The following is a 273,699-nucleotide window of genomic DNA, read 5'->3' as shown; positions in this document are numbered from 1 at the left end:
ACCCATCACTCTATCTCTGACCGTGAAGTCACCCTAAGATGCTGGGCTCTGGGCTTCTACCTTGTGGAATAACACTGGTCTGGCAGCATGACGGAGAGAACCCAACTCATGGCACAGAGCTTCTAGATAGAGAAAAATATACCATGCTAACACTAGTCTAATGAAAGCAAGAGTAGCTATATTAATTTCAGACACAGCAGACTTCAACACATGGAAGGTTATCAGAAATAGCAAGAAAGGCGTCACATACTGATAAAAGAGTCAATTCTCCAAAAAGACATAACAATCATTAATGTGAATGCACCTAACAACAGAGGGTCAAACGATGTGAGGCAAAAACTTATAGAATTGATAAGAGAAATAGATGAATCCACTATTTTAGTTGGAGACTTCAACATCCCTCTCTCAGAAATGGACAGAGCAAGCAGGCAGAAAATCAGTAAGGACACAATTGAACTCAAAACACTATCAATCAACTGGATATAATCAATATCTATAGACTACTTCAGCCAACAACAGCAGAATACACAGTCTTCTCAAGCTCACATTAAACATTCACAAAGATACACCACATTCTGGGCCATAAAACACATGTTAACAAATTTTTTTTTAATAAATTTATTTATTTTATTTCTGGCTGTGTTGGGTCTACCTGGCTGTGCATGGGCTTTCTCTAGTTGCAGCAAGCAGAGGGTACACTTCATTGTGGTGCACGGGCTTCTCATTGTGGTGGCTTCTCTTGTTGCAGAGCACGGGCTCCAGGCATACGAGCTTCAATAGTTGTGGCTCACGTGCTCTAGAGCGCAGGCTCAGTAGTTGTGGCGCACGGGCTTACATGCTTCTCGGCATATGGGATCTTTCCAGACCAGGGATCGAACCCGTGTTCCCTGCATTGGCAGGCGGATTCTTAACCACTGCTCCACCATGGAAGTCCCCACTTAACAAATTTGGAAGATTAGAAGTCATAAAGAGCCTGAACCAAGATGGAGGAGTAGAAGGACGTGCTCTCACTCCCTCTTTGAGAATACCAGAATCACAACTAGCTGCTGGACAATCACTAACAGGAAGACACTGGAACTCACCAAAACAGATATCCCACATCCAAAGACAAAGGAGAAGCCACAATAAGATGGTAGGAGGGGCACAATCACAGCAAAATCAAATCCCATAACCGCTGGGTGGGTGACTCACAGACTGGAGAACACTTATACCACAGAAGTCCACTCACTGGAGTGAAGGTTCTGAGCCCCACATCAGGCTTCCCAACCTGGGGTTCTGGCAACGGGAGGAGGAATTCCTAGAGAAACAGACTTTGAAGGCTAGCAGGATTTGATTGCAGGACTTTGACAGGACTGGGGGAAACAGAGACTCCACTCCTGCAGGGCACACACAAAGTGATGTGTGCATCAGGACCTGGGGGAAGGAGCAATGACCCCATAAGAGACTGAACCCAACCTACCTGCTAGTGTTGGAGGGTCTCCTGCAGAGGCAGGGGATGGCTGTGGCTCACCGTGGGGACAAGAACACTGGCAGCAGAAGTTCTGGCAAGTATTCCTTGCCATGAGCCCTCCCAGAGTCTGCCATTAGCCCTACCAAAGAGCCCAGGTAGGCTCCAGTGTTGGGTTGCCTCAGGCCAAACAACCAACAGGGAGGGAACCCAGCCCCATCCATCAGCAGTCAAGGGGACTAAAGATTTACTGAGCTCTGCCCACCAGAGCAACACCCAGCTCTACCCACCACCACTCCCTCCCATCAGGAAACCTGCACAAGCCTCTTAGACAGACTCATCCACCAGAGGGCAGACAGCAGAAACAAGAAGAACTACAATCCTGAAGCCTGTGGAACAAAAACCACATTCACAGAAAGATAGACAAGATGAAAAGGCAGAGGGCTATGTACCAGATGAAGGAACAAGATAAAACCCCAGAAAAACAACTAAATGAAGTGGAGATAGGCAACCTTCCAGAAAAAGAATTCAGAATAATGATAGTGAAGATGATCCAGGACCTCGGAAAAAGAATGGAGGCAAAGATCGAGAAGATGCAAGAAATGTTTAACAAAGACATAGAAGAATTAAAGAACAACAAACAGAGGTGAAAAATACAATAACTGAAATGAAAACTACACTAGAAGGAATCAATAGCAGAATAACTGAGACAGAAGAACGGATAAGTGACCTGGAAGACAGAATGGTGGAATTCACTGCTGCAAAACAGAGTAAAGAAAAAAGAATGAAAAGAAATGAAGACAGCCTAAGAGACCTCTGGGACAATATTAAACGCAACAACATTCGCATTATAGGGGTCCCAGAAGGAGAAGAGAGAGAGAAAGGCCCCGAGAAAATATTTGAAGAGATTATAGTCAAAAACTTCCCTAACATGGGAAACGAAATAGCCACCGAAGTCCAGGAAGTACTGTGAGTCTTCTGTAGGAGAAACACAAGGAGAAACATGCCAAGACACATAGTAATCAAACGGGCAAAAATTAAAGACAAAGAAAAATTATTGAAAGCAGCAAGGAAAAAATGACAAATAACATACAAGGTAACTCCTATAAGGTTAAGAGCTGATTTCTCAGCAGAAACTCTGCAAGTCAGAAGGGAGTGCCATGATATACGTAAAGTGATGAAAGGGAAGAGCCTACAACCAAGATTACACTACCCGGCAAGGATCTCATTCAGATTCAATGGAGAAATCAAAAGCTTTACAGACAAGCAAAACCTAAGAGAATTCAGCACCACCAAACCAGCTCTACAACAAATGCTAAAGGAACTTCTCTAAGTGGGAAACACGAGAGAAGAAAAGGACCAACAAAAACAAACCCCAAAAATAAAGAAAATCGCCATAGGAACATACAAATCAATAATTGCCTTAAACGTGAATGGATTAAATGCTCCAACCAAAAGACACAGGCTTGCTGAATGGATACAAAAACAAGAACACATATATGCTGTCTACAAGAGACCCACTTCAGAACTAGGGACACATACAGACTGAAAGCGAGGGGATGGAAAAAAGATATTCCATGCAAATGGAAATCAAAAGAAAGCTGGAGTAACAATATTCATATCAGATAAAATAGACTTTAAAATAAAGAATGTTACAAGAGACAAGGAAGGACACTACATAATGATCAAGGGACCAATCCAAGAAGAAGATATAACAATTATAAATATATATGCACCCAACATAAGAGCACCTCAATAAATAAGGCAACTGCTAACAGCTGTAAGAGAGGAAGTCAACAGTAACACAATAATAGTGGGGGACTTTAACACCTCATTTACACCAATGGACATATCGTCCAAAATGAAAATAAATAAGGAAACAAAAGCTTTAAATTACACAGTAGACCAGTTAGATTTAATTGATATTTATAGGACATTCCATGCAAAAACTGCAGATTACACTTTCTTCTCAAGTGCTCACGGAACATTCTCCAGGATATCACATCTTGGGTCACAAATCAAGCCTCAGTAAATTTAAGAAAATTGAAAGCATATCAAACATCTTTTCTGACCACAACGCTATGAGATTAGAAATGAATTACAGGGGAAAAAATGTAAAAGACACAAACACATGGAGGCTAAACACTACATCGCTAAATAACCAAGAGATCACTGAGGAAATCAAAGAGGACATCAAAAAATACCTAGAGAAAAATGACAACGAAAACATGACAATCCAAAACCTATGGGATGCAGCAAAAGCAGTTCTAAGAGGGAAGTTTATAGCTATACAAGCCTAACTCAAGAAACAATAAAAATCTCAAATAAATAATCTAAACTTACACCTAAAGGAACGAGAGAAAGAAGAACAAACAAAACCCAAAGTTAGCAGAAGGAAAGAATCATAAAGATCAGAGCAGAAATAAATGAAATAGAAAAAAATAAACGAATAGCAAAGATCAATAAAACTAAAAGCTGGTTCTTTGAGAAGATAAACAAAATTGATAAACCATTAGCCAGACTCATCAAGAAAAAGAGGGAGAGGACTCACACCAATAAAATTAGAAATGAAAAAGGGGAAGTTAGAACAGACACTGCAGAAATACAAAGCATCCTAGGAGACTACTACATCAACTCTATGCCAAAAAAATGGACAACCTGGAAGAAATGGACAAATTCTTAGAAAGGTATAACCTTCCAAGACTGAACTAGGAAGAAATAGAAAATATGAACAGACCAATCACAAGTAAGGAAATTGAAACTGTGATTAAAAAATCTTCCAACAAACAAAAGCCCAGGACCAGATGGCTTCCCAGGTGAATTCTATCAAACATTTAGAGAAGAGCTAACACTCATCCTTCTCAAACTCTTCCAAAAAATTGTGGAGGAAGATGCACTTCCACACTCATTCTGTGAGGCCACCATCACCCTGATAGCAAAACCAGACAAAGATACTACAAAAAAAATATATTACAGACCAATATCACTGATGAATATAGATGTAAAAATCCTCAACAAAATACTAGCAAACAAAATCCAACAACACATTAAAAGGATCATACACCATGAATAAGTGGGATTTATCCCAGGGATGCAAGGATTCTTCAATACATGAAATCAATCAATGTGACACACCATATCAACAAATTGAAGAATAAGAACCATACGATCATCTCAATAGATGCAGAAAAAGCTTTCGACAAAATTCAACACAACACCCATTTATGATAAAAACTCTCCAGAAAGTGGGCATAGAGGGAACCTACCTCAACATAATAAAGACCATATACAACAAACCCACAGGAAACATCATTCTCAATGGTGAAAAACTGAAAGCATTTCCTCTAAGATCAGGAACAAGACAAGGATGTCCACTCTCACCGATATTATTCAACATAGTTTTGGAAGTCCTAGCCCCTGCAATCAGAGAAGAAAAAGGAATACAAATTGGAAAAGAAGAAGTAAAACTGTCACTGTTTGCAGATGACAGGATACTTACTATACATAGAGAATCCTAAAGATGCCACCAGAAAACTACTAGAGCTAATCAATGAATTTGGTAAAGTTACAGGATACAAAATTAATACACAGAAATCTCTTGCATTCCTATACAATACTGATGAAAAATCTGAAAGAGAAATTAAGGAAACACTCCCATTTACCATTGCAACAAAAAGAATAAAATACCTAGGAATATACCTACCTAGGGAGACAAAAGACCTGTATGCAGAAAACTATAAGACACTGATGAAAGAAATTAAAGATGATAGCAACAGATGGAGAGAAATACCATGTTCTTGAATTGGAAGAATCAATATTGTGAAAATGACTATACTACCCAAAGCAATCTACAGATTCAATGCAATCCCTATCAAATTACCAACAGCATTTTTTACAGAACTAGAACAAAACATCTTAAAATTTGTATGAAGACACAAAAGACCCCCAATAGCCAAAGCAGACTTGAGGGGAAAAAACGGAGCTGGAGGAATCAGACCCCCTGACTTCAGACTATACTACAAAGCTACAGTAATCAAGACAATATGGTACTGGCACAAACACAGAAACACAGATCAACGGAACAAGATAGAAAGCCCAGAGGTAAGCCTTGAGGGAGGAGATATGGGGATATATGTATACATATAGCTGATTCACTTTGTTATACTGCAGAAACTAACACACCACTGTAAAGCAATTATACTCCAATAAAGATGTTAAAACAAAAAATGGGGCTGGGACAACTGGACGTGCACATGCGAAAAAAAAAAAAAACAGAATCTAGATGTAGACCTTACACCCTTCACAAAATTTAAATCAAAATGGACCACAGACATAAAGGTAAAACGCAAAAGTGTAAAACACCTAGAAGTAACATAGGAGGAAACCTAGATTACATTGAGTATGGCAGTGACCTTTTAGATAAAACACCAAAGGCACAATGCATAAAAGAAACAAGTGATAAGCTGGACTTCATTGAAATGAAAAATATCTGCTCACAGAAAGGCAATGTCAAGAGAATGAGAAGACAAGACAGAGACTGGGAGAAAAATTTGCAAAAGACGCATCTGATAAAGAACTCTTATTCAAAATAGGCAAAGAACACTTACACCTCAACAATAAGAAAACAGTCTCATTTAAGAATGGGCCAAAGGGACTTCCCTGGTGGTGCAGTGGTTAAGAATCCGCCTGCCAATGAAGAGAACACGGGTTCAATCCCTGGGCCGGGAAGATTCCACATGCCGCGGAGCAACTAAGCCCGTGCGCCACATCTACTGAGCCTGCACTCTAGAGCCCGTGAGCCACAACTACTGAGCCCACGTGATACAACTACTGAAGCCCGTGCACCTAGAGCCCGTGCTCCACAACAAGAGAAGCCACCGCAATGAGGAGCCCACGCACTGCAACGAAGAGTAGCCCCCACTCGCCACAACTAGAGAAAAGCTTGCGCGCAGCAACGAAGACCCAAATGGGGCCAAAAAACAAAAAAAGTACCAAAGACCTTAATAGACACCTTACCAAAGAAGATATACACATGGCACATAAGCATATGAAAAGATGTTCCCATTTTATGTCATCATGGAAATGCATATTAAAACAATGAGATACTACTACGCACGCATTGGAATGGCCAAAATCCAGAACACTAAGAAGACCAAATGCTGGAGAGGATGTGGAATAACAAGAACTCTCATTCATTGCTGGTGGGAAGGCAAAATGGTACAGCTACTTTGGAAGACGGTTTGGCAGTTTTTTACAAAACTAAATAAATATGCTCTTAGCAGACAATCCAGCGGTTGTGTTCCTCGGTATTTACCTAAAGGAGTTAAAAACATGTCTACACAAAAATCTGCATATGAATATTTATAGCACTTTTATTCATAATTGTCAAAACTCGGAAGCAACTCAGACATCCATCAGTAGGTGAAGGGATAAATAAACTGTGGTACATCCAGACATTGGGATATTATGGAGTGTCAAAAAGAAACGAACTAGCAAGACTTGTAAAGACTTGGAGGAACCTTAAATGCATACTACCATGTGAAAGAAGCCAATCTGAAAAGTCTATATACTGTATGGTTCCAAGCATATGACATTGTGGAAAAGGCAAAACTCTGGAGACAGTAAAAAGATGTGTTGCCAGGGGTTGGGGAGTGAGGGGAGGAATAAGTAGGCAGAAAATAGAGGATTTTTAGGGTAGTGAAACACTCTGTCTGACACTATAATAATGGACACATGTTCCTATACATTTGTCCAAACCCACAGAATGTAGAGTTCCAAGAGTCAATCATAATATAAACTACGGACTGTGGGTGATGATGATGTGTCAGTGTAGGTTCATCAGCGGTAACAAACGCACCACTCTTCAGGGAACATTGATAATGGGGCATGCTATGCATGTATGGGGGCAGGGAGTATATGGGAAATCTCTGTATATCCCCCTCAATCTTGCTGTGCACTTAAAACTACTCTACAAAAATAAAGTCTTAATAATATGTGAACGAGTGTTACCTAAATATCCAGCATCACAGAAAAGTCTGCCTTCTTGTGAGAGGACTATTTCAGTTGCAAGTTAACAAAACTGGAATGAATCTAGCTTTGGCAAAAGAGGTTTAACATGTTGATTTACCGGGGAAGGCCGGGGGTGAGGCCAGTTAGATACATGATTGGACCCGGAGACTCAAACTTGTCATCAGACCTCAGTTTCTCTTCTCTTTCACTGTTCCTGGGGAAGACAGACAATATGATCTCTAAGCCCCTCACATTACCCACTTTCACAACTTTAGCAGAAAGATAAACATCTTTCTCACATTGAGCATGCATAAAGTACTGGAGAGGAAAGACTACCCTTGGACCAGTCCCTGTTGCTAGGTGGATGTGGTACAACGTGGTAACGTGACTTGTCAGGCCTGGGTCATGTGATTTCCTCATCCCTCGGTTCATTACATTTCCTAAGTTATTTAAGGTCACGCTGATTATTAACCATGTAACTATTAAACAAAATGACTTTTGCAAATTCTCAGAACCATAAGAAAATAAGTGAGAACATTAACTATTAGAACTGCTGGGTGTCCTTTTATTTCCTCTCCTTTATATTTCTACCTAGCCTTTTGCCTCTTCCATTCCCCAAATTACCTAGAAGACTGGGCTACCTTTCTGGCATCATAATTTTGTCCTGTATTCCTGTGGGATGAACACAAAATCCCTTGGACCTCAGCTCTGATCTCTGCACTCCTGGCTACAGCCCTGTGAGATGCCACACTTTCAGGTGGTTGCCAGAGTCCCCCTTGTGGTGAGCACACTTCTAAGATGTGATTCCCATCTCCTGGCGTTCATGCACTTGTGTAATTCCCACCTTTGGAGTATAAGCTGGACCTAGTGATCATTTGTAATAAAGAGAATACAGTGAAGTGATAGAATTTTATGATCACCAGGGCACAGGATATGAGGGACCGGAGGTCAACTATCCAAAAGTCAGCTGTTCAAACCAGTTGGGGGAAGCACAGACTCCTCATGGAATCTGAGGCGGAATGACCCTGCACTCCTTTTCTACCTGAGGGGTTAATCCTCTAGATTTCCACCTCCACAATCCCTGTCATCAGACAGGGTGATGAGGAGGGGACCAGCAGTGATTCTGGTCCTAGGTAGGATGAGCAGGAGGTCTGGTCTGCAAGGAGGACAGGAAGTGAAGAAACAAGAACTGCCAAATCTAACACCCGGTGACCCAAACACTTCCCTAGGCCAGACCCCATGGCTAGAAAGATGAGGAGGGTAACAATCTCCAATCTCCCTGTGCTGCCCCCTCTGGCCCAGTTCTCCCTTTCTCTAACTCACAGTAATGTGCCAAGAGCCCACAGAGGTGACACGAAATATATCTCTGCTCATCTCCAGAACAGACCACCATGGCCACACACTCCTGGGAAGTCCTACTCTCTCGATATGTATTCATTCAGTATGTGCAGCAGAAACCCAAATAAGAGTGGTCTCACAGGATGAAAGCTAGTGTGTGGCTCCCATGACAGTGAGGCAGGCAGTTCCAGGGCTGCTAGGGTGGTTCTGCACCACAAGGATGTCCAAGCATCCAGGTCTCCTTGACCTTTGTTTTCTGCTGTCCCTGGGATGTTGCCCTTATCAGCATGGCCCAACATACCTAAGACCATGTCATTGGTCCATGAGCAACCAGGTCAAGCAGGAGAGAAGGGAAAGTCTCATTGTGTATCTCTATCAGAGCTCTTGGGGGACCAAGTGCATCATCAATGAGCAGTAATATTTTGAAAGGAATCTTTTTCTGAGCAGTAAGTTTCAATAGTGGGCTGAAAACCTTTAGTCCACCATGTTGTAAACAAATGTACTCTCATCTAGGCTTTGTTGTTCTATTTACAGATCACAGGCAGAGTAGATTTAGCATAAACCTTAAAGGGCCTGGGATTTGAGGAATGGAAAATACGCACTGGCTTCAAGTTTAAGTCACCAGCTGCATTAGCCCCTAACAAGAGAGTCAACCTCGCCTTTGAAGTTTTGAAGCCAGGTATTGACTTCTCCTCTCTAGCTATGGAAGTCCTAGATGGCACCTTCTTCCAATAGAAGGCTGTTTCATCTATACAGAAAATTTGTTATTTAGTGTAGCCGCCTTATTAATGGTCTTAGCTAGAACTTCTGGATAACTTGTTGCAGCTTCTATGTCAGCATGTGCTGCTTCACCTCGCATTTCCATGTTAAAGAGACGGCTTCTTTCCTTAAACCTCATGAACCAACCTCTGCTAGCTTTAAACTTTTCTTCTGCAGCTCCTCACCTTCTCGGCCTTCATAGAATTGAAGAGAGTTAGGGCCTTGCTGTGGTTTGGAATTTGGCTGAAGAGAATGCTGTGGGTGGTTTGATCTTCTATTCAGAGCACTAAAACATTCTCCATATCAGCGATAAGGCTGTTTTGCATTCTCACCATTCGTGTGCTCACTGGAGTAGCACTATTTATTTTCTTCAAGAACTGCTCCTTTGCTTTCACAACTTGCCTAACTGTTTGGTGCAAGAGGCCTAGCGTTCAGCCTATCTAGGCTTTTGACATGCCTTCCTCACTAAGCTTAATCATTTCTAGCTTTTGATTTAAAGTGAAACATATGCTACTCTCCTTTCACTTGATCATTTAGAAGCCATTGCACGGTTTTTAATTGGCTTAATTTCAATGTTGTTGTGTCTCAGGGAATCGGGGGTCCTGAGGAGAGGGAGAGAGATGAGGGAACGTCTGGTCGGTGGAGCAGTCAGAACACACACAGATTTATCCATAGGTTTGTTGTCTTCTATGGGAGTGGTTCCTGGTGCCCTCAAACAATTACAATAATAACATCAAAGATCACTGATCACAGACCAGCATAATAAATATAATAATAATGAAAAGTTTGAAATATTGTGAGAATTACCAAACTCTGATACAGTGTATGGTCAGGCCACTCAGGATGGCTGTTCTCTTGTTCTCTTGTACATCCCCTGTCCGACCAAGGCCTGCTCCACCTACACATGACTGACCTGCTACATACTTGCCCCTAGCCCTAGCTAGTGATTGTTCTTATCAGGGAGGATGTGAGGGGTGTGCCCTCTACTGGTTTCCCTGGTAATTAATGAGCCCACCTGATGTCAATTCCCCTATAACTGGTAATATACCCCCTGGCCCCCCCCCCCGCACACGGTGGGGTGTCGCTCCAGGATCTTGCTTCAGATGTGTAAGCTTCCCCATCCATTACACCACTGACACCTCTGTTGCTGACTCCGAGCCTTTCTTCTGCCTTGAAGCTGGGCAGGCACAGGCCTTGTAGGCCTGCGGGGTGCAGCCCAACACACAGAGACATGAAGTGAGCAAATGCTGTTGGAAAAGTGGCACTGGTGACTTGCTCACTGCAGGGTTGGCACAAACCTTCAATTAGTAAAAAATGCAGTATCTTCAAAATGCAATAAGAGCCAGTATACCTGCACAGGTTGACACCAATTACTTAGTTGAACCTTTGTCTAAAACTCTAGGAAGAGAGGGGTGAAATCAAACAGTGTCTATTTCAGCTCCTTGGGGAAAGGTGTAAGATTACAGTGGGTAAAACTATTGTTTCCTTCTCTTTTCTGGAGCTCTCCCATCTCTCCCAGGCTGGCCATTCTGTGTAGCAGGAGACAGATGATCGCAGGCAAAACCCAGGCTTTTTCTCCCACCCTCCCGTCCTTCTTTCTTTACCATTAATATTGCGATCATCAGATTACAATATTCCCATGTTTGGATTTCCCCTGCGACCCCATTCACTCAACTCTGACTCTACCGCGGGCACCGTCAGACCCCACAGGTTAGTGCTCAGTCCTGCACGCCCGCCCCCTCCTTAAGATGCCAGTCTCGAGTCCAGGTTGTCACCTGTGTTTCTGACCGACTGGCTACAGATTGGATGTTCTAATGATCCCCCACTCGGGTTTGATTAATTTGCTAGAGCGGCTCACAGAACTCACAGGAACACTTTCCTTACTAGACTACTGGGTGTAACTCTGGAACAGCCAGACGGAGGAGACACAAAGGGCGAGTGTGTGGGAAGGGCGTGGAGCTTCCGTGTCCTCTCCTATTGGGACAGTCTCCCCAAATCTCCGTGTATTCACCAGCGTGGAGGCTCTCTGAACCTCATCATTTTGGGGTGTTATGGAGGCTTCATTAAATAGGCACGATTGATTACATCATGAGCCATTGCAGTAGGTGAAACCGCCAGCCCCTCTCGGACCCCAGGACGTGGGGGATGCGGTGGTACCGGAAATTCCAACTGCCTATTAACATGGTTGCTTCTCCTGGTAACCAGCCCCCATCCTTAGGTTCAGTCCAAAAGCCAACCTTTAACATAACAAAACACACCTCTGTGGCTCTCATCACTTAGGAGATTCGAAGGATTTTAAGAGTTCTGTGCCAGAAATATAAAATTAGGAAAATGAATGAATGTGTTTTCTTCCAAGTGTACGGGTTTATTGAGGGCATGGGGGTCTACAGGACAGCCCCAGGTGCCTGTGGAGAAGGCCCGCCATCGGCCTAGATGGCCGCGGCCCCAGGGGCAGCCGGGGATGGGGTCTCCAAAACCTGGGTTTACTTGAAAGTGTGACTCTCCGCTCCACCGCGCCCAAAGCCTCTGGGTCCGAACATGGCCCAGTAGCAGGGTTGGTTGCAATAGGGCTTGCCTTCGTGCTCAGTGTGTCCCCTCCCCCCGAGGTCAGCGTCTTTCCACATTTCTCACACTTCAGGCAAGGCCATGCCAGTCCTTCCCCAGGAGGTCACCCGCGCAGCCAAGTACACCTCCTTGTCACACTTGGGGCACTTGGGCACGGTGGCGCCGGGTCCGGGGCGGGTGGCTGGGCGGGATCACACCGGAGCGCGGGACTCGGAAATGAATACGTTTAAATGCAATTTATAATAGCATCAGGATAAAATATTTAGGTATCAATTTAAAGAAAGTGCGCCACATAAGTACACTGAAATTATATAGTTTTGCTTAGAGTTTCAATCTCTTTGGTAAAGTATTCCTTCTGTTCGTTCATAGTATTCCTGAGCTCGTTATACTGCCTTTCTGAATTTTCTTGGAGCTTGTGGCGTTTCCTCATGAGCTGTTTTGAAATCTCTATCAGTTATGTCACAGTATTCCATGACCTTAAGTTTGGTTTCTGGAGAACTGTCCTTTACTTTTCGTGATGCAGTGTTACTGTGGTTCTTCGTGTGCTTGCTGTGCTGTTCCTCTGCCAGCACTGATGAAGTGGGGAGCACTTTTCTGCTTCATTCTAACCATTCAACAAATTAGAGAGCAGAGGCTTTTCGCTTCTCTTCCAGGAGGTGGCGCTAGAGCACAGGTTTGGGGTTCTACCTGTGTTACCTGCTTGGGAGAGTTGGCACTTTCCACCCCCCATCAGGGGTGTGGTCCCGTGCCCTCTTATTGCTTCTTGTGCCTCCAGGGATTTTGCTGCCTGTGCCACTGGCATCACTGCCTGGTGACCTGGGATAGTGGGCTCTTCCCTCGTGTCCGGGATCCCCTGAACCACGGGGGAAGAGGGGGGCGTGGGTAGCTGGGGTGGTGCAGGCACCTCTGCCATGTCCCGTGCTGTAAGGTTCTCCGGCTCTGCTGCTGCCAGTGGGTGGCTGGAGGGGCCAAAGTCATGGGCGTCTCAGGGGCTGGTGGCTGGGGCCCCAGGACCCACTTCTGCTGCTGCCTAGTTACCTGGGGCCCTGGGCACTGCTGAGGCTGGAAGGCTGGATTCCTGTGTCCTGTTGCGGCTGCTACTGGGTGTTCTGGGGCTTCCACCTCAGTGGCCGCAGGTGGAGAACAGGATCGCAGGCTCCGCCTCTGCTCTTGCCTCGGTTCTGCCTCGTCCTTGTGTCCCAGTCCACCCACCTTTCCATGCACACTGGGTGGCATTCTCCGGAGTCCTGGTGTGTTGGGCAGAGTCACCTGTGGTGTGTCGTGGACGTTTCCTGGTTGTGGATGGAAGGGGGGAGAGACAAAGGCAGCCTTTCACTCCTCCGTGTGGCTGATGTGTCTCCTCCAGGTCGCAGTTTTATGTCCAGAATCTGCCGATTCTGTTCAGCTAGAAGCCTGGCTCAGCTGCAGCCTGTGGGGTCCTGGGGGAGCCTCCCCTGACCCCTGACCACGAACTCCTGGGTCAACATCAGCGCCAGAAATTAGATCTGAGTCCAGGACCACAGGGCCTTTAAGTTCAGGTTGGGAAGTGGCTGGAGGGATCCAGACAGCAGGTCCCTGTCTATTATTAGGACCACGGAGGGGAAGAAGAGACAGGACACTGGGGTGTCCTGGGCTCTCAGGACTGGGGAGGAGCGGAGAGGACCCTTGAGGCTTCGAACGGTGGCGGACTTCATGCCTGGACAGGAGGGGCCATGCTTGGTGTCCTTGGGTACGGTGTTGGGACGCCTGGGTCCTGTAGGTCTGGGGATGGGGGAGGTGGTTTTCGTGTCTCAGGGAAATGTTAGGGGGACCCCCGGGCCCAGACTCATGGCTGATCTACTTGTCCTACTGTGGTCTCCAGGCTCCACTCCATGTCCTGTCCTCTGCTCTCCTGTCCTCTGCTCTCCACCTCCACCAGCTGGGCAGGTCTTTTTCCAAAGGTCTTTAGCCAGTCTTTTTGGCACAGTGGTCACCGCTGTCTTAGCTCACAGGGAGACGATGTCCAGGTAGCCCCGGGCTGTGAGCTGGGATGGACTCTCCCTTCCTTGAGTCTCCCTGCTGCCCCCCAGCACCATGTGTGTGTGGGGTGGAGTGAGGACTGGGGGTGAGGTTATTTCTCTGGAAGAGAGGAATTCCTTTAACCACCTCCCCTCTCTCCTTTTCTCTTTTCTCTTTCTTCCAGGTGTATTTGAGTTATACCATACTTGTAAGGACAGGAAAACACCGAAAACATAAGCATAGTTTACCAGCAAAATAGAGAGCTGACACCTGTGTACTTATCATCCAGGTGAAAAACAGAGCCTCTACCAGCGCCCAGGCCAGAAGCCCCTGAGCCTCTCCCCACACAGACCCCACCCTCCCTGCACACGTGTCCACTAAGTGAGCCGCCCTGCCCCTCTGCTCTCTCGTTCCTCCCCCTCCACTCCTGTTGGCCTCCATCCCCTAATGTCACTGTTTCCTTCCTCTCCTCACTTCTCCAGGAGCCTCCCCATCTTCATAGGCAGATATCTTAGGGGATCTCCTTCCCCTCCGGCTCCCCCTCCCCCTCCCCGTCCCCCCCTTCTACCCCATTCTAGGGATGGAGGTTCCAGAGTTGATTCCCTAGAGGAAGAGTCTGTAACCCTGTCAGCAGCTGCAAGAAGTGACAAGGACTTGGGGTTCAAGGTCCCACCCCTGGAGACTGAGGACACCCAGTATGTTTGTGGGGTCCACCCTGGACTTGGGAACCAGCTGTTAATGGCCTTGAAATCTGATCCTCCCTGAGGCCTTAGTCCTTGGTAGTTTGATGGGGAGAAAAAGGTCCGTGTCAGCATGTATTCTGAGTAACAGTTCAGACTTTGAACTTGACACTGGATGAACTCCAACTTCTGTGCGCAGCACTGACCCACTGCTAGGAGCTCAAGGAAACCCTGGGCAGGTGTTTTGTAAGGGGGTCAAAGGGGAGCTCAGGTCTCCTGTCATCAGCAACTGTGGCCACACCCCCGGGGGCGCCACCACTCCGCCCTCTCCTATTCAGCACAGGGAAGGGAGAGGATGGGCTGTGGTCTGAGTCCGACAGAGATGGCTGCCCTGGAGGCTGGTCAGCAATGGGGGAATGAAGATGCTGCCTGAGCAGCTCTGGGGTCGGGCTCGGGGATGCGGCGGGGATTAGAGGGGAGGAGAGCCCTGGAGCCCTGCCTTGTGTCTGAGGTTTCCATCTTTCCTCTCCACAACCCATCTCTCCAGCTCATTGATGAAAACACTCTGGAAAACTCAAAGTCGATTCTTATTTCACTCCCTCTTCGTTTCTGGCAGGTATTCTTTTTTTTTTTTTCATTTCAGTGTAGTTTGAGATTCACAAAAACAGTAGCAGAGTTAGTAGAGAGTTCCTGTAAATCCCACGCTCAGTCTCCCTGTGGTAATATCTTATATCACCATCATACATTTGTCACAGCTAATGAAGCAATGTTGATACATTATTAATAAACTCAAGAATTTATTTGGACTTCATTCGTTTTTCCTGTTCCTGATCTACGATCCTATCAAAGACACATTGTGTTAAGTCCCAATCATGTCTCCTTCAGGCTCCTGTGGCTGTGACAGTCTCTCAGAGGTCCCTTGTGTTTGATGACCTTGATGTTTTCGAGTATTGCTCAGGGATACTGTAGAATGTCCCTCTATTCCAGTTGGTTGACTGGGGCAAAGTATTTTGGGGAAGAAGACGACAGAGATGAAGTGACATTCTCCACACAACAAGGGTGTATACTCTCCCCTTGATAATCAGTAATAAGTTCACCTTATCACCCAGCTAAGGTACATTTCCCAGGTTTTTCCATGTGAACTTTTATTTTTACTTCCCTACTTTCCATACTGTAGCCTTTAGAAGGAAGTCACTACGTGCAGCCCACACTTGAGGGGCGCTCTGCTATAAACTTTGGTGTGCCGGGGTTTGTGCATATATAAGTTTTCAGATGAGTTGCATGAGGACTAGAGTGCTCAGTAGACTGGATGGAGGGTCTATGTGCAGCTTTATAAGAAACTGCTGACCATCATTTCTAGGGGCTGTGCTGCTTCATATTCCTGCCCCAGTGAGTGAGGGTTTCTGTCGCTCCACATCCTGGACAGCACTTGGTATCACCAGTTCTTGGATTCTAGCTATTCTAATAGGTGTGATGATACATCATTTTTTTAAATTTACATTTCCTAATAATATATGATGTTGAGCATCTTTTCATATGCAATTCCATGGATAGATCTTCTTGAAGAGGTGTCTGTTCAGACTTTCCTTCATTTTTAAATTGTTTTCATATTATTGAGTTTAAGCATTCTATGTATATTCTAAAACAAGTCCTCCATCAGATATGTGAATTTGCAAATAATTTCTCCCAGTCTGTGGCCTGAGCTCTTTCACTGACATAAGAGTATTCATAAATGCATAGATATATTTGGGGAGAAGGAAAATGAGAATTTGCCAACCGCAGTGGTTTCCAAGTAGAGGACTTGGGCAAATGGGGGACGAGAGGGAGAACATGAATTATTTATTTTGTATACCCTTGAGTACCTTTTCAGTCCCCTTCTGTGTAGGTAAATATGCTTTCAAAAATTACATTAAAATCCCTTGCACTTGTAAAACACCTGACAGATCCTCTTCAGATCGTGCATTAGGAAACACATTCTCTACTTTGGCACCCAAAGTCTTTTAACTGAGCTATTCTGCCACAGAAATTCCATTACTGGAGAAGATGGGCTGGATTGTAGGGAGAATTCTGCTCACTGAAAATAGCTGAAAATGCCATGTAAAATATAAAAACTATCTTAGAAGCATCAAAGAGGTGACAAGGTCCTAATAAGTGACCACACTGAAAAAAGAAGGGAAAAATCCTGCTTGGCCTCCAAAGAAAACACGGTCCTGAGAAAAGAAGAAAAGGCTGTGTGAGTTCACTGCCCAGAGCTCAGGCACGGAGCCCGGCACGTCCAGCTCTGTGCCCACAGCTCTTCACTTTTTCTGCCCACTTGCCTTCCTTTTAAAAATTTAAACAAAGCTTTTGAATTCTTATTATGATGTATATGTGTAACGTATAATATAGGATATAATGTATGTTCACTGTAAAGCAAGTAATAAAGTGTCGAAAGTGATAAATGACAAAGTAAAAAGAATGTAATCCTCACATTTGCAGATATTTTGTTGCATTTTTCTTTCGTTTCTTATACATCCTCCTGTTGTTGCCCAAGAGCTGGAAATTTCTCTAAGCTGAACAGCCCAGACCTCAGTGGCCCCCACCCTGCACTCTGCAGACGCCATTTCCCATTCAGCTCACTCTCATACCCCTGAGAGGGTGATTTCTCATTTCTTCCTTTCCCCTCAGACCCCTCCACTCATCCCTCACTCCCTGTTGGTAATGATGAGCTTTTCTTTTTTCACTCAGAAAAAAAAAGCACTTGGGTGAGAATTACATCCTCCTCCTCCACTATTCCCACATCTGCACCTGTATCTCACCTTCCCACCAGTGATGATGGATGGTCCCCTCCTGTCTAAGGGTGCCCCTCAGCGTGGGTACAGGATCCGACTCCATCCTCCCCTTTGTCATCAGTTTCCCACTCTCTACTGCTCCTTCATCCCTGCCTACAAACATGCTGCAATTCCTCCCATTAAAATTAATCAAACAGGGCTTCCCTGGTGGCACAGTGGTTGAGAGTCCACTTGCCGATGCAGGTGACACGGGTTCGTGCCCCAGTCCGGGAAGATCCCACATGCCGCGGAGCGGTTAGGCCCATAAGCCATGGCCGCTGAGCCAGCACGTCCAGAGCCTGTGCTCCGCAACGAGAGAGGCCACGACAGTGAGAGGCCCACATAACGCAAAAAAAAAAAAAAAAAAAAAAATTAATCAAACAAAAATAAATAAATCAAAACCAAATTCTCCCATAAACATCCACCACTCTGTGTACAGTTTCCTCCCAACTACTGCTCCATTTCTATGACTCTTCTTAACAGAACAATTCCTAAGGCCAAAGGCTATTGTCTCATCTACTAGGTTGTCTTTTTATTTTTAGCTAATGGATATGTGCACATAGTTTTAAAAAGTAAAATACTTCTATAAGACTTGAAATCTGGACCGATGTCCCCAATCTTCCATGTCCCCCGTCTCTTGAATCTCAGAGAGAAGCTCTTTTAGTTCTTAAGCTGATTCTCTAATTGTTTCTTCTATGTCTCTAAAATGCATGCCTTTAATACTCCTTTGCTTTCAGTTTTATGTATCATCTTTAGTTAATGGGTTTTTCTTTCACATACCCCAGTCTTCCCAAAATAGTTATAATTATACATCTATCAGTTTTGTAATTTTGATTAGCTCGCTGTGCAATATTTGCCTTATGATGATGACGGAAATGCTAGTCACAAGTGAGCATTTAGTAGACTGTGATTACTTTTCTTGAATGGATATTTAAGATTTCGCTGGAATAAATAATGTCTTACTTTGGTTGTACTGATTTTCTTTTTTTTTTTAGTTTATTTGCCTGCTTTGGGTCTTCATTGCTGCATGCGGGCTTTCTCTAGTTGCAGCGAGCAGGGCTACTCTTCGTTGCGGTGCGCGGGCTTATCGTGGTGGCTTCTCTTGTTGCGGAGCATGGGCTCTAGGTGCGCGGGCTTCAGTGGTTGCAGCAGGCGGGCTCAGTAGTTGTGGCTCACGGGCTCTAGAGTGCAGGCTCAGTAGTAGTACCACACGGGCTTAGTTGCTCCACAGCACGTGGGATCTTCCCGGACCAGGGCTCAAACCCTTGTACCCTGAATTGGCAGGTGGATTCTTAACCACCTCACCACCAGGGAAGCCCCATATTGTACTCATTTTAAATCATTATAAAACTCTGTGCAGAATCTAAGTCTTTCTGAATACATTCAAGCACATCGGATATTCCACCAACTTCACCTCTTTGCACAGACTCTCCCACAGCCCTCTGTGCTGCCACACGGAGACTGGTTCCCTGCACACCTGGGGCAGGGATGACGTCCCGGATCTCCTTCTCCTCATTCTGGGCAGCCCTCTGCCTCTCTCTCCTACTGTATAATTTTACAAGGCTTCCCTGTTGCCTGGATCCCATGTTTCCCTGCTGTTGGTTTTCTCCATCATTTCCCCCGCACTTTGTCTAACAGTATCCTGAAGAAGGGAACATGGAAAGGAAAACATTGTAACTCTGAAATGTCTTAGGCTACCCTAGGACTTACTCTCATCTTGACTCAATATAGAACTCTGTGTTGGAAATACTGATTTTTTTTCCTTAGAATTCGGAAGGCATTGCTTCACTGTCTTCTAGCCTCCAGGCCCATGTTTTTTGCCTCTTGAAGTTTTCAAGGTCTCTCTTCTTTTCCATCCTTTCTGCAATTTCACTGTGATGTTTCTTAGTGTCGGTCTGTTTTCATCTACTGCAGTAAGAGTTTGCTTAGGCCATTCCAGATGTAAATTTTTGTCTGTAAACTCTGAGAGGTTTCCTCGAAAATAATTTTTTCTTATTTCCTACTCTCCCTTATTTTTGAAACTTGTATTGCTTACTCGCTGGAATCTCTTGATTGATAGAGGAATATTCTTATAGGTCTTCTCTCCTCCTTGCCATTACTTTTCTATTCCTATTACTTACTGTGAGTATGACTGTAATTTTTCAATTCATCTACTGAATTATACACTTCTATGACATTATTTTTAATTTCAAAGAGCCCTTTTTGGTTCTATGATTTTATATAATTGTATAGAATTCTGTTTTTGTTTAATATACCATATATCTTTCACATCTTTCAAATATTATTGCTAACAGTGGTAGGGGAGCTGTCAGGTCTCTTGGTTATCTACTTTCATGATAACATGAACTTCTTCCTCACAGCACTTAGCTCAGTAGTGATTTACATTTATCTTTGTCATTTCTGTCCATCTCCCTCACCACAGTGCCTGTCGCACATCACCCAGGTCCTAACTGTTGTTCTTCATTTTTTTTCCAGTGTCTCCAGATCCTGATTGAAGGTGGCCTTGAGATATACACTCCTTAACCTCTCTGAGTCTCCACTTCTGTGTCTCCTCTCTCTGAGTCTCTCTCTCTGAGTCTCTCTCTCTGTGTCTGTACAAAGGCATCACATGTTGGGTGCCTCATGGGTTTGCTTTTTTTAAAATTAATTAATTAATTAATTTATTGGCTGCACCAGGTCTTCATTGCGGCACGCGGGATCTAGTTCCCTGACCAGGGATCCAACCCGGGCCCCCTGCATTGGGAGCTCGGAGTCTTAGCCTCTGGACCACCAGGGAAGTCCCCTCGTGGGTTTGCTTTGAGGAATAAATTTGACCCACTATGTAAATCACAGGGTATTATTGCTTTAATTTTTATTAAGTGTTCCTCTATTCATAGTTACCATCATTACAATGACTATAGCATTTAGCTTGTTTCCATTCTTTGCTTTTATAAACCACAATTCAAGAACATCCTTGAATATATATTTTTGAGAACATGTGTGATTATCTTCGCAGGATAAATTTCTGAAAGAGAAATTTCTATGTCATAATGTAAGCATATTGAAGGCAACCCTCCTACACTGTTGGTGGGAATGTAAATCGGTACATCCACTAGGGAGAACAGTATGGAGGTTGATTAGAAAAGTAAACATACAAGAACAATGTGACCCAGCAATCCCAATCCTGGGCCTAGATCCGGAGAAAACCGTGGTTTTAAAAGACATGGGCACCCCAACGATCATGGCAGCACTATGTACAATAGCCAAGACATGGAAGCAACCTACGTGTATAACGACAGATGAATGCATAATGAAGATAGGATACATATACACAATGGAATATTACTCAGCCATAAAAAGGATGAAATAATGCCATTTGCAGCCACAAGGAAGGAAGCGAAACTGGAAAAGACAAGTATCCTATGATATCACTTACAGGTGGAATCTAAAAATGGATACAAATGAACTTCTTTACAAAAGAGAAACAGCCTCACAGACTTAGAAAAGAAACTTACGGTTGCCAAAAGGGAAAGGTGGTGGGCAGGGAAAAATGAGCAGGTTGAGATGAACATATACACACTACTATTTATAAAATAATCAACAAGGACCCACTGTATAGCACAAGGAACCCTACTCAACACTCTATAATAACCTATATGGGAAGAGAACCCAAAAAAGGACATATATACGTCTATGCATAAGTGAGTCAAGTTGCTGTACACCTAAGAAAACAAAACACCCCGCAACACTGTAAATTACCTATACACCAATACAAAATAAATAAATTTTTTTAATGTAAATATAATGAAATTGAGACATTCTGCATAGTGACCTTTAAAATTTTTGGACCAGTTTTCAATCCCATCAATCTTTATGACAGTATATTCTCCCTAAATTCCTGTCAATACTCTCCTCATACTATTATCTTTGCCAAGATGATAGATTTTAATTTATTCCCACTTCTTATTCCACATTTGCATTTTTCTTTACATTTATTTGTTATATATTTGTTTGACATTTGCATTTCTTATTTTCCAAATTGTTTTCTAATACACTTTAATTATGTTTTGTTTGGGATTTAGTTATTTTAAACACTGAATTCAGGAAGGACAAAGCAGCCTCCAACATCAGAAGCTGGTCTGACGTTTACCTTAGGCCTCAGCGTTGCCAGAAGCTGGGCTGGTGCTCACCACGCAGCCGTGTTCTTCTCCTGTTGGACATATGTCACCTCACAGAACATCAACATCAGACAAGGACACCTGAGACCATGACACAGTGAGACAAAAGAAGACCACAACATCATTTTCTCCAAGCACAGACCAAACAAGGCAGCACTATGCACCTCACAATGTATCAAACCTCTCCCTGTGCTGATACCAGCAACCACGGCTTCTTTCCAATCACAGCTGCATCCTCACTCTAGTCTTTCCTCCTTACAGGGAAGATTCACCGACATGCCCAGTCACAGAATTGGCCCCACTTCCTGACAACACCCAATCTAGAGTGAGCCCCTCCTCCATACACCCTCCTCCAAATCACCCAACCAGACCCCACTTCCTGTATATGTTCTAACACCTCACACTAAGATACCATGGTCCCCGATGGTGTGTCATCTCCCTCGCTGCATCCAGTAATAAATCCAACATGTTTGCCCACAGATTTTCTCCTGGTGGTCTTTGGCTGAAAAACATTGCTACCTGTTTGTCAATGTTTTTGTCTTTGAGTTTGATAGGGGCATGTGTTAGTATCTTTGTGAATGTCTGGTTGACATAGAGAAAATTTATGTTTTTTTAGTGGTTTTTCTTCTTTGGGTCATACAACTCTTCATTCCCCAAATGTAAAAAACTCAAGTATTGTTTTGTCTAGGAGAGAGGGGTCCAAGGGTGAAGGGAAACAGAACTGATTGAATTTGGGGGGGACGAATAGCAGGAGCAGTCAGTAAAGAATTCTAAGCTGGTGGATTCTAAGGTTTACATCTCCTGCTTTATCATTTCACAAGTATGTACAGGTCCTGCAAGGTATTTGATATCTGCTGTGTTCAGTGAATACTTTCTCTTGGGCTAAGTGAAGACTTCAGTGTCTGCTTATATTTACCAGGTTAATGAAAAGAACAGCAAGAGCTCAAGGTTATAAAGACAAGAATTAGCTCCAACGATGGGCAGTCTTGAACACATATGACCTTAAGGTGATAAACCATGGTGTCCTTAATGTCTGAACACTCTAGTTGTTAAAATACATGTTAATGAAACTTTCTGCGCATGCTGCATTTTAAGGATATATCTAAGACCCACATAGACAAATCCATGATTTCCATATGAAGGTTATTTTAATATGCATCAACCTATGAGTCACACAGTATCTATTTGGGGGAAGAGACTGGAAATTAAGAACATTATAGATATGTAATGCCCAATAGGCTAGCTACTAGCCACACATTTAATGTTATTTAAACTAAATAACATTAAGGTGCTCAGCACAGTAGCCACTTTTGAGGTGCTAAAGAGCGACCTGTAGCTAGTGGCTACCTGATTTTGACAGTACAGATATAGAACAATTCCTTCACCACAGAACATTCTATTGGACAGGACTGCTCTTCATGCTTTCTGGGCCTCAAGTCAGATATAATGGACCCATGAAAGGGTCAATATTATTTCTCTTAGAGGTGATGTCAGATTTCTGTCTGGGATATGAATACATACTTAGCTGGTGTGTAAAAAACCAAACTAGGTTATGAGTGGGTATGGTACCTTCAGGCACAAACTGTTTCCAGGTCCAAAAGGGAAACACCTGTCCCCCTACCTCCCTTCCCGGACTGAGGACACTCTCTGGGATCAATTCCAAGGGGTAAGTTCTCTCCTAGAGGAGCCCCGGGGGCAGGGCCCTCAGCTAAGTGTGGGGAGGCAGGGAGTCCAGCTCAGGGAGAGGGATTCTCCAAAACGAAGAGGAGGCAAAGGCAAGGGTCAGTTAGGAGATTTTCCCAGGTTTATTCGAACAGCAGTTCTCAGAGTGTGATCTGTGGAACCCTTGAAGTCACTGAGACCCTTTCATGAGATCCATGAGGTGAAACCTACTTTCATAGCATTACTAAGATATTATTTGACTTTCCATTATGTTGACATTTGCTTTGAGGTATAACTTAGCAGTGATGGAGACTACTGTAGCAAACTGCAATATAATTATTTTCACCACAACTTACTTGCAGAAAAAAAAAAAGCAGGTTTGTTTTAAAACATTCTGGTTGATGCATTACAAATTTTTATCTTTCCTTAATAAGCTATAATGGAAAAGAAAATGAAAAAGAATGTATATACACATGTATAGCTGAATCTCTTTGCTGTACAGCAGAAATTAATACAACATTGTAAATCAACTATACCTCATTAAAAAAAACTTTAAAAAATACATAAAAATTGTTTTGTTTCCTAAATCATCCTTAAATCCACTTTTTTCTCTTTTTTTTGGCCACGCCCCACAGCATGTGGGATCTTAGTTCCCTGAACAGGGATTGAACCCTTGAACCCAGGCCATGGCAGTGACAGCTCTGAGTCCTAACCACTGGACGGCCAGGGAACTCCCTTAAATCCACATTTTAAAAGTACCTTCTAAGATGACATGGGAAGTACCCATCAAGCCCTTCTGCTACATTCCAAAGTACTATGTCCCAAGGAAAATAATTTGTGTAACCTGAACTACCCTCTTCTTCATGGAATACAATGTTTACTTGAAAGAATGAATGACACTGGAAGATCTATATAACTTAGTGAAACAACGTATTACTTCTTTAAAATCTTACCTTAGTCCAAGAGACATTCAATGTGCAAAATACGGTTATGGAGTTTACCGTAACAGAATAGGAAATAGTTAATAATATTGTTTCAGGTCCACTTTGAAAATAACCTTTGAGAAACTACCACTTGTGTAGTTTTCGTTTTGTATCAAAGACTAACATCCATGACTGTCTGAAAAGGTTTTTGAAAATACTACTCCTACATATGTGTGGGCCTGTTTATTTTCATAGACTTCAATCAAAACAACGGATTCATTGAAGAAGCAAACATGAACATCCAGGGGTCTTCTAATGAGACAGACAAGAAACAGAGAGACTTGCAAAAATATAAAAATCTGAAAAGCTCCACTTTTCCCACTACCGTGTTTATTTTGGGAAGTAGTTATTTTTCATATTAAATCATGGGTTATTAATATTATTCTAAATAAATTAATTTAAAAGTTTTAAACTCTATTATTTCTACTTTGGAAAGTACCGATAGAAGTATCCACGTAAAATTATCTGTGGGGTCGTCACTAGTTTGTAAGACTGTATAAATATTCTGACCACAATGTTGTGAAAATCGCTGACTACACAGTCCCTGGGCCAGGACTCAGGGAGACACTGTGACAAAGCTCTCGGTGCAGGAGGGGAGGGATCAGGCAGAGTCCCAGGTCCCGGGAGGGGCAGGCTCTCAGGCCCTCAGGCTCTCAGGGTGTCAGGCGGTCTCTGGGGCGGGGACGCTCCGCGGGGGGGATTCCCAGTCTCCCGGAGTTTCACTTTCTCTCTCACAACCTGTGTCGGGCCCTCCTGCCTGGACACTCGTGACGCGACCCCACTTCTCACTCCCATTGCGTGTCCGGTTTCTGGAGAAGCCAATCAGCGTCCCCGCGGTTCCCGGTTATAAAGTCTCCACCGACCCGCCGCACGCAGTTTCTCCTCAGACGCCGAGGCTGTGGGTCATGGCATCGGGAGCCCTCCTTCTGCTCCTCACGGGGGCCCTGACCCTGACCGAGACCTGGGCGGGTGAGTGCGGGGTCGGGAGGGAACGGCCTCTGCGGGGAGGAGCCAGGGGACCCCGGGGGTCGGGGGTCAGGACTCCCAGGGAAGGAGCCACGCCGCCGCCCCCGGTCCAGACCCGACCCCTCACCCCAGTCCCCGCCTGTCCCTCCCTTGCTTCCCGCCCCCTCTTCTCTCCCCGCGAGGTGCCGGCCCTTCTCCGACCTCCACACCTTTTCCGTCTCACGAGCCCCTCGCCCCCTCCCCCCTGCCGGCCCCGTCACCTCGGACCCGGGGACCCGCGCCGGGAGGAGGGTCGGACCGGATCTCGCCCCTCCCCGCCCCCAGGCTCCCACTCCCTGAGGTATTTCTACACCGGGGTGTCCCGGCCCGGCCGCGGGGAGCCCCGCTTCATCGCCGTCGGCTACGTGGACGACACGCAGTTCGTGCGGTTCGACAGCGACGCCCCGAATCCGAGGGAAGAGCCGCGGGCGCCGTGGGTGGAGCAGGAGGGGCCGGAGTACTGGGATCGGAACACGCGGATCTACAAGGAGGCCGCACAGATTTACCGAGTGGACCTGAACACCCTGCGCGGCTACTACAACCAGAGCGAGGCCGGTGAGCGACGCGGGCCCGGGTCCGGGTCACGACCCCCATCCCCAGGGACGGGCCGGCGTCGCCCCGAGTCTCCGGGTCCGAGGGTCACCCCAACATTGCGGGACCCGCCCGGCCCCGCGACTCGGGAGGAAACGGCGGGCCTTTACCCGGTTTCATTTTCAGTTTGGGTTTAATCGCTGCGGCTGGTCGGGGCGGGGTCAGGGTCTCACACCATCCAGGAGATGTACGGCTGCGACGTGGGGCCGGACGGTCGCCTTCTCCGCGGGTACAGCCAGGACGCCTACGACGGCGCCGATTACATCGCCCTGAACGAGGACCTGCGCTCCTGGACCGCGGCCGACGTGGCGGCTCAGAACACCAAGCGCAAGTGGGACGGGACCGATTATGCGGAGCAACTAAGGAACTACCTGGAGGGCACCTGCGTGGAGTGGCTCCTCAGATACCTGGAGAACGGGAAGGACACGCTGCAGCGCGCAGGTACGAGGGGCCGCGGGGCCTCCCTGGTGTCCCCTCGGGCTGGAGCTGGCTTCCCACAAGGGGAGGAAATGGGGTCCCTGTGGGAACACCGCCCCAACTTCTTGTCGGGAGAGGGAGGAATCCGCCCAGGTTTTCATATTCTGTACAAGACAGTGACTCGCCGGTGGCCTCACTTCTCTGAAAGACAGTGAAGGAATCCAGTCTCTTTGGGGAAGAAACAGGAAACCATCCGTGAAATAACTGACCAGCGGCGCCCTTTGACCCTGACCCCCATCTTGTGAACCATGACTTTCTCTCTCAAGGCCTGTTCTCAGCCTGAGAACATCTTAGGAGGCCTGACTCTAGCTTTTCTGAGGCATTCAGCCTCTACCAAAGTCAGGACCATTGCTCTGTATTCTCCCCTTTACATGGAGCCTCCTACCTTGGCTTTCATCCTTATCATAGAACTTGACAAGGACTGGGAGATCTTCCCAGACCCCGGAGTCCAGGCTGGTGTCTGGTGTTTTTGCTGCTTCTTTTCAAACCTGTTGTGCTGTTCATTCTCAGGATGGTCACATGATGCTGCTTCAGTGGCCCATGAAGGTAACACTAAGTGTGAATTTTCTGATTCTTCCTCCTCAGACCCTCCAAAGACACACGTGACCCACCACCCCATCTCTGACCGTGAGGTCACCCTGAGGTGCTGGGCCCTGGGCTTCTACCCTAAGGAGATCTCACTGACCTGGCAGCGTGATGGGGAGGATCAGACCCAGGACATGGAGCTTGTGGAGACCAGGCCTTCAGGGGACAGAACCTTCCAGAAGTGGGCGGCCCTGGTGGTGCCTTCTGGAGAGGAGCAGAGATACACGTGCCACGTGCAGCACGAGGGGCTTCAGGAGCCCCTCACCGTGAGATGGGGTAAGGAGGGACGTGTGGGGTGGAGCTTCCTCTCAGATAAAGCAGGAGCCCTTCTGGACATGTTCAGCAAGGTCGGGATTCGTGCCTGAGGTCAGGGCCCCTTCCCTTTCCTCCACAGAACCTCCTCAGCCCACCGTCCCCATCATGGTCCTCATTGTTGGCCTGGTTCTCTTGCTGGTCACTGGAGCTGTGGTGGCTGGAGCTGTGATCTGGAGGAAGAAGCACTCAGGTAGGGAAGGGGGGAGGGATCTGAGTTTTCTTGTCTCACTGGGGGGTTCAAGCCCAGGTGGAAGCTTGCCTGCGTGTGTATTGGGCAGCACCATTCAGAGACATTGCTTGTCAGTCTGCAGACTGGCACTTACCCTTTTGTAAGCACGTGTGGAAATGAAAGACACGTTTTTCACCTTCATAATTCCAGTTGGGGACCAGATTACCAGCACTTGAAGGTCAGAGAGGGAAGGTTCCTGCTGACAGACCCCCAGGAGGGAAGAAGTTGATCCAGTCCCCGCACATCTCCTTTCTTCATGTTCCTGATCCTATCATGGGTTTTGGTCAACAGTTCTGGAAAGTTCTCTGTGGTCCAGGACTAGAGGGTTCCTCTAGGATCTCACAACTCAGTCTTCTCCCTGGCCTCTCACGTGATGTTTTCTTCTTACAGGTGAAAAAGGAGGGAGCTACGCTCAGGCTGCAAGTAAGTGTGGAGGGGCTGTGATTCCTGAGACCCTTGTGAGGGTGCAGAGAGGAGGCCATGGGGGGCTCACCCTCCTAAAGTTCCTTCTCTAGTTCTCTCCTGTGGGTTCTGACCACGTCCTGGTTTTGTTCTCCCCCAGACAGTGACAGTGCTCAGGGCTCTGATGTGTCTCTCACGGATCCTAAAGGTGAGACCCTGGAGGGCCTAGATTGGGAGAGATGTTGGGGTGGAGGAGATGCCCCGGGTGGTGGGGATCCTTGAATGGGACATTTGAGCATGTGGGGGGCTGTTGGGAAGGTCAGCACTTACATGACTGACCTGAATTTGTTCATGATTATTTTTTTTCACAGTGTGAGGCAGCAGCCTCGTGGGGACTGAGTGATGCACGGTCCTACTTGTGTGGCTTCAGATCCCGTGACTCCTCTTTCTGCAGCTGCATCTGAATGTGTCTGTGTTCCTTGTAGCATAATGTGAGGAGATGGGGAGACTGGCCCACCCCTGCCACCACGACCCCTCCCCACCCTGACCTGTGTTCTCTTCCCTGATCCACTTGCCTGTTCTAGCAGAGGCAGGGGTGGGCCACCTCCATCCCTGTCTTAACTTCGTGGTGCACTGAATAGTAATGTCTTATCTTGGCTGTTGAAAATAAAATCTGTATATGAATTTTGTGTTTTCTGATTCCTGCCATGAGGCGTTGATGGGATAATGAAAGGATTCCCAAAGTTTGAGAGAGAAAATAAATGGAAGTGCTGAGAAACTTCCAGAATCTGTGTGCTTGCTGTGCTCTGTCTGATGCAGGTGGGACAGAAGGAGGCGGTGAGGAGCTGAGTGTGGACGCGGCCCGTGCCCGTTCCGTGCTCACTGCATCGTGGGCTTTGATGGGGTCACTGCTCTGCCAGGTCATCTGCTCTGTTCCTTTGTCCTCGTCGCTTCAGTAGAACCTTGTCCCACCAGGACCTGTGATCTCAGAGGCTCAGAAATCAGCTGGGCCTCGTACTGTCTCCAGGACTGTGGGCAGCAAGGGCTTCCTGTAACCAGGTAGCCTTGGCTCGGGCCTTGCTCCCATTCTCGGACCCTGTCTTTATCGTGCGTGTTTATATTTTGCTTATTTAGTTGTTGTTGTTGGAATAATGACCTGTTTTTCATGTGCAGAGTTTGGTCTCATTCTTCTCTGTGTGTCCGCATCTCTGACAGCAGCTGGAGTCATTTTGCCTGTCTTGTCCCCACAAGTCCAAGGGGGCCCTGCACACAGGATTCTCAGTAGTATCAAGAGAGCAATTTTCAGCCTCATCCAGCTCTTGCCCTCCTTCTAGAGATGTCTGCTGGATTCTTCTTTCCAACTTTTCCCCATGTTTTAAAAGGAACCAGATTCTGGAATTAGCAAACAGAAGGGACCCAATAGTCTCTCATCTTGACTTAATTCTTGCTGGATTTCTCTCTTCTCTGCAGCCTGGCCCCTCTTCTGCCCTTAGATCTTCTAAGCCTAGTGCTGACTCCAATCCAAAGTGATGGATTTAGAAAGCAGAGTCTAACAGAGTCAGGGTGCGTTGGAATATAGGACGCATAAGTGCCCGATATTCTTTTCTGAAGCGAGAAGGAGCATGGTGTGTGGTGTGCAGACTGATTGGTGTGGGAGGGAGGGGAGATCAGCCCTTGTGAGAAAAGTACAGGCGGCATTGATGTCATTGCAAATGGATGTTGTGCTGTAGCTGCCACAAGACAGCATGTGGCCTGAGGTCACATTAATAAAGACACTGTCTCTAGAATAGGGAGGTGCTCTACACTGATCATTCAATTGATATTTTTGTGTGCCAGATACATGAAACACTATTTTTGCATCTAGGAAACCTCAGGGAACTAACAATAGACAAAACTTGTCAGCCATGTGGAGTATATGCTCTAGGGGAAAGGGCAGAGTGCACTATGAGACTAGTAAGTGAGGGAAGTGTTTACATTAAAAGTTGGTAAGTGCTTTGAGGAAGGTGACCCAGCATGTAAGTGTGTGGGGACAGGGATGATGTCTGTTTTAGTAGGGTGGTCAGTGTGGGCCTGATTGAGGAGGTGACCTTTGAGTAGAGATGTGAAGGACATGAAGGTATGTCCACGAGGATGTCTGGGGCAAGTTCTCTCCAGGCGGGGGAGCCTCCAGTGCCAGTGCACTAGGGCAGGAGAGTGCGTGTTCAAGGAAGAGTGAGGAGGCCATCATAGCTGGAGGAGAGAGGAATTGAGATGAGATGCAGTGTCCGGACAGATCATATAGACCTAGACAATATTAGAAGGGTTTTGATTTTGTCTGAGTAAGGTGCGGAGTCTACAAGATGTTTTTTTTGGTTTTTTTTTTTTTTTTGCGGTACGCGGGCCTTTCTCACTGTTGTGGCCTCTCCCGTTGTGGAGCACAGGCTCCGGACGCGCAGGCTCCGCGGCCATGGCTCACGGGCCCAGCCACTCCGCGGCATGTGGGATCTTCCCGGACCGGGGCACGAACCCGTGTCCACTGCATCGGCAGGCAGACTCTCAACCACTGCGCCACCAGGGAAGCCCCTACAAGATGGTTTGAACAGAAGATTGACCTGGTGTGACTACTCTCTAGAAACATCTGGCTGCTGGGCAGAATCAGGAGGTGAAGGGCAAGAGATTCCATAGAGGAAACTGTAGGAAATGGTGCAGTGTCCAGGCTGGAGATACTGGTGATTGTTTGGGGTGTGAGCAGGGAAAGTAATAGTAACTGATTGGATTCTGGATATATTCTGAAAGTGGCGTTTTACAGCAATTCCTAATGGATGAAATTTGGGTTATAAGAAAGCAGAATGAAGGAAGACCCCAAATTTTGAGATTTGCAAGTAGACATGTGGGGCACCTTCCGCAGAAATGGGGAGACTCTGGAAGCAGCATATTTGAGGAGGCGGCAGCACTGGCATTCGCTTTAGGAAAGTACAAACTGAGTCTGGGGTTCAGGTGAGATGACCTGGCTGGGGAAATAGTTGGAGGAAGTGACACCCTATAAATGAGGTTTAAAGCTTTGCGAACAGATGAGGTCACCAGGGGAGAATTGGCTACAGAAGAGGAAGGACAAGGACTGAACCCTGGACCCCCCAGCGCTATGCGATCTGATCAGACCACACACCCAAGCAGACCGCACGGTTCTGAACACCGAGTCTAGACGGCAAAGAGACCAGGGACTCCCGATCTTCCAGTGCACCACCTGCACACCTCAGGTGGAAGGGAGCGTGAGAATCTGCATTTTAAACAAGTTTGGTGCTGATGTTGCTGGGCTTCAGATCACACATTTAGTAGCAGCAATGTCGACCAGGATTCCCACGTGGCTGTGCATCAGCCTCACCTGTAGGGCTTGTTCATAAGGGATTCCTGGACCTCATGCCCACATTCTGAGATGGCGGGTCGGGGAAGAGGCTGAGTACTTTGTCAGAATCCCTACAAGCAGTCCTGAGGCTCAGGCAGATTGGGATCCACTGAGGTCAGGGATCAGAGAGTAATCAGGGTGGGGAGGGGTTTTAAATCTGCATTGAAATCTTTCTTCCCTGGGAAGAAAAAGGCAGGACATTTTCTGGGAGATACATGTTTTCTCTACCATGCAGTATAGCCAGGTGGAAAATTTAAGAAGCAGTTATCCACTCAGCATAAAGAAAATCTTTTGAGTTCTAAGAGGGTAGACCTAAATTTTCTCCACACACACGAAAAAGGTGATTATGGGGCATGATACAGTTGGAAGCTAATGCTACAGTGGTAATTATTTTGCAATATAAAGTGTATCAAGTCAACAAGTTGTATACCATAAACTTACTTAATATTGTAGATCAATCATATCTCAATAAAGCAGCGGGGAAGAGTCTCTGAACCCCTGCTCTCTCAGAGTTTCGCTACGTGGTATTCTCATGCAATTCTTTATGGGCAAAAAAGGGATTCAAATTGTTCTAAATGGAACAGGGGAGGGCGCGGTGCGCGGGGAAGAGAGATTGATTGTAGTTTTGTTTTATTCAGGAAAAAGCCACAGAACAGCCCTGAGACTACAACCCAGGAACAGAATCCACAATCCCACCCAGGTCGGGTCCCACAGAGGAACCCCTGCCCCTGCAGGTGGGCACAGATGCCACTTTTCACAGCACTGTCAGCCCTGATGCTGGACAGCCCGCCCTGCGGCTCGTCCTGCTGTCTCTGCTGCTCCTGACAACTGGATGACACTCCTGCTGCCTCTGCCACATGTGCCAAAGCGTTCAGCACAGTTCCCGCCTCTCTGTGTCACCACGTCCTGAGTCAGAGTCCAGCATGGGGTCACCTGCCTGGTGGAGCCTCAGGCTGTTTCAACCTGCCAGAATGTTTGGAAGCAGGTTTTCCTCTATTATGGAAGGAGGTGGTCTCTACCTCCTACCAAGATCTTCAAGTTCGAAATTCCCCTAACTTGGGAAGAGGGTACAGATTCTAGGGGTGGAGGTTGAAGGTGAGGAAGGGAAAAAGAATGACAAATTTCAATTTTTGCAGCAGTGATCTAGACGAGCACTTGACCTGGTACATTGTAAGCAGTCAGGTTGGATGGATGACTAAGTAATAAATGACATCTTTCAACTTCTTCTGTGATGTTCTGTTATGGGGTCCAGCTTCTGTCTATTCCAGCTTATACTCAGATAAGCAGAGTGCATTTTTCAATAATGAAATGATTACTCAAAATGTCCTCTCCCTACCTTTGTCTCTTTCTAAGCTTAAAAAAACAAGAAAAAAAAAAATAAAAACAAGATCTATAAGTCTTCATGGGATCCATACATAAACACTGACATTTTATACTGTTTCATATTTCTTTGTACATGCACATCTTTCTGGGGAAAGTATCCATATCACTTATCAGTTTACATGTGATCCCCACAAAAGGCTTTAAAAAGTATCAGTACTAGTTTAGACACCAAGTTACTCAATCTCTGGTCCATGAGGAACTAATGATCCAACTGTCTTAGCAGATCCAATGACATGATATACATACATGCTCATCTTTTTCTTGGCAATTACTAGTCTGGGACAAGATAAAGGTAGAAGTTTACTCGCTTACACTCACTTTTAATGTCTGTGTGTTTCTTATTGTGAGCTGGGAGCAAACATTTCACAAACCAGCACTGGCTCACACAAGTGATAAAGAATCATTGCTTTGGGTGGACTTGTATTCTCGCATCTACCATGGTGCTAGATAAATAGCAGGAGTGAAAAAATAGGTCATGGAGACTCCATTCCCAGTACCGCGATAGAACTTGTTTTAAGGCTGCCTCTTCCAGTGAAAACAAATAATAAAGTATAAAAAGCTTCCATAAGTACAGTACCAAGAGAATAACTGTTCAGGCCAAAATATAAACGTGGGTAATAACCCAGAGGGAAAAGTTGTTTTTATCCTTAGGGCATCAGCCAAATCTGGAAAAATCTTACCTTTGGTTTTCTCAAGCTTATGAGCTGTAATTGGAAATGTCACCCAGAGAGCTCATATTGTTGTATTTCTGTTTGTTTGTTTGTTTGTTTTGCGGTACGCCAGCCTCTCACCGCTGTTGCCTCTCTCGTTGCGGAGCACAGGCTCCAGACGCGCAGGCCCAGCGGCCACGGCTCACGGGACCAGCCGCTCCACAGCACGTGGGATCCTCCCGGACTGGGGCACGAACCCATGTCCCCTGCATCGGCAGGCAGACTCTCAACCACTGCACCACCAGGGAAGCCCCTCATATTGTTTTTTATTAATCTGTGAAGTAAAAGCTTTTAGTCAGAAAGGCTTAGTGGAATCCCCTGAAAAAGCCTCCCAAGCTCAGCTATGACAGAACATTAAAAACAATATTGTGTCTTGGGATAATGAAAGAAGTTAACATCATTCTCACAGACTTAAAGGATGCAGGGATGGTGGTCACATCACGTACCAGTTAACTCACCACTGTGGTTCTTGCGGAAACAGGAAGGATCTTTGTCAATGACAGTGAGACAGCGCTAACTCTCAGCGCTGCTACCTGGCTTTTCATTTCCTACGTTTATGTTTCTACCTACAAAGTTCTCTCTTTAAAAAATCCCCAATTACCTGGACGATTGGGCCAGTTTTGGGGGAATATAATTTTGATCTGGATTCCTGTGAAGTGAGCCCCAAAACCTTTGACTTGAACTCCGTATTTATTCTGGTCTCTGCATTGCTACCCTCAGCCGTGTGACAGGCCATGTAGTCGGATGGTCCCAAAGTCACCCTGTGGTCGGCAGACTCTAAGTTGGTCCCCGATGCTCCCTCCTCTGGTATCTATGCCCCTGTCTAATACCTTTGGAACATAAGCTGGACCTAGTGACTCATTGGTAACAAATGGAATAGGGGAAGTGATGAATGTATATTTGGGGATCACCAGGGAAAAATATATGAGGGACCTGGGGTCCGCTGTCTCAGGGCTGGCTGTCCACGCCTGGCTGGGGAAGCAGAGATTCCCGATGGAACCCAATGACAACCGATGCTGCATTCTCTCCCTACCTGAGGAGTTTCTCCTCTAGATGTCAGCCTCCACAGTCACTGCCATCAGACAGGAGGAGGAGGAGGAAAAGACCACAGGCAGGGATTCTCATCCTGGCTGGAATGTCAAGAGAACTGTCTGTGAAAAGGACAAGAAGGGAAGTGAAGAAACGAAGGCTCCCAAATCTCTAACACCTGGTGACCCAAACGCTCCCCTATCAGACCCCATGGCTAGAAAGATGAGGAGGGTAACCATCTCCCTGTGCTGCGCCCCCAGCCCTGGCCCAGCTCTCCCTTTCTCCATTTACAATAATGTCCCAGGAGCCCAAATGGTGACACTGTAAATATACCTCTGCTCATCTTAGAACAGACCACCACAGCCCCACACTCCTGGGAAGTCCTTTTCTCCCGATATGTATTCAGTATGTGCAGCAGAACCCAAATAACAGTGGTCTCACAGGATAGAAGCTTGTGTGTGGCTCCCATGCCAGTGAGGCAGGCAGTTCCAGGGCTGCTAGGGTGGCTCTGCACCACGAGGATGTCCAGGCGTCCAGGTCTTCTTGACCTTCCTTCTCTGCTGTCCCTGGGATGTTGCCATTGTTGGCATGACCCAAGGTACCTAAGACCATGTTCATGGTCCATGAGCAACCAGGGAAAGCAGGGAAGGAAAAAAGGTTTCTTCCCTTTAAGAGCAAAATTTTAAAGTTCACATCTGCTTCATATATTGGCCAGAACGTAATCAAAAGGATACAAGTAGTGGAGATTGAATGGTATTTTTTTTACTTTAATTAATTAATTAATTTATTTATTTAGGCTGCATTGAGTCTTCGTTGCTGGGCTTTCTCTAGTTCCGCTTAGCTGCATTGCAGGGGCTTCTCATTGCTGTGTCTTCTCTTGTTGCGAGAACGGGCTCTAGGCGCACAGGCTTCGGTAGTTGTGGCGCACGGGCTTATTTGCTCCGCGGCATGTGGGATCTTCGGCGACCAGGGATCAAACCCGTGTCCCTTGCATTGGCAGGCAGATTCTAAACCACTGCACCATGAGGAAAGTCTCGAATGTGTTTTTATTCTAGGTGACTTTCTCCAGAAAAAGAACTCTATTACTATGGAAGAGAGATGATTTTTGCTATACTTAATTTTTTTTTTTTTTTTGCGGTACGCGGGCCTCTCACTGTTGTGGCCTCTCCCATTGCGGAGCACAGGCTCCGGACACGCAGGCCCAGCGGCCATGGCTCACGGGCCCAGCCGCTCCGCGGCATGTGGGTTCTTCCCAAACCGGGGCACGAACCCGTGTCCCCTGCATCGGCAGGCGGACTCTCAACCACTGCGCCACCAGGGAAGCCCTATACTTAAATTTTTTTTAATCAGCAGTGGAGAATTGTTATTATCAATATCTTAAGCTGAGCCAGATTTATAGTTTAAAAATAGAATAATCTTACAATATATTGCTAATCGATAACAAAATTGCAGATAGAATATGTGATAAATACCACCTGATGAAATGAAATCGCTCTCTATAACACTGTCGAAACTGGTAACAGTTACTGTGTCCAGGGAGGGAATTTGGAAGGGTTTTGGATGGAATGGAGGAGGAAATTTACATTTCACTGTATGTCTTCTATGTCATATGATTTTTTTTAACTTTATGCATGTATTAGTAAGTTGAAATAAATGTTGAATGACCAAAGAAAACCCCACACTCATTTAGTAATCATTTACTAGGCGGTTACTAGATGTCAGGCCCTGTGCTGGGCCTCAGTGAGTGACACATCAAGGAACTCACGATGGAGTGAAATGACCTGGTAAATGCAACATAGTCTATAATTAGTTGTTGGGGAAACACCTTCCAGGAGGGAGGGAGCTGATTGAGAGCATACTGTGTGCCGAGTGTGCTGCCCCCTGCCGGGGACATAAAGAAAGCTAGGGTCTATGCCTTGGTGACCTAAATGTCTCACCCCGATGAGGGTCTGTGCCAGTCCATGATTTCCCAGGAGCCCCACTCTTATCCTGTCCCTGTGTGGGACGTGAGCTGAGGAATGGAGAGACGACCTTGGCCCCTTTGGTCCAAAAATTAGTGGAAAGGGTTAGTTAGAGAACACAATTTCCTAATGAAACTGAGTAATCAACACGAGAGAAAATCACTAAGAAATAATCTGGATGAAGGGGAGGAAACCAACAAACTAGAATCACAAGGAGTGACTCTGGGATCCTGTATGAAAGTAAGATGTGAGGAATAGTGGGAGCCCAGGGTTTGCTGGCAGGATGACACAGGGAAGAAAATGTGGGTGACTTTAGTGACAGCACTTTCCTAGAGGTGTAGGAGGTTTGAAAAGTAAGGGGGCAAATATTCAGAGCAGACCCCCTCAGATTCCCACAGACCTGGAGAGAAACCTTTCCGATGAAAACATGGATTCTTGTATCCAGGTCGGTGCCGTGATAAACACAAGTCAGTTCTGCAGATCATCCTGCCTGAGGCGGACCCACAGTGACAATGACTGTGCAATCCGTGTGTGAACACGGCCAGGGCAGAGTCCTCACTACCTCGTGCTCCTGCTTCTCTGACCTGGAATGTCCCAGTGCACACAGACTCTGAGATGCTACCCAAGGATCCCTGCCTCCTGGGGTTCACACCTTGTGGCTCTCCGCCCCTGAGTGTGGGTGGGACCTGTGACTTGCTTCTGACAAATAGAATATGACAACGGGGATGTCACTCCTGAGATTAGATCATAGAAGAGCAAGACCCCATCTTGCTGGCTGACTTTCTACTGTCTTCACTGCTTGCAAGCTCTGAGGAAGGAAGCAGCCGCGTTGGCAAGTCCTACATGGCAAGAAATTAAGGTCAGCCTCCTGTCAACATGCAGCAGAAGACTGAGGCTGCCAGTGTAACAGCCCACAAGAAACTACTCAGTCTTCTTCCCTAAGGCAACGCTTTCCTTCCCTTGGTGACAGACATTCTGCTTTCTCTTTACCAGCGTAATGTCAGCTTCTCTGTCTATCCTAGTTGCTGTCCTCTCAGTTCATCCAGGAGGCCCCAGAAGGGAGCAGCAGGCAGGGTGGGAGGAAGTGCTGGTGAGCAGGGCTGTGGCCAGACCCCTCCTCATGTGTCACCTTGGACAGCAGATGTTCCCAGGAAGTCAGCTGGCAGAAGAGCAGTCGGGGCAGCAGGGATGGGAAGGCGATGCGTGAGCACCCCTGTGACTCTCAGGCCCACGAGGGGCCGTGGTTTCAGGCTGTGGAATAACACAGTGATGAGTAAACTCTGCATGGGCCCTGCTGGTCGTCACCCTTCAGCATCTGGAAAGCCCAGCTCACACCCAGATGCAAACACCACTGAGGCCCTCCAGCCCAGATGTGACCCTCACTTCCCCCAACCTCCAGCAAACACACTCCAGCAGCCAATGGAGAACCAACTCTCCTGTCACTTCAGACCCCATGGACACACCTATAGGGAGTGTGAGAAACGCAATAGACTCCCAGCCAGTCTCAGAGCCCAGAGCGGACAGGGAAGCTGTCAGAGCCCCCAGAGGAGGTGACCCTTAGTGAGGCTGGTGAACAGTGTATGGGAGTCAACACAGCAGAGTGAGTACAGACCTGGGTGCAGCAGTCAGACTGCTTCCTTAGAGTCATGGCTCAGCCAACTGAGAGCCAGCCAAGCTCTCTGAGGCCTCAGTTTCCTTGTCTGTAAAATGGGGTTGATAGCTGTCCCTATCTCAGAGGACTCTGATGAGATTTAAATGATTTGCTTCATGTAAGTCCCTTAAAATGGTATCTGACACATTTATTAAGGCAAAATCCTGGGGAGGAAGAGTCCACGCATGCAGCTCCTGTTTCTTTCTTCCGAGAGGACGAGGACCACTTCTCCCCAACACTCATCACCTCAGCCTCTTCTTACTCATGTGCAGATGGAGAGCTGGCCTGTCTCTTATATCCCCTGAGGTGGGAGGGGCACCTGGAGAAGGCCAGGGTGGGGGCCAGGATGAGGACGCATCAGAGCAATGCACACCCGCACACCACAAAAACACACATACACATACAAAGGCCCACACATGCTTGTGTACACTCACCCACACACATATACACAGACATCCACACACATTTCTATCCGCATGTGAACACACACAGACAGACACACATGCAGGTTACACTCTCCCTTCAGATTTGCCAGTTCATTGTAGGACTGGGCTTAATACTACTTCATCTTTGTAAAAACATTTAGGATCCTGCTGGAGACCGACCTGAGAATTTTTGTCCCACTAGAAAGAGACCCATTCCCCAGGCAATCTTGTACTTTCTGGGCCTCATGTGGCCCTGCTGCTGGAACCCTCATAGAGGAGAAGGGGAACGGAACTTAGATCAAGGTCCTGGAGTCCAAAGGCAGCCACGTACACTGGCCGGAACTGGAACTGGGGCTCAGGGGATCCAGCAGGTCCCCAGCCTCCCAGCTCACCTGCACTTCCTCAGCTGGCCTCCCACCAGCCAGGGTCCCTCCAGGCTTTGCTGCGCAACAGGATGTCTGCACGTTGGCTGCAGAAGTCACGAGGACAGGAGCTGCATTTCAAGCCCTGAGGCGAGAGACCCTTGGGTCAGAACCATGAAACCCAGAATCCCTTCCTAAGCTGAGCTCTTGTTGTTCTAGAGCACAGTTCTTGCAGGCAAAGTTTGACCCATCTAAACTCCTGCAAACACAACCCCCACTGACAGCAGCTGCAAGGAGAACCTGGCCAGCAAATGCTCCCTTGATGGGGATGTTGGGCTGGGAATATGGCTTTGAGGAGGAAAGGAGAGGGAGGGGCCCTGACCTCACACCTGAGCCCTGACCCTGCTGAAAGTTCCCAGAAGGGCTCCTACTTCCCTGAGAAGAAGGTTCCGCCTCAGATCCCTCCACACCAGACCTCAGGAAGAGGGGTGCAGGCAGCCCCTGGTGCTGCACGTGGCACGTGTGTCTCTGCTCGTCTCCAGAAGGCAACACCAGGGCTGCCCACTTCTGGAACGTTCTGTCCTCTGAAGGCCTGGTCTCTACAGGCTCCATGGCCTGGGTCTGGTCCTCCTCACCATGCTGCCAGGTCAGAGTGACCTCTGAGGGCCCAAGATCTCAGGGTGCCCTCTCCGTCAGGGCTGGGATGGTGTGTCACCTGTGCTCTGGAGGCTCCGTGGTAGACAAAGCAGGGAGGGCTCAGGCAGGGGCTTGCTGAGTAGCATCGACTCCAAAGATCAAGACACCATAACTCCTGATGGTTTGGCTGCCAACCAGCACGAGGCAGGGACCGTCCTATAGGCAGCGGGTGAAGGGAATGAGCACTAGACAGCCAGGTCCAGGATTCTCCTCCAGGATAAGATCCTCTTCAAGGACTCTCCTTTTTTTTTTTTTTTTCCTGTCAGTGGTGTGCAGGGTTTTTTCTAATAGTTTTATCTTTCATAGTTTTTAAATCTTCTGACCAGACAAGTTTTTTGCCATTTCTACCATTCGGCACTTTATTGAGGCTTTCTGTATTGTGCATTGTAAACTTTTGGACAGTTCCAAACATTTGAATAGAAGGTACATTCTCTGTGTTCTTGGAATAGGATTTGCTATATCTCCATGAAGTTTTCTTAGTAGTTTTGTTATTTAGGTATTTTGTATTGACACTTATTTTTTGACTTCTTGATATGTTATGGACTAGAAGAAATCACTCAAAGATTCCTATTAGCAATGAGTTTTTGCCCATTTTACTTGTATTCTTATAGTTTTTGCTTTTTATATTTTGATACTTTTTTTCTGTATGACCTTTAAGGAGAGTTACATCTTAATTGTGGATATTAATTTTCTTAGTAACATAAAACACCCTCTGTAGTCTCACTTAATAATTTTTTGCTTTGAATACAATCCTTTTCGAAAATAAGATCAAGACCTCAGATTTCTTTCATTTCGTATTTAGCTTATATATCTCTGCCCAGCACTTCCTTAATTTTAACTTTAAAGCTTTAAAAGATGTATATTTAGGGGCTTCCCTGGTAGTGAAGTGGTTCAGAGTCTGCCTGCCGATGCAGGGCACACGAGTTCGTGCCCCGGTCCGGGAGGATCCCACGTGTCGCGGAGCGGCTGCGCCCGTGAGCCACGGCCGCTGAGCCTGCGCATCCGGAGCCTGTGCTCCGCAACGGGAGAGGCCACAACAGTAAGAGGCCCACGTACCGAAAAAAAAAAAAATTAATTTAAAGAATACTGGGAGAATGAATCTAAAAGAGGTATCTTTGAGAGTGGAGAGAAATAGTATTGTCTAGGACTAGAAGTTTAGGGCTTAGTTTAAAAACAGGGAATATGCCCGAAGGGACTCTTTAATGAAGCACCAGGTGGGTTCAGCAGATGTTGGCCGGGATACTTACATGAACCACTTTAGACTGGACAGCTCTGGGTGTCTCCTGAATTGATTTCTCTATTTCACTTGAGTTTTCACGGTGCTTTGTCACCTTCTAAAATTATATTAGCCAACAGTAAGAGAATTTAACCTAGAAGATGTGGTGTCAGAATTGCTTACTGTCCTTTGGTACTTTTATTCCAGGAAAACTGATGAGGGATCTGGAATATAAAACAAGTGAGCATCTGGAGGGGATAGTGGCTGAAGTTTGCTAATTGCAGCGTTCCTATGAAGCTCCATTACTTATGGGTCAGCTCTTTCGTTTTAAAGAGGAAGGTCTTCGTGTGACTAATGTATCCAAATTCTTTATCCCGAGAATTCAGATTTCAAAACCAAAAACCTTTCCCCAGATTTGTGCAGCTGCAGTGATCTCAGTCCTTACCGTTTTGCCCTCTCAAGTCTCATCACACTGCCTGTGCCCTTGAATTTTCTGTGTTCTCTTCATTTTCCAGATATGGTTGCTAATAGTATGAGCACAAGGTCACAAGCAGTTTCTGGCCTGCTCCCCTGAGGAGTCCACCCCCATTGTCATAAAGGCCCCAGAACCTATGGGATAAATCTCAATTGCTGTCTTTTGTGATGCCACACCTTTGTCTCCTTGTCCCCACAGTGAGGATCATCCTGAATTCCCAGACAGCCAATGGCTACCTCTCAGTGTTTCCAAATGGGAAGAGCATGATATTCACTGGCTTGTGGATGAACACATAGCAGCATGGTCAGCGATTTGATCCGGAGCCTGGTGTGCTGGGCAGTAAGGGCTTCACGCGGGGCAAAGTGTATCAGGAAGTGACAGTGGACAGGATCTGGTGGGGAGCAGGGGAGGAAGAAGCAGCAGTGAAATACGGGAGTGGAAGCAGAGGTGTGTTTGGCAGTAGCTATCTTGGTGGATTTCTAGGCATCCCTGATGGGTCTAGTTCTCCTGGATATAGAGGTGAGAAGGAGCAGTAGGAGGGGAATGGTCGCAGGACAATGGAATGTGGCCAGAATTCTGCCTGCTGAGGGCGGCAGGAGAGTCAGTGGTGAGAAAAGGGTTTCTCAGCTTCACCCCCGAGGAGGGGTTCTGGACTCTGCAGCTGTCTTCAGCTGGGGTCTATATACGCACCAGCCCTGAGCCTTGCCAGATCCTGTCCTACTGTCCAAGGCTGACTGGAGCTGCTCTGGATTATGATGGTGGGAAGGTAACCTTTACCAATGCCAGAACTCAAGAGTTTCCCTATGAATTCTCATCTTCCTTCACTGGGAGAATTTCCCCTTTCCTGTGGCTTGACTGCATGAGATCCAGACTTACGCTGGGACCCTGAGAGGAGACCTCCTGGGCACAGCCCTGGGTGTTTGCATTGATCCTCTGCTCCTTTACCTCATTCCCAACTCGCTGCCTCAGCTGGGTGGTTCTGCTGGGTTTCTGAATGCGCTTAGATGACTGGAGCCTTACGGTAGTCAGGACTCTCTTGTCCTCACCGCTTTGTCTCTAAAATGGGAGTAGTAACGCTTGACCTGCTTTCTCTACAAGGGAATGGTTGAAATGTCTTTAAAGTACTTATTAAAATGCGTGTTAATTATTAATTTTTCTCTTCAGTTGACTTTGATTTGGTTCTTCACCTGCCACGGAGATAAAGGTATGAGAACGAGTGACTATATCATAGGACTGCAGCCCCTGCCACGAATAGGAATTGATTACAACAGCCATATCCATTTCTAGAGCACCTTTTCTGTCACATAATTTCTCCTGCCATCCTTCTAAGCAGCTGAGGAAACAGTAAATGTTTTGCAACTCAGACCTGCTTACCATTGATACATTATGAGACTTGAGCTATCTGGAATGGGAATTAGTTTATTTCTTTCTGCTATGCTCTGATAATTTTTGCAATAAGAAGCGGGGAGTGGAAGCCATGTGAGGTTCAGGTGTATATGAGTTTTGGAGGTCACTTGGACCTGAAGTTCAGTCTTATGTCAGCTGTGTTTTGAGGTGGTAGAAATAGATACTTAGCTTAATATTAAATTAGTAGTCTTAAGTATAAGCAGCAGAAAACAATTCTGGCTTATTTTAGAAAAAGGTAACTTATTAAACGTTACTGGGGCTTGTAGAGTGTAAAGAAGGAGGGATATGTGTGCCTACCTGCTCTCAAATTCTGCCCCAAGAGAGCTGGGAGTCAGTGTCGGCGCTGCAGTGAGAGGGAGGAGCAGCTGGGGGGGTCGCAGGGGTTGAGAGGATGGTTGGGGTTGGCAGCACCTAAACAGAACATACCACACATGAGGACAAGCTAGTGGAGAGCGGGTGTGATCTGGTGGGGAGCAGAGGAGGAAGAAGTAATGAACACACACAGGGGTCGAGCCAGAGCTGGGTTTGGCAGCAGCTATCGTGGTGGATTCATAGACCCAGCTGATGGGTATAGTTCTCCTGGACATAGAGATGAGAATGAAGAGTTGAGGAGGGAATGGTGTCAGGAAATTAGTGGATAGAACAGGCCGTAGTTCTTCATGTAAGTAACTCCTAAAGAAAAATCTCGCATAAGTGCACAAGATTGCCAGAGAATAGGATGCCTGCCTGTGCCCCAGAAACATTAAAGGTTAGGAAAGCGTGCTTTTGGCTTCTGTCATGAGAGGTGGTCTCATCAAGACTCACGTAGTTTAGCATTCTCAAGACATGGGAGCAGATGCTAGTTGCCTAAGAAGAACGTCCCTTATTTAAATTGCTGGAGATGTGGGTATACTTGCTCTGATAGCTCAGTTGTATAAGAATGTTTTGTCAAAAAAATATGACCAAACAACAGAAGATTTCTATACCCTATAGCTGTATCTATCAATAAAAGCAAGTACAAGTCGAGTGCTGACGTTGTATGTTCAGATCCTCACTATAGAAGGGACAAAGCAACGTGCAAACAGATTTTTTCTATATGGTGAGTGGCCAAAGGTTTTAACTATTATATTCAATGACAGTGCAGTCCATGTTTCACTTACAGGACTGAAGGGAACAGATTTTATAGGTTAAGGATGTAGATAGAGGATGTTGCAGTGCTTTTGGTTAGAAGTAATTATGAGATGAAATGTGCGTAATTACTAAAGAACAGGGTCAGAATTTAGCAACACAAGGTTGAAACTGTTCCTCTTTAGAATGTTTCTTAAGTCAAAAATTAATGTTAATAAGATACTTATTAGACAGATAAATAGAAAAAATATCAGAAAAAAGAAGCCAAGAAAAGAAATTATGTCTGATAGTAGAACCACAGGAAGAGTCCTCTGGGGATTCCAGATTCTGTGCCAAGAGAGTGACTCTGAGGTCCCGCCCTTCTCTCAGGACAACTAAGGCATCCAGTCTCTCCAGGTATGGAGGGGAAGACAATCCCCGAAGTAACTGATTAGCAGTTCCCTTTGACCCCGGCGGCAGCAATGGGCACTATACTCTGGGCGACTTTCTCTCTCTCAGGCCTTGCTCTCTGCCTCACCCTCAATCTGTCTGGAGGTCTGACTCCAGCTTTTCTGAGTTACTCGGCCCCCACACAGGTCAGGACCAGAAGTGGTGTTCTCCAACCCAGAAACCTGGAGCCTCTTACTCTGAGTTGTCTCAACCTGAACTTACAGCTATCCAAGGAACAGGAGATTATCCCAGACCTCACGTCCAGGCTGGTGTCTTTCTCCCCCCTACTCAACTGTCCTGTGTTCCCAGGATGGTCACATGTGTGCTGCTGGAGTGTCCCATGAGGGTTGCAAAATGTCTGAATTTTCTGATTCATCCCGTCAGATTCCCCCAAAGACACATGCAACCCACCACTCTATCTCTGACCGTGAGGTCACCCTAAGATGCTGGGCCCTGGGCTTCTACCTTGTGGAATAACACTGATCTGGCAGCATGATGGGGAGAACCCAACTCATGGCACAGAGGTTCTGGATAGAGAAAAATATACCATGCTAACACTAGTCTAATGAAAGCAAGAGTAGCTATATTAATTTCAGACACAGCAGACTTCAACACATGGACGGTTATCAGAAATAGCAAGAAAGGCGTCACATACTGATAAAAGAGTCAATTCTCCAGACATAACAATCTTTACTGTGAATGCACCTAACAACAGACGGTCAAACGATGTGAGGCAAAAACTTATAGAATTGATAAGAGAAATAGATGAATCCACTCTTTTAGTTGGAGACTTCAACATCCCTCTCTCAGAAATGGACAGAGCAAGCAGGCAGAAAATCAGTAAGGACATAATTGAACTCAAAACACTATCAATCAACTGGATATAATCAATATCTATAGACTACTTCAGCCAACAACAGCAGAATACACAGTCTTCTCAAGCTCACATTAAACATTCACAAAGATAGATCACATTCTGGGCCATAAAGCACACCTTAACAAAATTTTTTTTATAAATTTATTTTATTTCTGGCTGCATTGGGTTTTCCTTGCTGTGCGTGGGTTTTCTCTAGTTGCAGCAAGCGGGGGTTACTCTTTGTTGTGTTGTGTAGGCTTCCCATTGTGGTGGCTTCTCTTGTTGCAGAGCACGGGCTCTAAGCACACAAGCTTCAATAGTTGTGGCTCACGTTCTCTAGAGTGCAGGCTCAGTAGTTGTGGCGCACGGACTTACTTGCTTCTCGGCATGTGGGATGTTCCCAGACCAGGGATCAAATGCGTGTCCCCTGCATTGGCAGGTGGATTCTTAACCACTGCATCACCAGGGAAGTCCCCACCTTAACAAATTTAGAATATTAGAAGTCATACAGAGCCTAACCAAGATGGAGGAGTAGAAGGATGTGCTCTCACTCACACTTGTGAGAACACCAAAATCACAACTAGCTGCTGGACAATCACTAACAGGAAGACACTGGAACTCACCAAAACAGATATCCCACATCCAAAGACAAAGGAGAAGCCACAATAAGATGGTAGGAGGGGCACAATCACAGCAAAATCAAATCCCATAACCTCTGGGTGGGTGACTCACAGACTGGAGAACACTTATACCACAGAAATCCACCCACTGGAGTGAAGGTTCTGGTCCCCACCTCAGGCTTCCCGACCTGGGGTTCCGGCAACGGGAGGAGGAATTCCTAGAGAAACAGACTTTGAAGGCTAGTGGGATTTGATTGCAGGACTTTGCCAGGACTGGGGGAAACAGAGACTCCACTCTTGGAGGGCACACACAAAGTAGTGTGCACATCGGGACCCAGGAGAATGAGCAGTGAACCCAGGGGAGACTGAACGAGACTTACCTGCTAGTGTTGGAGGGCCTCCTGCAGAGGCGGGGGGTGGTTGTGGCTCACCGTGGGGACAAGAACACTGGCAGCAGAAGTTCTGGCAAGTACTCCTTGCCATGAGCCCTCCCAGAGTCTGCCATTAGCCCTATCAAAGAGCCCAGGTAGGCTCCAGTGTTGGGTTGCCTCAGGCCAAACAACCAACAGGGAGGGAACCCAGCCCCACCCATCAGCAGTCAAGTGGATTAAAGTTTTACTGAGCTCTGCCCACCAGAGCAACACCCGGCTCTACCCACCACCACTCCCTCCCATCAGGAAACCTGCACAAGCCTCTTAGATAGCCTCATCCACCAGAGGGCAGACAGCAGAAACAAGAAGAACTACAATCCTGCAGCCTGTTCAACAAAAACCACATTCACAGATAGACAAGACGAAAAGGCAGAGGGCTATGTACCAGATGAAGGAACAAGATAAAACCCCAGAAAAACAACTAAATGAAGTAGAGATAGGCAACCTTCCAGAAAAAGAATTCAGAATAATGATAGTGAAGATGATCCAGGACCTCGGAAAAAGAATGGAGGCAAAGATCGAGAAGATGCAAGAAATGTTTAACAAAGACATAGAAGAATTAAAGAACAACGAATAGAGATGAGCAATACAATAACTGAAATGAAAACTACACTAGAAGGAATCAATAGCAGAATAACTGAGGTGGAAGAACAGGTAAGTGACCTGGAAGACAGAATGATGGAATTCACTGCCGCAGAACAGAATAAAGAAAAAAGAATGCAAAGACATGAAGACAGCCTAAGAATCCTCTGGGACAACATTAAACGCAACAACATTCGCATTATATGGGTCCCAGAAGGAGAAGAGAGAGAGAAAGGACCTGAGAAAATATTTAAAGAGATTATAGTCGAAAACTTCCCTAACATGGGAAAAGACAGAGCCAACCAAGTCCAGGAAGCGCAGCGAGTCCCATATAGGATAAACCCAAGGAGAAATATGCCGATACACATAGTAATCAAACAGGCAAAAATTAAAGACAAAGAAAAATTATTGAAAGCAGCAAGGGAAAAATGACAAATAACATACAAGGGAACTCCGATAATGTTAACAGCTGATTTCTCAGCAGAAACGCTACAAGTCAGAAGGGAGTGGCATGATATATGTAAAGTGATGAAAGGGAAGAACGTACAACCAAGATTACTCTACCCGGCAATGATCTCATTCAGATTCAATGGAGAAATCAAAAGCTTTACAGACAAGCAAAACCTAAGAGAATTCAGCACCACCAAACCAGCTCTACAACAAATGCTAAAGGAACTTCTCTAAGTGGGAAACACAAGAGAAGAAAAGGACCAACAAAAACAAACCCAAAACAAGTAAGAAATAGTCATAGGAACATACAAATCCATAATTACCTTAAACGTGAATGCATTAAATGCTCCAACCAAAAGACACAGACTTGCTGAATGGATACAAAAACAAGACCCATATATATGCCGTCTACAAGAGACCCACTTGAGACCTAGGGAGACATATAGACTGAGAGTGAGGGGATGGAAAAAAAATATTCCATGCAAATGGAAATCAAAGGAAAGCTGGAGTAACAATATTCATATCAGATAAAACAGACTTTAAAATAAAGGATGTTACAAGAGACAAGGAAGGACACTACACAATGATCAAGGGATCAATCCAAGAAGAAGATATAACAATTATAAATATATATGCACCCAACATAGGAGCACCTCAGTAAATAAGGCAACTGCTAACAGCTGTAAGAGAGGAAATCGAGAGTAACACAATAATAGTAGGGAACTTTAACACCTCACTTACACCAATGGACATATCATCCAAAATGAAAATAAATAAGGAAACAAAAGCTTTAAATTACACAGTAGACCAGTTAGATTTAATTGATATTTATAGGACATTCCATCTAAAAACAGCAGGTTACACTTTCTTCTCAAGTGCTCATGGAACATTCTCCAGGATAGATCACATGTTGGGTCACAAATCAAGCCTCAGTAAATTTAACAAAATTGAAATCATATCAAGCATCTTTTCTGACCACAACGCTATGAAATTAAATCAATGTGATACACCATATTAACAAATTGAAGAATAAAAACCGTACGATCATCGCAATAGATGCAGAAAAACTTTCTGACAAAATTCAACACCCATCTATGAGATAAACTCTCCAGAAAGTGGGCATAGAGGGAACCTACCTCAACATAATAAAGACCATATATAACAAACCCACAGGAAACATCATTCTCAATGGTGAAAAACTGAGACCATTTCCTCTAAGATCAGGAAAAAGACAAGGATGTCCACTCTCACCACTATTATTCAACATAGTTTTGGAAGTCCTAGCCTCGGCAATCAGAGAAGAAAAAGAAATAAAAGGAATACAAATTGGAAAAGAAGAAGTAAAACTGTCACTGTTTGCTGATGACAGGATACTATATATAGAGAATCCTAAAGAGGCCACCAGAAAACTACTAGAGCTAATCAATGAATTTGGTAAAGTTACAGGATACAAAATTCATGCACAGAAATCTCTTGCATTCCTATACACTAGTGATCAAAAATCTGAAAGAGAAATTAAGGAAACACTCCCATTTACCACTGCAACAAAAAGAATAAAATACCTTGGAATAAACCTACCTAGGGAGACAAAAGACCTGTATGCAGAAAACTATAAGACACTGATGAAAGAAATTAAAGATGATGCTAACGGGTGGAGAGATATACCATGTTCTTGGATTGGAAGAATCAATATTTTGAAAATGACTATACTACCCAAAGCAATCTACAGATTCAATGCAATCCCTACCAAATTACCAATGGCATTCTTTACGGAACTAGAACAAAACATCTTAAAATTTGTATGGAGACACAAAAGACCCCCAAGAGCGAAAGCAGTCTTGAGGGGAAAAAACAGAGCTGGAGGAATCAGACTCCCAGACTTCAGACTATACTACAAAGCTACAGTAATCAAGACAATATGGTACTGGCACAAAAACAGAAAAATAGATAAATGGAACAAAATAGAAAGCCCAGAGGTAAGCCTGAGGGAGGAGATATGGGGATATATGTATATAGCTGATTCACTTTGTTATACAGCAGAAACTAACACACCATTGCAAAGCAATTATACTCCAATAAAGATGTTAAAAAGAAAATTGGGGCTGGGACAGCTGGACATGCACATGCAAAAAAAAACAATAAGCAATAAAACGAATCTAGATGCAGACCTTACACCCTTCACAAAAATTAAATCAAAATGGACCACAGACCTAAAGGTAAAATGCAAAAGTGTAAAACACATAGAAGTAACATAGGAGGAAACCTAGATTACCTAGAGTATGGCAGTGACTTTTTAGATAAAACACCAAAGACACAATCCATAAAAGAAACAAGTGAGAAGCTGGACTTCATTGAAATTAAATATATCTGCTCACAGAAAGGCAATGTCAAGAGAATGAGAAGACAACACACAGACGGGGAGAAAAATAGGTAGTATTTTACCTATTTTAGTAGGCAGAAAATAGAGGTGTTTTAGGGTAGTGAAACACTGTCTGATACTATAATAATGGACACATGTTCCTATACATTTGTCCAAACCCACAGAATGTAGAGTTCCAAGAGTGAATCATAATATAAACTATGGACTGTGGGTGATGATGCTATGTCAGTGTAGGTCCATCAGTTGTAAAAAACGCACCAGTCTGCACGGGACATTGATAATGGGGCATGCTATGCAGGTATGGGGTGAGGGAGTATATGGGAAATCTCTGTATATCCCCCTCAATCTTGCTGTGCACTTAAAACTACTCTACAAAATAAAGTCTTAATAATATGTGAACGAGTGTTATCTAAATACCCAACATCACAGAAAAGTCTGCCTTCTTGTGAGAGGACTCTTTCACTTACAAGTTAACAAAAGTGAATGAATCTAGCTTTGGCAAAAGAGGTTTAACATGTTGATTTACTGGGGAAGGCCAGGGGTGAGGCCAATTAGAGACATGAATGGACCCGGAGACTCAAACTTGTCATCAGACCTCAATTTCTCTTCTCTTTCACTGTTCCTGGGGAAGACAGACAATATGATCTCTAAGCCCCTCACATTACCCACTTTCACAACTTTAGCAGAAAGATAAACATCTTTCTCACATTGAGCATACATAAAGTACTGGAGAGGAAAGACTACCCTTGGACCAGTCCCTGTTGCTAGGTGGATGTGGTACAACGTGGTACCTGACTTGTCAGGCCTGAGTCATGTGATTTCCTCATCCCTCGGTTCATTATATTTCCTAAGTTATTTAAGGTCATGCTGATTATTAAACCATGTAACTATTAAACAAAAAGACTTTTGCAAATTCTCAGAACCATAAGAAAATAAGTGAGAACATTAACTATTAGAACTGCTGGGTGTCCTTTTATTTCCTCTCCTTTATATTTCTACCTAGCCTTTTGCCTCTTCCATTCCCCAAATTACCTAGAAGACTGGGCTACCTTTCTGGCATCATAATTTTGTCCTGTATTCCTGTGGGATGAATACAAAATCCCTTGGACCTCAGCTCTGATCTCTGCACTCCTGGCTACAGCCCTGTGAGATGCCACACTTTCAGGTGGTTACCAGAGTCCCCCTTGTGGTGAGCACACTTCTAAGATGTGATTCCCATCTCCTGGCGTTCATGCACTTGTGTAATTCCCACCTTTGGAGTATAAGATGGACCTAGTGACTCATTTGTAATAAAGAGAATACAGTGAAGTGATAGAATTTTATGATCACCAGGGCACAGGATATGAGGGACTGGAGGTCAACTATCCAAAAGTCAGCTGTTCAAACCAGTTGGGGGAAGCACACGGTCCTCACGGAATCTGAGGCGGAATGACCCTGCACTCCTTTTCTACCTGAGGGGTTAATCCTCTAGATTTCCACCTCCACAGTCCCTGTCACCAGACAGGGTGATGAGGAGAGGACCAACAGTGATTCTTGTCCTAGGTAGGATGAGCAGGAGGTCTGGTCTGTCAGGAGGACAGGAAGTGAAGAAACAAGGACTGCCAAATCTAACACCCGGTGACCCAAACACTTCCCTAGGCCAGACCCCATGGCTAGAAAGATGAGGAGGGTAACAATCTCCAATCTCCCTGTGCTGCCCCCTCTGGCCCAGTTCTCCCTTTCTCTAACTCACAGTAATGTCCCAAGAGCCCACAGAGGTGACACGAAATATATCTCTGCTCATCTCCAGAACAGACCACCATGGCCACACACTCCTGGGAAGTCCTATTCTCTCGATATGTATTAATTCAGTATGTGCAGCAGAAACCCAAATAACAGTGGTCTCACAGGATGGAAGCTAGTGTGTGGCTCCCATGACAGTGACACAGGCAGTTCCAGGGCTGCTAGGGTGGCTCTGCACCACAAGGATGTCCAAGCATCCAGGTCTCCTTGACCTTTGTTTTCTGCTATCCCTGGGATGTTGCCCTTATCAGCACGGCCCAACATACATAAGACCATGTCATTGGTCCATGAGCAACCAGCGAAAGCAGGAGAGAAGGGAAAGTCTCATTGTGTATCTCCATCAGAGCTCCTGGGTGACCAAGTGCATCAGCAATGAGCAGTAATAGTTTGAAGAATCTTTTTCTGAGCAGTAAGTTTCAATAGTGGGCTGAAAACATTTAGTCCACCATGTTGTAAACAGATGTGCTCTCATCTAGGCTTTGTTGTTCTATTTACAGATCACAGGCAGAGTAGATTTAGCATAAACCTTAAAGGGCCTGGGATTTGAGGAATGGTAAATAAGCACTGGCTTCAAATTTAAGTCACCAGCTGCATTAGCCCCTAACAAGAGAGTCAGCCTGGCCTTTGAAGTTTTGAAGCCAGGCATTGACTTCTCTCTAGCTGTGGAAGTCCTAGATGGCATCTTCTTCCTCTAGAAGGCTGTTTCATCTATACAGAAAATTTGTTATTTAGTGTGGCCGGCTTCATTAATGGTCTTAGCTAGAACTTCTGGATAACTTGTTGCAGCTTCTACATCAGCATGTGCTGCTTCACCTCGGATTTTCATGTTACAGAGGCGGCTTCTTTCAACCTCATGAACCAACCTCTGTGAGCTTCAAACTATTCTTCTGCAGCTTCCTCACCTTCTCGGCCTTCATAGAATTGAAGAGAGTTAGGGCCTTGCTGTGGTTTAGAATTTGGCTGAAGAAAATGTTGTGGTGGGTTTGATCTTCTATTCAGAGTTTTCATTTCAGTTATTGTATTGCTCATCTCTATTCGTTGTTCTTTAATTCTTCTATGTCTTTGTTAAACATTTCTTGCATCTTCTCAATCTTTGCCTCCATTCTTTTTTTGAGATCCTGGATCATGTTCACTATCAGTATTCTTAGTTCTTTTTCTGGAAGGTTCCCTATCTCCATTTCATTTAGTTGTTTTTCTGGGGTTTTATCTTGTTCCTTCATCTGGTACATAGCCCTCTGCCTTTTCATCTTGTCTATCTTTCTGTGAATGTGGTTTTTGTTCAACAGGTTGCAGGATTGTAGTTTTTCTTGTTTCTGCTGTCTGCCCTCTAGTGGATGAGGCTATCTAAGAGGCTTGTGCAGGTTTCCTGATGGGAGGGAGTGGTGGTGGGTAGAGCTGGGTGTTGCTCTGGTGGGCAGAGCTCAGTAAATCTTTAATCACTTGACTGCTGATGGGTGGGGCTGGGTTCCCTCCCTGTTGGTTGTTTGGCCTGAGGCAACCCAACACTGGAGCCTACCTGGGCTCTTTGGTAGGGCTAATGGCAGACTCTGGGAGGGCTCATGCCAAGGAGTACTTCGCAGAACTTCTGCTTCCAGTGTTCTTTTCCCCACGGTGAGCCACAGCCACCCCCCGCCTCTTCAGGAGACCCTCCAACACTAGCAGGTAGGTCTGGTTCAGTATCTTATGGGGTCATTGCTCCTTCCCCCAGGTCCTGATGCACACATCACTTTGTGTGTGCCCTCCAAGAGTGGAGTCTGTTTCCCCCAGTTCTGTCGAAGTCCTGCAATCAAATCCCGCTAGCCTTCAAAGTCTGAATCTCTGGGAATTCGTCCTCCGGTTGCCAGACCCCCAGGTTTGGAAGCCTGACGTGGGGCTCAGAACCTTCACTCTAGTGGGTGGACTTCCTTGGTATAAGTGTTCTTCATTTTGTGAGTCCTCTACCCAGCAGTTATGGGATTTGATTTTGCTGTGACTGTGCCCCTCCTACCATCTTATTGTGGCTTCTCCTTTGTCTTTGGATGTAGGATATCTTTTTTGGTGAGTTCCAGTGTCTTCCTGTCGATGATTGTTCAGCAGTTAGCTGTGATTCCAATGCTCTCGCAAGAGGGAGCCTTCCCTTCCTTCCTTCCTTCCTCCCTTTTTCTTTTCTTCCCTTTCTCTTCCTTCCTTCCTTTCTCTTCCTTTCCTTCTTCTTTTCCTTTCCTTTCCTGTGAAAGCACTGAGTCCTAACCACTGGACCACCAGGGACTTCCCTTCACCATGCTTTTTTTTTTTTTGCGGTACTCGGGCCTCTCACTGTTGTGGCCTCTCCCGTTGCGGAGCACAGGCTCCGGACGTGCAGGCTCAGCGGCCATGGCTCAAGGGCCCAGCCGCTCCACAGCATGTGGGATCTTCCTGGAACTGAGGCACGAACCCGCATCTCTGCTTTTTTTTTTTTAATATTTATTTATTTGGTTGCGCCAGGTCTTAGTTGCAGCAGGCGGGCTCCTTAGTTACAACTCACAGTCTCCTTAGTTGAGGCATATGAACTCTTAGTTGCAGCATGCATGTGGAGTCTAGTTCCCTGACCAGGGATCAAACCCGGACCCCCTGCATTGGGAGCACAGAGTCTTAACCACTGCACCACCAGGGAAGTCCCCCACCATGCTTAAAATTCTCCTAGCCTCTACCAACTGCCTGGTTCCAAACCTGCTATTCCATTTGTAGGTCTTTGTTATAGCAATATTCCACTCTCAGGTACTAAAATACATATTACATTTCTACTAATGCATAACAATATTACCATCAATTCAATGGCTAAAACCATAAACATTTATTGTCTTGCAGGCTTTGTGGGGCAGGAATCTGGGCACAGATTAGTGGGTCCTCTGCTTAGGGTCTCACAAGCCTGCAATCAAGGTACTGGCCATCTCAAGACTTGACAAGAGAAGGATCTGCTTTCAAGCTCCCAAATGTTGGCAGAATTCAATTCCATGTGGCTATAGGAAGAAGGGCTTCAGCTTGTTGCTGATTGCTGACCAGAGGCCACCCCAGCTCCAAGAAGCAGCCCTCAATTACTTTCCATGTTCCTCCCAACATGGCTGCTTGCTTCATCAAAGCCACTAAAGAAAGCCTCTTTCTAAGATAGAAGTGACAATCCTATGTAATGTAATCACATAAGTGATATCCCATAACCCTGGCCATAGTCCATTGGTCAAGAGCCTCAAGTGTAAGTTATCACACAAATGAATGAACACCAGGAGGCAGGGACTATAGGGGTTACCTTAGAATCTATCTGCCACAATCTTGTACTGTATTATCTGGCTGAATTAATTTATTCATTCCAGTAATCTGTGTGTTTGGGAGAGTATCTTAGGGTTTTCAAAATGCAGGATCACATTATTTTCAAATAAAGATAGTGTTATTTCTTCCTTTCCAATGTAGATGTCTTTTTTTTTTTTTTTCTAATTGCACTAGCTATAACCTCTAGTACAATGCTTATAGAAATCGTGGCAGCAGACATACCCTGTTCTCAATCTCGGGGGAAAGCATTCATTCTTTCACCATTAAGATGTTAGGTTTTTCATAAATGCTCTTTATCAGGTTAAAGAAGTTCTCTCTGTGGCAGACAAACTCTAAGATGACCCCTAACGATCCTCATCTTCTAATATTTATGCCCTTTTATTATAACCCTCCCCTCGACCGTCTCTGGGACCTTTGACTTGTTTCTAACGGAGAGAATATGGCAAAAGTGATGGGATGTCATGCCTATGATCACATTGCTACAGAGTCTGTTTTGCTAGTAGACGTTGTTGAGACACTCTCCTGTGCTGGCTTTGAAGCAGCAGCCATGTTGAGGCTCCCATGTGACAAGGAGCTCAGCGTGGCTACTAGGAGCTGAGGGCAACCTCCAGCCAACAACCAGCAAGAAGTCAAGTCCCTCAGTCTTATAACCACAGGGAACTGAATTCTACTGACGTCCTTAGTGAGTGTGGAAGTGGATCATACAGTCAATCCTCCAGTTAAGAACACAACTGACACCTTAATACAGCCTTGCAGAGAACCCAGCTGAGGCATACTTGGAGTCCTGACCCACAGAAACTGTGAGATAATAAATGTGTGTTGATTTGGGGGCTAGGTTTGTGGTCACTTATTATATAGCACAGAAAACTATGTATGTTTAATCCATTCACATTTAATGTTATTTTTTATCTGAGTGGATTTGTTTACCTTTTTTTTCATTTTTTTATGTATCTCACGTCTTTTTGTTCCTCTGTTCCTTCCTTATTGTCTTTTATTAAGTAGATATTTTGCTAGGAGCCAAATAAATTATTTTGTTCATTTCTAAGTATAATTCTGAACTATAGTGGTTTCTTTCGGAATTACAATCTCTACCTTAACATATCACAGTATACTTTGGATAAATACTAATTTAATTCCAGTAAGCACAGAAACCTTGCTCTGATATAGTTTTGTTATAACTCCTCTCCTTCGTGTTATTATTCTCATATATATTACATCTACATATATTACAAAGCTATATTTATAACATAGCATCATATTGATTTATATAATTTTCTTTTAAAGAAGTTGAGAAAAGAGAAAAAACATACTTGAGCCTTTCATTTTAAACCCTGTACTTAGCATTTCCAGTACTCTTCCTCTTGTGGATTCAAATTACCATTTTTGTCATTTCCTTACTCCAAAAGAGTTCCATTCCCTCCTCCATCCTTTGTCCAATTATTCACATGAATATATATTACATCTGAAAATGTTGGAAGCCCAATGCAATAAATTTATTATTGCTTTATATAATTTAAGTCAGATAAGATAAAAATACATTTACAATATTTTTCATAATTATGTTCACATTACCTTTCCTGGTGCTCTTTTTTTCATGCGGATTGGGGTTATTGTCTGGTGTCATTTCTTCTCAGCCTAAAGAACTTAACTATAGTATTTCTTGTAAAACAGATCTGCTAGCAATAAATCCTCTCAGTGTCTTTGGGAATGTTTTTATCTTCAGTTTCAAATCATAGTTTTGCTAGATACAGGATTCTTTGTTAACAGGTTATTTGGTGGTTTCTGTGTTTTTGTTTAGCTTTATTTTGCTTTTCATTTTGAATGTATCAATGCTTTCTGGCCTCTATTGTTTCTGATGAGAAGTTAGCTGTTATTCTTATTGTGTGTGGGTGTGTGTTTAATATGTAATGAGCTTTTTCTCCTACTGCTTGCAAATTTTTCTCCTTTCTTTTGTTCACAATCTTTTGACCATAATGTGTCTTGGTGTGGATCATCTTACATCTCGAGTGTATAGATTCAAGTTTCTCATCAAATGTGGGAAGTTTTAAGCCTTTATTTCTTTATTTTTTCTGCTTTTTCTCTTTCCTCCTTTGCTGAGACTCCTATTATGCATATGTTGGTACTGATGTTGTCCCACAGTATCTGAGGCTCTGTTCATATTTTTTTATTCTTATTTCTTCCAATTCTTCATACCAGATAAACTCTATTGAACTATCTTCAAATTCTTTCTTCTACCCGCTCAGTTCTGCTATTGAGTCCTTCTACTGAACAGGTTTTATTTTGTTTTTTTGGGGTTTTTTGCTTTGTATGTGTATTTTTTTTAATTTTTTAAAAGATTTTGTTTTAGAAAAGTTATAGATTTTTCAACAAAATTGAGAGGAAGGTACAGAGATTTTCCATATACCCTCTGCCCCACACTTACACAGTCTCCCCCATTATCAACACCACTCACCAGAATGGTACATTTTTTTACCAAGGATGAACCTACATTGACACATCATAATCATGAAGTCCATAGTTTTCCTTCGTGTTCACTCTTGGAGTTGTACATACTATGGTTTGAACAAATGTATGACATATATTCATTATTATTATAGCATACAAAGCATTTTCATTGCCCTAAAAATCCTCTGTGTTCTGCCTATTTATCTCCCTACCCCACCCCACCCCACCCCACCAGTTACCACTAGGTTTTCTTGTCTCTGTAGTTTTGCCTTTTCCATATGTCATATAGCTGGAATCAACCTTGCATCATTTATATTCCCGCCTAGTTCTCCCCCAGTACATGCTGGATATTTTAAACAAAATTATAGATATATCATTTCATCTGTAATTTTTTTTTTTTGCTGTACGCGGGCCTCTCACTGTTGTGGCCTCTCCCGTTGCGGAGCACAGGCTCCGGACGCGCAGGCTCAGCGGCCATGGTTCACGGGCCTAGCCGCTCCGCGGCACGAGGGATCTTCCTGGACCGAGGCACGAACCTGTGTCCCCTGCATCAGCAGGCGGACTCTCAACCACTGAGCCACCAGGGAAGCCCCATCTGTAATATTTTTAATGTATCCCTAAAATTAATTTTATAAATTTCGTAATTACAATATCATTTCTAAAAATAACAATTCTTGGGCTTCCCTGGTGGCGCAGTGGTTGAGAGTCCACCTGCCGACTCAGGGGACACGGGTTCGTGCCCTGGTCCGGGAAGATCCCACATGCCGTGGAGCGGCTGGGCCCGTGAGCCATGGCTGCTGATCCTGTGCGTCCGGAGCCTGTGCTCCACAACGGGAGAGGCCACAACAGTGAGAGGCCTGCGTACCGTAAAATAAATAAATAAATAAATAAAAATAACAATTCTTAACATCATCAAACATCCAGTGCATGTTCACACTTCCCTAATTATATTCTTTTTCTTAACAACTGAGGTGTTTAAACCAGGATTCAAAGAGATGTACTCACTGATTTTGGTTGCTATGTCTCCTAACTTACTGATCCTTTTTGGTTTTTTCTCTTGAAATTTATTTGGTTAGAAATCAGCCTTCACTTCTACCACAGATTACCTACAGCTTCCTGTTTCCTGCCCTTTGAGGTCACAAAACTACTTCTCAGTTAAGATACTGACATTTTCTTGGAAACTCCTTTCTCTTAAGTTTATTTAGTACCTTCAATAACTCTTTCTCCTCATAGTGAGATTTCAATAGAAAAACACATCCCTACATAAGAGGGTCTATAACCCACTGTCCTAACCTTATTAACTCACTCTAGTGTTATTCTATTATCTTTATGATGCAAGAAGCAGAACTGTCTGAAAATAACACTGGGAGCTCATGCTGGGTAGTCTGAATAATAAGCTAATTAGAACCTGGGGTTCCTTCTTCTCCCAGCAAGTGGGGCTGCAAGAAATCACCGTCCAGTTGGATCAGTGGTGTTTTTAACACTTGGCAAAGGAGTCTATAATTTTGCCATGGGCCCCCAGGCCTCCAGTTATTGGGCAGTTGGCATTTCCATACATCAGCAATATATTATCTATTACTGCATAACAAATTACCCCAAACAAGAGGATCTCACAGCACCTCACAGTTTCTGTGGGTCAGCAATCCAAGCACAGCATAAGCTGGGTCATCTATTTCAGGGTGCCTACAAGGCTGCAATCAAGGTGTTGGCAAGAGTGGGGCTCATAAAAAGAAACGAAATTGAGTTATTTGTAGTGAGGTGGGTGGACCTAGACAGAGTGAAGTCAGAAAGAGAAAAACAAATACTGTATGCTAACATATATATATGGAATCTTAAAAAAAAAAATGGTTCTGAAGAACCTAGGGGCAGGACAGGAATAAAAGACACAGACGTAGAGAATGGACTTGAAGACACGGGGAGGGGGAAGGGTAAGCTGGAACGAAGTGAGAGAGTGGCACGGACATATATACACTACTAAATGTAAAACAGCTAGCGGGAAGCAGCTGCATAGCACTGGGAGATCAGCTTGGTGCTTTGTGACCACCTAGAGGGGTGGGATAGGGAGGGTGGGAGGGAGATGCAAGAGGGAGGAGATATGGGGATATATGTATATGTATAGCTGATTCACTTTGCTGTAAAGCAGAAACTAACACACCACTGTAAAGCAATTATACTCCAATAAAGATGTTAAAAAAAAAAAGAAATGCAGATGATGTCCAAATAGAACTTTCTTTTCACTTCAAAGTTTGACTCACCTTATCTTGGGAATGTGAGGAGGGTGTTGAGGAAGAGTCTGTTAGAGGTTCATGGGAGAGGCAAGTGGGGGGGGCAGGGGGGAAGAGGTGGTGGGGACAAAGGGAGAGACTGAGCAGACTGGACGGTATCCAACAGTGCTCTGAGACTGAGGGAGCACCATGAGTGGTGTCAGGTGCCATAGAGAAGACTAAGGAAAGGCCTCTGAGGACCATTGGAAGACACTGTAAATTAAGTGGTGAGAAGAAGTGGGACTGCAGAAGTCAAAGAAAGATGAGAATTTGTTTTCTGACAGGAAAGTAGGATTTATTGGTGGGCATGAGTAAGAAGGGGACAGCGCCAAAACTCTAAAGAGTGCAGGGCCCACCATTTGTCCAGGGGCAACAATTAGGGATGCATCTGACCCCACAGCCATCCGGGATGAGCCACTTTTTTGCCACCATGTTTTCAAATTCATCCCCGTTAAACTTAGTAAATCCCCACTTCTTGGAGATGTAGCTCTTCTGGCGGCCAGGGAACTTGAACTCGGCCCTGCAGAGGGCCTCAATCACATGCTCCTTGTTCTGTAGCTTGGTGTGGATGGACATTATGATTTGGCCAACGGGGACCCTGGCCACTGTGCCCTGGGGCTTTCCAAAGACGCCGCACATACCTGTCTGGAGCCTAGATTGGGGGCAGCATGCCAGTCATGAATGTCCACTGGAAAGGGCTGTCTCCAAGGTCCCTTAGGGCAACCCATTCAGGCAACAGGCTGCACACACTACTGAGGAGGCTGCTGTTTGCAACCACTGCACGCTGGGCCCCCATGGGGAAAGATGAGAATTGAGGAAAGTAAAATAAATGCAGACTACTTCTCTCACTGCAGCAAAGGGAAGATTGTTGCTACATAGGTCAGCAGGGCCAATAAAGGCTTTGTTAAATGCTGATTTGAAAGCAAAAAAGAGGAAGCACTAAAGACTGATAAAAGAAAAAAGACTATGAAAACAATAACTCTAAAGGAGTTATGAAAAAAATAAAAAAATAAAGGAATTATGATCAAGACTAGAGTTAGTTTGGAACTGGCTATATCTCTGGAGAAACATTTTGGAATTAGCTGTCTCTTTTCCCAGCTATGACCTCAGATTCCTGAAGGGACTATGTCTTGTTCACTGGTATCCATGGGACCTAGCACAATGCCTAACACAGTCTCTCAATAAAAGTTTGTTTCTGATGGACTCTTCCTTCAATATTTGAGGAGTACATGCTTAATGAGTGTCCTCAGTGGTCCATGGCCCACATCTATTGCAAAGAGAAAGAGTAATTTCCATGAGCAGTTTGCAAAGATCTTGGCTTCCCTAGAAAGTGCTCAGTTTGACAAACAAGAAGGATCACTTTGCTCCTTTCACCAGCCAAAACGAAGACTGTAGAAAGCTGTTTTAAACTTTCTCTCCTTACATTTGAATGGGATCACATATGGAATCCCCCATATACCTAAGTGCACAAAGATGCAGTGTCTATTTCTCTAAGTGGTCTGTTCTTCCTCACAAATCTCCCACCTATAAAGTTAGGACAGCCCACTGAACAAGATCATGAAGAGACTTGTAAGCCATTCCAGAGAGATTTAGGTCTTACGCAATCAGTGAAGGATAAAAGTCACCATCAAGGATGACTGAGTAGGGGAATACTACAGAGTTCTGAGTCAGAAATATCACCGAGGAGGCAGTACAGAGGAAAGACTGGGAGTGAGGCAAGGGAGTGAGACCAAATGCTCAGATAAAGGTAGGGAGTCAGTTGCCACAGTATAGGAAGGGCCTGAAATAGGACAGTCAAAGTGGAAAAGGAAGGAGGGGACAGCTAAGATGTTTAGAAATGTCAGAAACTGGCAATTAATTAAATGGGAGGGATACAGGAGAGGAATTACAACATAATTAACAAAGCAGTGAAGCACTGGATATCAACAGCAAAGAAAATGCCCTTTAAAAAGAAAAAAGAAAGAAAGAAAAAAAAATCTCATTCCAGTAGTTTCACATCCTAAGGGTCAGGATCTCCACCTGGAATCTTTCTGTGGTGCTCTATGGGAACAGGGAGAGGACTTTAGAGGCTATCACTTTTGGGTCACTTCCTAAGCAGTGGAATTCTTAGGATGGGAGGGAGGACATTCTAGCTCCTCAGGGATTCACTGAAGTGAATGAGGGCATGATCAGTGACAACACTGTGTTGCTCCCAGGGCGGACAAAGGTCTGAGTGTGAGAGATACAGAGCTCCTGAAGTCTCTCTGACAGATAAACCCATCAGCCTCTGGAACCTAGCTAATCCTTCTCCAGTCCTAATCTCCTTAATCCTAAATCTGAGCTCAGTTATGCCAGCACCTCTAGAGTAAATCATAAGGTCTGAGACCTCAGCAACAAGAGAAGCAGAGTTGGACTCACTGAGGCAGCCAAAAGAAAGAGGGAGAGATGGAGAAATGCAAAATAACAGAAGATCTGACTCTACCACCTGGGTAGTGCCTTTCATTCTCCTGTGTTTTCCAGTAAGTCATTAGCAGATCATCTGCCATCTTCTTTTTCTTCAAGAACCAATCAAAACTCAAATTTGCATTTGGGAAACAAACTTTCAGGAAGCCCAGAGACATCTTTTCAGGACCATGGAGAGCAGAAGGTGGTCGCTCCTGAGGAAACGTTCCATCTCAACATGAAGATGAGGGAAAGAAAGAATAAAGGGTAGTCATCAACGGAGAGCATTCAGGTGAGGTAGAAAGACTTGGAATATAAAATCCAAAAGGGCCCTATAGAGCACCTAGTCTGAACTCCTCATAGGAGGGATACTCTTGAGCCATAAAAGGAAATTCTTCATATCTTCATTATAGCCAACAGTTCTCTTCAGCGACTTATCTCAAAAGGAATCTATAGGGAATTGAGACTTTTTCAATTTCCTTGGAAGAAATGCATACAAAAAGAACCTTTGGTTGATGGTCCTAAAAAGAGCATTACAAACAAGAACTGAAATACTGATACCATAAAGGTAAAGAATCTCACCTAGGTAGGATAACACAAGAGCTGCCAACTCAAGGTTAGTCCTTGGGTCTCCTGACACCCGTGCAGTGTTTTCTTCTTTATAGTTGTTGAGTGGTTAAGGATTTAGATTCTCCTCTGGCTCTGCCATACACCAGCTGTGTGACCTCAGGCAAATTACTCATTCATTCCAAGCCTTGATCTCCTTCTTTGAGCTAAGGCTTCCTGTGTGTCAGACACTGTGAAGCAATGGGAAAACAAAGACAATTTCTGCTCTCAAGTAGTTCCTAGTCCAGTGGAGGACAGATATAAAAACATCAATAGGAGCTTCCCTGGTGGCGCAGTGGTTGAGAGTCCGCCTGCCGATGCAGGGGACAGGGGTTCATGCCCCGGTCCGGGAGGATCCCACATGCCGTGGAGCGGTTGGGCCTGTGAGCCATGGCTGCTGAGCCTACGTGTCCGGAGCTTGTGCTCCACAGCGGGAGAGGCCACGGCAGTGAGAGGCCCGTGTACCGCAAAAAAAAAAAAAAAAAAAAAAAAAAAAAAAAATCAATAGTTCAAGAACACTATAAAAGTACAGAAGTTTTGCAAAGAAAAATATTAACAACTTGGAGGTGGGAGCAAGATTAGGAGGAATCCAGGAAAACAAAGGCATCAAGCTGTGAAATAGGGCACTAGATTCAGGGAACTACAAATAACAATAACTTAGTTCTGATGGATCATAATTTGGCAGTGGGAAGAGCTGGAGTAATAAAACCTTCCACATACTAATGTTGTGGAAGTCAAAGGAGACAAAGCACTATATAGATAAATATTAGCTATGTATTATGCCAACAGCTACCCCTATGAGAAAAAGATTCCTTAATTCAACAAACATTTATAGAATACCTACTACATACTCACTGTACTAGGAGCAGCCACTTCTCCTTTTGATGCCCTCCCTAAAATAGAGCCAGCTTGAGAATCAAGAAAACCAAATTCTGCAATCTTTCCTGGAGGTAAAAGTGCCTCTTCTATGCATATCAAGTAAGGGGAGTGGAGGACAGCTTGACAATCCCATGATTCCTCTACTGAAGTGCCACTTAGATAAGCACATCTTGCACTTGTGTTATTTGAAAAAAGGCTTTGCCTACAGACCAAAGAATACCAGGGATGACCTCTGGTATGATCCCCTTGGCACCAAGTAATCAAGCAAGGTGGTATCACGACACAGAGTCAGATGATCAAAAGTGGCAAATTTCCCAGGCTCAGCTGACAATGAGAGCATATGTAAAAGTGCTTAGAAAAATCATCTTCATGCCAGTTACTATTTTCAACTTCTCCTACTTAGTACTAATTCTCTTAGCTTCCCATAACCAAATATTTGCATATGAACAAGTAGCAGCCATGGTTCTACAATCTGACTAGTCCACTGACCAACTCAATGTCTACATCAAGGACATCTGGATATTGCAGTGTCATGGAAACTTCTCTCTGGTGAAGTGTCTACAGACACCAGTGAAATTTAAAATTTATACCCTATATTGGGTTGAATAGTGTCCCCCCAAAATTCATGTCCACTAGGAACCTCAGAATGCAATCTTATTTGGAAATAGGGTCTTTGTAAATGTAATCAAGTTAAAATGAGGGCATACTGGATTAAGGTGGGCATTAATCCAATGACTGATGTTCTTTTTAGAAGAAGGAATTTTGGACACAGACACAGACACACAGACACACAACGAGAACACCATGTGACAGTGGAGAGAGAGACTGCCAAGAAACAAAGGATTGCCGGCCACCACAAGAAGCTAGGAGAGAGGCATGGAACATATTCTCCCTCAAAGCCTCCAGAAGCAATCAACCTGACCAACACCTTGATTTCAGTCTTCCTCCAGAACTGTGAGAAAATAAATTTTGTTCTTTTAAGCCACCAGTTTGTGATACCTTGTTATAGCAATGCTAGGAAACTAATACATAACCCCCTCCCAGTACATGGTTTCCTTCTATGTGCCCTAGGATTTAGGATTTTTTTTATCTTCTCAGACAGAAAAGGATAGATATCAGTGCTAGTAACTGTACTAGCACATGGAAAGGGGTACTCGTGAGAGCAACAGAATGACTGAGCAGTTCAAACCAAAAGAGCACCTTCACAGGCGATGTAAAGGGCAGGGAAATTTACTTCTGAAGGCTCTATAAATTGAGACCCTTTAATCTCTGCAGTAGTTTTTTAAAATATCTACAAATTCTTTGATACTCTAGGGAGGGAGAAAAGGGCAGCAGTTAAGAAGAATTCCTGGAACTCAGTAACACATTAGTTGTGAAAGAGTGAGAGGGAAAAATCTCAGTTCATACATGTTGAACTCCAGATGTGTGAGTTTCAGGAGAGACATATAAGCCAGAAACAAATTTTGAGAAACTTTAGCATACAGATTAGCAGATCTCAAATGAGCTTCTCTGGCCAAACGCACAAGAACTGTCTGGGGAAACCTATGAAAACACAGAGTGCCAGTTAATATTTAAATGAACTCTATAATTAAAAATTTACTACTACTAGTAAGAGATTGTGATGGGGGTCTAGATATGAGAAATAATCAAATATCAATTATTTCTTACTTCTTTATCCAAGCAATGAAGCACCTGGTATGCTTATCAGAAACAGCCAAAAAAATGGTAACAGCCAAAAAAACAGCCAAAAATTCATAACAGCCCAAAAAATGCTAAATTAATCTGTTTTTTAAAAATGAAGATCTTGGGACTTCCCTGGTGGCACAGTGGTCGAGAATCCACCTGCCAATGCAGGGGACACGGGTTTGAGCCCTGGTCTGGGAAGATCCCACACGCCGTGGAGCAACTAAGCCCATGTGCCATAACTACTGAGCCTGCGCTCTAGAGCCCACAAGCCACAACTACTGAACCCGTGTGCCACAACTACTGAAACCCGCTCGCCTAGAGCCCAAGCTCCGCAACAAGAGAAGCCACCACAGTGAGAAACTCGCGCACCACAACAAAGAGTAGCCCCCGCTTGCAGGAACTAGAGAAAGCCTGTGCACAGCAACAAAGACCCAGCACAGCTAAAATTAAATAAATTTTTTTTTAAAAATGAAGATCTATTGAAGAAATAAAATAAGACCTAAATAAATGGAAAGCAAACCACATTCTTGGCTGGGAAGACACATAAAAAATGCCAACAATACCCAAATTAAATTATACATTTAATGTTTTTCTGTTTAGAATCACAATAGGTTTTTCTCTTTTTCTTTGACGGGAGGGAACAGTAAAAAATGATTTCAGAGTGTATACGGAATACATGTCCAAAAACATCTAAGAAAAAGTATAAAAATAACAGGAAAGAGAGACTTGCCTGTCTAGATTTCAGAAAATACTATAAAATCAATGAAATAAAATCTATGGTGTTGGTGTTAAGAAGAGATAAATAGAAGATTAGAATATAGAATCAAAAATCCAGAAACAGATCTCACTATGAAAGAATTTCAGATATGACAAGTGTGATAGTTTAATTCAATGAAAAGAGGATGATTATTTAATAAATGTAGCTAGCACAACTAGCCATCCATCTAAGCCATCTAATGCATGCTATTCAACAGTAACCACTAGCCACATGTGGCCACTGAGCACCTAAAATGCACCTAGTCTAGAATTGAGATTTGATGAGTGTAAAATATACATTGGATTTCAAAGACTTAGTCTGAGAAAACATAAAATATCCCACTAATAATTGCTTAAAATGGATTACATGTAAAAATATTTTTGATATAATGGGTTAAGTTGGTGAAATAAAACATTACGATTAATTTCACTTGTTTCTTTTTACTTTTTTTAATGCAACTTTGACTTAAAATTACATAAGTATCTTGCATTTTATTTCTACTGGACAGCACTGCTCTAGAGAAAAATAAAGATCTTCCCTTTACATCATATTTTTAAAAACAAAGATAAAGACTTAAATGTAAAAAATAAAAAACACTGTAAGAAAACCTAGGGAAGTAAATTAGAATCTGAGGGTCAGGCTAGATTTCTTAATGAGGACAGTGTGTCATGTGTGTGTATGTATGTATGTATAAATTGATAAGCAAAAGACAGACAACCCAACTGGAAAAACAGGCAAAAGACAGGATTGGAAATGCACAGAAAACAAATCCCAATAACAAACAAACAAATAACAACAAAAAGATATTCAAAATTACTAAGTAAGAAAAAGTGTAATTCAAATAACCAAGACATTTTTTACTGGCCAGAAGAAAATAAAAGCAGATAATAACTCTCTCTCCTGGGGATGTGGGAAAGGGGAAAGTTCATACACTGCTGCCAAGGTAAATGTAAAGAATAACAGCCTTCTTCAAAAGCAGTAAGGGGGCTTCCCCGGTGGCACAGTGATTAAGAATCCGCCTACTACTACCACAACTACTGCAGCCCACACACCTAGAGCCCATGCTCTGCAACAAGAGAAGCCACCGCAATGAGAAGCCCACACACCACAACGAAGAGTAGCCCCTGCTCGCCGCAACTAAAGAAAGCCCACATGCAGCAACAAAGACCCAACACAACCAAAATTTAAATTTTTTTTTAAAATGCAGTAATGAAATATGCATAAAAATTAGTACTACAGTTGTTCCGCACAGATACCAAAATCCACTGATGCTCAAGACCCTTCTAAAAAATGGCAGCCCTCTGTATCCACAGATGGAGAACCTACAGATACAGAACCCACGGATACAGAGAGCTGATTGTAAATAATACCCTTCAACCCCAGAACCGTTTTCACAGTAATGAATCCACTAGCACATAAGGACAAATGTTCAGAGAATCTTTAGTCTAACACTACTTATGCAGCAGTAAAATAAAATAAAATGAAGAGGAAACTAAGGCAAAAGAAAGGAAACTAAGTAACAACAGAAAACTAAGTAAATGCCCATCTGCTAATAAAGGTTGGACAATGTATGTCACCTGCAGAACAAGACCTGTTATGCAATCATTAAAATTTTTTAATGAAAATAATTAGCAAAAATTTTTAAATATGAAAATGTCAACACTGGCTCCACTGTAAGCAAAGAGACTATCTCATAACATGCTGGTGTGGGCAGAAATCGGTACAACCTTATGGGAAGGAAACTAGAAGACAATTAGAATTTTAAATTTCCATGCCTTTTGATTCAGCAGCTCAGTTTCCAGGAATCTGTCCTACTAATACAGATGGTATGAAAATTTAAGACATACACGCAGAGCAGAAGCAAGAAGAACTACAATTCTGAAGCCTATGGAAGAAAAACCACATTCACAGAAAGATAGACAAAATGAAAGGCAGAGGACTTTTTACCAGATGAAGGAACAAGATAAAACCCCAGCAAAACAACTAAATGAAATGGAGATAGGCAACCTTCCAGAAAAAGAATTCAGAATAATGATAGGGAAGATGATCCAGGAACCTGGAAAAAGAATGGAGGCCAAGATCGAGAATATGCAAGAAATGTTTAACAAAGACATAGAAGAACAAACAAACAGAGATGAACAATACAATAACTGAAATGAAAACTACACTAGAAGGAATCAATAGCAGAATAACTGAGGCAGAAGAACAGGTAAGTGACCTGGAAGACAGAATGGTGGAATTCACTGCCACAGAACAGAATAAAGAAAAAAGAATGAAAAGAAATGAAGACAGCCTAAGAGACCTCTGGGACAACATTAAATGCAACAACATTCACATTATAGGGGTCCCAGAGGAGAAGAGAGAGAGAAAGGACCAGAGAAAATATTTGAAGAGATTATAGCCGAAAACTTCCCTAACATGGGAAAGGAAATAGCCACCCAAGCCCAGGAAGCACAGAGAGTCCCAGGCAGGATAAACCCAAGGAGACACACAGTAATCAAATCGACAAAAAATAAAGACAAAAAAAAATTATTGAAGGCAACAAGGGAAAAACAACAAATAACTTACAAGGAAACTCCCATAAGGTTAACAGCTGATTTCTCAGCAGAAACTCTACAAGCCAGAAGGGAGTGGCATGATATATTTAAAGTGATAAAAGGGAAGAAACTACAACCAAGATTACTCTACCTGGGAAGGATCTCATTCAGATTCAACGGAGAAACCAAAAGCTTTACAGACAAGCAAAATCTAAGAGAATTCAGCGCCACCAAACCAGCTCTGCAACTAATGCTAAAGGAACTTCTCTAAGTGGGAAACACAAGAGAAGAAAAGGACCTACAAAAACAAACCCAAAACAAGAAAATGGTCATAGGAACATACATATCAATAATTACCTTAAATGTGAATGGATTAAATGCTCCAACCAAAAGACACAGGCTCGCTGAATGGATACAAAAACAAGACCCGTATATATGCTGTCTACAAGAGACCCACTTCAGACCTAGGGACACATACACTCTGAAAGTGAGGGGATGGAAATGGAAATTCCATTTGATATCCATGCAAATGGAAATCAAAAGAAAGCTGGAGTAGCAATACTCATATAAGATAAAATAGACTTTAAAATAAAGAATGATGCAAGAGACAAGGAAGGACACTACATAATGATCAAGGGATCAATCCAAAAAGAAAGTATAACAATTACATATATATATATATACATATATATACACACACACACACATATATATATACGTATACACACACACACACACATATATATACATAAGGCAACTGCTAACAGCTATAAAAGAGGGAATCAACAGTAACACAGTAATAGTGGGGGCCTTTAACACCTCATTTACACCAATGGACAGATCATCCAAACAGAAAATTATAAGGAAACACAAGCTTTAAATGACACAATAGATCAGATAGATTTAATTAGTATTTATGGACATTCCATCCAAAAACGGCAGATTACACTTTCTTCTCAAGTGCACATGGAACCTTCTCCAGGACAGATCACATCTTGGGTCACAAATCAAGCCTCAGTAAATTTTTTTTTTTTTTTTTTGCGGTACGCGGGCCACTCACTGTTGTGGCCTCTCCCGTTGCGGAGCACAGGCTCAGCGGCCATGGCTCACTGGTCCAGCTGCTCTGTGGCATGTGGGATCTTCCTGGACCAGGGCATGAACCCGCATCCCCTGCATCGGCAGGCGGACTCTCAACGACTGTGCCACCAGGGAAGCCCAAGCCTCAGTAAATTTAAGAAAACTGAAATCATATCAAGCAACTTCTAATTGTATTAGAAATCAATTACAGGGAAAAAAACATTAAAAACACAAGCACATGGAGGCTAAACAATGTGTTACTAAATAACCAAGAGATCACTGAAGAAATCAAAGAGGAAATCAAAAAATACCTAGAGACAAATGACAACGGAAACATGTTGATCCAAAACCTATGGGATGCAGCAAAAGCAGTTCTAAGAGGGAAGTTTATAGCAATACAATCCTACCTCAAGAAACAAGAAAAATCTTAAATAAACAATCTTAGGTTCCTACATCTGAAAGAACCAGAGAAAGTAGAACAAACAAAACCCAAAGTTAGCAGAAGGAAAGAAATCATAAAGATCAGAACAGAAATAAATGAAATAGAAACAAAGAAAACAATAGCAAAGATCAATAAAACTGGTTCTTTGAGAAGATAAACAAAATTGATAAACCTTTAGCCAGACTCATCAAGAAAAGGAGGGACAGGACTCAAATCAACAAAATTAGAAATGAAAAAGAAGACGTTGCAACAGACACCGCAGAAATAGAAAGTGTCGTAAGAGACTACTACAAGCAACTCTATGCCAATAAAATGGACAACCTGGAAAAAATGGACAAATTCTAGGAAAGGTATAACCTTCCAAGACTGAACCAAGAAGAAATAGAAAATATGAACAGACCAATCACAAGTAAGGAAATTGAAACTGTGATTAAAAATCTTCCAACAGGGCTTTCCTGGTGGCACAGTGGTTGAGAGTCCGCCTGCCGATGCAAGGGACATGGGTTTGTGCCCTGGTCCGGGAAGATCCCACATGCCGTGGAGCAGCTAGGCCCGTGAGCCATGGGCGCTGAGTCTGTGTGTCCGGAGCCTGTGCTCCGCAACGGGAGAGGCCACAACAGTGAGAGGCCCGCATACCACAAAAAAAAAAAAAAAAAAAAAAATCTTCCAACAAACAAAAGTCCAGGACCAGATGGCTTCATATGTGAATTCTATCAAACACTTAGAGAAGAGCTAACACTCATCCTTCTCAAACTCTTCCAAAAAATTGCAGAGGAAGAAAGACTCCCAAACTCATTCTATGAGGCCACCATCACCCTGATACCAAAACCAGACAAAGATACAACAAAAAAAGAAAATTACAGATGAATATCACTGATGAATATAGATGCAAAAATCCTCAATAAAAAGCAAACAGAATCCAACAACACATTAAAAGGATCATACACCATGAATAAGTGTGATTTATCCCAGGGATGCAAGGATTCTTCAATACATGCAAATTAATCAATGTGATACACCATATTAACAAATTGAAGAATAAAACCGTATGATCATCTCAATAGATGCAGAAAAAGCTTTTGACAAAATTCAACACAACACCCTTTATGATAAAAACTCTCCAGAAAGTGGGCATAGAGGGAACCTACCTCAACGTAATAAAGGCCATATACGATAAACCCATAGCAAACATCATTCTCAATGGTGAAAAACTGAAGGCATTTCCTCTAAGATCAGGAAAAAGATGAGGATGTCAACTCTCGCCACTATTATTCAACATATTTTGGAAGTCCTAGCCACAGCAATCAGAGAAGAAAAAGAAATAAGAGGAATACAAATTGGAAAAGAAAAAGTAAAACTGTCACTGTTTGCAGATGACATGATACTATACATAGATAATCCTAATGATGCCACCAGAAAACTACTAGAGCTAATCAATGAATTTGGTAAAGTTGCAGGATACAAAATTAATGCACAGAAATCTCTTGCATTCCTATACACTAATGATCAAAAATCTGAAAGAGAAATTAAGGAAACACTCCCATTTACCACTGCAACAAAAAGAATAAAATACCTAGGAATAAACCTACCTAGGGAGACAAAAGACCTGTATGCAGAAAACTATAAGACACTGATGAAAGAAATTAAAGATGATACCAACAGATGGAGAGATATACCATGTTCTTGGATTGGAAGAATCAATATCATGAAAATGACTATACTACCCAAAGCAATCTACAGATTCAATGCAATCCCTATCAAATTACCAGTGGCATTTTTTACAGAACTAGAACAAAAAAAATCTTAAAATTTGTATGGAAACACAAAAGACCCCAAATAGCCAAAGCAGTCTTGAGGGAAAAAAAACGGAGCTGGAGGAATCAGACTCCCTGACTTCAGACTATACTACAAAGCTACAGTAATCAAGACAATATGATAGGGCTTCCCTCGTGGCGCAGTGGTTAAGAATCCGCCTGCCAATGCAGGGGACACGGGTTCGAGGTCTGGTCCGGGAAGGTCCCACATACCACAGAGCAACTAAGCCCGTGTGCCACAACTACTGAGCCTGTGCTCTAGAGCCCATGAGCCACAACTACTGAAGCCCGCACACCTAGAGCCCGTGCTCCACAACAAGAGAGGCCACTGCAATGAGAATCCCACGAACTGCAAAGAAGAGTAGCCCCCGCTCGCCACAACTAAAGAAAGCCTGCGTGCAGCAATGAAGACCCAACGAAGCCAAAAATAATAAATAAATAAATAAAATGAAAAAGAAAAAAAAGACAATATGGTACTGGCACAAAAACAGAAATATAGATCAATGGAACAGGATAGAAAGCCCAGAGATAAACCCATGCACCTGTAGTCAACTAACCTATGACAAAGGAGGCAAGGATATATAATGGAGAAGACAGTCTCTTCAATAAGTGGTGCTGGGAAAACTGGACAGCTGCATGTAAAAGAATGAAATTAGAATACTCCCTAACACCATACACAAAAATAAACTCAAAATGGAGTAGAGACCTAAATGTAAGACCGGACACTGTAAAACTCTTAGAGGAAAACGTAGGAAGAACACTCTGACATAAATCACAGCAAGATCTTTTTTGATCCACCTCCTAGAGTAATCGAAATAAAAACAAAAATAGACAAATGGGACCTAATGAAACTTAAAAGCTTTTGCAAAGCAAAGGAAACTACAAACAAGACGAAAGGACAACCCTCAGAATGGGAGAAAATATCTGCAAATGAATCAATGGACAAAGGATTAATCTCCAAAATATATAAACAGCTCATGCAGCTCAATGTAAAAAAAAACCAAACAACCCAATCAAAAAATGGGCAGAAGACCTAAATAGACATTTCTCCAAAGAAGACATACAGATGGCCAAGAAGCACATGAAAAGCTGCTCAACATCACTAATTATTAGAGAAATGCAAGTCAAAACTACAATGAGGTATCATCTCACACCAGTTAGAATTGGCATCATCAGAAAATCTACAAGCAACAAATGCTGGAGAGGGTGTGGAGAAAAGGGAACCCCCTTGCACTGTTGGTGGGAATGTAAATTGATACAGCCACTATGGAGAACAGTATGGAGGTTCCTTAAAAAACTAAAAATAGAACTACCATATGACCCAACAATCCCACTACTGGGCATATACTCAAGAGAAAACCATAACTCAAAAAGACACATGCACCCCAATGTTCATTGCAGCACTATTTACAATAGCCAGGTCATGGAAGCAACCTAAATGCCCATCTACAGTCACATGGATAAAGAAGATGTGGTACATATATACAATGGAATATTACTCAGCCATTAAAAGGAACGAAATTCGGTCATTTGTAGTGAAGTAGATGGATGTAGAGACTGTTATACAGAGTGAAGTAAGTCAGAAAGAGAAAAACAAATACCGTATATTAACGCATATATGTGGAACCTAGAAAAATGGTACAGATGAACCAGTTTGCAGGCAGAAATAGACACAGATGTAGAGAACAAAGGTATGGACACCAAGGAGGGAGAGTGGCGGGGGGCAGGGTGGTGGTGGTGGGATGAACTGGGAGATTGGGATTAACATGTATACACTAATATGTATAAAATGGATAACTAATAAGAACCTGCTGTTTAAAAAAATAAATTAAATAAAATTCAAAAAAAATAAAAGACACATTCCTTATTGAGAAGTTAAAAAAAACAAAAAAGACATATGGGCAAATATATCAAATCATTACGTTGTACACCCTGAACTAACACAGTGTTACACGTCAGTTATATCACAATAAAACTGAGGGAAAAAGATATATGTACAAGAATGTTCACTACAGCCTTTATTTAATAAGACTTGGAAAAACCCTAAATGTTTTCTCTAAACAAAATGGCTGAATAAATTATACACCTACATAATGAAGCAGTGATATAGACTTGAAAAAGAACAAGGTAGTTCCAATGTTACTGAATTGGAAAGATAATAGACAGCCAGTATAAAGTATAAAAAGCACAGTGTAAAGTGTAAAAAGACTGACGACCGTCTTTCTGTAGTTTAAATTTTTTATAATTTAAAAAAATGGTGGGGGAAAATTAGATGCTTTGCCTTCTTCTGAGGAAGAATTTCGGAAGTCTGGACAGTTGAACCCTCTCCCTCCCCAACCTACCATATCTCATATCTGACCTCAAGCAGTTTTCTACCTGCACTGCTAATACATCCTTTTCCTCTATGTGACTCAGTGGTTCCAAGATATCTTCTGATATAAAAGATATATCAGATATATCTTTTACTGATATACAAACAATATTAAAGTGTATATTTAAATTTTTTTAATTATCCTTCATATTACTATTACTCATTTTTGCATATTTCTATGTTGGAAATCCCTTGTTGATATAAATCAACGTCACAATTCAGTGTTATTCCACCTCTCCTGAACTATAATCTCGTTTAATTTTAGATAACGAATACCTTTCCTTGTTTAAAAAATGTACTTGTATCTTAGTATATTCATAAATCTCAGCCAACCAAGTTTCACAGGTCATAACAAATTTGTGTTAAGATTTCAAATTTCCTTTATTATTATTTTGTGTGTTATCATATAGACAGATGGAAATAAGAGATCATAGCATTGTGTTCACCCACTTTCCCAGGCATTCTCTCTTGAAAAATACTGGGTACTTCATTACTGTTCTATGTCAGGGGTCAGCGAACTATGGTCTGCTACCTGTGCCTGTACAGCCCACAACCTAAAATATGTGTTTACATTTTTAAATGATTGGGGGTAAAATCAAAAGGAGAATAAAATTTCAAGGCAAGTGAAGAATTTATATGAAATTCAAATTTCAGCAACGCTCACTCATTTACTATAGTCTAACGCTATTTTCATACTACAAAGACAGAATTGAGTATGGGCAACAAAGCCAAAAATATGTCCTATTTGGCTCCTTACAGGAAAGGTTTGCCAAACCCTGTTCTATGACATAGTACATGCCCTTCATAATTTTATAGTTTTACCTAGACATTCTCCCCTCTTTCCTTCCATATTGAGCGTAAAGTCATCTTAATAATCTATTAGTCTCCAGGCCACCACATTCTTCATACTCCTCAGAAATGCACTTCGTCCTGGAAATTTGCTTAACATTACCACACCCCTGGCCACCTACAAACAGAAAGCCAGAATGAAGTGCTAGCCAACACCTTAAAAGTTACAAATCATAACCAGAACCAAACCTCACCACGCTCCCTATAAAGTAAGGATAAAGAAGCTGACCGCCCAATTTGTGGCTTTCAAACTACCCTACCTTAGAATGAGGCAGTCCATGAACTAGAAAGAGTACTGCTGCTAAAATTCCCAATGGTCAAATAACAATGAAGGAAAAAAAAGTTAATAAATGTAATTTTATCAAGCTTAATCCTCTTCAAATCACTGCTACTGAAAAAAAGTGAACAAAAAGCAAAGAGCAGTGAAGAAAAAGCAGACCAGCTGTATTTAGCATGCCTGACCCTAAATCTTTATACCTCCCACATGAGATATTTTCTGCAAATAAATAGTTCCTGGCTCCCAGGATGAGAGGTTAAATACTGCACAGTGTTTGTAAACAGCATCACAACTTACACAGGAACAAGTTGGGCCATTGGGCCATTTCACCTCGAAGGGTACACCAAAATTTGTTCATTTCTTTCGGTTAGCATTCTGTATGCCAAGTGTTGCCAGAGAGTAGGCGGGGCAAGCTGCGTTTTCAACCAGCAGTGTCTACTCTTAGCACTAACTCCTGCCCAGCCGCGGCACACCTTTCCCCAGCCCCAACTTCTCCCCAGTCCCATCACCCCTTTACCCAGCATCCACTCCTCCCCAGCTCCATCAACTCAACTCAGCACCTCCTCCCTCCCAGTCTCATCACACCTCTGTCCACCGACTCTTCCTCATCATCTCGCCCTCGTCCTCCAAAGTCACAAGGCTGCGAAGCTTCCAGCAACAGGAGAGGAAAGTAAGGAAGCTATAACGCAGGAGTCCGGAGCCGCCGCAAAACCACCATCTGCTCTTGCGGAGAACCTCAAGCCAAAGCCACAAAACTGGAAAAAGTCGGGATTGGCTCGCACCCAGAAGGGGTGCTCACTGCGCGCTCGCTGCGGTCGGGCACCGAGCGAGGAGCTGAGGACACAAAGGTGAGCAGCAGAGTCACAGTACCAGCTCTTTCGGGGCTCCCACTCCATCGGAGGAGGTAGATCATTTCCGTAAAGCTTGCCTAGCAAGGACAAGGTGACCAAGCATCCGAAGCCCACGGCAGGGAAAACTGAGCTAATCCTTTAATGTTAAAAGGCTTAAACTCAACTTGTCGGAAGTGACGTGCCAGCTGAGACCCGCAGGTCCACCACGTAATTGGCCGCCGACTCGGCGAGCCACCTTCTCCCGGGACTAACCTGGAGAGAGGAGCAGTGTAGCTCAATGTCCGCAACCCGCCCTTGCCCCGCCCCCGGCGGCTCCCAGCCCCAACCGGGACCAGCCCGAGCCGGGTCAGCGCCCGGGCCCACACCCTGGGCGGGACCGGCCCGCCTGCCCCGGCGCCCGTAGGCGCCCTGTGGGCAATGGGCTTCAGCGCTCCGCCACGCGCATGCGCGGCCCTCTTTCTCCAGAGGATTCCTCGGGTCACCTGGACGACTGCATTTCAGCCACCTGCCCCTCCGGGTCTCTTCTCGCCCTTCACTCCTGCTGGTTCTCCCCTCCGGCCCCCCGCCTTCTCCTTGTTCCGCAGGCGCCGCTAGGCCCTCCCGCGGTCGCCCGCCGACACCCAGGCTTCCACTGACACGAGCCTCTCGGCGCGGCTTCCGCTTCCGGCGAGTATTGTGTGTCGCGCTGCGGGGCGGGGGCGGGGGGAGGAGGAAGGAGGGAGGCAGCGCTCCGGCGGCTCTGCGCCCCGCACTCCCGGACCCGAAGCCGGGAAGGTAGGTGCTGTCCCGCCGCCGCGCCGGGGCCTTGGGGCCTGCCCCCGCTGACCGGCTCCGCACGCCGCGTCCTAGCGCCCCGCGACTGCGTCACCGGCCCCCCGCACGTAACCACAGCTGCCTCCGCCCGCCTCGGGCCCGGGCGGACGTTTTGCCGCCCCGGCGACGTCAGCGCGTCCGGCGTTGCTTGGCTACCCCGCCGTTCCCCCGTCCCGCTGCCGCTCGCCTCCCCGGGTGAAACTCTTACGCCGTCACCGCGGCTCTCGGCTGCGTCATAGCGGCGGGCATCCCACCTTCACGTCACACCTCCTCCTCACCTGGACACGCATCCCTCCCTCCCTGCCAACAACGACGTTTCCTCTCCCCGCACTCCAGTCCCCCTGCGCCAGATCTGGCGGGAGAAGATGGAGACGGGGGTGGGACCGAGTTGTGGACCACGCTCAGGAAAGGGTCGCAAGGTGGGACCCCCGACAGTGGTAGAAACAAAATGAGGACGGCTTTGAAGTTTGCCCTTCTACTGAGACACGAGGAATAGAGGGGGAAAAATGACCAACCCAGAGACACCGAAGGCTTAACTAGTGCTGTAGCTCCAAGTCCTTTCCCCATACCTCCCTAACCTTTCCCCATTTCTCTTCCACACTACTTCTTTGCTAGTCTAGATCCATTCTGCCCCCTAACTCTGCATACAGTTCAACTCACCCCAGGTGAGGAGACCACCTAATTTCTAGAAGATTAGGGAAAGGGAAGGGTTACTCGTCAAAGTTGGATTCCCAGAGGTAGAGAAAAATCATCTGACTGAACTTCTCTCCTGGTTGAGGGAGGAAATTCAGGTCCAAATAAGCTGTCAGTTCCTACTCCAAATTAAACACTTTTCACGTGTGCCGTCAACATATACAGGAATAATCATTGTTAACCCAACTCATTACATGGCCACTTCTCTCTCAACACATAGACTTACTAAATTTCCTTCTGTTGGATCCCTTAGGGAGGGGGGTTAAGGGGATGGAGAAATCAACTATTTCATGGATAAAAGTGGTGATGTTTTAAGGATGGAATAGAGGACCAGCCTTCTACTTTATAAATCTCTTAGATGCATTTCCAATTCTTTTGAGGCTTCATTAGAAGTTTTTGATTGCCTCTTTACTTTTCTCTCTCTTAATTCCCAACCACTCCAGAACCTATTAGTTGGAGGTACAGTACATCCAAGGAGTTAGTTATTGATAACTATTTCAAAAGACTCCAGTCACTGCTCAATACTTAAAATAGACTTGTCAGCTCTCTCTTCAAAAAATTTTTGCCCTGGGCTCAGTAATAGACTCTTTAGTTGCCATGAATTTATCACTTTTCAGCAGTTCCAGATGTCCAGATGCACTCAAATAGAAATGAGTTGTATGAATAATTTCATTCCAAGAAAAGGGCACACTTTCTCTAGGCTAGCCTGATAAAAGGAAGAATAATTTCAAACTTTCTGAAAAGAAGAGGTTGTCACCCTTGCCTAACTCATTCTATTTATTACCCTTTGAAAGACTGAGAGAACAGTGGCAGAGAATCAAGCTTAGGCTCCAATGGGCTATTGTAGTAAAACTCTTCTGTAATATTAAACTTTAAAATATACTCAATTTAAGAAATCTTAATTAATGCTTTGGCACTCTTCGCTTTCCCATACTCTTTTCTCATCTATTAGAAGAAGATGTCACACTAGGAATACATTGGTCTGAAACTATTGGTTCTAAGATACAAGTGGAATGAACCTGGATCAGGAGAAGTACTCAGCTAGAGTTGAAGGAAGCCTCTGTTTCTAGCAAGAGAAAGCAGTGGTAAAAGACAAGAGATTGAGGGTTGTGTGTCAGTTTGCTGAAGAGAAAAAATTGATGGCTGGGAGTCACAAGTTTTGGAAATGGAGAAACAAAAGAGGTTGATGTAGTGGAAGAGAAGATGTAAAATACTATGATGGGGCTAAATCTGGAGTTAGGATTTAACACGGGGGTAACTGTCAGGCCAGGGATGCAAAATAAACTAAACCTCCAACTGACTTTTTTTTCTCTTCTCCCATCCTAACCTCAAGTTAAATAATGGCAGAGACAAGCCTGTTAGAGGCCGGGGCCTCTGCAGCCTCCACAGCTGCAGCTCTGGAGAACTTACAGGTGGAGGCAAGTTGCTCTGTGTGCCTGGAGTATCTGAAGGAGCCTGTCATCATTGAGTGTGGGCACAACTTCTGCAAAGCTTGCATCACTCGCTGGTGGGAGGACCTAGAGAGGGACTTCCCTTGTCCTGTATGTCGAAAGACGTCCCGCTACCGCAGTCTCCGACCTAATCGACAGCTGGGCAGCATGGTGGAAATTGCCAAGCAGCTCCAGGCCGTCAAGCGGAAGATCCGAGATGAGAGCCTCTGCCCCCAGCACCATGAAGCCCTCAGCCTCTTCTGCTATGAGGACCAGGAGGCTGTGTGTTTGATATGTGCAATTTCCCACACCCACCGGGCCCACACCGTCGTGCCACTGGACGATGCCACACAGGAGTACAAGGTAGGGAACCAGACACATGATGCCAATGCAGGGCAGGAGGGAGGAGCACAGAGGATGGGAGACTCCCTGGGTAGAGGATTGTAAGTTCCTGAGGGCAAGACGGTATCTGATCCTCACTCTATAGTCCCCTCAGAGCTACGTACACGGGGGCACGCAGTATGTCTGATCAGTTATCCTCAGGCATGAAGAAGAGCAGTAAGGACTACCCAAAAAAATTCTGACTTTTGTAACACATTTGAGTATGTGTGGTCTTGGAATGTATCATATTTTTCATAAATGAATGAAACCATGTGGAGAAGATCAAACTTAAGAACTGAAAAATGGTCTGGTTTCTTCATTCTGTCCCCCTGCTCAGCACACCCCTTGTTTACCCACTGGTATTGGGAACAGGTATCAGCATTTTAGAATGATCCCCACCAGGCTAAGCTGAGCCAGTCTGTTTGCATCTTCCCCCAATAAAGGATAATATGGCATCTGGTTTAACTTACTGCTGGGACACAGGGTAAATGTTTGAGTAATAGGAATTAGAGATTTTAATGTCTTAGCACTTTATCAAGTACTTTGTGTAATTAATAAGTGTTAATAATGTTAATAAAATCTTGGAAATAAGACTTTATGGTAGTTTGCAGAATAAGTAATCAAGATTTTATTATATTGGCAAGTGGTTAGAATTGGATGGGAAAACAAGTTTAAAGAAGGATATCAGGGTACAGGAGGTCACTTTGACAGTAACAAGCAGTTCCTTGAGTTAAAAAATTAATAGGGCTGGGGAAGGACAGAGAGTTGGTGACAGTGGAACAGTGAGATTCAGTGAAAGGAAGGTTTGGTGAGCAAGGGAGGTGATGGAGACAGGCTGGTGGCAGGAGAAGGGACCTGTAGGAAGCTGACACCTCAAATGACAGGCCAGGAAGGGAGTTGGATCAAGAGACAGATGGATAGGAAGCAAACAAATGGTTTAAAACAAATGGGTTAGCCTCTGAACGTAGGATGTACTAGCCAACCCCAAATGCCATTCTCCCACTTCTCACCCCTCAGGAAAAACTGCAGAAGTGCCTGGAGCCCCTGGAGCGGAAGCTGCAGGAGATCACCCGCTGCAAGTCCTCTGAGGAGAAGAAGCCTGGGGAACTCAAGGTAAAGGCAGGCAATCCCATTTGGGCTGCTCTGCAGGCAATTAACTGAACATTAACCACACATTATTTAATCTACCAGTTCTGGTTTATTAGAAAAATGCTGTTCTCTCAAAAAAAATGATATTTTATTGGCTTGACTGTGATTAAACATTGTACTTAAATTGTCATGGATTAAGAATTGAGGAGAAGGATGTAAGAAGTGAAGGACAGAACATCTTATATCTGGCGAGTTGAGGGAGTTCATGCCCCTTGGCCTCCTTTTCTTTGTAAAGCAGGGAAGGAGGCTCTCTGCTGAGAGATCCTTAGAGGGATTGAGGAAAGGAGAATGTGGAAGGTGCACTGGGGAGGAAGGATGAAGGAGCTGCCCAACAGCACCCGGAAGAACCTCCCAGCAACATTAGGACCACATTCTCTTAATTCAAGTAAGCTCAAGTATGCTGGATGATAATGGTTCCTAGAATGTTCTTACCCCCCTCATCCTCTACCTATAGGATCCTGTCCATCCTAAGATGAAAACCACTTCCTATGTAGCCTTTCCTGACCCTTTAGAAATTAGCTTTCTTAATTTTCATACAGTTTCACATCTCTTCCATAGCATTACCATATTTGTAGCATGGTAGTTTGGTATCTGCCTTATTTCTTCTGTTGGACAGTGAAACATGTATTAATTATAGTGGTAATAATACCTAGTATTTATTGAATCCTGTGCATTAATTCCTTAGGTGTCCATGACATTCCAAACTTAGAAGATTGTATTAGGTCTGCCCAGTTTTTTTGTTTTGTTTTTTGGTTTGTTTTTTTTTGTGGTACGTGGGCCTCTCACTGCTGTGGCCTCTCCCGTTGCGGAGCACAGGCTTCAGACACGCAGGCTTGACGACCATGGCTCACAGGCCCAGCCGCTCCGCGGCATGTGGGATCTTCGCAGACCGGGGCACGAACCCGTGTCCCCTGCATCGGCAGGCAGGCTCTCAACCACTGCACCACCAGGGAAGCCCTGCCCAGTTTTAAGTTCTAAGAGTTCAGGCTATACTTGGCCCAAGTGGGACATAGAGGAGGTACAAGACAAGGAGAAGGGAGTCCAGGAAGTCATATTTGACAAGAGTGAACTTAGATACCCTGTAAGGTAAGTATTGTTATCCCCAGTTTACACAGTAGGAAACAGAACTTGGATAAGTGTCTAGTCCAAGATCATATAGCCAGTATGTGCAAAATCAGAGATACTAATTCTGCAGAAATCAGTAAATATTTACTAAGCTTCCAGTATAGGCCAAACCCTGTCTTTGACACTGGGGAACAATGATGAGCAAAAGCACAGTCCCTGCCCTCCTTGAGCTTACAGTCAAGTAGAGAAAATACAAATGACATGGCACAAAAAGCACAGTTGCATATTCCTAAGAAGACAGCAGAGAAACTTGATTGCATTAAAGGCTTCCAGAAGAAATAATGAGTTTTTGGAGTTGAGATTTAGGGATCACCAGAAATTAAACACAGGTTTGAAATCAGTAGAAACACTATTTTTTTTTTTAACAATGACATTTCAACAGGAAGCAAGTATTATTACCTTAGTCCTTTATACATTTTAACAAACAAACATTTGAATTTTTTTTAAATTTGAACTAATTTTGATTGCAAAGGTGAACGTTAAAAAAAAAAAGTTATTTGTCCTTTTGGAGGGCTCCTGAAGAACTTAAAATATGTGAAAATGAAGCTTATTCCCAGTCATTACCTTTCCTCTTCCTGTTGATCACCTTCTTAAAGGTAAAGGATGGAGAGGGGAATAAAAATTTTAAAAACCTGCTAAATAGGGCTTCCGTGGTGGCGCAGTGGTTGAGAGTCCACCTGCCGATGCAGGGGACATGGGTTTGTGCCCTGGTCGGGGAAGATCCCACATGCCGCGGAGCAGCTGGGCCCGTGAGCCATGGTCACTGGGCCTGTGTGTCCGGAGCCTGTGTTCTGCAGCGGGAGAGGCCACAACAGTGAGAGGCCCGCGTACCACAGAAAAAAAAAAAAACCTGCTAAATGCTTGAACAGAACTGTGGTTTTTTTTTTTTTAATGTATATTATCATTTTAATGGTCTCGGAAACTGTCACCAACTACCAGCATTCCTTCAGTGACCTTTTGAACTCTCTCCCTCATCCCCACCTCCAGACCCAATGCCCCTTTTAGAAATAAATAATTTGTAATTAATCATGCTGAAATGAAAATTATGGATAAAATGATCTATCCATATAATTTTTAAAAGAGACTATCATGCCCAAATATAGTGTAATATAATACAACATAAAAGTAATTTATAATAAAATATGGTATGTAAACATTTAGGCATGACTACCCTGAAAGACACTACAGTGTAGTTTTATCCTTGCACCTATATCAACATGCAACAAATACAAATTCAGACTGACGGAATTGTGTAGTAATGTTGACTCGAATGCCACTAGCAGTTTAGCTGTTGGTGCCATAATTTTTCAAAATGATAAATAACTTACAGTAAAGTTCTAAGAAAAACAAAATACAGTCTTAATGAGTTTTCAGCCATTCCTGAAAAATTCAGGTATATTAAAACCATATAAGAATTACTCTGTGTTTGTATATAAAGTGGCATTCAAGTCTAGGACTCCATTTTTTTAATATCCAGCAGAACATTAGAAAATGGTGCAGTTCATATTACTGGGTTGTCTTCACACATTGGAGGAGTGTTAGCATCCTTCCCAGGAGCTCCCCCAATCATGCAAACAAAAATGCCCCCTGTTTCCAAAACATTTCTAGAGGGAGGTAACACCCTGATTAAGAACCACTGCCCTACAAAATAGAGGGAAAAAAAGAGAAGGGATTATGAGATTATACGAGAGCCCTTTGCTTTCTTTTTACCACAGTTATGAACCTGAATTCTACCCATACATCACCCCTAAACACACAGACACACAGGAAAAAAGGCTGTGTTTTACTTAATGGTAAATGTTGTGAGAATATATTTTGTTCCAACATGCTCCTGAGGAGGCAGCAGTGAAATGGGAAGCAGCAAGCAGCTCTAGAACTGGAGCTAGTCAGCCTCTGCTGGGAACTAGCTTGAAATCCAGAAACACAAGGCTTGCAAGGCCCACCTGGCTTTGCAGCCCCACTCTCTATTCACCCTCAACCCTGCCTTCCAGGCCCTATCCACTTCCTTCTTCCAGAGTCCCAGTCTCTGCTTCTAACTTTGCTTTCCTCTTGGCTGATTCCTCCCCATCAGACATGTGATGCTTAGGGAATCCTTTGGGGAGATCACTTCTTGTTGCCGTTGAGGTGCAGAAGGGAGGATATGCCTGCTGATAACTCTCAGAATGCGTTATGGCTGGAGTTTGAGTCATATATTATTCAGTTTCAGAAATGTTAGAGGTTTAACTGAAAGAAAGCATGTTTCAAATTTCAAGCAAATAATTTACTCACAAACTTCTATAACCTGTTTCTGGGGTGTAAACTGTCAGTCTCTGAAGTGACTTGAAACTGTTGAACAGGTTCAGCCTTGAAATCTACATTTATAACAACCCGTTACTAAAATCTTGTTGATTCTGATATTTTTCCAGTTGCTTCTCTGGTTTTTATCAAGTAAATGTCTTGCAATGTACAAATGATAACAATCTCAGACTTTCCAGTACTTTCCTTTTCTTGACAGATTGCATTAACTAGAACTTTAGAGTAGGCGATAGCAGAGGTATCTCTGATATCTGTAATAGTACATGTCATATTATTGGGTTCTTATGTCTTGAATATTTTTACTAAAACATAGAAGTGTAGCTTTTTTAGAAGCTAATTTAATAAAGAAGATAAATTTTTTAACATTGGTTTATTTTTTTATCTCCCCAGTGTTCTTCATCCCATCATCAGTAGGGGTGACAATGAGGATGGAGACATTCTTTTCTTTTCTTTTTTTAAAATTTTTATTGGAGTATAGTGTAGAATATTTTGTTCATTTCTACTGTACAGCAAAGTGAATCAGCTATACATATATATATATATCCCCTCTTTTTTGGATTTCCTTCCCATTTAGGTCACTACAGAGCACTGAGTAGAATTCCCTGTGCTGTACAGTAGGTTCTTACTAGTTAGGGATGGAGCCATTCTTTACAAAGGGAAATTCCAGTGGAGAGAAACATGAGTGTCCTGTTAAGCTCTTTCCAATGACACTGGAAGTCTGTGTGAATTCATACACATGGTGGGTGGGGAAAGGCACTTTATGCCCCACTGGCCCTGTTAAACATAATACCCACCCTCTGTTCTCAGAGACTAGTGGAGAGTCGTCGACAGCAGATCCTAAAGGAATTTGAAGAGCTTCATCGGCGGCTGGATGAAGAGCAGCAGGTGTTACTTTCACGACTAGAGGAGGAGGAACAGGACATTCTACAGCGCCTCCGAGAAAATGCTGCTCACCTTGGAGACAAGCGCCGGGACCTGGCCCACTTGGCTGCTGAGGTGGAGGGCAAGTGCTTACAGTCGGGCTTCGAGATGCTTAAGGTTCGACCTTTGCCCCTGCATAGCCCCTCAGGCCAAGCGCAGTCTAGCTTTGCACAGGCCATTCTGTCAGCCTGCAATGCTCACTCCTCCGCTCTGCCTCTCTAAATCCAATTCTTTCTTCCAGACAGGCTCAAAGGATCTTTCTCTACAGAAAGCCTTCTCTGATTTCTCCCATCCCCTTCTGATCATTTTGGTGTTCTTATGTCTTGTCAACAATTATGTGCTTAACTTGTACCAAAGAAAAAATTCACTCTTTTGAGAGGAGGGCAGTCTAGTCTGAATTAGTGAAAAAACTATGCATTAAAAATTGTGTAAATGCAGTAACCGTTACTTTTAAGTCCTGGAACTTGATTTACCTAGTGCACAGAAAGAATAGAAGCATAGTTTGAAGGACACTTGAAATAATGTATAAGTAATATATTGCTTTTGATATGTAAATGGTGCCTCTAAAATGTTTGAAATAATCTGTTTTCTTAAGCAAATGAATGGTCTTAGCAAGGCTGCAGGAAACATATTTCTTATCTTAGAGATCACATTACCAGCATTTGAATCAGTGAGGCTTCGTTGTACATTTATCTGCATGTTATATATTGCTTGGTATTTACTCTCGTGTCCTTTCATGTATGTGTGTTCTGCCTTCCACATTAAACTGGGAAATCCTTGGGGGGCAGAGATTTGTCTTCTTTGTCTTCTGGACCCCAAGTATTCACAAATCAGGATTGGCACACGGTTATTAATATTTATTAACCAATACTAGACAAGGGATACCAAACCACAACGGGAGAGTGTGATTCGTTCCTATGCCAGCCGTCTGGAACTATCTGTACTGATCCTCAAGGAGACAGGTGTGTGGTTGGTACTTGGGGGACAGAGTAAAGAGCAGACACAATCCCTGTCCCTGGCATTGAGTCCCAGTGTTCTTGAGGAACAAAGACAAGCACACAAGAAACTATTTGGAAGTGATATCAATTACCAAGCTTCATGATGACTGAGAGTTGAAAGTGGGGGTTAGGTTGGGAGAGATGTACTCAGATCCCTCTGGAGCTCGGCCCCTTGCACTGTGACCCATAGTTTGCCTTATGCCTATTTAATAGATCTAGAACTTTTGGGAGGAGGGAAACCTTTTGCCTTTAGGACCCTTGACTACCAGGACCAATATTGCTTTCTTTTCTCCTTCCTCTAGGATGTCAAAAGTACCCTGGAAAAGTAAGTGATTCTTGTATCTCTTTGAGTGAGTTAGGTCTTGGCTTAAAGAGTAGGGCTACAATAAGGAGTTGGGGGAATAAGGATGGGAAAGTCATGCAGTGTCTGGGTAGAAAAAGGGAGAAGGTTTATTGCATCCATGAAGCCAGTTAGAGAGCAAATCACTGGGAGTACTAGTCCCTTACCTTTTCCCTCTGAGCATCAGGACTTCCTAGATACAAAGATAATGAAATAGAACCAGATTCTACCTGGGCCTATGGGTGGAATTGTGTCCAAACAAGATGGAAGGAGGAACTGGTTGGGGGCGGGGGGGAGGTGGTTATCTATTTGCATGAAATATAACAGTACCTCCAGAAAGTTCTAAGACTGATTATTAAGATAAGGGTTTGTCTAGGGGACCATATGGCTTTCCATAGATAGGCAAAAGAAAGCAATAAGCAAGAACTTGTCTTGAGGGAGGAGAAAGTGTGAGGATGGAGAATTTTAGTTTCTCCCTAGAGATGACAACATCTTAATACTCACTAAGCTGGAGCTTCCCCTGACCCTGCCCTTTCTTCCCCTATCTTCCCATCCCTCCTAGATGTGAGAAGGTGAAGACCATGGAGGTGACTTCAGTATCCATAGAGCTGGAAAAGAACTTCAGCAATTTCCCCCGACAGTACTTTGCACTAAGGAAAATCCTTAAACAGCTAATTGGTGAGTTGTTCCCAAAAGGAAACTAGCAGAGGGAATCGACAGAGAGAAGAAAGTCTTTAGGTCCTACTTTATCTGGACTTCACTTATCCCCTCTGTCACTTTTCATGTCCATATTCACACCCACTCCTTTACCTGGTTTTCAATCTCACTCTGAGTCACAGAACTCAAAGTGAGAAGCCTCAGGTGTCGTTTACTCTTAGTCCCATACTTTTCTAAATAGGGACCCAGAGAGGTTAAATAATTTGCTGAAACTGGTCCCCTCTTGAGAGTGAAAGGGAGTCGTATTAATACTTACTTGGAAAATAGTCATAAGCCAGACTGTCCAGGGAAACAGACACATGGTCACTGTATCGCTAGACTATAATGCTATCTGGCTCTGTACCCTTCTTAACATTTTTATTTTTTCTTACCATTGGACTGTGCCTTGTGCTTCTCCACACAGTGAGATGGATGATGATGTCGGGGGGGATGGAGGGAGGACCAGGCAGGAGCCTAAACCACCAGCCCTTGCAGAGTCAAGAGATCATTACCTGTTTATTTTAGGGCCAGGATGAGAAACGAAGCCATTGTTCCCTCCCCTCCCCTCCCTTAGGTGACACCAAGGATTGAGAAAGTTAAGCAAACCACGGGGTTCTGGGGGCTTTCAGGGAGCAGGCTCTGCAAAGGCAGGCTGGAAGAGTGAGGCAGGGGCGTTTAGCTATTCCCGTCCTCATCTAGCTCCCCACTCTGGCTTCTCCCGCCAGCGGATGTGACCCTGGACCCTGAGACTGCTCATCCTAACCTAGTCCTGTCGGAAGATCGTAAGAGCGTCAAGTTCGTGGAGACAAGACTCCGGGATCTCCCTGATACACCACAACGTTTCACCTTCTACCCTTGTGTCCTGGCTACTGAGGGTTTCACCTCAGGTCGACACTACTGGGAGGTGGAGGTGGGCGACAAGACCCACTGGGCAGTGGGTGTGTGCCGGGACTCTGTGAGCCGAAAGGGCGAACTGACCCCACTCCCTGAGACTGGCTACTGGCGGGTGCGGCTGTGGAACGGGGACAAGTATGCAGCCACTACCACACCTTTTACCCCTTTGCACATCAAGGTGAAACCCAGGCGGGTAGGCATATTCCTAGACTATGAGGCCGGTACACTGTCTTTTTACAACGTCACAGACCGCTCTCATATCTACACCTTCACTGATACTTTTACTGAGAAACTTTGGCCCCTCTTCTACCCAGGCATCCGGGCTGGTCGGAAGAATGCTGCACCACTTACCATCAGGCCCCCAACAGATTGGGAGTGACAGGTAGGGACGTGGGAATAATCAGGGTGAGGCAGGGTCAAGAGCTACGGGCCTTCCTTCCTGTGACCTGCTGGAACGTCTTCGTGTCTGCCTGGTTCCAGTCCTGAACCATCTGGGAGAACACCTTGGTTTCTAGAATGGTTTATGGGGAGGAGTAGTTAGGACTGGGCTGGGACGAGAGCACTGCAGTGTCTCCCTCCTCACTGTTAGGGTGGAGAGCTGGTTCCCAGGGGGTAGTCTCCTCTGAAGTCCATCAGGTTTTCTGTTGCACAAGGATGGGTTGGAAGGAAGGAGAGGCTTTTCCAGAAACAACAAGTCTGTGGGAGGGTCTGACTTGCTCAAACCAGAGGAGGAAACAGAACCCCCTGTACATCCTTTTAGGGGGTTCTTTGACCCAAAACAGTCTTGTTTTTTTAGGAAGATCACAGGGGTCTTGGTACCTCTAAATTGAAATAAAGATGAATGACAGTTGCTCTCATGGGTGTAGAAGTTGAGGAGTTATTTTCAGGGCAGAGATTGGGCATCAAGAAGGTTAGAAATAAGGTCAGGGAAGGGGGCTAAATGAACAGATTCCTAAAGAATAATGAAGGGGAGAAGGGTTTCTTTGGTCGCCATTATGAGTAGGATTGGCCAGAGGTAGGAATGTGGGGAGGAGGGGGTAGGAAGAAAGAGAACCCAGGTCCCTGCCTTAGCCTTCAGCAGAGATGGCTCATCACCCACCTCCTTGTAGTTGCTCATCTCCACGAGCTGTTACCTTGCTCATCTGGAGAGGCAAGATGCAAGAGATCCTGCAAGACACATCTACCCTTTCACTGCTTTCCCAAGGGAACTTGGAAAGGAGAGAGTCAGGTATTAGAGGAAAGAGAAAAGTATTCCTATCCAAAGCCCTGGCCTTAAAGAATGCTACTAAGTAGCTACTCCCAAGTTGTCAGCCTTGTTACCTGGCTAAGGTGTCCAAGCCAGACAGGGAAAAAGAAAACGGAGTCTTCCTCACCCTGGGGACAGGGTAGAAGAGGGTGGTATGTATAGGGAAGGGCCAGATAGGCAAGTTCCTTTGGCCTGTGTGCATCTGGCCTGGAACTAGTGTCCACAAGAGCCGGATTTTGTTTGTTGCCCTCCTTCACCTTTTGCCATTTCTCATATCAGAGAATGTAAATCATTTTAATGTTAGGCCAAAATAAACAACCTGTAGGGTACATATGTTGTCAAAAAAGGTAAAGCAATGCATGCCAAACCAAACTAAAATGACTGGATTATCTGCTACTTGGGTAATCAGGGGTTCACAGAAGATTAGGACAAGAAACTGCAGTTTATTGAGGGCATTTCAGCTGCTCCTACCACCTCAACAGGACTTTGTCCAGACTCTCCTCTTACCTTTGTGCCTTGACTGTGGTTCTTTGTGGCAAGATGCTTTGGTTGGTAAAACATAATATGGAACAAAGGATCCACTGAAGTGATCTATGTGTCCTGTGTTAATTTGATGATAATCTCTGTTGATGTGTAAGAAATGGGTGTTAAAAATGCATGTTCCTTGGAATTCCCTGGTGATCCAGTGGTCAGGACTCCACACTCTCACTGTCAGGGGCCCAGGTTTGATCCCTGGTCGGGGAACTAACATCCCACAAGCTGCACGGCGTGGCGAAAAAAAAAAATTGTGTTCCTGGGGCTTACCTTCAGTGGTTGATCAAGGTCTGGAGTGGGCCTGGGCATCTACCTTTTAAACACTCCTCATTTGAGCCTGGAGACACTTGTGAAACTAATCTGAGAGGAAATTTCAGCCATTTCCTTCAAACTGGAGGCCTGGTTCCCTGTCCAGCCTGATGGGGGGTGAGGAGGAGGGGGTCTGAGAGGAGAGAACCCTCATTCTCTCCTGACTTATTCTGCCCTCTCCCCATCTCAGGATTTATTCATGTTCTGTCCCTCTACTTAACCTCAGGAACGAGTGGTTATTAACTATGAAGCAGAAGTAATCACAGGATGTCAAACAGAGCAAAGGAGAGGCAGAGGTCTAAGGGAGGGAAGTGAGGAAAGCGTGTGGAACACTACAGGGGATATTTTTTCGGGGGCAGGGGATGCTGTTGACAGGTTTCTTCCAGTACCTAAGACCAGGAGTTAGTGAGGATCACCTACTTACTGTGTGTCCAGCACTGCATTTTGGTAAGTGGAAAAGATTGGGAGTAAGCTGTGCTTTCTAAGGGCCAGGAGCCCTCTTCCCTCCCTCCACTGCCCTCAAGATCCTTTCCAATTTCACTGTCACTGGAACTAGTGGGTTTTTTGAATGTATCAACTGCTCCTTCAGTCTGTAGGTCTTCCGGGCATCTGCCTTTGGCTTCAGGAGCATAGGGCAGGAGGTCTAGCCGGGTATATATTGCACATAACCATCTCCCCAACCTATCTGCATAAACAGACCAGTCTTCTGTCCTGAAGATGTTTAGCAGTTTAAGATTCTCTCCTGCTCCACTAACCTCTCCAGTCTCTACCTAATATAATCATGGGCTTGAGGAAGACTAAAAGGGAGCCAAAACTCATAAAGGAACCCCTGGCTTGGATTGCAGGGGATGGTGTGGGTTTGCAAATAGATGGGTCTGTGAGGCCGCAGGGTGTCGCCAGAGTGAGGACGGCACAGGAGCGCGCACGGCCCCAGGAACTACAGTTCCCAGGAGGCCTTGCGCGGACGCCCGGGAGCGGGGCTACCCTAGGGTGGGGCCTGTGGACTGCGGCGTGTGGGGAGCTATCGCGGCTCGGATGGCCGGGCAGGTGAAGGACCGCGAGGCCTTCCAGAGGCTCAGCTTCCTGTACCAGGTGAGTCCGCGTTGCGGCGCACGCACGGGGAAGCGGCCCAGTGCGGAGGGCCCCCACTGACGGCTCCTTCCCTCAGGCTGCCCACTGCGTCCTCGCGCAGGACCCCGAGAACCAGGCACTGGCGAGGTTTTACTGCCACACGGAGAGGACCATAGCGAAGCGGCTCGTATTGCGGCGGTGAGAGGGGTGCGGAGCCCGGCGGCGGGCTGGACGGGGGAAGGAGGGGAGAGGGAGAGCGGGCGCCCAGACCACCACCCACCTCCGCCCCCAGGGACCCTTCGGTGAAGAGGACCCTCTGTCGTGGCTGCTCTTCCCTCCTCATCCCGGGCCTGACCTGCACCCAGCGCCAGAGACGTGAGTGCTCCCTGCTGCCGAGGGGGGATGTTTGAGGAACACCTGTGGGCTGGGGGAGGGCACGGGCAATGATCCGTTCCTCGATGTAGATGGGTGCCAGGTGTGGGATTTGGAGGCGTCGGCTTTCTCCAGCTCTGAGTTAACTTAACTCCACTTGGACAAACTAGGTCTGGGCGGTAGAGAAATGATGTTGCCATGAGAAGCAACCTCGCCTGTGCATGATAATAGATGTCATTCGACATCATGGAGGACATGATTCCCATATTCATTTATTCATTCAATAATTATTTTTCTGAGATGTGTCAAGTATTGCTCTAGAGTCATTATTCTCATGAAATTATAGTCTGATGGGACAGACTAAGACAGAAACAATTAGAATAGCGTAGAAAAATGCTTTAATTAGGGAAGTAGAATACTAAGTTACTTAAACCAGTGATGGTGAGGTTCATTATAAGGGAAGGGAGTGGGAGATGGAAATCCTAGGCATTTGTGAGGCCTCAGACAAGAGAGCTTGTGGTGCTGTCAAGGAACTGAGAGCCCAGGAGGCTGGCTCTGAGGTGGGCAAGGGCAAGACAGGAGGCCGGAGAGGGAAACAGGGCAGATCTTGAAGAGTCTTGTTAAGGAGTTTGGACTTTATCTTAAAGGGTACCAAGAGGGACTTCCCTGGTGGTCTAGTGGTTAAGACTCCGCGCTCCCAATGCAAGGGGCCCAGGTTCAATCCCTAGTCAGGGAGCTAGATCCCGCATGCAGCAACAAAGATCCCGCACAACCCACACGCTGCAACAAAGATCTCACGTGCTGCCACTAAGACCCAGCACAACCAAATAAATAAATAAAGGGTACCAAGAAAATGACAGACTTTATGCAGAGACATGACACCATCAAATCAAGGTGGGGAGGGAGTAGAATCCCTACTGGAAAACGGTGGAGGCAAAACTGGGTGCAGGAGACCTTTTCTTATCCTAAACCTGGGCACTCTCTTTTCCCCACATGCACCCCAGGCTGCAAGGCTCAGCGCTGGACTGTACAGACCTGCCTGACATGCCAGCGCAGCCAACGGTTCCTCAACGATCCTAGGCATCTGCTCTGGGGAGACCGGCCTGAGGCCCAGCTGGGGAGCCAGGCAGGTGAGAGGTGGTTGAGAAAATGGGGGTACCCCAGGGGAGTAGGGACAGTGGGTAACATAGAGCTGCGGTGGACACATTGGTGGGTTCTGGGTTGGTGTGAAAGGTGCCACAGTCTTAAAAAACTAATTCTGCTCATCTACTCAGATCCCAAACCACCACAACCCCTGCCAAACACAACCCACCGCATTCCAGCCCACCTTCCTGAGGAGAAAGTGCAGCCTCAGAGTTCTAATCGCCAGTGATGGATTCACCCCGTCTTCCAAATAAATTTTAATTCTCTTTAACTTTGCATGATTCTGTTCTGTATTTCAGCTCTTAACTCCATTTTCCTCTGTTTCTGTCTGTATTTCTCTGTCACCAGCTAACCTCTTCTTTGTCCTTTTAGTCCTTTGTCATTATCATCCTTATACTCCCACCATTCAGGGAGATCCCAATTACCACTTGCCCCATGAAGCAGCTCCCACTTCCAGGACCCTGCCTCCAGTGCCCCTCCAGCCCTGCTTCCTCAGTGCAGTGCCACGATTGGAACGCAGGCTCCGGGGTTGTCTGCGAGGCCCTGATCCTCCTTAAGGCAGTCCATTTTTAGGTAGCCCTGACTGTTGGCTAAAGGGCTGGACAGACAGACTGCTGATGCCACTGATGCTGTTTTTAAAGGAGGGGAAAAAAGTTTGGGTGGGGTTGGTGGAGGGAGGGTTTAGATTCTCCAGGCCCACTTCCTTTTGGGTCTTTTCCCAATCTCTGTGTTTTCTTCTATAAAATTCTACTAAGAGAAGTTGTACAACCTGAACTAATAAAGTCAAAGGTACTAACAAACGGACACTGTCAAATATTACACAAGTAAGTTCTGTAGGTAAACCTTCAAGGTTTTCTTGAGAATCAGTAAACAACCAAAATTGTTTTATTTGCTATCCCTGGACAATTTACTCGAAGTCAGAATTTCAGACTGACCTCTTTGCTAGGTGCCAGCTAATCAGTTTACCCCAAAAGTAGACAAACAAAATTCACTCTTCCCAGAATGCAGTTTCCTCTCTTCCCTTTCTCTTGTAAATCCTGGTTGCACTTATTCATTGCTGCATAAAAATCACTGCATAACGTTGTAGCTTAAAACAGCAATGATGTGTTATTTCCCCTGATTCTGTGGGCTAGACTGATTGAGGGCCTGTCTGGGTGGTTCTTCTGTTCCGTATGGCATCAGCTGGAATCACTCAGCTGCATTTAGCTGGAGGCTGGTACCTGGTCTGGAAGACTCAAGAAGCTTCATTTGCATGTGTGCACCTCATTGCTTCTGCATGTGGCCTTGCTCTGTAACTGGCCTTGACGTCCTCACAGCATGGCTGTCTCTGGGTGGTTGGACTTCCTTACAAAGCTTCTGGCTTCCACAGAGAGTATTCCAAGAAGACAAGCTCCACGGTGCAAGTGCTTATCAAGCCTCTGTCCTCGTCACGCTTGCTAATGTCACCTTGACCAGAGTAAGTCATGTGGCCAAGCCCACGTTCAGTGTGGAAGGGGCTACACTGGGGCGTGGATACTTGGAGGTTCATTGGTTCCTTGAGGACCACCAGTGTAGCAGTCTACCACATCCTTGTTTTGCCTTTGTCCCTGACTCATTCTCTTCACTGATTCCTTCACATGCCAGTACACTGTATGCATGGAAAATACTTATCAGTGTGCAAGTAACTAAATGTTTCTAAGTTATTCTTTGACGTTTATTTCTGGAGATAGTACTCAACGGGTCAACTGTAGCAGCCAACACAAACATGTAGCCTGAAGGTGTACCCCATGCAAGCCTAGACCCTTTGTGTCCTCAGCTCACCTTCCTTGGTTCCCTCCTTGAGTGTCATTTCTGAGCTGGTTGGTTCTTATGCACTAAATCTGATTCTTGGCCAAGTTGTTTTGAGTGTGTTTATGATTGCACATGACTCAACATGTCCACAGTGGGATAGCACTGGGGTTCCTCTAACTAGAGATCATAGCCCTCTTCCTCCTCCTCCCAAAACTCTGTCCTTTTTCATATTTACTTATTATGATAGAATAGTTGTCAGTATGTGCAAAAATGGATTTCCTATAACAAAGAGGAAATCAAAGCCCTATTATTCAATAGTTTTCTTTAATGTTTCTAAGCAATTCAATAATTCAAAATCTGTGCTCTTTTAGGACCTGTTAGATAAAATTAAATAGAGGAGAGAGAAGAAACTTATGTCATCCCAACTGAATCAAAAAAACAAGGTCTGGGAATCCCCTGGCAGTCCAGTGGTTAGGACTCTGCACTTCCACTACAGAGGGCTCGGGTTCCATCTCTGGTTGGGGAACTAAGATCTGGCAGGCCGCATGGTGTCGCCAAAAAAAAGGAAGCAAAAAGATTTGAGGAAGGTAAGGGATCTAGTCATTGTTGGTTCAAAACCTCAGGAGCTTCCTAGGTAAAATCTGAAACCAGCCCCTGTACATGGAGAGCAAGGAGAGATCAAAGAAAGAGGCAGACCACTCCAGATTGGTAGGTGGCAGGTTTAAAATAAGCAAGGAAACTTACATACGAAGCTTTGTCTTGGGCAGCAGCAAGACGAGTTAGACCTCCACACTCACCCACCAGAATCTTAAAAAGTTTATATAGAGGCCTTAATAGGGTTCAGTCATGCCTTCAGTCCAGATGGTCTCAACAACACCTTGCTCTCTCAAAGCTATGCCCTTGGAACAGCTCCCACTGAGGGAACAGTGGGCAGAACTCACACTCCAAGGACAGGGGAGTGGGTGAGGAGCCCCTGATTGCCCGGGTCCAGTTCGAGGGTCAACCAGCAGTCATGTTTTCATGATTACCTCCTTCAACAGTCACACAGATATCTGGGAGAAACTTCCAGGCAGAGGGAGCAGCTAGGGCAAGTGTCCTGAAGAGGGAGCCTGCACAGAGTATTCATAGTTCGCAAGAGGCTGGTGTGAGTGAACAGAGAGAGCCAGGTGGAGAGTAGTAAATGTGGCCAGGAGATAATGGGAGGCCAAGGATCTCTAGGCCATCATAAGGAAATTGACTTGTTCATTGGGAGGCCGTTGGAGGTTTTTAGCAAGAAATGACGTGATCTGGCTTAACATTTAAGAAGGATCACTCTGATCTAACAGTTGACTAGGAGAGCAAGATTGGAAGAAAGGAAAACAGGAAGCTGTTGTGGTCACCCATGTGAGAGGTGATACTGGCTTGGACCAGGGTCTTAACAGAGGGAGAGCTGTGTTCAGATTTTAGATCTAGTTTGAAGGTAGAACCCATAGATTTCCTGATGGGCTAGCAGAGGGATGTAAGAAAAAGGACAAACAATTCCACAAAACTAAAGTTTAAATGGTCTCGTGATATGTGCTATAATATATTCAGAACAAGATATTGGTCTGTACTTTGAAAATATTCTCTGAAAAGGATATTTTATGAATTCCTATTTGATCCAAATGTACAGAGTCCAGTATATCTCCAGCCCTGATGTGTGTATTAGTTTCCTAGGGCTGCCATAACAAAGTGCCACAAAATGGGTGGCTTACAACAACAGAAGTTTATCCTCTCACAGTGCTGGAGGCTAGAAGTCAAGCCATCCACAGGACAGTGCTTTCTCCAAAGGCTCTGTAGAAGGAGTCCTCCTTGCTTGTTCCTAACTTCTGATGTTTATCAGCAATCCTTGGTGATCCTTGGCTTGTAGATACGTCACTCCAGTCTCTGCCTCCAACATTGTATGGCATTCTCCCTGTTTGTCTCCATCTCTGTCCACGTTTCCCTCTTACAAGGACATCAGTCATTGGAGTAGGGCCCACCCTAATCCAATATGATGTCATCTTAACTTGATTATATCTGCAAAGACCCTATTTCCAAATAAGGTCACATTCACATGTTCTAGGTGGACAAAAACTTGGTGGGGGACATTATTCATCTCAGTGCAGGGTGGAAGTTGGGTTTGGAATTCAATCTAATCATTCCCAGGGCTTCTGGAAAGTATACTGTATGTAGAATGGAGAGACATGCCATCACTTCTGTAACTCTCTATGAACTTTCCTCTCTGTAATGTTAATGCTATAAGGTTCTTAGCATATATCCTCTCATTATAAAGATAATCAAAGTACCTGATGCTGTCCATTGAGCCTTTTGAGGATCTGTTGTATAAATCGGGGAGTATTTTCCGATTTCAAAGAAGAATGAGAGAGAACAATAATTCACTATGTTAATGAACTAAAAGAGAAAAAAAATCATATAGTTTCAGTAAATGTAGAAAAAGCATTTGACAGAATCTAACATTTATTCCTAATAAGATCTCTCAGCAAATGAGGAATAGATGAAAAGTTCCTCAACCTTAAAAGGACATCTATGAAAAAGCTACAACTAGCATCACATTTAATGGTGAAAAAATGAATGCATTCCCCCTAAAGTCAGGAAAAAAACAAGGTTGTCTACTGTCGCCTCTTCTACTCATCATTCAACTAGTGGCTCTAGCCAGTGCAACAAGGCAAGAAAAAGAAACAAAAGGCATCCAGATTGGAAAGGAAGGAGTAAAATTGTTTTAGTTTGCAGAAGACATGATCATCTATGCAGGAAGTCTTAAGACATCACTTGAAAACTCCTACAGGGACTTCCCTGGTGATGCGGTGGTTAAGACTGTACACTTCCACTGCAGGGAGCGTGGGTTTGATCCCTGGTCCACGTGGGTTTGATCCCTGAACGCTGTGCAATGCAGCCAAAAAATAAATAAAAATAAAAAATAAAAAGCTCCTACACCTAATAAGTGAGTTTAGCAAGAGTGCAGGATATAAAAAAAAAATTGTATTTCTATATACTAGAAATTGTATTTCTGTACACAATTAGAAATTAATATTAAAACCAGTACCATTTACAATAGCATCCAGATATTAAATACTTAGGGGTAAATATGACAAAAATTATGAAAGGACTATGTACTGAAAACTATGTACTATGTACTGAAAACTACAAAATATTGTTCCAAGACCCGAATAAATGGAGAGATATAGCGTGTTCATGAATTGGAAGACTCAATATTATTGAGATGTCAATTCTCCCAAAACATGTCTCCCTAGATTTAAAGCAATCTCAAGACCTTTTTTTTTTTACTCTGAAAGTCATATATTAATAGCCAAAACAACTCTGAAAAAGAATAACAAATTGGAATTAAAGACTTGAGTTCAAGACTTATAAAGCAATAGTAGACAATACAGTCTTGGTGTAAAGATAGACAAATAGATCAATGGAGCAGAATAAAGTCCAGAAATAGATCAACACATATATGGATAACTTATTTTGGGCAAAGGCAAAAAGGCAATTCGGTAAAGAAATGACATTTCTTTACAACAAATGATGCTGAAACAATTGCTTATCCATATGCAAAAAAAGGTAACTTCAATCCACTGGTCTCCTCAGCCCTCCTCTCACCCATCTCCTAGTCACTGCCTTTCTCTATCTTGCTGCCCCTTTTCTGTCTCAGGAGCCCCTTCACCCCCTACCCCTTCCCTGCCCCATCAACCTTGGACCACAGGAAGGAGCAAGGTATCAGCTCCTCCCTACCTCCATGAAGTATTTCTACAGAGTCTGAGGATGGAGCCTTGAGCACAGGATGGAGCAGGGAGGGCTGGAGTATTGAAACCCAAAGACCACAGATCTTCAAGGGTTAAACCTGAAGATCAGCACCTTTCACCTTCCCTTCTAAGAGCTGCTTTCCTGGCCTATCATATCCGAGACCATCATATTCCCTGTGTGAGTCATTATCCTCCCACCTATTGGACTTGGCTTTATCTTCTTGCTGTTACCTTGATGCTTGTTATAGGGAAGAGAAAGAGTCCAGGTAGGAAAGAGAGCCCCCATTTCCTTATGGCTTCCCCACCCTAAGTGGCAGAATTGCCCCATTTTCTGCCCCTGTTACCGCTGGGCTAGAAATGACTACACCTAGATATGCAGCAGGCTGTGGGAAGGAGACTGGCTCTCAGGTGGGCAAGGCCTTAGCCTAGTTGAGCAACCACGGCCTGGCTGGCCGAAATCTGCAAGGAGCCAGGCTCGCTGGGACTGGGTACTTGGGGTAGGAGTTTTCTGCATTAGAAGCTTGATTGTCAGGTGGGCAGACTGAGAAAGCTTAGGCTAGAAGCAGAGCAGGGAGGCTGCTGCCTGTTGAACCATAGTCCCTGCATCCCAGGACTTTCTGGGGTCAGACTGCTGCTTCAGCAGAGCAGGCCACTTCGTGGTATTTACAGGTCACAGAGATCTGTTTGAAGCCAGATTTCCCCTGCTATCGCCTTGAGGTCTCTGCTCAGTAGGTCTGGGGTGTACCTGAGAGGCACCCAGGATGCCTGGAAATCAGATTTCCATAATACAGTTCACCCTTCTATAAATTCTGTCCTTGGTTTTTATAAATTTTTATATGAAGTTAAATGTTAGCATAACAGATATGAGAATAAGTGAGAAAATTTGGTGAACGTGTGTACATAGATGCCTCGCAAGCTTAAGCATTAGGTGAGGGCGGCAGGTTAACCGTAGCCAGCACAGTTGAGGACAGAGGAACAGAGTTCAGGCCACCAGAATTGGGTGTCCTCCCTGTTTTAAAAGGTACCTGGGATTTTGCTTCTACTCTGGTATGTATGGTGACGCCAACAGATCAGGAGATGATTACCATTGAAAAGATAGTTTTACTCTGGTTCCCAAGAAGTGAGGAGGGGGCGTTGCACATCACACTGAGCAGGGCCACAGGCAGAACACTGAGGTCGAGGTCAGTTGCAGATAGAGAGCAAGCGGAACAGCAGGAAAGCCTGGATTGTGGTTTTTGTGGGAAGGAACTGGTGAGGCAGGGCAACAGCGGGCCGACCAGGTTTGGCATTGCTAGTTTGAATAATCTTAGCGAGCTCCAGGGTGTAGCCCTAGTTGTCTGATGCCTGGTGCTGGGGCGGTTAGGGCCTAGGGTTAATGTCTCACAAGCTTAAGAGGGAATAAAGCAGGTGGGTGGGGGGTGCAGACTCCAGATTGGTTAGTTTGCATGTCAAAGGGTGAGCTCCTGGGAGAGCTGATTGCTATCTCTAAGAGTAGGCTAACCCCGGGAGGGGCAGTCCCTCCCTAATCTGCAAGGCCCAACAGGTCAAAAACTTCAGAAACTAGAAAATATGGTTAACATACTCACACCCAGAAGTTACAGGTCAGAGGCCTAGGGTCTCTGCTGCAGGATAGGCTTCGGGAGAGCGACTGACTAGTCCCAATGAAACAGAGAAGGGGGCAGGGCACAATCTTTAAAAGAGTGATAGAGCCCGAGGACATGACGTAAACTGATTAGAACCAAATAGGTCCAAGATGGCAGACAAGTTGACTTCCAGTAGACCTTGAGCCTCAGTATATGCTCATTGTAACACATCAGCAAGCTAAATGACACACTCACAGGTGCCATGGCAGTTCCAACGCCGACCATCAAAAGACAAAAAAAGTGGGTGGTGGCCCGATTTCTGGAAATCCCCACAACAGCTGGAATACTCCTCCCACTCATTAGCCTATGAAATTACCCACTCCTATAAAAACTGACAACCCCATACCCTGGTGCCACTCTTCACCTTCTGAGATGGCCCAGACTCTGTCTGTGGAGTGTGTTTCTCTCTAAATCCACTTACCTATCACTTTATCTCTCACTGAATACTTTCTGCCATGAGACATCAAAACCTGAGCTTCATTAAGTCCTGAAACCAGGTGTTAACCTGAGATCAGGCCTTTTACCTGATCTCAGATAGAAGACCGTGGGGGCTTCCCTGGTGGCACAGTGGTTAAGAATCCGCCTGCCAATGCAGGGCACGTGGGTTCGAGCCCTGGTCCGGGAAGATCCCACATGCCGTGGAGCAACTAAGCCCATGCACCACAACTACTGAGCCCGCATGTGGCAACTACTGAAGCCTGCGCACCTGGTGCCCATGCTCCGCAACAAGAGAAGCCACCACAATGAGAAGCCGGTGCACCGCAACGAAGAGTAGCCCCCACTCGCCGCAACTAGAGAAAGTCCATGCACAGCAACAAAGACCCAACAGAGCCAAAAATTTAAAAAAACAAATAAATAAATTAAAAAAAAAAAAAGACCGTGGATTTTGGTCAGGTTCAAGTTCCAATCTGGGTTTAGGCTGGGTTCGTGTCCCGGCACGTGGGTTCAAGTCCCAATCTGGGGTGCACAGTTTCACCAACACTTCCCTTTCCTGTATTGCTTCCTGATCCTGCCCTAGTCTGGACTGAGATAGTTCTGGAAACTTCACTGGGGCCCAAGACTAGCAGCTCCTTAAGAGTGTTCACCCTGGCATCTCACAGGATGTTTTCTCCTCATAAGGGGTAAAGACTGGGACTTTTTTCCCCTGAAACTGAGTAAGTAGGTAGGAGGGTCAGAGAAGGAGCCTTAGGATGGGGGAGACAGGAGTCCAGAGGAGGATTCTGTCCTCAGAATCTGTAGGCTGTGACCAGATTTATTTGCAAGTTTCTGTTTGAACACCTGTTTTCAGTTCTTTGGGGTCTATACTTAGGAGTGGAATTGCTGGATCATATGGTAGTCCGTTTTGGGGGGAACCACCAAACTCTCTTCCACAACTGCTGCACCATTTTACATTCCCACTAGCAATATACAAGCATTCTAATTTCTCTCCATTCTTGCACTTGTTATTTTGTTTGTTTATTATAGCCATCCTAGTGGGTGTGAAGTGCTATCTCCTTATGGTTTTGATTTGCATTTCCCTGAGACTAATGATGTTGAGCATCTTTTCCTATACTTGTTGACCATTTGTACATCTTTGGAAAAATATCTATTCAAGACCTTTGCCCCTCCCCCCTTTTTTTGTCACTCTGCACAGCTTGCAGGATCTGTCATAGCGCTGGTGGGTGTGTCATTTAGTCTGCTAATGTATTACAATGAGCGTATACTGAGGCTCAAGGTCTACTGGAAGTCAACTTGTCTGCCATCTTGGACCTAGTTGGTTCTAACCAGTTTTTGTCATGTCCTATGGCTATGTCATTCTTTTAAAGGTTGTGCCCTGCCCCCTTCCCTCCTGTTTCATTTCCACTTGTTTCTCCCAAGGCCTCTCACCTTCTGAGATGGCCCACACTCTGTCTGTGGAGTGTGTTTCTCTCTAAATGAATCCACTTCTTATCTATCACCTTGTCTCTCACTGAATTCTTTCTGCAATGAGACATCAAGGACCTGAGCTTCATTAAGTCCTGAGACCAGGTGTGTGATCTCAGTTAAAAGACCATGGGTTCAAGTCCCAGTCTGAGTTACACGGTTTCAGTTCCTCACAATCCATCAGTGTTCTGGCCTCTTAAAACAATTGCTCATGTAATAAGCACTCAAGATTTTCTTGAAATTCTGCCTTGATTTTTGTTTGTCATTTCTTGCATCATTGCTGTTTTCCTGATGTGTTTCAGCACTTATCTTATTACATCTAGATTATTAAGCATGTGACTGATCCTTGAATTTCTGTCTCAGCTGCTGCATTTGGGTTCTGCCCTTTCTCTCTGTCTTATTACACAAGGATTAGGAAGCATTCCCTGAACAAAAGAATTTTCCACCATCTCGGGGCTTGAATATGAATTGCTATTAACATCTGAATTTATATTTAGAGAAGGTGGGTGTTGTACAACCAAGCCTCTTAAACTTGCAAGCTCTCCAAGGTCACCTAAACCACACTGTTGATCTTCCTCCAGTGTGCAGTTACCCTGGGGAGCCAATGATTTCATAACATCCATTCCAGAGATGTGTTTCTGCTGAAGTGAATGATCCTGAAGTGTTTTGGGTTCTGATAAGTATATAGCCAAAGTGGATACTGACTCCAGGAATCCTGATCTCGTAACATTCTCCCACTAAAAATCTCCGGGAGCTATCTATGATTTAGGCATTTAGAGGTTTTTTTCGTCAATTTCTGTCTTCCTCGGGGCTTCACAGCGTTGTTGAGTCTTCCGCTTGGCAGAGCCTTGCCAAAGCAGGACAGAGCTGCGGGCTGGGAGCGGAGGCTGGGACGGGCCCTGCCCCTGGCGAGCAGGGACGGAGGCCCGGGGTGCGCGGATCCGCCTACGGCTGGCCGCGGGGCCAGCTCCGCGACACCAGATCGGTGTCTCTGCACGAGTTCCTGGAGTTTTGTACCCGCACAGTCCAGCATCGTGGCTGGCGGATAGAGGACGTTAAATAACCGTTGGTTGGTTTAAGGAATGACCGACGCAGCGATGCGTCTGAGCTGCACAGCCGGGAAGCCGCAAACACTCCCGGGCCACTTCTGGGTCTGGCTCTCTTTTCCAGCTGCTGAGATTCTTCCTTTCCCTTTCCCTTTTCGACTTCGCTGGGAGGTCCTGCTCTGACTCCCACCTGAGAGCTTCCGCTGGTCTCTCCCTATTGTGACGCTTCTCAGACACCGCTCCATCCCCGCCGCACACTCACAGATATGGGACTTGTCTTGCGAGTTTCACGGTTCTCCCAGCTCAGATGTGTTCCCCAAGCTTGGACATGCCTTTTGCTTCCCAGAGGTGTAGGGAAGAAGCAATTCGACTTTGTCCTTTGAACTTCTTGTTGTGTCTGGGAAGCGTGGGACGCTGTAGGTTAGTGAGAAACCAGAGGAGACTCAAGGGACAGAGTTCACGGTCCTTTTTTCCCTCATTGGAAATTTGCAGTACCTCAATAGGAGGATTTTTCCTCAATATGAGGGGAAAAGTCAAATTGGAGAAAGAGCCGAGAGGAAGAAGAGAAGATGATGGGCTCCGGTGCTAGAGAATAGTTCACGAGAAACCTAATGCAGTCTAAAACCCGGAGGAAAGGTGGCTTTGCAGAAGTTCCTCTGCAGTTTCATTGGTCACAGATTGTCAGTTTCCCTCGCCCAGAGTCCGCTCCTTTGGCGCCACCTTGTGGCAGCTCCACCCGGCCTGAGTTGCGGCTCTTGTTCTCCGCTGATTGCACGTCCCTGCCCTCACACAGGGCCCCTCAGCTACCCCAGCTCATTCCAAGTACACAAATAGCGCTCAAACCTGATTTACCTAACAGTGCCCCAACCCAGGAGATCCATGTCCCTTTCGCCTCGGGACCTCTGACAGCGCGGGCTTCTACTCTAGCAGAACCAGAGACCGCTGCCCTGGTCTGTTCTGCCTTCCCTTCCACCCTTTGTGGCTGCTCCATCTCGGGCATTTGCCCTTGGCTGGGATGCCAGTCGCAGTGCGTGGCCACTGGCCTAGCTGAGATCGTCATTATCTGTCCCTGAGATTTCTGCCAAGTTTTCCTAACACACTTCTTTTCTTCCAGTCTTACTGTCCTCCAAAGACTCTGCCAGCCACCAGAGAGATATTTGTAGAGCAAAATGTCATTTGATCCTTCCCCTACTTAAAAATCTTCAGTGGCCCACACAATCATTTCTAGAAAACATAGCCCCAAATTGCATATAGTCTTGAATACATATAAAACAAAAGCTATCAATATGTAGTATACATCTGTAAAGCATTTTAATTGCAGAAAATGTATGCCAAAGTCACAGTAAATAACATTGCACTACAAACTGTAGGATGTCAATAATTTGCTTCCCTTTAATCATTTTACTTACAAATTACTACTGGCCTTAGGCTGACTAATGGCCCCTAATCACATCCTAATGCCTGAAAACTGTGAATATTGCCTTAGATGGCAAAAGGGACTTTGCAGATATGATGAAACTGAAGATCTTGAAAAAGGGAGGTTATCCTGAATTTGCAGGGTGGGCCCAGATGTAATCACAATGGTCCTTATCAGAGGAGAAAGGAGGAGTCAGAGTCAGAAGAGAAGGTGATGTGATGATGGAAGCAGAGATTGAAGTGATGTACTTTTAACGGTGGAGGAAGGAGCTACAAACCAAGCAACACAGGCAGACTCTAGAAGCTGGAAAGTGTAAGAGAATGAGTTTTTCCTTAGAGCCTGCAGCAGGAACAAGCCCAGCTGACACTCTGACTTTAGTCCACTGAAACTAATTTTGGACTTCTGACCTCAAGACCTGTAAGAGAATAAAATTTTTTGCCCCTCAGATGAGCCCCTAAGACTTGGAGGATCCAACACAACTTTTCCAATTCAAATATATGGTTCTGATCTGGCTAGAACAATGGTCTTTCAGGATCATTCTTGAGTCATACTAGGGAAAATCAAGAAAACCATGAGTTACCTTGACACATCATAGCTACCAAAAATGTTTACTGAATTTATGGGGACTTCCCTGGCGGTCCAGTGGTTAAGACTCTGCGCTTCCACCACAGGGGGCGCGGGCTGGATCCCTGATCAGGAAACTAAGATCCCACATGCCACACAGTGTGGCCAAAAAGAAAAAAAAAAGAAAAAAAGTGTTTGCTGAATTTAAATGGATCTCTTAAATACATCACTGGTTTACATCAGCTTGCAGAAACTTTGCTTGTCCACCAGGGGCCAGCCCACCCTCCTGCACTTGCCATTATTAACCAATGCGCAGAATTGTATCCTACGAAATCAGCAGCCCCACTTCTAGCACGTCTGCAGAAGAGAACCCAGGGAATGTATGTCCCAGAATCCCCATAGCTCAAGTTCAAGTTTTCCAGTGGGAGAGACTTGCATGAGATATGGGGCCCAGAAGAGGGAGATCTCGCTATCCATCGGGCACATGAGTGAGCAGGCACGTGTGAAATTCTCAGCAGCTACTGTACTAGGTTTGACACCCACCTGCTTTGCCTTGCAGACTGAGACACAGGATGGGAGTTTTCTCACAGGTTCTAGAGAATTACAGCAATCTCCCGGAAAGCTTGTGAGAACCACCCACCAGTTCTTTGAGCTGAGGTCTCCAGCATTTGCTTCCCTAACTTTCCAACTTCAGCTCCTCAGAATTTTGGTGGTGACTGGTATTATTTTCCTATATCTGCCATAGCAAATTACCACAAACTTAGTGGCTTAAAACAACATGAGGCCTTTCTCACCTTCTGAGATGGCCCACACTCTGTGGAGTGTGTTTCTGTCTAAATAAATCCACTTCTTACCTATTACTTTGTCTCTCACTGAATTCATTCTGCGATCAGACATCAAGAACCTGAGCTTCGGGGCTTCCCTGGTGGCACAGTGGTTAGGAATCTGCCTGCCAGTGCAGGGGACACGAGTTCGAGCCCTGGTCCAGGAAGACCCCACATGCCGTGAGCAACTAAGCCCGTGCACCACAGCTACTGAGCCTGCACTCTAGAGCCCGCGAGCCACAACTACTGAGCCCGTGAGCTATAGCTACTGAAGCCCGCGCGCCTAGAGCTCATGCTCCACAACAAGAGAAGCCACTGCAGTGAGAAGGCCGCGCACCACAATGAAGAGTAGCCCCCGCTCGCTGCAACTGGAGAAAGCCCGCGGGCAGCAATGAAGACCCAACGCAGCCAAAAATAATAAACAAATAAAATAAATAAATAAAAATAAAACTTAAAAACAAAAAAACTTTGTTATTTTACAGTTCTGGATGTCAAAGTCTGAAATAGGTTTCACGAGGCTAAAATCAAGATGTCGGCGAGGCTGTGTTCCTTCTGCAGCCTCTAGAAGAGAATCTGTTTCCTTGCCTTCTCCAGTCTCCAGAGGCTGCCTGCATTACTCAGCTTGTGGCCCCTTCCTCCGTCTTCTGAGTCAACAATCAAATCACTGTGACCTCTGACTCTGTCGTCGAATCTCATTCTCTAACTCTGACTCTCCTGCCTTCCTTTTTCACTTGTAAAGAACCCTGTGTTACATTGGACCTGCCTGTATAGTCCAGGATAATACTCCCATCTCAAGAGCCAAAAAGTCCCTTTTGTCGTATCAGGTGACATTTTCACATGTTCCAGGGATTAAGACATGGGCTTCTTTAGGAGACCATTGTCACGCCTACCACATGACTTCACTGATGTTTGCTCCCCAGATTTTCAACTGTGGTAGAAACTGTTATTCCTGTGTTAATTTTTTTATTCCTGGAATACCAGAGTAGGGCTGTTTTTCTGAAAAAGCCTACACTGATACAAGAAGAGCTGAAAAATTGTGCTCCTATTATCCCAAAGTCTCCAAATGGTGCTGATTTCTTAATATGCAATAGGTATAAATTAGGCAATGATCTTGCCGGGGCAATGGAAGGAGGAAAAAAAGGAATCATCAGAAAGCACCTGTCCCTTGTCCATGGTGTCTGGTCCTCTTGGGCTCTGGGCTGCAATTTTCCTGTCACATTGACCCCAGCCAATTCCTGACTGAAAGGGCTTTTAACATGATTTGTGTTCAGTTCTTGGATTTGTCATCTTCTCTCTGTCCTCTCATGTATCTTCATGTTTGTGTTTTTCTTCTCTTCCAACACTGTAGTCCTGCCTCGATTCTTATCATCGTACTCTTCCTGGCTTGCACACAAGTAAGCCAATTCTCCAAGAAGAAATTCCAGACACCTCTTCGTTATTTGTTAGTTACTGTTTTTATTTGGCTGCAGAGTTTATGGGGCAAGCTCTCAAGTTTCTTAACTTTCTATTTTACAAAATTGACTATAGGGCTTCGCTGGTGGCACAGTGGTTAAGAATCCACCTGCCAATGCAGCGGACACGGGTTCAAGCCCTAGTCGGGGAAGATCCCACATGCCGCGGAGCAACTGAGCCCGAGCGCCACAACTACTGAGCCTGCGCTCTAGAGCCCGTGCTCCGCAACAAGAAAAGCCTGCGTACTGTAACAAAGAGTAGCACCTGGCTCGCCACAGCTAGAGAAAGCCTGCGTGCAGCAACGAAGACCCAATGCAGCCAAAAGTAAATAAATAAAATTAATTATTTTTTTAAAATTGACTATAAAAATAATGCATACTCACACAGGAAATGAAACAATCAAATTTGTATAAATATATTTTTAAATCTCTTCCATCACTAAACCCACACCCACTTTACTGAGGTAATTAATATTATCAATCTACTCCCTATATTTTCGATTTCTCCATTTTAATAAACACTTGTATTGAGGGAGTTCCCTGGCGGTCCAGTGGTTAAGATTCTGTGCTTCCACCGCAGGGGTCACAGGTTCAATCCCTGGCCTGGGAACTAAGATCCCGCATGCCGCATGGCGTGGCCAAAAAAACAAAAAACAGAAAGCAACAACAACAACAAAACTATATTGGGTGTTTTTCTCTCATAGCTTCTTTTTTTAAGCAAAGAAACACACTAATTTTACTTGACACAATCATTCTTAACAACTGGAGATGTAAATCACATACCATACAATTCACGCAAAGTGTACAATTTGGTGGTTTTAATATATTAACAGAGTTGTGCCACCATTACCACAATCAATTCTAGAACACTTATCACCCCCGAAAGAAACACCATACTCATTAGCTGTCACTCTCCATTTCCCCCAAGACCCCAGTCTTAGGCAACTACCAACGTATGTTTTATTTCTACAGATTTCCTCTTCTGAATATTACACATAAATTAAATCATACAATATGTGGCCTTTTGGGTCTGACTTCTTTCACTTAGGATAATGTTTTCGAGGTTTATCCTTTTTGTAGCATTATTAGTACTTCCTTTCTTCCCTTCTTCTTCCTCTTCTTCTTTTTCTCCTCCTCCTCCCCTCCCCCTTCTTCTTCCTCTTCCTCTTCTTCTCTCCTCCTTCTTCTTCTTCTTTGCTGAATAATATTCCATTGTATAGACATACTACAATTTGTTTATTCATTTATTATTTGACAAACATTTGGGTTGTTTCCATTTTTTGCTATTATAAATAATGTTGTTATAAACACTTGTGTACAATGTTTTTGTGTGGATGTGTTTTTATTTCTCTTGAAGTGCTTACTTTGGTCTAAATGCTGTTACACTGTAGGTTCACTGTAGATGGGCTGCTTGGCAGAACAGAGGCTCAGGTGACTTACTGCCTCTGTGAGTCACTTCCTCTTCTGCCCAGCCTGGCTCTTCTATTATAGTGACATCACGGTTAATGATGTATTGGAAGTGGTGTAGAATCAGAATTTGAGATTGTGATTAATGACTGTGTTTAAAATCACAGTTTCATGACCATTAGGGTTTATCTTAAACTTTCCTCTCTGGTATCCCATTGTATCCAGTTGAGAGAGAACTCCAGCTCCCTGTACACTAGGACATGTAGATCTGTCCACAGTGCTGAAATTCCACCAACTCCATGAATGGCCTTCTTATTGTGGAAAATTGCTCTACCATTGAATTTGTACATTCGTTATTTATAAGTTTAGAGCATCTGAGTTACTGAACAATCCAGCAATAAGTTGGGAAGATAACATATAGAAAGATCCACAAAATATTCTCTTATGCCCTATACTGAAATGTACAGAACAAAACAAAAATAGACCACATAATGAGTGAGAAGTTTATCTTTAAGTTTTTTATCAGGATATAAATAAATTCAGTATTGTGGAGGAAAGAGAAAGAATTCAGATTTCAATTAACTTTGATTATCCCCTCCCAATTTATTATCCTTTTTAACCTCACAAGACATTTCAATTTTTTCCATAGTTTATCTTCATTCAATGTTATGCACACACTTACCCTTATTTCTTGTTTATTTTTTATTTAAACTCACACCCTCCTCCTGAGACCTCTCCTTTTGCCTGAAGTACATTCTTCAGAGTTCCTTTAGTAATGGTCTGTTTGTGTCAAATTGTCTGCCTTTGGAAAATCCCATTGAAATTTTAGTTTTAATTATTGTGTTTTTAAAAATTAATTAATTTTGGCTGCGTTGGGTCTTCGTTGCTGCGTGCAGGCTTTCTCTAGTTGCAGAGAGCGGGGGCTGCTCTTCGTTGAGGAGCACGGGCTCTAGGCGTGCGGGCTTCGGTAGTTGTGGCTCGCGGGCTTAGTTGCTCTGTGGCATGTGGGATATTCCTGGACCAGGGCTCAAACCCATGTCCCCTGCATTAACAGGCGGATTCTTAACCACTGCGCCACCAGGGAAGTTCCTACATTTTCATTTATAAAATGTTGTATATAATTCTTTTCAAATTTTCTTGGATATTCTTTACAATTTCTTATTAGCTGAAAATATTTAAAATTTTGTCTTTTATTCACAGTAAGAATAAGCTATTTTATAACCTATTTTTATTACTCTAATTTAAAAGTTATAGGATTCTGTTGTTTGTTTTTTCTGTTTCTTCTTTCAAGGTATCTTGTTTCTTGTGAACATATATTTTCTTTTTTAGTGTTAAGTATTCATTTTGGTTATGAAATGATTTTTGGAATTTTCAAAGCATGGATGATAGTAGATTCCTCCAGACCTCTCTTGTGTTTCCTTTCACCAGATTCCTTGGAGTATGGCCTTCTTAATCCTGAATTCATGGCATGCTAATATTCAGAACATCCATGTAATGTGAACTTGGGTTGTAAATCCGTAAGAGAGAACACCTGTGGTTAAAACTTAGGCTGTGGTATTATTCTGCTGCCTGCCTGGGAAATCAGTATAGGAAAAATTCAGACTCTTTATGAATCAGGAGAGGGGCCACCTGTGCTCCTTGATGGGGATCTTCCTGTGACCCATTTGTTCCTGCTGGGGGTGACCATGACTCCCAATTCCATCCCTGTAAAATAGTAAAAAAATAAATCAGACATGAGAACATCTAAAATTTTCCTTTGAACTCTTTTTTGGGAAGTAGAGGGATGTGCTCCAGGAAAAGGAGGGCATATACCAAAAAACAGGAAGATGTGGGATCTGGGAAACCAGGGCATCAACCTACGAGAAGGGAAAGGGAGTCAACAGGAAGGCAGAGGGGAGCCTTAACCAAGAAAATTACCTAGGCAGCAACCATCATGGTTTTGAAGGGATTGAGAAGGGATTCACTTAACTGAGGGAGAGTTGGGGGGATACATTTATAAAATTAAAACATCATGGAAAGTAAGAAAATGAAAACATCAGGCAATTATTAAATCCCTGACAAACACCAGTATGTATGGAAAGGACAATTAAGAGAGTTTTACATGTGGCTCAGGCATGAGTAGAATTCCCATAAGTAAATAATTGTAACTCGCAGTCCAGTCAATTGTAACTCTCAGACTCTCAGTCCAGTCAACTGGACTACCTACCCTAAGAGGAAGAAATTACATTTATTGGGGGGTGGGGGAGTTGGAGGTGTGGGAGGAAGGGATGCTGGCATGTCAAAGATAATTTCTATCAATAAAACAAAAATCAAATGAAGCACGAATGTATGCTATCAAGAGACATGGAGATAACAAAAAAAACATAAGCAAAAAAAAAACCATAAGCCAAAAGGCTTGAAAATAGTTGTTTTCCAGAAAAGGGGTAGAAGGGAATGGTTGGGAGAAAGTGGAGGAGAGATGGTATTTTGCTACTGGCAAGGCACTGTGTAACTTTTTCTTTTTTTTCTTTTTTGCTGAGCCACTTGTGGGATCTCCCTGACCAGGGATGGAACCGGGCACTCGGCAGTGAAAGCGTGGAGTCCTAACCACTGGACCACCAGGGAATTACTGACGCATTGTGTAACTTAATGAAGGGGGAAGTGGACAGTTCAGGCAGCCAGCCTCACTCAGAGAATAGAGTTCCAAGGAGTGGTGACGGGTCTGTGGGTTCCTGAAATCTCTTCTCCTGAGTTGGGGGCGGTGGTGATGATGGTGGGATGAATTGGGAGATAAGGATTGACATACATACACTATGTATAAAATAGATAGCTAAAAAGAACCTGCTGTATAAAAAAAATAAAATTTTAATTTTTTTTTAAAAAGAAAGAAAAAAGAAAGTAACAAGTATTGGCAAACCTGTAGAGAAAGCAGAACACTTGCAAACTGCTGGTGGGAATAGAAAATGGTGCAGGACAAAAGAGTACAATTTAATGAGGGGATTATTTTAATAGATGTGTGTGTGAAAAGGGTGTGAGCAGTTACCAGTTCTCTTAGAAAGAGCAGGGACTCCGAGCTTTCACGGAGGGGGCACGGGTTTGATCCCTGGTCGGGGAAATAGGATAGCCACGTGGCATGACTGAAAAGATAAATAAATACATTTTTAAAATGATAAATAAATAAATGGGTATGTGTGGTTTTATAAAACACTGGCAGAGAGGCTGTACCTTTTTGCATTCCCACCAGCAACGAATGAAACTTCCTATTGTTCCATGTCCTCACCATCATTTGGTGTTATCAGCGTTTTGGATTTTAGCCATTCTAATAGATGTGTAGTGGTATTTCATTGTTGTTTCAATTTGCAATTATCTAATGATATATCATGTGGAACATATTTTCATATACTTATTTTCCATCTGTATATCTTCTTTGGTAAGGTGTGAAGTGTCTGTTCAGATTTTTTGCCCATATTTTATTGGGCTGTTGGTTTTCTTATGGTTGGGTTTTTTTTGTTTGTTTGTTTTTGCGGTACGCGGGCCTCTCACTGCCGTGGTCTCTTTCGTGGCGGAGTACAGGCTCCGGACGCGCAGGCTCAGTGGCCGTGGCTCGCGGGTCCAGCCGCTCCACCGCATGTGGGATCTTCCCGGACTGGGGCACGGAACCCATGTCCCCTGCATCGGCAGGCGGACTCTCAACCACTGCGCCACCAGGGAAGCCCTCTTATGGTTGAGTTTTAAGAGTTCTTTGTGTATTTTGAGCACCAGTATTTTATCAGATATGTGATTTGCAAATATTTTCTCCCAGTTTGTGTCTTGGCTTTTATTCTTTTTAACAATGTCTTTCACAAAGCGGAAGTTTTTCACAAGTTCAAGTGCTTAGCAAACTCCAAACCAGGATAAATACTGTATGAGATGGCTTATATGTGGAATCGAAAAAATACAACAGACTATGAATATAACGTAAAAAGAAGCAGACTCATAGATATAGACAACATGCTAGTGGTTACCAGTGTGTGTGGGGGGGCAACTTAGGGCTGGGGGATTGGGAAGTTCAAACTATTGGGTGTAAGATAGGCTAAAGGATGTATTGTACAATGTGAGGAATATAGTAATAGTTGTAAATAGAAAGTAACCTTTAAAATTTTTATAAAGTAAAAATAATTTAAGAATATAAAAACTTTTTTTAAATTAATTTATTTATTTTGGCTGCATTGGGTCTTCGTTGCTGTGCGTGGGGCTTTCTCTAGTTGCGGTGAGCAGGGGCTACTCTTCATTACGTTGCGCGGGCTTCTCATTGCAGTGGCTTCTCTTGTTGCGTGCAGAGACAGGCTCTAGGCGTGCGGGCTTCAGTAGTTGTGGCATGCGCTCTCAGTAGTTGTGGCGCACGGGCTTAGTTGCTCCGAGGCATGTGAGATCTTCCCGGACCAGGGCTCAAACCCGTGTTCCCTGCATTGGCAGGCGGATTCTTAACAACTGCGCCACCAGGGAAGCCCAATAAAAACTTTTAAGTCTGTATAATGCTACTCTTTGTATAAGAAAGACTAAAAAATATTTATAACATGTGTGTTTATTTTTGTAAAAAGAAACTCTGTAAGAATAAAACAGAAACCAATAAAAATGGTTACTTGAAGGGAGAAGGAAGAAACTGATGGGGAGTATACGATAAACATACTTGTCTGAGTACATTTTTTTTTAATTAATTTATTTTTTGGCTGTGTTGGGTGTTCACTGCTGCGCCCACGGGCTTTCTCTAGTTGTGGCGAGCAAGGGGCTACTCTTCATTGCCATGTCCGGGCTTCTCATTGCAGTGGCCTCCCTTGCTGCAGAGCATGGGGTCTAGGTGTGCAAGCTTCAGTAGTTGTGGCTCGTGGGCTCAGTAGTTGTGGCGCACAGGCTTAGTTGCTCCATGGCATGTGGCATCTTCCCCGACCAGGGATCGAACCCATGTCCCCTGAACTGTCAGGAGAATTCTTAACCACTGTGCCACCAGGAAGTCCCATGAGTACATTTTAAAAATCTTATTTCTACTTTTGAACTTTGAAAGTATTTTACATATTTTAAATGAACTTAATATAAAAAATCAGTCTAAAATTGAAAACTAAAACATATGAACCTATTTATTTGCATATTTTGAGGTAACCATTAAGAGAAAATAATTATTTTAGGTGACTTTTGAATACAGTACTCTGTATATCCTTCATGGTAAATATTCTAAAGACTAAAAGAACAGCTAGTAAATATTAAATTTCACTCAGTAATTTTATTGTTAGTAGTATTAAATATTGCAATTTTGAAATTATTTTATGCATATTTTAGGATAAAATGAATAGATAAATACATCAAAGTTATTAAGATTTTCAATTAGCCTGATAAAAGATATAAAATACAAAATTAAAGAAGTTGAGAGAAAACTACAATGTAAAATTTGAATTGGAAATATCACAATGAATTCATGATTTTTCTAAACACTAAAAGTGTCTTAAAGCAGTGATACCTCTATAGCAATGAGCTCTCCGAGAACCTAAACACTGGTTTTTATATACCATTATTCGTTAAAAGAACCAGTGCTCCTTGGAGAAATGGCCGATTCCATGTCTGAAGCACGGGAAAGTAAAAACTGAGCCTGGGACCTCATCATGCCAGAAGCAAGAAAGTGGTCAAGACAACTTTGGGGCATGTCAAAAGGACACAGGAGTCAGCTTAAAAGGGCTCCTACTGGACACATTTGATACAGTTTGAGCACAAAAGGAATAATGACTGTAACTGATTATAAAATACTAAATGGATTAAAAACCCTGGATCTATAGTTAAAAAAAAAAAAGACTATAACTTTCTACCCTTGTAGATTAATATACCACCACCTTACTCTGAAAATTGGCAATTAAATGGAAATAATTAAGCATTTGTCGTGGCTTTTTAGAAGGAGCCCTACTTTTCCAGTTGATGAGGGAAAGCTCCTCTCTAGATTAATATTTCCTTATAAATGGGGGCGTGGGAGAAGTCGAAAAGCACCATTTTGTAATTCCTGATGAAATAACTCATTCAGGCAAGGATCACTATGGATGCCAATTATTGGGTGAAAGCTTTTTTAGAATATTCAGTGTCAGGAATTCCCTGGTGGTCCAGTGGTTAGGACTCCATGCTCTCACTGCCAGGGGCCTGGGTTTGATCCCTGGTTGGGGAACTAAGATCCCGCAAGGTATGTAGTGCAGCCAAAAAAAAAAAAAAAAAAATCACAGTGTCAAAGAACCATGCAGATGACTTGCTAATTGCAAAGGGGAACAGTTTACCTTCATAGGACATTTCGGACAGTAGCCACCTTAACCAAGTGATTACACTTAGCATCATTAGCTATGGTATGACCTCTTATTACATGCATTCCAATGTGAGGCAATGTGAAGAACGCAGCACTTTTGAAGAATTAGTCCCAAAATTGGGTAACTAGAATCTAATTTTTTTAATTAAAAAAATATGAGCTAGAGGAACAAGTTAAATGGCAGCATAGAAACAATAAGACAAATCCAGAATGTAGGACATTCTATAGAAGAGACTGGCCTAGTCTCTTCAGTCAGTTCTATGAAGAAAAAGACTGGATTCTTCTGGATTAAAAAGAAAAGGGGGGCTTCCCTGGTGGCGCAGTGGTTGAGAGTCCGCCTGCCGATGCAGGGGACACGTGTTCGTGCCCCGGTCCGGGAAGATCCCACATGCCGTGGAGCGGCTAGGCCCGTGAGCCACGGCCGCTGAGCCTGCGCGTCCGGAGCCTGTGCTCCGCAACGGGAGAGGCCACAACAGTGAGAGGCCTGAGTACCGCAAAAATAATAATAATAAAATTAATTAATTAATTAATTAATTAAAAATTAAAAAAAGAAAAGGGGAGGGACTTCCCTGGTGGTCCAGCAGCTAAGACTCTGCACTCCCAATGCTGGGGACCTGGGTTCGATCCCTGGTCAGGGAACTAGATCCCACATGCCACAACTAAGATCCTGCATGCCGCAACGAAGATCCTACACGCGGCAACTAAGACCCAGCACAGCCAAATAAATAAATAAATAAATATTAGAAAAAAAAAAAAGAAAAGGGAAAAGAGGAGGACATAATCACAACAAAAGGCAATGTGTGGAACTTGATTCCTGGTTTGTTTCTTTAATGCTATAAAAGACATTTAAATTGGGAAAGCTTGAATATGATATTAGATTATATTAGGAATTATTAACTCATTAGACATGATAATTCTATTGTGGTTGTGTAAGATATATACTGATGACTTAGGGATGAATGAGCATGATGTCTGCAACTTGCTTCCAACTGGTTCAGGAAAAAGAAAGGATAAGTAGACAGACAAATAGATGGATAACAAGATAGAGACTACTAAAGCAAATGTGGCAGAATGATAGGATTTGTTGAAACCTTGTATGAATGTTTGGGTGTTTACTGTCCTTTTTTTCAGTTTGTGTGTTAGACAATTTTCAAAACAAAACGTTGGAAAGAATTTCCATATTATTCTTTTTTTTAACATAGTAACAGAAGACATTCCAGGCAGCAGCTCATTAAATTATTTCTTCTTTGTTCTCCCGTGAAACCAATAGATTCTCATTTATGATATTTCTGAAGGCACATTAAGAAACATGTTCAAACTTTGTTATCTCTTTATTCAAGTTTGGCTTTAATATTTTATTAAAAATTCTTGAATTTGTAAATATTAAAACACTGCAGTTTCCTACGGACACAAGAGTGACAATGAACTAGCAATAAAATCAAAGTAGAAGCTAAACTACTTAGAAGCAATAGCAACTCCATAATTCAAAGATAATTTAGACAGGTAATTTTAAAGAATTTATTTAATAAGGCTCAAAGCAGCCGCTCAGCCTGCAGTGATGATGCTCCACCGGCAGATGGCGCTGCAAAGCGTCTCAGGTGCAGCGGGAAGCCCATTTACCAATGGCTGTCGCAATCTCTTAATTACTTGAACTGATGAGTTCATATTATAATTTTTATTAATTATTTTTACTGCTTATTGCAGTTACTCTTATACTACTTACTAACTGGTACAGAAGTGTTTTAACAACTGGTTGAGCAGTACCAGTGCAAACCGGCTGAATGTCAGCGCTGTTTCCTCCTATTACGACAGAAGCCACCAGGCTCCTGCGGGAGGGTAATCCCTGCACCGGGACTGTCAGTGCCACCCCCGCCTGCTCTCCAGGGCTTGTTCCATCACTAATCCCCACTTTCCTGCATTTTCAACCTTTCCTCCTCCACTTGACCCTTCTAAACAGCCTGTGAAAATGTTCAAAACTTTAAAAAACTGTTTTCCTCGATTTTATATACTTTGCTCTCTCCGTTTTTCTCTCATTGCAAACACAACCAAACTTCTTGAAAATTATATCCTTTTCTCCACTGCTTCCACTTCATTCCTCCAAATTATTCCTCAATCCCCTGACATCTGGGAATTCTGACCTCATCTGTCCAATGGAACTGCTCCCACCAAGATCAGCAAGGCTTTTTACTAAATCCAGTGGACACTCTTCATTCTTGTCATCAATCCTCAGCAGCATTCTGCACTGCGCCCTTCCTTCCTCCTTCCCTAAGCTTTCAATGCACCACACTTCCTAGGTTTTATCCTGTCTGCTGGTTCCTCTTTCCCTGCCTTCCCTTTTATATTCTCCATGTCCTTCCTCAGCCCTCTTCTCTTCTCACACTACCCACTTTCTGTGGATGATCTCAGTTACCCTCCTCCCACCTATATGTTACTGACACCCAAATCTCTGTGTGCAGCCACACCTCTCTTCCCCCAAAACCCTTAATTCCGGTTTCCATTCTTTCTCTGGGATCTCTGCAAAAGCCTCTGATCTCTCTCCCCTTTCCAAACCAGTCTCCACACTCCAATCAAAGTGACCTAAGGTACAAATCTCTCCTTCTTGGTCTCAGTGCTCCTCTGGATAAAGCCTTAATCTTTAGCATGGTTGACAAGGCCCAGTGAGAGCTGACCCAAGCCTACCTCTCCAGCTTCACCTTTCGCCACTTCTCCCTTGAACCCTCTGCCCTAGCCATGCTGAACGAGTTAGTCTTCCAAAATTGTTACATGCTGTTCCTTGCCCTTTGCTGTCCCCTCAGGAATGCTCTTTCCCTCTCAATGCCTGGCTTACTCCTGCTCAGTTTTCAGGCCTCAGCTTGGACCTCTGTTCCTCTAGGAGGCTTCCTCTGACTCACCAAGACTGGCCCCTGCTGGGTGTTCCCATAGCAATTCTTTACCACAGGCCACTGATCTTCTCTGTCTTATATAACTTGCTATACAATCACAGCTCCCAGCCCTGTCCTCTACTCCTTTCTGACCAGCATCACAAGACCCTTCTATATGAAGCCACCACTATCCCACAGGACCCTGTTCCACCCTTCTCACAGCACTTATCACACTTTTTTGGTAATTATCTATTTAATTGCTTCCATAGTCCAATAAATTGTGAGCTCCACAAAGGACCATTTCTATGTCACTTACCACTTAGCAGTGACTGGCAAATAGTAATTACTTGACAAATGGACAAACGTTCGATTGGTGAATGAATCCTTGGGGTGATTATAGTTCTACCCACCTTACTTAGTTACAACTCAATAGACTCATTTACAGCAATTCTTTTATAATTTACATATGCCATGGAATTACTGTATTAGTGTCTGGCTGTTCTATTCTTGGAGGGTAGGGTCTATGCCTTACTCAATTTTTTTGTCCCAGAATTCAGCATGCCTGACGCACATTGTTTTCAACCAATTTCGCTGACTATATCAATGATAATGAGAAATAAAGAAACAGAGGCCCAGATAATTGAACTACTCTGGACCACACACAGCTACCTTGTCCCAGAACCAGGACTGGAACTCAGTCTAGAAAAATGGAAGCTCGGAAGAAGTTGTTCAGCATCTAAATGGAATTCCAGCATGAATGAGAAGCACTAGTTTCTCACCATCAAGAGACTGGCCAGGAACTGTGGGAACTCCCACAGCCCGAGACCTCCATGGTCAAGTGTCTCCATAGTGGATGTGACCCAGGAGGGGCGTGAGGACAGGGGTCCTGGGTATTTCATCATGGAGGGGAGACTGGACCCCTGGTTTCCTTTGTCCCTTTTAGTCAGTTTCAAGCTCAGCCTCAGGCAGTGGTCTTCAGTTATTATATACCCTTCTCCTCCCAAATCTATTTGTTGCTACGATAGTTCTTCTCCCAGTGTTACTTTCCTACAGAGTGAGTATTGACAGGGGCCTGGGAAGAATCATTTACAGTCTGGCCCCTTGGGGATGTTAGAGTTGCTTCCTTTCAGGTCTTCAGCATGAAAATCCCCCTTCTCAGCTTCCCCTCCAGCACCAGGTCTCAACTTTCACCCCCACCCCCAGATCTCCCAAATGCCTCTGGTGAAACTCATGAGAGCAAAAGATAAATGACAGTGAAGAGAAGCAGCACAGAGGCAGGGGTACAAACAGAATTCTGATTTTTCTTTTCTCCACTTTTTGAGATGATTCCAACATCCCCAACCCATCTCTAGCAGCAGAGAAGTCCCCTGAGCTTCCCTGATCATCATGAACCTTCAAAGGATGCTGAGTTGGGGTCCTCTTTCTTCCATCAAAAGACCCATCCCTGAGGGTAAAAAGCCCAAGATGGGAGACAGGTGGGTTTTTCTCTCCACTGAAACTTTTTCTCTTTTACGGCACATTTTGGGCAACCCTCACGCATATTCACATGCTGGTAGTACTTAAACTTTGCATTGGAGTGCAAATTCCAGGATTTATGCCCTCACTGGGACCAGTGGAGGAGGGAACTGGAGGAAATGTGTGGCCCAAACACCTCAGCCTCTTTTGCTCCTGGGGTGACAGGGTCTCTGCTGGAGTTACAGAAACTGGCCCAAGACCCAGAACCTGAATAGAATGCTTTAGAGTGAAGAGAAGAATCTGGTACGCCCTCTTCTCCTCACCCCTACACCTAATGGCTAACCTATCAAACAACACTTTTTGCTACCACCCGACCCAGACAACATTGTGGCAGCCAATAAACCAAAGCCCATTCTTCCTTTTCTCCAAGAATTAAATCTGGGAGTCCAGCTGCTTGCTTGACAAGGGAGAAGTACAGCAAGGCCTAAAGTGCCCTGACTCACAAGAGACCTGACCCCTGCGGAGATGTGCCTGACACTGTAAGCCAGCTAAGAACCTGCACTGGGTCTCCTTGGCTCCATCTCAAACCCGGGTAAGTGGGATTCAGGAAGCTGGCTCTGTGCCCTCCCCTATGAATCTAGTACCCCCTAGTGTTACAGGCTTTTAACTAGTTAAACTTGACACTGCACTCAAAGGGCTCTTCTGCTCAAATCATAAACGTGCATGCTACTTTTTTGCCACTAATCAAGACTACTCATACACGTTTAAGTAACATTTTCACAAGCATCGAGTCTTAACTAAATACCTCCATCAACAGGAAGTTCTAGAGTTATACTATATGAGCCCTAAGGATTTGGAGGACATTATACCCCCATCTTAATCCAAAAAGCTAGGTGCCTGATTAATGGGGTCTTGACCACGACCAGGCAGTATATTTAGGTCAGGCGTGTTTGTGCAGCTTTATATGTTCAGTGCTTAGCATAAGTCCAGACACACAGTCAGACCTCAATAAATATTTGTTGAATTGGAATAAATCCTATAAATATCTCACCTGGAGACATCAGCTGTGACATCTTCTCTTACTGCTTCTTCTCCCAGAAGCTCCTCGAATAACCCAGGTCTGACAGCTGGGGGGGGCGGCACAGGGGGCTGCTCCAATCCCAGAGGGACTGACACAAATTCCCAAAGGGGGCTGAATTTAGACCAGGCCTCAAAAGCCTGAAGTGACCTCCCCTCCCCATGTTGATGATGGGGTTCCTAAGGTGCAAGTGGGAGAGTGAGCAGAGGAAGCGGGTTTCAGGCCTTAGAACCCACTGAATTAACTCCTAAGAGGACTCTTCCTTTGCAGAGAGAATGCACGAAAAAAGAAGGGAGAAAAGCAGCGGAGCCTCCCACAGCTGTCAGCCTGAGACAGCTGCTCTCACCTCAGTCCATCTGGGGAAGGGGCTACAAAGCAGACAATCTTTATTCACAATTGGGGTGGCAGACGGGAGAGACCCCCAGGTCAGTCCAAAAGCAAAGATACGGGTGGGGCGGGGGGGGAGATGGCGCAGGGCAGGGACTCAGCACTCGTCCTCGCCCAGCAGGGCGTAGGGGTTTCGGGCGGCCAGGCTGGACCCTGGGGCTGAGGTTGGGGTGTCCTCATCCCCTTCCCCCTCCTCATCCGCGTCCCGGTCCTCCTCTCCCTCCTCCTCACAGGAGCTGCTCAGCTCTTCCTCCTCCTCCTCCTCGTCACCTGCGGGCCCCACCCTGCCCTGCAAAACCACCAACTCCATGGTCTCTGGGTGGGACTCCCAGGTGCCTGGGGAACCAAAACAAGAAAAAGAATGGAGAGTTTTGAGCAAGAAACTAATGCCAGGCCAAGATGGGGAAGAGGCAAAGACTAAGAATAACAATGACTTTTATAGCTGCTGCCATTCATTTGTTCACGCATTCATTCAACCTCTCGTGTACTGGGCACAGAACAGAAGCTCTGTTGCACATTAACTCCAAACGTGACCACCACCTTGCCAGAAGGCAACTAACCACCCTGGTTCTATAGAGCAGGAAGTCATCTCAGAGCTGCTTAGTAACACAGAGCTGGCCTATGGGTACAGAATCCGAATCCTCACACCTACAAAGCCCACACCTTTTTGCCTCCATCACAGCAGGGGCTAGGGAAGAACACTGGCCGACTGACCTTTCTGCTCGCTGTAGCCTGGGGGCTGAAAACACAGGCTGAGGCGGCCATCCAGTGCCAGCCGCAGGAGGCTATTGGCCGCTCTGTACACATCATTTCGGGCCGCCTTGGCTGTCTTGTAACCACGTTTCTCTGCCCAGGCTGGAAGGAGAAAAGAATGGGGAGGGAAGACCATCAACCAGGCCCAGTCACCATCATCCCACTCCCCTAACACAGTCCTTCCAGTTTCCCCCAGAATATTCCAGGCCCGAGATCTTGCTGGCCCTGAGACAGAAGCCTAGGGGTGACTGGCCAGCTGCCCCATCGATGGCAGGACCTCTGAGGAAGGAGAGGAAAGGAGATAGGGCAAGGGGAGGAAAGCCAGGCGTGTGGAGCCCACCTTCACAGATGTCCCAGGCACACCACGGGTGTTCTGCGGAGGGGTCCTCGGCCTCTGGGTGGCGCAGGTGGAGCAGGGCCTGCACAGGGATCCGGGAGGCCAGGTAGCCCACGGCGGTGTATGGCTCCTGGATTTGGGCGATGGGGTAGACCCCTGCCAGGACCTGAGGGGAAACAAGAGCACTCAGCACCTTCCTCCATCTCCTGCATTCTCCCCACCTCTGGCCCCTCTGCCCTTATACCTGCAACTGCCTGGGCAGAAGCGAGGGGAATATGAGGCCTGGACAGTCACAGAGCTTCACGGAGGGGGTGAGAAAGTAGGTCTGAAAGTATCGGGTGTGGCCCGGGGTTCTGGAGACACTCACGACCTTCCGCCCCACCAGCCCGTTGATCAGCGAGGACTTGCCCACGTTGGGGAAACCTGAGGAACACAAGGAAAATTAACACCTGACAGATCCTTACTCTGTGACAGGCAGGATGCTGTGCTATAGCTATAGATGAATGGAGAACTAAGGTGCAGAAAGAAAGAAAGGAAGCGGTATAACATCGCAAGTTACAAATCAGGCTCTGGGCTGCCAGGGCTGAATCCTGGCCTCCCCATTTACCTAAGCTTTGTGACCTCATGGCAATTTACTTAATTTTCTGAGTCTCTGTTTCCGCAGTTTACAGAGCAGATACCTCCAATCTCAGAGTGGTCAGGATGAAATGAGAAACAAATACAATCGCGTGGCACTGTGTCTGCAGTAGTCTAAGTGAGACATGCATCTCATGATTATCAAACTTCTCCAAGGAGAAGACAGAGCCCAGGGGCTCACTGCCACTCTCTTCATGACCACCACCTTCCACCACACATCTCCTCTACAGCACTCTGGCCTCCCAGTGCCAGAATCTCCCTCCAAAAGGTTTCTTCCATCCCACCTCTGTGGTCTTACCCTGGACCTGTCACTTCACACCTTCCAAATCTCACCTGCAAGCACCCCTCTCTCTGCCCTGACATCTCGTCTTTCCAGCTCACTTATTCTGGTCCCTCCATTCCAATAAGCCTCTGACACTGACTAGCTTGGGAACAGTATTCAATACCCAACTCATGTCCTCACTTCCCTTCTTATGCAACTTAGATTCCATGATCCAGCTCTACAGCCAGTCCGCCTCATAGACCTTTCACTCCCTGGTCCCACCTCTCCCCTTCTTCTTAGTCACCTGGCAAAACTCCAACCCTGTAAAATGCAACTCTGGCCATTCAGCAGCGGACTGAGGCTGGGCAAAGATGCACCATGGTGCTGACTGCACTCTGTTTACAACCCACTCAAGTACAGTTGGCCCTTGGTATCCACAGAGGATAGGTTCCAGGAGCCCCTATAGATACCAAACTCCCTGGAGGCGCAAGTCCCTTATATAAAATGGCATAGGGCTTCCCAGGTGGCGCAGTGGTTAAGAATCCACCTGCCAATGCAGGGGACACGGGTTCGCGCCCTGGTCCAGGAAGATCCCACATGACGCGGAGCAATTAAGCCCATGCGCCACAACTACTGAGCCTGCTCTCTAGAGCCTGCGAGCCACAACTACTGAACCTGTGCGCCGCAACTACTGAAGCCCGCGCACCTAGAACCTATGCCCCGCAACAAGAGAAGCCACCACAACGAGAAGCCCGCACACCACAACGAAGAGCAGGCCCCGCTCACTGTGACTAGAGAAAGCCCACGCGCAGCAACGAAGACCCAACGCAACCAAAAATAAATAAGTAAATAAAAATTTAAAATAAAAATAAATAAATAAATAAAATGGCATAGTACAGTCAGCCCTCCGTATCCACGGGTTCCTTGATTGTATCTCCTCTCAAAAGGGGGTGGGGGGATAAGACTCTCCTTTGACAACCCCCGCCAGCCTCGTTCCTCTCTCCTCTTTAAAAGAGTTTTACTGTAAAGCGCCACAACTAGAGAGAGAAAACCCGCACGCTACAACTAGAGAGAAGCCTGCGTATCACAACTAGAGAGAAGCCCATGCACCGCAATGAGAGATCCCGCATGCCGCATCTAAGACCCAATGCAGTGAAAAATAAAAAATTTTTTTTAGATAATAAATAAATAAAATATTTTTTAAAATAGGGAAGATTCTCCTTAGACTTAAAGAATTAAGACCAAGAAAGAAACTGACACTTCTAAGCTACTACTATAATTTAATAATCATTCTATGATGGACTGATTATTACAACTAAGAAAGTTAATATGTAAATCGTATAACAGTGCCTGGTTCACAGCAAGCATCACGAAGATGTTAATTTTTAACATTATTATTATTACTATTATCACTATCTGTCAGGCTTTGTTAGGCTCTCTCTACACTATTCCCTCCATTCCTCTCATCCATTCTTTTTTTTATATATAAATTTATTTTTATTTTTGGCTGCATTGGGTCTTCATTGCTGTGTGCGGGCTTTCTCTAGTTGTGGCAAGCGGGGGCTACTCTTCGTTGCAGTGTGCGGGCTTCTCATTGCAGTGGCTTCTCTTGTTGTGGAGCATGGGCTCTAGGTGCCGCGGGCTTCAGTAGTTGTGGCACGTGGGCTCAGTAGTTGTGGCTTGTGGGCTCTAGAGCGCAGGCTCAGTAGTTGTGGCGCACTGGCTTAGTTGCTCCGCGGCATGTGGGATCTTCCCAGACAAGGGCTCGAACCTGTGTCCCCTGCATTGGCAGGTGGATTCTTAACCACTGCGCCACCAGGGAAACCCTCGTCCGTTCTTTTAATTGAGCATCATTGTTCTCATTTTTCAAATCAAAGTCACTAAGACTGACAGTGGGTAAATAACTTGCTTGAGATCAATACGCTGAGAAGCAGAATTTAACTCAGGTGTGCCGTGATCCTTCCACGACAGCAGAAAGCCTCCTCTGCCCTCAGAGACCCTGGAGCCTAATGGGACCTCACCACCTTCCCTCTTTTCCAAACATTGAAACCCTGTGCCTCCTAGGAGGCCGCCATGCGTGGCCGCCGCTTCCTTACCCACACAGCCAATGGTCACCACCCCGTCCTTGTAGCGCTCCCGTATGGGGCCTGTTGGCTCCATCGCTGAGTCAGTCTGCTGCTCCACCAGGACGGCCGGCCCGTCCTCCTCTTCCTCCTCCTCCCCAGAGCCATTACCCCAGGTGGCTCCAGCCACATCCCGGGCAATCTTCTCCCGCCAGCTGCTCAGGTCCACTGTGCAGGGAAGGAAAGAAGAAGAAGGTTCTCCCCAGGGCCACTGTATACGATGGCGCAGACCATGCACTGCACAGCTGATGTAAGTGGCGCCCTCTGGATTGGGTAGGGCCAAGCTGCGCAACAGCGACTCTCCCCAGCCTTCACTTGACTCCACCCTGGAATCGGGTGCATTTCTGAGTTTCTGAAAAGCACTGGCAACACTGAAGACAGCAAACCAGTGGGGCTCCTGTCTCCCTGCTGCCTCTCTTGTCCCACCAAGTCAGGCTGCTCCCTCTCCCACCCCACCCCATGGCCTCTCACCTGAGTCCATAATAGAGGGACTGACTTTGGGAAAGGTGAGCAAAATGACTTGGGACTTTGGGTCTCCCCCACGGCCTCCCACAGCTCCCCTCTAAGGGGCACATACCTTTCCCCGCAGTGATAGCTTCACAGGCTCTCAGCAGCTGCTCCGGCCCCAGAGCCCGAGTCCATCCTCTCCCCCGCCTCCGACTCTTCTTCAAGACTGAGATCAGAGGGCACAAAAGCGTGAGCACACCCCATGGGGCTTATGTACCCCCTCTCTCCCACCACCCTCAGGCCCTAGATCAGGTCCCCCTTTGTCCCTTGCCACCCCACCTCTCCCACGCTGCCCTCCTCATTGCCCACTCACCACTGCTAGGGTCCTGTGGGGTGTGGGGATCCCGAGGAAAAGAGGTGAAAAGAACAATGTGGAGCTGGGGATAGTGTTGATGGAAATAATGCTTCCAGGCAACCACGAGAGCCGGCGGGGCCAGATCCACCTTGTTCAGGACCAGCACCAGGGCCAGCCCTAGCTCTCCAGTCACATAATCGTAAAATGCTGGTGGGAAATTCACAACCTGGAACAGGGATGGTAGGAGGAGGGAGTGATGCGAGGTCAACCCAGAGTTCTCTGCCTCCAGCTCCTCACACAGCAGGCACAGATTGGAGACAAGACCCTGGTGGAAGCAGATTCTGGGGCAACAAGGATAAATCAGCCAAACTGAACTAGGAAGACAAAGCAGGCATAAGTAACACCTATGTGTTTGTCTCTGGGGGGCTTCCTGTAAGGCCTGATTAGGAATGGAAATGAGCTAAAAAGAAGACAAGGAAACAGAGACCCCCAACATACTGGGCTAAACGCTGAGATCACTCACAGGGCTGGGGGTGGGATAGAAATTAATATCTATTTTCACAGGTACACAACTGTCTACATGTGTACACAAACGTGTGTGTGCATGCACACGTGTGCATGTTTGTGTTGAGCACGTGTAGCTGCGTAAGTGAGCTTGTGAATGCACATGTATGTCTGTGAGTATGTAGGAGTGCATGTGTACGTGTTGAGGAGCTCCAAACTAAAGGTCCGCACAGACTCCAGACCTCCCTTTCTCCCACTGGAGGACAACAGTGAAGTGGCACAGCCAGGTCACACAAGGGCTGCCTAGCAGCAGAGTCTAGAGCCTTAACCACTACCCTAGCATCCCAGGTGAGGACGAGTTCTGTAGTGACTAATATGACAGGGAAGCCCCCTTCACAGAATCCCCTGGAGCTCCACACTGGGACTTTCTATTTAGCCCTAGTGGGCTAGGAAACAGGATGTGTATGCAGTTTTCCATCAAAGAAATAAAGGAGAGGAAAGGCAGTTGGCCAGGGGAGGAGTGACAGGCTCTGACACTGATGAATGAAGACTGAGTTCCTGACTGCAGACATCAGGATGGGGTAGAGGAGACTGGAAAAGAAGAGGTTACCTCTCTGACTCCCAACTCCTGCCTCTGCCCTTTACCCAGCAAGAATCTTCCCCCCTCCTGCCCCTTACCCACCCTCATCCCCAGGACTCACTGGATGTCGGATATCAGTAATTAGCAGAACGATGTCAGACATCTCTAATACTCGCCACAGCTGCCTCCACGTCTGAAAAGACAAGGTCAGTGGAAGAGAACCTGAGCCCAGAGTCGCTCTCCTGCATGACCCCAGACCAGTTTGACCACGGGTGACTATGCCCCACTCCTGTCCCCACTCTAGTCTCACCTCCAGATTGTGCTCAAAGTAGCTGAGTTTCTCAGAGGTGTAAGCCCCATGAATCTTCCCAAGATACTCCTGGAAGCTCCGTTCCTCCTGGCTCATCAGTTGCTCCTTGGACATCTCATAGCTCCAAGGAGGACGTCGGGGAAAGTCCAGGACTGAGAAATCAAGAAAAAATCCAAATAAGTCTGAGGATAGTTTCAGGACTCAAGGGTGCATCCATCCCAGACCCCTTCTTCCTCCCGGTCAGCTCTTACTCTTCCAAACTCCTTTCCCCAGCGCACTGCCTGTCCCAAGCATCCAGGCATTGAGCTCTCACTCACCGGAGCCGGGCTGATAGACCTCCCAGATGTCCAGCACCAGCAGCTCAGCACTGACGGGCTGTAGCACTTGCTCCCGGGCTGCTCTCTTTCTCCTCTCCACCTCCTCCCGGCTGTCTCGTTCAAAATGCAGCCGGTATCTACAGGACAGGGACCACGTCATCCATCACAATCCTTGGCCACAAATTCCCCTCTTGGGCAGGCAACTTCGCAAAGCTTTCACTCCAGAGTTCAGGTCTCCCCTCTGAGTCGGCCCTCTCCCAAATCTTTTTCACGCAACAGCAGGCCTTCCCCTAAGTTTCGCCCTTCTGAAAGCCAAACTCTCTCCAGCCCCTCCAGAAGGGAAGATTGTGGACCGCTCCGGTGACCCAGCGGCCCGCGGAGAACCGTGGTAACCCAGCCCCACCAGTTTCAAGCCTCCCCCAACGGCAGCAGGCTTTCCCCCAACGCTCTGACTTCCGGGTAGGCGGGGAAGCCCGGGCCAGAGCCCCCTGTCCACTCTCACCGATTTGGGTCATAGCCTCGTGGGCCCAGCCCCTGGGAAGGCTGCTGGTTGAGCCTGCGGATTTGTTGGGTCACAGACTCCCCGTCCGAGGTGTCGGTCTGCTCCTCCCGCCGCTCCCGGCTCCCGCTGCGGCTGTTGGAACTGGATCGCAGCCCATCTTGAAGCCCTGCGGGGAGGAGCCGGTGACGCCAGGGCTGGCCAGCTCTCCCGGGCCAGAAGACCCCCCACCCGGTCGGCCTGGCTCCTCCCCACACCACCCCAGTCTTTTGAGGCCGGACCCTCCCACCTACTCTGCTCAGGACCCTCCCGGATGTGCGTGGGGGGAGGCACTTCTCCTCCAGGGATCTACTGGGATGACGCCCCGTTGGAGCTGGAGGGATTCCCCTCCCCCAACACTCCATCCTTCCCCACCCCTTCCAGATGTAGGGGGCTGGGGTGAGGGAATCCCCTCCGCGGTCGCCCACGCGCGTCGGCGCGCGGCCGCCACCCCTCTCACGCCTCCCAGAGGTGAGACGGGCACACCCCTCCTCCCAGATGTGCGGGAGTCTGAGCCCCGCCCCCTCCCCTGGCTCCCGCACTGACCTCGCTTCCGCTCCCGCTTGTCCTGCAACTGCTTCTTCTTCTGCTTCACGCTGAAAGGCTTCTTCCTCGGCATGGCCCGGACCAGTCACCTGGCCCGCCCTTCGCCGAGCTCCAGCCGCCTCAACTGACTCCCCCCGAGCCAGCCCCCGCCGCAAGGGCCCGGGACACTGGAGGGGGCGGGACTGGAAGGTGACGTCAGCGGGCGGGCCAGGCCGATGCGCCCAGGCAGCCCGGGTGGAAGGCAACCAGGGGGAAATACAGTCACTTCCCACTGGGAGCGAGGCGAGAGGATGCGGGGTGGACTACCCGCACGTGAGAGCCAGTGGAGCTGAGAGGGCGCAGCAGCGGCTAGGAAGGAGGCGCGCGTGGGAGGGTCGGGCTAACTTCGTCACGGACGCTACCAAATCGCGTTTGGAGGAGGGGGGACGTGTGTCATCACTACCTTGCGAGCCGGGGAGAAGCTACCACTCACCTGGAGGGGGCGGTGGAGCGGAGGGCGGGTCCTACCACCTGCGGGATAAAGGGGCGTGGACGCGCAGAAGCTACTTTACCAATCCTCCGGCTGGACCTTAGAGGAAAGTCGCGACTGCGCGTCCCGGGAAGGAAGCCAAGTTGATGGGCTACACTGGGGACAGGGTGAGAGGTCTTGAGGGGCGAGTGGTGGTCTGGAGAGCCCTGGGCACCGCCCTGCTGGGACCCAAATTCCTCGTGGGAACGATGGTAAGCAGCACCTAAGTGCAAGCGCGCGGCCGAGGAGGGAAACCCAGGTGGAACAAGGATTTTTGGAAGGAGGTCATAGGGCACGAAGTTGTGCCTGCAGCTGTTACCATAGAAACCGGGGACCGGATGTGGCGATCTTAGGGTGCGACAGCCGTCTTTTCTCAGGCCTTCTGGCCCGAGAGCCTGTCGACTCTATGGCACACTATGAGGAGCCGGCTGTAGGGTTTTTTCAGCGAGGGGAGGAGCGAGCAACTTTTTCTACAGCGTTTATAGAAACGCAGCAAAGGAAAGGTTTGAGATTGCTGCCATGCCTGGCAGAGACTGAGGGAGGCGGCTGATGTGAGAACAGCCGCACTAAGTTTCCCCGCAGCCTTCCGGAAGTGAAATGGCGGGAGCCTCACCCTCCCTGTCCACTGCCCCCCCGGAAGCGGAAACAGAATCTCAGCGTGCCCCTTCCTCACTGCCCTCCAAATCCAGCTGCAGCCATTGCGGCAACCACGATGCCGAAACGAAAGAAGCAGAATCATCAGCAGCAGCCGCAGCAGCAGCCCCCACTGCCAGAGCGGGAAGAGACTGGAGATGAGGAGGATGGGAGTCCCATCGGTGAGGAACCCGGGAGTTGTGTGCACATGCCTGTCAGCCGGCCGAGGCGAGGGGTTGGGGGCTGAAAAGGTGCGGGGGAGGGGGCTCCAACGGAAGGAGGAAGGGCGCACGCGCTGGGGCTGGGGCTGGGGCTGGGGGAGGCCTGGCTGGGATGGAACACTAAATGAGTTCTCTTACTTGAACCCTCAACTTCAAACCAGCCACTAAACCTTTCTAAAGAAGGCAGGGGAGAAGATAAAGAGCTCGTGTGCGCAGCCGCAAAACGACAGGGGAGAGGGGCCCTAGAGAGGTTGTAGGTTGCGATGACTGGGATGACAATTTGTGACCAGACGTTCACGGGGAATGTGGAAGTGCAGCCTTCTGTAAACTACTCGGAGGTGGGGGGTGGGGGGAGAGCTATCTGATTGGCCAGCAGTGAAAGAGAGGAATTGGATTACCTCTGGAATCCCTTGGGATCTTTTGGATAGCAACAGTGTAAGGGAAAGAGAAAGTTTGTAGTATCCTTCCCTCATTATCTCCCTTGACTTGGCTGAGTCTCCACTTTGCAAATCCTGAAAACGCTTTGGAAATAGATGGGGTGAGAACTCATAACACTGCTGAGAACATACTTGGCTTTGCTGGTTAGATTAAGAAATGAGTAATAGAAGACAAACATCTAAGAACAGGATCATCAGTTTTTTAGTCCATTCTGATGACCATATTTTTATGTCTGCCCTTAGGACCACCCAGCCTTCTGGGCCCTCCCCCCATGGCCAATGGAAAGCCTGGTGACCCCAAGTCAGGTGAGGAGGAAGGGGCTCTCATCCTTTGATTAGGTCCTGAGAAGGGAGCAAGGGAGGGACTAAAACCCAGAAAGGACTTAAAAGATCAGGAATTTTGTACTTAAATGAATGGAGAGATGTTGTGTATTGACAGCCTGGAAAAACTCAATGTTGTAAAAATGTCATTTCTTCCCAAACTGACCTATAGATTCAGTGCACTCCCAATTATAATCCCTACAGTGTTTTTGTAGAAATAAACATTCTACGTTTTTGTATGGAAACGCAGAGGATCAGGGTGAGAGGTTGCAAAGATAATCTTGAAGTGGAAGGGCTTACTCTGAATATCAAGACTTATTGTAAACTTGTAGTAGTTGTAACAGTGTGGTATTGGCCCAACAATAGATATATAAATCAACAGAACGGCATAAAGAGTCCAGTAATAGGCCCACACATATGTGGCCATTTCATTGATGATGAAGATGGAACTGAAATAGTGGTCTTTTCAGTAAATGATGCTGAATTAATTGGATATTCATGGGTAAAGAAATAATTCTAGAAAACAAATGTATTTCATGGGCTTAAAGTAGATGAGAGCTTTTAAACAGACAAGAAACACACACACTAACCATAAAGGAAAGATAAACTGAACTATGTTAGAAAATATGAACTTCTGTTAATCAAATCACACCATTAAGAAGTTAGTAGGAAGCCACAGAGTAGAAGATACTTGCAACAAATATAACCAATAAAGAGCTCATATCTTGAATATATAAAAACTCTCTGACAACCTGTTAGAAAAATGGGCAAAAGACCAGAACAGCCACCTGATAAAAACCAATCTCTAAATAGCCAAAAACATGAATAAGAACTCAACATCATTAGTCATCAAATAAATGCAAGATAAAAACACATAAGTTTGAAACTGAGCCCCTTGTGTACTGTTGGTGGGATTGTAAAGTGGTCCAACCACTATGGAAAACATTATGGAGATTCCTCAAAAAATTAAAAATAGAGCTACTGTATGACCCAGCAATTCCACTTCTGGGTATTTACCCAAAAGAATGGAAAGCAGGATCTTGAAGAGGGACTTGCACACCCATGTTCATAGCAGCACTATCCACAGTAGACAAGAGATGGAAGCCACCCATATGTCTGTTGATGGATGAATGGATAAACAAAATGTGGTATAATCATATAATGGAATATGATCCAGCCCCCAAAAGGAAGAAAATCCTGTAACATGCTACAGCACGGATGAACCTTGAGGCCATGCTAAATGAAATGAGCCAGTCACAAAAAAAAACTGCTCTATGTTTCCACTGATCTGAGGTATCTAAAGTAGTTAAATTCATAGAAATGGAAAGTACAATGGTTGTTGCCAGGGGCTGGGTGGAGGAGGGGAAAAGAGAGTTGTTTAGTAGCTATAAACTTTCAGTTTTGCAAGATGAAAAATTTCTGGAGATCTGTTTCCAACAAGATGAATTTACTTAACACTACAGAGATGTACACTTAGAAGTAAGAAGTTAAGATGGCAAAATTTATGTTACATGTTTTAACCACAATTTCAAAACAAAACACCACTTTTCACACTCACCAGAATGGCAAAACTGAAAAAGATCAACATTACCAAGTGTTGTCAAGGAACAACAGGTTGTCTATGGAACAACTGCTGGTGGGGGTGTGAGTTGGTACAACCACTTTGGAAAAAAAAAAGTTTGACTTCCTTAAACTTGAGCATACATATACTTGAGGACCCAGTAATATGTCTACTACGTATACACTCAACAGAAATGAATCCATGTGTGTACCGAAGACACGTATAAAAACGCTCATAGCAGCATTTTTCGTTATAGCCCCACACTGGAATCCACCACAGTAGAATGGCTAAATAAGTTGTATGTGCATACAATGAGATATTACACTGCAATGAAAATGAAGGAACTCCTGCTACAGGCAACCTGGATGAATCTCATAAACATGATGTTGAGCGAAAGGATCCAGACACAAAAGAATGCAGACTGTATGATTTCATTTATGCAAAGTTCAAAAACAGGCAAAAACTAACCTATGATGCTAGAAGTCAGGATAGTTGTTACTTTTGGGGAGTAGGGTGGGATAGTGGGGGAGGAGGGGCATGAGGGGGTGGGGCTTCTGAAGTGCTAATAAGGCTCTATCCCTTCTCTAGCCTGTGTTAGTGGAAACACAGGTGTGTTTACTTTGGTGATGATTTAGTTGTGCACTTAAAATTGTGTATTTTTTGGTATGTATATTGTACTTCAATAAAAAGTTTTTAAAAAATCAGGGCTTCATTATCTGGATTAAGCTAGCCATTGATCACCTTTCCATGTTTCTCTCTCTCTTGCTCTCTCTCTCTCTCCCTCTCTCCCTCTCCCTCTCTCTCTCTCTCTTCAGCTCTTCACAGAGGTCCTCCGGGATCAAGGGGACCAATGATCCCACCACTGCTGAGTCTCCCACCTCCTCCCCGGGGCAGAGGCCCAATTCGGGGAGGCCTAGGCCCCAGGTCTGGCCCATATGGTCGTGGTTGGTGGGGGGTCAATGCTGAGCCTCCTTTTCCTGGACCAGGCCATGGGGGTCCCTCCAGGGGAGGCTTTCACAAAGAGCAGAGAAATCCTCGAAGGCTCAAAAGCTGGTCTCTTATCAAGAATACCTGCCCACCCAAGGATGGACCCCAGGTTATGGAAGGTGAGGTCCATTTTTTTATGCCTGCACACATTGAACACCCATCACTCCCAAAGTGACCTCATGTCCAGAATGCCCATGGCTCTTCTTCTTTGGGCTGTCCTTTGTCCTTTTGAAGTAGGAGTAGCCCTGAATGTTTTTTCTCCCGGGAGAAAGACTACCATTCCATCATATCTGGAAATGGTAGTGAGTAGGAAATCTCACTGCCTTCTCTATCTCTGCTTTTTGTTACATTTGTTTCTTTCTTACTCGCATTTTAAACTGCCCGGTTTTCGCTTGTTCACAGACAAATCTGACCGCCCCGTCTGCCGACACTTTGCCAAAAAGGGCCACTGTCGATATGAGGACCTCTGTGCCTTCTACCACCCTGGCGTAAATGGACCTCCTCTGTGAGACTGTGCCTTCCCATCCAGACTGGAAGGAGCCCTCTGACTTGGCGGCCATATACTTCCCTGTGGCCCTGTGATGGCTACCGCGAGGCCATTCACCTGCCACCCTCAGTCAGTGATGCCCAGCTCCATCACCACCTCCCCCACTCGGGGTCCAGAGCTGTGTTCCGTGACTTGTGCACGGTGTGCACTCTTCCTTCTGATGCAGCCTCCAGAGACTCGTCTCCGGGACCCCATCTTTGCTCCATTCAACTGCCTCCTGGATCCTCTTCCCCCTCGCCAGCTGACTGCAGAACAGGAAACCTCTTTGGTGCTGTTTCTTGTGCATCTGTCCACCCAGCCCCAGGTAGCGCCCTGGATTCCTGAGAGCCCTGGAGCAGTTTCCTACCATTCCCTTCTCGCTGCTTGTTTTAAGTCCTTTTTATGTGACACCCCCTTCCCCCAGTGTTGTCAGCTGCTCTGTGACACTCACCAGCTTGTCTGACCTGGGGTCAAGTTGGGATGACTGGTGCAGAGTCACTCCTGAGAGGCCACGTTCCCTGCTTTTGGATTTTGTAGTTTCTGCATCAGTAGCATGATCTCCACCGCTATGGTCTGTGATCACTGTGCTTTGTGAGACTGTGCATCCCCTCATAGCCTTTCTCAGTGTCCATGGCATTTTTGTGACTTCCCAACGCTAGAGTGAGTTTTTCTGCCAAAATGCGTGGGGCCGTTGGTGGCCTCTAGACTTTCCCCACCTCCCGACGTGGGAGAACTGTGAAACTTCCACAAGGCTGCCTGCCTGGTCCTCCCCATTCTCCCGGTATCAGTTTCTCTGGGTTTGACACAGGCCCGAGAGATGTCCTCTACCCTATCTCCTCTCCAGCCCGTTTTAGTTAGACTATGTCATTGTGAGGCCACCAGCCCTTTCGTTTGAATTCTGTGAATCTCCACCTGGTCTAACTATGGGTGGAACTTGGACAGTACTGTCGCCCTCTTCCAACCTTCTTCCCCTGCATCCCTGGCACTGGTTGTTTTCTGTGAAAACGGCAGTGAACAGGTTCAGTTTTGAACTGGCCCTGGGGAAATGGGTCAGGAGTTGTGTGGGCAAGAGGGAGGGATGAGAGCCGTTGGAGAACTGAGAATGAATTTTTTTTTTCTTTCTAACATGTTTTTATATTAGTAATAAATGCAGCGGAAACAAGCATTTTCTTTAATCCCTGTGTTCCAGTCATCTCAGGAGGTGCAGGTGAGGCTGTTCTTCTTGGAGTCAGTTTATTCTTCATTTAGTTCATACGCAGTGTTGCTAGAAGTTTCTTCCAGTCTGAGGAAACCAGTGGCGTCCCATTAACCTATGGGAATCAACCCGACCAGGTTGCATTTTGTTCAAGGGTAAAGTTTTGTTTAGAAAAAGGAAAGGCCGGGTATCCATGGAGTAATTTTTAAACATTTTACCTGCATTTATGGTTTGAGGTTTATGGAGTGGTAATGACAAAGCAATCTTTCAACAAATATCTCTAGCGTGCGTGTGGGCCAGGCAATGTACTAGATGCTAGAGAAAATGGAGAGCTGAAATCAATGAATTTAAAATCTACAAGAGGAGACACGTTAGTGAAGAAGTCACCAGTATGCGTGAAGTACCTGTCAGAAGTGCTATGAAGAAGTGAGACGGGGACTTCCCTGGTGGCACAGTGGTTAAGAATCCGCCTGCCAATGCAGGGGACACGGGTTCGAGCTCTGGTCCATGAAGATCCCATATGCTGCAGAGCAACTAAGCCTGTGCGCCACAAATACTGAGCCTGCACTCTAGAGCCCGCGAGCCACAACTACTGAGCCCGCGTGCCACAACTAGCGAGCCTGCGCGCCTAGAGCCTGTGCCCTGAAACAAGAGAAGCCACCACAGTGAGAAGCCCCAGCTCGCAGCAACTAGAGAAAGCCTGCGTGCAGCAACAAAGACCCAATGCAGCCAAAGATAAATAAAAAATAAATACATTTATATTAAAAAAAAAAAAGGAGGCGTGGTGGGGGAGCATGTAATAAACGGAGTCTGGGGAGATGGCAGGTGAGACAAGCTCTGAGCACAAGCAGGAGGTGAGGTGGGAGAGCAAAGGTGTCGCTAAGAGGAGATGGGAAGAGTGAGAGGCGAGGAGAAGGAAAAGGAGCTAGACGACTCAGGGCCTTGCAGAACATGAGGATTTGGGTCTTAAGACAGAAGCCTTTGAAGAATTTTAGGCAGGTGGGTATCATAGATTAGATAGGTTTTTCAAAAAGATGACCTCTGTATGGAGCTGGCCAGGCTTGGAAGTGGCATTAGCAAGTTACTTGAGCAGTCCGAGGGAGTTGGTGGTGGTATAGACTTGGGTAGCGGAGTGGAAGAAACATGAACATTTGGAAATAGACTAAAATGGAAGTATTTTAGGTTTCCCAGGGTCGGGTGGTTCTGGCTCACATAACCAAGTGCTGTTTGAAAAGGTATTAGAAGAAAACAGGCAGAATGCCACTAATTTGCTTTTGGAATGGTTGCATCTTTTAAGACATCCAAGGAGAGATATAAAGTAAGTAGCTGGATATACAGATTTGGTACTCAGATTAAAACTAGAGACATAAATCTGAGTTACTTGCATATAGGTAGTGGTTGAAGCTATGAGCGTGGACACATTCCTTCACTCTAAATATTAAGCACCTATTATGGCCCAGTTATGAGTTTTAAGTTCAGTTGTAACAAACCAAAATTAGTCTTAAAGCAAGATAGAAGTTTATTTCTCTCACAAGTCAAGAAGTGTAGTACAAGGCATGTGTGCCAATCATGCCACCACAAGGTCCTCAGGTGTTCAGAACCCCTGCTCCCCCCTAGCTCTCAGCTCCATGATTCTTGGGGCCAGACCCTCCTATTCACAGTCTGCAGTGAAACTCTAGCTCACTTATCCATGCTCCAAGCCTCAGGACGGAGGAAGGGCAGAGGAAATTACCTCCAAGCTAACATACCCTCTTTAACTTACACATCACTGGCCATAACTTAGTCCTGTGGCCAATCCTTGGCCCCAGTGAGGCTTGAAAAGTACTCTTTATTCAGGCAGCCACGTACTAAGCAAACTCTTGGCCCTTCAGCAGGTAAAAACATTAGAGGAGGATGAACATCCTCTACCAGTGCCTCCCTGCTAGAATTTGGACATGAAGTAGAGAATAAGACAGTCAAGTGTCAGTGCCCTCCAGCCAAAGACCACACAGGAACCACCTCTAGTTAAACAAAGTTGGGTTTAGCACCTGCAGAGATCTCACTAAGAGAGGGTTAGGAGTGATTAGGATTTGTGTTTGTGTTAGGGTTTGTGTTGTGATTTGGGGGAAGATTCAAGGAAGTGGGGAATCTAGATTGAGTGCTCCCAGGAAGTGGGAGCAATTCTATCATTTCACATTTTAATACAGTCATCCCTCGGCATCTATGGGGAATTGGTTCCAGGACCCCCTCATGTGCCAAAATCCAAGGATGTTCAAGTCCCTTGTATACGATGGCATAATATCTGCGTATAACCTGCACACATCCTCTCCTATACTTTGTCATCTCTAGATGACTTATAATACTGAATGCAATGTGAATGCCATGTAAATAGTTATAAATACAATGTAAATGCTATGTAAGTAGTAGCTGGTATGCAGCAAATTTAGATTTGCTTTTCGGAATTTCCTGGAATTTCTTTTTTCCCCTAATATTTTGATACTAGGTTGGTTGAATCCGAATATGTGGAACCCACAGATAACAGAGCCTCCTCTCGGGGGAGAAATGAAACATGGCTGAAGCTGTAACTGGCAAAAAAGCAGCCACTACTCATTTTAGCTGAGAGGGACCTGTTCAGAATTTATGGTTTGCATAGTAACCTTGTTTTTGTCTGCACTTACACAAGATTATAGACTCTGTCTTACTTCATCACAGTCACAGATTGGCCTTGTCTGGCATGGGTGTTCTGAGGTTATGTTCAATGTGAGAACACCATGGCCTAGATGTGAGGGCCAGCCCAGCTCTTAAAACCACAAAGGCCGGACTTCCCTGGTGGCGCAGTGGTTGAGAATCTGCCTGCTAATGCAGGGGACACGGGTTCAATCCCTGGTCCGGGAAGATCCCACATGCCGCAGAGCAACTAAGCCCGTGCGCCTAGAGCCCACATGCTCTGCAACAAGGGAAGCCACTGCAATGAGAAGCCCGCACACCGAAACAACGACCCAACACAGCCAAAAGTAAAAACAAATTTATTTAAAAAAAAAAAGTCAGGAAGTTCCAATGAATCCAAGAGTCACACACAAAAGAAGAAGTGACCCAAATATTGACTGTGGTGGTGATTTAACCGGTGTGTACATGTCAAAACTTATCAAAGTGTACACTTTGCAGTTTATTGGCTGTCTACTGTATACGCAGTTTATGGTAACTCAATTACACCTCAGAAAAGCTGTTACCAAAAAAGAAAAAAAAAAGGTGAACTGAAGCTCCACCGCACCGTGATTTCTGTTTGTTAGGCTAGAGTTCCTCCTCGTTTACACCTCTACACCTCGGGATTTTGTGACACATCTCAACACTTGACCGACAAGGCCTCTTCCTGAGTCGGTGGACTGCGCCCTCCTGCTCCTAACCAGACGTTACGGGGCTGGTACAAGGTTGCATTCAGTTTCTTAAAAAAAGAAAAGAGAAAACATGACTTTACTCTTTCATACTAGTCGGGAATTATGTTCAGTCCTTAGTCACGCGGCGCCCCGGAGTCACTGCGTTGCGGTTCCCCAACCGTCATAAACTTGCTGTCGCGACCCGAGTGGGCGAACCCCCGCCGCAAGCTCTCCCCGGAGATGATGGCGCGGCGCTCGTGGGCCGTCCGGGGGCGGGGTCGAAAGCTCAGGCGTAGAGAGCCCGCCTCGTTCCGGGCCCCAAGCTGCCGGAACCGGAAATAGCGCCCGGCGCCGACAAGACTGCAGTAACTGCCATCGCGATGCCGAAGGGACCCAAGCAGCAGCCGCCGGAGCCCGAGTGGATCGGGGACGGAGAGACCACGAGCCCCACAGGTGAGGCTGGTAGGCGGGGAGGGAAGGAGATAGGCAAGAGAAGAAGAGAGAGACGTGTGTGCGTGTCTTAGGAGAGAGTCACGGGGCGCGAGACTGACCGGGCCGTGCGAGGGCTACTGCGCATGCGTTCAGTGGGGCCGGGAAGAGTTTGCCCTGGCAGGAGGGCTTTTGGGGTGCCGGCGAAAGTAGAGGTGCCGGGGTGTCACGCAGGAACTTCAGTAAGACTGGGAAAGAGACGAGGAAGAGCGTATGGTACCGAGGGAGAGATGGGGAGAACTGAGAAAGTCCTGATTTCTTCTCATTTGGACATCTTCCCCACCACACGGTATTCCACATCCGGCACTTACATATTGATATAAGTTGTGCCTCGACCTTCTCTCTCTCTCTCTCTCTCTCTCTCTCTCTCTCTCTCTCGTGCGCGCGCGCACACAAACACACACATTCTCACACTCACCCGTGGAAACCATCATCCCACCTGCTTCTTAAGAAAGGATGACTCCTTGCGCTCTTTCGTAAGACACCTTTCTGACTCAGCTGGAGCAAGAGCATAGACACTGGGTGTTGGAATGGAGGATTAAGGTTTACTTAAAAGCAGCGGATGTTTATGGAGCACCTGTTTTTAATTATGCAGTGTAAATGCTGTGCTTTGGGGAGGGGAGAAAAAAATACGAAGACATCCTACCAGGCTTGAAGGTACTTCAAGAGGGAGATAAAAATGAATACAAATAATTATAGTAGGTATACAGTGACTAATTTTACAGGCATTTATTGGATGCCTACTTTGTACCTGGTGCTGTGCAGAAGAACTGGAGGTGTAGGGATGAAAGATAAGCCTTGCCTATCGAGAAGGGGCAAGTCTAGTGGTGGGGACAGAGCATTAATCAGACAGAGGCTGACAGAGTGTGATGAATGTGTTGAGAATGCTATGGGACTAGAAAAGAGAGGGGCAACATCTATCAGATAGGGCGGGAGTGTCAGCAAAACCTCCCAGGAATATGTGATAGCCGAGTTCGTTCTTGAAGGATCAGTGTGAGTTAGCAAGGGGAAGAACATCCTAAGCAAGCAGAGGGCGCAGTTAGTGCAGAGGTAGAGGTGTCGTTGAGCCTGGCTGGTTCCCAGTATTGTGTGACTAGTGTGATGGGGTTGGAAAGACGTGTGGGAGACAGATAATGAAAGGTGTTATACACTACTCCAAGGAACTTAATCCTAAAAACATTAAGAAGGAGGACCCATTGAAGTGCATAAGGAATGGTTGGAGGGAGGGAGACCATTTAGGAGGCTCTGGTAATGAGCCAGGTGAGAAGTGGTAAGAGAGTAAGCCAGGGCATTGACTGGAACTGGGAACCAGCTAAATCAAGGGAGAAGAATTAAGGCTGATACTCACTTGAATACTGCAGCGGTTAGTAGGCTATTTATTGAAAGCAGTAGTGGGCTGTAGAGTGGGGAGCGGGAAGAGGTAAGGTCAGCTTTTGAATGCTGAGTTGGAGATTTCTGGGGAATTTTAAGAGGAGATGGCAAGGAGAGAGTTTGTTCGGTGGCTGTGGAGAGAGCTCTGGACTAGGAGTAAAGACGCAGGTGAGTGTAGTTGTACGGGGCATCCCCTAGAGAGTGTATGCAGATTGAAGCGAAAAGACGTAGAAGGTGGGAACCCAAAAGAACCTCAACAATTAAGGGAAGTAAGGTGGAGAAGGAGGCTGAGGAGATGAGACCGAGAAAGGATAGCAGCCAGAGAAACTAGAGGCAGACCAGCAGCAGCAGGATCCCTGACGCTAAGTAACAACAGGAAAGGAGAATTAAAAGGATGAGGAGGTAGGTAGCATGGAATGTTGCCAAGTAATCACGCAAAATAAGGACTACAAAGAAACCTTTTTGGGTTGAACAACTAAGGGGACAGTGACAACTCTGAGAAAAGTAGTATTCATTAGAAGATGACAGCTGAATCAGGTTGCAGTATATTCAAAAAGGAACGGGAGATGAGGAGGTGGAGCTAGCGTGGACTGCACTGAGACTCAATGAAGACGGGATAGAAACAGTAATTGGGGGAGAAGATTGTAAGGTTACGGAAAGTGCTTTACTTGGCTTTGAAATTAGGAGTCACTTCAGTGATGTACTTACTAAGGGGAGGAGCCATTAGAGGGGGAGATGTGGAGGATACAGCATAGCTTTAGCCACACTTAGCCTTTTCCTGTTCCTTGCTGATAATACTTTCTCACGCCTGAACCTGTGCACAGGCTTCTCTCCCTACGGTCAGGAGGTGTGGTTGTGTTAGTCCTTGGAGATACTTAGTGTCTAAGTCACTCTGTGTTGTTAGGGTGAGCTGATCATGTCATTCCTTCTCATGTACTGCAGTGGATCCTCCTTCTTAATGGCTTTAGGGTTAGACTCTGTGGAATAGCTTATAAAACCTTTCATTATCTTCTCCTGCACATCTTTTCAGTTCCATCACGCTAGTCACCCAATATGGGGATCAGATTTTGAAATGTGTTCAGGATGGAGGTCACAGATTAAGCAAAGACAGGCATAAGTGTGCCTGGGAGTTAACCAAGGAGCGGGGAGAAGCCAGTGTCCAGAACACGGGTATGGTTAGGGAAACAGAGATAGCAGACAAGATAGGATGCACCCTTTTAGTCTGTGAGGTCCTAAGTTATAGCGATTGTCCTTTATTATCTCCAGTTTTTGACACTGTAGATGCTCAGTATCTGAATAAATGATTACTATGGACTAGGTGGAAATCTGGTGTGAGAATACTCAGTGTGGTAGATAGCAGAAAGCCTTTGTTTTGGGGTTTTTTGGGGAAAAAAAACCCAAGTGATTGCAGGAGTGCTTTTGGATAGAATTGGGTAGCAGTGGGTGGATGGGATGGTTGGGAGACGAATGTGATAGTGGACAGGCCTGGGCGTGGAGGGAAGTCATGAGGCTGCTGGCTGCCTCCCAGTCTGATGTGGGAGGGAGTTAGACCTAGTCCCCTGCCTTCAGGGTAATGGGAATGGACAGAAAGGAGAAGCTGGAATTTGTTCAGTCAGTAAACTTTTACCGACTTCCCACTTTGCTTCCTGGGAACACGAGCTAAGTAGTCTCAGGTCGCTCTCTAGGATGAAGGACTGATGCCCAATTAAGTACAATCACAGCTAGTGACTTGTGCTAGAAGTGCTAGTGGAGCAGGTGCGGCATAGACCCAGGTTCTTGTTGACTTACTAGATGGCTGTTTCCGTGGCCTGCAGGTTCCAAAAATGACATATCCCCAACTGAATTCATATTTTTGTCCTACCTTTCTCCCACATGGGTGGTAGGGGTGGGGAGAGGGGTCCTTCTCTTCCAGTATATCCTGCGATAATCAATGGTACCACTAACCCAGCTAATTTTGCCAGCTAAAAACATTGCAGTCATCTCTGAATACTCTTACTTCTCACATCTGCCATCACCCTGTGGATTCTCCTTCTCTGCCTCCCACTGCTACCCTAGACCAGCCACCATTGTCTGTCTTGTTGCCAGTGTCTTGTGTCTGTGGCCAATGTCTAGGGAGCGGTAGTTGAGCTAGGAAAACAGTAAATAGGGTGGGGACCACTGAGAGCTTGGCAGGAGAGATCAGAGTGCTTTGGAATTTGCAAATCATCATTCACAATGTCTGCTTAACCTTCTAGACAAAGTGGTGAAGAAAGGGAAGAAGGACAGGAAGACCAAAAAGACGGTGAGGAGAGGGGACTGTGGGTGTTTCTGAGCAGAAGGTGGCCCTTTGAAGGCGGTGGTGGCCCAAGGGAGGGGAAGAGGTCTTGTCAGGAGAGGGAGCAAGGTGGGATGGAGTGGAAGGTCCCTGGGCTCGTGTGTGGTGGTGAAGGGCTTGGTTGGTTTCTGAGCCATGTTTACCTAGATCTTAACTCCCGTTATAGTTCTTCGAAGAGCTGGCAGTAGAAGACAGACAAGCTGGGGAAGAAAAGAAAGTGCTCAAGGAGAAGGAGCAGCAACAGCAGCAGCAGCAGCAGCAGGTACAGGTGTCAGGGGACCCACCACTACATGGAGGCATCCATGGGTCCGCCAGCCCCTCTGCAGCCCACACTGGTTCACTCAGCTGACGGGGAGCTCTCTCGGGAGCAGAGATACATCAGCGGCCTGGGCTTCATTCTCTCACTGTTTGGCTTTCAGCAGCAAAAAAAGAAGCGAGATGCTCGAAAAAGCCGTCGGAAAAAGGATGTGGATGATGACGGAGAGGAGAAGGAGCTCATGGAGCGTCTTAAGAAGCTCTCAGTGCCGGCCAGTGATGAGGAGGATGAGGGTAAATGTCCCGAGGGGAAATGGGCACCTGGAACTCTTTAGTCATGAAGAGTCAGGAGCTGCGTTCCTTGCTCGTGGAGTTGGATTAGATTAAGGAGCAGGACATCGTAATTCTCCTTTCCTGTCTCACCTTCTCCCCTTGTCATTTCAGTACCTGCCCCAGTACCCCGAGGAGGGAAGAAAACCAAGGTAAGCCATCTGTGTGGTAGACAGAGACCCCAGGGGTGCAGCCTTGACCATCCCGCTGACTTCTCTGGCCCTTTCATTCTCCAGGGTGGTAATGTTTTTGCAGCCCTGATTCAGGATCAGAGTGAGGAAGAAGAGGAGGAGGAAGAAAAACATCCTCCTAAGCCAGCCAAGCCAGAGAAAAATCGGATCAATAAGGTGATAGTGGTGGCTCTGCCAGTCACTCCCACCCCGTGTAGCACCTCTGGCCACAGTGTGGTAATTTCCCGGCTTCTTTTCTTACTTTTCAGCTAGCTCTTCTAGGCCAGTCTTGCTTACACTGTCAGAGTCAGTTTTTTAAAATACTCTTCATCACTCGGAAATTTACAGTGATCCTGTTGCTTTCAAACTCCAAATATAAAACAAAGGCCTTTGGGTCTTTGCCCTTCCACTTGGACCCCTCTGCAGGGTTACTTGGGACTTCTCCATGTATACCTTTCAGATTAGCGTGATCACATCTTGGCATCCAGCTTGACTGTGTGTTGAAACCTTTGTTCTTTATGCCTTCTCTTCCCTCTTTCTAGAGCACCTTCACTAAGCCCACATCCATTACCTCGTCTCGAGATGTGTCCTCTTGAGGAAACCCTCCAGTGCTAGGGCCATCTCACCCACGTGGCTCACTTGCCTGTGTCACAGTCCCTTAGCCGGAGACTAGGGTTTTGCTGGGTCTCATTTTCTCCCTGGCAGACTCAGTATAGTTAGACTATAGAAACGCTAGACCCCCTAGAAACGCTCGTTAAGCTACAATATAGTAAATTAATTTGTGTGTGTCTGTGTGTGTCTTCTCCAGGCTGTATCTCAGGAACAACAGCCAGGGCTCAAGGGCAAAAAGGGAAAGGAGGAGAAGTCAAAGGGGAAGGCCAAGGTGAGGGAGTATAGGCAGGAGGAGGGGCTGGGTCTCAGGAATTAGAGCATTTCATCAAACTTGCTGTCTTTTCCCCGGTAGCCTCAAAATAAATTTGCTGCTCTGGACAATGACGAGGAGGAGAATGAAGAGGAAATAACAAAAGAAGAGGAACCACCCAAGCAAGGGAAGGAGAAGGCCAAGAAGGCAGAGCAGGTTTGTATTTTGGTGTTGGGGGAAGGTGGGCTGAAGAACTAGGACTCTGTGGCCCTTGGGCAGGGGGCAGGATCTGGGGGTGCTCTTACTCTCCAGAGCAGGAGTTGGCAACTTTTTTTTTTTTTTTTTGTCCCTGCCACGTGGCTTGCGGGATCTTAGTTCCCCAACCAAGGATTGAACCCGGGCCCATGGCACTGAAACCGTGGAGTCCTAACCACTGGACCACCAGGGAAGTCCCAGGCAAACTTCTGTAAAGGGACACATAATAAATATTTTTGGCTTTGCAGGCCATATACAATCTCTGATGCATATTCTTCTTCTTTTCTATTTTTGGAAAAATTCCTTGAAAGTGTAAAAACCGTTCTTAGCTCAAGGGCCATCACTGGCAACTCCTGACCCAGAGAGGAAATGCTGCGGGCGTTAGCCTCAGTCAGTCTGAGCTCTGGCTTTTGCCACCACTCACTGTGTGACCTTGAGTACATTTTTCCATCTCCTTGGGTCTCAGTTTCCTCATCTGTGTGATCTAGTGATCTCTGAGCTCCCTCGTACTGTTAGCAGTTGCTAGTTCTGATTTTGCTGGATTTCTCAGTGACTGTATGCTGGGGCTTCTAGACCTTTCCCCTGCATGTTAATGTGTAGGCCACTGATACATGAGAAAAAGAACCTCATATGACACTCAATTACACTGTATTGGCAGTTACATAGTTACAGATACACGTACATTATTACATTTCATACATAAATACTCATACTGTTCCTGGTGGCAAAAATGGCTACAGAGCTGCAAGGAGAGCAGGGCGGGTATGAGAATGGGAGCGGATCCACCAGTGTATTTCAGGACCCTGGTGGAGAGAGACAGAGCTGACTGTGGAACTGGGGGTACGTGATGTGAAGTCTGAGTTCTAGAAGGGGTCCCTTGTTTTTACTATGCCCTGGTTCTCACAGGGCTCAGAGGAAGAAGGAGAGGAGGAGGAGGAGGAAGGGGAGTCCAAGGCTGATGGTCCCTTTGCTCACCTTAGCAAGAAGGAGAAGAAGAAGCTAAAGAAACAGGTAAAACCTTGGGTTCTTGGTGGTCAAAGGTGGGAGAACCTGATTTTTTTTTTTTTTCCTTAACGCTTCAAGTAGGGGACATGTGAATTAGGGGACAAGAAGGAGGGCTTTGGGTGCTCTGTCAGGTAGAACAATTGGAGTAAGGAAATAATTGCTCTCTGTGAGCCTTGTCTCGGTGTCTGGTGATGTGGGGCTGTATTGTGGTGATGGGAAAGTGGCAGGCAATAGCCTCAAATGTGATTTTTCCTTCCTTCTCAGATGGAGTATGAGCGCCAGGTGGCTTCATTAAAAGCAGCCAGTGCTGCTGAAAATGACTTCTCCGTGTCGCAAGCAGAGGTGTCTTCCCGCCAGGCCATGTTAGAAAACGCATCTGACATCAAGGTAAGGTCTGAGGGGGCCTCTCTACCAGCTTACCCAGGGACATGCCACTTCTCACCTTCCCCTGAGTGGCCACGGCAGCCTAGGAAGTGGGTATGAATGGGAAGTCCATTGGGAAGAAAGCTTGGAGCCGTTCTCTACACCTTGAGTTCTGCCAAGTTGAGTGAGAAGATAGAAGAGCCAGCATAAGGGTCCACCCTTGGAGGGAAGCAAGGCGGGACAGGCTGGCCGCGCTTAGGATTTGGAGACTCCAGTTAGAGGCAGTGGTTGGGGAAGGGGCCGGTGTGGTGAGAAGAGGGGGCTTCCCTGCAGAGAGAAAGCTGCAGCTGCTGTCTGGAAGGGAGAGTTCTCATGTGCTCGCTCCTTCCCTGACACCTGCAGCTGGAGAAGTTCAGCATCTCCGCCCACGGCAAGGAGCTGTTTGTCAACGCAGACCTGTACATTGTCGCCAGCCGCCGCTATGGGCTGGTGGGACCCAATGGGTGAGGAGAGGAGGGGCTGGAGCTGTGAGAGGGGCGGGGCTGGAAGGAGAAGAGACTTCTCTGAGGCAGCCTGGTCCTAAAAGCTCTCATCCCCCAGCAAGGGCAAGACCACTCTCCTCAAGCACATCGCCAACCGAGCCCTGAGCATCCCTCCCAACATCGACGTGCTGCTTTGTGAACAGGGTGAGGCCGCTGGTGGGAGAGGGGCTTGACGGGGAGGTGAAACCGAGGGGCCTGAGGGGGGCCGCCCTGGGGTATAGGAGCCAACCAAGAATAGAAGAAACCGTCGTTGTAGAGCTGGAAGGGTTATGTGGGGAGACTGGGGACTGGGAAATGGTGCTAAAGAAGGGGGAGAAGAGATGAGAGACTGGAGAGTATTTTGTTTGGAACAAGTACAAAGAGCTGGGCAGGGTCAGGCAAACCAGAAACAGCTATAGGGAAGAGGGAATAGGAGGCTTGGCCCTTGGGGCACCCTGACTTCTCCCCTGCCCCCAGAGGTGGTAGCCGATGAGACGCCGGCCGTGCAGGCTGTTCTCCGAGCCGACACCAAGCGCTTGAAGCTGTTGGAAGAGGAGCGGCAGCTTCAGGGACAGCTGGAGCAGGGCGATGACGCGGCTGCTGAGAGGCTCGAGAAGGTAGAGGAGATGGCGCAGGGGACACGGGCTAAGACTGGGGCTCCTGGGACCTCGCAGCATGTGTCCTCTTCTCCCTCCTCCCAGGTGTATGAGGAATTGCGGGCTACCGGGGCAGCAGCTGCAGAGGCCAAAGCCCGCCGGATCCTGGCCGGTCTGGGCTTTGACCCTGAGATGCAGAATCGACCCACACAGAAGTTCTCGGGGGGCTGGCGCATGCGCGTCTCCCTCGCCAGGTGGGCCCCCCCCTCACCACCCTCCCTTCCAGCCTCCGTCCACCAGGGCTCTTCCCCTTCTCCCCGTTCTTCCAGAGCCGTCTTCTCCCTCCCTTACTGTCTGCCTTGTCAGATTCAGGGTCTTTTCTCCCTACCTGGGAGTGTATTCTGTCTGTGTCTCCTGCCTGGGAACTGTCTAAGGAGAGGTTGGGAAGGAGTGTTCATGGTCTCAGGCTCCACTTACAGAGGCTTCTCTGGGTTCTCTGAGCAAGGGTCTTCTTCCCCCTGACTCTGCATTCTGCTGCCCTGCCCTCTAGGGCGCTATTCATGGAGCCCACGCTGCTGATGTTGGATGAGCCCACCAACCACCTGGACCTCAACGCTGTCATCTGGCTCAATAAGTGAGTAGCCCTTGATTACAGCCTTTGCATCGTTGGTTCGCATTCTGCCCTCGTTTCCTCTAGCTGGTCTCCACTCTGCCCTTGACACCTCTCACTCTAGCCCCCCCTCTTTCACTCCCTGCCCCCATTCTCTGTCTGCTTCCCCTGACTCCACCCTAACCTGGCCATTGTGACATTTCCACGCTCTTCTCTAAAACCCAGCTACCTCCAAGGCTGGCGGAAGACGCTGCTCATCGTCTCTCATGACCAGGGCTTCCTGGATGACGTCTGTACCGATATCATCCATCTTGATGCCCAGCGGCTCCATTACTACAGGGGCAATTACAGTAAGGAGGATCGTTTGCGGGCAAGGAAAGGGGTGGTTCCTGGAGAAAGGCCTGGGAGGGAGGGCCTGTAGGGTTGTGGTGATAATTCTGAGTCTTTCAGAATTCTAGACAACGACGCCTGCCCCCATCCTCCCCCGTCCTGCTGGGGAGAGGGACAACCATCGATGCCCATTCCCCTCTCTTGCCCCAGTGACCTTCAAGAAGATGTACCAGCAGAAACAGAAGGAACTGCTGAAGCAGTATGAGAAGCAGGAGAAAAAGCTGAAGGAGTTAAAGGCGGGCGGCAAGTCCACCAAGCAGGCGGTGAACACCTGGGTCTTCCTGGGAGGACTCGGGCCCTGCCTGCCTTTTGAGGCCTTCTGTAAAGGGTGCGGGTGTCTCCCTTTCCCCTTCTTCCCCAGGAAAAGCAAACAAAGGAAGCCCTGACTCGAAAGCAGCAGAAGTGCCGGAGGAAAAACCAGGATGAGGAGTCACAGGAGGCCCCTGAGCTCCTGAAGCGGCCCAGGGAGTACACCGTGCGCTTCACGTTCCCTGACCCACCGCCGCTCAGCCCTCCGGTGCTGGGCCTGCACGGTGAGCGGCCGCGGCCGTGCCTTCCCTCACACCAGGACATTCGGGGCACCCTTGGGGGACTCTGAAGAGAAAATAAAGTGCTTCTTTTCCTGGTCTCTCAGGTGTGACGTTTGGCTATGAGGGGCAGAAACCACTCTTTAAGAATCTGGATTTTGGCATTGACATGGACTCAAGGAGTGAGTTGGCAGGGGAGGCTCAGGAGCCCCGGGGAGAGTTTCTGGGGACCTCGCCTCTTTGACCTTTGTCTTCCTTCTGGCAGTCTGCATCGTGGGCCCTAACGGTGTGGGGAAGAGCACCCTGCTGCTGCTGCTGACAGGCAAGCTGACGCCGGTGAGTCCGGGAGCCAGGAAGGGGGACGGCGACGAGCGAGCGGAAGCGTGAGCACACAGCTGTTCCCCAGAGGCTGCAGTCGGGGGCCCCTCTGTGCCGTGGAGAGTTAAATACAGAACTTGTCATGGATGGTGCGCTTCCTTGAGAGGTGCTGTAGAGGAGGACGGTTTAGATCAGGCGGGGAGAAGAGCCAGGAGAAGTGGGGCCAGGCTAGGGGCATGCCTCCCCACCCCCCATGTGTTTCGGTTATGCAAGAAATACATGCCCATTGTAGAGTGGTTAGAAATTGCACAGGCCAGGGAATTCCCTGGTGGTCCAGTGGTTAGGACTCAGAGCTTTCATTGCCATGGACCCGGGTTCAGTCTCTGGTCCGTGAACTAAGATCCCTCAAGCTGTGCGGCACAGCTGGGAAAAAAAGGAAAGAAAAGAAGTTTCGTAAGCCAGAGCAAAATCCAGAGGTGACCAGTATTAATTTCAATGGATTGCTTTCTCCTTTTTTTCCTTTACAAGAGTGCATGTAACTTTTTTTAACGAAAGTGGCCTATCGTGTGAGTTGTTCTGTGGCCAGCTTTTTCCAGATCATGTACGTCAAGTGTTTTCCGTGCCAGGAATCCTACGGGTGCATTCACTTCGTATGCATCTACCGTAGCGTATTTGATGTCAGTCGTTTAGATTTTTCACTAAAGGACAAACCTGTAGTAAATAGTCTTATTATACCCGTTCATGAATTTAGTTTTCCTTAGGATAAATTCCCTAGAATTGTTTTGGGGACTTTTGCGGCGTTATGTAGTGCTTAGGTGGGTTGTAGCCATCTGTCTGCCCTCCAAGAAAGTGTTGAGAGGGCCCGTTGCCTCACACCCACAGAGAGTAGATCTTCAGAAAGGTGTTCGAGATCCTCCCACAAACTGTCTCTTAATCCCCATCTGAGGTGGAACCCTGAAAACATCTTGCTGGAAGGCAGGGGTGGGGACGGGGGTCCTTTACTTGTGGTCAGTCTGCTCCTGGTTCTGAATCTCTGCTTTCTGTCTCCCCCTCCTTCATTCTCCTCTTGCTTCTGATTTCCTGGGCCTGCCTTGGTCACGTTCAGGAGACGCCCGTGTTCCCTTTCTCATGCTGGCTTGTTCCAGCCCGGTTCTGGTGTTTAGCTCCCCTTCAGAAAAGTTGGGGTGTGGAGCTGCAGCTCCTCTCCCCTTCCCCTTCGCTCCCCCCTTGCTTTTTCCTTGCAGACTCGTGGGGAAATGAGGAAGAACCACCGGCTGGTAAGTGGCTTTGGGAATCAGGGAGTAAGAGGCTGACAGAGGAAGTATGACTTTGACCGACCACCTCCCTCTTCTCTCGGGCAGAAAATTGGCTTCTTCAACCAGCAGTATGCAGAGCAGCTGCGCATGGAGGAGACGCCCACCGAGTACTTGCAGCGGGGCTTCAACCTGCCCTACCAGGATGCCCGCAAGTGCCTGGGCCGCTTTGGCCTGGAGAGTCACGCCCACACCATCCAGATCTGCAAACTCTCTGGTACCAGGGGCCAGGGCAGGTGTCCCCGTCCTTAGCCTTCATACCTGCAGACTGTCCCTAGAGGCAGGAGGAAAGAGGAACTGGGACTTGGGGACCTCACCGCGTGTGCGCACGCGCGCACACACACATTCAGGGTTTACCTGCAGAAATGTCAGGTGGTGAAAGGTGTGGTGGATCTCCTTTCCCTTTGCTACAGGTGGGCAGAAAGCCCGAGTTGTGTTTGCAGAGCTGTCCTGTCGGGAGCCCGATGTCCTCATCTTGGTGAGTGAGCTGGACTGCAGGGCTGGGGCAAGGGTGACAGAAGGGAAAGGTAAGAGTCGTAACTCTCAGTCACGGGATGCCTCCTCCCCCATAGGACGAGCCCACCAATAACCTGGACATCGAGTCTATCGACGCTCTTGGGGAGGCCATCAACGAATACAAGGGTGGTGAGTCAGCTCAGGGCGCGCCCTCCTCCTCCCCGCCTTGGGGACCGGGCTGTGGTGTCTTTTGGCTGGGCGCCCTCCTCTCAGGTTCTGATCCCCCTCTTCCTCCTTCCTCCCTGCCCTCCATTCTCGCCATCTTTCTTCAAAGCTGTGATCGTCGTCAGCCATGATGCCCGACTTATCACAGAAACCAGCTGCCAGCTGTGGGTGGTGGAGGAGCAGAGTGTTAGCCAGATCGACGGCGACTTCGAAGACTACAAGCGGGAGGTGTTGGAGGCCCTGGGGGAAGTCATGGTCAGCCGGCCCCGAGAGTGAGCTTCCCTTCCTGGACATCCCCTCGTCTCCTCTCCACTCGGAAGTCTGCTCTGGTCTGCAGCTGGCGCAGTAGCTACTCGGGTACATGAAGGCGGAGTGTGGTCTTGATGTGACCAGGATACCGCTTCGATTGCTTCCTCTTCTCTGAAAGACTTGTCTGATTGCTCTCTTCAGATAACTGAGCTGGCCTTGTTCTTGAAATCCCTCCGTACAAGCAGAGGTGACCTTTGTTATGGGGTTCCATCCAGCCAAGCTCATGTGGCCAGTTATCTGAGACTCTGTCCTCAGAAGCCTGCGTCTGGTCCGCCTCAAAGCTTCAGGCCCAGCTGCTGCCCTGTTCTGTGAGTGGTGCTGCTTTTTTTGGTGGATTTAATGCTGACCTAACTGATACAAACAGCTGGTGCAGCTCAGAGCTGGAGGAGAGTTCTGAGGCCTGTGCTGTCACCCAGGATTTGGTGCCTGCAGTCTCTAGTCTGGTTGGGGACTTGGGGGCAGGAAAGGAATGCTGCTGAACTCGAATCACCCTTTACAAGGGGAAGAAATAAAGGAAAGGAGTTGCGCCGCCCTGTCACTGTTTGGAGATTTCATGGGAGCTGGAACTGTTCTTACTCTTGATTTGCTTTGTTCAGTTTACTAGCAGCAGTTAGTATCCTCTCTTCCCCACCAGTACAGGTGGGTCTAACTTGCAGTCTTACCGCACTTTAGGTGGTGCTCACTGTTTGAGGAGCCTCCCTCCCTTCCCACAGCCCTTCCGACAAGGACAAAGGAAAGTGAGTCATCCCTTCCAACTAGGACACTCGGGTTTCTCACTATCCAAGCTCCGCCCTGGTATCAGGGACCAGAGACCTGATCCTCCCAAAAGTTACTAAATCAGCCAACATGTACAGCACCGTGCAGTTTGCAAGAAGGGAAGAGACAAGGTCTGCCTTCATGAATAGTCTAGAGAAGACTTAGAAAGTAAGACATGAGTGTATAGCGTGATACAATTAATTGCCAGATGTGTGGTGCTCTAGATTCTAAGTTGCCTTGAGCTCATAGAAGAGAAAGATTATCTAGAACTTGATTATTTGGTGGGATCACTTGAGAGTGGACCTTGAAAAAGTAAGGATTTTTTTAAAAAATTATTTCTTTATTGTTGGCTGCGTTGGGTCTTTGTTGCTGCGCGCAGGCTTTCACTAGTTGCAGCGAGTGGGGCTACTCTTCGTTGTGGTGTGGAGGCTTCTCATTGCAGTGGCTTGTCTTGTTGCGGAGCACGGGCTCTAGGTGTGCAGGCTTCAGTAGTTGTGGCACATGGGCTCAGTAGTTGTGGCTCATGGGCTCTAGAGCGCAGGCTCAGTAGTTGTAGCACATGGGCTTAGGTGCTCCACAGCATGTGGGATCTTCCCAGACCAGGGCTTGAACTGGTGTCCCCTGCATTGGCAGGTAGATTCTTAACAACTGCACCACTAGGGAAGTCCCAGGATTTTAGTAGTGAGGAACAGGGAGCCATTTTTGGAACATAGGAAAAGAGCAGGTCTAAGGCAGATCTAAAGAAGAAAGAACTATTTGAGAGTTAATGAGAGAACATGGCTGGTGTGGCCACTTTTCTTATTAGAGTTAGATTGGAGAGATGGGTTTGGAAAGTAAAACCCAAGTGGCAAGTGGTTGGTTGGTGGTGATTTCAGGTAGTGATGGGCTTTAGAGACTTATGGGATGGGCCCCAGAACTTTCGCTGTGGGGATGAGCTAATAAATCCTGAATTAGGATACGAGAGAGAGGGATACAAGGCAAGGACAGATGGAAAGAGCCAGGTGTGGGAGTTGGAGAGAGGATGGTCAGATGTGTGCAGTTCCGGGGGAAATATGAAGAACCATTTAAGATTTCCTAAGTTGGGGTGTCTAATTTGGGGAAGTTATTTTCTGGCCAAATAATACTGGACCTCAATTATGAGTTTTACGCTAAAAGTGAAGGTTTGGTGTGAAGATGATTGAAGAGGTGCCGTTGGGTACATCTCCAAGTTAGATATAAAGGAACACCCCTTATGGAATTTGAGGGAAAAGCATCAGGGTCTTGTGCCAAGTAAGATGTTACATGTGAAAGTATTCTCCACAATTCCACAAAGTCGGTGTGTCGTAGAACAGTGGGAGCAGGCTTCAAGTCCACTACTAGTGGGGTGACCTTGGACTTAGCCTCTTGGTACCTGTTTCCTCATTTGTAACATGAAGGTGATAAAAAGCCCCTACCTCACAAGGTTATTAAGGGATTAAGTAATTATTTGTGAAGGGCTTTAATTTTTTTTTTTTTTTTTACTTTTGTTACATGTATTTCATGTACACTCTACACTTTGCACTTAAATTTTTCAGTTCAGTAGTCTAGATGAGTTGTTACACAAAATAGTTGGGAATGTTGTTTATAAAATGAACACCAACATTTTGCATTTTAAGTGTTTGGCCGCTGATTTCACTACAGATACTTCAGATGCTCCAAAATAACTTCCATCCATGGGCACAAGTTTTATTTCTTTCCTCAATATATATACTGTAATAATGCACTTTAAATATGGGCAAAAGAATTACACTTCTTCAAAAAGAGCAGCATAGAAATGGAACTCGAAAGGAAAAAATTACACATTTACACAGTAGTACAGTGTGTGGGTAACCCAAAGCCTGAAAAATGGAATTTAGTTAACAATTAAATATTTTTATTCATGACCTTTGTCACCTACAAATCATGCACTAATATGGTTCATAATGAGCACTGTAGAAGTGTTATAAAAAATTACTCTTCTCCACACCTTCCTAATGAGGAAACAGACTCAGAGACGCTGACGTGCCCATGGTCACCCAGCCTGGAAAGGAGAGTTCCTGGGATGGGGGCCCTAGTTTTCTGATGCCAGTGCCCTTGGCGTCCTCCCTCATCTGTAGAATATGGACAGGATGACCAAAGGATGAGTCCTTGAGGGGCATGAGAGCCAAGGCAGGACTGTGTTTTAGGAACATGTGAGAGACGTTTTAGGGAAGTCTGTCAGCACTACAGTGGGAAAGATGAAAGTCAGGAAGGAGCCCTGTGGCCATACACAACTCAGACGAGGCCTGGGAATGTGAGAAGTTGCCCTTGTGCTGCCGGTGCTGGTGCAGCAGCTGAGACGCTTGAACTGGTGGCTGCTCTAGGGCAGTGGTTCTCAGCATGTCCTAGACCAGCGGCAGCGGCATCACCTGGAGTTTGTTAGAAGTGCAAAGGTAGGAACTCAGTGGTGCCTTTGGAGCATGTCACAGGAAACATGGTGTTAGGAGAGAAAGGGTAGGGGTCACCTTTAGCTTGAGTGATTAGGGAAGACTTCTCAGAGGAAGTGACATTAATTAAAACCAAGGCCTGTAGGTGGAGAAGGAACCAACTAGATGGGTGAGAAAGAGCCTTCAGCAAGGCACCAGAATGTGCAGAGGCTCAGAAGCTGGAAAGAGCTTGACTTGGTCAGGACCATGGCTTGAGCTTAGAGCTTGAGCAGCGGCCAGGACGTGGGGTCTTATAAACGTTGATAGGGAGTTGGGATATGGTTCTAGGAGTAATAGAAGGCAGTGTGTACGCAGGAGTGTGAATTGACCTGGTTTTCATTTTCACAAAATTGCTCTGGCTGCTGGGTGAAGAGTGGTGGGTGGGAGGGAGACAGGAAGAGGAGATGCCAGGAGAGGCGAGCAGGAGGAGATATCCTCCTTCCTCTAAGAAAGGAAAGGAGATAATGTAGACTCAGATATTTTCAGGTGAAGAGAAGGGGAAATGGTGCTCACGTAGGATGGGGCTAACTTTCTCAGGAGATTTGGTGCCAGAGAAGGGAGAGGAGTTAGGAGTTGCCAGGCAGCAGTGAATGTTGAGTCAGTGCTAGTAATTTGTACTGGGCCAAGATGGTAGGATTTTCAACATTATATTTACTGCCTGGGAGCAGGAATGGGAGAAGTAGAATAATGGTGATTCAGAATTGGAGACTGCACTGGTGTGCTTGGGGAAGGGTTGACAGAAAAGTCAAAAGTTAATAGGTTATTTAGGGATGGGGGTGGAAATGGAATAAGAAAGGAAGAACAGACCAACTGAAGCAGTCGGGAGAGGTGTGCCTGCAAGGCTTGGTAAAGAAACAGAAATGGGTCAGTGGGTACAGTGAAATGGATGAGATGCCCAAACTGTCTCCCTGCCTAAAAAAAAAAGAAAATCTAAGTAACAGGTAATTTGGATTTTCATGGAAAATTTGAAAGAAAATGGCTGAACTCATTTTTAAATTAAAATAGAAAAAATTAAGCTCTCTGTAAAGATTCTTGTGGCCTGTTGCAGGAGGTGGAGGGAAGAAGGTGAGAAGCAGCAGTAGATGCAACCAGAAAGAAAGAAACACAAGTTAAAGAATTTTTTTTTTTTAATTATTTTTGGCTGCGTCGGGTCTTCGTTGCTGCGCTGGGCTTTCTCTAGTTGCGGCGAGCGGGGGCTACTCTTTGTTGCAGTGTGCAGGCTTCTCGTTGTGGTGGCTTCTCACTGCAGAGCCCAGGCTCTAGGCGCACAGGCTCAGTAGTTGTGGCTCGCGGGCTCTAGAGCGCAGGCTCCATAGTTGTGGTGCACGGGCTTAGTTGCTCCGCGACATGTGGGATCCTCCCAGACCAGGGCTCGAACCTGTGTCCCCTGCATTAGCAGGCGGATTCTTAACCACTGCGCCACCAGGGAAGCCCAAGTTAAAGAATTTTTAACTTTTTTTCACTTGAGTTGTGTACTTCATTGGTATTTCACCTCGTAGGTTGGCCCTTAGATTACATCTTTTCAGGACCTCTCCGAGTGTGAAGAGCAACAGTAGGCTGACTGAACACCCTCTTTCCAGAGAAGGGGCAGAAGGGAAGAAAAATTAGCACCACTGGCCTAAGTGTAGGTGGGGCTTGTGAGGTTTAGGAAGTTGCTCCCCTCTTGTGGCCAATCCTGGAAACAACAGCCAAGAAACGTGTTCTAGGGCCCTGTCTTTTCATTGTTTTCCAGATCAGCAGTCAGCAACACCTGGGAACTTGTTAGATATGCAAAACCTCGGAATTCATCCCAGACCTGCTGAATCAGAAAATTTGCTGAACCCCACCCCCAATCTCTTTTAAAAGCCCTTCAGATGATTCTGAGGAACGCTGCAACTTTGGTAACCACCATTCTCAACCTATACCCCAATATCCCTACCTCCCTTTCCCTCTCCCCCCAAAATGTAATCTCTTAATTTCTGATTACAAGAATAGTAGAGCTTCCTATTTAAAGTTAATCCTCTCCCTCCATGTTCTGGACTCTAAAACCTCCTGTCTCCCCAGGAATCTTTCTTTTTTTAAATATACTTTTTTTGGCCATGCTGCACAGTTTGCAGGATCTTAGTTCCCCAACTAAGGATCAAATCCGGGCCCCAGCAGTGAAAGTGCTGAGTCCTAACCACTGGATCACCAGGGAATTCCCACCGCTGGGAATCTTGTTCCATCAACTAGGCCCTCAATACCTGTCCTTAAGGTCTAAAAATTATCTTGATCCTACATCTTCTAGCAGCAGGCCTATTTCTCTCTACCCTGCAGAGCCCCTTTTTTGGGGGACAAGCAGGATCCACCTATTTTTCCTTCCTTCCCCAGAAACTGCTCTTGGATTTTTCCTTTTTCAGCCACTCTTCCCTACTCCTCCCTTCTGCCCACCCTCACATAAATCCCTTCCCTAAGCTACTCCACAGGGCTGTTAGGATCAGCTAGAATGGATGTGCCTGCACCTTCTGCAGCTCAGGTGATCTGTGAGCTCTGCCTTCCCGAGCTATGGCGTTTTATATTCAAAGTACTCCTTCACCAGTATTTCACTTAACACCAACGAAGGGTTGAAAGCCACATTCCACAAAGGTTTGTATTAATGAACTTTCAACAATAGCTGATAATGGCTTTTTTCTTTTTAAACAGTCCAGGAACACCAGGGGTTAAATACTTCTCTTTCCACTGTTTATTATTAATGTACAAAATATACAAAACCAAAAGAAAAAAGAAAATACTCATCCTCAAATCCATTGTGGCTCTAACCCAAGACCCTGCACAAAACCCAACCAATCCACTGTTTTCATAGAAAACAACTGATGCTGAGACAGGTGAAGGAGAGGGCTGGGAGAGGGCAGGTCATCTCATCGAATCCACCCAGGAAGGCACCTGGTGGGGATTCAGAGGTGGCTGACAGGGCAAGGGAGGGAGCTGGAGGCCTCACACCCACAAGGTTCCAGGTGGGGGCCAGGAGCATGCTAACTCCCAGAGGCAGTGCGTGTAGTGTGACTGGCATGCCCGGCACGCCGGGCTTCAGTTGATGAAAAGCTGGTCTCACTGAAGTGTTTTAATTTCCAGAATGAGCTGCAGGCAAGGGTGGACCACCACCAATGGCCTCACCTATGCCAGCTAAAACTTTTCACCGGATGCCGATGTGGATTTGCCATCATTGAACCTAGCAGACCCATGATGCAAACTTGGGTGTTCACGGAAGATTGCAACGTCTTACTTGAGAAAGGACTCAATGTAAAGCCTGTGTCGGGAGGAGTGGGGATGATGTGTTCCAGAACTCAAATCCAGCCTGATTGAGTCCTCTCAGTGCAGTGGGATACACAATACCCCTTTACCATCTCCCCACCCCACGAGGAAGCATGAACTTGGCTGGGATGATTTCATAAGTGCAGCTGATCCCGTGTCAGAGTTCTGTGTGCATGTGGAGGACCCACAAGAGGAGAGTAGAGGTGTTCTCCAGGATAACCAGCTTTAGGTTCTCAGGCATAAAGGGTAATACTGGAGAGGCGCTTGGCATAAAGGGCAAATCTCCTCAAAAAGTGAAGCCAACTCGGTCTCCTCTTCAGCAGTCCAGGGTACAGAATGTGTCCAGTCTCTCTCCTCCCCAGACTGGAGGAAAATATGTACATCAATGCGCACCAGTGATCCGAAAACCCCCAAGAACCCAGGCAGGTGGGCACTGAGGGGGCCGGCTCCTCATCGGCTGGGGAAAGGGGAAAATGGGCCTCACAGAAGCCATAAAAGGGTGGAAGGAGCAAGGCTGCAGTCCACAGGGGTGTGGGTGGGGTGGGCAGGTGGTCCCTAGGGCAGGGGGGGCCCATTGACACCCGGGTGGTAGAAGGCACAGTTGTTCTCATAGCGGCAGTTACCCTTCATCATGAAATGTCGACAAACAGGGCGATTTGACATGTCTGTGGGAATGATGGTGGAATAGTTAGATAGGAAATGGCCAAGAGGTCAATGCCACCCTCATCCCACCCGTCCAAGGCATCCTGAGAACTGTCTTTCAGAGAGACCTAGTCTTGGGGACCTGGGGGAAGGGCTAAAGGAAGGAACTGCCATGCATGCTGGGAACGGGGTGACCTCATGTTCTGCCTGGCAGACCCGGGGTAGTGACGTTCCCCAAAAAGTTGTAATGGGACACCAAGAGCCATATGGGGGACAGGGAGCATCCTCACCTCCTCCATGGCTGTGGCCTCCATCATGCCCTCGGTGGCCTCCTCCGCCATGGCCAGGGCCATCATGGCCACGGTGCTCATGAGGGGGTGGCCCTCGATGGTCATGGCCTCGGTGACCAGGGCCATCATGAGGCCGGTGGCCGTGGGGCCCCCCATGTCCAGGGCCTTCATGGGGCCGATGTCCACCACCAGCACCCATTCCTCCACCAGGGCCTTCATGAGGACGATGGCCACTGCCACCACCCATGCCGCCGCCAGGGCCTTCGTGGGGGCGATGCCCACCGCCCATGCCACTGCCAGGGCCTTCATGGGGACGATGTCCGCTGCCACTGCTCATGCCCCCACCAGGGCCTTCATGGGGACGATGCCCACCACCTCCGACCATGCCCCCACCAGGGCCCCCTCTTCCATTTGGAGGTCCTCCTCCAGAGCGACCTCCTCTGGCCCCTCGGAATGGAGGAGGAGGAGGAGGTGGTTCACTCCCGCCTCGGCCACCACGGCCTCTATGGTATGGCCCCGGACCTGGTCCCCCACGCATCGGGCCACCCCGCATGGGGTCACCTGGGCCATCCCAGAAGGGATCACCCCCTCGGGGAGGGGGTGGGGGACCCAGGAGACGTGGACCCACTGGCCCACCAGGGCCCCCAGGGCCTCCATGGGGACCTTTTGGGGGGAAAAAAAAGGGAGAGAGACAGTATCAGCTACCTGTTGCACCCAGGGACCGCCATCTCCCAACCCAAACCAACCCCCGGCTTTGGTCAATCCTGTACAGTTACCAGGCCGAAATCAAGCAGACAAACCCATTCTAACCTCTCACTCACCACCTACCTGGCATAGGTCCGCCAGGTCCAGGGGGGAAGTGTTGCATGCCCTTGGGGCCCCCAGGGCCTCCCGGTGGGAAACCATTGGCTATGGGACCAGGCCCTAAGAGTCCATGAGGCACTGTTAATGAAAAAGGAGTGAAGCAGTCAGCAAGACGATTCCAGAAGAGCGGCATGACGTCTTCCCGCTTAGGTGTGCCCAGCTGACCCCCTCAGACCAACCTGGCAGAGCACTGCCCTCTGTCCAGTCTTCCCCTCCCATGTCTTGCCGCCTAGTGGCAATACCCCTGCTCCCCCAATTCCACTGCAGGCCTCCTCGCCCAGGCCCTGGGGCTGGCCCTGAGGATTACCCAGCATCTGCTTGATCTTGTCTGAATAGTCTGGTTGCTTCAGCAGTTCCTCTGAGGGATGACTGTTAGGGCTACCCTGTGAGGCAAGGTCATTAAGGGACAAGGTCAACAGAGAATAAGGGTAACACCCGGCAGAGAAGGGAGAGCCCGAGGAGAAAGCAAGTGGGAAGGAGAGCAGAACGGGAGTAAGGAGAAATGGAGACAGTGGGGAAGAAGAGGGAGGCTCGTACCATGATGGAGGTGAGGATCTCCTGCACATTGATGCCTCCTCCTCCAGGACCCTGGGGGCTCTTCCCGGCACCCATGCTTCCCATAAGATTGGCCAGAACAGGAGGCAACTTGGAACCGCCTGCCCCATCGGGTGAGCCACAGGTCCCCCCCGGCTCCAGGGTCTCAACATATGGGGTCTCATCCATGGAACATTCCTGAAATGACAGGACAGAACAATCAGGACCAACAAGGATAAAGAGCCAGTCTCACACGAAAGATGCATTAATGTCAAGCACAGCCTCCATCACCACATAACTCACCTCATCTAGGGGGATGAGTTTGGGGGGGACAGGCTCATAGGGCTCAGGATCAGGCTCGTGAGGACTGTCAGGAATGCAGCAGGCGATAGAAAAAAAAAGCGTGACAGTCAAATTATTTATTCAAGCCCTTGATTTTCTTCCTAACCCCCACCCCCCTTCTAATTACCCCAGGGCACGTTCCCCTCAAGGGCTCAATACCTCAGGAAGTGAACCCCATTCTGCTCACCTTTCCTTGTTCAGGAAGAGCTCCTGAAGGATCCCCTTCTCCCGCTCAGCCTGGATGTACCGCTCCTGGCTGTTGCTTCCAGGGGTGACAAGAGGCGAGGGCAGCACCAGGGGCCGGGGACACACCCAGGGCACCTTCTCCTCCATGTTGTCATGGCTCAGACGCCGGGCCGTCTCAAACGCGTGTCGGTCTGACAGTATCTCTCGCTTAGCTGCCTCTCCGAAGTCCTTGATCTTATTCACATTCACTATTGCCAAGGAGAAAAAAAGCAAGAGGGAAGGTAAGCCCAACCAAGTCCTTTTTAAACTCTCTATACCCCACCTACTATAGAGGAAACTGGATCTCTAACCTCGTTCAGTTTCATCCAGTTCAAAATAGAAATACTCTCTCAGCTTGCCCTCCTCAGGCCAGGTCACAGTTTTCCTCTTCCTGCCTTTCCGGGTCAGCTGGCTAGGATCTCCGGGACTCTCCACTGGCTTTGCATCCAGAGCTCCTGGCTCCAAAGAGGCTGTAAACAAGTAGTTTCAGAGCAGATCCTTCCTTTCAGAAAACCCCGAAACCTGAACCAGTTTCTAGACTTACCAGTATCCATGAGCTCTGGGACTTCAACAGGGGGAACTGGGGTCCCTGGACGTTCTGTGTCCATAGCCTCAGAAGGAGGTGCTGGCTCTGGGGAAGAAGGTTTGGCTGTGCTCGGTTCTGTGCTCGTTTTCCCTTCAAATGGGCTTGGCTATTGTGAAAGAAAAAGAAGTTAATGAGCTGACAGGAAAGGCGAGGCAATTAGTCCAGGGTCCTTGGCAGGATCCCCTAACAGTTCCTATAAAGGAAGACTGTCTCTAACAGTACTCTGCCACCAGTCTACATCTGAGACACAACTCTTGTCCTCCCCGAGCATCCTAGCTGCTGGGCCCTTCCTTCACCTGTACCTTTTCTACCTGGTCACTGGCACCTACTGCACAGCACCCATACCTTGGCAGCTGTGGGTGACAGCACCTTCTTCTTCTTCTTAATTTTGATGCCTGGAACAGGGGCTGAATTGAGCGCATCCAGAAAGCCCAGGCCCTCCATAGCTACAAAAGAAAAGAGCATAAAATGGAATCATCAGACCTCCTTAATAATGCTATTCCTATAGACAAAATCTGGGCAGAAAATTGGCCAATAGAGACCCTGCCTCAACTTTGGACACAATAAGCTCAAGGTGACCAGGAAGCATATGTAGGAGGATTCACACAAGAAATTCTTGTCATTATTCTATCTTTCTTTTAAAGGCAGGCAAGCGTGGCTTTGGATAGGAATCAGAGCTCAGGTAAGTGACAAAGTCAGCCCCCATGAACGTGACGGCTGGGAGCGCACACACCAGTCACTGAACAGCACGCCTCCCTACTTCATCTCTAAAATCACTCCTAAGCAATCCTATCAAGGACTCCTAGGAAGGGAGTTCCAGGGGAGTAAACGTTAAAGGACACCAAGAAACCAGATGAAAATGGAGGAAAACGCTTCATTTCCATGAAAAAAGTTTGCTCTCAGTTCAAAGCACATCCCCCCACTTTAGACTCACGCTGTGGCGGGATGATCTTCACTTTGATCTCTTTGGTGGCATTGGGTGTTGTGTTGAGTGGCTTGTATTTCTTCTCTGCAGGGGGTGCAGCATCTCCTGGGGCGGCTGTGGAACTGTTAGAAAGGGACTGGTCAACAACACCTGACTTGCCCCCTCTTTTCCCCTCATGTCCACAGACCCAACCCATTCAAAAACCAAGAACATGGTCCATACCTCTGACGCTTGAGGGGGATGGGTTTAAGGTTGTACTTGTCAGAAACCACCACTGCACTGGCATTCTTCTTCACAGGCACCAAAGACGGGGTCTCCAGCTCTAGTCCTGGGGGAGAAGACATGGTGTTGGGGCTGGACTCACTCCACACTCTCCTGACTCTTCCTCCCTTAACCTTCATCAAGCCCTATAAACTCCCACAATGCTCCACCCACTAGTCTTCCCTCTCTCCAGATTTATCGTACCATTAAGTCCAACTCTTCCACCATAAGGCCCGGGCTGTGCACCTACCCACAGACACTCCAGAGGCCAGACGGCAGCCTTACCGGTAGAGCGGAACTTGGCGTGACTGGGCGCCGTGGTTCGGAGGGACTTGGGCTTCTCCCTCTTCTTCTCCGGGGCCTCCTCAGCCCGAGTCTCAGCCTTCACCTCAGTCAACGGTCGCTCAGGAGGGGTGGTTCGACTCTTTCCCTCTTCTTTCCGTTTCTTCTTATCTTTCTCTGTTGTGGAAAAACAGAGCAGAAAAGGATTTTATTTAGATAAAGAGAAAGACTGTCAGTCAGAGGTAAAAAGCAGGTTAGGGGCACGGAAGGCCACATCCCAGTGGGAAAGAAAGAAATACAAGGGATAAAGGGCCTAGCTGCTTACCAGCAGGCTGGGTACTGCTCTGGGAGCGGATCACAGCCATCCAGTCGCTAACAAGGACTGAGGCCAATTTCCGGAGCTCTGCAGGTGAGAGAAAGGGGAAATGCCTAAATAATGTAAGATACACTGAATCATGGAATTTTCCTCTATTCAGATAACTTTCAACCCTGATGCCACCGGGTGGGGGTGGGGGCAAAAAGAAGGAACATTTATTAAAGTATGTTGTAAAAACTACACCAGGTGCTTTGCATACATCTCATGTAATTGTTATTACAACCTGAACTTTTTTTTTTTTTGCGGTACGCGGGCCTCTCACTGTTGTGGCCTCTCCCGTTGCAGAGCACAGGCTCCGGACTCGCAGGCTCAGCAGCCATGGCTCACGGGCCCAGCCGCTCTGCGGCATGTGGGATCTTCCTGGACTGGGGCACGAACCTGTGTCCCCTGCATCGGCAGGCGGACTCTCAACCACTGTGCCACCAGGGAAGCCCACAACCTGAACATTTTTAATCTCCCTTTAAGACACAGAAGCATGGAGATTAAAGTTACAAAACTAGAAGATGGCAGAATGAACCTAGTGCCTATGCTCTTCCCTTAACCACTTATTACAATAAAATAAGGAGAAAGGCAGAGGGGTTCAAGTATCCAAAGGGCTACCAGATTTTAAAAATTTCAAGGAGGCAGATTTAGATCCTCGTAAAAAAAAGATTTTCTAGGGAAACTTTTTTCCTAGGATGTCACTAGTGATGACAGCTCTTAAAAGAATCAATTAAGTGTTGCAAGAGTGAAAAAAGAACTTAAAAACAAACCGATTTAGGATGAAGGAAGCAGAGTTTATCTAGAGAAAAAAGATGGTCAGAGAATTTAAAGATAAAAAACAGAATTTATTTCTAAATATACGGAAAAATGCATTTGTAGCTCTTTCCTTCTGTACTTGGCAAATAAAATCTATCTACGGGACCTCTCTTCTTGCCAACATTTCCACTATGGGCTGATTTAATAATGAAATTGTTGTAGAATATTAAAATTTAACTTTTTAAAACAGTCACACAACTGCCAACTCCTATACCTAATGCAATATGAACCCCAATGCCCAGTGGGGGAATATCCTGAAACCTCTTTGAAGCAATCGATACTATCTATGGTCCAGTAAACTTAACTACAGTCAATAAGGAATGTACAAATTTCAGTATCTAAAGGAAGCACAGAATAATAATTAAACCTATACTCAAAGACGGCAACACAATTAAGCCAGCTGGAACAAGGACCAATATACCTCAGTGAAGAAACAAAAGATAGGCAATGATTTAATGGGATCTTCTGTGTTACAGTTTATCCTACAAAGCTACTCTGAGATGTCAGAAAAACAGTGAAGTGCTCATTATATAAAAGGACCTAAAAACAGAATTAATACAACTAAAAGAACAGAAAGCTAGGGAATGTTTTTCACTTAAACAATACTGTGAGTTAAAATAAAATCGTGATCCTTTATCCTGGAAAATGTTCCCAGTGTTTTCTCCTCTAGCTAAACTTTCCAAAGGGACCTAGCATACCATTCCCCATAGACAAAGAGCGGGGATCGGCTCTGCTACAATGCTGCTCACTTGCGGGAAACCAGCGTCTTGTGCTCACTGGTTTATGCCTTGGGTGTAAAACTTTTGGGTTAACTCTTGGATATAAACCTTTTTCTTCTCTAAAGAAAAGCCTGTGACTTTCTGGAGCCAGGCTTTGTCTTCAAGCCAGAACTGTATGGCCCTTGCCAGGAGCTCCAAAACCCTTTGTCTTAGCAAAGGAAAGAATCTGTTGCTATCAAAGCTATGATATACTCCAGCAGTCAGGATTCTGCCCATGCCCTACAGCAGGGTGTTTATTGGTAGAACGAGCATACCTGTTGTTAGGAAAATAGACATTGAGGGTCCCAGAATATGCTCTATTTATTGATATTTAGAGAAACAGAAGTAAATGATGACGAGACATTCTAGGATGACACTATTTCCCCCAAAGAATTTTAAGTGTATGGCTTTTACACCAAGAGATCTTAAGAAATGAAGGTAACTGAGTGGAAGTAACGGAAGAAGGCCCAGGACACAGAGGAAAGGACTGGCCCCTACCTTCATCCTCACTTGACTTGCTCAGCTGCTTCACCAGTTTGGCTGTGTTGTTCTACGAAAGGAAGGGAGCAGCAGGATGGTAAGTGCCAGAAGGAAAAGCAGCCCACTCAGAGCTAACCACTCCCGCAAACGCACAATCTCTTCACAGCCACTAACACTGAGATAGACCTTCTCTCTTACAAAGCCCTTGGAGACGTAGTCTTACTCCTTAAAACAACCCATTTAGGTAGGTTCAACCATTCCCATTTTACAAATGAAAAAACTGAGGCTCAGATATATAAGTGCCCCACGTCACACACCTATTAAAGGACATAAATTTGAACCAAATCTTGATTCCAAACTCCTATTTTTTTCTACCATTCTACCTCACAGGCCCAAGACTGTAGCCACATCAGAGTCAATATGAGTTTTTCATCTGTTAGCCTAAACCAAAAAGGAAGAACCAGGGTTGTAAGGACTGAAGGTACCTGCTTGAGATGGTCAACAGTGAGTGGTAGGTGCTGCAGGGTCAGTAGAATTTGCTGCAAGAGGGGAATGTTGTTGGTTGTCTTTGAATATGTCAGCCAATTGTTAAGAAGCTTGTAACCACCAACATCAATAAACCTGCAGGCAGGGAGGAGGCTCTGTGATGCCCTTCCTGGGTCTTGGGAGTATACCACACCCTCCTAGTCCCCCAGCAATAACCCAGGAACCCCGTGCCTCACCTCCCCCCGCCTTCTAAGTACCCAGCCACCCAAGTCCCCACTTACTTGACCAATATTTCTGGTGAACGGGTCTGCAGGAGAATGTTCAAGTAAGTGCATCGACTCACCATCTTTCGTGCTTCCTTCATCAGACTGTAAGAGATAAGTCAAGGTTAGAAATGAAGCAGCCCGAAAGCACCTCTTCTTTGAGCAGACGTCTCTAATCTGCGGGAGTACCTCGAGATCCCTGATGACTTGGGACTTCGCTACAGTGTGGGGGGATCACACAGGCCCCTAGGAGGATGGGGTGGATCAGGATTGATGTGGAAACACCCAGAGGGATGGAACACAATGGAGGAGATGCACTGAAGTCTCCGATCTGAGGAGGTTTAAGTGTCACTGCTTCTCTAACCCACAGGACACATTTGATTCTGCTTCCAGGTGAAGAGCCCTAGCCTTCAACTACCATCTCTTCGGACTGGCTTAGTCACTCGCTTTCTCCTGGAAAACCTGAGGATCCCTGAAGGAAAATGACATTTGGAGCATGCAGAATGCAACCCAAAACAGAACTAAGAATCCTGTCACCTGACACTCCTGCTTGCTTCCTTCCTTCCCTTGGGACTGTGGATCTCCAAATATCCAGATGCCGTAATGACCGGGGACCAAGGGGTCATCTTTTCCTATCACTAGTTCTAACATAATTGGATTTGAATCCTATTCCACTGACTCCCATTCCTCTTAGGGAACACTTTTTGCTATCTACCTTAATTACAGTCATATTACAACACAAAATATTCTCCACTCACAACGAATTCAAAGGGTACAGACTCACCTGAAGATCTTCGAAATCCCATCCACACTCTTGACTTCCCCGTCTCGGTTAAGGAAGCTATCCAGGCCCTTGAGAAGCTCTTTGGGATCTATGGGACCCGAACCCATGATCGAGGTTTTCTAAGATAAGAGGATAAAACAAACCCACAGAATAAATGGGTGGCAAGGACAGCCACAGTTGCCCTCTAATAAATTCTATCTCTGTTTGACAAATTATTAGTGATTATTTAATCTACATTCAACTGCACTCACCATTATCTAGGTAAGAAAAATCAACACAGACAATTGTCCCTACTGAGAAAACAGCCCTGGCAAGTGAAGCACTGTGTTAATACATGACTGAAGGGGACGACAGTCAGACTGGAGGACTGAGGCAGCACCTCTCCTCTCGCTCCCAGTTACATCCTTCCCAGGACAGCTGAACTTCACCAGATTGTATCAGAGCTAAGATTCACATTCCCAAAACAAACACTCAACTCTCCAAGTCATTTTTGCTTATCAGGTCCCATTTCCCCTTAGTTGCTAATGAATCGAGCTTAAAAAAAACACCAAACCTATAGCTTGATAAGAACTGGGCCAATCATGGATGTTGGGCTGTCTTCCAAGAGTCAACTCCTTTCTATCTTAGCCCATGAAGAGTCAACCGCTTGGGAGATTGGGATTGACATATATACATCAATATGTATAAAATGGGTAACTAATAAGAACCTGCTTATTAAAAAAAAAAAAAGTCAACCGCCACAGGTAGCAGGATATGTTCTGCTTGCACCAGTAGACAATCTTCTAAAGTTGTAGGTGAAAAGAGAAGGAAACAAAACTTGAAAACAGAACCTCTCCCCTATGGGAGTTAGGGGTGGCTCCCAGAAAGAGACAAATGGAGCAAAGAAAATCAAGCAGGTCCTCCTAAGCCTTGAAAAAATGTCACTCATTAACCAAACCCTGCATGAGTTTTTATTGTTTCAAAGTTAAGGGCAAGATTGGTTTGTGGTTTCAAAAGCAAAGATGCGAATCTGACTCCTAGTCCCTCCTAAATCATAACACCACCCAAGATCCCCAAGGAGAGCCTGAAATTAGAAACCATGGAGCCAAAAAGAATGGAACAAATAAAACTAGAAGCTGGCAAAATGCCATTAAATTTTAAGTAGCTGCTTTAGACTAGGTTAGAAAAGGAGTTAATTAAAAGCTGAACACAGCTGTTACGGGACAGAGACACGTGAAACAATTTCTAGGCCAGAACTGAAGTTTGAGAGAGGTAATTTAGAATCAATATGGTTCTGATTAGGATTTTTATCCACAATGCCTCTAAACATTGGCTTCTGAGAAGCAGAAAAGAAAGCCACCTTAGTAATATCGACATTTGGGAAATAAGACGAACACTGGGTAGGAAGCAGGCAAGAAGAAAGCCTCCTGAATCCCGCATCTAGTACAGAGATGAAACACATGAGCCAGGCAGAAGGGTGGGAAAAAATCAGTGTTTTACAAAGATGATTATATTTTCTGCAGAAAACAGGTTCCTTATAAGATCATGTTAATTAGTTCTATTTGTTCTATTTGTTCTCAAGCCAAAAGAGAAAAACAAGCATAACACTTTCAACCTTTTAATTCTCACAATAAAAAAGTCAATAAATTTCTACATTTACATGGTCTAACAACCTAGGCCAAGAAGAGGCAGAGGCATGGGGGGAACTTGGTTCCTGAGACCATAACCTGTGGGTTGAATACAGGGAGAGGAGGTAAGGTAAGAAATACTGAGAGGTGAGCAAGTCTGGGTTAACTGTGCTTTGCTGCTGCCCTGGAATCTCCACGAGGACAGGTAGAACCTAAGGTCAGAGGAAAAAACATTCAAGTCCAATACCAGATAAATTAGAAGTCCACAGGCCAAATCCACTTAAGTGTGGTGATTCTTATACACAGAGAGACAGACATGGGGATAAAGGAATTTTCCCCATGTAGTAAGACACTATAAAGTGAAGTATAGACACTGTAAGGACAGAAATACAATAAAGGGATACACAAAATAGATTTCCCATTTGCTGGAGACTGGAACAGCAATGAGCAAATCCAAAATAATAAAATATATCATCAGTTAAAAAAAATATACGCAATTTGACCAAAAGCTTTCAATTAAACTAACTTCACTTCCAACCAATGTCCCCTAAATACAGCTGGCCCCTCAGATTCAAACCCAGTTGAATACACAGCACCTTGGAAAAGTCCCTTTTGCATACCCACCTACCAGTTAAGTCAACAGGCCTGCTCCCCCTACTTCCTTCAGAAACAAAAATTGTCACCTGAGCTCAAATGTTCCTTTGCTTAAGAGGGCAGCAGACAAGAGAGAATAACCATCTTCAGAGAGAAAAGAAACCAGCGAGTACACAGCTAAATTCTGTCCAGTGCCTTCTGCTGGGAATGGGACCCAGGGACAACTTTTTAATTCCCCATTCACAAGCAGCAAGAATAAAAGACATTAACAGTCAAGGAAAACTAGAAGACAAAGCAGAAGAAATGTTAAATATTCATTTTCCACTGCAGTTTTCCTATTATGTACATTCTGGAAATATATTAACAAAACTATAAATTTTGTCTCACAAGCACCAATCACGTGGTTTTAAGATGTAAGGGGTTTTTCTCATGACGGCTTCCTCCAGGCAGATTAGTTTTCACTCATTTAAAATTAAGGACCCCAAGTGTTTTACAACCTATTTCCGTATTTTGAAGTCATTACGTTTAGAAAGAAGTTCCAAGGCACTCAAGTGGAAAGGAATGAAGAGCCTAAATTCTCGGCACAGCCCTACAGGAGAAAAGGCAAATGACTTTACCAGGGAAAGAGGGGCAGTGACCAATTGTCATTAACATATCTGGAGCCTGGAACGAAAGCTTAAGGAAGCTTTCTGAAACCAAAAATAATCCAGGGTATGATATGTTTTAATTTCCTTGAAGGCAGAACATACGGGGTGGCGGTGGGGAAGCAACCCCTGGCGTCATCTCCACCTTGTCCTAAAGCTGGGCTCTCCTTATGGAGCATGTTGCTGGCAGACACGTGCAGACACAAGGCACTGGGGAATTTTCTCTTACCAGAGATAAAATTAAGTCCAGAAGTGACACCAACTCCTGCCTCCAAAATAAATAAGGTGAAAAATATCTAGCTTGGCTAAAGTTATTCCATACCCATCACCAATGAAACAGAACTGAATTGGTTCAGGACAAAAATTCTAGGCGAGTTTAAAAACAATCACAACAATCTTCTAACAAAGGAGGAAGGTGTCCGTCCAAGTTTACCTTCACTTAGAGGTCTTAGCACTTCTGGAAATGAAGTGCTTTGTAGCTTACATTCCCCCCTTCCTTTCCACGGTAATTGAGGCATTTCCTAGTCTGACTCCAGAGTGGACTGAATTATGTCTCTCAGGTGATTCACAAGGTCGCACCTCTCTTCAAGTAGTAAGCCGCCCCCCCCTCAAAATCACTCCAAAACCTGGTAGCACATGCCCTTCCCAAACGCTTATTTGCCTTTCAATAGGGGTGTAAAGTCACCCCCCACCCCTGCCCTCATAGGACAGGATCCCAGGATAGAACTGTGGCCACAAACTACAAGGATCAGGTTCTCCGACGTTCTCTGGATGGATGTGGTTTCCCTAGAAGACCTTTTTTCCCATCTCCCATGTTAATGCAGATCTTCTTTATTATAATCCCCTGCTCACTAGAGCTCAGGAACCCCAGTGGGTAGAACGTTCAGCTCCCAAGGAAGGTATGCTGCAGAGGCACATGGCAAACTGCTTAAAAGATAAAAAACTTGTGGTCAGTAGGACATGTGGAAGAGGCCCTCCCATCCAATCCACAAGTAATAGTTTGAGAATCCATACCCAGTAGAAAATTAGCCCTAAAGTCTCACCAAGTCATCAAAGAACAGTTGTACAAAATGGCTTTCCAATTCTGCCTAGAACCTTCACGCTTCACGGCAGGACTTTAAAAAATGACAAGTATATGGAGAGTCTGATAAAGATTTGATTTTGAAAAAGTTGGAAGAAGAAAGGTAAGAAAGGGACAGGACACCCAATACCACCCTCAGGTAGGGCATGGCTTTCAAACATGCACCAATTGCTACAGCACTGCACAAGTAGAAAAACGAAGAGGACATTATTTCCCCATTGTTTTTAAGGAATTTCTTTCAGAAGGGAAGGAAAAAGAAATTCAAAAAGGGTGGCTCTTTGGAAAAAAGAAATGAAGGTTGTGAAATGTAATACCAGAAAGGTTTTGCTTACCAGAAACCGTAGCTTGAATCCCCCTGCCTTGAGTTTACAACTGCCGCCTCCTTTCCTAAAGATTCACTTCTCATCCTAGTACCAATGTACAGGAGCTAAGCAACTGGAGAACGTGATACAGCACTGAACACAAAGAGCTTACCCCCAAACCCAGAGGCGGGAATAAGGGCGATTTAGAAGAAAGTCCTAAAGTACCCACTCTCCCCCAGATTCTCATCATACAAAGCGACCAAATGCCAAGAGGCCCAAGGACTGATTCCTGAGCAGAAACGGCACATTTCAGTGTCATTAGGCCCCAGTTGTCTATTCCAGTTACTCATTCACAAGTCCTTGTGTCTTCCTCCAGTATCCCCCAACACACATAAGACACACACACGCTCACACACACTCCCCTCAAAAGCTTCCAGCCCTAAAGTACAGCTGTTTGACTGGTTTCCACCCCTGGCAACTGAAGCGGGGAAAAATTCCAAGCAGTAGTGATGAAAGAAGGTGAAAATAAAAGCAACAGACTCGGGATCGTTAAATACAAAAACTAGAGCTGCCCAAGGAGACGGACAGCTTCAAGACCTAATTCCTATAAGCTTTTTTCCTTTTAAGATAATGACTATAAAAGGTTATAAAGAAAATAAGGAAAATGGCTTTTCCTGTCTAGCAGCAGCGTGCACAAGAGTCCAGAAGGCATCTGCTCGGGGTGGAGTTTGAAGAGGGTGGAGAAAGGAGGAAGAAAGCTGATTACATCACCTTTCAATGCTGCTCCTCCCCCTTGACCAAGTTTCTAGGGCGGCCCTAAGCTCTGGATGGCAAAAGGGGGAGAAAAACAACAAGGCAGGGACGCCATCTTGTTACGGAGAAGAGAACTCTAACTTAAAAAGCTATCCCGGCTCTGCCGGTAGCTTTTTACATTAAAAAACCTTTTAGTAAAAAAAAACCAAAAAACAAAAAGCAGCCCCCATCCTGAATAGTCTTTGACCTACTTTGAATAAGAGCAGTGTGAAAATAAAAGCAATTAAAATATTAAAAAGAACAATTTTCTGCGGGGAAGAACTGAATTCGCAATTGAGGTTCAACCTGCTACTGTCGAACACCCCCCCATCCTCCCTATAAAGGGAAAGGGGGGAGGACTTGGACCCCTCTCAACAAATAGGGTTGAGGTGGGAGGACAGGAGAAAAATGGGTCAAGACACAACCTGCAACGCCGCTTGGAAGACAAAAGGACAAAGAAAGTCGCCATATTGAAGCAGGGAAGAAAAAAATTCCTTTTAACGACACAAAATCTTCTAGAAAGCTAGCATTCAATTGCACTAAATGGCTTTTAAAATTATACTCCTGAATTCCACATTTCCCCAACCTTTCCACCCTCTACTTAACTGTATTCCCCCCACCAAAAAGTATCAAATTAAAATGTTAATCACTTTTTTTTGCTTTTAAATAACCTACGCAATCTGCAACAATTACAAGACATTCTTTACCTCCCCAACTACTATCTTGTATGTATTGGCACTAAGATTATATTTTGCCCTGAATTAAGTGTCTTGCAATCTTTATTCCTAGATTGCCACCTGTATTAACCACACAAATATACCCCAAACAAATTACATTAAAATTGAGAGTTAACAATCATTTAAAAAGTCATAGCCACCTATTTCTCTCTGCCCATCTCCTTACCCTGCAATCTTTATGTACAGATTGCTTATTAATCTGGCAAATTGAAAGGCGCCCTGCTTGTCTCACACACAAAGAAGTGGGACTTCTGGGCCACAAAATCCACCATCTTTTGTATGTGAGCTCATTAACCCTTTTGAAGACTGCTGCTAACGAGAGGAAGGTAACCATACCTCCTTATAAAAAGCAAACACTTATGGCTTTGGCAGTCTGGAAATTGGCTGGATTACCAAGGGTTAACCATCAAAATCTTAAGTTGCGGGCCCTCCCTCCACCCTCTCCTAGCCTGCAGCAGAGCAGGGAAGAGGCAGGTGGTAGGGGAGAGAGAACACTGTTTAGACCCAAAGGCCCTTTTTAATGGAGATTAAGTGACCGGATCGGTCCTCCTCCAGTTCTCTATTTGTTCTACGGTCTCATTTCTTCCTCTCATTATTTTTGGTTTCACAAAGGGAAACGTTGATTTCTTGTTGCAAGGCTGGTTTTTGAAAATTCGACACTTACTATCCAATTTTTTTGCGACGTCAGCACCTCGGGCTCAGGGGGGGAGGGGGTTAAAATTTTGGAGAAAAAAAATAAAACAACCAACCAGGACCCAAAACTCAATTATTTGGGGGGCCTCATTGGATCAAAAAGTCTCCTTAAAAAAAATAAAGGCCAACTCAGTATTCATTTTCCCCCCACCCAACTCCATGTAGGGAGGGGGGGTCGTAGAAAAAAAGTTCTGAGTGGATTAAAAAAAGTAAACGCTGGATGAGTGAATTTGGGTGGGTTTGGGAAGGGAGGGTGGTTGATTATTTTTGAAGTTATGTGGTGACGGTCCTTCGGCCACAGATTTCAAGTCCCAGGCAGCGTGGGCTGGTGGGGTGGGCAAGATAGGTGGGAAGGGGCAGAAGACACAAGTGGTTGGGCTGGTGGCTGCTGTTTTCCCTTTCCCCCCTCTCTCAGGATCCTTTCAAGGGCTTAGATGTTGCTGCGGCTTGTTTCTTTTCTCCTCGTGGCCGGCCCGTCTTTCTCCGAGAAAATTCAAACCTGGGATAAAAGGAACACAAGGGAGAAAGATATAATCAGTATGGGTTGCTCTTAAACACCCAAAAGTACAATCTTTGTTGTCCCCAAACACCTCCATGTCCCATCCCGAACACAGCCGCTTAAAAAGAGTCACGGCTCTCAACCGAGCCCTCTCCTAACCCATTTCCTAGGCCAACTGTCCCAGTAAAATTTTACCCTCCAACCAACAAAACGCCGAGACTTACCTCTAAACGAACTCCAGAATGGCGGCTGCCCGCTCGGGCTGAGTCTTTTATATCCGGACACCGCCCAACGCGCCCAAACGTGCTAGTGAAACGCCCTTGCGGCGAGAGACTGTGCGCGGGACGTGAATTCATTGGGCAACCAATAAGACAACTCGCCAGCTGATTGGCTATCCTGCCTTAACCTTCGCTCAGCCCCTTCCCCTGGGCACCCTCTTCCGCCTCCTTCCCGGCCCCCGAAAGCGTGCGCTTGACCTAGCGGCCTAGCACCTCCCTTTCCTCTGCTTCCACCACTTCCGCCCTCGAGATCATTTCTCACCAAGGGTTGGTAGAATCGGACCGGCGCATGCGCAGTGAGAGGATCTCGGTCAAAATCGACTTCAAAATTGCTTAAAATACAAACTGTAAGAATGCGATCTAAGAGTCGTACTGGCTGGTTCAGCAAAAATGCAATTTTGAGGCCGAATTCGATAGTGACGCAGTTGAAATTGGCCTCTCCCTACAGCTCGCCTTTCACGCTTCCGTCCTGACGCAGATGCGCTGCCGCCTTCCGCACTGCGGGGTCGTCCTTGGCCCTACCCTAATCTATTTCCTGGAGCATGCGCAGTCGCTTTTCCTGCTTTATGCGTATGTCAAGATGGCTGCCTCCACGTTGAACGTGTTGCTGAGGCGCCTTCCTAGCATTTCGCCCTTCAGAGGTGCCTACGGAGTTCAGGTAACTCCTTGGGGCACATTTTGTACAACGCCAGATTTGGTTGTACCTTTTCGAGGTCATCGCTCCACTGCTGGGAATCCAGGAGCCGAGGCCTTCCCAAGTGCTTCTGCCTTGGCTGTCAAGGCAACCCTTTGCTTCCACCACCCTCCTCCTTCCCTTCTCATTCCTCAGTACAGCGCACGTTTTCTAATCTCGAGTCGAGAGTAAAGAGCACGGGTTGGATGTCCTCCTCTTCCGTTTCCATCTCGGCTGAATAATTAGGCGGTGGAACGGATCTCTTGGCCATACACAAACCAACTATTAACTGTACAGGTGGTGTCTAAATCTTCGATGCCAGGGAGTGTTCTTGGGTTGAGGGACACTAACTTCTACCAGCCCTACTATCTTCCAGTAGAGCCAGGATACATTCTCATGACCTGGGACCAGTTACTCGGCTCTTTATCTCACTAAATCAGTTTCTTATCAAAGCATACATGAGAGCTTAACTTTGGATTGAGTTTTCCCTCCAGCCTACGTACTCACCAACCTGGAGGTTATGGGCAGGGCAGATTCTTGGTGGGGTAGGGTGAGATGGGAAGGCTTGCCCAACTGCCACTCCCTAAAGTGGGACTGAAAACTGGTGACAGGGGTCACCACCGAGTTAACTACAGGCCTGGTAGCTTTAGAGGTAGTGTTAGGACTTAAGTTTGTTCTGCCATATGGAATGTTGACCTTCAACTTCTTAGAAGGCTGGGCAACTGAGTGATTGGATTGGATCGAGTTGGAGACTCGCATGTCCTTTGCATCCCCTTCCTGCCACACATCTTAATTCCAAGAAGATGGACATTCTCCCTTTTCCTCCAGTAGACTGAGTTCATCCCAGAAAGCATGAATGCCTTATACGTGCCAGGTTTTTGAGTTGTCTTTTCAAATAAATTTGCTTCCCAGTCACCTGTGCTAGTAGTTTATCTTCTAATGTTACCTTTTCTTTCAAGATCCAGTTGGAGGTAGGGATAGTCGTTGTTGATGTAAACTTAATCTCCCACAAAATGCTACCTCCCATATACAGCATATTCCTGCTGTATTTCATTTACACAGTGGGCGTGCCTTCCCCTTTCTCCCTGAAGTGTGGGCAGCAAACCAATCAGGTCTTGTCCTTGAACTCATTGTCTCATTTCGCCTCTGCCCCTCCTTTTATAGGTTCCCCTCCAGACTCTTTGCACCAAAGCCCCCGCTGAGGACGATTCTTTGCTCCCACTTCCCGTTTCCCCTTATAAGGATGAACCCTGGAAATATCTGGACTCAGAAGGTACTTCTAAATGGGGAAGGGGAGGGTCAAGTGAGGTCTGAAATAAGTGGACAGAGACCTGCCCATCACCACCACCCAAACTTGTATGGTCTTTCATTTCAGAATACCAGAACCGCTATGGTTCTCGCCCTGTCTGGACTGACTACCGTCGCAACCACAAAGGTGGAATACCCCCACAGCGGACTCGAAAGACATGTATTGTGAGTTTCTGAGTGTGGCACGTGGATGTGGAGTGGGGCTGGAGGCCATAGTGACAGCGGCAACAGCACTTTTTTTTTTTTAATTATTTTTTTTTATTTTTGGCTGCATTGGGTCTTCTTTGCTGCATGCGGGCTTTCCCTAGTTGCAGGGAGCAGGGGCTACTCTTTGTTGCAGTGGCTTCTCTTGTTGTGGAGCACGGACTCTAGAGCGTAGGCTCAGTAGTTGTGGTGCACGAGCTTAGTTCCTTGGCATCAAGTGGGATCTTCCCAGACCAGGGCTCGAACCCGTGTCCCCCTGCATTGGCAGGCGGATTCTTAACCACTGCACCACCAGGGAAGTCCCCAGCAGCACTCTTTCTGACAGGGCTTTGAACAGCTTCACCTGCCAGTTTCTTCTCTCTACAGCGTGGAAATAAAATTGCTGGGAATCCCTGCCCCATCTGCCGGGATCAGAAGTTGCACGTTGACTTTAGGGTAAGGAGAATCTTTTCTCTAGGATAAAGACTTGGAGCCTTTTTTGCAATGCTAAAGAGATTACCTTAGGTGCCCCGCTCTTCATATCCTGGTGCCCCTAAAGTCCATTTTGTATTGACTTTCTGGTAATATAAAAACATTCCTCCTTCCAGCCTTTTGCGCTCTACTAAGGGTTTTACTAAAAAGTTTCATCCTTTGTCTATGAAATTTACAGTCTAATTTGGCAAGAGAAATGCTTGTTTCTAATGTGAGGGCAATGCCCAAAGGTTTATTTATATCAATCACAGTTGTTAGCAAGTAGATTGGACTAGTTTTTTCCGGAGATTTTCTTTATTTCGTTGTCATGTTGATGTTTGGTGGCATGCTGAGACTTGGGGCTGGAGGGCAGATACATGAAGCAAGGTATAATCTAGTTATTTTTTCAAAAAACCTTCATTGTGATAAGGACAGAACTTATTCCTTAAAGTATTCAAAAACCTTATAAAGATGATAATGGAAAAGTGCCCTTCCGAGCTTGCAGTATTACAAGGTATTAGGGCAGAAGGTGAATGGCTGGTCGTCAGAGAAGTCAGAGGGCATTCAGGGGTCAGTCAGTCAGCAGATGGGGGTATCTGACTGCTCTCAGGCTCCTTCTGATACAGGTTGTAGAGGAGTCCAGAAGATACTTCTCAATTTCAGCTGTGTATAATTGGTTACCAAAAAAAGGCTATAATCATTTGTATACAGTTTATAACAAATTGCATGACTAAGGGAGAGAGAAAGATTACAGACTGAAGAGTGCAGCTGACTCTGCCTGCCATTCCACTCCACAGATATACCTGCTTTTTCTTTGGGAGTCTCACCACCTGTGATTAATTACTGGCTGGGAGTCATTCTAATAATTAAATCTCTAAAATTGATTTTAGTAAACATATACATTACATATACCATGCATTTATATAAGTTAATAATTTGTAAATGTACATTATAACACGTACTACATTTTCTGGGTGATTTCAGGGATTTTCCAACAGACTGTCCCTAATTTGTTGCATGAAGGACTGACTTTAGAACCTAACCCCTGCAGAAGATAATTCTATGGGAGTCTCAGTGACAAAACGTAGGCTGTGTATGTGAAATGGTTGGAAGGCCAGGAAAGGGAAAAAGGTTGCAAGAATGTGTTCAGTAAAGGGATGCGGCTAAAACCAGGACCTGAAGGAAAGTAGCACCTGGGGAGATGTAGAAGGGTCAAGGTCATTTGTGTGGGTGTGCAGGGATTGTGCACTTTTAGTCCCTAATCGTCCTGCTACCTTGCCTTCCCTCTCTCTTGTTTCTCCACCACTTTTTCCTACAGAATGTGAAGCTCTTGGAACAGTTTGTCTGCGCCCACACGGGTATCATCTTCCATGCTCCATATACAGGTCAGCCCATCATCCCTGTCACCACCAGAATAGCTTTTCCTTACAGCACTTCTTATATTTATTAAGACAGACAACAGGTATTTATTTGGTGGTTCCTACTAATGGCCTAAAAAATGTGATGGAACCTTTTGGAAATCTTGGCCTAATGGGGATACTCACACGCTAAAACAGTTACATGTGAACAGAAGATACAGGCGAGTACCAGTATAAGCAAACTATCTAGATGGAACTGTTAAAAGGTAAGTGGTGCTGATTGTTTCCTTTCTATAGGGTCTCTTCACTTTTACGGAAGGCTTTCTCATAAATTGACCTTTTATTCCATTGACAATTCAGTTAGATTTCCCAAATTTGGCGTAAGCTCACCAATTCAAGATTATATCTATTCCCTAACTATAGTCACAGGCCAAATCTGGCTCACTGTCATGTTCATTTATTTTCATATTGTCTACAACTCCTTCCAGGCTACAGTGGCAGAGTTGAGGAGCTGAGACAGACTATAATATATGCCTAAAACATATGCCACATTGCCTCCAGTATATGGCCCCGTACAGAGAACATTTTGCCAACCCCTGCTCCAAAGCAAGATAAATTTGCAAAGAATAATCGGAATCCACCCTTTTGTGGCGTGGTAGCATGATTGGTGGAGTTTGGTTTGTCAAGGAGTTTGTTTTTGTTTAGGCTTAGTTTGGTTTTTTGTGGGGTTTTTTGGCCACACCACACGGCTTGTGGGATTTTAGTTTCCCAACCAGGGATTGAACCCGGGCTCGCGGCAGTGAGAGCACAGAGCCCCTAACCACTGGACCACCAGGGAATTCCCAAGGAGTTTTAAGAAGAGTTCTATAGTCAGGCTGTAAAAGGCTGAAGGGACTATTTTGCTACTTTCTCAGATCGTCTTGCCCAGATCTGAAATCCATTCTTCCTTTATTGAATCTTTCTCTGTGGATTGTCCAACTCAGCCCTTTAACTAACCACACTTGCCCTTTGAATTGTGTTCTGCTCCCTGTCTTGAAACCTTTACTGTTAAGTGGCTTCTCTATAGTGGCTAGACCCTCCTAAGTCTTCATCCTGGTTCGCAGAGAGAGAGAGAAGGTTCTTCCCACTGGGCAGAAGGGGAAACCAAGCCTTGCCGAGGGGTCAGGGGAATGGGGTCATCAGGTAGAGCTAGGTCTTCCAAATCTAAGCCTCTATCACCATGTAGAAGCAGTTATGTTATTCATTTACTGTGACTTATAAAATGATCTCTGAGTTACCTTTTTTCACAGGGGTCTGTATGAAGCAACACAAGAAGTTGACCCAGGCCATCCAGAAAGCCAGGGATCATGGTAAGAATGAGAAGGGGCACAGCGCAGTTTTGTTAGGCATAAGGAAGGTGACTTAGGGCTGGAGGGTGGATATAAATGTTCCCACCTATCTGAGAAGGTAGCACTCATGTTCTTCCAAAGAATCTCTTCTTTCATCACTCCACTGTCCCTTGTTTCCTCTCCTGAGTCTCTTATCTTGTCGTTGCCCTGTCCTCTTTTTCTTCCTCTTTCTCTGCCTTCTTATTTTATAAATGTTGCCCCAATGCCATGTGTAAATCATAGGAGGTTTGTATAAATTTCTGACCCTGGGCTCCATGACACTTTTGCACAAATTAGGAAAAGGTACCCCTATGTTAGGGCAGATGCAGCTTCATAGCCCTGGCACAGGCCTGCACAGCTTGGCAGGCAAGAGTCTGGGCAGCACGTCAGCCCACACTTGCCCCCTTGGCCAGTTGCTTCTGTGCAGCATACCACATGCATAAATGAACCCAGTGGCTCTGACTGGTCCCTCCCTCCCTTTATATGTCATTTTTCTTATTATCTGTCTTAATCTGAAGTACCTGTCCTCCCTTCCCTGGCATTCTCTTTTTTTTAATCCCCCAGGTCTCCTCAGTTACCACATTCCCCAGGTTGAACCCCGGGACCCTGACTTCAGTACCTCTCATGGAGCTGTGAGTGTCACTCCGCCAGCGCCCACTCTGGTTTCAGGTGACCCCTGGTACCCATGGTACAACTGGAAACAACCACCAGAGAGAGAGCTGTCCCGCCTTCGTCGGCTCTACCAGGGTCATCTCCGAGAAGAAAGTGGCCCTCCACCTGAGTCAATGCCCAAGGTGCCCCTCACAGCCGCAGTTGAAGCCTCCTCCACTGAGCAGGCGGGCCCCCAGACTGCTCTGTAGGAGCTGTAGACTAGGAAGGGAGCCGGAGGGTCCCTTACACAGTATTTCATCCTGAAGAGCTGTCTACATTGTGGCCAGTGGCAGGCCCAGGGCCAGAGAAAGGAAATGATTGTTGGTGAAAGGGATAAATACATCTGAGGCTGAGGGAGGGCAGTGCAGACGTGTATCGGAAGCCCCAGCCCCTATATGTTGTCAATAGATAGGCTATACATTCTGCTACTGTTCCAGACCTGTGCCAACTGGGTTTTTCCACAATAAAGCTGTATCCTGTCTCTGGGCTGCATTTCAGATGAATGCTATGGAGGATTGCGGGGCAGTGGGTGCTGCTGTGGGGAGAGGAGTGGTCAGGCTTGAGCCAGTCCGATCAGTGCACTCTTGGGACCAGAAGCCACCTGGGATGAGCAGTTGTGCCATTATGTGATGATCACTTGTGCCCCCCTGTGCCCGATGCACAGTGTTCCCACTGAGGGGCTAAAGGGTTGGAGAGTGAGACACTAGGCCTAAGAAAAATGCGTTGCTATGGCACCCGCTGCCGTGGGAGGCGCGGATGGGATGAGTGGCGTTGCTAAGTGACAGCTGGTCTGGCAAAAAGAACGGGGTCCTCGGGCCGGCTGCCGGGATGGTGGTGGGTGGGGGGCGGCGGTGGGTGGGGGGCGGTGGTGGTGGAGGGGGGCGGTGGTGGTGGAGGGGGGCGGTGGTGGTGGAGGGGGGCGGTGCGATCCCCCTAGGGACCCGGGGGCGCGGCAGGGGAAGTAAAGATGGCGGTGGGCGGGGCGGTGGCGGAGGGGCGGAAGTGACGTCGCGTGGGGCGGGTCCGGCCGCGCACAATGGGCCATGGAGTTCCCGTTCGATGTGGACGCGCTGCTCCCGGAGCGGATCACGGTGCTAGACCAGCACCTACGGCCACCGGCCCGCCGACCCGGAACCACAACGCCGGCCCGGTGACATCTCAAACCTGCCCCACGGCCCTTCTCTCCCGGTTCCTCTCGAAACCTGGTCCAGGCACCACGCCCCCTTCTCACTGACTAGTGTCTGCTCCTTTTGATGTCCTGGCTCGCCTTTTTGGTGACATTTGATCCTAGAACTGGTGGGGTAGATTGGGGCTTGAATCTGTCACCTTTCATCCCTTGGCCCCATCGTGGTTCCAACCAAAGGATGTGGTTGACCTGCTCTTCCTGCTTCCCCACAATAACTTCAAGGGAGGAGGGAGTGTACCACACTGAAAGGAGGTGTGGCAAAAGTTTGGGTTCCAGAAGAGTGGGTGGGAAATCAGGTTGGAAGATTCTGAGGTAAAGGCAGAGGGCCTGAAGTACTGAACTGGGGTTGCGGTTATCGCCCAGATTCCCAGGGAGTGAGTGCCCAAGACCCTCTAATTCAGTGAGTATCTGACTCTTGATCTCCTCTCTTTCTGTAGTGTTGATCTGCAGCAGCAAATTATGACCATTATAGATGAACTGGGCAAGGCTTCTGCTAAGGTAATGTGGAGTCTACATGGAGTAAAGGGAGGCCTCTCTGGGGACAGTTGGTAAGGGAGGCCTGGGTCCTGTGGAAGGGACTTGTAGAAAGTCTGTCTTCAAATTCCTGGCAGGCCCAGCATCTTCCTGCTCCCATCACCAGTGCATCAAGGATGCAGAGTAACCGCCACGTTATGTATATACTCAAAGATACTTCAGCTCGAATGTGAGTGCCAAATACCGTTCTACCCTATACTTAATTCCTCCCTCTCCCAGCCCCTCTCCCTTTTTTGACTCTACCTCTTCCAGATAGCTGCTAATTATTGTTATTTTCCCCAACCTACAGGGCTGGAAAAGGAGCCATTGTTGGCTTCCTTAAAGTTGGATATAAGAAACTCTTTGTACTGGTGAGTGTCATTGGAAACTGAAAGTTCATATGCCTTGGCTCCTGAGAACAGAAGTGCTGGAGATTGGAAGGTGGCAATGATGTCTGGGTCCTAGAAGATCTTTGTTGTTTTTTACCTCTTAGGATGACCGTGAGGCTCACAATGAGGTAGAACCACTTTGCATCTTGGACTTTTACATCCATGAGTCACTTCAACGCCATGGCCATGGACGAGAACTCTTCCAGTATATGCTGCAGGTATTACTTATCTCTTCACCAGTTCATCCAAAATGGAGATCAAAGGCCCCTTGTCCTGAGTCCTTCCAGAGGCCCTGCCTCCCACCCTCCCACCCCCCATGTTCCCATATCCTTCCCAGGTGACTGGGTTCCTATTGGCCTGCTTTCCCCATGCCTGCTCCTACCCTGAGTCTCCTGTTCCCTGCAGAAGGAGCGAGTTGAACCACATCAACTGGCTATTGACCGACCCTCACAGAAGCTGCTGAAGTTCCTGAATAAACACTACAACCTGGAGACCACAGTCCCACAGGTTAGAGGTTTCAGAGAGTAGACCCCACTGAGCATTCCCACTGAATTTATTATTTTTTGTGTGGCAAACAAGTGGCACTTTCCATGCACTCCTTATTCCCTTTTATATAGGCTTATTTTATACAGGTAAGTTCTGGGGGGGCAGGGTACCATCTCTCATCCTGCAGCTATTTCACTCTCATCTTTTTTTGTGTGTGTGGTATGCGGGCCTCTCACTGTTGTGGCCTCTCCCGTTGCGGAGCACAGGCTCCGGACGCGCAGGCTCAGCGGCCATGGCTCACGGGCCCAGCCGCTCCGCGGCATGTGGGATCTTCCCGGACCGGGGCACGAACCCGTGTCCCCTGCATCGGCAGGCGGACTCTCAACCACTGCACCACTAGGGAAGCCCTCTCATCTAGTTTTATTCTTCATCATGGGCTGTTGTGTATACCCAATAATATGTTTATGCCCCAAACATAATCAGCTCATTTTCATCTCCTTGTTTTCGCATAGACCATTACCTAGTCTATCAAGATTTAGTAAGGGCTCAGAATAATATACATTCCCTGTCCTCAGGGAGATTGGGTCTATTTTGGGGAAGGTGGTTTGTTTATAAGTAGATGCAATATAATGGTGCTGATGCTGTCCATTCATTCAACATATATATATTAGAGTACCTGGCACTGTTCTGGGCTTTAGAAAGACTTTATTCAATGAAACAGATAAAAGTCTCTGTTCTTACGGAGCTTGTATTCTACGTGGGGAGACAAACGTAATAAACAAGTATGTACTATGATTGATGATAAGTGCTCTAGGAAAATGAGAGCAAGTAAGAAGGCTTGGGAGTGCCATGTGAGGATGGGAGTGTGTGGGATTGCAGGTTTAAATGGGATAAGCAGGAAAGGCCTCACTGAGAAAGTGTCACTTGAGCAATAACTTAAAGAGGTGAGACTATGAGCTAAGTAATATCTGGAGGGGGAGTATCCCAGGCAAAGGGAATGGCTAGTGCAAAGGCCATGAGGTGGGAGTGCGCCTGGAAAATTGGCTGGTGTGCCTAGAGCAGCATGAGTGAGGGGGGAGTGTGGTAGATGAGATCAGAGCAGTAATGGGGGAGGAAAGACATTTAGGACTCTATAGGCTATTGCAAAGACTTTGGCCTTTAAGTGAGAAAAGGAGAGCCATCAGAGGGGTTTGAACAGAGGGAGAATATGATGTGACTTACTTTAAACCAGAGCACTTTGCCTGTTAAGAATAGGTAGTAGAGGAGTGAGGGTACAAGCAAGTTAGGAAGCAACAATCCTGCTGAAAAATGGTGGTGGCTCAGTCTAAAATGGTAGCAGTAGAGATGGTAAGGAGTGGTCAGATTTTAGGTATTTTGAAGTTAAAGCAAATAATTTTTCTTGATAGACTGTGAAAAAAAAAGAGGGAGTTAAGGGTGATCCCAAAGTTGTTGGCCTGAGCACTTGGAAGGATGGCATTGCATTAACTGATGGAAGGTGGAGCAGTTTTGGGGAAAAATAGTAGGAGTCCATATTGAATATGTTAATTGGAGATGTCTGTGATGAGTCCAGGTTGGTTACTTCCCTGGAGTTCAGAGAAGAGGTTCGGGGTGGAGAGTTTGCATCACACGTAGGGTACTGAAAGCAGTGAGACAGGATGAAACCGCCGTGGAGTGAGTATCTATAAAGAAGTGGTCCAAGGACTTGAGCCCTTGGGCACTCTTGGAAAGTCAGGAAGGAGAAGAAGCAGCAAATGCAGCTGAGGAGTGACTAGTGAAGTAGATGCAAACTTAGAAGTAAAGTGACCTGCAAGGCCAGTGAAGAAAGTGTTTGCAAAAGGAAGGAATGGCTTACTGAGTCAAATGCTACTGATCAGTGAGGTAAGAAGAGGTCTGGGAAGTGACCATTGGATTTAGCTGCCTGAAGCCACTGGTGTTCCTGACAAGCGGTTTCAGCACACTCGTGGGTGGAAGCCTGGATGGAGTGGCTTTAGGAGATTGAGAAGCTCAGAACTGGAGGCAACAAGAATAGGCCACTCTTTTAAATGCTGCTTTAATGTGAACAGAAATAGAGCAAGAGCTAGAGGGGGATATGGATCAAGAGAGGGTTGATTCTTTTCAGTTGCATAAAAATGAACAGCATAAGAATGACTCAGTAGAAAGAAAATCTGATGTCAGAGAAAGTGGGAAGAATTGCTGAAGCAGTGTCGTTGAGTGGGCTTGGGATTGGGTTGACAAGCGAGCCTTGGGTAGGAGCACGGATAGTTAATCCCTTGTAACGTGATTAATTGGTGTGCTTACAGAGGGGGCATAAAGTGAGTTAGGCTTGACTTAATCTTGAAAGGTGTTCGTCAGGTGGACAGAAGTGGGCAGGCTAAGGTGCTTTTCATGTAGGAACCAGCACGAGCAGAGTCAGAGAGATATTAATCTACCTTTCAGGGCACTGCAAGCAGTTTTGTTTGGCTGGAGTGCTGGGCATATGCTTGTTGGGGAAGGATGAGGGTGGGTGGGTTGGTAGACATTACAGCAGGAGATAGACAGGGTCTCCTTAGACTGTGCTCCCAGAGTAGGACCTCATTTTTCCATTAAGAGGCAGCAGAGAGCAACGGAAGAAACACAGTATCCAGCATCAAATGCATTACCCAGGTAACATGTAAGAGCAGGGCAGTATAGAGTGTAAATAATATTGGGTTGGCCAAAAAGTTCATTCCAGTTTTTCTGTAACATCCGTCTGGAAAACCCGAACGAACTTTTTGGCCAACCCAATAACAACTGATGTTTCATGAGCTCTGTGTGGTATCTACATGCATTATCTCTGTTGATCCTTGTACATTTCTTTAAGTAGTTGCCATTATTGACCCCATTTTGGGTTTATACAGATTAGTGACTTGACCAAGTTTGCACAGCTAATAAATGGTAGAGCTTGAATTTGAACCCATAGCCCCCTCTAATGACTACACTGTATTCCTGGCTGAAATGCCTCAACTAGAATCAGGAGTCTGGGATTTGAAACCCAGTTCTGCCACTTGTAGCTACTAGACTTTGGGCAAGCCATGTCTCCAAGCACATATATTTCCAGTTTTCCTGGATATATACCTAAGAGTAGAATTGCTGGGTCATATGGTAATCCTGTGTTTAACTCTTTGAGGAACTGAGAAACGGTTTTTCCACAATGACTGCAACATTTTACATCTCCATCAGCAATGTGTGGTAGCTCTGGTATCTTGACATCCTCACCAAAATGTATTTTTCTTTGTTCTTTTTATAATAGCCATAATAATGGTTGTGAAGTTGTATCTCTTTGTGTTTTGATTTGCATTTCCCTGATGACTAATGATGTTGAGCATCTTTTCAAGTGCTTATTGGCCATTTGTATATATTCTTTGGAGAAATGTTTATTCAAGTCTTTGCCCTTTTTTTAAAAATTATTATTTTTGGTTGCACTGGGTCTTTGTTGCTTCATACGGCTTTCTCTAGTTGCGGTGAGCAGGGCTACTCTTCATTGCGGTGCGCAGGCTTCTCATTGTGGTGGCTTCTCTTGTTGTGGAACATGGGCTCTAGGCACGCAAGCTTCAGTAGTTGTGGCACACGGGCTCAGTAGTTGTGGCTTGTGGGCTCTAGAGCGCAGGCCCAGTAGTTGTGGCGCATGGGCTTAGTTGCTCCGTGGCATGTGGGATCCTCCCGGACCAGGGCATGAACCCCTGTCCCCTTCACCCGCAGGCGGACTCTCAACCACTGCGCCACCAGGGAAGCCCCGCTTTTCATTTTCTTGATAGTGTCTTTTGATGCACAAAAGTTTTTACTTTTGATGAAGTGTAATTTATTTTTTCCTTTTGTTGCTTATGCTTTTGGTGTCATATTTAAGAAACCATGTCCAAAGTCATCAAGATTTTCCTCAATGTTTCCTTCTAAGAGTTTCACAGTGTTAGCTCTTATATTTAGCTGTTTGATCCATTTTTAGCTATTTTTTGGTCCAAATTAATTATCTTGCATGTAGATACTCAGTTATCCAAACACCAGTTGTTGAAGAAGTTATACTTTCCCTATTGAATGGTCTTGGCACCTTTATTGAAAATCAATTGACCATAGACACATGGGTTTATTTCTGAACTCTATTCATTCCATTGGTCTGTATGTCTATCCTGTGCCTCTACCACACTATTTTGATTACTGTAGCTTTGTAGTAAGTTTTGAAATCAGGAAGTATGAATCCTCCCCAAATTTGTTATTCCTTTGTTAATCTTGAAGATTATTTTGGCTATTCGAGGTCCTCTGCAATTCAACTTTAGGATTAGCTTGTCAGGGTCTGAGATTTTGACTAAGTCTGTCAACAAGGACAGGAAGGCTGGCTTTCGTTCCTCCCACTGTGTTTTTTCTAGCACAGGGTTCTATACGCAAGTATGTGCTGAGTGGCTGAATGGACAAATATATTTCGCTTGTTTCATCTTACAGGTGAACAACTTCGTGATCTTCGAAGGATTCTTTGCCCATCAGCATCGTAAGTTTTCTCACCTTGTGTGTGTTGGTCAAGCAGTTGGGGTGAGGGGAAGGAAGGAGGTGGATTCTTGGTCCCACCGGACCCCTCACTGAGGGGCACCACCGCTTCCTTCCTCACAGGGCCCCCTGCTACCTCTCTGAGGGCAACTCGACACTCTTGTGCTGCTGCGGTCGATCCTATGCCCGCTGGTAAAGCTGCATTGAACGGGTGGATCTGTAGTGCTGTGACGGCTAGTCACTCTGGAGGCCACTGGGAACTCAGTGCAATCTGTGGGCAGTTTGGGAGAATTCTAAAGCAACCCAAGTCCCCAGCAGACATTACCCATGTCCTCTGCCCTCATGGGAGCTCAGTGTATTTATATTTGGCAAGACTGTCAACTAAGCAAGCTCATTGGAAGCCTGTTTGACAGCTGACATTGATGGAGCCTCTTGCTGCTTCAGGCCCATCAAGATAGGCCAGAGTCATGTTCCTTCATAAACTCCTCAGGCTTCTGTCAGCCAGTGAGGGACAGGCAAGTGCAGTCAGCCCTTCCATTTCCAGTCATAGAATAGTGACATGAATGGTCCAAAGCTTAAATACTAGTTTTAGAAGATAACACTCAGAATTTGTAACATTTCCAACCAAATAATGAAATTGATCTGGAGAAACCATACCTAGGAGGTACTGAAATGCTGCCCAGGTTCCACATTCCATCCTCATCCACACACATGCTCCCTGCCGGGCTGAGCCCCACCCCTTCCTCCTTCTCAAGGCCAAGGGGCACAGCCTTCTGCTGGCCGTGCTGTGCGCACTTGCACAGAAGGGCCCTTTGCTGAAGGAGCTGGCTCTGTGGCTAGCTCTCTCACCTCCTCGGTGGCCAGGAAACAGAGTAACCACCACCCAGACAGCAATCTCGCAACAGTGATTAGCATCCACCAATGTCAGGCACAGAGAGGCAGTTCAGATCCGTGAGCGGCTCTGCTTTCCAAGGCTTCCCCCCTCTAGCTCCTGCTGACCAAAGCTGTGAGAGGCAGAGAGAGCCAACAAGGACGGTGAGGACCAGGTCCACACGGGGGGGACCCTAAAGTTTAAGTGGATCCGCTGGGCAGTCTCTCATTTGCCACGCGTGATGGAGAAAGAACCTCTTGAGAGGGAAAGGGAGGGGCAAGTGGAGAGGTGAGGAGGCTGGAGACAGGGCTCGGACAGTCCGTTAGCCTCCCATTTACTCTGTCTGGTGACTCCTTTCCAGGTGTCTGTGTTTTTACCTCATCCTTTTTTTCCCCTTATAAAACGTAAATCTCTTTCTATCTTTGCTCCGGAAGGGGAGGTTCTGCCCCACCCCAGCCTCCCCTGACCTCTCCAAAGCAATTCCTGATTAACCAAGGGCTTTGTCCGTCTCATCTAGAGGGACCTGGGGTCCTCGGTGGCCCAGCTGGGACCATTCCACTGCCCCAGAATCCCAGGGGGGCCTGACAGCACCCACTGACAGTAAGAGCTTGCCTCCCTTGGCTGCCCTTCTCTTGCATCTCCCAGGCCCCACAGTCTCCCCCAGATCTTTCCCCCAACTCTGCATTCAGCCTACTCCTTCTGGCTCTCCTCAAAATGCTCCAGCCTTCCCCCCGAATTCCCTTTTGGTGTGATGGCAGTGCCACAGAGCTGCTTCTGCGGTGGAGCTGAAGTCTCCTTTCCCCGGAGGACCTGTGGTGTCAGGGATCAGAGGTTTGGGGTCGTGGGGGTAGTGAAGGGGTGCACAGTATGCCTCCTAATGCTTACCTTGCCTGTGTCCTCTCCACTGCCAGCTCCAGCAAGGAAGCTGCCACCCAAGAGAGCAGAGGGAGACATAAAGCCATACTCCTCTAGTGACCGAGAATGTAAGACTGGGGTAGGGGGTCTGGGCCTGGGGGAGCCTTAAACCAAGGGAAAGATTTGTTCTCTCTAAAGGCTCTGATTTCTCTTTTTTCTACTCTAATCTTTGCTGTCATGACTCTCTTCCCTTTCCTTTTTCTTCTCTGTCTTGCTCTTTTTTCTCCCTCTCCCCAGTTCTGAAGGTAGCTGTGGAGCCTCCCTGGCCCTTGAACAGGGCCCCTCGCCGTGCTACACCTCCAGCCCACCCACCCCCGCGCTCCAGCAGCCTGGGAAACTCGCCAGAACGGGGTCCCCTCCGCCCCTTCGTGCCAGAGCAGGAGCTGCTGCGTTCCCTGCGCCTCTGCCCCCCGCACCCCACCGCCCGCCTTCTGCTTGCTACTGACCCAGGCGGCAGCCCAGCCCAGCGTCGCCGCACCAGGTAATAGGAGCTGGAGGGTTAGGGAATGTCAAGACTGTCAGACAGGGTGTTAGAAATGGCAGAGGGCAGTGTAAATCCATCAGAGACATGAAGCAATAGGACAGGAAGACTGGAGAGTCCTGAAACCTTTCAAGAAGAATATATTGGAAAGTATTTATGGGAGTGGTCTGGAAATAAATTACAGTGAAGGAGCAGAATAGGACTTTATGTAGAGTCTAGGGACTCTAGTTTAAGTGAGAGCTGGGAGGAAGCACAGGAAGAACACAGGTCCGTTGGGTGGGTGACTGAGCCTCTAAGATTGGGGAAATCATGGTTTAACATTTGCTGGGAAGGGGCAGGATCTCTGACACAGTTTGGGGAGCCACCAGCCCTGGATCAGTGCCTTGTGTGGCAGGAGCCCATCACGGCAGGCAGAGAGTGGGCCTCTCCGTTTTTTTTTTTTTGGGCCTCTCCTTTTTTTCTCTCCCCAGCTTTCTCTTCACCTCTGACTTCTCTTTCTGTTTTTCTCTCCCCCCCATTTCCCCTCTCCCCTCCTCCTGTCCATAACATCCTTCCACAGCTCCCTTCCCCGCTCTGATGAGAGTCGATACTGACAGACAGCTAAGCCTCTCCCCTCCCTGGGAGACCTGGCAAGGGCAGAGACTCCCTCCCTGAGAACCCCAGACCGGATCTTCCATTGTATCCCCCAGCATCCAGGGGAACCTGACAGAGCCCATAGGATTCCCTCTTCCCCTTTCTTGGACAACTGGGTTGTCAGGGTCCCAGATGGCCTAATGCTTTGTAGCTTTTCTTACCATAGAAAGCACCCCCTGTCTCCTAACTCGGGCTCTGAACACTCTCCCACAGACAGCCCATTTGCTGCCAGACTTCTCGGTTGGGCGGCTCCTACTAATTATCCAGAGAAGCATAGTCTTGCTTGCAGTCAGATTCTAGAACACCATGGAAGGTCCAAGGGCCTCCTCTACCAGGGAAACCTTTTAAAGAGTCTTGTCCATGGAATGAATCTTATAGTCCCACTACACTGTCTCCTGGTAGCTCTAATACTGCTTCGTGCTACCGACCACAGCTACCCTATCAGCCTGCTGACGCCAGCCAGTGAGTGAGCTCTGCTTCAGAGCAGTCCAGTCAGGTAGGACAGGGACTTACCAGCTCCCCAAGGGATCCACTCAACATTGCCAAACTCTTAATTTCCACATGTTGTGTGTATGTGTATCTGTCAGGGGACCCCCGAGCTGATGTCTGCTATGAGGCTCTAGACTCGCCACACTTCTACAGACACCACCACTTCCCCTGGGTCCAGGTTCTGTGAGGGAGTTTGTTTCTTGGCAGTAGATCCCAGCAAGCACCCTCGGATCACTCTTAGCCAAGTTTCAGAAGCTAAGCCTGAGTCTCAAGGCTCTATTTGCTCCTGGAATACCCTCTCGCAGCCATCCCTCCCCGGTCACTAGATGCTGATAGATTCCTGTCTTGTGAGATTGTCTTGAGATGATGGGGGAACTCCTCCTCTGGCCTTCCTTTCTTCTTTCCTCCATAGCAAGAACCTCCTTCCCTGCTCCATACCCAGGGTATAGAACATCCTTCCCCCTCCCTACCCTCTGGATGTGTGCTAGTTGATACCCCTACTGTATTCCCCGAAATCCTTGGGAGCAGGATCTCCCTCTCTTCTGACTCATTCCTTTTTCTTCTCCCTCTCAGTGTTGTCTGAATAAAGTGTGAATTCTTTTGTGTTTTTTAAATGGACATTTTCAATGATAAAAACTACAAAAGAAAAAAAAAAAAACACCAAACAAACCTTAAGGTCTCAGCCTCGTTTGTGCGTCACTCCTTATTTTCCTGGGATCTCAGGACCTCTCTCCCTCTCTCTCCCGCACCTCTGAGATCTGCAGATCTTCCAGCAAGGAGCCTTAGAACTCCCCTTGCAGGATCTGGTGTCTGCCTGTCCCCATCCTCATTGTGGGATCTTCTGCGGATTGTCTCCTCTCATGTAGTCACTGGATCCCTCTGTGTAGCCTTCTATATCTACTCCTCCATTCTCTCCAGAAACCTCTAGCTCTCCCTAGTCACTTCTACCCTTTACCCCAGGCCAGCCCTTGCTGAGATGTTAAGATTTACTAACATCTCTGGGATCCACTAATTGCCTCCTGATAACAGTCCCCTAATTGTTTCCTGAATTCCTCTTCCCGCTAGTTCCCTGGCCTCTCCCTCACTAAACCCTTGGATCTCTTTCTCAAGACAGTCCTTTCCCTAAATTCAGCCTTACCACTCCCTATTTCCCTCTGGCTGAAGTATCCTAAAATTAAGGTAATCATGTTTTCCAAACCAAACATCAGGGCACCTGGTCCAACAAAAAAATACTTTTTTGCATATATGTGAATCTGTGTGTGTGTGTGTGTGTGTGTGTGTTTGGCCGAACCACGCGGCTTGTGGGATCTTAGTTCCCCGACCAGGCCCCAACCAGGGATTGAACCTGTGCCCCCTGCAGTGGAAGCATGGAGTCCTAACCACTGGACCGCCAGGGAATTCCCCTGAATTTGTTTTTATGACATGATTTGGAGCACATTTGGCCTTACTTTTAACACATTACCTCAACTAGGAGTAATAAAGCAGCAAGTCAGGACTGCTTCAGAAAACCTTGGGGTATAAAATGAGCTCCCTTCCCTTTTCTGGGGCACAACTTAGATTAAAATCCCATAGGAATGATAACTACCCCTCTCTCTGTTCCTGTGCTGTTCCTTTTATTATTCTCCTGATTCCTCCATACCCACTCATCTTTCATCCTGTAGCCTTTTCCCCATCATCTCACATTTCTTCTACAGCAGGACTCCCCCAGGGCTGGTAGCCCAAAGCTGCAGCTATAGCCGCCATGGGCGGTTGAATTCCTCATCCCCCAATACAGGTAAGTTATTCATCTCCTTATCTGCAAATCAAGTAGGCCATATTCACTACCTACTCCAGCCTTCCCATGCACATGCCTGGTATTCCCACAGGCAACCAAGAACTGAAGCAGGGGGAGCAGGAAACAGAGAATAGGTGAGGTCTGACCCCTCCCCTACCAGCCTCGCACCACCTCTGACTCCTTTCCTAACATCACTCTCAGCTACTTCCTCCCCCTTAATCTCACTCTCTGAACTGGACACCAGCTCCTCCCACAAAGCCTTCCACCTAACACCCTACAAGCCTCTTTCCCCATAGGTTCGACTCGAGTGCTTCCCTTTGGCAGTCTCTGAGGGGTTTCAGGTTTGGACATAGCACTAATGGTTCCAGCCTCATACCCCATCATACATCCTCTACACAAGAGCCAGTCAGCCCTTTAAGAAGCTGTGATTTTATTATTTTTTTTTTTTTTTGAAGCTGTGATTTTAATTCTCCCTTTAGTACCCCTGTAACCCACTCTCCATCTCCCACCTACTAGGTCTGCCAGTGAGGAGCAGGTCTTGTCACAGCATGGGTCTGGGGAGGAACCCATGCACACGGTTCCTCCACAGGCCCAGGCTCCACCAGCCCAGTCCTGGACAATGGGTGGGGATATGTTCAACGCCAGGTTCATTCGAAACTTGCAGGAACGTCGCAGCACCAGGCCTTGGTGACCGCAGCCCCCCCTCACACCTTCAAAGTCAGTATTATTTCTCTCTCACACAGGACCTAGCCAAAGCCCGCCCTCACAATGGATGTATCCATTCATTCATTCATTCGACAGGCTTTATTATCAGTGCCAAGTCATTTGTATCTTATTTTTAACCACAGCAATAAAGTATTTATTTTTATCACGAGAGCTACTGAAAACCGCGATTGTCATTATTTCAATCCCACCCGTCACTCTTCGCGCGCCCCGTTCAGCCCCATCATCGCCCACTTTTGCGCAAGCGCCACAGGTGAGAGCAGTGCGCGAGGCCGCTAATTTACTGCGCAAGCGCTCTAAGGCAGCCTCCGATCCGGCGAGCGCAGGCGCACTTACTGCACACCCAGCGCCTCACCGCCTCCCTGGAACCCGCCGCAGTGCGCAAGCGCGCAACATCTCCGTTTCCCTCCCCTCAGCCCTTCACCCCCCCCCCCCCGTTTTCCCCTTCAAGAAGCCGGCTCCGGGGCACGCTCACCCCTGTGAGGAGGCCGGACACGGGAGGTGCTCTCTCCATTACCGGAAGATCATGTACCAGCGCAGCCGGGGGGCGGCCCGGCGCCTCGGCCCCTGCCTCCGTGCCTACCAGGCTCGTCCCCAGGTAAGAGCAGAGGGGAAGCGGGAGGGGAGGAGAGGGGGCGGGGAGAGACCCTCCCCAGAGTCGGCGTGTGGGGCGGAGCGCGCGCCCCGTGTCGCGCAGGCGCAGTGACGTCCCGCCGCTCCTTCCCACCTGTGCGGGGCGGCGCGTTTAGGGGTTAGGGGTCGTGGGGATCCGAGGGCGGCGCCGCCAGCCCTGTAGAGCACGGGACGTCGGTCTCCCGGGCCTGCGGGGGCAGGCGGGCTGGAAGCTGGGGCGGTGGGGCGCGTCCGCATTTCGCCCGCGTTTCCGCGGTTACCTGTGCCTGGAGGTGATTTGAAGGGCAGGGGGCGGAGAAGTTCGCGGCGCCTCCCGGGAGCCGACCAGACAGACCTGCGGGCCGCGCTCTGCAGCCCGCGCATCTTGCACCCGGATAGCGGTCCCGGCGGGAAGGCCGGCCCGGGTGGGCCCTGTTCGGGCCCCTGTGCCCGGGCGGGCAAGATGGCCACGCCCCCGGCGGAGACGGCGCTTCCGGGACACCGTCGGGGACAGAGGTACCCGCGCGGCCCGCCCGCTCTCCCGATAATGAGACCCCTCGGGGGGGTTCGTTGGAAACACAGGGACTCGGGTCAGGCCCGACTTTGGGTGACCTCTCCCTCATCGCAGTTTCGACATCAGTAAACCAGAGGCATGAGGTCCAGCCTTTAACAATCTCCTGGGCCTTTTCGTGTCATTAGAGGAGCCCGAATGATGAGCTTACTGCTTAACAGGTCGCAAAGTTTTATTTACAATTATTATCTCATATAGTCCTCATAATAACTCAGTGTGGTTTCATCGTCCTCGTTTATAGGAGGACATTCCCTCAGGCTGAGGAAATGAGTGCCTAAGGTTACATGATAGAATTGGAACTCAAAAGTCTCCTAGTTCCAGTTGGATGTTAACTTTTCTCTATATGACCTCTGCTTCACACACTCCTGGAGCTGTGTTAGAGGCCACAGTACAAGACGACCTGTAACTTATTCATTTGTTCATTCTTCAAATATGCACTCTTATGATTCTTGCTGTAAGAGAGGCAGACCTGCCCCCAAACGGGTTTGGAATCTTAAACAAATCTAAAAGTACTTGCTAATGTTTGGGAGAGGTATGTGTACTTTTGTCACAGGAAAGTGTTTCCTCCTGTTTTAAGTAGAGATGGAGATGAATTTTCCCTCAGTAGTTCCATCTCTCCTGTCAGAAGGAGCAGGTGGGACTGGAAGCTTGTTAATGGGCAGTTTGGATGGCAGGGCATTAGGCAGCTGGATTCTCATCTTTTTCCCTTTTGTTCTTCCTCCTTAGGACCACCTTTCTCCACGGGCCCTACCATTCCCACCTCTTTGGCCTCACTCCGTGACAACCACTTCTCCATCTCTGCCTCTTTTCTGGTCTCCCCCACCCCCAAGCCCTCCCACCCGGCTGCTTCCCCGAGCTCCCCCACTACCTCTCCCTCAGGTCCAAGCCCTCACCTCACCATGGGTGGTTCTCCCCCCAGGAAAGGGGGAGGAGGGACCAGGACCTGAGTTACACAGCGGCTGCCTGGATGGGCTTAGGATCCTATTTGAGGGACCTCCCTGCCCCTGTCCTGGGGCTTTGATACCTTTCCAAGCCTCTGGGACTGCCCACTCTTCCCCGGCCACTCCATCAGGAGATCCGAGTATGGAGGAGCACCTGGCTGTCATGTACGAGAGACTGAGACAAGAGGTAAGTCAGTTCAGAAGTGGCCTTTGTCCGAAATGGGAAGGGATGTAGGTAATTTTTAAAAATAGGGAGTCAGTCAACTGGATTCTTTCTGGGAACCACGAGACGGGCATATAAATATGTTATAAACATTTCCCAAGGAAAAGATGCTCCTCAGTTTGGATTAGGGAAGTTAAACATGGGATGAGATGACCTTTCACTCATGAATAGAGAGACACTAAATATAGAAAACTGAGAAATAGGATCATCTTTTCTTTCCTCCTGGTCTGATGCCTTCTTCCACCTAGCTTCCCAGTCTCTTCCTTCACTCCCACGACTACACTCTCTACTCATCGGATGTGGAATTCATCAATGAGATCCTGAACATGCGTACCAAGTGAGAATCCATGAATGGGTAGGGCCTTGGGGAGGAAAAGGACCCAATGCTATTTTCACTTATTAGAGAATGTCCTAGGCTGCTTCTCACTGCTGCTCCCCATCCCACTGTCAGATACCAGTTTGGTTTTCTGATTCTACCATCATGAGATTTCTTTCCCATTCCTTCCTCCCAGAGGCCGGACATGGTACATTCTGTCACTGACCCTCTGCCGCTTCCTGGCCTGGAACTATTTTGCACAGCTTCGGCTGGAGGTTCTACAGCTGACCCGCCACCCTGAGAATTGGACCCTGCAAGCCCGCTGGCGGCTTGTGGGGCTGCCCATCCACCTACTCTTTCTGCGTTTCTATAAGCGTGACAAGGAAGAGCTTTACCGGTAAGAGAAGTGAGAAAAGAAACGCACTACAATTTCCTAATCTTACCCTTTTGGGAATCTATGGTCTAGTCTTCTAGACAATCCTGGATCTACCCTGACTTGACTGCAGGCTCCTTGAGGGCAGGATCTTGTTTTTGTCTACTTTAATCTAACAAAAAATAGAGACTCTGAATATATTAGGAAGCTTCTGAACTCAGCTTCTTCATGTACATTACCTGGCACATAGTAGGTACTCAAATACTTATTGAACAGATGAAAATTCCCGTCTCATAAGTGGTGCCTCACAACCTTAGGTAAAGTACCTGGTAAATTTCTGGCACAGAGTAGAATCCCAAGAAATTCTTAGGCTCAGCTCAAACCAGTGGTTCCCAAACTTTGCTGCACAGTGGAATCATCCAGGGATCTTTTTAAAATATCGGTGCCAGACATTCTGATTTAATTGGGCCAGGGAACAACCTCAGGATTTTTAAAAGATCCCCAGGTGATATAATATGTAGTAAAGTTTAGGAACTACTAGTTTAAACAAATGCTTGAATTAAACTTTGGGACCAGTCCCCTTCTCCCTCAGTGAGCCTTTCTCCCTTCACCAGGACTTATGATGCCTATTCCACCTTCTACCTGAATTCCAACGGCCTCATTTGTCGCCATCGCCTAGACAAAGTGAGTCCTAGGGCTGTGTAGGGGTGGGGTGATGGGGTAGAACATCCCACCAGCTGGCATTAACCTTTCTCCCTGCAGCTGATGCCTTCACACTCACCCCCAACGCCCGTGAAGAAGCTGCTAGTGGGAGCCCTGGTGGCTCTGGGGCTGTCGGAGCCAGAACCCAACTTACACCTGTGTTCCAAGGGCTGATCAGGAACTGGGGCAGAGGCAGCACGGAAGACTTGCTACGCACAAGAGGAGGAGGTGGAGGTGGCCAAAGACCTCAGGAGCCAGCTTCCTCCTCTCTTCTCTCTTCTCCTTTACTTTCCATCTCATGCTGTGTAAAGCTGCTGTGTAACTTAACTTGTAAATAATAAAATCTAAGTGAATATATGAGATCGAATTTCCATGTCACCTTCTCTGAATCTCTAAGGTTCCCCATAGCTTTACTCTAAAAATATTTTTATTAATAGATATTAAATAATGTACAGAAGGAAAAGGAGCTGGTGTTAACGTTCTATTTGTTCTGTTATGTTCTCTGCTCTTCACCCTAGCTCTTCTCGTGTCTTGCCTACTTTTCTGGGCATTTTCTTAGCATGGGGATCTTCTAGCTCCTTGGCCTTGTAATAGTGGGGAGCCACCTCCAGAAGCCAACTGCTCTCAATCTCCAATACCTGGAAGGGAAGAGAAAAAAATCAGCAGGGCTCCCTTCTGTCCAACCTAGTTTCTGATGTGTGTGTGTGATTTAAAAGAAGGTTCTCTTCTTTCCCCTTTGGCTGCAGGGCTAGGTGAAAGGGTACCTGGCTCTAATACTCTGGATCCCAGGGGTAGACACACATCTCTACATGTTATTCAAGAGCACAAGTAAGCTAACCCTAAACAAAAGCCTGAACATAAAGACTGAAATACACTCAGGATGGAGCTCATATCTACTTTGTTCATTATCACCCCGGCACCTGAAACACTGAGACAATGGGCATTCAAACACTTAGTGAGTGAATAAACAGTTCTCAGATCTTAGCAGATGCTGAGACAGCTGTTAGGATGCATTTCTACCTTATCCTACCTTAAACCAAGGTGCTTTCCTATTTCTCTGCCCGTCCCAGCAACGTGAACCTGGGTTTTTAGCTTGCCAGGATACCGTCTCCCACACAATCCACCTGCCTGGGCAGGGCAAGGTCCCCTCACCTGTCTCATGAACTCTTTGGTGGTCAAGACAAGTTCGTGGTAGAGCAACCAGCGTGGCTGTTCCTCAAAGAGGGAAGAGTTGGGATGAATGAACACCGTCTGCTGCTGTTTCACTGTGCGGTAGCCGCTGCGAGTCAACCGTGCTGTGTGGTAAAAGTAACCAGCAGTGATGGCCTGTGGAGCAGGCGGGAAAGGAAGTCAGTGGGAAAGGCAGGGACCCTCAGCACTCACTGCCTTTTTAGTTCAGGCTTTGGGAGAACTAGAAAGGTAAGGGCCTTTCAGTGGTCCGGAAAGCAAGCACAGGGAGAGCACACCTTCCACAGGGGAAGGGGGCATGTTCTCAGGCCCCTGGCCCCAGAGGAGAAGCTTGCTCCTCGGGAGACACTGGGTGGACAGCAGCAGACTAGAAACGCTGACCTTTCGGACACGGATATAGTCCCCCTGGCAGGAACTGAGACCGACTTCCACGCGTTCCAGGAGCCCCTCCAGCTGTTCCCGCACATCCCGGGCTCGGCGCATCGATCTGAACTGTACAAAGTTCTCATAGCACCACTGGGAAGAGTAACCACTCTCAGCCCACTGTGAAAAGGGTTGAAAAAGAGGGGGGGAAGAGGGGCTGTTAAGTATACAGCAGAACCAGAGTCCCCCACGTCCCCCTCACTCCCACTCACCCAAGCCCAGTGACCTGTGTATAAACGTTCAGCAGAACCAGGTGGTCCCCACCAGGGAGGAAGAAGTTGACACGAGCATTGTCGGCATGGACGACCTTGTCCTTGGGTCGGTAGAAGATGGAGTTGTTGACAGAGAGCATGGCAGCCACTGTCAGGATCTCCTCCGAACAGCTGTACCTGGGGCAGGAAGGGAAAGGCATGGGAGTTCAAAGTGAGACACAGCAACAGGAACAGGAAGAGGTGCAGTGAGGAGGAAAGTGATCACTGTGTGGTGGATGTCCTCACGTGGGGACAGCAAGTTGGGCTAACGGCTACAAATCAGAGAGTAGATTGATTTTGGTGGCAGGGGCAACGGTATGCGGGTGAAGGAGGTGAGGGTCAGGTTATAGATAAAACGGTTAACAGGAGAGAGATCCAGGGAGGCAGGGGCAAGAAGGCACCGGGGCCCTCTGAGGGTTCTGCAGTACGAAGGTGCACATTATAGCAATCCCTTTAAGTTCATGTAATGACATTTAACCTCAACCACAGCAGAGGAAGGGCATTTAAAGGTGGTCCCCCCACAGCTGTTTCTAAATGCTCTAGTCTGAAACCTTAGGAATGAGTAAGTCCCCAAACCAGCCCTCACTCAGCACTCCTCACGATGGAAAATCTTCCACTTTCATTCATGCCCCCAAATTTTCTACACGCTTGTCAATTTCACCCATCTGATAATCATAACCAAGGACAGGACAGTGTCTTACTGATCCCTGTGGGCCTCAAAAGGGGCAATAAAAGTTATCTAATAACTTGTTATTTGTTAAAGAATAATGTGGTGGAGAGAAAGCAAGATCACAAAGATGGCTCCGGAGACAGAAAGAGGCAGGGCCCGTGTGTGTGCTGGGGGCCCGGCCGAGTCAGGGGCTTACTTCTCAGAGGCCAGGATCATTTTAGACAGCATGGGGTCCACCGGCAGCTCTGCCATCTTTCGACCAGACTAAGGAGAGGAAAGAGAGAGTTGAGGCCACTCCTCCCTCAGGTGTCCCTCTAACTCTCGAGGGGTCACCCCAGCCTTCCTCCTGCCCCAGCCTGCCGCCCTCCCACCTCACCGTGGTGAGCTCCCCAAGGTGGTTGAGGGCCCCCAGCGCGTACAGCTGCTCCAAAGCCAGCAGCAGGGTCTCATATGGCGGAGGGTCCAGGAAATCAAAGTGCATTAGGTCGTGGATCCCTGGAGAAAGATGTGAGGGGTAGAACAGAGTCCCTTCACAAGGACAAGCTAGCCCCACCCCTTCTGTCTCAGGAGGACTGGGGGACCCCAGTCACCTAAACTCTTGAGCAGCAACACGACGTTGCCCAGGCTGGTCCTCTGAATCTCGGGCACTGTGGTTTCTTCCAGCTCGTGCTGATAGGCCCAGGCGGTATACAGGCGGAAGCACTTCCCTGCAGCCACCCGACCCGCCCGACCAGCTCGCTGACTGGCTGAGGCCTGGAAAGAAAGGACAATTTGTCAGGCCCACGGACCATCTGGTGATGGAAAAGAGAAAGGGCAGTATTTCTGCAAGAAATCTGGGAGGGTGTGGACCGCTAATCCCCCTTGCTCTAAGCAGCCTCCACCGCTTCTGAGCTGGCCTGTTCTCCCCCTCGCCCCGTGGAGACCCTGCTCAAGCCCAGGCCAACCTTGCTGCAGGGTGTGACGGTGAGCGATTCCATGCCCGTGCGCGGGTTGTAGCTCTTCTGCTTACAGAACCCCGGGTCCAGCACGTAAATGATGCCCTCGATGGTGAGCGAGGTCTCGGCGATGTTCGTTGCCACAACTACCTGAATGAGAGGATGTGGGATCGCCGGTAAATCCCACCCACCTAGTTACCCAGAGGAAGTAATTCTGGAATACGCGGAGTAGACAAACAGTGCAAAGGAGCAGGAGCTGAGGAGATTTGTGGCCAAGGTCGGGAGAGGGGGACAGGCCAGTAGAAGAGGGGAGATGTGGGGATTAGCAGGGCATAAGGCGGAAAGGACAGGAAAGGAAATGAAGGGGGTTCAGGGGTTTTTTCAGAGGTGGGAGCTGGGGGTGTCAGGTTCCGGCCCCATCTTCCCCACTGTCACTTTTTTTTTTCTTAATTTGTTTTTTAGTTTTTGGCCGCACCACACAGCATGTGGGATCTTAGTTCCCCCATCCAGGGATCAAACCCGTGACCCCTGCAGTGGAAGCGTGGAGTCCTAACCACTGGACCTCGAGGGAAGCCCCACTGTCACTTTCATATTCACCTTTACACGTTACTCCCTACAACAGCCCCCTGATGAGTCTCCCTGCTCTACTCCTAGCCCTGGTTACACGGCATCCAGAATGGTCCTTTTAAAATGTGAGCCTCTCACATCACTCCCCGCCATCCATCAGTGGCCTCCCACCCTACCTGAGAATCACATCCAAACCCCTTCAGGCCCTGAGTCCTCCAGGCCCTGGCTACTTTCCTGATCTCATCTCCTAACACCAGGGCTCCTCGCTCCATCCCTGCCCACTGCTGAGCTCGCCTCACGCCCATCCTCACGCCCGCCCTCCGCGTGCGCTATTCCCTACTTGGCGTGCTCTTCTCCCAGATGTCAGCCTGGCTCCTTCCCTGGCCTGGGTGAGGCCCCAGCTTCACTCTCACCTTATCAGAGAGGGAGAGGCCTTCCCTACACCCTAAGGAAAATCCCTTCCTGCCATTCCTCTCCTGATACCCCGGAGTCAGCCTCTGTCTTCCCATGCCGCACTGTACCTCTTCAGAGCATTTGCCACAAATTGATATTAGGTATTTATGTGTTCATTGTTTCCTAACTTATATTAGACTAAACTCCATGAGGCTAGCGACTTGTTTTGTTCATTGCTGTACCCTCATCCCCTAGAACAGTACCTGGAACATGGGAGGAACTCTTTAAATATTTGTTGAATGAAAAGTTACATCTTTGCTCAAAATCCTTTGATGGCCACTAACTGGTCTAAAGTCCACACTCTTTCTCCTGCCATCAAAGGCCCTCTCTAATCACCATTCAAAGTTGTTTTTAGCCTGTCTCCCACTACTTCACCATGTGAGCCTTCCCCTAAGCCTGCTGGAGTACTCTGACTTCAGACACCCCTTAAGCCTTCCTCTGATATTCCGCCATCATCTTCCCTAAAGGTCCTCCAGACCAAATCCCACCTCCTGGCACACCAAGGGCCTCCCTTCTCCTCTGCACCTCTACCATGCTCACTTTCTGGATCACACATTTGGCTATCTCGCCATTCCCGCTGTCATCACCCTCTCTCTCCAGCTCCAGAGGGAAGGAACTGCCACCCCGCCTCGCAGCTGCAGCAGTGCCCAGGACACACCCTGCACAGGGCAGGCACACACTTTCCTTTTCACTACTAGTTGCGTGAACCACACGGGTGAAGAATGTGGGTTTCTCCAACTGACCTTCCGTGCCCCAGGGGGCGTGGGCTGGAAGATCCGCGCCTGCATATCGGAAGGCAGGTTGGCATAAATGGGCAGCACCAGGAGCTCCCGGATTTTGGAGCCCAGGCGGCGGCAGCGATCCTGGAGCATCTCACAGGCAGCCTCAATCTCCTCCTGGATTTGGGTGGGGAGAGCTGTGTGGGACCCAGAGTCACGAGAGGCTGACCTGCCAGCCCTGTCTTCCCCTGGGATACACACATCACACCCCCTCCCCCACATCACGCACCTGTCCTGTCAGGAACACCAGGATATCCCCGGGGGGCTGGGTCACATGAATCTGCAGCACAGACACCACACAGGCCTCCAGGTAGTCTGCCTCTGGAGCCTGTGGGGGGAGGAGGCAGGGTCACAGGAAGGCCACCTGCTCAGGCAAATCTCTTCCTCTCCTCCCAGCTCGACATACACTTTATCCCAGTTTCCCTTTGGACTCTCCATCCCTTCCTCCCCTCCTTGGGACAATCTCCTTCAAAGGCTCCACTGCCTTTACTCTTAAGCCCAACCTCCCTGAGGGGGCACCTTGGTATAGAAGATGTCAACTGGAAACCTGCGTCCAGGGATCCGGAAGACGGGGGCGTCATCAAAGAAGGTGGAAAAGCGGGCAGTGTCCAGTGTGGCTGAAGCCACCAGGACCTTGAGCTCAGGTCGGAATCGAGCAACATCCTTGATCAACCCAAAGAGAATGTCTGTGTGCAGGGTCCGTTCGTGGGCCTCATCCACCATCACCACGCTGAGGAAGGAACGGGGGCACCAGTGAGCAAGGGGAGGTGGGTAATGCAGGAGGGGACACTGGGGTCGCCGGATGAGAGGACAGGCCCCTATCCTGGCTAGGAAGGAACAGACAGACCTGAAGCACCATGATGTGAACAGCCCCGAAGCTCCCGGGGTCCTCTGGGGCACCTGCCGTGCATCCCTGATTGACCCTGATGCCTCTTTCTGGAGAGAGGGGCCGGGTGAGCCCTCCCACCCCAACCTGAGAGGACTCTGCAGGCTTCTTGGTCTCCTCGTAACTTAGCTACAAGTGTGTCACCTTCTTTCTCCTTGCTCTAGTCTTTGGATTTCCTGCCAAGCCCGCAGGAGCTCATCCCCCACATCAACCCTTTGTGCCTAACTGTGACCATGATGATGAAGTCCTCAGCCATTTCACAAAGCAGGCTGGCGTGATGGGAAAACCCCACAGCCTGAACACTCTCGCATTAGCTGGCCTTCCATGGGTTCTCAGAGGTTTTTCCTCTGAGGAAAGGACCAAATCATATCTGTCCCATTGCTCCACTGTAACCTTCTAGGACCGGAAATCCACAGTCTCCTAAGAGCTGAAAAGGCAAGTACTGCTCAGCTGGCCTGGCTCCACCCTCATCCCATCCATGAATCACTTCTCCCCCACAAGACATGCTCATCCAACCCCTGCTTGGCCAATGCCGGCACTGAGAACTCATTATTCACAGATCAAGCCACTCTAAGACGTGGGCCAGAGGCTTAAGAGTCAGGGCGCAAGCACTCTGACAGCCCCCGCAATCTCTGCCACACTATGGCTTGTCAGTATTGATCTGAAATCCGCCTCCCTGTAACCTCCCCCATGGCTCCTAGCTGTGCTCTCTGGGGTCACATAAAACAAGTCTGGTCCCTTTCTCATGTAACAATAGCCCTTCACACATTTAGAGGGAACCAGGATGTCTGAGTTTTCCCCTCCAAGCTGAACATTCTAAGTTTTTGCAAGTGGTCTTCACGTGGCTTCTCAACAGCACCATTCTACCATCCTGGTTGTTTTCTGAACTCTGGGAACAATTGGGGAGACACAGAAAGGCTTTCTCTGTAGCCTCTTCTACCCTCCGGGCCCATCTCAGTTCTAAGACTGTTCGAACCATAAAGATTCAAAAACTGGTGGACAGGACTTCCCTGGTAGCGCAGTGGTTAAGAATCCGCCTGCCAAGGCAGGGGACACAGGTTCAGACCCTGGTCCAGGGAGATCCCACATGCCGTGGAGCAACTAAGCCCATGCGCCACAACTACTGAGCCTGCACTCTATAGAGTGCAGGAGCCACAACTACTGAGCCCACGTGCTACAACTACTGAAGCCCGTGCACCTAGAGCCCGTGCTCCACAACAAGAGAAGCCACCGCAATGAGAAGCCCGCGCACCGCAACGAAGAGTAGCCCCTGTTCGCCACAGCTAGAGAAAGCCCATGCGCAGCAACGAAGACCCAACACAGCCAAAAATAGATAAATAAATAATTTAAGAAAAAAGAGGGGCTTCCCTGGTGGCGCAGTGGTTGAGAGTCTGCCTGCCAATGCAGGGGACGCGGGTTCGTGCCCCGGTCCGGGAAGATCCCACATGCCGCAGAGCGGCTGGGCCCGTGAGCCATGGCCGCTGAGCCTGCGCGTCTGGAGCCTGTGCTCCGCAACGGGAGAGGCCACAGCAGTGAGAGGCCCGCGTACCGCAAAATATATATATATATATATATAAAGAAAAAAAGAAAGAAAGAAAAAAGAACTGGCGGATAAATCAGAAGAGAAGACAATGGCCAAAATGGCCAGGTGGGAAGATAGGAGGGAAAAGCCAAAGATTAAAGGAGATAAAGGAAGGTACTGAAGAACAGGAGGGCAGCAGACCAGAGGGAGGTGAAGGCAGGCAGCGCCCCCTCTCGTGGGAGCTGGGGGGCCTGTGCGTACCTGTAACTCGCAAGGTCAGGCTCAGAGAGGAACTCCCGGAGAAGCATCCCATCCGTCATGTAGCGCAGGACAGTTCGCTCTGATGTGCAGTCCTCAAAGCGGATGCTGTAGCCGACCTGTCATGTGGGCCATTAGTGATGGACAGTTGGGCTGTTGCCCCCAGAAGGGAGGGCAAAGGGACAAGGGTGAGCACCTGGACCAGTGGGGGTTGAGGGGACCTGCAGGCAGCGGGGGCTGAGTCCCAGACCCTAGGGGCTCCCCTCGTCCCTCAGTCCCCACAGATCTCACCTCATTCCCAAGCTTCACACCCATCTCCCGGGCCACTCGGGCAGCCACACTCATGGCTGCCACTCTCCGGGGCTGGGTGCAGGCAATCTTCACACCTTTCTTTGTGTAACCCTGCATGACAAGAAGAAAGAGGAGGTTTTCACTTTGACAAATATGCAGCTGGGGCCCAGCAATTCAGAGAAGTTGGAAATGCAGGGCAGGAGGAACAGAGAAACAGACAGAGCAGAAAACCAGACAAGAAGGGCAAACGGATAGGATGGCAGACCCAGGGCCCACAAAGGGTCCTCACCCAGCCCTAGGCAGTCCCAGCCCTTTGGGTCATCAAGTTCGGGGCTATGTGAGATTCAAGCTGGAAAAGGACTGACCGGCTGGGCAGACCCAAAAGCAAGGGGAACAAGGGAAGGTAAAAAAGCAGGAAAAGTCTTTTCACTCCTCATTCCTTGGCCCTGCGGAGGAGCAGAGGCCGGGCTGGTGGAGCGGGGTCCATGTTCACACCCACACACCACCATCTAACCGTCTATACCTCCTTCCAGCGCTAACCTACAGAACACCTATCAGGCATGGACACCGTGGCAGGAAGTGAGAACAGAAGCATGAAAAGGGTGCGGTCCTTATTCTCGAGAACCTCACCACTTAGCAGAAAAGACTAAAGGACTGAAATACAGAAGGAAAGTGACTACTCAAAATCCCACGTAAAGGAGCTGACAGGACTGTGCTGGTCAGCGCCAGCGGAGGCTGAGGCTGCCATACCTCCTCAAAGAGGTACTGTGGGATTTGGGTGGTCTTGCCCGAGCCTGTCTCGCCTTCGATGATGAGGACCTGGTGACTAGCAATGGCGGCCAGCAGCTCCTCGCGGAACGGGAACACTGGGAGGCTGCGGCGGACGACCTGGATGGACTCCTTCTGCTGGGCCTGGGTTGGAACAGGTGGGGCTGACGGCTCCTGAGAAGGAGGAGAAGGGCTGTGAGTTTCAGGGCCGGCTCCCACGCTCCTCAGGACATCCCAGCGCCCACCGCCTCACCTCGTCACCCTGGAGCTGAGTGGCCCGGACGAACTCGATGGTCTCCTCTTCCTCCAGCACCAGCTGATACTTGGGCTCCTGGGAGGCAGCATCTCGGGCCCCAAACTTCAGGGACGCTGCCCCGAGCCGGGCCTCCTCCCAGCGCCGCTGCTCCTCCCCAGGGGCACCGGACTCCTCCTCCACTAGATCCACCGCTCGTGCTGGCTAAAGAGAGAGGGGCACGTGGAGACAGAGCTGCCCTCTCTGCCCAGCACCCCCTCCCCAGCCGCTACCCCCGCCCCCGGAGAAAGGCAAGACAAGGAAGGGGCCAGCCAAGCCACCGCCCAAGCCCCGGAAGCCTTCCCTCCCATCTGCTCGGGGACCGGGGCTGAAGCGGTGACCCCCTCGCCTCACCTGTCCTCGCGTCTCCTCGGGCATGTGGTAGCGATTGGTGGCCTCCAGCTTCTCCTGCTCCCCAGCCGCCCGGTACTCCCGGGCCAGATCCCGCACTCGCCGCTTGTATCTGAGCTCACGCCGCTCATGTTGGCTCAGCTCCACATCCCCAAAGAGGAACTCCTCGTCCACCAGCTCGGCCTCCAGGTCCTCAAGCTTCTCGCGCTCCCGCTTGGCCAGGTATTCTCGGCGGGATTTCTTCCGCAGCTCAGGGACCTGGGTCAGCCCAGGGCAGTCAGAGCCTCTTCTCGCTGGAAGAGTGACCCTTTTCCTCACATACCCCTAAGAGTGACAACCTCCGACAGGCCGGCAAGAGAACCTAAAGATGTGTCCTCTACCTTCCTTCCCTCTGCACTGGACAACGCGACTGACGACATGCCCAACGCTGGGCCGACACGCTGCCTTCCAGCAGGAGGACCCAGCTGGACGTCCTTCCAGGCAGCCTGACCATCTTTGCCAATATAAATTCACTAGAGCTAAGGTGATTATGTGCATATTTTATATTGTACTCTTGCTGTTTTATTCGACTTAGTGGAAAGGGGAAAAACATAACAGCTGATACCAGCATTTGGAAGCACAGGTCTCAAACTGAAAACAACTGAGACAGTTGGAAACCCTGGGTGAGCCAAAAATAGGTATTCTTCCTCCCCAGTGATATGCTCCCCCGTCTTGAACCAAATGACTGCAGTTTGAGGAAAAGGGAAAAATAAATTACACACAAAAAGGTTGGAAGCATCAGAGAGTGGTTCTGTGAGGCAAAATGTAATGAGGGATGTTTAGCTCGGGGACTAACTTCTCCCCCTCAGACAATGGGTCATTTGGCTTCTACGTGTTTCCTTTCAATACAGGCTTTTCAGGACACACTGTGGATGACAGAAGACTGGCCACATGCTGAAGGCCTTTCTGAACCCTAACCCTAAGCCCTCCCACTGTGGCAACACAATCTTCCCTGTGTTCACAACAAGCTCCTCTACTGCAGTGACAAAGCCCCACTGCCGCCCTCCCCTTGGGGGCCCTGATTTGATTTAATTGCTTGGTTTTTCTTGTTTGTTCTATCACGTCTTAAAATGGAGTTTATGCTCATGACCTGACCTGAGTACCACAATCAAATACTCCTTCGGCCTGATGGGTGAGGCAGATGGGTGTCTTTTTAAAATGTGGGCAAGAAATCAGGGCAATTTGAGCATCGAAAAGAATAATGATATGCAATTATAAAATACTGAGAAATAAAAATTCATGAGTCCAACATGACATGCGTACAAACAACGGGAAAAAAACTTCTGTCACCGGTGAGGTGACTATTACAGCAGACTCTTTACTCTGAAAATTAGTAATTAAAAGGAAACAATTAAGCATTTGCCCTCACTTTGAGGAAGGCACTGTAGCCCATTCCTTGTTGTTGAGGAAAAGTTCTTCTTTATATAAAAAGGCTAGCTGATAAATGTAGAAGGAATGTCAGGATCCAAAAATCACCACTTTGCAATCCCCCATGACATAAGTGATTCAGGAAAGGATTAGCAGTGGTTGCTAAACCATTAGCTGAGAGGCTGCTGGCAGGAAGGATACCAGCACTAACGCGCACACAGCTGGACAGTGTGTCCCCCTGATATGATGGGCACATCACCACCCAAGAGGTGTTGCTGCCACAGCTGTTTAATCTGAGTCTAAGCAAGCTGTGGATCCAATTTCCACTTTAAAGAAAGCACTGGGACAGAACTTAATACCACAAGATAAGGATCAGATAAATCCAGAATGTAGGACACGGTACAAGATGAGACAGAAAGAAAGAGAGAGAAGGGGGAAGTGAAACAAACTGAAGAAACCTAACAACCAAATGCAATGCGTGAACCCTGACTGGATTCCAGTTTGCAAAAAGCAGTTATTAAAGACATTTTGGGGTAACTGGGGAAATCTCACTGTAGGCAGGTTCTTAGTTGATATATGAGAAACATCTGCCTGGGTGTGACAAAGGCACTGTGGTTTTAGAGAAATATCATACCAGGTACATGCTGATGGGACAAAATGCCATGATGTCTAAAACTTTTAAATGGTTCAAAAAGAGAGGAAAAGAAAAAAGCCGCCATTTACATAGGCATTGCAGGGACTTCTCTGGTGGCGCAAGGGTAAGAATCCGCCTGCCAATGCAGGGAAGACAGGTTCGAGCCCTGGTCTGGGAAGATCCCACATACCACGGAGCAACTAAGCCCATGCGCCACATCTACTGAGCCTGTGCTCTAGAGCCCACACGCCACAACTACTGAAGCCTGTATGCCTACAGCCCGTGATCCGCAACAAGAGAAGCCACCGCAATGAGAAGGCCGCGCACCATAATGAAGAATAGCCCCCCATCGCTGCAACTAGAGAAAGCCCACGCGCAGCAACAAAGACCCAACTCAGCCAAAATATAAATAAATAAATAAATAAATAAATTTTTTAAAAAATTGCCTTATACTATTCTTTCAATTTTTATATTTGTTTGAAAATTTTCATAATTGAAAAAGAAAAGAAAAATTCAGGAAAGTAAAAACACTACACCAGCATCGAGAGATGTCTCAGAAGTCTGACCACAGTCACTTTGTGGGGTGTGAGCTGAGATGGATATGTCAGGAGAGAGCTGATGGCCACTAGGCCATTTTCAGGACACCAAGAGCCTCAAAATTCTTTGGGGAAATCTAAGTGTGACTTAATGGGAAGACCAGGCCTTTGGAAAACTGCAACCCTACCTAGGCTAACCCCGTAACAAGTCCAGTTCATGAATTACAAGGGCTCTGTCCCCGTGCAGTGAGAAGACCAAATCAGGAAACCAGTGGGAGATCACAAGGCCCCGTGGGGCACGGAGGGATCAGGTGGTAAGAAGGTATGTGGAGATGCTGTACCCAAGCTCAGGGGTCAGCACGCCCGTGGGCAGCAGGACTCTGCTCTGCCCCTGTCCTGCAGCCGCCCCTTGAACACCCAGCTGCCTTTGGAGTACATCTCTTTAAGTCTCAGGAACAGGGAAAGCTCACACTCCCCTCACTAACACACAGTGTGATCTGATCCTAGGAGTCAAAGAGGGTTTCTGGGCCGTTTTCTTCCCTCTACAACTTAATCCATTCTCAGCAGGCTCCTGTCAACCAAGCCCCCTCCTCCAGAGACCCAACACCCCACCAGCAGCTCCACTGCACTTCCTGTGCACACTTTCTCCCTATCCTTAACCACACTCCTTCAGTAAGTCTTTCCTTTTGTCTTCCTGGGCACTGGGACTCACCATGGCTTTCCGGTCTTCCTCAGCCATCTTGAGGCGCTTCTGAGCCTCTTCATAAGCCTAGGAGAAGAAGGCAAGAGTGGCCGAAAGTCCCCACACCCACAGCCATTGCCCTTCTAGAATCACAGGTATCATCCTGATGTTCCCTAGCAAAAAAAATGTTCCCCGGCACAAAGAAATGTTCCCCCTTCACTGAGGAATCTCTGGGGCTGCAGGTTCAGCAGAGAGCCATCTTAGCCCAAAGACCCAAAGACATTACCAGATCACTGGAGGCAGCCCCTTGTCTTCCCAGAGATCACTATCTGCAATCACACCCAACCTCACACTGGACCCAGGGATCTTCTGGGCACTGACGGGACGTGCTGCTCCTACACACCTTCTTGTCTGACCGCTCCAGGACGTTGCGAGTCCGGTCCTTGTCCCGCTGCCGAACCCGCTCGGCAAACGCATCGCGCTCCTCCAGGTCCTGAAGGCGCTCTCGCTCTGTCCGCTCCCACTCATCCTCTGACTCTGGCTTCTCCGTCTGCTGTTTACTCCCCCTGTAGCCCAGCCCAGAGCATTAACTAAGGGCATCCAGAGGCTTACTGTCCCATCATCCACCTGCCCCATCCTCTCTCACCCTACTTCTGACTTACTGTGTCTTCCTCTTTTCTTTCTCAGAAAACTCTTCCTCCTCTTCTTCTTCCTCTTCCTCCTGACGTTTCTTCCTGAGGTGTTTCCGTTTTTTCAGCTTCTTCCGGAGACTGCTCCCGGCCCTGCCCACAGTCTCCTCGCTGCTCTCCTCACTGTCCTCCAGCAACCTGTAGGATCGGTTCTTTTCCAGCAGGGCTCTGGCCTCTCGCTCTGCTGCCCGAGCTGGCTTTTCCACCACAGCCTTCCTTGGGACCTGTCAGAAGAGGAGAGGATAAGGGGGTGTGACCAACTCCTGATCCCTGCCCACCTACTCTGCCCTGTTCCTAATTTAAGGAGTAACTTGACCTTAAACCGGCCTTCATCCTCTCCCTTCCCCAAGGCTTCACACCATGTCCATCAGCCTGGATAGGGCCTCTCAGCTTCCAAACTTCTTTTCAGTCGTTCATTTAACAAACATTTATCGAAGCCTGTCCCATGCACCCACTGCTAGGTACTAGGGATACAGGGATAAATAAAGAGACAAAAACTCTTGCCCTCATGGAGTTTACATTCTCATATCCAATTCTCAACTGCTCAGCCTCTGTTCTTCCCAATGACTAAGTCATTCCTACCCAAGGACTGGCCAGGATTGTTGTGCAGAGGCCTGTCACAGGCCTGGCACTGTACCAGACTCCAGGGATACACTGGTAAACAGATTAACATAAAGTTCCTACTCTCCCATCCCTTACATTCTAACCTCATTTCTCACCAAGCACCTTATGGGATATCCACACCAGGTTATCCACCATTCTCTGAACAAGCTCAACACTTTTAGTATTACCGGATACTTTCTAAGCTCTAATTCTGCAAGGTGCAGTTAGGTGGTAGGAATACAAAGACAAGAAATACAGTCTTGTCGGGCTTCCCTGGTGGCGCAGTGGTTAAGAATCCGCCTGCCAAGGTAGGGGACATGGGTTTGAGCCCTGGTCTGGGAAGATCCCACATGCCGCGGAGCAACTAAGCCCCTGCACCAAAACTACTGAGTGGACGCTCTAGAGCCCACAAGCCACAACTACTGAGCCCACGTGCCACAACTATTGAAGCCTGCGAGCCTAGAGCCCATGCTCTGTAACGAGAAGCCACTGCAATGAGAATCCCACACACCGCAACGCAGAGTAGCCCCTGCTTTCCGCAACTAGAGAAGGCCCACGTGCAGCAACGAAGACCCAACGCAGCCAAAAATAAAATAAATAAATTTATTTTAAAAATATTTCATTAAAAAAAGAAATACAGTCTTGTCTTCCAGGAGCTAACCTTTACACCTGTACTCTTCTCCCCTCTCTACGTGACAAATTCCAGGGAATCTTTGGGTCTGCTTTTCCCGATCCCAACTCCCACCCCTTCTGCGCTCCCACAGCACGGACCTACACATCTATTCTATAGCCTCGCTATTCAAAGGATGGTCTGTGGACCACCAGCCATCACCTGTAAACTTGTTAGATTTGTTAGAAATGAAGAAACGAAGAATCCATCCCAGACCTACCGAATCGGAACCCGCATTTTAACAAAAGCCCTGGATGAATCCTGTACCTGTTAAAGTTTGAGAAACACTGCTCTATAGCGCTTAATCCAACACACTTAAACCATTCTCAATCTTCTCCACGGAAGTAGACGTCCAGCCCGTAGGCGATAACGGACAAAGAAGAAATGCTGGTGAACTGAGCTTATTTAATTCTCGGTTGGACAGTTAGCCCGACCTCACCAGGACAAATAACCTGGGGGCGCCGCCCCCGCTCCATCCCCTCTCCTGCCGCTCCCATGCCCGCCCCCCACCCCCACGCCGCACCTTGGTCCAGAGTCTCAAGGCGAAGTCCCGGGCCGGCCCACTGACGTCCAGGGTATCGGTGTCTCGCAAGCGCTGCACGAACTCCTCTGCCGAGGCGCAGCGCTGCGCGGTACCGATGAGGAACTGGGCCACATGCCGCTCGCTCAGTCCCAGCACCGAGTGCAGCTCGTCTTGCACCCAGCGCTCCAGCCCCGCCGGCGTCGCCATGGCGACTCACGCTCCCTATTCCCGGCCCTGAGAGTGTCTCGAGCAGCCTCGCTGGCGGCCGGGCGGGTCACCCGGAGGCCTGAAGCCCCGGGCCGGAGCCTCTGTTCCACAAAGAAGCTGCCTTAGGACCTGGGGGTTCGGTTTCCAACAGCCCAAAGCAATCTCCCCGGACCTCGGAAGCCGGAAGTAGCTGCACTTTTTCCGGCCTAAGCACTACGGTGGCCGAGAGAAGTCAAATCTTGCGGAATTGTACTCGAAGCTTGGGATAAAACATTTTCATTTCCTCCCCCACCGAATCTCTCTTTCGCCCTCTGTTGGTCACTCCTGGGTGTTACACTCACTCATTTCATTCCACAAATGCTGAGAGCCTAATGTGTGCTAGGCAGTTTTAGTTCCGGGGATATACCAAAGAACAAATCAGAAACAAATCCCTCACAGAATTTACAGTGGCTTGAGGGGGGCGGAGACAAGATACATAAAAAATAAAACATGTGGGCTTCCCTGGTGGCGCAGTGGTTGAGAGTCCGCCTGCCGATGCAGGGGACACGGGGTCGTGCCCCGGTCCGGGAGGATCCTACATGCCGCGGAGCGGCTGGGCCCGTGAGCCATGGCCGCTGAGCCTGCGCGTCCGGAGCCTGTGCTCCGCAACGGGAGAGGCCACAACGGTGAGAGGGCTGAGTACCGCAAAAATAAATAAATAAATAAATAAATAAATAAATAGACATGTAAGTTCCATGGAGCCAAAAATAATGCAAGGTGTATGTGTGTGTGTGTGTGCGCGCGCGCGCGCGGCTGGTGGGGCAGTCTTTCAAATTAGAGGATCAGGTCCGTGCTTATTACAGATTAGGCCGTGCTGATTAGAAGTGATCTTTGCTAGGACTGGTACTTTCCGCAGAAGTGAATACAGGTTAGGCTTAAAAGAGGACTCCAGGCAGGAGAAGACTTGGGATGTGGAGAAAAAATAAAGGTGCCCGCTTTTCTTGGCGCTGTCTCTGGAAGTTATTTTAAAAGATCTGCAAACTAAGGAATGTGCAAACTGTATTCAGCATTTTTTTTTATTTTTATTTTTTTGTATTCAGCTTTTTTTTTTTTTTGCTAACTGCTTGAGAAACTCACTGGTGACTGCTTAATTTTAAATAAGCAGAGTTTGTTGCTTGACTCTGCCGTCCTCTGTTTGATCCTGCTTCATACTTTTACAATTAATTGTATTTATCGACACTACGCTGGGAAAAGAAACATTTGTTATTCCAGTTAACAGCCACAGGTAGCTCCACATCATTGGCTTCTTTCTTTCTTTTTTAAAAATTTATTTATTTTTATTTTTGGCTGCGTTGGGTCTTCGTTGCTGCACGCAGGCTTACTGTGGTTGCGGCGAGCGGCAGTGCCGGCTTGTCATTGCAGTGGCTTCTCTTATTGCGGAGCACCGGCTCTAGGCGCACGGGCTCAGTAGTTGTGGCACATGGGCTCTAGACCGCAGGCTCAGTAGTGTGGTGCATGCCCTTAGTTGTTCGACAGCATGTGGGGTCTTCCTGGGCCAGGCATCGAACCCGTGTCCCGTGCATTGGCAGGTGAATTCTTAACCGCTGCACCACCAGGGAAGCCCTCATTAACTTATTGAATGCACTGCTTTCTATTTCTGAAATGGACTGTGGACACCCCTGGCACCTCAGAGCCTCTTGCTTCTGCTTTCCTGGGTCACAACTGATTAGGATCTTTACCTAATTAGCTACTAATGTAGTATCCTGTTTCCCTCCTACCCACATCCTCTCTGAAGTGGCTCATTCTTTTGACACCTTGCTTGTTCCCTTGCTGGTAAATTAAAGACCTTTGGCATAATGTTTAAGATCAATTTGTCTAATACACTTTGTTTTTAATAAAGAAGGAATCTCCTCTGACTAGTCTGAGAGGAGCATCCTCTAGTGATAGAAGGACTACAACTACTTAACCATGTCTTGATTAGCCTGGAGAACTTAAAAAAAAAAAAAGACTGGTAAGTAAAATACAGATATTCTACATTTGTAGAAAATAAAAATTCATTGAAATGGGGAAACCTCCCAGTACCAACTACACTTGGGCCACAAAGCCATGAATTATCCCATTGTCTATCAGAGGAGACCCTTTTGAGGAATCTGCACTTCTGTACATACACTATACTTGCAGCAATTTCAGGAGACTTATTATTTATGGTCCTAAGTCTTGGAGTAAAATCCTCTGGATTAGCCATTACTAATCACATACTATCTGGCTGCTTGCATTGCACTAGGCTTCTGAATACCAGAATCCTTCAATTCAGAGTGTCCTTTGCTTCCAAGTTTTTGGCTCTTTTCATCTTTTCATTCATTTGCTCAGTCATTCATTTTAAAAATAAATTTTTGTGTCTACGAGGTGCCAGGCATGGGGATGCTGCAGTAAACCCAACCAACACAGTTTGTCCTCATGGTGCTTCCAGTCTAGTGGATGCTTCAACTGCCCTTTCTCAAACCAGCCCTAGACTAAAAAAAAAATTTAATTAAAAAAAAGAGAGAATTAAAAAAAACAGGGAGTTCCTTGGTGGTCTAGGGGTTTGGATTTGGCGATTTCACCGCAGTGGCCCAGGTTCAATCCCTGGTCGAGGAACTGAGATGCTGCAAGCCGTGAGGCGCAGCCAAAAACAAACAAACAAACAGACAAACAAACAACAACAAAAATCCAGTCCTTCACCTGCTAGTCCTTTGAGAAACCAGTGCCAGGCTCTCCCAGAGCCCTTTCTACAAGTCATTGCTGAGTTCCTGGTTCACCTTCGTCATTTTCCCCTCCCACAGCCGTGGCTGCTTCCTCTTCATGGCTAAGAAGAAGATGGGAGGGAGAGGCCTGGAATGAGGAGCCCAGAGCCCACCCCACCCCCAACATGCACTTTTTCTAAAGAAGAAGCAGCAGGAGAGTCGGAGAGAGCTCCACTTTATTATGGAAAGTTAAAAAAAGACAAACAAAACCAAAAAAACCAGGCAATGGAGAAGGAAGGAGAATTGGGGGAAGAAAGTTGAGGCGCCTCATTACTCACCCCACACCCTCGCAATTCAGTTCAATTGTGAACCACTAGGAGGAACAGAATTAAATAACTAGAGGGGGATACAGAGTTAAGGTTCCCAGCCTTCCCTCTTGGGGAAAACTGAGACAGTAATACTGAGCAAAGGTGGAGGAAGCCATACCCCCAGGTCACCCCAATGAGGTGACTTCAGGGGACAGGGGAGAGGATTCTTTGTGGACACACAAGTAGACATGGCTTGTAAACCCGGGACTTTGGCAGGTGGGGCTGGGAACTGGGGGATTTTGTAAACCAGGCTGTGGTCAAGAGAGGAGGCAGGCGCTGTAAACAAAGGGGCAGTGACCTAAGGAACAGGAGGGAGAGGTGCCTGTAAATGCAGTGGGGGCCAGGTCTCCCAGGGACATGGGTACTTAAATCCCGAGAGCCTCAGGGGGCGGGTGGGGAGTCAAGGAAGGCTGTGGGGAGAGTTACCCTGCCCATGGAGATGGAGAGGGTGCTCCATCCGTACCCACCCACTGCGCCCCGTGAGTTCTGTGCTCCTCCCCAGGACTTGATGGGGATCTTGGATCACCTAGGATGCACCAGCATGTCTGATGAGGGTGGAAACTGTGCGGTTGCCTCCGCCCCCAGAAACAGGATGAGGAAAGCAAGTTGGAAGATGTGGGTTGCCCTTCCCTGCCAGGCTCATGTTCAAGGTCTGTCTGCTCTGAATCTTCTGGGCTCCAGGATCTTCAGTTCTGGGAAGGAGGGAGGTATATCCCAGTGTTGGAAGAGGGTCACCTCCGGCAAGACTCATCTGTGGGAGAGGAGGCAATAAGGATAGAGAATGAGTGAGGGTCTCTGCTTCCCGCCTTCCCGACCCACTGCCCACACTAAAGGCCAGTTGGCATGTAGGAAATCTTATAATATCTTCCACATCCTGAGTGCCTGTTACTACTAGTAACAGCCATCACTCATTTAGCATGGATTCTGTGCCAGCCATTCTCATAACTCGTTTAATCTCACAATAACCCCCAGGAGAGGTTAAGTAATTTGATGTCCAGCCGTAGTTCCTAGGTGTTCTACAAAAATTACTTAACCCTCCCAACAATTCCAAGAGGTAGTTATTATTAACCCCATTTCACAATAATAAACTGAGGCCAGAGGTCAGGTGATTTCCCTGAGGTCACACCACAATTAAGAGACAAGATGGAATTCAAACTCAGGCCTGTCTGATCCAAACGCTGTGTTTTTAACCACACTAGAGCGCTCAGAAAGAGGCCTGGTTTTGAAATATGGAGACCTCACGTGCACTTCGCTTCCCAAGACCTCCGTTTTCCCATCTGTGAAAGGAGCAGTTGGGCTAGAGGCCCTGCCAAGACCCTTCCAAGCGCCAACATTAAATCCTCCCCCTCCCTCCTGGACCGCAGCGCCCACTCCGAACACCAGGGGGCGCCGTCGGGCCGGCGGAGCCCGCGCTCACCCACTATCAGGGCCTTGGTGCGCAGCCCGCCCTGGAGCTCTGGCTGCAGCAGTAGCAGTTCTTCTTCATCCTCTTCGTCGTCGGGTTGGGCCGCTGGGGGACTGGAGGCACTGGGGGCCTCAGGTTCGGGGCCCAGCTCCTCCAGCACCGAACTCTCGGAGGGGTATTGGTACGTGGTCTCCAGGGCTGTCTCGCTGAAGGAGATCTTGAGCTGAGGGTGGGAGAGAAAGGGGGGAGGAGGCGAGGTCAGCAGGGGGAAGACCGCAGGGTAACAGGTGCAGGATGGAGAGTGGGGACTGGATTTGGGCGCTCGCTGACTTTGTCCTCCGCAGCCACTCTGGAAGCCAGTTGTCCTTTCAGTACTCTCTCTCCAGTCCCAGATTTTCCCTCTTCAATCATATCATTTCAGAAACATTGACTTTGACCTGAGCTTTGGCGGGGGCCCAGGTGGCAGAAGTGAGTAACCCAGGACCAAGTGGGTTAGAGTGTGGGAGGCAGAAGGGTAAAAACAAATTAAAAACATGGAGATAAGTCCTGTGATCAGAACTGAGTCTTTGGGCACCCTGGGAGCAATCAGGACAGCTACCCAGAGGAGGTGAGATTTGAAAAGAGCTGGAAAGAGCTGGCTGGGAGGGATCCCCACCAAAAGCAAAGACAGGCACAATGGTTTCCATAGCCTTGGCCCCTTGATGTTGGGGGAAACCCAGGACCCTGGTCACCAGCCCCTTTCACCCCCCTCACTCCCCTCCTCCAGCTGGAGTGGACCCACAGGAAAGGGTCTTGGGTCTGAGAGGGGAGCGGAGACCAACAGAAAAGCCCAGAGGAGAAGAGACTCTCCCCAAAACACAGGGAGAAGATGAGCCTGAGTGCCTGAAAGGTGCAGCTGGGGGAGGTGACAGGGGCAGAGAGGAAAGTCCGGGCAAACATGGCATGGGGGTGGAGAGTGCACCAGAAGGGACGTGCAGAGACAGAGGCAAATGACCAGAAGGGATCTGGACGGGGCAGAAAATCCTTCCTAAACATACTGTCTCAAGAGCAGGCGAGCCCCAGCTGTTCTCACTACCTTTTTACCCTTCCCCTTTGCCCTCCTAAGAAGCTCAGGGGGAAGGGGCAGGGTGGGATTAACTCTGGGAGCCAAAGCGATTAAGGAGACAAACAGGAGGATTCCATGTGAACTGCTCAGAAAGGTCCAGATGATCTCCCCAGGCCTCCTCTGGCGTCTGTTTGAGAAACTCGGGGCTGCAGCCCAGCACCCCTGAGTCTCTGCAGGGACTGGAGTATGAGGAGAGAAACCAGGCTGGTGGCTGCACAGGTGGTTGCTAACACCTGGGTCCCTGAGGGAAGCTAGAACTCAGAGACTGTGTGTGTCACTCCCTGGGTCCAAACCTGGCATTGGCCCCTACCTCACTGGGAGCAAAAGCCAGAGACTGGCCAAGGCCTACAGGGGGCTGCCAGTGTGCCTCTCCCCACTCATCTCCAGCATCCTCCTCCACTCCAGCCACATTGGCTGTGACTTCCTCCAGCCCCACCACGGGCACTCTTACCGCAGGGCCTTTGCACTGGCTGTTCCCTCTGCCTGGAACACTCTTCCCCCAAATGTAGCCATGGTTCCCTCTCTCTGCATCATGCTATTATAAAGTTGTCATATTTGCTCCTCCTACCTCCTGGCCCTCTGGGTTCCACTTGTCCCTGTTCTAATGTTTTCCCATAATCACTTACCACCTTCTAACCTAACCTACCAGAGAATTTACTTATTTGTTGTTGTTTTTTTTTTTTAAGATGTTGGGGGTAGAAGTTTATTAATTTATTTATTTATTTTTGCTGTGTTGGGTCTTCGTTTCTGTGCGAGGGCTTTCTCTAGTTGTGGCAAGTAGGGGGCCACTCTTCATTGTGGTGCACGGGCCTCTCACTATCGCAGCCTCTCTTGTTGCGGAGCACAGGCTCCAGACACATAGACTCAGTAGTTGTGGCTCACGGGCCCAGCCGCTCCATGACATATGGGATCCTCCCAGACCAGGGCTCGAACCCGTGTCCCCTGCATTAGCAGGCAGATTCTCAACCACTGCGCCACCAGGGGAGCCCTACTTATTTGTTTACTTATTTGTGTCTGCTGTCAACAGAAACGTGGAAGTTGCCACAATGGGTAAGGAAGGCTTCATCCAGACCTCAGATGTGGTCCCAACAGAGGACCAACACTGGGGGAATACTGGGGGCGGGGTCAGTCCAGTCTGTACACAGTCAACCCCCAGTCTGTGTCTGTGGAACAGCTGGCTGGTAGAATCAAGTGACAGGAACCAGACCCCTTATATCCCAGTTTCTCAAAAGGAACTAATTCTATTGCTGACAGATTTACCCAAACTTCTGGGAACCCATTTCGGTTTTCTTTTCATATCACCTTTTGAGATAACAAGCTGCGTAGTTTATTATCTGCTCTGGAAAAGGATCCATTTTATTTGCTCTCCCTCCACGTTTGTCTCTCTCCCCCCACCCTGCTTCCCTCCTCACCACCCGCCCCAGCTTCTGACTGGGCTTCTCAGGAATGCACAGCCTGCATGGGGCGTGTGGGGTGGGGGGTACGGAGGGGGTGACTCACTCCTCTCATCAGCTATATAAGGTCACAAGGGGGCTGGAGAGGGGAGGGGCTGGTCTCCCTGCCAGAGGGGCCTCTGGGGAAGGGCACCAGCCACAGCCCAACCCCTGGGCTCCAGTGGCAGGGCTGGGATTTCTCTCCCAGTGGCAGGGATACATTTGATGGAATTAGCCTGCAAAACAGGAGTTATTTAGGGAAGCGGGGGGAGTGTTGGGTGGCAGGGTCCTCATATTCCTCATCTGGCAGCTGGGGACAGGACATGCCTGTCCCTGATGAGCAGGGTGCTGGGCAAGTGGAGCAGGCCTGAGGGAGGGCCGAGGGGAAGGTGTCTGGGCCTAGAGAACTCTGTGCTGCTTCTTCCCCACCCCCACCCCCACCCCCACCCCGAGCGGCTGCTTCCTTATTCTCTCACCACATCCTGAGCACAGTTCTGGCAGGCCCGTGGCCCTGCATTTGCCACTCAGCCCCACCAGCCTTCCGGCCGCCCCCCCACCAGGCTTCCTGTTTGGGCGATCTGCTTCCGGCTCCCCTGCTCCCTGACCTAGGTATGGTCACCCTCACAGGTCCTGCCCTGCGCTCAGACAGTCCCTGGGCTTTGGGCCCCCAAATTCATGCCTTCCCCTCTTTGTTCCTCCCCAGAGGCACAAGCCAACCTCTACAGCAGGAAGTGACTTCTCTGAACACCTCGCCCTGGTCGTTCCTCATCTACTTCCTTGCGTCTGCCCAGCCTGAAGGGGAAGGGGCTGGTAGCAGTCCAAGAGCTCAGGACAGACTCAGGGACCATAGCTCAAGGATGGGAGCTTAAGCTTCATGTGAAGATGAACTGGGGTCTCAAGTGACCCTGAGCTTTGGTCCCTGTGCTTTCCCACTGATACTGAGGACACAAAAAACAAGTCTGAGGATGTCACACATGAGATGAGAACTGGAGACTAGGAAGGTCTTCCCAGTCTCTGGAGAGATGTTAGATGCAGAGACCTCTCTTTCCTTAGAGTTTTTCAAGCTGGAAACTGGTGTGTGGGGAAGGACGTGGGCCAGGGCCAGGGGGAGAAGTCTGCTTGGCTGACAGCTTGGCTGTTGCCAACTTCCCTGCGCTGCCTTCGTCTGCTGGCCTCGGCCCCCACCCCGCCCCCACCCCACCCCGTCCTTAACTCCCATTGTACTCCCTGCTCTCAGCACAGTGCCTCCAAATTCACTTCTCTTTCTTTCTACCCCAAGAGGAGGGAGAGGCCGGGATGGCAGGAAGAGAGGGGAAAACCAACTGCTGAGCCAGTTCTGGGGACGGAGGGGAAGCCCAGGGAGGAAGGACAGGGAGGGAGTGGCGAGGGGGTATTTTGGAAGAGGAGAAGGCTTTTCTTGTCCCAAGAGAGAAGGGAGTACTGTCTGAAGCAGCGGCCCAGCTGGGGGTGTGCAACCTCGAGGTCACCCACTTCAAATGGCCTCTGTGTGCGTCTCTCCCATGGGGCAGACTCGGGGTTCGAAAGCCTTCTCTGCTCCTTGGCCGGCCCTGTTCCACTCCCCTCCCCCTGCTGTCCTGCGGTGTCCCTCCTCCGCACCCCTCGTCCTCGGGTCTGTGAGACCCTCCTCTGCTCACTTCTCCCTACAAGCCCAAAGCCACCCCTCCACCTCCCCAGGCTTCCCGCCCCGACATCCTCCCCGCTGGAAGGCTGGAAGTGCTTTTGCCCTGCGGACCCTGCCCTCACAGGCTCCAGGCTGTGGCCTCAGCTCAGGTCTCCCACCAGACGGCCTGGGTTGGGTCACAGAGTCAGCAATGGAAAGAACTGGGGGGCTGGGGGCTCAGAGCCTGAGGGAACGGAGGGTGAGCAGCCTGGGCACAGCCTGAGAGTGACACACCGAGGACAGCGCTTGCCTGCGGGGCAGCCTCCTTGGGCTGGGAAGTGAATGGAAAAGAAGGGCTATGAGAAGGAAGGGTGTGTGCGCAGGGGAGGAAGAGTGGTGGCAGGAATCAACAAGAACGCATAGACCGAGACAAGAATACAGGCGTATGAGACAGAGACAGGAGCCCACAGAGAGCTGACAGTGGGCTTCTGAGGAGTCTGACTTGGCTGCTCCCTACCTGTTTGTGGTGCCTTTCAGGGGACCCCTTGACAAGGCAGCTGCGGTCGAGGCGGAGGTAGCCCCCCAGAACCAAGATCTCCTCGGCAGTTGGGTACCGCTTCTTCCCAGCCCCAGCGACTGCAGCGTCAGCTGTGGCTGGGCTGGCCGGAGTGGCAGGGGCTGCAGGGGGCACGGACCGCCGGGGGTTGACTGTGAAGGTGTGTCCGCTGCGGCGGGGGGCCCCCACCCCTGGCCCTGCCTTCACCCCATAGAACAGCCGGCTCATGAGGGGATCCCCAGGGGACTGGGGGGCAGGTGGGGCTGGGGGTGGGGGAGACAGAGGGGCTGCTGGTGGGGGCTGGAGTTCCCCTGCTTCCTCTTCCTGCTGTCTAGAGCCTCCAGTCCCAGCGTCCTCTGGTGAGAGGGGGGAGGGCACAGAGCAACGGTTCTGCAGGGCGCTCAGAGGCCTGCCCTGAGCCCCTGCCTCCTCCTTCTCAGCTTCCCCTTCTCCAGCCTCTGCAGCAAGAGGACTCAGGTGCTTCTCAGCAGACTCTGGAGGGTCTGGTTTCTGAGTTTGAGTCTCTGTGTCCCTGGGTGTCCAATCTCGAACCTTCCCAGAGTTCAGGGTCCATTTCCACCCTTCTGTCAGCCTCAAGCCCCTCTCGCCATCCTCCGCAGGGGTGGGCCTCTGTTCTGCTGCCTCCACTCCTCCAGACCTGCTGTCTGGAGCCTCCCTTGTCAGGGTCTCTGACAATGCTGTAATCTCTTCTGGGACCATCCTTGGACTTGGCCTCTCTTCTTGTCTCCCACATTCCTCTGAGCAGTCTTTTCTTTCTTCTCCTGAGCTCAGCCTCCACTCTGATGCCTCCGGTTGTACCCAACTCTGTTCCTGAGACTCTCTGGAGTCAGGCGTCCATTTATGGGCCTCTGTCAGGCCCAACTTCTGGTTGTCAGACTCCACCGGGCTCAGTCTATTTTCCACCACCTCTTTTCTCCTGGGGCTTTGTTCTTGAGGCTCTGCCAGTCTCAGACTCCGCTCTGGAGTTTCTCCAGGGCTCAGCCTCCATTTCCTCACCTCTGACAGTCTGGAGCTCCTGTCTCCAGCCTCTCCTGGGCTCTGCCTCCAGTCTCGAGCCTCCAAAGGCCTGGGGCTCGACTCTCGAGCTCCCCCTATCCCCAGCCTCCTCTCTCTGGCTTCCCTGGGACTGAGCCGCTCTTCTCTTGACTCTCTTCCCTTGGGGCTCTGATCCCGCATCTCCCCAGGGCTGAGTCTCCGCTCCCAGGCCTCTAAAGACCCAGGCCGTCTCTCTGCAAGTAGCTCTTCACTCCGCTGCTGCTGCTGCTGCTGGCGCTCTTGCCGAATAAATCGGTTCTGGTGCACTGGCCCAATGGCCTCCAGGAGGACAGCAGACTCGTCTGGGTCTGGAGGTCCAGCCTCCGTAGTCCCAGGCGCAGGGCTAGGCTCCCCGGGAGACAGACCAAGCTTGGCCCGGCGGCGCTCCAGAAGCCCCCGCTTCCAGGCTGGCATCTGGGACAGCCGCTCCTGCTCTGCCTTCTCCCGGCCACGAATGGCTGCCTCTTCCTGCCGGCGCCGGGCTAGCAGCTGTAGCTTCCAGTCCGGGATGGTGGCCATGGTCCCCTTGGGGAGGGTGGGGAACGCTGGGGGCAGAGAACAGGAAGGAGAGGCTCCAGAGAGGCCCAGAGGGTGAGAATGGGGGTGGGAGGGGAGGTAGTGGAGCGGAGAGGTGGGACACAGAGGAGGGCAGAGGAGCTGAGGGTGAGGACAGAGGGAAAGAGCGGGGAGCAGAGAAAGGGGAAAAGCTGAGAAAGTGAAGGGGAAACTAAGAGCCAAGTTGATGGCGGTCGGGGGATGGGTTGAGAGGAAGAGTGGAGATTCAGGGCAAAGAGGCAGGAGTCAGATTTGTCAGTACAGGTTATTGGGTATCAGAGACAGTCCCCAGAATGTGAGAAGAGAGAAAAACGAGAGAAGTTGGCGCGAGGGCGAAGAGAGAAGGGAGAGGCTGGACGTGAGGGGGACAGGGTCCAGGCGAGGTTGCCTCACCGCTACCCCAGGAGCGATGAGAGTGGGAAGAGAGGTCAGGGAATCCCGCCGGAGAGGGGGCACTGGGACCTGAGGGGGTGTCGGGGAGGTGGGAGGGCGGAGAGTGGAGAGGTCTAAGGGAGAAGGGGAAGTCAGGGGGCAGAGGGGCGAGGGGGTTCCGCGGCTGCAGCCCGGCGCGTCTCAGCGTGGGCCCAGGAGGTCCGGGCTCCCCTTCCAGCTCTGCTCGGGCCACGCCTCTCCGGTCCCCCAGCCCCCACCCCTCCGCCCCGCACTCCGCCCCGAGGCGGGTCAGGGGAAATACCCTCCCCCGGGGACTTTCGGAACCCGGGTGTCGGACCTGCCAGCACGTTCCCAGAACCCTGGCGTCCACCCCCACCCTTACGCGGTCCCGGCACCACCGCCTGCCTCCCCCACCGGCGGTGCCCCGGGACCCAGGCGTGCGGAGCACCGGCCCCACACCTCTTTTTTCCGGAGCCTGCCAGTCCTGTGCCCGGGTCTTGGCTCTCACGGAACCCCGACATAGCCGGCCATCCCCACCCGGCTCTGACCGCACAGACAGGCAATCTCGGCACAAAGAGGAGACAGCCCAAGGTTCGGGCCGGGGACGGGAGCGGGGACGGGAGAGGAGACACCCCCTCCCCAAGGCTGAAGCCCCTCAGTCAACTCACACGCCGCGAGGCTCCCAGGGGAGGGGGTGCGAAGGAGCCTGACGTCCGGAGAGAGGAGAGAGGAAGAGGAGGAGAGAGGGATCGAGGGAGATCCGGAGACAGGAGGGAGGGGAGGAGGGAGGGAGAGGAGGACGGAAAGAGGGAGCCAAGGAGGAGGGACGGAGACAGAGACCAGGGGACCGGGCGGGGGGAGACGGCCGCTTTGTCTGAGGACAATGGGGAGAGGGAAGGGGGCGCGGGGCGGAGCCGGGCGAGGGGGCGGAGCCTCGCTCCCTCCGACCCCGCGTGGGACTCGGCTCCGGGTCTCCTCTCTTCCCGCCGCCAGCCCTGGCCCTCCGACGTCTGTCCCCAGGGCTTCTCACCCGGCTCCCGGATAACCCAGGTGTCCAGACCTCCGCCCCCAGCTCGCCAACCCAGGGCGGCGGCCCGTGACTCAGGCCCCTCGAGGGACTTGAGGAGGAAGCGGCAGCTGCTCCGAGCCGGGCCCGCCCTTCCCATCTCCTGCCGCTCCTCCCCACGCATTTGCCTTCCCGGGCCAGCCTTTGTTACCGTGGGGGCCGGGGCGGCCGCCGGGCTGTGGGGGACCCGTAGGGAGGGGGCGGCAGCAGGAGCGGCGCTCGGAAGCCAACGGTTTTGGAAGCTAGCTCCCTTACCCGAGCCGCTGCCCCACTCTTCCGCTTCAACCTATCTGCCGAGGGTCCCCAGGTCTGCAGCGAGGAAATTGGGGGATTTGGAGGAAGGGAGACCGGGTGCTCCGGGAAGGGGGGTGGGGCGGTCCGCGGGGAGTGGCCGCCACCCAGCGGTCATCAGAGGGCGCGGCCGATGCCCAGACTCGAGTCTGGCTCGCCTGTCCTTCCCAGAGGCAGCCCTGCAGCTTGAGAGACACTGACAGACTGCATGCTACACGTAGAAAAACCAGGCTGAATTTTATTTTCCTGTAGCGCGAGTTACTCGGGAGAGCAGGGAGCCCTTAGTCACCCGAATTAAGAGCAGAAATATCTGCTCAACTGGGTTCATGAGTCTGGAGGCCAGGGGCAGGGCCTAGGGAGCTGGAAAGGCCAGACAGTGGGGCTGGGCTGCAGCTGCAAGGTGTGGAGCCTGATGGGGCAGCCACTATCGTCAAACTTGCGGACCTTGGTCCAGCTCCTAGGAGGGGAGCTAGACGTGGAGAAGAGGATCCTTGAGGCGCAGAGGCCAGAAATAGGACCAGGGGAGTGGTCAGGCCAGACCCTTCTCCTTGTGAGGAGGTTGTTAATGGAGGGTCAAGCCCTAAACTCTGAGGAGACAGATAAGTTCCCCACTCCCTCTTCCTGGCTGGTGAGAAGCGGCCCTTGGAGTCCAATGGCTGAAACTCAGAATTTAAGATATGGAGCTGGACCCAAGGAGCGGAGGCTCAAGCAAGGGAAGGGACAGCTCCTTCAGTCCATGGATTTGGGCCTCTGGTCTGAAGCAGCCCAGGCCTGGATGTTAAGGGGATTTGGAATTGGAGGGGAAAAGGAAGTACAGGGCTTGGAACGAGGGTTAGCCCCTCACTCGGCCTCCCCGTCCTGGGGCCGGGAGAGCAGGTGGAGTTTTCTTTGCAGCTGGGCCCGGAGGTAGCGGAGATCTTGCTGGTCCAGTCCGTGAGCCAGGCCCAGGTAGAGGGTAAGGAGGAGAGCAAGGAGGAGGCGGTCAGTGCCCAGGGTGGGCACCACCCATAGCACAGTCAGCAGCTCCACACACACTGGGTGGCGCAGGTGGGAGAAGAGTCTCAGAGCCCGGGGAGACTTCAGGGCCAGAGGCTCGCCCAGCCCCAGCACATGGTAGTACACCTAAGAGAGGGAGAATGGCTTAGAAATGGAGTCAAGCCCTTGTTGCAACTTAGCTGCCTCTTTCCTCCCCTTCCAGGCACCCTCCTTCTATAACGCAGGCCCAGGAACCACCCTTCTGAGACTGGGGTCCCTGACCCTCATCTCTGGTCCATGAAACTTCCCCAGGCCCAGGAAGCCCATGGTTTCTGGCCTTTGAGGGAGGGCTAAGGGGAGACTATCTTACAAGAAAGGGAGGTGAGGGAGTCAAAAGCAAGAGGCAGGTGGAAGAGTAGGGGAGGAGGAGGGACATCCTTGGAGGGGAAAGAGGTATTCTAGAAAGGATCAGAGGTTTTGGGTAGGGATCTGGGAGCCTCACCTGTTTGAGGCCCATGAGCTCTGCGTAGTCAAAGACGAGAAGGATGCTGAAGATGAGGAGCCAGGAAATGACGTGGAGCACAAAGCAGAGGAGGGGCACCCAAGTGGCCCAGGGCTCGGCCCGAGCCTCCCACAACACGGGGCCCCTGGGCACGGGCTCCCAGTACCGCATCACCAGCTGAAGGAGGATGAGGGACTGGGTATCCCAGCAGCCCACCCTTGAAAGACCTAGACCCAGAGGCTGCCCCCATCCCAGGCTGGCCAGCTGCTCTCCCCGCCTCTACCATGAGCATGTTCAACATGTGGAGGGTGCTGGGTGGGGTCCCAAGTATGTAAGAATGCCTTGTCTCTACTCTGAGGACTTAAAGAATGGATGAGAGTCACCAGATAGGTACACAAAGTAGCCTAGGCCAAGCACCCACTGAGAAACAGATGAGTACTAACTGGGAAGCTTTCTCTTGTGACCTAGGGAAGTGCTTTTGAAGAAAGGATAGGACTGAAGAGGAGTTAACAAGGGAATCTCAAGCAGGACAACGTGAACAAAGTTGCAACGGTGAGAATGCACATATCATTCTCGGGGAATGACAAGCAGTACACCATTCTTGATAAAAAGTAGGATATGTGCTGTGGAGGAATGGGAGCTGAGATTACAGTCCTGAACACCCTTAGTTCTCCTCCTAAACCCATGTTTTATCAGAAGCCTAAGGTCCTTGCCTCTCCAGTCGACGGAATCCTTCCCACAGACTGTTTCCCTTGAGGACTCAGCTGCCAGGGCTTCATACCTGCAAGGCCAGGGCAGTGCATGCCACGTACAGAGACCTCTGAAGGACCCCGAAGTACCGGGACATCCATGACTTCACTGTCTCAGTTGCCATGAGGCTGTGCTGCCCCACAAATAGTAGCAGGAGCCCCAGATCCCAAGCCAGGGGGACAAGAATGCTTTGGTCCTGCAGGGCAGCCAGCCATCCCTGGCGGGCATCTAGCGGGAGTTGGAGAAAGGGACAAAAGATCAAGAAGACTGTGGGAAAAACTCCCTACTGTTATCTCTTCTTGGGACCCCAGGCCATGTCCCTTAATGCTTTCAAGAGCCTTAATGCTTCCTCTCTAGGCTTTGCCCACCTCACTTTTCTATTCCCTGTTTCTTCCCTCTTCCCCAGGCCTCCTTCAGAGCTGGGGAAGAGGATTCATGCTGGTCAGTCACGAAAGGCATGGCTGGAGTGCCCTTCTTGTTTCGGTTCTCCAAATGCTCCCTCTTTATAACACTCTCCATAGTCCTCTTTACTAAGCCTTTCCTTAGAATACTCTGCTTATCGCCCTCTCTCCCCCTCAGTCCTCACTCTCCCGCGTCTCCAAACCGCTAATCCCTGAGTTGCTAATTTAGTCCTTGGTGTCCCCTGCAGCGTCTCGGCGGCTTTCACGGTTCTAGTTCCCTCTCCTGGACTTCCCCTGTCATTTGTCTCCAAGCCCCGCCCCCGCTCCCTCTGCTCCGGCTCCACCTTCCTACCCCAGAGCTCATCCTCGGTCCCTCCCGCTCACCCGGACCACCAGACTCCGAGATTCCTCCAAGAAGTGGCCGAAGGGAGGTAAAGCGCACGAACTCCACTCCAGTGCCAAAGGCCAGGATGAAAGAGGCGAGGGCAGCAGGGACGAGGAGCAGTGCAGGGGCCATGGCGAGAAATGGAGGGGTGGGGAAAGGGGCGGTTTTGGGATTCCCGCGGCCGCAGGCTCCGCCCCGACCCCGCCTCCCGCCTGGGACCCTGCCCAGGAGGGCGGGGCTCCCGCGCACCGACGCCCAGGCTTCCGGCCGGCGCGCGCGGCTCTCTCTCACAGAGCTTCAGGGCTGATCCTTAAGTGCCTTTTCCCGGTCTGCGATCTCCGCGTCACAGAAGGGAATGTTAGAATCCCAAGTGAGAGGTGAGAAGGGCAGCGGTTGTTCAGTCATGCACGTGGTTTGAATCGCAGCTGGGCTAGTTTTCGCATCTAAAACGAAGACAGTTCTTCTCTTGCAGGGTTCTTGCAGAAACGGCATTATGATCCCCCCTTCCTTTAACAGCTTTGACTAGAAAACAGCCAGAGTCAGAGGTTACAAAGCCTCAGCTAACACTTTAATAATGAACGGTGAGAGAACGGAAGACTGTTGACCCAGGCTGAGAACCCAAAGCTCTGAATCATCCATTACAGCTTGTTAGATGAAAAAGAGTGACTATTTTACCACAAACGCTTAGTCTGTAATTTATTATAAAGCTGATTTGTTGCCTCTCCACTTGCTAAGGGGAGAGAACTTGTCTGTAACACTGAAAGATTTGTTCTATTAATGCCAAAGGCTGTTACTTTGTAAACATGAGAGTAACAATATATTAAAATATTTGTGATAGAAAACTTTATTACAGTTGTAAACTTTGTAGTATGTTAATTTTATCCAAGCTTGTGATAATTAACTACCTATACAACCTCATATTAGACTCCACTTACTAGTCAGAAAGCACTAAGATCTTTTGTCCAAAATTTTCCCTACAGACCTGTTTGTAATACCTACAAGACTAACATTCACATCTAAAAATCAAAGTAAAGTAAGGTTTTTCTCCATTAAAGATCATGTAGCTAAGGACCTGGTCACAGTAGCTATGACCATAGTAAGGAACTTAGAGATCATGAAGCTAATTCCCTCAGCTAATAGATAGAAGAAACATAGGCCTAAAGAGATCAAGAAAATTTCCCAAGATAAGAATTAAGGAACTGCTAGTCCTGTGGGCTCAGGGATGACAAAATTGCCAAACAGCATCCCACAGGCTCTACATTCCTTCCCCTCCCGGAGGCTTAGTATTCCCATTCTCCTCTGAATCAGTGCTATTTTATACTGTACCAGACATCATTATGTTTTCCCTCCTGATTCACTCTCCATCCTGCTTTCTGCCTCAGGAAGTTGTCCTGAATGGACTACATCAAAGAAAATCACAGCATTTGAGGGAAGCCTTTCTATGTAACTGTTCCCTCCTCTCAACCTTTTGGGTTTACAGGTGGCCACAACAGAGCTGTGGGTACTGGCAATATTCTTTGTGATTTCTCTACACTCGGCCTACTTATAATTTTCACTTCATTAAACTCTCTCCAAATTATCCTAATTTGACTGTGCCATAGTTTCCTCTTAGGATCCTGACTGACAGAGACATTTATTACACAATGTGCTATGAGCTGTAGGGTTCATTGGAAGTGTAAGAAAAGATCTCTCTTCTCTAGAAATTTAAATCGGGGCACTTAAATTGTACCAGTCATGAAGTGGGTGTGCACATGAGTGCTAAGTGGGGCTATAGAGACAGCAGGTACTGTAAGGAATCCAGTGGACCTCAAGGACACAGGCAGCTTCACAAAGTACAAGGCTTTGAGCAGTGCAAGGGGACTAATATTTATCTGGGTCCTACTGTGTGCCACACCCACTATGGCTATGCTTAATATATATTGTGAGATTAGGTATGTCTAAAAGCCAGCACAGTGTTTGGCAAAGTTCATGCTGTTTCTACTACACCAAAGTTTTCCAAACTTAAGTATAACTTACCTGCAGAAAAGTGCCCAAAACTAATCAGTATTTTTTTAAATTGAAGGGAAATTCACATAACATGAAATTAACCACTTTAAAGAGAACAGTCCAGTGTCATTTAGTACATTCATAATGTGTGCAACCACCACCTCTGTCTAGTTCCAAAGCATTTTCTCTTCACCCCAAAATAAAACCCTGCACCCATTAGGCGGTCATTCCCCATTTCCTCTCCCTGCCAGCCCTGCCAACCACCATCTACTGTCTCTATGGATTTACCTATTCTGTGTATTTCCTACAGGTGGAGTCATACAATGTGACCTTTTGTGTCTGGCTTCTTTTACTTAGCATAATGCTTTTGAGATTCATCCTCAAAACACCATAGCACAATTAGTACCTCATCCCCTTTTATGGCTGAATAATATTCCATTGTATGGATATGCCACAACTTGTTTATCCATTCATCTGCTGATGAACATTTGTGGTGTTTTCATCTTTCGGCTCTTGTGAAAGTGTTGATGTGAACATTTGTATACAAGTATTTGTCTGAACATCTGTTTTAATTCTTTTGGCTATATACCTATGAGTAGAATTGCTGCGTCATATGGTAATTCTATAATTACCTTTTTGAGAAGCTGTCAAACTGCTTATCACAGTGGATGAATCATTTTACATTCCCATGAGCAATGTAGATGGGTTCCAATTTCTCTACATCCTTGTAATCAACCAACTTCTAAAATTTACAAAATAAAACTGTACTATACCATAAGGCACATAGTGAATATTTATTTATCACAGAGGTTAAGCCTAAGGTAACTTTATAAATACTGGAAAAGCAGGCCAGGAAAAAAAAAAAAGGGCAGAGATTTGCTCAACGTCAAAGCTAAAGGATGCTTCTAACGAGATGGGGCAAGGAGAGGGGAAAATATTTTAGTAGCATTCCATAACTCCACCCTCAAATTTACTCACTCCAAGCATTCTTTCAAGTTCTGGACACTAAAATTGTTTCCACTATCTTTTGCAGGGTAAGAATCCCAGTAAGAAAAGAAGAGGAGAAACAAATGGTTTCCAAACAGGAAGCAGGACACTGTGCGCGCCATAGAGCAATAAGCACATCAGTCCGGCTAAATGTGAGCGGCGACTTAAGATATCTGAGCACGGGATTGGCCGACTTTAAGAGGCCATTTAAGAAAACTGTGGCTCCCAATCTCCCTGTCTTTGTTTACCAGCAAGCTTTTCAGCCCCACCCATGTTCCAAGACAAATCAGATCAGTACACCCCAATCCTTTCTAAAGCCCTAAGTTCTTTCTTCCAAATATTTCTAACACTTTATATATTGGTCTGGGAGGAAAAGCATACTGGGGTGGGGTTTTCAGGTGGATGACACTTCCAAACTGGAGAGGACAAAGGCCTCTGGCTTGGCTTCCTGCTTTAGTACTCCTGTGAGCAGGAACTCAGGTGAGAGGATGGGCAGCCCAACCCGAAATGGAATGGCACATCGAGGGAAGTCCTGGGAACATGTAATCACAACTCTCTGAGGCTGGAAGAAAGAGAAAACAGAAAGCCAGGGGTGAAAAAGAATCCTAGAAATAGGTTCGGGACCCACTAATCAGTCTTAGCAGCACAAAAACAGTACCTCCTGACGGGAAGCCATATGACACACACTGTCTATGAAGAACTCTTGCCACACAAGTTGAACCTGAATTTGTTCAACCTTTTAAAGTTAACTACGATTTACAGGAAATATAAAAGATAGAAAAACAAGATAAATGACACAACAAGGGAGCAAACAGAAAAATCCAGACTGTGGAACATTCTAAAGGACAAGTGACCTAGTTTCTGCAGGAAGTCAATGGCAGGAAAAAGGCTAGGTGGGTTGGGGGGTATGCTCTAGAGTAAAAGAAAATTAAGAGATACAGCGCAATTGTGGGGATACATGGACCTTGTTTGAGTCCTGATTTGAACTGTAAAAAGACATTTTCAGATGACTCGAGAAATTTGATTAATGGAGTAAGACGAAGTAACCAGGAAACAATTGTTAATTTTGTTATTGACCAATAACGGCATGTGATTATGTAAGAAATGTACATATTTCAAATATGTAAGAAAAAATAATAATGATCTTTGCAGTTTCCCTTAAAAATTTCAGCAAAGAAAATGAAAGAAAAAGGGAAAAAAAAAGGAATAGAGCAAATGCAGCAAAATCTAAATTAACCTGTTGAATCTGAGTGATTGGTATATGGAGGTTCGCTACATATTCCCTCTCCCTTTGTGTATATTTCAAAAAATTGTATATACAAAAATAAAAATAAGTCCATTTGGTATCAGCAGACCTCTTCCTTCTCTATCCCTCTCTATACCAGAGGTCTTCCCCCAGCCTCTCACTACTCCGTGTTCCCATCTGTACCTCCATTTTCCCTCTAACCTGTTCCCATTCCAGCCACCTCTCTAACTACGACCTCACCAGATCCTGAACACACCACCCCTACCTTATAGGACCGGGGCATGCTGGGTAGGACAGTGCCTCCACAGCAGCTGATGATCTCTCCCATCTGAGGTGGTGGTGGCTGGACTCCTGGGGTCACGTGAATCTCGTAGCCCTAGGAGGAAGAGAACGGTGGAGACAGTAGATGATGCACTGAGAGGCCGTGGACCGCTGGGCAACAGCTGAAGTGTGGGGCAGAAGATGGCCTCACCTCCAGCAGCCTTCGCTCCCGAGCCCGGCTCAGGGCCTCCCGAAGGCTGAAGCCAAAGTTCTTCTCCTGCTCAGGATCAGTCACCACATATTCAGCCGGGGGCAAGAAGCAACCTGCCTTGTGGGACTAAGGACGGTAACAGTCAGCATCAAAGCTCAGCCCAGCCCTTCACCCAGCTCTTCTTTCTAGTGTTTACAGGGAGCTCACGAAATGTTTTCAGAATTAAGCCTTCTGCTTCACTAACCTCGTCTTCCTGTACCCACGTTCCTCCCACCGCTTTCTACAGACCCATGTGAGCAGCCTTCTCCCGCCACTATCTCTATGGGTCTGTCATCATCTCCTGGCCTCTCACCTGGTGCAGCCAGTCCAGGGAGAGGATGGGGATGCCCCGCCCCAGGGCACACAGGAACTTGACTGTCCGGCGGATCCGATCTGTCACCAGGTGGGAAGCCTCAGCCACTGAGCTGGCCAGACTGCCCCCCAGGGCCAGCACTGCCCGCTCTCCATGAGCATCCACCACGCCTGTGAAGAGCACCTGTGAAGGGGGTTAGCCAGAGCTGGTCACGGCAGCCAGCGCCATCGGCACCCGGCTCCCAAATCCCCTGGGTCTCCTCCCGTCCTACCACATCTCCATCTCCCACAAAGCCCCAGGGCCCTTCTCTCCTACTTTGGGGGCCGTGGACTCTTGGAGAGGTTTGGTCCGTCGCAGGCTGCGGCTTGGTATTTCCTGGGGCTCCTCCTCTGTCTGCTCTCTCTTTCTCTTGCCTGGTCCTGGAATCACTACATCCTGGGGTTGAGAGAGAACTTGGTGGGAGTTTCCAAGCCCCCAAGCTCTTTCCAAACTAGGTGACTCCAGCCCCCTCCTCACCTCTTCCTTCCTCAGCTTCGCTGCAGGATTTTCTTCTTCTTCCTTGAGGAATGCTGTCTTCTGGGGAACTTCTCTTTGGAGCCGTTTTTGAAGTGGAGGTGAGTCCGCAGTAGCTAAAGGCCTCTTGCGATTTTGAGAGGCCTCAGGCTGGGGCTCTGGGGTGAAGCCAGATCTATCTGCTGCCTCCCCCTTTGGGATCTGGGGAGCACGAGTGGGTGCCTCGGGAAGCTGGGCAAAGGCAGGCTCAGGAATGGTGCTAAGGGACTCGGCTGCTCTCACTGCCCCTCGTCTCTGGTTCCTTGAAGACTGGGAGTTAGGTTCGGAGGGTGCAGAATAGGGTTCATGAACGTGAGCTGTGAGAGACCCATGTTTCCTAGCGGCCCTTGGCCTCCTGCTGCAATTGGCTTCAGGGATGGGCTCAGGGGGAACAGGCTCTCCTGTGGGCACTGGAGAGTGGGATTCAGGGGTGGTAGGAACTGGCACAGCACTTACTGTAGAAGACCTTAGTGTCCTGCTCTGACCACCCTGAGCTATGACTTTGGGGGTGACAGGCTGCTCTGTGGGGGACGAAGGTTCAAGGTCAGGAGCTGTGGGTTCAGTTGGCTGGGATGTCTTGACAGAGGACCTTTGTGTCCTGCCCCAAGTGGCCTGAGATGTGGGCTCAGGGGTGAGAGACTGGTCTTTAGAGGTGGAAGGCTGGGGCTCAGGAGTTATGGGGACAACTGGTTCAGGGGCCTTAGCAGATGACCTAAGTGTCCTGCCCTGAGGGGCCCGAGATGTGGGTTTGGGGGTGACAGGCTGGTCTGTGTGGGCAGAAGGCTGGAGCTCAGGGGCTGTGGGGACATTTTGTTCAGGGGTTTTGACAGAGGACCTAAGTGTCCTGCCCCGAGTGGCCTGAGATGTGGGTTTGGGGGTGACAGGCTGGTCTGTGGGAGTGGAAGGCTGGGGCGCAGGGGCTGTGGCGATAACTGGTTCGGGAGTCTTGACAGAAGCCCTCTGTGTCCTGCCCCGAGTGGCCCGAGATGTGGGTTTGTGGGTGACAGGCTGGTCTGTGGGAGTGGAAGGCTGGGGCTCAGGGGCTGTGGAGATAACTGGTTCGGGAGCCTTGACAGAAGCCCTCTGTATCCTGCCCCGAGTGGCCCGAGATGTGGGTTTGGGGGTGACAGGTTGGTCTGTGGGAGTGGAAGGCTGGGGCTCAGGGGCTGTGGAGATAACTGGTTCGGGAGTCTTGACAGAAGCCCTCTGTGTCCTGTCCCGAGTGGCCCGAGATGTGGGTTTGGGGGTGACAGCCTGGTCTGTGGGAGTGGAAGGCTGGGGCTCAGGGGCTGTGGAGATAACTGGTTCGGGAGTCTTGACAGAAGCCCTCTGTGTCCTGCCCCGAGTGGCCCGAGATGTGGGTTTGGGGGTGACAGCCTGGTCTGTGGGAGTGGAAGGCTGGGGCTCAGGGGCTGTGGAGATAACTGGTTCGGGAGCCTTGACAGAAGCCCTCTGTGTCCGGCCCCGAGTGGCCTGAGATGTGGGTTCGGGGGTGACAGGCTGGTCTGTGGGAGTGGAAGGCTGGGGCTCAGGGGCTGTGGCGATAACTGGTTCGGGAGTCTTGACAGAAGCCCTCTGTGTCCTGCCCCGAGTGGCCCGAGATGTGGGTTTGGGGGTGACAGCCTGGTCTGTGGGAGTGGAAGGCTGGGGCTCAGGGGCTGTGGAGATAACTGGTTCGGGAGTCTTGACAGAAGCCCTCTGTGTTCTGCCCCGAGTGGCCCGAGATGTGGGTTTGGGGGTGACAGCCTGGTCTGTGTGGGCAGAAGGCTGGAGTTCAGGGGCTGTGGAGACATTTTGTTCAGGGGTTTTGACAGAGGACCTAAGTGTCCTGCCCCGAGTGGCCCGAGATGTGGGCTTGGGGGTGACAAGCTGGTCTGTGGAGGCGGTAGGGTGGGGCTCAAGGGGTACAGAAGAAACTGGAGAGGACCCTTGGGGCTTGACTTTGGGTTTTGGGTGAAGAGAGTCCAGCTCTGAGGAAAAGGGAGTCTCCAGAGCTTCCTGACTCTCATTTTGTCTGGTCCTGGGAATGGGCGGTTCTAAAGGAGGTGGAGAGGGCGAAAGGAGGGACTGAGGGGCAGGATGTTTCTGGCTGTGAGAGATGAGGGGGTTTTGGAGAGGCGCTGAAGCCTCCTGCAGTGCAGGAGGCCGACAAGCATCTGGGGATTCCTGATCACCCTGGGGAGAAATGGAAGCCAGTGAGGGAGGAGGAGACAGAGAGAAGAGAGACAGGACTTGGATACTGTTCTTGATCCTTGTTTATAGAGTGTACTCGTGGCATCTCTTTCTGTCTGTTCCATTAGACTGGGAATTCCCTCCTTCCCAGAGACCTCTCCCCAGAATGCCAGTACAGCATTCTCCATGTATGGATGATGCTAATAAAGAGGACGGTTAGGAGAAAGAGGAAAGGGGCTTGAAAAAGGAGCTTTCTGAGTCAGGGAGGGGGAGACAGAACTTGGGGAACAGATATGGAAAACAACAGTGTCAAAGTAAACGGATAGAAGCCAACTAAGGAGCCAACCAAGAAGCCAACTAAGGAGCAGTGAAAATGGAAGAAAAGTTAAACGTATGGGGAAAGGAGTAAATGAAAGCAAGTCAGGGGAAGGGGCAGTGGAGGAGATTGCAGAGATGACCTGTGGAGTGGGGAGGTGGGTACAGAAAGCAGCTCTCACCCTGGAAGCCTTCTCAGCAGGTGGCATCTTGCACTTCAAGTAGCCTAGACAGAAGGGAAAGGCAAGTAGCTGAGGTCTAAGCAGTCAGTCACTTAGCGGTTGATTATCATGAGGGCTGTGTACCACCTTAGGCTCCCCTCTACCTTCACTTACCTCTCTGCTGCCTCCTGGGGCTCACTGGGGCACCCCTTCCTCCACCTGACTGGCTCCCAGAAGCTATGGGGTCTGAAGCAAGTCCCTGAAGGTCTCCTGCCCCCGCTCCAGGCTCTGGTGTCGAACCTGAGGCCTGGCCTTTCTGGTCCTGGCCCCCCGCCTCTGTCTCCCCTGTCTGTGGGCCTCTGTCCAGCATCACTTTGGGTACCTTCCCTTGTAACCCACCTGCCTCACACTCTCTCTCTGCTACTGGTTTCTCTGCTTCTCTGTCAAATATTTCTCTTGTAAGAGTCTGCTTTTCTCTCTCTTTCTCTTGTATTTCCTCGGGTGTCTCAATTTCTACCTTCAAACTCTCCATATCCCTTTCAGTACTTGCACTTTTTACTTTTTTGTCAGACTCTTGTTTCTGAGTATCTCTAGCTAACACCTGTTTTTGTTCTCTGTCCTGTATCCCCTTCGTTGATTCTTCCTCTCCCATCACATCTTCCCTCTCTCCTTCCGAGGGCAGTTTCTCAGTTTCCCTCTCCAATGGCCCTCTCTCAGGGGTCACCCTCTCTGCTGTCTCTCTTGGTGTACCCATGTCTTCCTCCACAGTCTGCATCCCTCTGCCTTGAATCCCCAGTGGCTCTGCATGAACTGGACTCTCTGGATGTTGCTCTTGTGGTGCTGCCATAGGTGGAGAGGGGCAAGATGCATGGGCTTCAATGTGGGTGGCAATGGGCTGGGTCTCAGAGGCTTCAGACTCTCTCGGACAGAATGGCTGTGTAGCCAAGACCTCCCATGGCTCATCCAAGGAACCTGAAAGCAGAGTGAGAGAGAGAGAGAGAAGAGGGAGGAGTGTAGGTTGAAAAGGTAATAGCTTGAGAAAAGATGAAGACAAATTCATGCATAATAAATTTAAATGGGTTATTAAAGGAAAGCTGGGAGTAAGGAAGATAGTCATAACATTTAACATTTGTCTCAAAAAGTAAGCCCAAACCTTCATATAAAAGCTCTCTCAGTAGCCTCTTAAAAACTTATGCTAGACTAGTTGCTCTATGGGTCTGACTTAATATGGCATTTTTTTTCTGAGGAGATGGAGGAACATCAGCAAAACGTCAAGAAATATAAAAGAAACGTGTAGAGGGGGAAATAAGGATGCCAAGTTTGGGACACAGAGGAGGGGAGAGTTTCTTATACCTGTGGCCTGGAAGCTGCAACGGGAAGGGCCAGGCTCTTGGGGCAGAGTAAACAGGAAGGCCTGGGTGGGTTCATCCTCCATGCTGGGGACTGTTGCACAAGAAAGCATGGCCTGAGCACTGCTCCACAGAACTCCAGGGTCCCATTCTTAGTTTCCCACCCTGACCGTCCCAGCTTTCACACACTTCAAGGACTACCAGTCTGATCTCCAAGCTCCTGTTTGTACCAGTATCCACATGATACAGATGTCCTCACCTTCCAGGCTCTGATTCTCTCTCTCCACAAAGCACTGGGTAGCTTGCAGGTCCAGATCTTCAGAATCTGGTGGGGGAGGAATATAGGATAATTAAAAAATCACAGCTGACCCTTAACTCCTTCCTTTTACTCTACTATTCCCTCCTCAGCCCCAACACCATGCAATAGACTGAATCTCTGTGTCTCCCCCAAAATTCTTACATTGAAACCTAATTTCCAATGTGAGGGTATTAGGAGGTGGGGCTTCTGGGAGGTGATTAGGTCATGAGGGTGGAGCCCGTGTGAATGGGATCAGTCCCCTTATAAAAGAGACTCCAGAGAGCTTCCTTGGGCCCTTCTGCCACGTGAGGACATAGTGAGAAGATGGCTGCCTATGAAGAAGGAAGCGGGGCCTCACCAGACACTGAATCTGCTGGTATCTTGGACTTCCCAGGCTTTAGAAGTGTGAAAAATAAACTTCTGTTGTTTATAAGCTACCCAGTTTATGGTATTTTGTTATAGCAGCTCAAATGAACTAAGATATCCTAGAAGCATTCTTTATTGCAGGGGTTAAGGGAGGAAGAAAGGCCAGCACTAACCATCGTGGTTGTCTCCAGAGTCCATGGTCCTATCCACATGTGGTTCTCTCTCCCCTTCTGTGGGGGTCTGGGCCCCCTGTCTCTGTGGCTGGGTGGGTTCCCCTGGAGTGCCTGTGTCCACCACCAGATCTGCTATGTTATTCCTTGAGACAGGGAGAAGGTCCTGCTCCACTTGGGCCGCGGGTGACCCACCCTGGGCCCCAGCCATAAAAGCCCTGCCCTGTTCAAGAACGGCTACAGCCCACTCTGTCCCAGTATCTTCTGCCTGAAGCTGGCTCTTTCTTACATCTGCCACTGCTGAGGCTGCTAAGGATGTGTTCTTCTCCGCATCTGGGTCACAGTCCCCAGCGAGAGGAGGCTGGGCTTCTTCTAGATACACCACAGGCAGCTTTGCTGGGCCTCCTTCAGCTTCCACATCTGTTTGATGTGTCCATGCTACAGGTACTTGATGCTTCTCCAGAAGTATAACAGCTGGCCGTGGTGGGACTTCCTCCACCACTTGTGTGTTGATATGCACTGTGGCAGAGGCTTGGCTTCTCTCCAGGTGGAACCCTGGTGAGCTCTTCTCTTCCGCCACCTCTGTATCACTGTCCCTGAGAGGAGGATGACTCTTTTCTGAATATGCCTTGCCCGTGTGACCCCTGGGAACAGTTCCTGTCTTCTCCACTGGGAGCCCCTTTTCCTTCACGTCTGTGTCACTGTCTCTCCCAGCAGAGGCTTGGCTTTGCTCCAGAAGGGCCACCGGTTGGGACCTATCGTTTTCTGCATCTGGATCTCTGTTCCACGCAACGGCCCGGCTCTCTCTTAGATGTGCCAGCGTGAGAGCTGCTGAGACTTCTTCCTTGTCATCTGTATTGCTATCGATCACGACGGAGGCTCGGCTTTTGTCCAGAGGGACAGTCAGGGGGGCCTCCCCCTCCTCTATATCTGTATCACTACCAGCCGGGCTCTCCTGCTGATGTGCCACGCCAGGTGCCCGAGGACTCTCTGTACCAACTTCATGGAAGATGTGCCTCTTCCTCACAGGAACTACAGCTGGGGTCGCAGGGATCCCCTCTTCTTCCACATCAGTATCACTGTCTATGAAGCCACAAGGCTGGGCCCTTTCCAGATGGACCCCAGTGAGCCTTCTCAGAGGCCCGCTCTCATCGTCCACATCTGTGTCACTGTCCACCCCAGCAGGCTGGCTCCTCTCCAGAATCACTCCAACTGGAACCACCCTACTCCTCGCGCTCCTCTCAACTTTCGTGTCATTGTTCTTCTCCTTCACTGAACACTGATCCTTTTCAAGCTGGATTCCAGTTGTGACAGGTTTAGGCTGTTCTGTCTCTGCAGCGGTGACTCTTCTGGCAGCTGAGGAGCCCTCCCCTGCTCCTGGTTGCTGACTTTCTTCCTCATCTGTGTCACTGTTCAAGTTGAAGGCAAAAGGTGGCCCAGGGACATCCAGGGCAGAGGAAGGTCCCTCTTCATCGCTGTGAAGGGAAGAGAAGAGAGAGTCTATAGAATCTATTTCCCCAGAAGGGATACCCCACTCAACTAGGAGCTCCTTGAGGGCAGACATGAGGTAGTATTTTCTTTTCTATCTCCAGCAGTTAGTTTTTTACTTGGCACATCAGAGGTGCTCAATAAAAATTCAGTTGATTGAACGAGTATGTGTAGTTCCCCAGCCCGGACTTTCATGGTAATAAGTTCTCGTAGAGATGGATCCTCCAGCCCCTGACTCCTCCTCCTTTAGAGGACTCAGGTGTCTGGCCCTTTGGCACTCACCTCTCTGGAACTACTGTTGCCAAAAAGGAGGTCCTTGGTCCTTTCACCACACACTTCTCAGAAAGAGAATCTGTCAGTTGTAGAAAGGAGTAAGTTGACAGTTTTACACTCACAATCCCCATCTCCTCACCCGCCCTCCCAATACACAAACTTACCTACTTCTTCCTCTGAGTCCTCAGCCAACAGAAGCCTGTGGGGTTGAGTTCCTCCCTGTACCCTGGGTGTCTCCTCTATAGTTAGAGGGCCCCGGGAGACAAAGGGCAGGGGGACATCCAAGCGATGGTACTGGCAGGGCAAGTCAGCAAAGAGAATCAACTCCCGGTCCCTCAAACGATGACTCACCCCAGGGCCCAGGACCTTAGGAGGCCTCAGGATTTGAGTACCATTGAGGCTTCCACAATCCCGGAGGACAGGCGCCTTGTCCCAGGCCAAGATTTCAATCACTGCATGTTGTTTGGAGATAGATGAATAGGGCAGGGCCACAGAGCAATCAGGCATTCGGCCTACCACATTCTTCCCAAGGTATAGTGGGAAATCTAAGAATTAGAGAGGTATATGGGTTCCAAGGCCAGAGTCCTGACCTTCTATTAGGAAAATGTTCCTGTTAAGTACCTCACTACTCACTCAAGGTCCCCCCATGCATTAGAAAAATAAAAGGCCCCAGGATTATCTAGCTAATAAAGAATATATGCAATGCATTATTCATAATCAATACCCCATCCATCCACACTGGATTATTTTCTATTGTAAAATATACATAAAATTTACCATTTATGTAAAATATACATAAAATTTACCATTCAGCCAACTTTTCAGTGTACAGTTCAGTGACGTTAAGTACATTCACATTGTTGTGCAAAACGTCACCACCACCCATTTCCAGACCTCACTGGATTTTTATCTGAATCCCTTCATCTTCTCCTACCAAAGTAAAGGCACCCCATTGAGTCCAGGGCACTTGCCTGGAGCAATCAGATCAATCAGCCCCCTCTTCTCCATTCCCAGTAAAACCTTTTTTCAGATCTCCCAGATGCATATCTAAGCTTGCAAGCCTCCAATTACCTCGCCACAGAAATAAGAGGCCTAAAAAAAAAAAAAGAAAAAGAAATACCAGTACTTCAGCACCCAATAACCCCTGACCTTTTTCTGGTCCATAGGAACTACTGAAGATACGCAGTCGCCCAAGGGGCTCCAAGCTACACCCCAAAGATTCACTGGGTCTCTCTTCAACCTCCTCTTCTTGTTCAACTTCCCAGTTAATAACCTGGGTGTCTTCCATGATCTGAGGAAAAAACACATTATTATCACCTCTTTCAGTGGGTCACACACACAGCCTCAGAGAGGAGACTGCTAACTGCTGTAAACCTGGATAGCTATGGAGGCTGATGCTTCCCCTTCTGCCAGTCATTCTGTTGTTATTCTTCTGAAGCATTTAAGAAATATCTTTGACCATGATACGGAATAAGAAATAAATATTATAGAGTCCCCAGTACAGAAATATTATAGAGTCCCCAGTCCCCAGTACAGAAATATATACAAAAACGCATGCTTGGGACTTCCCTGGTGGTCCAGTGGTAAAGCATCTGCCTCCCAACGCAGGGGACTCAGGTTCGATCCCTGATCAGGGAACTAAGATCCCACATGTCGCAGGGCAACTAAACCTGTGTGCCACAACTACTAAGCTCGGGCGCCTCAACTAGAGAGCCTGCGTGCCACAAACTACAGAGCCCACGTGCCCTGGAGCCTGCGCGCCACAACTAGAGAAGAGAAAACCCACACAGTACAACTAGAGAGAAGCTCCGGCACCGCAATGAAAGATCCCGCATGCCTCAGTGAAGATCCCGCATGCTGCAACTAAGACCCGACACAGCCAAAATTAAATAAATAATAGTAAATAAATAAATCTTAAAAAAAAAAAAAACAAACCCCACATGCTTATTTATAGACAAATGTTTTGAGAAACAATGTTAAGCCTTTTTACAACACTCTGATAGTTGTCATTCTGTTTTTTTCTCTTCTCAATTCTTTAAACGCCGATTTGCAATCCACTAAATTGATTTCACTATCCACTATTGGGATAACTTTTGCCAAACACCAACTATGTATCAGGCATAGTAGCCATGAGGCAGGCGTTTAGGACACTAAGGCTAAAAATATTCAATCAGGATAACATAGCAGGTAAATGAAAAGGGTAGGAATAAATGTGCTTCTGGCTGCAAAGCCCATGCTTTTTACACTTTATCAGATCATCTCAGTATGATCAGACTAAACTGCAAAAAATCATAACAGCCAAAAGAGAGGCTTGGTAGGTGTCAAGCACTGCTCTAAATACTTTATATTCACTGACTTATTTAATTATCACAAGAACCCTGTAAACTATTATTATTACTTTTTTTTTTGGTTGTTTTCCTTTTGGACACGCAGCATGGCATGTGGGATCTTAGTTCCTCGACCAGGGATCAAACCCCTGGCCCCTGCAGTGTAAGCACGGAGTCCTAACCACTGGAGCGCCAGGGAATTCCTTATTATTACTTTCTATTTCTCAGATAAAGAAACTGCAATACAGATGGATTAAGGAATTTGTCCAGGACCACCCAGATAATGTCTCTCCTCTGTTTAATATTCTTTGATGGATTTCCATGCCCCTAGGATAAAATAAAATCTAAACTCCTTAGCAAGACCCTCCACAATCAGAACCTCATATCCTCAAATGTATGTCCCACCCGCACCTCACCCAAGCCTATGATTCAGCCACATGGACCTTCTCCCCAGTCTCTGAACACATTGCTCCCTTTCATCTGCAGGCCTTAGCCAGCTCCTTAGCCCTTTGCTCATAGTTTTCTGGTCCAAATCCTACCCATCCTTTACAATTCAGTTCAAATGTCACTACCTCAGCAAAGCCTTGCCTGGAGTCTTCTCTGCTTTCTGGTGTTCCCCATGTTCCTAAGTGTTTCACGGTGGTTGGTGGACTTGTACTTATCCTGATAGCTCTCACCATAGTGTAACTATTACATTCCATTTCTGCCTCACACCCCCCGAGAACTGGACAAGGCAGAACTGTGTCTTTTCCCCAAGGGTCCATCATATTCATTCAACAGTTATTGCGCACCTGGTACCGCTGTAAGTATTCGGGATACATTCCTGAACCAAAAGTAAAATTAACTCTGCCCTCCTGATTAAAGAACAAATAAGATGAAAACTCAAAACAGTATGAAAGATGCTACTCTAAACGGAAACTGTTGACAGGTTGGGAAAGTAGGACACCTCCATGGAGATAGTGTTAACTCCGTTCTTAAGACTGGCGAACTCAGCTGGTATCCATGACCCTCGTCTCCAATCCATGGGCCACCACCTTTGATCTCCCTCCATCCCATGGGTTCCCTCCTAGCCCAACGGCTCCCTGTGTCTTCATACCTAAGGTCAGGGAGGAGCGTCAGGTAAGGATGAGTATTATAATCCGAGCAGCAAATTTCCAAGTATCCTCCGCCCAGTCGTACCCAAGGCACGCCCCTCCCGCCCACCGGGGAAAACCAAGATGTCACCCGGGGAGCCTTGGGCGAGGCCCCCCAGAACTCACCTACTTTGAGTCCCCGCGCGCGCCACCAGTAACGGCCGCGACCGGGGTGGCGCGAGTGCCTGAGCGGGGCGGGGGCCGATTCGCTGATTGGCTCCTGCCGCTGTCTTTCACAGCCCGGCTGCACGCCGACAGAGCAAGCCGCCAATTCGGAGGCACAGCCAGAGCCCCGCCCCGTCCCCGCCCCCTTACAGCTCAAAGGGGCGGCTTCTCCGGGGAGGCTGAGATCAGTTGGCTGAGGCTGTAATCAGAGGCCGCCGAAGGCGCACAGAATAGCGCACCTCGATTGGGCAGCTCCAGAGGACAACCCACTGCCGCTTCACCGCACCGCCCACTTCCCGCGCAGATTTCCAAATTGCGACCACAGAGTCTGGACGCCAGCGATGGATAGAGGGGCTTACCATAGTCGTCGCCCCAAGCATCTAGTGCGGCCAGAGCGTCCTTCCCCGGTCCTCCCAGACATGGAGTCCGCTGACTCATGAGAAATGAAAATGGATTGCGGGTTGCAGTCGTGGCTGAAGGCTGCAGTTTGGAAAATATCCCGTAGGCGTGGCGCTCGAGGACTCATTGCAATGGAAGTCATTTTCTTATGAGTTAGCTCGTCTTGAAGTCATGTCATTTCCTCTCTGACAATACATTCCTGATGGACATTTTGAGGTCATTCTCCAAGAGTAAAGATCACTAGGCAAACAGAACTGTTCCGTTAACCATCTTGAAGGCTGACCGAGTTCTTTGAAGGGTTCAAGGATGATAAATATCATTTATTTCATTAAATGTCATACTAAGACATGAATAATTTAGGAAGACCTTTTGCATTCTTATCTCACTTCATTCTGACTACAATAGGCAGAAATAGGTTTTATAGAAAGAATCGGAGCTCTGCCCATAACTTGCCTACAACTAATGTAAGTTAGAGACAAATTGAAACCAGTTCCCTAATTGTAAATCCTGAACTCTCTTCACTACCACAAAATACGTAATTATTTTCATTGTGATCATGCCGTACAACATGAACATTCTATTTTAAGTGGGTAGACGGGTCTTACACAACTTGTTCTTTTATTTATAAAACGACTGAGAAATGTGTGTTGAATCCAGTGTGAATTAACAATGATGACCTTGATATAACATGTCCTTTATCACAGTGCTTACCACACTCAATTATTGTTTATACACTTCTCATGAAATTGCAAGATCCTGGAGAACAGTGAGCTACTTCTTAATCATTTTTGTATCCCTAGCTCCTGGTTTGGTGGACACTTAGTATCTCTCAAGTTGAATTAATCCCTGAGATGAAACATGCCACTCAGACTTCAGCTCATCCAGTTTTCCCCCCATCACCTCCCTACCCCTTTTATTTCAATCCTGAGGCTCCTGGAAGGTTGCAATGGTCAGCCACCTAGTCAGTGAAATCAGTGAACTGAAAAAACACTGACTTCATCAGTGTCTAGAGAGGCAGGCTGGAAGACACTGAAATTCTATCAGGTACCTCACCCCATAGTTCTCCGCTGGACAATACAGTGTGTTAAACGCTGCTCTAAGGCCCAGACCCCCCACATGGACAGACACTTCTGGCATATCAACTTCTCTAAACCATTCAACTTATTCTTGAACATACCCTTCACACAATTACTTCTCTATCTTGAAAAGCCCTTGCTGCAATTTTGTTTCTAAACATTATCATTAGAAAACTCCCAAGGAAATAGCAGGAGGGCAATCCCCTCCTTCTTCCTGAGGTATCTGGGGGAGCAGCAGTTTACTGAAGTTCATGCCTTGGGTCACCAAAGGACCAGCTGTTAGATAGCAGATCAGGATGCCGCATTTCTCCCCAGTTTTCGCTGAGCTAAGCAGTCCTGTCTTCCCAAGAGCTACCGCAGCGGGGAGCTTTCAGGGCGTGCCCCCACTCCACCTTCCAACGCCTGGCACCCCCGGGTTCCCAATTTCTGTATCCGTAAACTACTCTCTTTTTATACCAGAAAAGTCAGGCATAGAGGAAGGAACCCTTGCGCAAGGTCATTTTTCATTAAAAACTCCCAAACCAAAACCCCCATACCCAGTACCCACCCATTTGTTCTTTCATTTTGCAGCGTGGACAACAATAGAGGACTACAACTCCCAGGGAGGACTGCGCTCGTCCCGCCGAGCAGGGACCAATGGACGTCTGATACATGACCAGCACGGACTAATCAGGGCCAGCCTCGGTGAGGCTTTGTCTCCCCACCACCTCGCGGGTCGCGTTCTCCCGCCTCCCGGCCCCCGCGCACGCGCGCCCCGCCCTGCCCGCCTTTCCTCCCGCGCCCTCCCCTCTCCTTTCTCCCTCTCAGAACCTTCCTGCCGCCGAGTTCGGACCTCGCTGCTCCAACCTCTGGGCCCCGTCCCATCCTTCCAGCCTGCGACCAGCAGCAGAGAAAAACTAATTACGTATCATTTTCTTGCCCCGTACACACTTGTGAGGCGAGCAAAAAGATTACAATAAATTTTAAAAATGAGGGAAATCGTGCACATCCAGGCCGGTCAGTGTGGCAATCAGATCGGTGCCAAGGTAAGGATTTTTAACCTCTTTTGACTATATTTATTTTTGAGAAGAAAAAAATCCAGGTAAATTATGACGAATGGCTGTGGGACATTCGCATCCTCCATTCTTAGTCAGGCTTTACCCCTTAAAAGTTGTATGTATATATAATACACGTTTGTATTATGCAAAGCTGGGATTTGCTTTTGAAAAATGGGGAATTTTTCTTGGCAGGCTTATTTTGGGGAAGCTGTTAAAAGCACCCTTCAGGTTTAGGGGGCGGGAAAACCGAGTTTCTGTAAAATTTTACTTAAAAAGGGCATCTGCTAACGGTCCGGGGAGCGAGGGAGATGCGGAAACGGCCCGAGACAAAGCGAGATGAGGTTTTCCCCATGTGCATCCCCTTTGGCGGGGCTTCGGAGGGCTGAGCCGGAGGGGGAAGGGGCGAGGCTGGCGGGCAGCTGCAGAGAGGTCAGATCCAAATGTGGGGGACGCGATGCGCCAGGGTGGGCTGCAGTACGCGATATCCCTTACAAAAGATAGGTGTCTCCGGGCACCCGCGATCCCCAAGGGGCGGTCCCCCAGTTTTTCGTGCATGGAAGGCTAATATGTGCTGGACTAATTTCAGTTTCTTTCATTTGCCCTTAACCGAGACCCTTTTAGGGCGTGAACAGATATGGAGAAAGAGCTAGGGGAAAGGGGGAGTGCTTTTTTTAAAAGGGCTCCTCAGGGCCAAAGAGTAGGACAAAGGAAGAAAAACCTCACTTAAAGCAAGGGGGTTAAAATTAAAAGCTAGAGACGAAATAAAATTCCGAGGCCAAGGGGGAGGCTTTATTTTTCCTTTGCGCGCGGTTACAGTGTAGCGGGGGAGGGGCGGGGAGGAAGCGCGGCTGCTACGTTAGAGCAGAAGGGCGGGACCCGGGCGCCCTGGCGCGCAGGGACAATGCGGCCGGGCCAGCCCGCTGGGGGCGCGCGAGCCCGAGCCAAGTCCCGCCCTTACCGCGCGGAATTTGCGCTCCGGCCCCGCCCACGCGCGGCGCCTCCCTTTGTCGGCGCCTAGGCGCGCGCCTGCGCCGCGGTCACGTGGCGGGCGGGGTGGGCGCCTGCGGCAGTGGCTCCTTTCTCCGGCCCCCAGCTCTTTGTGCCCTGCGAGGGGGGGGGCGGGGAGGTGCGCTTCTCCGAGCAAGTCGGCCGCCTCCATCTACCCACCTCGGTGCCTGCGATCGCCGGGACCTTCCACAGCATCTCACATCCCAAGCAGTGAAAGCTGCAGTTTTCCCGCGTGTGCAGGTGTTTAGGGGAAGGGTGTGGCAGGCAGAAGGAATGCCAGGCCCTAGGGGAGGGCCCGCCACAGGCGTATCTGGAATTAAAATGGCGGTAGAGGGCGTATAATTGGCTGGAACCTGAGCTGTTGAGGACCCGTTGCTCTCCCCCGGCAGTTCTGGGAGGTGATCAGTGATGAACATGGCATCGACCCCACCGGCACCTATCATGGGGATAGCGACCTGCAGCTGGACCGCATCTCCGTGTACTACAATGAAGCCACAGGTGAGGGCAGGAGGCCGTGAATCACGGGTCCCATCACTCCCACTTCTCTGGGGTCTCTGCCTCCCTGGGAAACCCTTTATCCCCTTTGAATGAATCCATTCTCTCCCTTTGGAGCCGTTTCTTCATTTCCCCCTTCGGGGCTCAAAAGTGGCTCTGCTGCCACCTGGTGGCAGTGCCTGGAATCACAAGTTTGGGTCCCCGGCTGCCTCCCCGCGCCAAAATATTTACCTATATGTCGGTCAGTTTGTACAACGCTACTTTATTCCCTGTAGGTGGCAAATATGTTCCTCGTGCTATCTTGGTGGATCTAGAACCCGGGACCATGGACTCTGTTCGCTCAGGGCCTTTTGGTCAGATCTTCAGACCAGACAACTTTGTTTTTGGTGAGTTACACAGACAATAGTAGATACTTGTTCAAGTTATTTGGGTGCAGCAAGAGTTAGGAAATGATTGTACTGAAGAACTTATACAGGGCTGTGTTTTGAAATCTAACGGAGGATAGAGGTAGTGACTGCTTTAAATAGTAAACTGGGGGGGAGCGACAGGTGTACCACAGGGGAGGGAGAGAAGATACATCCACTGGCATTACTCCAAAAGTTGAAAAGCAGAAATATGGCCATGTATCTTCCACACTTTACTAACCAAGCTTGCCTTCTGACCCCATTGCAGGTCAGTCTGGGGCAGGCAACAACTGGGCCAAGGGCCACTATACAGAGGGGGCCGAGCTGGTCGACTCGGTCCTGGATGTGGTTCGGAAGGAGGCCGAGAGCTGTGACTGCCTGCAGGGCTTCCAGCTGACCCACTCGCTGGGCGGGGGCACGGGCTCTGGAATGGGCACCTTGCTCATCAGCAAGATCCGTGAAGAGTATCCTGACCGCATCATGAACACCTTCAGTGTGGTGCCCTCACCCAAAGTGTCCGACACCGTGGTGGAGCCCTACAACGCCACCCTGTCCGTCCATCAGCTGGTGGAGAACACTGATGAGACCTACTGCATTGACAACGAGGCCCTTTACGACATCTGCTTCCGCACCCTCAAGCTGACCACGCCAACCTACGGGGACCTGAACCACCTCGTCTCGGCCACCATGAGTGGTGTCACCACCTGCCTCCGCTTCCCTGGCCAGCTCAATGCTGACCTCCGCAAGCTGGCAGTCAACATGGTGCCCTTCCCACGTCTCCACTTTTTCATGCCTGGCTTTGCTCCTCTAACCAGCCGTGGAAGCCAGCAGTATCGGGCCCTCACTGTGCCGGAGCTCACCCAGCAGGTCTTCGATGCCAAGAACATGATGGCTGCCTGTGACCCCCGCCATGGCCGGTACCTCACCGTGGCTGCTGTCTTCCGTGGGCGGATGTCCATGAAGGAGGTCGATGAGCAGATGCTCAACGTGCAGAACAAGAACAGCAGCTACTTCGTGGAATGGATCCCCAACAATGTCAAGACGGCCGTCTGCGACATCCCACCCCGTGGCCTCAAGATGGCGGTCACCTTCATTGGAAACAGCACAGCCATCCAGGAGCTGTTCAAGCGCATCTCAGAGCAGTTCACTGCCATGTTCCGCCGGAAGGCCTTCCTCCACTGGTACACAGGTGAAGGCATGGACGAGATGGAGTTCACCGAGGCTGAGAGCAACATGAACGACCTCGTCTCCGAGTACCAGCAGTACCAGGATGCCACCGCAGAAGAGGAGGAGGATTTCGGTGAGGAGGCCGAAGAGGAAGCCTAAGGCCGAGTGCCTACCACCTCAGGCTTCTCAGTCCCCTCTGCCTTCTTCCTCAGCCGCCCCTTTCCTCTCCCTCAGAATTTGCGTTTTCTGCCTATCTTTTTTTTTCTTTTTTGGGGGGGGGTTCTAGAACAGTGCCTGGCACATAATAGGCGCTCAATAAATATCTGTTGTTTGTTGAATGTCTCCTCTCTCTTTCCACTCTGGGGAACCTAGATTTCTGCCATTCTGGGTAACCCTGTATTTCCTTCTGGTGCCCACTTCTCCCATCTGTCCAGTTAACATTTCCCTCTTTGTTTTCAAGATAAACTCTCAAGAAGCTGAGTCTCATCAAATCCCATTCAGAACCATGTGCTGATAATCCGGATAGGTGACTGCCATCCTAGGCCCATGTGGTAGCCCAGGGGAAAGGAAACGAAGCAGCAGGTAGAAGTCCCTACTGGGAAGGGGTGGGGTTTTGGAGAGGGGCATCCAGACTATTGAAGTCCTAGTTTCCAGGTAGCTCTCTGCTCCTCTCAGCTTCTGGGGAGGTGTTAACAGTATTATCTCCATTTTCAATCTCCCTCCAAGCTCTGTCCTGAGCTATTTCCTTTGCAAGGTTCTGGCCACCACCCTGTCAAAGGGGGGATCCTCCCCTCTTCCACTTTACCTCCCTCGTAATGTTGGATTCCTTCCTTTCCCCTGGTCAGAAAAGGGGGTCAAGAGGAGCAAGGGAGAGTAGTCTCTAAGCCTCCAGAAAGCCACTCCCCAGCCCTATCTTTTCTTATGGAAAAAAATGACTATCACCCCTTCTGTACCTATATGGAAAGCTATGTGCTACCACCTAAATGTCATTCCCCAGAGAGGGGGCAGGACACTCTCCATCCTTTGGCAACACCTCATCTCTTACTTTTGCTACTGCCTTCCCCCCTACCCTTGGTTTTGTCCTATTCTACACTTCAGATTTCTATTGTGTTGAACTTGCTGCTTTTTTTCATATTGAAAAGATGACATTGCCCCAAGAGCCAAAAATAAACGGGAATTGAAAAAAAAAGTTGTGAGATGTGTGCTCATTCAGGGAAAGATTGCTCGTGGAGGCATGGGGCTCAAGTTCAGTTATATGATACATTCTACTTCCCATAAACTAATGAGAAGAATATCCTTACACCTTAATCCCTGGTACCCACCACCTGTACCTGTCTTAGTAACTGGGGTAGGTATAGGCCCAGATGCAGGATCTAGGGACAGAAAAGGGAACTGAGATGAACGTCAAGTGGTTGCAAGATCAGCATCCCCTTGAACGATCCTGCCCAGATGTACTGAACCAGAATGGGTTGGACCCCAGCAGTCTGTTTTTAACAGTACTCCAGAAGGATCTCAAATGCACAGTGCATCCAGGGTTCCTTTCTGTTATGGGTAACGCTGATTTCTGTAATCCTGTGGATTTTCTCAGCCTAAGGCAAAAAATCACTAGTGAGGGATGTCACACCATGGTCCCATTCTAAACTGTTCCATCTAATACCTCATGCTTCAAGGAGCACAATAGTCTCAAAGCTGCCCTGGAAATTGAACAAATGTAACAATTTCCCTTGGCCGTGTTTTCAGTAATTCTAGGGACGAATGCAGTTATTGATATTGCTTCCACTTCAGCACGCTTTGCTGACTATAACCAACTTCAGGGTTGGGAGGGGGATTAATTCTATAACAACATACAAGTAACTACTGCCTCTCCCATTGTAAAAAGCCTATTGAAGGCAAAGGCAAAAGCTACATTCTAGCATTCATTTTGAATTAGTTCTGCTATATTAACTGTTCATAAGTATCAGTACTTATTAACAGCAATTTATTTGGCAAAGTTGAGAACCTGCAGACCACCCCTCAAGGCTTGGTCAAGGAAGAATTCTGGACAACAGGCTCAGACAGTAGATTAAGTTAAATAAGTTGGGGGTGGGATCATCAGAAGGCTGGCATGGGACTGGCAGTCTGCAGTATGGGGCTGGAAAAGGGAGCAACCCTTCCTTTCCAAGGCAAGGGACGGGCTTTTTGGCGAGGAGAGACAAGCGGTGGAACTCCGCTGTCAAAGGATGTGCTTGGGGAGCCAGCTGAAGTGCATGCAGTATTGGGACCATTCAGGCAACTTGAGTTATGAGGCTGGGCATCGCGAAGGTCGAGGGCTCAGGCTGTTCTCAGAGGCTTGTGGTTCACCTGGCAAAAGACAACAGTGATGACTATGGGAACCAGGTGCCCTGCTCTCCCAGGATCCCATCTGGGTGAACAGGCTGCAGGGAGGATGCATACTTCCATGAGTACTCTAGTTTTTTCTGGTACCCCACCTCACCCCCTTTGCCAAGCAGTCATTTGGATTCTTGTATAATAATGAATTACTTACTGCAAAGGGGTGAAGGGAGCCAGATCCCTGCTTGCACAGGCCCTCCTTAGCTCCCAATTATCCACTGCAGACCTCAAGGAGACTCCAAGGAACCCAGCTCGAAGGTCACTGATTCAGTCTGGTGCTTTTATTTATATATGCATTTTTTATTTAACACACTCTTTGTTTTGTTTTTGTTGTTTTGGCTGTGCAGAATGCGGGATCTTAGTTCCCGACCAGGGATCGAACCCACACCCCCTGCATTGGGAACGTGGAGTATTAACCACCAGACTGCCAGGGAAGTCCTTTAACACACTTATATAGTACTTACTACATGCTAGGCACTGTTCTAAACACTGCAAATATCTACTCATTTAATCCCCTTAACAATTCAACAGGGTAGTTACTTTTATTAACCCAGTTTTAAGGTGAAGAAACAGGTGCAGAGAAGATTAACTTGTCCAAGGTCACAGTTACCATGCACTGGGGCCACGATTCACACCAAAACAGTCTGGCTCTAGGTCCTACTCTCTGATCTCTACCATAATCTACAGGTGAATAAACAGGCACCAAGAAAAGCAGTGATATGCCCTGGAATTAATTTTCAACAGGCTGCAGCTAGTTCCTTCTACCCGTGGGGTGACCAAGAGCACAGGCTCCAGAGATAGCTGGCCTGGGTTTGAAGCCCAGCTTCACCAGCTGTATGACATGGGCTAAACTGGAAGTTCAGTTTCTTTATTTTGTAAAACCCCACATACCCCAAAGGAAGTTTGATCTAAAAATATTTTTAAACCATTTGTGTAGAAGCTTAGCACTGTGTCTGGCACACAGAAAGCAATTAATAAATGTCAGTGGCCCCCCAGGCCTCCTGGGTGCTGGCCCCATGCTAGGCCCGCTGCATCACATGCCGTAAGAACCTGGCGATTCGGCTCCACAGCCCCCGCCCTAGAAACCCTCACCTGGGAGATGCTGACGCCTGTGAGTCTCTCCACGCTCTCCGGCAGGCGGCTCAGGATGTCCAGCACTTCCCCGGTCACTTTGGCCGCCCCCATGGCCCCACTTCCACTGGACACCAGTGTGATCTTATTGGCCGAGGTCAAGGGACCACTGATCTCCTCTGCCACCTGGTAGGTAAGATGCCCACTCAGCACTTGTGGTCTGACCACACCCTTGTCCTTCACTTTTGTGAGGATCACCCTTCCTCACTCTGGTCACTGGCTTGTAATTCTCACCCTGAATTTATGGCCCCTAGCCTGGTTCTCCCCCAGACCCTCATTTCCCTCACCCCTCATTCCCTCATCCTGTCCCTCCTCTGCTTTTGTCCACACGACCCCCAGACCTGGGGCAGCTTCTCCAGCAGCATGTCCAACTGAGCAGCCTCCTGGTACAGCTGGAACGCCTCTGCCTTCTTGGCCATCTGCTCAGCCTCAGCCCGGGCTCGGGCCCCTATGGCAAAGGCCTCCGCTTCCCCACGCATCTGAGGAGGGTACAGGACGCCTGGGGTACTGATGGCGGTAGTCAAGGACAAGAAATCCCAGCACAATCCCACTCCCTCCACAAGGCGGCAAGAGCCATCTGCTAACTCACCCGCACGGACTCGGCTTCTGCCTCTGCCTGCATGATCAGCTGGGACCTGGGCAGAGAAGGGAGTGGAGGGAGGAGCTGAGGAAGAGCCCTTGCTCTGGGAGAAAGACTCCACAGGAGGAGTACAGGTAAAGAAGGCCTCAGCAATTCGTCTGGGGGCACCCAGGTGGTTGAAGGAGCCGCAAGGGGCCAGGAAGGGGTGTTTACTTCTCTGCCGCTGCTAGGCGCTCCAGCTTGTAGCGCTCGGCTTCCGCCGGCTTCCGCACGCGGGCCTCCAGCTCCTTCTCCCGGCGGGCGATCTCCTGCTCCTGCACTGCCACCTGCTGGGCCCGCTCCACCACCTGCACCTGGACCCGCTGTTCCTCGATCTGCTGCTTCGTCTTGGCCACCTGGGAAGGAGGGATGCTCAGAGTCAGAGCTGAAGAGCAAGCGGCCAGGAAGCAGGCAGGGAAGCTAGGGCCAGGGCTCCTGGGCGGGATGTAAAAATAGAGCAGGGGGACTTCCCTGGTGGCGCAGTGGTTAAGAATCCGCCTGCCAATGCAGGGGACACGGGTTTGAGCCCTGACCTGGGAAGATCGCACGTGCCTTGGCCACAACTACTGTAGCCCACGCACCTAGAGCCCGTGCTCCGCAACAAGAGAAGCCACCGCAATGAGAAACCCGCGCACCGCAATGAAGAGTAGCCCCCCCTCGCCGCAACTAGAGAAAGCCTGCGTGCAGCAACGAAGACCCAACGCAGCCAAAAATAAATAAATAAATAACTTTTAAAAAAAGACTTGATACTGTGTCAATTCAAAAAAATTAAAAAAAAAATAGAGCAGGCACATGAAGGCGGTCCCAGTGGGCTCAGCCTGCCCAAGGGAGTCCGTTTCCCGTACAGATCCAAGGCATGGCCTGAGGAGCGATGGGGGGTGGCCTGATCTTCCCTATCAGAGCCAATACCAACAGTTAGGGCTGTTCCCCACGTAGTCTCAGCTTCAGGGCTGGATAGGGCTGGAACCCAGCAATTCTCCCTCAGGCCAGGTGAAGTATCCCTCCACTGAACTCCTATCACCTTGTTTCTCCACCAAGTCTCCCTCTAGAGTATGAACACCTGGTGGGCACTGAGTGCATGGTAGCCATCCTCCACCTCCAGTCACGCTCAAATCCATGCACTTCTCTCCATCTGTGTGGCGGTTACCTTAGTGCAAGCCACTGTCAACTACTGAAAAGTTCTCTCACCAACTTTTTTTTTTTCTCTCTCTCACCAACTTTCTTTTTGGGGGCTGTGTGTGTGTCATTTTTATCTTTTGTATGTGGTCCAAATTAAAAAAAAAAAAGTAAACAGTGATAGGTTTCCTCCCACCTATTTCTCAAGCCACCTGGTTGGTTCACTTTCCCTGAAACCACCACCGTGAGCAGCCTGTCGTGTATCCTTTCCGGGATACTGTAAGCAACTACAAGAACATGTATACACAGAGTTCCTCTTAGGCAGATTTCATTTTCTTATCCCTTGCAGAGTAGAGGGATCAGAAGGCTCTTGCCAAGATGTCGGTGAGGAGAAGTTCGGGGGAGGAACACACTTCTTGCCTCATTGCTCTGGCTCAGATGTGTACCATCTCCCCTGTGGGGCTCATCAACACAAGAGATGGTGCCCCTGCCTTTACAGTGAACACCCATCTGTTCACTCCAGAGGAAGGGTGCTTCTGGATGTGGCACCCTGTACTGTCTTTGACCCTAAAAGTTCAAACCTGTTCCAAACTGGACTAGTTGCTCTTGGCCCCCATATGCAGCATCACGGTGTTCCTGTGTTGGAGCCTACCCACTCCTTCTTCTCTCTCTTCTTCAGACTCAACCTCCGGCAGCTCCCTCAGAAAGAGTATGTGGGGGACTTCCTTGGTGGCGCAGTGGTTAAGAATCCGCCTGCCAATGCAGGGGACACGGGTTCGATCCCTGGTCTAGGAAGATCCCACATGCTGCGGAGCAACTAAGCCTGTGCGCCACAACTACTGAGCCTGCGCTCTAGAGCCCGCGAGCTGCAACTACTGAAGCCCACGCACCTAGAGCCCATGCTCCCGCAACAAGAGAAGCCACCGCAATGAGAAGCCCGCGCACCGCAAGGAAGAGTGGTCCCCGCTCACGGCAACTAGAGAAAGCCCACGTGCAGCAACGAAGACCCAATGCAGCCAAAAATTAATTTTTTTTAAAAAAAGGAAAGATGGCTTCCCTGGTGGTGCAGTGGTTGAGAGTCCGCCTGCCGATGCAGGGGACACGGGTTCGTGCCCCGGTCTGGGAAGATCCCACATGCTGCAGAGCGGCTGGGCCTGTGAGCCATGGCCGCTGAGCCTGCGCGTCCGGAGCCTGTGCTCCGCAACGGGAGAGGCCACAACAGTGAGAGGCCCACATACCGCAAAAAATTTTTTAAAAAAAGGAAAGAGTATGTGGGCAGTAAGTTTTTTCAGATCTTGCTTCTCTGAGATTTTCACTCCACTCTTCTATTTGAATGACGATTAGGTTGAGTACAGGTTACTAGGTTGTTATTAATCTTCCACCAGAATTTTTAAGGCATTGTTCCAGGGTATTCTAGCTTCTTGAGAAATCTGAAGTCATTCTGATGCCTGACCCTTTGCTTGAGATCTGTTCATTCTCTCTGGAAGCTTTTAGTTCTTTTCGTTATTCTCAGTGTTCTGAAATTTCACAGTGATGCTCTTCAAGGTAGATGTTTTTCATTCACTGTTTTGGGCACTTGGTGGACCATTTCAATCCAGAAAGTCACATAAACATGTCCGAATCTTTTCACTGATGATTTCCTTCTGTTTTCTTTGTTCTGTTGGGTCTCCTGGGCTGGCCTCTAATATTCTTTCCCAATTTTTCCATCTGTCTTGTCCTATTTTCTGGGAAATTTATTAGAATTTCTCTTCCACTGTGATTTTTTTTTCAGTTCTTCCATTTTATTAATTTCTAAAAGCTCTTTTTTGTTTTCTATGTCCTGATTTCCTAGATGTGAACTACTCTCTTATCACTGAGAATATTTTTTTTTTTAAGCTTTCTTCTCCCTGCATAGTATGTATCCTTCAAATTGCTTTGCTCTGCTTGTGATTTTGGCCTGTCTTCCATGTTGCAGGATCCCTCATATGTCAGGGATTCCTTGCTTGTCTGCTCACAGGGAGGAAGGTCTGAAACACTGAAGGGAAACTCTGGGTATGTGGGTGAGGCTCATTGGCTTTGAGCTTCAATCTAGGCTGACCTAGGCAGTTCATCTGCTGAGGAACCTCAGATTCAGGATCTTCAAGTCTTTCATGTTGGATTGGTCATGTTCCCCAGAGCAGTCTTCTGATTTCTTCTTTGGAAGATGGGGGTTCTGAGAGCCATATGGGGTGAGTGGTTAGGGGAAGTGGTCACTATTCAGTATTCAATAGGCAGACAGGGGCTTCCCTGGTGGCGCAGTGGTCGAGAGTCCGCCTGCCAATGCAGGGGACACGGGTTCGTGCCCCGGTCCGGGAAGATCCCACATGCCGCGGAGCAGCTGGGCCCGTGAGCCATGGCCGCTGAGCCTGCGCGTCCGGAGCCTGTGCTCCGCAACGGGAGAGGCCACAGCAGTGAGAGGCCCGCGTACCGCAAAAAAAAATAAAAATTAAAAAAATTAAAAAAGGCAGACAGCCTCTTCAGGCCTGTTACTGGTTAAGTACTTAGGCCCTCACCTGTGACTGGCTGGCCCCAGGTCATGCCCTCTGGTTTACTCTCATCAGATAATAAACCCCCAGAAGTCTACTGGGGCAGAGAAGGGAGCATTACCCAGAGGCAGGGAGCCAGAGCGCTCTGAGAAGTCACTTTTCACATGTTTCTCCTTATTTCAACAGTCTTCGTCACAGCTCCAGAGGCCCCTGGTGCTGCCAGCTCCTGAGCCTCAGATCATTTCATTGTTTTCTCCCCTTCGGCTTTGGGCTCAGCTGTCTCAGACCTCCTTGGTCAATTACCACAGCTTTCCAGCGTCCAAAATGATGCTATGGTTTCTGTTGCTTCTGTTCCTATTCTCTCCAACTTTTTTTTTTCTTTAATCACCTTATGTGGATTTAGTAAGGTTTTAAGAGGGAGTGCAATTAGCTGCATTTATGCAATCCATCATCTTTGAAAAACCTTCTAACTCATCTCCCCACTTCCTCTTTTTAAAAAAAATTTTTATTTAATTAATTTATTTTTGGCTGCATTGGGTCTTTGTTGCTGTTCTAGTTGCAGCGAGCGGGGGTTATTCTTTGTTGTGGTGCGCGGGCTTCTCATTGTGGTGGCTTCTCTTGTTGCGGAGCATGGGCCCTAGGCGCGCGGGCTTTAGTAGTTGTGGTTCGCAGGCTCTAGAGTGCAGGCTCAGTAGTTGTGATGCACGGGCTTAGTTGCTCCACGACATATGGGATCTTCCCGGACCAGAGCTCCAACGCGTGTGCCCTGTGTTGGCAGGCAGATTCTTAACCACTGCGCCACCAGGGAAGCCCCCTTCTCTTCTCTTTTGACAATCAATCAATTCTTCACATAACAGCTGTACTGATCCTTGTGAAAATGTAAATTAGACCAGAGCACCTCTCTGCTTAAAGTTCTCCAATAGCTTCCCATTGTGCTTTGAATCTTCTAAGTCTCCATCACGGCCACTCGAACCCTAGTAAACCTGGTCCTGCCTGCCTCTCCCTACTCACAACACACCAGCCATACTGGATCAGAAACCTCCTTTCTGCTCCTGGGACACGCCGAGCTCTTTGCTACATCAGGGTCTTTGCATGTGCCAGTCCCCTGCCTAGTCACTTGCCACATATAGCTATTTAAATCAAAATAAAAAATTTAAAAATTCAGTTCCTCAGTCACAAAAGCCACATTACAAGTGCTCAACATCACAGCACAGATATAGAGCATTTCCATCATTTCAGAAAGTTCTATTTGAACAGCACTGGACTAGAATGTTCTTGGCCCACAACTCTTTACATCGTTGACTCTTTCTCATCTTCAGGATTTATCTCATGTATCACTTCCTCACCGAAGCTTCCTCTGATCACCCCCGACCGAATAGAGTATCCCCCCAGTAAAGTACCACCTATGTATTTCCTTCATAGCACTTCATGTAATTTGAGCCAGTGAAGGTTATTTGCTTATTAGTGGTTTCGGGTATTATAACGTAAAGCTCCATGAGGGCAGGAATCTTATTCCGTCTCATTCATACTTATATACTCACCTCCAAAACAATGCCTGGCACATAACAGGCATTTAACAGATACCTGTTGAGTAAATCCTTATTTCCCCAGCACCTAGCACAAAGCCTGGCTGGCACAAAATGAGGAACTAATAAAAGCTGAACAGAACCCAAACCAGCCCAACCCTTTGATGTGCAGACAAGCCATGTTGAGAAGAAGATTAAGGACCTTATCCTTGGGTGGGTTAAGTCCCGCCCAAGCTGGTGTTTTTCACTATGTTAATGCTTCTCAAACTCCAGTGTCTATCAATACATGAATTGCCTAGGAATTTTGTTAAAATACAGATTCTGACTTGGTCAGTTGGGCTGGAGCCTCAGATTTTGTATTTCTAACAAGTTCCCCAGGGATACTGATGTTGCTGGGAGGCAGACCACACTTTGAGTAGCAAAGTACTATGCCACACTCAGGTACCTGTCAAGCCATCCAGGGATTTAACGTCATAACTAAAGATGTGTTGCATTTCATAATTTCACCCTGTACCAACTCTTGGCAAAAATGAATTTCATAATATTGCTACCCTTTGGGTAAAGGTCTCAGAGTACAGTTGATTCTCGTTATTTATGGTAGTTCTGTTTTATAAAGTAGCCATGAACACTGAATTAACAAAACACTTATTTTGTTCCTAAGGGAAATACAGGTATAGGTTCCTGTGAGCCTCTGGTCACAACAGATAAACAGGTCACTATATATCTTTTTTTTTTTTTTGGCCAAGATGTGCAGCATGTGGGATCTCAGTTCCCCGATCAGGGATCGAACCCACACCACCTGCAGTGGAAGCACGGAGTCTTAACCACTGGACCGCCAGGGAAGTCCTATATATCCTTGTTTTATGTGTTTCTGCTTAAAGACACCATATGTAACATATCTGTTGATTCGTTAACAATGAACTCATGGCCAGCAGCACTGTAACTCATGCCTAAAAGAAGCTTATCTAACACACGTCTTCTCCATCAGGCACATCACAGCCTTCTTACACTTAGGAACACTAGACGGCACTTCAGCACTACATTTGGGGACATTTTAAACTGAAATCACCAAAAAAAAGCACAAAAGTGCAAAAAATGTGGCAGTGAATATACTATGAAAATGACACTGTTTACAGTAGGAGCCGAAACAAGAAGGCAGAACATCTTCTTGTTCAACTTCAACTGGGAAGCACATATCAGGCAACTCAAATTGTTCTCCACTCTGCGCATGTTTGCAAATAGTCATCAGTACAAAAAATACTGGTTCTGAGGTAACCAATAAATTTTAGTGATGAGGCAAATTCTCAGTTACGGGATCCACAAATGATGAGGATCGACTACACCTCCCTGCATTTTCAAGGGCCCCCATGTCTCATTTTGTGGGATTCAAAGCCCACGTTTTCCTTCCTCACACACTTCTGTGATCACCAGGGCTGCTGTGGGCCCATGGAGTACCCCTGTGCAAATTAGAAAAAGGCACCCCTTCCTCTGGGTGGATGCAGACCCATTCACCCAGGCCCGATGTGCAGCATGGTTGGATCTTAGCTCTGGATCACCCCCTCATCCAGGTGCCCTGGCACAGGGCACAACCTGCCTCAAGCCCGTGATCAGCCCTATAGAGGGTATCCTTTCTAGGCCTTTTCTTTGCTTTTCAGCTGAAACGTTTAGGTCTTTTTTTTTTTTGCGGTACGCGGGCCTCTTACTGTTGTGGCCTCTCCCGTTGTGGAGCACAGGCTCCGGACGCACAGGCTCAGCGGCCATGGCTCACGGGCCCAGCCGCTCCGCGGCATGTGGGATCTTCCCAGACCGGGGCACGAACCCGTGTCCCCTGCATCGGCAGGCAGACTCTCAACCACTGCGCCACCAGGGAAGCCCCGTTTAGGTCTTTTAAATCTTCCTCATAAGGAGGAGCTGGGTCAGAAATGGAGGGCCAGAATAAGGGGATCAGAGTTAGAATATGAGAGAGAGTGGTGGCCTGAGAAGAACGGGGAGGGAGTGAAGTCCAGCCTGGCCACCGGGCCAGCATAGGGGCTCTGACCTGAAGCTGATAGGCCAGGTCAGCCTGTGCTCGGCGGGTGTTGACCTCAATGTCATATGCAGCCTTCTTGAGCTCGTAGTCCCTCTGCGCCTTGGCCATCTCGATCTCACTCAGGTACTGAGCAGACACCTTTTCTTGCTTGGCTTTGGCTTCCTGTGCATGCAGAGATCAGGCAGGGAGTCAGAGTAGGGAGAGGAAGGCCCCAGGGAGAGAGCCTGATCTCCACCAAGCTCCTCTGTCCTCACCCCAGGCCCGGCCTCATTTATATCCTCTGCCAACCCTGCTCCACCAGCCCCCATGCCATCCCCTCTTCCACCAGGTGCACAATAAGCCCATGGAGACCAAGCAACCCCCAGATCTCTCACCCGGATCCCAGCGTCTCTCTTGGCCTCCGCTTCCCCAATCCGAGCATCTTTTTGGACTTGAGCTGTTCGAGCCTTCCCCAAGGAGTGCAAATAGTCCTGTGGGAGAGTTGCAGATATCACAGTCCTCGGGAAGGTTTAACAGATGGGAGCAGGAAAGCAGGGAGAAGCAACTGCCTAGGTTTACCTGATCGTCGTGAATGTCCTTCAGGGTGTAGCTGACCACGCTGATGCCCATGTTGACCAGGTCTGAGGAGGCCACTTTGAAAACTTGCTCTGAGAATTTCTGCCTGTCCTTATAGATTTCCTAGGATAACACGATGGAGGAAAGAAGGAACGTAAGCTCTCAGATCTTCTGACCACTGTCTCCTACAGACTAGCTCGGTCCTTAGGCCCCTCTCACTCTGGCACCCCTTCCAGATCTTTCCCTGCCCTCAGGCCCACCTCCACAGTCATGTGGGCCATAATAGCCCTCTGGTGGCCCTCCAGCGTCTCCAGTGCGATGTGGGCAATCTCAGCCTCCGTCTTGCCCAGGAACATCTGGCAGGCAGCTGCCAACATTTCCTTATTCTGGCCCTGAATCTTCACCTGTAGCCAGAATAGGGTTAGGGAGGGTGTGGTGAAGGTCTCATGAAGACAGGGAGGAAGCTGGGAGAGTCAAGTGCCTTGGGGATCCCTGGAGAAGCTGAGACTAGCAGAGAAATTTCTCCATAGCAAGAGGTAGGGAAGGCCATGGTCAGAAGATTCTTAATGTCTGGGGACAGAGAAGGTGATGGGGGAGTGGACTTTGGAGGAAAGGCTCTGAAAGCCTCACCTGGGCAATGCCAGTGACTGAGATGGGGACCCCATGGCGAGTGTAAACCTTTTCACTCTTGACATTGAGGGTCAGTGTGTTGAGAGAGATCCTAGGGGAAAAAGAAGGGGTGGACAGTGTGAAAAGGAGAAAAGAGAGAAAACGGGGGTTCCCTTTCCCTAGTTCTCTTGTTCAACCTACCTCTGGATTTGCTGGATGCAGGGCAGGACAAAGACACGTCCTCCAGCCACCATGACTGGGGGGCTCCGGCAGAAACCTGCAAGGTGAGGAGACAATGAGCTGCGGTGGCCGGTGGCCACGGTGGAGCTGGAATGTGGAAGACGACCGGGGAAGGGAGGGGGAAGCAATCCCCACGAAGAAATCTGGGCGCTGGCAGGAGCAGCGGGCAGTGTAGGCCTTGGAAGGATAGAGGCAGGGAATCACCACAAGTGGGTGGCTTGCAACCATGGGGGTGGGATGGGCAGAAGGTCTGGCGCTGGGGAGCTGGTGGGGAGAGGGGGAAGGGACCTCTGCGGGGACTTGGGGGTCACTGGCTGAGCAGAGAACAATACTTACCGGAGACCACCATGGCCTCGTTTGGGCCACAGGTGAAAAACATGGCTCAGGCTGGAGCTGGAGGAGGGGGAGAGAAAGCCTTTGCTGATAGCAAGGGGCACTGTGGAGTCCACAGGAGTGAACCCTTTCGCTTTCCTGTCAGTCCCGCCCCGCCTGCAGACAATGCGGCCCCGTCCCTTCCGCGCCCACGGATCCGCTAAAGCTTTACCCTGTGAAATTTCGCAGTCACCCAGCGACTCCCAGCCCCTTGCCGCACCCCACCTTCAGTGACGACGGTTTCTCCCTTATCTGATAAAGCTCTCCCGGCCCTTGGAGACCCCCAGACCCTTGCGCCACCGTCCCTGCTCCTCCACAGCTCGACTCCATCTCCCCACCCCACCCCCCACCTACCTTCCCGGACGCGGGCAGCGGCCTGGCCGTGGTCCGGGGCAGGGCGGGGACGCGCAGGGGACCCGTGAGCCGCCGAGCAGGGGCCGCTCGCGCACAGCCTGCCTGGGAGCTGGGCCCGCGCTCGCGCCCTTGCCCCCAACCAGGCCGCACCCTGTCTCTGCGGCAGACGCGACCCCGCCCCCTCGGCCCGCCCCTTTCCCAGCAGGCCGCGCTCCGGTCCGCAGCCCGCCCGGGCCCCGGCTCACCCGGGCTGCCGAGCCAGCCCGGGGTCGGATGGGGCGACCCCCAATTCGCCGCCCCTCCGGGGTCCGGAGCCCTAGCCAGGCCGCTCCACGCCCCGCCCCACGGGACGTGACCTCAGTGGGTCTGGCACCGCGGGGCAAGGGAGATTGACTCACCTCGGATTTGCCCCGCGAGAATTAACTGGGAAAACCGCAGACTGCGCAACGTACGACAGCATCCGATTACCGGTTGCTGGGTTCCGTGACTCGGGAAAAAGGGGCTCAGGGGCCCGGGGAGGAGCGCCCGCTGGTGACTTGGCCGCGGCTCCTCCGGCCCAGGCGCTTGAAGGCCATGAGGAATGGGGGGCCATGGCTTGCAAAGAGACACTCACATGACTGCTGACGGTAAATCAAGTTTATTTGTGTTCACAGAACATACCGGGCGACCCCATAGCCACCCCCTGACAGCCCATCGACCCCGCAGCCACCCCTTGGGGGCAACTTCGAGGAGATCGAAGGCCAAGGACCTTATTCTCAACGGTCCGCTGAAGCCTCACACAGTAGACCCGCGAGTTGAGATGCTGGAGGGCTGAGTATGTCACCTGCTAAACCTACTACGACCCACCACCGTCCTTGACTCCCAGCCCGGGCGCCTTCTCGGACCCGGGTTTCCTCCATCCCTCTTCCCAGCCTCGCTCAGTTCTGGGCGCCGGCCTCCACCAATCCCCCAGAGCCCAATAAATACCCAGAGATCTGCATTTGCAGCAAGGAGCACATCTCGCACTCCTGCATAAGTTAAAATAAATATTACATACACCCCTCCATCACCTAGGGGGACATACATAAATACATATAAATATTATTAGGAGCAATGAGAAATAACGACGCTCTCCTGCCACCCGGCCTAGCCCCGGCGTGTCGGTGCCTGTCTCTCCCAGGCTCGGGCTGGCATCTCCGCTGTAGTGTTCTGAGTGCGAGTTGCCTTGGGAGTCCCAGTTTGGGATACGCTCTTTCTCCCACCAGGTACACCCAGTGTTTCTTGGTTTTTCAGATTCTTCTGGGCGTGTGGAGAGTCCGGTTAGAAGGCGGCAGGGTGTTGCTGGAGAAAAGTGCTGAGGTCCAAAGCGTAGTCCGAGGGCTCCGAGGTCAGATTAAGGGGCTCGAGGACCGGGGGCACAACGGTGGGCGCGGGGGACTGCGCGCTGGGGGTGTCCTCCGGGACCAGGGGTGTCGACACACCCTCTTCAGCCATCAGGATCTGGCAGAAGATGATGGTGAGCAGGAGAAAGAGCAGCCTTTTGGCAGGGTTCGGATCCTCGACTGGCAGCTGACGCCGGACCTGTGGGGAGATAACAAAGGCAACAGGTCAGGTCGGGGCCCCGGCGTACGGCGGTTCGCCCTGCTCTTCCCCCGGGCTGTCCACTTCGGCGACACTCACCACTCGTGGGTAGAGGACCCTACGGCTGCGCTTTCGGTGCCCGCGGGAGGCGCTGGGGCGCGCAGCGGGGGCCACCGCAGTCTCCGGGAGAGGATCGAAGGTGAAGATCTCGGGGCCGGAGCCCCGTTGGGGTCCCGGGCTGGTGGAGGGGACCGAGGTCGGAGCCCGCAGGACGGTCATGGTGGGGAGGGAGCTTCGAGAGTGACACATTGTGCGCAGAGCTGAAGGACAAGTGGCCGCGCAGTCCTGCAGAGCTAGTTTTGTACCCCGAGAACTGGGCGGGCCCTTCTCAACTCCACCCGCTGCTGGGAGCGGTTGGCCGGTCGGCTGGAAATTCCGAAGTTTAAGCAAAGGGAGGGGGTGGAGACTTGGCCAGTGCAACCGTAGGCGCCTAAGTGTGTGTCGTGAGTGTGTGATTTGTGAGTGGAGGCGGGTAAAATTCCGGACTGCGGGCACATGTCGGGACATGTGGCTGCTGGAGAGGGGCTCACAGACAGTTTGAGAAGGTTCAGCCACAAGCCCCATCTCTGGAGAGGCAGGAAGGCTTACATAAGGAAGTCTGCCCATCCTACTACAATACTGACCCAGCAAAGTCAAGGAACCACAGTTACAGGTGCACATTCACAAGTTTGTAGGAAACATGGAAAACACACAGCCTAGGAGGCAAGTCACTACAGAAACAGCCAAGATGCCTAAGAGAAATGAACACCCTAGCACACACAGACAGACACAACCCTGCCTGCTTTAGCACACACACACAACACACACACACACAAGCACACACACACACCACATTGTAGAGGCGGAAAAATTTCTCCTTTCCTTCTAGTTTCTTTGGCTGGTCTAATAATTAGACATAGGACAGATTAACAGGAGAAAACAAATTTAATTGCGTACTTACAGGAGCCCATGAAGACTGGAGACTCAAAGGCAGTCAGTCGGGCAATTGAGGCTTACATGCCATCTTCAGCTAAGGAATGGGAAAGAGGCCTGGGGCTTGAAGGGGAGGTGGGTAATTCACAGGAAGGTGAGAAGAGCAGATGTTTGCTAATTAGGTGTTTGCCCTGCTAAGCAGGTAAGTCTTTCAGGTGTAAGCTATCTCTGGGCCAGGCCCCCTACCTAAATTATTTAGGCAATTGTCTGCGGGGTCTTGATTTCCTTCAGCTCCAAATAATTCACATGCCAAAGTGGCACATTTGGGGGTGTCATATTCTGCTCGCCTTCAATATGCGCATCACACCCACACAGAACAAAGGTGCAGAGACTGCACAGGGGCAACCCAGCAATGTGCAGAAATGTTCATACATGGCTGGAGCAGAGGACCACAAAATACAAAGGTGAGAAGTTAGCAGCCATCTGGATTTAAGTTTATGTGAAGAACATTTAAACTGTGAGACATTATGCAAATGTTGTGGTAATGATAATAACACAAGAGAGAATTGATACATTTTCATAACTGCCTTAGAGAAAGCTGCTCATGGATGTAAGGCCAACTGGCCCGAGGCAGGGGAACACAATCAGATTCACAGGTTGCATCAGACCGAAAGTCTCCGGACCACCCAGTTCCAGGAACTGACCTGGGGACTTTGAACCCAGCCCAGCCTTCCTGCCTTTCGAGGGGTGGGACTAACGGTCCCCCAGGATACCCGAAAAGACCACCAAATAAGGAATACCGTGCGCCCTCCCAGATTCACCACACCCCTTTCCCTTCTTCCCCTATAAAATCTTGCCCAACCCTCACCCAGGCGCGACTTCTCTGGCCCCTTTCTCTCAGACCAGAGAACCTGGCCCGGGAGCGCTCCCTAATAAAGCTCACTTGAAGCTTTCCTTTGTTTCGAGGTGCCGTTTGTTAAGATCCGACCTTACAATGGACACAGAATTTAACATCTTTTGAGCACTCAACAGGGCCAGACACCCTGTTAAAAGGTACTGTTGAGTACTGAGGTAGGTTTCAGCATGTATGCTGCTGAGAGAGCCAAGTGCTTTATCTAAAGCAAACACATCAGGTTCTAAGAAAATGGAAGACTAAGTATAAGGGGAACCCAATAGAGCTGCTGTTCCTGTCTGTCTAATCAATCACATGAGGCATCCGGGAAGAATGGCATTTGAGATGACCTTAAATGGTGGGTGGGATACCACAGAGTCAGATGTGGAAGATGACTGAGAAAGAGAATGGAATCAGCAAAGGCCTTGAGCTGGAAAAGTACAGGATGTGTTTGGGGAATCACAAGAAAAACAATCTCAGGACAAGTTTCCTGTAATGGAGTAGTGGTGAAACCCAGCAGGACCCTGTGGGGCCCTCCTGGGTACCAAAGCCTTTCCGTGTCCCTCCTAGACCTTCCCTGGGTTCCAAAGGACAGATTCAAACAGTTGCTGATTAGGGAAGGAAGGGAATGCAGAAACAGGAGTAGTCGAGAAACAATAGTGCAGGACTTCCTTGGTGGTCCAGTGGTTAAGACAGAGCTTCTACTGCAGGGGGCGTGGGTTTGATCCCTAGTCCGGGAAGATCTGAATGCTGTGCATCCAGTGCAGCCAAAAACTTTAAAAAAAAAAGAATGGTGCAGATAAAGCAGGGGGCTGGTTCCTCCAAGGGATATACATAACAGTATATCTTTGAGTTCTTCTACAGGAACTAAGTCCCTCACTCAGTTGGAGGATGGTAACTTCAGGCTGAGTACAAGATTCCTGGAGCACCACCCTGTTACCTCACCACCAACCAATCAGAAGAAAGTCACACACCCCAAATTTTACCTATAAAATCTTTTCCCCAAAAAACTGTCAGGGAATTTGGGGGGTTTTGAGCACAAGCCACCCATTCTCCTTGCTTGGCCCTGCAATAAACCTTTCTCTGCCCCAAACTCTGACGTTTCAGTTTATTTGGCCTCACTGTGCACTGGGCACATGAACTTGTTCCATAACAGTATCTTCAAAATCTCATTTCTTCCTCTCCAAACTCATTTTTACCCCTCTTCTCTTGTGCTGTGCTCCAGCCACCCAGGGCCTCCTCCTTTCAGTTCCCAGGACTTGCCAAGCTCTTTCTCCCCTTAGGTCCTCTGCTTAAATTGCTCTGCCCTGGCACTTGCAGTTTTTGGCAACTTCTCATCCTCATCATAAACAGGAGGGAAGGGGGCAGGGCACAACCTTTAAAAGAATGACATAGTCCTTGAGGATCCAAATTTTGCCTTTAAAAACTCTTCCCTGAAAACCATCAGGGAGTTTGGGGTTTTTGAGCAAGAGCCACCTGTTCTTTTTGCTTGGCGCTTGCAATAAACCTTTCTCTGCCCCAAACCCAATGTTTCGGTTTGTTTGGCCTCACTGTGCATCAGGCACGCAAATCTGGGTTCCACAACAGTGGGAAGTGACGATGGCTGGAAAGGAATTAGGCAGTGAGGAGGGCTTAGCTGTCAGGCCAGGGGACTGGGTTTGACTCTAGACTGTGGAGCTTGTGGGTCGTGGAATGACATCAAAGGAGGGCAAGTTCAAAGCTGGGAACTGAGTGGGACAAGGAGTATGCTCTGGATGGGGAAACACTGAGGCATAGACAGGATACTATTGGAGAGGTTTGGGTAGGAGGAAAGGGCCTGAAATGGGCTATGACACAGGGAACACGAGAAGGGGTGGCTTTAAGAGACATTCCTAGCATAAGATTACCAGAATTTAGTGATAAGACGGGTAGCATTAGAGTCAGGGAGCATGAAGGGACCAAAGCTGTCTCCATGCATTTCAAATGCATCTGCCACAGAGCTTTGTACCAGATCATATTATGCCTGGTGCACAGGATGAGAACATGTTTGACCTCTTCCATTAAAGGCTGTGTCACACATGTCTCTGTGTCTTCCATAGAGCCTAGCAGGGTGCCTTGCATGTACTAGTTGTTTAATAATCTTGATAAATGAAAGATGAAAATGCAGAACTAAAAAATGCACATATAGTATACATACACTGGCTGGATCACCCCAAGATTTTGAGACAGGCATACACTCCTTCAAATCCCACATACGAATTTATAACCTCTTAAGAAAAGTTGCGACAAGTCTTACACAGACACCAAACAAAGAACACCTAAGGGCATTTCTCAGCCAAGGATGTGTGGGGCTGCAAATAAGGGGACGGCCCACAATTGGGCTATAAATAGAGACATTTTTGCTGTATATACTATTGCTTCCCGGGCTTATATGTTGCTTTATTTTACACCCACCACTCCTGTTTAAGCACACTAGCAACTTTCAGCATTATACACTTCTTCCTGATGAGGCATAAAACACACCTCCTCTACAAACAAAGACACATCCCTTTCCCACACCTCCCTTTCACATCTGCCATCATCGTTACATTTACACCCAAGCACAGTGAGCCTACCCACCCACCTACACCCTCATTCCAAGGCAACCTGCACACTAAACGATGATCAACATAAATACATGACAATTTACATGTGTGGACAGGCTCACATGCTCACACAGACATAAACTGGGGATGGGAGAGAGAGTGATGATGGAAGAAAACTGTTTGGTGGGAGAAGGGGAGAGTCACCCAAGGTTAGGAATGCATAACTTGTTTATGATGGAAAATTTCTCCAGGGCATTAGGCAGGGGAGGGGAAGTGAAGGGGATGTCAGGATCCTGTTTCACACTACCTTCTATATCTGGAATCTGGGCCTCCAGCTGGACCTAGTTATCCTCACTGTCCTCCCGGCACAGAGAGACCTTTCTTTGTGGCAAAGTCAGAATGGGACCAAGAGAAGAACCGGAGAGAAGAACTCAGAGAGCCAGGGCTCTGCCCCACCCCCTCCCTGCCACACAGGAAGCTGGGGAAGGTTGAGAGTGAATCATTAAGTCAATGACAGGGTGCAGGGGTGACAGCTGGGGGATGAGTTAAGGCCAGAAAGGGCCAGGGGCTGAGACCAGCAGTTGCACGGGTTCTCACTGCCCTAATCCTAGGGAAAGGTCTTTGCCCCTTTCCATTTCCAGCTCTCCTCATATCATCCCTATCTGCCCAAGATCACCAAGTTCCTTCATTCCCCTCCTTTGACCTGTGTTCTTGACCTCCCACTAACCTCTTTCTTAGCCCCTTGTTTGTTTTCTTGTTAATGCTTACCACAGTAGGGAATCATTTTACGTATTTGTTTACTTTTTGTTGTGTCTCTCCCCCGCTGGAATATCATCTCCTCGAGTATACAGGACCACATCCTCCCTTTTTCCTCATGGTATCTCTGTGGTTTCTCTAGTACTTGGCCTTTCACCCAGTAGGGGCTTAATTGAAATATAGTTTATTTACAATATTATATTAGTTTCAGGTGTGCAACATAGTCATTCAATATTTTATAGATTGTACTCCATTTAAAGTTATTACAAAATAATGGCTGTATTTCCCTGTGCTATACAATACATCCTTGTCGCTTATCTTTTTTATACCTAGTAGTGTGTATCTCTTAATCCCAACCCCTATCTTGCCCCTCCCCCTTTCCCTCTCCCTGTTGGTAACCACTAGTTTGTTCTCAACATCTATGAATTGGTTTCTGTTTTGTTGTATACATTAGTTTTATTTTTTAGATTCCACATATAAATGATAACAGAGTATTTGCCTTTCTCTGTCTGACTTACTTCACTAAGCATGATACTCTCTAGGTCCATCCACGTTGTTGCAAATGGCAAAATTTCATTCTTTTTTATGGCCGAGTAACATTCCATTGTGTGTGTGTATATATACACACCACATCTTTATCCTTTCATCTATTGGTGGACATTTAGGTTGCTTCCACATCTTGACTGTCGTAAATAATGCTGCTCTGAACATGGAGGTACATGTATCTTTTCAAATTAGTGTTTTTGTTTTCTTCAGCTATATACCCAGGGGTGGAATTGCTGGATTATATGGTAGTTCTAGTTTCAGTTTTTTGAGGAACCTGCATACTGTCTTCCATAGTGGCTGCTCCAATTTACATTCCCACCAACAGTGTACAAGAGTTCCCTTAATAAATATTCTTAAATTCATCTCCTCTGAGGAGCTACCCCTCACCCCCAGAAGTGTCTGTTTATACAGCTGTGTCTCTTCAGAGGCCTCTACATTTCCTCTTCAAAGAGGAAGTTGGGGGATACTCAACTGTGGCTCAGGGTGACCTGCCAGTGAGTCAGGAATAACTGTGCAGTTGATGGATGGCAAAGCCCTGGCTCTTACCCTTTATAAGTAACGTAAGAGTGAGTCATGCCTACTGCCCCACCTGGAATACTGCTGCATTGCTAATCACAGGCTAGAATGGGGGACAGAGGTAATGGGAAGGAGGCAGAATGGGCAGAGGAGAGGGAGACAGATATTTGGAAGTGGGTGCTTCTGAGAAAGGGAAGCAGGGATAGAGGGATGGAGCCAGGGCCTTGGGGTCAGGGAATGAAAATTGAAAACTCTCAGCTACACCTGGCATTTAGTAGATGCTCAATAACTATTTATTGACTTGAGGTGCGTTTGAGATAGAAGCGAAACATGGGGTAGCAAAAAGAGTATATTATCATCTAGTGGCATTAGAGGAAAGTGGGTTTAAATTCCAGCTCTGGTACTTATCAACTATGAGGTATTGGGCCAGCTACTTAACTTCTCTGAAAATGTTTCCTTAATTGAAATATGGGCCAACTGGCCTTAAGGTTGTTGTAAGGATTAAGAATATGAATAGGCACAAAGTGGGTGTATTTTCCCTAGTGGCCATTATTATAGTTATGGGAAGAGGGGCTGCTTTGGAGCAGATGTGGACAGTAGTGAACTAACCCAGGAGTAGGAGACCAGGATGATAAAACAGCCTCCAAGTGCTAAGATCATCAGGGGATACAATTTCTCTTTCTCTTTTCGTCCTCCCTTCTCTCCCTCTCCATTTCAGGTAGGTTTTGTGGCTTTTTCTTTTCTCCAGAGAAGCAGAGACTTCTGCATTCCTAGTTCTTGTTCAGCCAATGAGAATGACTGTAAACAACTTTCCCCTGGCCCCCATATACACACACATTCTAGCCAGAACAATTCTTGCCAGAGGCATGGGGGGGCGGTGGCGGTGGTGAGTTCTAGGCAGCAAGTTAATAAATGACCCCCAAAGACTTTCATCTGGGCCTTAGGAGGGCCAAGATCAGGCCCTGGCAGTTTTCCCTGACGCAAAAGGATGGCAAGGGTGCCTGGAGGCCCAAGGCAAGGTCACAAAAGAACATGATATCCCCTGCCCTGGATTCAGCCCAGCCTGGCCCAGCCCAGCCCAGTCCAACTCAGCCAAACTTCCCCAGAGGCTGCTGAGAGTGGGGAACTGGGAAAAGAACCCAGCATCCCTGTTCTGGTCCAACACTGGCTTCCTAGGACCCCAGGGTTGTGGCTCCTCCCTCTGGCCTCAGTTTCCTTCTCACCAGATTATAACTCCGTGAAAGCAGGACTTTATCCATCTTGTTCATCGTTCTATTTTCAGTGTCTAGAGCATACAGACTACCTGAAAAGGCTAGAAACATAGGGCTCTTTAATTCATTAATATTAGAGGTGTTCATGTGGGAGTCTCTCTGTAGATTGCTCCAACGTCAGCATTGGAGAATATGACTGAGATTTAATTCAAAGCGTAATGTGGGGGGGTGGGCAGGAAGGGCAACAAATAAAGCATTTCCCCTTTTGTCCTGCCTTTTCAGACACCCTGTATTTACTGAATGAGTTGATCTGTAAAGTCAAGGGCTTGATTAAAGGCTCTCGAATGGGCCTCCCTCCCCGGCAGCTCCCTGATTCAGCAGCGTCTCCCCTGTGTGTTCGAAAGTTAGCCAGTGCCTCCCTCCTACCTCCAAAGCAGCTGCCTGCATAGGCCATTTTCTTTGAAGGTTGGGAGGGGTCCAGCCTCCGCCCAGAGAGGCCTCGGTGGCGGGGGCGGGTGCTCCCGGCTGGCGCGCCTCCAGCGCGAGTGGGGATCGCGTGTTAGGGCTGGAGCTTGATCGGCTGCCCCGGGGTGAAACCTAAGGCGGTCTTCTGGGAAGGGTAGATGCCCTGTGTGACTCAGAACCAAGTTGGGGAAAAAACAAGCTCAGTCAATTGCTGGCACCCTCCTGGTCTGGCCTGGCTTTGACTATGAGCTCATGAAAGAGGAAGCTGGGCTGGGCTGGCCAGTAGCCCTGCTTTCCCTCATGTTCTCTCTCCATCACTCATGGATTCCCTGGAGTGTCTGGGCCCCATTGCTACCATCATCCTGGCTCGGGCAGCCCTGGCCCTTTTATGACACTCTCTCTTCCCAGACCATTGGTCAGTTGTTTCCCCAGGTTGGAAATACCACGCGACACTAAAGGGGATTACTCACAAGGGGAGGCTGAAAATATCATGTGTCCCTTGGCTCTGATGATCTCCACTGCCAACCACGACCATTTGGGTTTGCTCCTGTGACTGCTGCATCTCCCACACAGACCAACTGGTCGTAACCCTGGGAGCCCGAATGAAGAGGTTGCTTGAGAGCTAGGGTTCCCCAGTTCAGGAAAGAGACAGAGGGTCCCAAAGTACTGGGCACCTGAGCCACCTTCGGGGCTGATGTATCCTAGTTGAGACCTACTTACCTAATACTTTTGGTATTCAGAACAATACACTACCAGAAAGGCACATTTGATTTCAATGGAAACAATGACAAGGATGGGACACAGAGAACCTTCCTAACTCTTCTCCCTCCATTCCATCTTCTATCTTCTATGCCTTCCCCAGAGCTTTCTTTTTTTATTCTTTTTTCTTTTTTTTGGCCATGCTGCATGGCATGCAGGATCTTGTTCCCCCGAACCCGTGCCCCCTGCTGTGGAAGCGCAGAGTCCTAACCACTGGACCACCAGGGAATTCCCTCCCCAGAGCTTTCTTGTTAAAAGAAGGACTTGACCAAGTCAGTGTCTGGGTTGGTAACTTCAGTGCCTCTAAACTCTCTAGTGGGCTGACACTGGCCTCCCAACCCAAATCAGGCAACTTTACAGGCTTCTCTCTCAACTCCCTGACTGCTTTCCCTGCTCCCTGAGCTAGGGCACCATATACGATTTTGTACTTTTTCTCATTCATGCCAAACTCTTACCCATTGGACTCTTCACATGCTGTTTTCTCTCCAACCTCCTGGGGAAACCGTGCCCGTGACTCCTCCATGTAGAATTAGTCCGTCTACTTTGTACATAAATCTCTTGAGGCACCAAACACAGTATATTATAGATATTTGTCTGTTGATCTTTCTGATTGCTTAGAAGTGCACATGGCATTGTGATGCAGCCATTTTGATGCCAGGGACTTTTTGACAAGGCCCCCTAAAGTTATTAAATTGTCAGCATTTAGGGACTTCTCTGCCAGTCCAGTGGTTAATGGACTTTGTGGGCACGGGTTTGGTCCCTGGTTGGGAAATGAAGATCCTGCATGCCGCACGGAGGAGCCAAAAAAACAAAAACAAAAAAAAGAGAAATGTACAAACCAGATACTCTCAGCCCATCCCTGTGGGTTGTGCTCATCCTGTCTCTCTCTGACTCCCACCCTTTCACATAGAATTTGGTAGTGCTTGGTGATATTACTTTTTTTTTTTTAAGCCAGGTATATTGTGGAATTCTCTGGCAGTCCAGTGGTTAGGACTCCGTGCTTTCACTGCCGAGGGACCAGGTTCGATCCCTGGTCAGGGGACTAAGGTCCCACAAGCCTCACGACACAGCCAAAAAAAGCCAGGTATATTGAAGTATAGCTTATATACAGTAAAATCCATCCTTTTTAGGAGTACAGTTTGATGAGTTTTGACAAATTCATATAGTTGTGTAAATGCCACTGCAATCATGATATAGAATATTTCCATTGCCCCAGAAAGTTCCTTATGCCCCTTTGGAATCAATACCCTCTCTTCGCTCCTAGCCCCTACTGACAACTGACCTGATTTCTGTTCCTGTAGTTTTGCCTATTCTAGAATGTCATATAAATAAAACTACAGTAGGCACTCTTTTGTGTCTGGATTCTCTTGCTCAGTATAATATTTCTGTGATTCATCCATATTCTTGCACGAATCAGTAGTTCTTTCCTTTTGATTTCTGAATAGTATTTCATTGTATAAATATGATACAGTTGGCTTATTCATTCACCATTGAAGGACATTTGTGTTTTTTTCTTGATTTTGGCTATTACGAATAAAACTGCTATGAAGAGTCACATACAACTTTTTTTGTGGACGTGTGTTTTTCTCTTGAGTAAATATCTAGGAGTAGTATAACTCAGAATATATTTAACTTTATAAGAAATGGCCGTGGTTTACCATTTTACCCTCTGACAGGACTGTTCTAAGGAAGTTGCATCAAAATGTCCCTGTTGTGAGTTCCTGCATCAAATCTGTCAAGTCAGAACGTTTTCCTTGTCAGAGAACAGGTTGACATGCAGGTTACCTCGGGGGACAGGGATAGGCTGGAATCCGGCAATCTGCACCTGAAGAACTGGCGTGTCATGTCTTCAGGAGGCCACAGCGGTT

General features: G+C 47.8%; 17 protein-coding genes, 2 long non-coding RNA genes and 2 pseudogenes across 64 annotated transcripts; 11 read left to right on the top strand and 10 right to left on the bottom strand.

Annotated features, from left to right (window-relative positions):
* Nucleotides 1-10,698: 10,698 nt before the first annotated feature.
* LOC117198896 (cysteine-rich protein 1-like) lies at nucleotides 10,699-13,605 on the bottom strand (annotated as a pseudogene).
* Nucleotides 13,606-25,219: 11,614 nt separating this feature from the next.
* LOC125965560 (BOLA class I histocompatibility antigen, alpha chain BL3-7-like) lies at nucleotides 25,220-28,686 on the top strand. Of its 5 annotated transcripts, none has more exons than XR_007479592.1 (8): nucleotides 25,220-25,377; nucleotides 25,699-25,968; nucleotides 26,170-26,445; nucleotides 27,067-27,342; nucleotides 27,461-27,571; nucleotides 27,761-28,033; nucleotides 28,173-28,220; nucleotides 28,384-28,686. XR_007479592.1 is itself a non-coding variant. In XM_049715714.1 (8 exons), exons 1-8 carry the CDS (start codon nucleotides 25,314-25,316, stop codon nucleotides 28,386-28,388), a joined length of 1,083 nt encoding a protein of 360 aa, XP_049571671.1. In that variant the 5' UTR covers nucleotides 25,220-25,313; the 3' UTR covers nucleotides 28,389-28,686. The 5 variants fall into 5 exon arrangements, 3 of the variants coding, with proteins under 3 accessions (XP_049571671.1, XP_049571673.1, XP_049571672.1); XM_049715714.1 differs by having other exon boundaries at nucleotides 28,001-28,033; XR_007479593.1 differs by lacking the exon at nucleotides 28,173-28,220.
* Nucleotides 28,687-60,033: 31,347 nt separating this feature from the next.
* LOC117198905 (uncharacterized) lies at nucleotides 60,034-60,191 on the bottom strand (annotated as a pseudogene).
* A 15,248-nt stretch (nucleotides 60,192-75,439) lies between these two features.
* Nucleotides 75,440-89,475, top strand: TRIM39 (tripartite motif containing 39). Of its 3 annotated transcripts, none has more exons than XM_033417138.2 (7): nucleotides 75,440-75,901; nucleotides 78,744-79,203; nucleotides 80,239-80,334; nucleotides 84,598-84,828; nucleotides 86,012-86,034; nucleotides 86,612-86,727; nucleotides 87,471-89,475. In XM_033417138.2, exons 2-7 carry the CDS (start codon nucleotides 78,751-78,753, stop codon nucleotides 88,016-88,018), a joined length of 1,467 nt encoding a protein of 488 aa, XP_033273029.1. In that variant the 5' UTR covers nucleotides 75,440-75,901; nucleotides 78,744-78,750; the 3' UTR covers nucleotides 88,019-89,475. The 3 variants fall into 3 exon arrangements, with proteins under 3 accessions (XP_033273029.1, XP_033273027.1, XP_033273026.1); XM_033417136.2 differs by lacking the exon at nucleotides 75,440-75,901 and adding an exon at nucleotides 76,542-76,678; XM_033417135.2 differs by lacking the exon at nucleotides 75,440-75,901 and adding an exon at nucleotides 76,766-77,136.
* Nucleotides 89,476-89,608: 133 nt separating this feature from the next.
* RPP21 (ribonuclease P/MRP subunit p21) lies at nucleotides 89,609-117,153 on the top strand. Of its 3 annotated transcripts, none has more exons than XM_049715724.1 (5): nucleotides 89,609-90,820; nucleotides 90,897-90,997; nucleotides 91,092-91,174; nucleotides 92,176-92,301; nucleotides 105,317-117,153. In XM_049715724.1, exons 1-5 carry the CDS (start codon nucleotides 90,764-90,766, stop codon nucleotides 105,472-105,474), a joined length of 525 nt encoding a protein of 174 aa, XP_049571681.1. In that variant the 5' UTR covers nucleotides 89,609-90,763; the 3' UTR covers nucleotides 105,475-117,153. The 3 variants fall into 3 exon arrangements, with proteins under 3 accessions (XP_049571681.1, XP_004286122.1, XP_012394656.1); XM_004286074.4 differs by lacking the exon at nucleotides 105,317-117,153 and adding an exon at nucleotides 92,446-92,585; XM_012539202.3 differs by lacking the exon at nucleotides 105,317-117,153 and adding an exon at nucleotides 92,446-92,506 and having other exon boundaries at nucleotides 92,176-92,308.
* A 3,007-nt stretch (nucleotides 117,154-120,160) lies between these two features.
* Nucleotides 120,161-128,204, bottom strand: GNL1 (G protein nucleolar 1 (putative)). Of its 2 annotated transcripts, XM_004286068.3 has the most exons (12): nucleotides 127,887-128,026; nucleotides 127,305-127,470; nucleotides 126,803-126,939; nucleotides 126,486-126,637; nucleotides 126,297-126,368; nucleotides 125,110-125,317; nucleotides 124,867-124,962; nucleotides 124,263-124,457; nucleotides 121,513-121,691; nucleotides 121,272-121,434; nucleotides 120,893-121,033; nucleotides 120,161-120,514 (listed from the first exon to the last, which is right to left on the bottom strand). In XM_004286068.3, exons 1-12 carry the CDS (start codon nucleotides 127,957-127,959, stop codon nucleotides 120,276-120,278), a joined length of 1,821 nt encoding a protein of 606 aa, XP_004286116.1. In that variant the 5' UTR covers nucleotides 127,960-128,026; the 3' UTR covers nucleotides 120,161-120,275. The 2 variants fall into 2 exon arrangements, with proteins under 2 accessions (XP_004286116.1, XP_049571640.1); XM_049715683.1 differs by lacking the exon at nucleotides 126,297-126,368 and having other exon boundaries at nucleotides 127,887-128,204.
* Nucleotides 128,205-128,465: 261 nt separating this feature from the next.
* Nucleotides 128,466-134,255, top strand: PRR3 (proline rich 3). Of its 3 annotated transcripts, XM_004286069.4 has the most exons (5): nucleotides 128,466-128,606; nucleotides 129,084-129,209; nucleotides 129,929-129,991; nucleotides 132,383-132,673; nucleotides 132,957-134,255. In XM_004286069.4, the coding sequence occupies exons 2-5, from the start codon at nucleotides 129,107-129,109 to the stop codon at nucleotides 133,061-133,063; spliced, it is 564 nt and encodes a 187-aa protein (XP_004286117.1). In that variant the 5' UTR covers nucleotides 128,466-128,606; nucleotides 129,084-129,106; the 3' UTR covers nucleotides 133,064-134,255. The 3 variants fall into 3 exon arrangements, with proteins under 3 accessions (XP_004286117.1, XP_033273035.1, XP_049571680.1); XM_033417144.2 differs by lacking the exon at nucleotides 129,929-129,991; XM_049715723.1 differs by lacking the exon at nucleotides 128,466-128,606 and having other exon boundaries at nucleotides 128,853-129,209.
* A 3,677-nt stretch (nucleotides 134,256-137,932) lies between these two features.
* ABCF1 (ATP binding cassette subfamily F member 1) lies at nucleotides 137,933-154,296 on the top strand. Of its 3 annotated transcripts, none has more exons than XM_033417084.2 (25): nucleotides 137,933-138,081; nucleotides 141,723-141,769; nucleotides 141,969-142,064; nucleotides 142,225-142,351; nucleotides 142,502-142,539; nucleotides 142,624-142,734; nucleotides 143,366-143,440; nucleotides 143,522-143,635; nucleotides 144,581-144,685; nucleotides 144,944-145,066; nucleotides 145,445-145,545; nucleotides 145,643-145,728; nucleotides 146,041-146,180; nucleotides 146,265-146,413; nucleotides 146,710-146,793; nucleotides 146,995-147,119; nucleotides 147,310-147,422; nucleotides 147,521-147,692; nucleotides 147,794-147,868; nucleotides 147,952-148,022; nucleotides 149,249-149,281; nucleotides 149,366-149,534; nucleotides 149,731-149,795; nucleotides 149,890-149,962; nucleotides 150,108-154,296. In XM_033417084.2, the coding sequence occupies exons 1-25, from the start codon at nucleotides 138,009-138,011 to the stop codon at nucleotides 150,272-150,274; spliced, it is 2,532 nt and encodes an 843-aa protein (XP_033272975.1). In that variant the 5' UTR covers nucleotides 137,933-138,008; the 3' UTR covers nucleotides 150,275-154,296. The 3 variants fall into 3 exon arrangements, with proteins under 3 accessions (XP_033272975.1, XP_033272974.1, XP_033272976.1); XM_033417083.2 differs by having other exon boundaries at nucleotides 142,222-142,351; XM_033417085.2 differs by lacking the exon at nucleotides 143,366-143,440 and having other exon boundaries at nucleotides 142,222-142,351.
* A 1,907-nt stretch (nucleotides 154,297-156,203) lies between these two features.
* On the bottom strand, nucleotides 156,204-173,318 carry PPP1R10 (protein phosphatase 1 regulatory subunit 10). Of its 4 annotated transcripts, none has more exons than XM_004286065.4 (20): nucleotides 173,181-173,318; nucleotides 172,113-172,640; nucleotides 165,692-165,810; nucleotides 164,926-165,012; nucleotides 164,644-164,779; nucleotides 164,177-164,228; nucleotides 162,072-162,149; nucleotides 161,750-161,923; nucleotides 161,426-161,531; nucleotides 161,213-161,325; nucleotides 160,624-160,724; nucleotides 160,237-160,384; nucleotides 160,004-160,162; nucleotides 159,655-159,901; nucleotides 159,429-159,492; nucleotides 159,129-159,323; nucleotides 158,899-158,974; nucleotides 158,556-158,669; nucleotides 157,728-158,390; nucleotides 156,204-157,460 (listed from the first exon to the last, which is right to left on the bottom strand). In XM_004286065.4, the coding sequence occupies exons 3-20, from the start codon at nucleotides 165,796-165,798 to the stop codon at nucleotides 157,351-157,353; spliced, it is 2,730 nt and encodes a 909-aa protein (XP_004286113.1). In that variant the 5' UTR covers nucleotides 165,799-165,810; nucleotides 172,113-172,640; nucleotides 173,181-173,318; the 3' UTR covers nucleotides 156,204-157,350. The 4 variants fall into 4 exon arrangements, with proteins under 4 accessions (XP_004286113.1, XP_033272967.1, XP_033272968.1 ...); XM_033417076.2 differs by lacking the exon at nucleotides 173,181-173,318 and adding an exon at nucleotides 172,865-173,003; XM_033417077.2 differs by lacking the exon at nucleotides 173,181-173,318 and having other exon boundaries at nucleotides 169,950-172,877.
* A 78-nt stretch (nucleotides 173,319-173,396) lies between these two features.
* On the top strand, nucleotides 173,397-179,410 carry MRPS18B (mitochondrial ribosomal protein S18B). The gene is made up of 7 exons (XM_004286064.3): nucleotides 173,397-173,576; nucleotides 174,756-174,864; nucleotides 174,967-175,064; nucleotides 175,470-175,538; nucleotides 176,872-176,938; nucleotides 178,201-178,260; nucleotides 178,843-179,410. Exons 1-7 carry the CDS (start codon nucleotides 173,397-173,399, stop codon nucleotides 179,136-179,138), a joined length of 879 nt encoding a protein of 292 aa, XP_004286112.1. The 3' UTR covers nucleotides 179,139-179,410.
* A 499-nt stretch (nucleotides 179,411-179,909) lies between these two features.
* ATAT1 (alpha tubulin acetyltransferase 1) lies at nucleotides 179,910-192,035 on the top strand. 12 transcript variants are annotated; one of them, XM_049715688.1, is made up of 13 exons: nucleotides 179,910-180,079; nucleotides 180,553-180,613; nucleotides 180,727-180,818; nucleotides 180,939-180,999; nucleotides 181,122-181,235; nucleotides 181,423-181,524; nucleotides 185,953-185,998; nucleotides 186,118-186,186; nucleotides 187,777-187,848; nucleotides 187,919-188,261; nucleotides 191,078-191,157; nucleotides 191,249-191,291; nucleotides 191,674-192,035. In XM_049715688.1, the coding sequence occupies exons 1-13, from the start codon at nucleotides 179,973-179,975 to the stop codon at nucleotides 191,846-191,848; spliced, it is 1,365 nt and encodes a 454-aa protein (XP_049571645.1). In that variant the 5' UTR covers nucleotides 179,910-179,972; the 3' UTR covers nucleotides 191,849-192,035. The 12 variants fall into 12 exon arrangements, with proteins under 12 accessions (XP_049571645.1, XP_049571643.1, XP_049571644.1 ...); XM_004286060.4 differs by having other exon boundaries at nucleotides 179,915-180,079; nucleotides 188,018-188,261; XM_033417119.2 differs by having other exon boundaries at nucleotides 179,942-180,367; nucleotides 188,018-188,261; nucleotides 191,674-191,994.
* Nucleotides 192,036-192,191: 156 nt separating this feature from the next.
* On the top strand, nucleotides 192,192-195,978 carry C10H6orf136 (chromosome 10 C6orf136 homolog). Its single transcript, XM_004286058.4, has 6 exons — nucleotides 192,192-192,478; nucleotides 193,790-194,191; nucleotides 194,476-194,564; nucleotides 194,740-194,940; nucleotides 195,531-195,600; nucleotides 195,679-195,978. The coding sequence occupies exons 1-6, from the start codon at nucleotides 192,407-192,409 to the stop codon at nucleotides 195,790-195,792; spliced, it is 948 nt and encodes a 315-aa protein (XP_004286106.1). The 5' UTR covers nucleotides 192,192-192,406; the 3' UTR covers nucleotides 195,793-195,978.
* A 49-nt stretch (nucleotides 195,979-196,027) lies between these two features.
* On the bottom strand, nucleotides 196,028-211,884 carry DHX16 (DEAH-box helicase 16). Its single transcript, XM_004286057.4, has 20 exons — nucleotides 210,997-211,884; nucleotides 209,174-209,424; nucleotides 208,915-209,077; nucleotides 208,542-208,598; nucleotides 205,256-205,510; nucleotides 204,863-205,066; nucleotides 204,592-204,783; nucleotides 203,842-203,952; nucleotides 203,554-203,669; nucleotides 201,404-201,614; nucleotides 201,114-201,212; nucleotides 200,849-201,001; nucleotides 199,095-199,235; nucleotides 198,741-198,903; nucleotides 198,527-198,645; nucleotides 198,347-198,414; nucleotides 197,456-197,618; nucleotides 197,188-197,349; nucleotides 196,771-196,944; nucleotides 196,028-196,256 (listed from the first exon to the last, which is right to left on the bottom strand). Exons 1-20 carry the CDS (start codon nucleotides 211,201-211,203, stop codon nucleotides 196,128-196,130), a joined length of 3,138 nt encoding a protein of 1,045 aa, XP_004286105.1. The 5' UTR covers nucleotides 211,204-211,884; the 3' UTR covers nucleotides 196,028-196,127.
* A 2,240-nt stretch (nucleotides 211,885-214,124) lies between these two features.
* Nucleotides 214,125-223,418, bottom strand: PPP1R18 (protein phosphatase 1 regulatory subunit 18). 2 transcript variants are annotated; one of them, XM_033417111.2, is made up of 4 exons: nucleotides 222,857-223,418; nucleotides 220,355-221,994; nucleotides 215,691-215,901; nucleotides 214,125-215,024 (listed from the first exon to the last, which is right to left on the bottom strand). In XM_033417111.2, exons 2-4 carry the CDS (start codon nucleotides 221,966-221,968, stop codon nucleotides 215,005-215,007), a joined length of 1,845 nt encoding a protein of 614 aa, XP_033273002.1. In that variant the 5' UTR covers nucleotides 221,969-221,994; nucleotides 222,857-223,418; the 3' UTR covers nucleotides 214,125-215,004. The 2 variants fall into 2 exon arrangements, with proteins under 2 accessions (XP_033273002.1, XP_033273003.1); XM_033417112.2 differs by having other exon boundaries at nucleotides 223,066-223,418.
* LOC125965562 (uncharacterized) lies at nucleotides 222,851-230,099 on the top strand. The gene is made up of 3 exons (XR_007479599.1): nucleotides 222,851-222,988; nucleotides 225,700-225,783; nucleotides 229,787-230,099. It is a non-coding gene; the product is annotated as an uncharacterized LOC125965562 (long non-coding RNA).
* On the bottom strand, nucleotides 223,967-227,122 carry NRM (nurim). Of its 2 annotated transcripts, XM_004286053.4 has the most exons (4): nucleotides 226,767-227,122; nucleotides 226,013-226,209; nucleotides 225,232-225,408; nucleotides 223,967-224,876 (listed from the first exon to the last, which is right to left on the bottom strand). In XM_004286053.4, exons 1-4 carry the CDS (start codon nucleotides 226,897-226,899, stop codon nucleotides 224,595-224,597), a joined length of 789 nt encoding a protein of 262 aa, XP_004286101.1. In that variant the 5' UTR covers nucleotides 226,900-227,122; the 3' UTR covers nucleotides 223,967-224,594. The 2 variants fall into 2 exon arrangements, with proteins under 2 accessions (XP_004286101.1, XP_004286102.1); XM_004286054.3 differs by lacking the exon at nucleotides 225,232-225,408 and having other exon boundaries at nucleotides 226,767-227,103.
* Nucleotides 227,271-243,207, bottom strand: MDC1 (mediator of DNA damage checkpoint 1). 14 transcript variants are annotated; one of them, XM_049715650.1, is made up of 16 exons: nucleotides 242,939-243,199; nucleotides 240,104-240,245; nucleotides 239,119-239,499; nucleotides 238,964-239,033; nucleotides 237,197-238,668; nucleotides 236,619-236,684; nucleotides 236,364-236,453; nucleotides 235,185-235,982; nucleotides 235,032-235,075; nucleotides 232,327-234,537; nucleotides 232,126-232,245; nucleotides 231,811-231,993; nucleotides 231,459-231,584; nucleotides 231,252-231,362; nucleotides 230,122-230,302; nucleotides 227,271-227,289 (listed from the first exon to the last, which is right to left on the bottom strand). In XM_049715650.1, the coding sequence occupies exons 1-15, from the start codon at nucleotides 242,957-242,959 to the stop codon at nucleotides 230,135-230,137; spliced, it is 6,003 nt and encodes a 2,000-aa protein (XP_049571607.1). In that variant the 5' UTR covers nucleotides 242,960-243,199; the 3' UTR covers nucleotides 227,271-227,289; nucleotides 230,122-230,134. The 14 variants fall into 14 exon arrangements, with proteins under 14 accessions (XP_049571607.1, XP_049571606.1, XP_049571618.1 ...); XM_049715649.1 differs by lacking the exon at nucleotides 227,271-227,289 and adding an exon at nucleotides 229,386-229,495; XM_049715661.1 differs by lacking the exon at nucleotides 227,271-227,289 and having other exon boundaries at nucleotides 229,529-230,302; nucleotides 232,327-233,197; nucleotides 234,182-234,537; nucleotides 242,939-243,207.
* A 1,810-nt stretch (nucleotides 243,208-245,017) lies between these two features.
* TUBB (tubulin beta class I) lies at nucleotides 245,018-248,503 on the top strand. The gene is made up of 4 exons (XM_004286051.4): nucleotides 245,018-245,079; nucleotides 246,489-246,597; nucleotides 246,870-246,980; nucleotides 247,267-248,503. Exons 1-4 carry the CDS (start codon nucleotides 245,023-245,025, stop codon nucleotides 248,322-248,324), a joined length of 1,335 nt encoding a protein of 444 aa, XP_004286099.1. The 5' UTR covers nucleotides 245,018-245,022; the 3' UTR covers nucleotides 248,325-248,503.
* On the bottom strand, nucleotides 248,408-261,770 carry FLOT1 (flotillin 1). 4 transcript variants are annotated; one of them, XM_012539210.3, is made up of 13 exons: nucleotides 261,591-261,764; nucleotides 261,201-261,409; nucleotides 260,826-260,901; nucleotides 260,646-260,736; nucleotides 260,276-260,419; nucleotides 260,019-260,138; nucleotides 259,835-259,930; nucleotides 259,470-259,622; nucleotides 252,460-252,641; nucleotides 252,256-252,301; nucleotides 252,008-252,145; nucleotides 251,628-251,792; nucleotides 248,408-250,505 (listed from the first exon to the last, which is right to left on the bottom strand). In XM_012539210.3, the coding sequence occupies exons 2-13, from the start codon at nucleotides 261,241-261,243 to the stop codon at nucleotides 250,476-250,478; spliced, it is 1,284 nt and encodes a 427-aa protein (XP_012394664.1). In that variant the 5' UTR covers nucleotides 261,244-261,409; nucleotides 261,591-261,764; the 3' UTR covers nucleotides 248,408-250,475. The 4 variants fall into 4 exon arrangements, 3 of the variants coding, with proteins under 3 accessions (XP_012394664.1, XP_004286096.1, XP_012394663.1); XM_004286048.4 differs by having other exon boundaries at nucleotides 261,201-261,257; nucleotides 261,591-261,763; XM_012539209.3 differs by lacking the exon at nucleotides 261,591-261,764 and having other exon boundaries at nucleotides 261,201-261,565.
* A 26-nt stretch (nucleotides 261,771-261,796) lies between these two features.
* Nucleotides 261,797-263,151, top strand: LOC125965563 (uncharacterized). Its single transcript, XR_007479600.1, has 2 exons — nucleotides 261,797-262,038; nucleotides 262,244-263,151. It is a non-coding gene; the product is annotated as an uncharacterized LOC125965563 (long non-coding RNA).
* Nucleotides 262,212-264,937, bottom strand: IER3 (immediate early response 3). Its single transcript, XM_004286047.4, has 2 exons — nucleotides 263,250-264,937; nucleotides 262,212-263,150 (listed from the first exon to the last, which is right to left on the bottom strand). Exons 1-2 carry the CDS (start codon nucleotides 263,868-263,870, stop codon nucleotides 262,890-262,892), a joined length of 882 nt encoding a protein of 293 aa, XP_004286095.2. The 5' UTR covers nucleotides 263,871-264,937; the 3' UTR covers nucleotides 262,212-262,889.
* Between the last annotated feature and the right edge of the window lie 8,762 nt (nucleotides 264,938-273,699).

This window comes from Orcinus orca, chromosome 10 (genome assembly GCF_937001465.1).
Source record: "Orcinus orca chromosome 10, mOrcOrc1.1, whole genome shotgun sequence".
NCBI classification, from domain to species: domain Eukaryota; kingdom Metazoa; phylum Chordata; class Mammalia; order Artiodactyla; family Delphinidae; genus Orcinus; species Orcinus orca.
The sequence above is the reverse complement of the archived record's forward strand: the minus strand, read 5'-3'. Positions and strand labels throughout refer to the sequence as shown.

Coding starts and splice junctions, on each gene's coding strand:
- LOC125965560 (XM_049715714.1), top strand. CDS start 25,314: ATGGCATCGGGAGCCCTCCTTCTGCTCCTCACGGGGGCCCTGACCCTG. Junction 25,969..26,169: donor CTACAACCAGAGCGAGGCCG/GTGAGCGACGCG, acceptor GGGCGGGGTCAG/GGTCTCACACCATCCAGGAG. Junction 27,343..27,460: donor GCCCCTCACCGTGAGATGGG/GTAAGGAGGGAC, acceptor TTTCCTCCACAG/AACCTCCTCAGCCCACCGTC.
- TRIM39 (XM_033417138.2), top strand. CDS start 78,751: ATGGCAGAGACAAGCCTGTTAGAGGCCGGGGCCTCTGCAGCCTCCACA. Junction 80,335..84,597: donor AGAAGCCTGGGGAACTCAAG/GTAAAGGCAGGC, acceptor CTCTGTTCTCAG/AGACTAGTGGAGAGTCGTCG. Junction 86,035..86,611: donor GTCAAAAGTACCCTGGAAAA/GTAAGTGATTCT, acceptor CATCCCTCCTAG/ATGTGAGAAGGTGAAGACCA.
- RPP21 (XM_049715724.1), top strand. CDS start 90,764: ATGGCCGGGCAGGTGAAGGACCGCGAGGCCTTCCAGAGGCTCAGCTTC. Junction 90,998..91,091: donor AAGCGGCTCGTATTGCGGCG/GTGAGAGGGGTG, acceptor CTCCGCCCCCAG/GGACCCTTCGGTGAAGAGGA. Junction 92,302..105,316: donor CCAGCTGGGGAGCCAGGCAG/GTGAGAGGTGGT, acceptor TTCTGCGATCAG/ACATCAAGAACCTGAGCTTC.
- GNL1 (XM_004286068.3), bottom strand. CDS start 127,959: ATGCCGAGGAAGAAGCCTTTCAGCGTGAAGCAGAAGAAGAAGCAGTTG. Junction 126,638..126,802: donor GGTCTATCAGCCCGGCTCCG/GTGAGTGAGAGC, acceptor TTGATTTCTCAG/TCCTGGACTTTCCCCGACGT. Junction 121,034..121,271: donor TGCCTGGGACATCTGTGAAG/GTGGGCTCCACA, acceptor TTCTCCTTCCAG/CCTGGGCAGAGAAACGTGGT.
- PRR3 (XM_004286069.4), top strand. CDS start 129,107: ATGCCGAAACGAAAGAAGCAGAATCATCAGCAGCAGCCGCAGCAGCAG. Junction 129,992..132,382: donor GCCTGGTGACCCCAAGTCAG/GTGAGGAGGAAG, acceptor CTCTCTCTTCAG/CTCTTCACAGAGGTCCTCCG. Junction 132,674..132,956: donor TGGACCCCAGGTTATGGAAG/GTGAGGTCCATT, acceptor GCTTGTTCACAG/ACAAATCTGACCGCCCCGTC.
- ABCF1 (XM_033417083.2), top strand. CDS start 138,009: ATGCCGAAGGGACCCAAGCAGCAGCCGCCGGAGCCCGAGTGGATCGGG. Junction 142,065..142,221: donor AGCAGCAGCAGCAGCAGCAG/GTACAGGTGTCA, acceptor TTTGGCTTTCAG/CAGCAAAAAAAGAAGCGAGA. Junction 146,181..146,264: donor CTGCTGAGAGGCTCGAGAAG/GTAGAGGAGATG, acceptor CCCTCCTCCCAG/GTGTATGAGGAATTGCGGGC.
- PPP1R10 (XM_004286065.4), bottom strand. CDS start 165,798: ATGGGTTCGGGTCCCATAGATCCCAAAGAGCTTCTCAAGGGCCTGGAT. Junction 159,493..159,654: donor CTCTTCCTGAACAAGGAAAG/GTGAGCAGAATG, acceptor CATTCCTGACAG/TCCTCACGAGCCTGATCCTG. Junction 157,461..157,727: donor AGGCCACAGCCATGGAGGAG/GTGAGGATGCTC, acceptor TCATTCCCACAG/ACATGTCAAATCGCCCTGTT.
- MRPS18B (XM_004286064.3), top strand. CDS start 173,397: ATGCGCTGCCGCCTTCCGCACTGCGGGGTCGTCCTTGGCCCTACCCTA. Junction 173,577..174,755: donor GAGGTGCCTACGGAGTTCAG/GTAACTCCTTGG, acceptor CTCCTTTTATAG/GTTCCCCTCCAGACTCTTTG. Junction 176,939..178,200: donor CTTCCATGCTCCATATACAG/GTCAGCCCATCA, acceptor CTTTTTTCACAG/GGGTCTGTATGAAGCAACAC.
- ATAT1 (XM_049715686.1), top strand. CDS start 179,973: ATGGAGTTCCCGTTCGATGTGGACGCGCTGCTCCCGGAGCGGATCACG. Junction 180,614..180,726: donor TGGGCAAGGCTTCTGCTAAG/GTAATGTGGAGT, acceptor AATTCCTGGCAG/GCCCAGCATCTTCCTGCTCC. Junction 188,262..191,077: donor GCCCAGCGTCGCCGCACCAG/GTAATAGGAGCT, acceptor TTTCTTCTACAG/CAGGACTCCCCCAGGGCTGG.
- C10H6orf136 (XM_004286058.4), top strand. CDS start 192,407: ATGTACCAGCGCAGCCGGGGGGCGGCCCGGCGCCTCGGCCCCTGCCTC. Junction 194,565..194,739: donor ATCCTGAACATGCGTACCAA/GTGAGAATCCAT, acceptor CCTTCCTCCCAG/AGGCCGGACATGGTACATTC. Junction 195,601..195,678: donor GTCGCCATCGCCTAGACAAA/GTGAGTCCTAGG, acceptor TTCTCCCTGCAG/CTGATGCCTTCACACTCACC.
- DHX16 (XM_004286057.4), bottom strand. CDS start 211,203: ATGGCGACGCCGGCGGGGCTGGAGCGCTGGGTGCAAGACGAGCTGCAC. Junction 205,067..205,255: donor CCGAGGAGACGCGAGGACAG/GTGAGGCGAGGG, acceptor CTCTCTCTTTAG/CCAGCACGAGCGGTGGATCT. Junction 201,615..203,553: donor CCTGACCTTGCGAGTTACAG/GTACGCACAGGC, acceptor TTCCTTCCTCAG/CGTGGTGATGGTGGATGAGG.
- PPP1R18 (XM_033417111.2), bottom strand. CDS start 221,968: ATGGCCACCATCCCGGACTGGAAGCTACAGCTGCTAGCCCGGCGCCGG. Junction 215,902..220,354: donor CTGAAAGGCACCACAAACAG/GTAGGGAGCAGC, acceptor TCCCACCCTCAG/CTCAAGATCTCCTTCAGCGA. Junction 215,025..215,690: donor CACCAAGGCCCTGATAGTGG/GTGAGCGCGGGC, acceptor CCTCTCCCACAG/ATGAGTCTTGCCGGAGGTGA.
- NRM (XM_004286053.4), bottom strand. CDS start 226,899: ATGGCCCCTGCACTGCTCCTCGTCCCTGCTGCCCTCGCCTCTTTCATC. Junction 226,210..226,766: donor CTCGGAGTCTGGTGGTCCGG/GTGAGCGGGAGG, acceptor AACTCCCGCTAG/ATGCCCGCCAGGGATGGCTG. Junction 224,877..225,231: donor AGCTCATGGGCCTCAAACAG/GTGAGGCTCCCA, acceptor TCCCTCTCTTAG/GTGTACTACCATGTGCTGGG.
- MDC1 (XM_049715648.1), bottom strand. CDS start 242,959: ATGCTTGGGGCGACGACTATG. Junction 236,685..237,196: donor CTCTGGAGACAACCACGATG/GTTAGTGCTGGC, acceptor CTCCCCCACCAG/ATTCTGAAGATCTGGACCTG. Junction 235,983..236,363: donor TTGCAGCTTCCAGGCCACAG/GTATAAGAAACT, acceptor CTCTGCTTTCAG/GTTCCTTGGATGAGCCATGG.
- TUBB (XM_004286051.4), top strand. CDS start 245,023: ATGAGGGAAATCGTGCACATCCAGGCCGGTCAGTGTGGCAATCAGATC. Junction 245,080..246,488: donor GCAATCAGATCGGTGCCAAG/GTAAGGATTTTT, acceptor CTCCCCCGGCAG/TTCTGGGAGGTGATCAGTGA. Junction 246,598..246,869: donor GTACTACAATGAAGCCACAG/GTGAGGGCAGGA, acceptor TATTCCCTGTAG/GTGGCAAATATGTTCCTCGT.
- FLOT1 (XM_012539210.3), bottom strand. CDS start 261,243: ATGTTTTTCACCTGTGGCCCAAACGAGGCCATGGTGGTCTCCG. Junction 260,902..261,200: donor CGAGGCCATGGTGGTCTCCG/GTAAGTATTGTT, acceptor CTCACCTTGCAG/GTTTCTGCCGGAGCCCCCCA. Junction 252,146..252,255: donor CAGAAGCCGAGTCCGTGCGG/GTGAGTTAGCAG, acceptor TACCCTCCTCAG/ATGCGTGGGGAAGCGGAGGC.
- IER3 (XM_004286047.4), bottom strand. CDS start 263,870: ATGTGCACCTGTAACTGTGGTTCCTTGACTTTGCTGGGTCAGTATTGT. Junction 263,151..263,249: donor GGGTCCTCTACCCACGAGTG/GTGAGTGTCGCC, acceptor ATCTCCCCACAG/GTCCGGCGTCAGCTGCCAGT.